General features: G+C 41.4%; 11 protein-coding genes across 14 annotated transcripts; 8 read left to right on the forward strand and 3 right to left on the reverse strand.

Moving 5' to 3' along the window:
* The first annotated feature begins 3132 nt into the window (after positions 1–3132).
* On the forward strand, positions 3133–14822 carry LOC140716684 (T-cell surface glycoprotein CD3 epsilon chain-like). Its single transcript, XM_073029507.1, has 6 exons — positions 3133–3389; positions 7397–7417; positions 7551–7760; positions 9027–9155; positions 12244–12323; positions 13651–14822. Exons 1-6 carry the CDS (start codon positions 3338–3340, stop codon positions 13699–13701), a joined length of 543 nt encoding a protein of 180 aa, XP_072885608.1. The 5' UTR covers positions 3133–3337; the 3' UTR covers positions 13702–14822.
* A 15676-nt stretch (positions 14823–30498) lies between these two features.
* Positions 30499–80312, reverse strand: LOC140716851 (T-cell surface glycoprotein CD3 delta chain-like). Of its 4 annotated transcripts, none has more exons than XM_073029830.1 (6): positions 80101–80312; positions 41518–41538; positions 39372–39497; positions 34062–34187; positions 32495–32547; positions 30499–31035 (listed from the first exon to the last, which is right to left on the reverse strand). In XM_073029830.1, the coding sequence occupies exons 1-6, from the start codon at positions 80153–80155 to the stop codon at positions 30976–30978; spliced, it is 441 nt and encodes a 146-aa protein (XP_072885931.1). In that variant the 5' UTR covers positions 80156–80312; the 3' UTR covers positions 30499–30975. The 4 variants fall into 4 exon arrangements, with proteins under 4 accessions (XP_072885931.1, XP_072885932.1, XP_072885929.1 ...); XM_073029828.1 differs by lacking the exons at positions 30499–31035; positions 32495–32547; positions 34062–34187; positions 39372–39497; positions 41518–41538 and adding exons at positions 52889–53556; positions 54305–54357; positions 54896–55027; positions 57500–57688; positions 59384–59404; XM_073029829.1 differs by lacking the exons at positions 30499–31035; positions 32495–32547; positions 34062–34187; positions 39372–39497; positions 41518–41538 and adding exons at positions 66361–68303; positions 69687–69733; positions 71506–71622; positions 72270–72449; positions 73743–73763.
* A 7623-nt stretch (positions 80313–87935) lies between these two features.
* LOC140716706 (uncharacterized) lies at positions 87936–114929 on the forward strand. The gene is made up of 8 exons (XM_073029518.1): positions 87936–88015; positions 92799–92908; positions 98370–98506; positions 100171–100354; positions 107047–107257; positions 111282–111417; positions 113332–113447; positions 114531–114929. The coding sequence occupies exons 1-8, from the start codon at positions 87936–87938 to the stop codon at positions 114634–114636; spliced, it is 1080 nt and encodes a 359-aa protein (XP_072885619.1). The 3' UTR covers positions 114637–114929.
* A 462-nt stretch (positions 114930–115391) lies between these two features.
* On the reverse strand, positions 115392–133634 carry bud13 (BUD13 homolog). The gene is made up of 11 exons (XM_073029833.1): positions 133464–133634; positions 129004–129097; positions 128176–128260; positions 126702–126756; positions 125249–125844; positions 123991–124271; positions 120348–120462; positions 117806–117944; positions 117037–117221; positions 116818–116899; positions 115392–115960 (listed from the first exon to the last, which is right to left on the reverse strand). Exons 1-11 carry the CDS (start codon positions 133586–133588, stop codon positions 115867–115869), a joined length of 1851 nt encoding a protein of 616 aa, XP_072885934.1. The 5' UTR covers positions 133589–133634; the 3' UTR covers positions 115392–115866.
* A 4772-nt stretch (positions 133635–138406) lies between these two features.
* On the reverse strand, positions 138407–162634 carry zpr1 (ZPR1 zinc finger). The gene is made up of 14 exons (XM_073029834.1): positions 162449–162634; positions 161208–161369; positions 159404–159494; positions 157499–157569; positions 156787–156873; positions 155460–155582; positions 153044–153100; positions 151350–151416; positions 148647–148717; positions 147794–147883; positions 147463–147573; positions 146092–146181; positions 145495–145560; positions 138407–143674 (listed from the first exon to the last, which is right to left on the reverse strand). Exons 1-14 carry the CDS (start codon positions 162572–162574, stop codon positions 143534–143536), a joined length of 1353 nt encoding a protein of 450 aa, XP_072885935.1. The 5' UTR covers positions 162575–162634; the 3' UTR covers positions 138407–143533.
* Positions 162635–167812: 5178 nt separating this feature from the next.
* Positions 167813–170514, forward strand: LOC140716854 (uncharacterized). Its single transcript, XM_073029835.1, has 4 exons — positions 167813–167839; positions 168168–168264; positions 168694–168805; positions 169449–170514. The coding sequence occupies exons 2-4, from the start codon at positions 168216–168218 to the stop codon at positions 170347–170349; spliced, it is 1062 nt and encodes a 353-aa protein (XP_072885936.1). The 5' UTR covers positions 167813–167839; positions 168168–168215; the 3' UTR covers positions 170350–170514.
* A 6925-nt stretch (positions 170515–177439) lies between these two features.
* On the forward strand, positions 177440–180762 carry LOC140716855 (uncharacterized). Its single transcript, XM_073029836.1, has 4 exons — positions 177440–177597; positions 178321–178430; positions 178844–178970; positions 179720–180762. Exons 2-4 carry the CDS (start codon positions 178382–178384, stop codon positions 180618–180620), a joined length of 1077 nt encoding a protein of 358 aa, XP_072885937.1. The 5' UTR covers positions 177440–177597; positions 178321–178381; the 3' UTR covers positions 180621–180762.
* An 8264-nt stretch (positions 180763–189026) lies between these two features.
* Positions 189027–192409, forward strand: LOC140716685 (uncharacterized). Its single transcript, XM_073029508.1, has 4 exons — positions 189027–189207; positions 189931–190040; positions 190454–190580; positions 191331–192409. The coding sequence occupies exons 2-4, from the start codon at positions 189992–189994 to the stop codon at positions 192229–192231; spliced, it is 1077 nt and encodes a 358-aa protein (XP_072885609.1). The 5' UTR covers positions 189027–189207; positions 189931–189991; the 3' UTR covers positions 192232–192409.
* A 9174-nt stretch (positions 192410–201583) lies between these two features.
* LOC140716686 (uncharacterized) lies at positions 201584–204925 on the forward strand. Its single transcript, XM_073029509.1, has 4 exons — positions 201584–201715; positions 202467–202576; positions 202990–203116; positions 203863–204925. Exons 2-4 carry the CDS (start codon positions 202528–202530, stop codon positions 204761–204763), a joined length of 1077 nt encoding a protein of 358 aa, XP_072885610.1. The 5' UTR covers positions 201584–201715; positions 202467–202527; the 3' UTR covers positions 204764–204925.
* A 7498-nt stretch (positions 204926–212423) lies between these two features.
* Positions 212424–215763, forward strand: LOC140716856 (uncharacterized). Its single transcript, XM_073029837.1, has 4 exons — positions 212424–212576; positions 213300–213409; positions 213823–213949; positions 214701–215763. Exons 2-4 carry the CDS (start codon positions 213361–213363, stop codon positions 215599–215601), a joined length of 1077 nt encoding a protein of 358 aa, XP_072885938.1. The 5' UTR covers positions 212424–212576; positions 213300–213360; the 3' UTR covers positions 215602–215763.
* A 7630-nt stretch (positions 215764–223393) lies between these two features.
* Positions 223394–226694, forward strand: LOC140716859 (uncharacterized). The gene is made up of 4 exons (XM_073029846.1): positions 223394–223545; positions 224269–224378; positions 224792–224918; positions 225675–226694. Exons 2-4 carry the CDS (start codon positions 224330–224332, stop codon positions 226573–226575), a joined length of 1077 nt encoding a protein of 358 aa, XP_072885947.1. The 5' UTR covers positions 223394–223545; positions 224269–224329; the 3' UTR covers positions 226576–226694.
* Positions 226695–229499: the final 2805 nt, after the last annotated feature.

Genomic DNA, 229499 nt, shown 5'->3' on the forward strand with positions numbered 1-229499 from the left:
CTTGTGCTAAGATGAGGCCACCTTCAAGGTGGAGGAGCAACACCTTATATTTCATTTGGGTACCCTCCAACCTGATGGCATGAATATTGATTTCTCCTTCTAATAAACAAATCCCCCCCCCCTCTATTCCCCACTCTGACCTTCTACTTCTTCCCACCTGCCTATTACTTCCCCTGGGTCCCATCCTCCTTCCCTTTCTCCCATGGTCTACTCTCCTCTCCTATCAGATTCCTTCTTCTCCAGCCCTTTACCTTTCCCACTCACCTGGCTTCACCTATCACCTTCTGGCTGGCCTCCTCCCTCTCCCCCTACCTTTTTATTCTCGCATCTTCCCCCTCCTTCTCAGTCCTGAAGAAGGGTCTTGTCCTGAAACGTCGACTGTTTGTTCATCTCTATAGATGCTGCCTGACCTGCTGAGTTCCTCCAGCACTTTGTGTGTGTTGCTCTGGATTGCCAGCATCTCATGTTTATGAAATGCTAACTTATGGTTGTCATGTTTGCAATATACTGTACTGCTGTTGCAAAAAGCTAATTTTCATGTCATTTATACCTTGAGTACATATGCCTATGACTACAGTGAGGAAATAATGTCAGAGAATAAGGAAATGATAGAGAAAATAAATAATTATTCTGAGAGTCTTTGCAAAGGAAGAAACAGAAAACCAACTCCGATAAAAGATCATAAGTCTGTAACTATTTATCTTTCTCTGTAGATGCTGACTGGTTGCTAGATATTTCTGCATTCTCTTCATATTCAGATTTTTAGCAACTGCGCTGTTTCCTTGGAAGGACTTTTTGGGTCCTTGGATAGTAGGAAGGACAGAGGTGAAAGGGTATATATGCTGTATTTGCATGGGAATGTGTAATGAGAAGGAGAGTGGGAGTTCTTGACAAGCATCGGGTTACCGCTAGAAGAGAAGAATATAAAATTCAAGATAGAATCAGATCAGCTGAGATTTTAATAAATGCCAGATCAGGCTAGAAGGGGCAAGTCGGTAACTCTTACTAATTTCCCTGTTCTTATGTGTTTACGTAATTTATTTGTGTTCAGGTCATGGCAGAGATCGTTGGACATGTCAAATATATTTTCTGCACTGTATGCCTGCTCCAGGTCTGTCCTGGATAACCACCAGGACAGTAGCAAGCAGTCTGCCAGTCCAACAACACCAAAATCAGAGAGTAACTGTAGACAAGAGGATGGATCTTAAAGAGGTCTCTCAAGGAACCAGTTTCTCTGCAGTACTGATTTCTTGCCAGCAGGTGGCGATATAGACTGCTTATCAATGTAGAAAGGACCGACAGTGCCCCTACAGTCGCACTAAAATAGCTTCATGACAATTTGGCCACCATTTTGAGGTGAAATTGTTGATCGACTTTGACACCTTCTAAAATGGAGAGCCCTCAATCCTGCAGGTGTTTGAAGCCAATAAATATGAAGCTTGAACAAAATGCAAAATGCGGAGTTTGATGATCACTCCATTTCAGTTTATCAGAAAACAGGGCTGTATGAAAACCAAGAGCAATTAAACATTTATCTATAGCATATATGTCAAACTCAAGGCCCGCGGGCCAAATCCAGCCCGCGGTGGAATTATCTTTGGCCCACGAGATAATATCTAATTACTATTAAAGCTGGCCCCAGTAATCGAAGCGCCTATGGCGTATGATATGGCTAATGCTGAGTTTATTCAGGTACCAGGTTTTCAGGGCTTTTAGTGTTTATTCGGCAGTCTTGCTCGGCAGTCTTCTTCATAAGAAACGGAATTTGTAAAGTGAAACACTTTGTAGTTATAGCAGAGACTGACACACATGAGAGCAGGCTGAAAAAACGGAGGCAATGAAAGCTGCGTTCGCACGCGTCCGACTGATCCGGCCCGCATGAAGCTGCATTTTGCTCAATCCGGCCCGTGACCTAAAATGAGTTTGACACCCCTGGTCTATAGGGAGTGGTTGTGAATAAAACATAGATTCAAATCAAAGAAGATTTTTTTCCCAAAAATAAACTGAGATAAAAAAGTCAAGAATTGTTCAAAAATTGTATAGGGTCATTAACAGAAAAATTGTTTCACAAGACAAAATTTGTGTCCAAGTTTAACTTGGCACAAAATAAACAAAAACAATCAGGTTTTATGAAGTGTCCTAAGAGAGGAAAGATTGAGGAAGGGAATTTTGACGGTTGGAGCCTTGGAAATACTAGGCATGAGGAGAGGGAAGAGAGGAGTTGTGGAGGTGGGGTGGCGTGGGAGCAAAATCACAGAGCAATTTGGAAGCAAAGATATTGATTCTGAGGTTTTATACATGTGCCAAAGTAGGTCAGTGAGCACAGGTGCCATGGGTAAACAGAGGCTGAACTCAATTTAGACCCAGGTAGCAAAATTCTACAAAATGTTGAAAAACAATAAGCTGCAGATGTTGGAAATCTGAAATACAAACAAAATGCACTAGAAACACTCAGCAGGTCAGGCAGCATCTGTGAAGAGAGAGACAGAGTTAATGTTTTAAAACAAAGATTAGTACCAAGGAAGATCACAAGTATGTTTTAATTTTCAACTTTAAACATACTTGTTTTCTCTGATGAAAGATCATGGATCTGAAGTGTTAAGTCAGTTGTTCTCTCTCTACAGATGCTGCCTGACCCGCTAAGCTTTTCCAGTATTTTCACTTTACACTGGGTTTGAAATGGGAGGTATGGTGCTGGTCTTGAAGGGGCTACAGAAACAACTCTAACATTTATTGAAGGTATCTTTGTGGTCTCAGAGCCTGATGTGCAAAGGATCTCAAAGCACTCCTTGTTCTAATAATCCAGCTACTGTGAACATGACTCCCTATCTGATGTGTAGCTCACTCTGTCCCCTATCCTCTTTCCTCCCTCACACCTCCTCTCCCATTCACTTTCCCTACCATACCTTGCCCTCCAATCCCCTCCCTATAGTCTCCCTTTCGCCTTCCCCCCATCATCTAAGATACACTCAGTTAATCCAACACTACCCCTAAATTAGATTTCAATCTCTTTCCCACTGCTGCTCTGTTATTTGTAGATTTGTTAATGTCAACGTAAAGAGAGCGATTCGGAATCAGCATGGAAACTGAGTGATGCGGGGGATGTGGCTTTCAGCGTGTTGTTGAGAAGCTGCACACACCAGGCCGTGGTTTGTGAAGTCAGTTGATGCTCTTGTTTCCTGTTCAACGCCAAATACTCCAGCAGCCACCAGCTCTGAGCGAGAAAGTCGCAAGGTTTGGGTAGGGGCCTGAGCCTTTTTCTTATTTTCTGAACAGGTAACGGACTCGGTGTGCAAGGAAGCAGGAAGCTGTGACTCCCAAGGATCCGGGAGCAAAGATGTTGTGGACATACATTGGAATGGTCCTAGCTGCAACCTTGCTCTTACAGGGTGAGTTCAACTTTCGTTAGAGCAAATGTTAAAGGAAAAGTTTGTTATTTCTGAATAAGCTTCAGATCAGAGGTTGGGGTTGCAAGCCACATCGTGAGTTGTGCTGCTGAGGGGTAGTTCACTGCTCCGCTGCCTTGAGAGAGTGCTTTGCTGTTGGAGGCGCCATCTTTCAGGTCAGATGCAAAGCCAAGATGTCCACCTTTTTCTCAGCTTCATCAAAGAGGTGCCAATGTGCTGCAGCTGGTAAAATGGCTACTTCGCAATTCAAGTGACCCCCTTGAGGAGTATTAAGGGCTCAGGGGAATCAGCACAAGAGAAGACAAGGCTGGGTCAGAACATGATTTTATACAATGGTGGGGCTGGATAGAGGGGCCGGGGGTCCTATTCCTGCTCCTAATTTCATGTTTTTATGGTTTGGGTTTTATATGTTCGCCCTGTGACCACATTGATTTCCACCAGGTGCTCCAGTTTTGTCCCACATCCCCAAAGATGTGCAGATTTGTAGGTTAATTGGCTATTGTAAGTAGCCCGTAGTGCATTGAGGAGTGGTAGAACCTGGGAATATTGGGGAATAGATTACAGGGAAAATTAGTGGGAAATGGTATTTCTCTGTGAACTAGCACAGACCAGTTGTGCTAAAATAGCGTCTTATGTGTAAGGAATTATGCAGTACTTTGTCCTGGCGCGTCCAACAGCAAAAAGTGGTAGGACATTAGATAAATTAATAAGGATTGGTATTCTAGGACTGTAATCAAAGCCTGGTAGTCTGTAATTATAAGAACATAAGACATAGGAATACAATTAGGCCATTCAGCCCATCAAGTCTGCTCTGCCATTCCATTATAGCTGATTTATTTTCCCTCTCAACCCCATTCTCCTGCCTTTTACCCATAACCTTTGATGCACTCACTAATCGAGGATCTATCAACCTCTGCTTTAAATATATCCAATAACTTGGCCTCCACAACCTTCTGTGCAATGAATTCCACAGATTTTCCACCCTCTGGCTAGAGAAATTCCTCCTCATCTCTTTTCTAAAGGAATGTCCTTCTTTTTTCTGATGCTGTGTCCTCTGGTCCTAGGTTCTCCCACTACTGGAAACATCTTCTCCATGTCCATTTTATCTAGGTCTTTCAATATTCAATAGGTTTCAATGAGATCCTCCCTCATTCTTCTGAGCTCCAGCAGGTACAGGCCCAGAGAAATCCGACATTCCTCACATGTTAACCCCTTCTTTCCCCAGATCATTCTCATGAACCTGCTCTGGACCCTCTCCAGTGCCACCACATCATTTCTTGGATAAGGGACCCAAAAATGCTCACAAATACTCCAAGGATTAGGTTGAAAAGATAGCACAGGCACAGGACTGATTGGATCCTAAGGAAGCATTTTGACTTGAAACATTGACTGTCCTTTTTCCTCCTGCTGAATTCCTACAGAGTTTTGTATGTTACTCCGGATTCATCATCTGCCATCTCCTACATCTCCTTAATTGGGAAGATAATTACCTTTGTAACTGCAAAGTTTTTGATTCTTTTAATTCTTCTTTTATTGTATAGATTCCAATCAAATTGCTAACTGGCTGCTAACCATAGCAGGTTCCTGCTCTGTGGATAAGAAGCCACTTTGGCTCATTATCACTTGCATAAGCTCTTCAGAACATTTCCGAGAGTGGAGACTAGCACAAAAGTCCACCTGTTGTGGTTAAGCTCAGGGAGTCACTATGGCACAGAAGAAAGCCATTCAGCCCATCAAGTCTGTGCCAGTTCCTAGTTTCACAATCTCATCAATATCACTTCTTTGCCTTTCATACCCACCTGACTTCACCTATCACCTTCTAACTACCCTCCTTCCCCTCCCCCATCTTTTTATTCTGGTGTCATCCCCCTTACTTTCCAGTCTTGTTGAAGGGTCTCGGCTCGAAACCTGACTGTTTATTCATTTCCATAGTTACTGTCTGACCTGCTGAGTTCAGTCAGCATGTTGTGTGTGCTGCTTTGGATTTCCACCATCTGCAGAATCTCTTGTGTTTAGGATTTGCCTCTTAGGATTTGTTGTTTTCACATAATTTTCCCACAAATGCCATAACACCATGACAGAGGAGCAGAATGAGACCATTCAGTCCATCAAGTCTGCTCTACCATTCCATCATGGCTGATTTATTATCCCTCTCAAGCCCACTCTCCTGTCTTCGCCCTGTAACCTTTGATACCCTGGCTATTCAAGAACCTGTCAACCTCTGGCTTAAATATACTCAATGACTTGCCATCCATGTCAATGAACTCCATAGATTCACCACACTCTGGCTGAGGAAATTCCTCCTCATTTCTGTTCTAAGCGGACATCCCTCTGTCCTCAGCCTTTGCCCTCTGGAATTCCATTTTGATAATCCTGTTTGTTTTTGTTTCCTCATATCCCCTTGAATCTTTTGTTCAACTTTTTGAAGCTGCATCACTACTCCTCAATCTAATTATTGATCGATATAACTTATTGTTTGGGTTCAGATTGTAGATTCAGATCATAGAAACACAGTGAAATGCATAGTTTGTGCTAACCAACACAACCTAGAGATGGGCTGAGAGCAGCCTGCAAGTGTCACTACCCATTCTAGTGCCAAATAGCATGCCCACAATGCTTAGCAGAAGAACAAAAAACACAGCAAGCAACAAAATGAGCTCCATTCCTCCCTCCCACCCTCCATTTTTAACTACCCATCCATATGGGAAATACTCCAAATCCAGGATAGGATCCATTCTACAGTCAGGCTTCAGCTATCAGTCTTCGACTTCCAGACTACCGATTGACATTTGAGCTCTGATTTTCAGTATTGACCTCTGGACTAGCCAATGATGGGACCACAGCCTCCAGGTTCAAATCCAAGTGCGCTGACTGACCAACCCTCATGCCACCTACTCACGAGGATTCCTGGTCACCAGCCTTCAAGCGTGGAGTGGAAGCACGAACTGTGGATGTCCTTTGTCGCCCATCCATGTCACTGGAATTTGAGCACAGAATGTAGAGTGTGGATTGGTGCACAATTTTAATTTTTACATTCCAAAATGATAAATTCATTCAAAGAAAGTTAAGCACAAATGAAAGTAAGAACTTCTAATTCTTCTGTTATTGCATAGATTGTTTAGCACAACAGACCATTTTGGTGCACTTGATAAATGTAGATGGTCCAATTCCACAGGAATGTCCTCTGGCCTTCCTGCATCCCAGACTGCTGTTATTTGTCTTTTGAACATTCAAGCACTTTTGACTTTGAACTCTGAAGGAGTTAAGTATCAGCAAGTTTTAGAGTCAGGGTAACGCAGCACAGAAACACGCCTTTTGGCCCTACTTGTCTATACTCACCATGCCCCCAAGCTAAGTCCCATTTACCTGCGTTTGATCCTTAACCCTCTAAACCCTTCCTATTCATACACGTATCCAAAAGTCTTTTAAATGTTGTTATTTGTCTTTTAAGTGTTCTTATTAAACTTTTCTGAAAATATTCAAAGTAGAAAACATCTTTTGATAATTCGAGTATTACATTCGATACATTCGCATGTAATTCGATAATTACATGGCAGGTTAGTAAGTGAGAACGTTCTGAGGTACATTATTTTTTACAATTTTCTCCCCTCCTTTCCCAACGGTGTAAAATAATCAGATACTGCGTTGACAGATTAAAAATCCTGTCTCTGTCTATTCTCAAACTCAGTCCCTGGAAGGGTTGCAGTGACAGTTGCTAAATTCCTTAAGCCATTTCCCTCTCCCGAGCTCAACAGGCATTCTGCCTAATCCCTGCAGCACCCCTTTCCCTGGAGCATCCCAATCCCTTTCAGCAACCCGATTCCCTGTAACATTCCAATCCCCTGAGCACCCCAACCCGTTTTAGCGTCCCAACCAACGAACCAGGAGCAGATATTAATGTAGTTATACAAGTGAATATTTTCTATCTATTCAAAAATATAGTAATACTGATTAATTTACCTTTTCTAATCATTGTCCTCTTCCAACAGGAGTTGAAGCACAAACAGAGGGTGAGTACGCTTTAGATTCTCTCTCCTAACCTTTAAATAGATTTTTGAAATTAAGCAAAATAAATTGTTGATTAAAGGGAAGATCCTTTGGAAAATATGACTGACCCATTGTTGATTTTGCTTACTTTCACAGAGCGGGTGAGCATTGGGGTGGACTCAGTGATTTTAATGTGCCCTATGCAAAAAAATATAAAATGGTTTAAGAAGGAACAGACAAAATTTAAAACTATAGACCGTATGACAGAACAGGAGTACAAGATAGAAAACTTTGGTGAAAAGGACAATGGCGAATATCATTGTGCTGACGATAGTACCAATTACTACTTTTACATTCGAGCCAAAAGTAAGTATTGATTAATGAAATGATATAATAAAGAGAATTGCAGTAACTTTGTCAAGGCACAAAAGAAATTGCTCTGAAGGTCTTGAAAACTAAAAAAATTGGCTGATATTGGAACCTGAAATAAAAATAGAAAATACTGGTAATAAGCAGACTGTTTCCAGTTTCTGGTTTTAGTTTTGTCTAAGGTATTTATTTAAAAGAACAAGTTTACAATTTAATCCTCAGTCAGAATGGGGCTCTGTCAAATATTTTGCCATGTCTTGGCTGACCTATCCCAAATATAGATATGGCAAAGTTATTTACCATGTTAGGGGAGTCGAGATAGATAGATAGATAGATAGATACTTTATTCATCCCCATGGGGAAATTCAACTTTTTTTCCAATGTCCCATACACTTGTTGTAGCAAAACTAATTACATACAATATGATATGCATCTAAATCAATATCTCAAAAAGCATTTATAATAGCTTTTAAAAAGTTCTTAAGTCCTGGCGGTTGAATTGTAAAGCCTAATGGCATTGGGGAGTATTGACCTCTTCATCCTGTCTGAGGAGCATTGCATCGATAGTAACCTGTCGCTGAAACTGCTTCTCTGTCTCTGGATGGTGCTATGTAGAGGATGTTCAGAGTTTTCCATAATTGACCGTAGCCTACTCAGCGCCTACTCAGGACAAGAGGGCATGACTTCAGGATTGAAGGACCTCCATTTAGAACTGAGATGCGGAGAAATTACTTTAGTCAGAGGGTGGTAAATCTGTGGAATTTGTTGCCACAAGTGGCTGTGGAAGCCAAGTCATTGGGTGTATTTAAGGCAGAAATAGATTGGTTCTTGATTAGCCAGGGCAGCAAAGGGTATGGGGAGAAGGCAGGGGAGTGGAGATGACTGGAAGAATTGGATCAGCCCATGATTGAATGGTGGAGCAGACTCAATGGGCCAAATGGCCTACTTCTGCTCCTATATCTTATGATCTTATAAATGTATTCCCCAGTCAGCCTATGACATTTTATTTCTCTAATTCTGAAGTCATCTGAGCGAGGGTGTTAAGAAAAGATGCATAGGAACTATAACTCAAAGAGATACTGATGTATACAATGGGAGATCAACAGCAGCTGAGACTTGATAGGTCAACTGGCTTCATTCTTTGCTGTTAATTCTATGAGATGCTGCTTATCTGGGGAGTAATTTGAAATCTGCAAATCTGCTTCACTTGTATTTTTACTTTGCATGTTGTGAATGCTGAACCTGTCACTCCCTCTCCCACAGTTTGTGCTGACTGCATTGAACTCGGCACAGGCATGGTCATTGGCATCATCTGTGGAGATCTAGCTTTCACACTCATGGTGGCTGGGCTGGTCTACTGGTTTGCCAAACGAAGAGGGCCATCCGCCAAAGGTTGGACTTTGCTTTACTACATATTCAACTAATAAAGATGTTGAGATCAGGAAAAGAAAAAAACCTTTACAGTCGTCCAGACATGAAAAGAAACTCAGACCAGTCCCAGCAAAAGTGAACGTGCGGTTGTTAGAGTTGTGCACAAAAATAACATACACCGTCATTTCTTATTCTGGTGCTAGATGTGACTCCAGTACATAACACAGCAGCGTCCATCTGAACAAAGTCAACAAAACACTGTATTAGATTATACCTTCTTGGCACATTTATAGGCAGTCCCCAGGTTATGAGAGGGTTCCCTTTCTGCAAAATGATCATAAGCCAATTTCCCCATAAGTCAGAAATGTCCATTTTCTATAATGTATCATAGTTCTTTATACACGCTTGCTATTAATCTTTCATTTTATTGAATAATCACTGATTAAATAGATGCTGTATACTGTATCCAATCATTAATGAATACCATGAAATATTATCATTCTTATTACAAAAAATGCTTTAAAAATAGGGGGATTTACATAAAGTTGGATTTCCACGAGTCAGGTCGTTCACTCAGGAAACTCCTGCAATTGTCTGGTGATCAGATTAACCCATCTTTGTTGGGCTAAATGATATCACTATCACTAGTGACCTTCTAGCATATTGATGAAATTCAACTTCAAACACATTGCCAGTGTGTTTTTCTCCCAAGCTGATGTTTCAGACACAACCTGGGTCTTACCTAATGGCATCTTCCCACACTGACTGTACACAGGAAATGGCTCATTGCCCTGAAGTACAGTACATTCTCCAAATCAGCCATAGTGCAGTTGCACGAAGCTGACACGGAGGTGAGGCTACATCCACCTGTCCCACCCATAACAGTGCCCACAGGTGGTCCCAAACTATTGCGAGGTGTGGGCTCATAATCCAAGTTCCAGGAGAGATCACAGCATTGATAAAGCTTGTACCAGTAATCTAACCAACCTTCAGCCCAACCCGAGCTGTCAGCACTCAGAGAGTTAAACAGTGCAGAATTTCCATACTCAATAGACTGCCATGCAGTTACTTATTCAGATTATCAAAAGATGTTTTCTCTTCTGAATATTTTCAGAAAAAATACTTAAATTTCATTGAGTTCAAAATCAAAATTGCTTGAATGTTATGGAAGTCAATAGCAACTATCGTGGATTAACTTTAATTTTCATTTGGTTGAGGACGTGGAATTGGCTCTGCTGCTTGTTGTTTGAGAAGGAGAAGACCTTTATTGGTGCAGTTTTTACCAGCAAGTGCTTTACAGATTATTGTAATGGCAGATTCACTTTCAATTTCAACATTAAGAGCTGACATGGACGGGAGGGGTACGGAGGGCTATGGTCCAGATGCAGGTCGATGGGACTAGGCAGAATAATCATTTGGCACAGGCTAAGTGGGCCAAAGGGCCTGTTTCTGTGCTCTATGACTCTAATGTTACTGTGAGAGTGGTTGATGGGGCACTGTAGAAAGAACTTTACTTTGTATCTAAATCTAATCCACACCAGTTTGCCTAGGAGACTTTGACTAGATGTTAATCTGTATCTAATCCACACTACAACTACCATGAGTGCCTGATTGCTTCATTAGACTGAACTCTGTATCCAACTCAATTATATCTAGCTGGGAATGTTTAATGGGCTCAAATAACCAGAGCTTTACTGTCACAGAATCATAAACAGGTTTAATATCACCGGCATGTCATGAAATTTGTCTTTGAGGCAGCAGTACAATGCAATACAGAATAGAGAGAAAAAACTGAATTACAGTAAATATATAAAATAGTTTAATTAATTAAGTAGTAAAGATAGAATTTTAAAAGTAGTGAGATCGTGTTCATGGGTTCAAAGTCCATTTAGGAAACGGATGGCAGAGGGGAAGAAGCTGTTCCTGAATCATTGAGTGTGTGCCTTCAGGCTTCTGTACCTCCTATCTGATGGTAGCAATGAGAAGAGGGCATGTCCTGGTGACGGGTTCTTAATGATGGTTGCCGACTTTTTGAGGCATTGCTCCTTGAAGGTGATCTGTATACTATGGAGGCTAGTGACCAAAATGGAGCTGACTGAGTTTATAACTCTCTGCAATCCTGTGCAGTAGCTCCCCCCCACCCCCAAAATCCCGTACCAGACGGTGATGCAGCCAGTTAGAATGCTCTCCATGGCACTTCTGTTGACATTTCCAAGTGTTTTAGGTGACAAACCAAATCTCTTCAAACTCCTAATGAAATATAGCTGCTGCCGTGGCTTCTTTGTGGCTGCATCGATATGTTGGGCTCAGGTTAGATCATCAGAGACATTGATGCCCAGGAACCTGAAATTGCTCACTCTTTCCACTTCTGATCCCTCTATGAGGACTGATGTCTGTTTCAAAGAATAATCAATTCTTTGGTCTTACTGCCGCTGAGTGTGAGGTTGTTGCTGCAGCACCACTCAGCTAGCTGGTACATCTTGCTGTTGTATGCCCTCTCGACACCAACCGTGGGAGTCGGAGTTGGAATTGGTTTATTATTGTCACATGTACTGAGATACAGTGAAAATCTTATTTGCGTGCATTCCAGATAATTTCATAATTAAGCACATCTCAGTAATAAAAAAGGAAAACCAAATACAAAATATAATGTTGTAGTTGCAGGGAAAGTGCAGTGAAGGTAGACAAATAACATGCAAGAGCTATGGTAGATTGAGAGATCAGGAGTTCATCTTTTAGTGTTTGAGACTTCCATTCAACAGCCCGATAACATCAGGATAGAACCTATCCTTAAGCCTGCTGGTGCGTGTTCTCAAACTTGTATATTAAAGGAAGCTTCACTTAGTACCATACCCACATCTAATCCATGTCGTAGTTGCTGCTGGAGTGTTTGTTTTTACAATGTCAATGGAAATCTAATCTGTATCTAACCTGTGCTGTCCTGGTCCTGGGAATGTCTGAAGGGTCATTGAGGAAGGGACCTGTATTCTAACTGTATAGTGTCTGTTCTGGGATCATTTTGATGGGACATTGTAGGTGCTAATTGTCCCTTGTTGGTGCCAGAGAAAGTCCTGCTTCCCTTTATTTACTATTCTCTTTTCTCTTCCAGATTTCCGATCACTTGATCCCGATGACTTCCCACCAAGTCGCCCACCACACGTGACTTCGGCACACCAAGCTGAATATGCGGTAAAGACTTTCAGATGATATTATCCTTGTCCAGTGGTGAATGTCTGAGGGCACTAGCTTTGGACTTGAGAGTCCATAGTGCAAGATAAGGGTAAATAAGGCAAGACTACTCCCCATCTTATACTATGGATCCTCAACAAGACCCCTTCCATCATGCTTCTGGGTCAGAAAGTTCTGGCTCAAGTCCCCGTTCCTTATTCTGAATCTCCTGGCTGACACTGCAGTGCAGTACTAAGGGAAGACAACAATGTACAGTTGGTAGGGCAGTCCTAGGCTTATACTAGGGCATCAGGTGGTAATGAAGATCTGTGGGGTATGAAGGGGACTACAGTTGGGGCAGAGACAGTCCTGAGGGAATGTGTGATAGGGGAATGATAGATAGGCTCCACGCAATCGGAAGGACACCATTGAGAGAGCACTGAACCCTGAATGGGCTCTACCATTGAGATCATGGATCGGTTTTAAAATGTGTTGACTTTCAGACAAAGGTTTTCAAGATTGTACATTGAAACATGCAGTGGAATGCGTTGTTTACCAACAACCACAGTCTGAGGATGTGTTGGAAGCAGCCCACACAAGTGTTGCCCAACATAACATGCCCACAACTTACCAGGCGTAAGTCTTTGAAGTGCAGGAGAATGCCAGAGAACGGGGAGAACATACAGATAGTGGCAGGAAGTGAATCCCAATCTTACAGTCAGCGTTCTAAAACTACCATGCCGCCCTCTCAGGTGGACGTAAAACATCCCATGCTGATTTACAAATCCGGTGTATAGATCAATCACCACCTTTACTATAGTAAACCAACGACTGCCTAATAGGGTGGTTACCAATGTAGCAGAAGGCTTCAAATGGAAATTAAGTTCAGAAGGAAAAAAATCGTCAGAAATTGCAGCTTGGGGGCTAACTAGATTACTTTTCGCAACCACTATCACAGGCCTGATGGGGTCAATAGCCTGTTCAGTGTTGAAATGTTCTACGAGTCTGTCCATGTCTTTTTTTTCCTGCCTCCTTAGCTGCCTTCCCCTCAACTTTCCCTCCCTCGCTCCCTCTCCCCATGCCCCTTCCTTCACCTTCCCTCACTTTCCTTAACTTCCCTTCCACTCCATATTTTCCTTTCCCTTCCATATCACCCCAATTTTTATCTCCACTTCTTCCCCTTCCCTGTCTCCACCCCTCATCGTTCCCTCACCATCTACAAGCACCTCTTTACTTGCACTTCTCTCTCCCGTCTTAGTCCTTGCTACTACATTTCTAACTGGTGTTTATTCAAAATGTTGTTGATAAAGTTTATTCCCTTTTTTGATTTAACATTTGTATTTTTCAGCCAATCAAAAGTGGACAACGAGAGGTTTATGACAAGTTGCAAAAACGTTGATTGCGAAGACAAGGGAAGAACTGGGATCTCCTTTTCTGTTCCTGTTGCTCTTTTCACCCTTCCTCAATATCTCTATGCCTTCCTGCCCTGTCTTTCCTTCACCCTTTCTTCCTTCTCAGCCATACTGTAATTTCCCCCCACACCCCCTCCCAACCAAATCTCTCTCCATTCTTTGCCTTACTTTCTCACCGTCTTATCCCAGCTCCTGGATTTAATTACCTGTTTTTCAGAGATGTATGTATACGTAGTAGTATTCACACTGCTTATCTTTGTCATTTCCCCTCTTGTTCCCATTTTCCCACCATTATACTGTACATGCGGTTTTTACTATTCTCCCAATTTAAAGCAATGAGTAGACACAGCCATGACAACAGATGCACAATCACGTCACCATCTCATATACTCTCCTTCCTTCATTCCTGGGGTGTATTACAGCCCCATTCTACACAAGAACCTGTCTGCATGACTGTCAATGCCAAGGGCCTCACCAATGGTTGCACTCAACAAGTCAAAATAATGCACAGCTCCATATCTCCACAGATCTGCTGTTACATTCTCTGTCGTGGGGGGGGGGGGGGGGGCAAAATACCCCTAAAAATACCCCATCCCTGCCAACACTCCTGTGGAGTTCCTTGGGCCCTCCCCACAGCTTCAGAATATTATAGTCTGGCGACTGGAGCTGAATCCAAAACTCCACACAAGGCCTGACCAATGTTTGGCATTATTTTTGTGCTCTGTGACTCTGTTTACTTGTAAAGGATACCACTGCGTTTTCTGTTAAGCAGCTTTTTGTTGGAGAAAGAATAATGTGATATGAGACTAAGGATAATTGAGGTTTCTTTCCAAGAGTGGTTTGGCTTGGCTAGATCTCTTAGCCTCATTGCTTTCAACACAAGTTCATCTCAAGCCTTGGCCAGGTTAGAATCTCTGCCATTTTCTACTTAGCCTTTTGAAATGTACTCAGCTTGTTAATGTAATCTCAAAGCCTCTTATTTAATTGTGTTTCTCTATAGTCTATCTAGTTAAATACATTGTTGCCATTCTATGTATCAGTGACGGAGTTGCTAATTGTTGTTTCCTCGATGTTTTTTGGTTTTAATAAAGAGAAACAAACAAAGCTGTATTCATTGTTGACGGAAGTTACTTAAGTGTTGGCTATGTCAGTCTCCAACAAAAGGAGTTACCAAAGCCTTCAAAAATATCAATTTTGTTAATATCTTGGGGTTTACAGTGGTTAAAAGCTGGACTGCTCCGGTCTTGGCAACCCATTAGCTGAGAACAGGAAGGAACACAAGTCTATCACCTTCTTGCCCCTCAGAACTTGGCCATCATCTGCTCAGCCCAAAACTGGAGTGTGAGAGGACAGGCCCAGCTCACTGGGGGTTGCAGTCACAAAGCTCTGGATCAGCCAGGACAAGCCAGTTCACAAAGGACTCGATAGCCCCTCAATCCCTGCCCGTACATCATAGCTGCTCACCATAACATCTCGTGGAAGCATTCCCTGCTGCCCCTTCCCCATGGGCCTCTACTGGTAGCAAAGTAACACTTGTGATTTTGATCAAGTTGGTGATTTTACTTTATGCCTCTTATTAGACATTTGGAATTGTTCCATTGAGTGCATGGGAAGTAGGCGAAACCCAATTGCTCGGCATCTCCACTTACATACGGTGAATTACCAATTTTATTTTCTAACAGCTAATAAGGACATAGGAAATAGAACTAGGAGTAAGCAACTCCATCCTACAATGGTAGATCTGCTCAAGGTCTTATCCAATTCCCCAACCTTTCAAAAGGTTACAGTTTCCTCTTTAAATACTCCAAACATTGAGCCTCCACAAACTTACAGGGTAGAGAATTCAAGGCAGTTATAGCCCTTTGAGAGAAGAAATCTTTTGTTACCATGTCCCCTCGTACAAGATTAACCCAAGAGCGAAAATATCTCAACATCTACCCTGTCATGTCTCTCTAGACCTTCCTCCATTCTTCTAAATGCCAAAGATTACAGGTGTCATTTCCTGAGCTGGGACAACCCTCTCATCCCAGGGATTAGAGTAGCAAATATCTTTTGGACAGCCTCCATTGTCCATCTATCCCTAACACAGAGACCATGGTTTAAAAATTGTTGTTTACTTTGATGTTTCTCAGGATCCAAATAACATTGTCCTGATCTCATCTGGGATTGCAATTGGTCCATCTCACTTATATCCTTATTCTTCCTGAGTGGGTCTTCTGCATTCAAGGGGCTGAACCTTTGTTTGGGAGTTGGTCTAATGCTATAATAACTGAGAAAAGGGCAAAGTTTTAATCACACATTGAGTTTGCACACAGTACCACCTCAACAGAAGGTGACAAGGGGGTGGGTGGAGGGGAAAATATGCTTTGCTTAATCTTGCTCTGTTTGCTGTAAAGAAGACTGGAAGGTCCAACTGCTGGTGAGTCGGTTTCCTGGCAAAAACTACACCATGAAGACAAAAGAACACTCCAAGCAACTCTGTGAAAAGGTTATTGAAAAGCACAAGTCAGGAGATGGATACAAGAAAATTTCCAAGTCACTGAAAGGGATGTGGGCTGCTCCCTATTCCAATGCCAGAATATATCATGAAAGTCAAGGCAACACAACAGGTTAGAATACTTCCAAACAATAGAAGGGTGCCCCTTTGGAGGGACCAAAAGGCAGAAAAGGTGCTGTACAAAAAATTATGCTACACTGCCACACATAGAAACATCAATATTTCATATATTGACTAATTGATACTAATTATACATGCATCCACTGCCTATAAAAAGTATTCACCCCTCTTGGTGAAGCACCCAGGCACCAGTTGTATGTGCAGTCTCTCCCATCTCAGCCACTGAAGCTTGTAACTCCTTCAGAGTTGTCATGAATCTCTTGGAGGTCTCCCTCACCAGTCCCCTTCTTGCACGGTCACTCAGTTTTTGAGGACGGCCTGCTCTAGGCAGATTTACAGCTGTGCCATATTCTTTCCATTTCTTGATGACTGACTTAACTGTACTCCAAGGGATATTCAGTGACTTGGAAATGTTCTTGTATCCATCTCCTGACTAGTGCTTTTCAATAGCCTTTTCACAGAGTTGCTTGGAGTGTTCTTTTGTCTTCATGGTGTAGTTTTTGCCAGGAAACCGACTCACCAGCAGTTGGACCTTCCAGACACAGGTGTATTTTTACTAAAATCAGTTGAAACACCGTGACTGCACACAGGTGATCTCTATTTAACTAGTTGTGTGACTTCGAAAACCCATTGGCTGCACCAGTGATGATTTGGTGTGTCACATTAAAGGGGGTGAATACTTATGCAATCAATTATTTTGTGTTTTATATTTGTAATTAATTTAGATCACCTTGTAGAGATCTGTTTTCACTTTGACATGCACGAGTCTTTTTCTGTTGATCAATGTCAAAAAAAAGCCAAATTAAATTCACGGTGATTCAATGTTTTAAAACAACAAAACATGAAATCTTCCAAGGCGGGGCAAATACTTTTTATAGTGTGTGTGTGTGTGTGTGTGTGTGTGTGTGTGTGTGTGTGTGTGTGTGTGTGTGTGTGTGTGTGTGTGTGTGTGTGTGTGTGTGTGTGTGTGTGTGTGTGTGTGTGTGTGTGTGTGTGTGTGTACACATACTGTACACATACCTTTCCTTATGGCAATGGTTCCTGCTTCCAGAGCTCACCAACTGGCTGTTTTCAATATCCCCAGGATGTGGCCTGGAATACGTGCAACTTCAGGGTGAGGCCCTGTGGACGAACTGATTCCATGCTGGTGTTGCCAATCGAGGCGTTGCAGGAGAATGGATCATCACATTCCAACAGCAGATCAGGCTGTCGGAGGCCTCTGTACTTGGGCGATCTCTCTGTCTCTCTAGATGGTGGGGGAGAGTTTGCTGCCAATTCTCGAGTCGAAGAAACTCAAGTAAAGGTGACATGGCAGACTGCAACATCATGTTTGTTTTGCTGGTCTCCCCCCTTGCTGTGAAAGGGTGACACCTTGCTCTGTTGTCCCTTGTTAGTGAGAGCGAGAGAGCCTGTGGCATGTCAAATTGTTGGGTGAACAATAGTTTCTGTTGGACTGCAAGTCATGGTCTCTTTTTTTGGGGACTTTGCTAGAGCTTACTTGGTGAGTGGTCACTCTTTGACCTGTTTGGCATGGGTGACCCTACCAAGAGCCAAAGCATAAAGCCCTGACTCCAGCCAACATAGCTCTCCGGGTCATTGAAGCACGTAAGCCTCCGAACCATGACAAGGTTGTGGTTCTCTTGAAGGATGTATATCTACAGTGAATTAATTTATTTTTAAAATTTAAAAAAACACACAGGTTTAAAAATATTGCATGCATAGCCCTATCAGCTAATCTCAGGGTATGTCTAACACAAGTTACACTGAACCAAAGCTCCTTCCTCTGTCCCATCAAACACTCCAGGGTAGGGCTAGAGTAGATCAGGTGGATGATAAATGCTCCCTCTACAATCTTCATTAAAAAACTACGCAGGTGTAATACTGATTTATCAAATTCGTTTCTTACTCTGTAAGTTGAATGCTGAGGCATCAAAGGGTTAATTGTTTTTCGAGGTGATGGGTTGCTCTGCTGACTTGAGGTGGGTGGGTAGCTGACTTCTGCTCAGAGCAGCCCTGCGATGTGGTGTGGTTTGATACAACGCTGCTTTCTGATCTTCGAGCTTTGCAGGCTGTTTCAATAAGGCTATCTGTCACATCGCTCCTCCCTGGCAGACGGAAGTGGTTTCACCTTGCGCTATTTTGCTGCAGCTCATGATCTGTTTGCTGCAGGAGCCATTAGGCATTTCTGAAAGGGAGGCACCCGTGTCAGTGGGCTGAGAGGGCACATGGTCATGAATCATTGCCTGTGATCCCCAAGAGTTCTGACCACATTTCCTTCCATTGAGTGTTCCCGTCTGTCTTTCTCTGACAAAGGAAGTTGGAGATGATTTTTCCAAAATATTCAGCTCTTATGTTTCTGTAGTACGCTGCTAGCCAACTATAAATGTTTTCATGGTAAAACTTTGTTGTTTTTGGAGCCCCGTTTGAAGGGTCTGATATATTCCTTTCTCCACAACAACCCAGAAAATTAACAGGAAGATTCAAGTATCTCTAAGACATTATTTTACAATGGCAGGGATTCACACAGCATCCTCCCATCAAGCTTTAGATCTGCATATCAGAGTCAGAGGAGAAATGGTCTCATAAGTGACCATTGAACACTGCAATGAGGCCATTGTGTTGACCACAGTCCCCACTGGTTGGTCAGAAGTGAGAGATTTTGGGCAGTTAGATTGTACAGAACTTCCTCTTATTTCTGTCCTCCTCCATGATGCTTTCAGCTGGGGTAAGATTGTTAAAATAGATGTCTGGGTTTTAGTTTAGTTGTTACCATTTGGCAGACTGATATCAAGAACCAAAACCCATTCGTAGGACAGTTAGCCTAACTAAATGTTAAAATACGGATAATTGGTGCATCCTATTGGGTTAGAGGTACACCTCCCTTACGTTTCACTTCCCATTCCCACCATAGTCAATGCCTCCTATCCCTCATTCCCAGACTCACAGCACCCTTTCCATCAAGCTTGATCCTTTCCAATCCAATCCCTTCCCATCTCCACTATCCTGCCTCATCCTTATCAAAGCTTCCTCACTTGCAGCAACTCTACCACTCTACCTCAATACACTCTTCATCACTGCCCCTTCCATCTTTTTCCACCTCTGTCCTAACCCAATTCCACCGTCTCAGGGCAATTGAGAAGGGCAAGAGCAAGGAGGGGAAATAAATCTGATTCTGCTCCTGAGGTAGGGAAGAAGGTGTCAATGGACATTAACTTTCACAGCAGAACCCCAGTTGTTGGTGGCCCAGAGATTCATAAGGTTTTCAGCATTATGTGACTGAAATTGACTTTACTCTGAGTGAGACATGACAACAATGCCTTGTTCTCCCATGTCATCCTGTGGATACAGCTCTTTTCAAATGTTGACCTGATTTTGCAGGCTGTCAGGCAGGAGATGATGGAACACTTTGGAGCACTGTGGGTGAACTTAATCTAGTCCCACTTGCGATGACACAGGGTTGAGACCCTTGGAAGAAAAATCCCTTATCTACCTTTGGTCTTCTTGGCCACTACTAATAAGGCATTAACAATTCCCAGCCTCAGCATGCAACCTTTCACCTTTCCAATCCACATTTTTCCGGCACCTGAACACAGAGTTAACAGACCCCCAACCACTAACTTGACCCTGTTGCTCGACCCTAAATCTCTTAGGAAAGTCTTTCCTGGCCCCCAGCTCTAGGCCCTGATCTTCTTTCTCATTACATCAGCCCTCTTTCCTGGACCCGGCTTCACTCCAGTCAGCAGGAGTACCACCGAGAGTATGTGCCAGGAGGATTGGGCATATGCATTAAGCCCTACTTCATCACTCACTGACTCAACATATCCAGGGACACCATTGACAGGGATTGACGCCATTGGACCTCACCCCCATCAGCACTCCCACTCCCACAAACCGACATACTCACTGATACACGTGTGCTTACCAACTCTTGCACTAGCAGCCCTACTCACTGCACACTCAGCCAGATACTTGTGCTCCCATTCACCAACGCACACTCATTGATAGCCCTGACACATTGTCTCCAGCCTTTCCACTCACACTCACATTCACTGACACACTCACTCATTCAGATTCACCTACACCTCCCTGGCCCCCATTAACTCTAATAAATACACTCATAGCATCGACTTCCACAGAACCCCGGTGTGACTAGTCGTGTGGTTTGTGGTCTGTGTTACTGTAAATAATGTTGTTTTAAGCTGTGACTCTGGGGTGCCAATGAAATGCAATTGGGAAGAAATCTCTGACAGAGGAAACTGCTTATTCTGATAGTTTGAGAAAACATCTACAACCCACGGACTGCCGGTGTTTCAAAGGCAGAATGTTGTGTCTGCTCACATTTTCCATGGTGTTACGGTGCAATAGCATCTGTTTATAGTGCTCTCAGTAAGTAATTGCTGAAGCTCTGCTGAGTTTGGCTTGGGCATTTTGATGAGAATCCACTAGGACTGCGATCACGGGTGGAATCAGATCAGAACCTTAAGATAGAAACTAACCAATGCTTCAGTAATAGTCCAATAATTACCAGATTTACCACAATGGCAATTGCAATCAATTCCTCTGGAGGCTAAAGCAATGAAATGCTCACTATAGTTGTACATGAACATGTCACCACTATTGCTTTGGTGGCCATACAATACATACAGAAATGAATCAGATAAAGACCCGCAGTAACAAAGGCCTTCAATAGGCTTGGGTAAGAACAGGCTTGGACAAGCACAGACGCAGACTCTAAGTAAGTTTCCAGTAAGGTTTTTTTTCCTGTTAGTTCATAGCTAGTGCGCTGAGGATGGGTCCAGAGTTAGTGGTACGTTCCGTGTGTGAGATGTGGGAACTTTGGGAGACCACCAGTCTCCCTGATAACTACATTTGCACAAAGTTCACCAAGCTACAGCTCCTCAGAGACCGCGTTAAGGAAATGGAGCAGCAGCTCGATGTTCGTTGCCTCAAACAGGAAGATGAAGAGATGATAGATAGGAGCAACAGGCAGGCAGTTGCAGGAGGCAGGTACATGTTGACTGTCAGGAGAGGGAAAGGGGCTAGGTAGCCAATGCAGAGCACTCTGTGGACATTCCCCTCCATAATAAGTATACTGCTTTGGATACTGTTGGGGGCGGGTAATGATCTACCAGGGAGAAGCCACAGCAAGCAGGTTTCTGGCTCTGAGTCTGGATATGAGGCTCAGAAGGGAAGAGGGTAAAGAGGCAAGCTGTGGTGACAGGGGATTCATTGGTTTGGGGAACAGAAAGGAGATTCTGTTGATGAGAATGAGATTCCCAGATGCGTTGTTGCCCCCTGGGTGCCAGGATCGAGCCCACAGCATTATTAAGTGAGAGGGTGAGTAGCCAGAGGTGTGGTCCACATCTGCACCATTGATATGTGTAGGATGGGTGTCGAGGTCCTGCAAAGTGAGTTCAGGGAGTTGGGTGCCAAGTTAAAAGATAGGACCTCCAGGATTGTGATCTCAGGTTTGCTACCCATGCCACGTGCTAGTAAGGCCACAAATAGGAAGATTATGCAGTTTAACATATGGCTAAGGAGATGGTGTAGGAGGGAGGGCTTCAGATCTACAGACCATTGGGCTCACTTCCAGGGAAACTGCATATATTTTAGGAGTATTGTAGGAAAGGCAGATAAGCTCAGGGCATGGATCAACACATGTGGAATTATGACATTGTAGCCGTCAGTGAGACTTGGTTGCAAGAGGGACGGGACTGGCAGTTCAGTGTTCTGGGGTTCTGTTGTTTGAGACATGATAGAGCAGGAGAGATTAAAGAGGAAGGGGTAGCATTAACAATCAGGGAAAACGTCATGGCAGTGCTCAGTCAGAACAGATTGAAGAGCTTGTCTAGTGAGGCTTTATGGGTGGAACTGAGGAATATGGAAGGTATCATCATATTAATGGGATTATTACAGACCACCCAACAGTCTGCAGGATTTAGAGAAGCAAATTTGTAGAGAGATCGCAGACTGTTGCAAAAAACATAAGGTTGTGATAGTAGGTGATTTTAACTTTCCACATATTGACTGGGACTCCCACACTGTAAAAGGGCTGGATGGGAAAGAGTTTGTCAAATGTGTTCACACAAGTTTCCTTAATCAGTACCTAGAGGCCCCAACTAGAGAGAGTGTGATACTAGATTTCCTAATAGGGAATGAGACAGGGCAGGTGAGAGAAGTTTGTGTAGGAGAACACTTTGCATCTAGTGATCATAATGCCCTTAGTTTCAAGGTAATTATGGAAAAGAATAGGTCTGGTCCACAGGTTGAGATTCTAAATTGGAGAAAGACTAATTTTGATGGCATCAGAAAGGGTCTGGCAAGTGTGGAGTGGGGCAGGTTTTCTGGCAAAGGTGTACTTGGTAAATGGGAGGCTTTCACAAATGAAAATTTGAGAGTACAGAGTTTGTATGTCCCTGTCAGAATGAAAGGCAATGACAACAGGTGTAGGGAACCTTCATTTTTGAGAAATATTGAGGCCCTGGCTAAGAAAAAGAAGGAGATGCATAGCATCATGTACAAATAAGGCACTTGAGGTGTATAAAGATGCAAGAAAACACTTAAGAAGGAAATCAGGAAGGCTAAAAGAAGACATGAGGTTGCTCTAGCAGACAAGGTGAAGGAGAAGTCAAGTCAAGTCAAGTCACTTTTATTGTCATTTCGACCGTAACTGCTGGTACAGTACACAGTAAAAATGAGACAACGTTTTTCAGGACCATGGTGTTACATGACACAGTACAGAAAACTAGACTGAACTACATAATAAAAAAAAAAACACAGAGAAAGCTACACTAGACTACAGACCTACACAGGACTGCATAAAGTGCACAAAAACAGTGCAGGCATTACAATCAATAATAAACAGGACAGTAGGGCAAGGTGTCAGTCCAGGCTTCGGGTATTGAGGAGTCTGATAGCTTGGGGGAAGAAACTGTTACATAGTCTGGTCATGAGAACTCGAATGCTTCGGAGCCTTTTCCCAGATGGCAGGAGGGAGAAAAGATTGTATGAGGGGTGCAAGGGGTCCTTCATAATGCTGTTTCCTTTGCAGATGCAGTGTGTAGTGTAAATGTCCGTGATGGCGGGAAGAGAGACACTGATGATCTTCTCAGCTGACCTCACTATCCGCTGCAGGGTCTTGTGATCCGAGACGGTGCAATTTCTGTACCAGGCAGTGATGCAGCTGCTCAGGATGCTCTCAATACAACCATTACAAGGATGTTGCTGGGACTAGAGGACCTGAGTTATAGGGAAATGTTGAATAGGTTAGGAATTTATTCCCTAGGATGTGGAAGATTGAGGGAAGATTTGATAGAGGTATACAAAATTATGAGGGGTATCGATAGGGTAAATACAAGCAGACCTTTTCCACTGAGCTGAGGTTGGGTGAGATTACAACTAGAGGTCATGGGTTTAAGGGTGAAAGGTGAAATGTTTAAGGGGAACATGAAGGGGAACATGAGGGGGAACTTCTGCGCTCAGAGAATCATGAGAGTGTGGAATGAGCTGCCATAGGAAGTGGTGGGTGCAGGACCGATTTTAACATTGAAGAGAAGTTTGGATAGGTACATAGATGAGAGGGGTATGAAGAGCTAAATCTGGGTACAGATCAATAGGACTAGGGAGTTTAGTGGTTCAGCACAGACCTGATGGGCAGATCAGCCTGTTTCTTTGTATTGTTCTTTGACCTATGATTCTATGACTCTGTATCATGAAGGATCCCACCCACCCTGCTCATGGACTGTTTGTCCCACTCCCATCAGAGAGGCAGCTATGTAGCATCCATGCCGGGACCACCAGACTCAAAAACAGTTACTTTCGCCAAGCAGTGAGGCAGATTAACACCTCCACCCACTAACCCACCTACCTCCACTACTTTATCATTTCCTGTTAGGGTCACTTTATGTACAGACACTCCTATACCTAGCGTCACATTATGGACATACAATCAGATTATGTATATCAACTATCTTACGTTTAGTTATCTATTGTGTTTTTAAAAATTAATGTGTTCTTTAGCTTTTTGTATTTTTTGTGCTGCATCAGATCCAGAGTAACAATTCGTTTGCTCTCCTTTACAGTTGTGTACTAGAAATGACATTAAACAGTCTTTAACCTTGAAACTCAGGAAGATGTGAACTGAGGGCTTAACTGTAAGATAAGGGGAATAGTTTTAAAGGAGAATTTTTACCCAGTGAGTGGAAGATGCCTGGAAGTCATTGCTAGGGGAGGTGGTGGAACCATATTTAATAGTAATGTTCAGGCATTTAGACAGACACATCAATAGACACGAAATAGAGGGATATGGACCTCATGCAGTCAGAGGGGATTAGTTAGACTGGCATGTTTGGCACAGGGCCTGTTCTTGTGCTGTATTGTTCTATGTTTACTATTAAGGTCGGAGTTCGCTGTGATTGAAAGGACCAAAGGTTGTTGTTGTTGATGTTTTGAAGAATGCTCCTAGATTATGTCATTTGTTCTGTTATTGAGAAATCCGGTAATAATAGACCAGAAAAACATTCTCTTATCTGAAACAAGGTTCATGCTTTTTAATTATACAGCAAGCTTTAGCTTGTTTTCTCCAATCTCCTTACCCTGTTCAACCTCAGCTCCAAAGCATGGGTGAGGGGCGTAGGTAGCTCATGCCTCCAGGGTTGAGATATCCTTTTCACCTGAATCAGCCACTTCTTTCCTCCCCCTGCTGACCACACACGTCTTCTGTACTTCTTGCTTGATCAAAGCCCTGAAGCTCACATTTTTCTGAGCTTCCCTCCAAACTTCACACCTAGTCCCCTCTCCAAGCTCATCATATGATGCTCACCTCATGTTCCCTTTACTCAATTTGCATATTTGGTTTCCTATCCTATCATGATTTAAAGTAGGTGCGACAAAGAATCCTTGGATTGAATTCTCAGGATGAGCAAGACTTTGTTCTCATTCACGAGAACAATGAAAGGGGGTCTCACAGGAAGGAATAAAATTCTTCGAGGACGTGGCAGAGTAGATGGAGGGAGACTGTTTGCCTCACGGGAAAGTGACAATCTCAGGTAAATTGTTGGCCAGTTTGAACCGATGTGAGAACTGCCCTCACTCTCAGAATTGTGAACGTTTGGAATTATCCCAAGAGGACACTGTGGATTTACAGCCACTTCAATCAAGAATGGATTAAAAGATTATCAGATAATAAAGTGGAACCCCCTGGTTTTCTTGGCTTGTAAGTCTAGGGAAGACGGTTTCCGGCCCCGCCAAACGTGTGAGATTGAGGTGTGAGTGTTTCCCTCCCACCCTGAACCCCCGGTTTGTGTGGATGCTGTGTCATTCACTGCCCTGTTACAAATTAATGCCACAAAATAACAGACAGTGCACTGCATACGATTAAAGGAATTATATTTATGAATCTTTACTAAAGGGCTGGTGAAGAATAACAAAAAGAAAAGGGCTCATTCTAATTAAACAGTCAAAAGTGCACAAGTTGGAGCTCATCTTGAACTTCTCTGTCACTCACACGCTGGGCCCTCGGTCAGCGTGAAAGCACACACCACCTCCCGAACGTCGCTCGCAATCCATCTCGAACAAAGGGTCTCCCGCCGGATCGTGTGCTACGACCGGTTCTCCCCAGCGTCTTCTCTCTTCATCTCCTCTCGAACAAAAGCCCCCAAGACCAACTTTAGTGTCCGTCACCAAAATACCTCCCCCCAGTTCCACCAACATAATTGGATGGCACACATTCCTCATCATCCCTTATCTTCAACAACGACCCAAACAGGCCGAGAGCAGAACAGCAGCTCTTACAGAGCTGCTAAATGAAATACCTACAGCATAGCAGTAAAGGTGTGAACCAGGGTGTTACAAAAGGAGTCAGGGGGTTCGACGGAGAGTGGATGAGCAGGAAGATGCTTGCCAAATGTTTTAAATCTTAGAAAAGGTTCAAGGAGTTCTATCCTCAGTTTCATTTATTATTAATTGCCGACCACCCCACTTCCGCTATTGGACTCCATGATATCAGACAGGGTAGATGGCCTCTCCTCAGGTACTGTCCTCCTTCCCCCCGAATATCAACATTAACACACGCACGCCAATGACACACAGCATTAACACACCACCACGATCTGCCAGACCTTAGCTGTGTCCGCTGCAAGAGGCAAATTTCCCAGTGGCTGCCCATTTCAATTTAACTTACCATACCCATTCTGACATGTCCATGGCATCCTCTACTGCTACGATGAGGCCATAGTCAGGTTGGAGGAGCAACACCTTATATTCTGTCTGGGCAGCCTCCAACCTGATGGCATGAACATCGATTTCTCCAACTTCTGGTAATCCCCCCCCATTCTTCCTTCTCTCTTTTCCCATTCCCCATTCTAGTTGCCCTTTCACTCCTTCTCTTCATCTTTCCATCACCTCCCTCTGGTTCCCCTCCTCCTTCCCTTTCTTCCACGGTACACTATCCTCTCCTATTAGATTCCTTCTTTTTCAGCCCTTTACCTCTTCCACCTTTCATTCCCCTGCTTCTTCACCCCACCTCCCTCCTCACCTGGCTTCATGTCTCATCTACCAGCTTGTACTCCCTCTCCTCCCTGACATTCAGGAACAGCTTCTTCCCCTCTGCCATCCGATTCCTAAATGGACATTGAACCCTTGGATAAAAACACAAAATGCTGGCAGAACTCAGCAGGCCAGACAGCATCTATGGGAGGAGGTAGTGACGACGTTTCGGGCCAAAACCCTTCATCAGGAGTGAAGTAACGTGGGATGGTCGAGAGGGGATAAGAAGTGGGGGGGAGGGATGAAGTAGAGAGCTGGGAAGTGATAGGCTGAAGGGAAATGGGCTAGGGGGGAAGGTGGAGAATTATGGGAAATAAAAGAGAAAGAAAGGTAGGGCTGGGGGGAGATTATAGTGAGGGGGGAAAAAGAGAGAGAAAGAGAACCAGACTAAAATTATAGATAGGGATGGGGTAAGGGAGGGGGGCAGGGGTATCAACAGAGGTCTGTGAGTTGAATGTTCATGCCAGCAGGTAAGAGGCTACCTAGGTGGGAGATAAGGTATTGTTCCATCAACCTGCGTGTGGCCTCATCTTGACGGTAGAGGAGGCCATGGACAGACATGTCGGAGTGGGAGTGGTCTGTGGAATTGAAGTGTGTAGCCACAGGGAGATCCCGCCACTGCTGGAGGACTGAGTGCCGGTGTTCGGCGAAACGGTCTCTCAGTCTGCGGCGGGTCTCCCCAATGTATAAATGGCCACATCAGGAGCACCGGATACAGTATATCACCCCAGTTGACTCGCAGGTGAAGTGGTGCCTCACCTGAAAGGACTGTCTGGGGCCTAGGATGGTGGTGAGGGAAGAAGTGTGGGGGCAGGTGTAGCACTTCTTCCGTTTGCAGGGATGAGTGCTCGGAGGGAGGTCCGTGGGGAGGGATGGGGGGGATGAATGGACAAGGGAGTCGCGTAGGGAGCGACTTTATTTCCCATAATTCTCCACCTTCCCCCAGCCCATTTCCCTCCAGCCTATCACTTCCCAGCTCTCTACTTCATCCCTCCCCCCACTTCTTATCCCCCCTTGACCATCCCATGTTACTTCACTCCTGATGAAGGGTTTCGGCCCGAAACATCATCACTACCTCCTCCCATAGATGCTGTCTGGCCTGCTGAGTTCTGCCAGCATTTTGTGTTCTTATTTATTTCCAGCATCTGCAGATTCACTCGTGTTGCCATTGAACCCTTGGACACTACCTCGCTTTTTTTTAATTTACAGTATTTCTGTTTTTGCACATTTTAAAAATCTATTCAATATATGCAATTGATTTACTTGTTTATTTATTATTATTTTTTTTTCTCTCTGCTAGATTATGAACTGCATTGAACTGCTGCTGCTCAGTTAACAAATTTCACGTCACATGCAGGTGATAGTAAACCTGATTCTGATTCTGTTTTCCAGTCCTGATGAAGGGTCTCAGTCTGAAATGTTGACTGTTTAGTCCTCTCCACAGATGCTGATGACTTGCCAATATCCTGGTGAACCTCTTCTGCAACCTCTCCAGAGCGTCTGCATTCTTTCAGAACTGCACACAATGCTCCAAATCTGGCCTAACTGAAGTTTTATACAGCTGCAACATGATTTATGCACAATGCTTGTGCATTTTTTTCTGCTCTGTCTAACTTGTGTCACCAATTCAGGGAGCTACTGTCTTGCACCTCAAGATTCCCCTGTACATCAATGTTCTTAAGGGTCCTGCAATTCACTGTATACTTTCCTCTTGATTTGACCTTCCAAAATGCACCAAGCAGCTTCATATTGAATCTGACTTTGAGGTGAGTTTCCAATCCCATATCTAAGCCATTGCCAAGATTTACACTAACATCCTCTGCTTTTGACCTGACCTCAACTCACCAACAGCTGAACCCATCATCTGTGCCATTGGGAACTCCTGGCATGACTTTTCCAATAGCCATAGGCAGTTTTCCAAAGTCCAACCGCTGCTTAAAACTCTGCTGCTCATACTTAGCTGAAATCTAGCCTTACTGACTCATCATCCTTACCATAATAACTCCTTTTGCATCATGATACTGAAATTATTCTAATCTTCATTCTGAAATCTTTTTGCGCATATAGGTACCTCCCACCTTGTACCTTCCTCCAGCCCCGTAGACTTACAATGTTTGTCCATTCCTGGTCCATTGCACCTCCTTCCACTTTCATTCGTAACTGGGTCTTACGTCAGCTGGGTCATAGGTTCTGTAACTTCTTCTGTTATATCTTTATCACTGTCCTGTAAAATCCTCTTTCAAAGTCAATTCTTTTTCTAGCTTTTGCTTGACCACCTTAACATAGCTTTATATGGTTGCATGGCTGCTTTGCTTACATCCATGTCATTCTCCTCTACATTTTAGGGATTTTTGTATTTTTTTTCAACTGATGAGGGCTTTGCAGGCCAAGCCAGCAATTAACTACCCATCCTTAATTGCCCCTGAGAAGGTGACAGCAATATGCCTTCATGAACTGCTGCAGCCCTTGAAGTGTGGGTCTACCCACAATATAATGTAATGTAAATATAAGTTGCAATGCATTGACTTGGAGTGCCGTCTGTAGCCTCCATTACAGCTTTTTCCCTTAAGGCCACAATGAGTTTTTGGGCTATTGGGAAGTAATAGATTCTATGCAGACCTGCAGCCTGCATCTAGTTTGATTTTGGCTCCACTTATAGATTTGGCTTTGACTTGCTGGTAAAGTCTGACGATTTACAGTAGATACAGTTTAGGAACTTGCTGAACACAAAACAGCATTAGCGGTTACCCACATAACAACAGTTTATACAAAATAGCTAGAGGTGCTTCTGAGCTGCTGAAGTGGCTCAGAACAGCAACTTGTGCAGCTTTTGTAGAATGTGAAGCTTGGATAAATGGGCAAGCTCTCAATTTAGGATCTGAAACCCAAGTGAAGACCTGCCTCGAAACACTCGAGCACAAAATCCAGCCTCAGCCTCCAGTGTTGTTCTAAGAGGAGGACACCTAATTAAGGCAAAACTTGGCAGCCATAATATAGAATATTGGGAAAAGGTAGGCTAAAATAAAGATGTATACAACATCGGCTAGGAAATGTTAATCCTTGGCAATTCACAGAGAAGTAAAACTTTTTCTTAGCTGTAGGTAATCTATTTGAAAGCATATATTTTGTAATAGCAATAAAGTTATTGACATTGTAGTTGAAGTTAATCCAAATATCTAAGATACATATTTTTCATTTCCTGCTTACATTTTTCAGAGCAAAATTTTCGGATACACTGTGATCAAAACATAATGTTTTGTAGTTGAGAACCAGACAGAAATCTGAGGCAATCGAGAGTAAGTCCAACCTTTTAACTTCAGATTGGCGAGATTGATACGGGCTGGAGCCTTCCTTCTCTTTGTGGTTTCATATGAAAGGAATGAGTCCTGAATGGGCTCATTGTATGCAAATTGGCTGCTACCCTCCCTACATGTCAGACATTCCCTATCAACCCAAGAGGCAGAGGGAAGTGATATAAATGCTGCTTCTTAAATCTGTAAAAAAATTGTTAAGTAATATTTTTATGAAGTAAACTTACAAAATGCCCTTGAAAATATTGATTGACCAATAAACAAACATTACCATTTTAGGAGAATCAAGTCCATTATTAAACAGCAGGATATTTCATAGTAAGCCATCAAATCTGTTTATTTTTGAAAGCCAAACATCATAAGTAGAAGAAATTCTATGATGTCAGTGGAGGACCCACTGGTACTTCCACTCTGTTGTTTAACATCCTGCATTAGTACACACCAGGACAGAGACTTCAAAGGAAGTTCCCAGGACCACCCATAAAATGGCTTCCTCCAAAGTTAATAATCCTCCAAAGCAATCATGTTGTGGGAGCATGCCAGACATGGATTAAAAATGTAAGAAGGGCCTAAAAGAACTATAGGAATTAAGATACATCAAGTTAAGAATAATCTGTTGCTCTTTCTCCTTACAACCCCCTGATCTAAAGCAATGCTACGCTAAAGCAATATATTTCCATAGTTAATTAGCAGGCAAGGTCAATCCTTTTGTTTTCTGTGATCCCAAATGTTGCAGCAAAGAGAAGAAAGCTCGTTTTCAGGAGTTGCTTGGGAAACTGCTCAGTCATTCATCTGGCTCGATTTTTGACGAGCTGGCTGTAGGGGGACTGCCCTTCCTGGTTGAGATGCTGAAAGAAGGAAACATCAATGATACACTGCAAAGATTATTTCTATACATACCATGAATTCCTATTAATTTATTTATTTCAATGCTCTAACAGCATCTTTATTTCCTGTGGAGCATCAAGAAAGCTCACCTCTGTCCCGGGATACTGACCGCTGTACCATTGAGAGCATACTCACCAACTGCATCTCAGTGTGGCATGGCAATTGTCCTGTATTGGACCGCAAAGCACTCCAGCGTGTGGTGAAAACTGTCCAGCGGATTATCGGCAACCAATTGCCCACCATTGAGAACATCTACCATAAACTCTGCCTGGGCAGGGCGCAAAGCATTATCAAGGATGCATCTCACCCTAACCATGGACTTTTAACTCTTCTCCCATCCGGTAGGCACTATGGGAATCTCTGCTCCCGCACCAACAGGCTCAGGAAGAGCTTCTTCCCTGAGGCTGTGACCCTGCTGAACCTCACATCACAGTGCTAATCAGTATTGCACCCATATTGGACTGTCTCAGTACTTTTATATTTGTGTGCTGTAGCACTTACTTTTCATTCACAGTTATTTTGTAAATAACACTATTCTTTGCATTTCTGGTTAGATGCGAACTGCATTTCATTGGCTTTGTATCTGTACTCGGCACAACGACAATAAAGTTGAATCTAATCTAATCTAATATTAATTACAATCTTTTGTTATCATTGTCATCTATTAAGCTTTTTTTATATGAACTTGACTCGAGGAAGAGCCAGAGTACAGGTGGGTGCATTGCTGCTTTTGTGAAGTGCAAATACTTCCTCTCATGTCACAGGTGGTGAAATGTCCCTGTAGGCATCTAACTGGAGGACCGTTACTGAAGTGAAAGTTGGATTGTTCAAAATAAGGTCTTTAACTTCTCTAGGATTGTGCAAATTCTCAGGGGGCACAAATGACCTCCAATCTTTTCCATTTAGCTTGAGTCATTTATAGCTAGGATGCCTCAGAATTTTGCACAGTACTGTATCTACTAGTTGTTTACCAATATTAACAAAAACTTAAGAGTCACAGATATTGCTGTTTCAAGGCCAAATAAAGTGAAAATTTAGATGGATTTCTTTCCAGCATGTGCTTCAAATCAAATCAACCATGCATCTTTGGACTGTTGGAGGAAACTGGAGGAAACCCACACAGTCACGGGGAGAACGTACAAACTCCTTACAGACGGTGGAAGGAATCAAATTTTACAGTCGTGGCTGTAACGTGATGCATTAACCGTGCTGCCCCCAATTATTGAGGTGAACAACAAGGATTCTATGAACATTGGGTCACTGGATCAACGCAAATGTCGTGTAATTGAGCGTTAGTGAAGTGCTTCGACTACAGCTGGATTCAGAGGTCAGAGTTCCTCCATCGAATAGACAGAGTTCGATGTTTTACACTTCGGATTGCTGCTTTGAGGGTGTGTGTTTGTTGCATGAGGCACTTACCGAATACACAGCTTCATTGGCATCATTGCGCATCAATGGGTGTCTGTCAGAAGCTGTACAAAGCAAAAGTACACAGATATTAAAGGCAAATAGGCCTTATAAATGGATGCATGGAATACAAGAACAAGGATGTTATAGCTAACTAAACCAGAAAGAGAACAGTGTGTAATTCCAAACACAATTTGGGAAGATGCCAAGATTTTGGAGAGGGAGCAGAAATTTAGACCATAAGACATAGGAGCAGAATTAGGCCATTTGGCCCATTGAGTCTGCTCCGCCATTCAATCATGGCTGATCCTTTTTTCTATCTCCTCCTCAACCCCATTCCCTGGCCTTCTCCCCATAACCTTTAATGCCATGTCCAATCAAGAACCTATCAAGCTCTGCCTTAAATACACCCAACGACCTGGCCTCCACAGCTGCCTGTGGTAACAAATTCCACAAGTTCACCACCCTCTGGCTATAGGAATTTCTCTGCATCTCTGTTTTGAAAGGGCACCCCTCTATCCTGAGGCTGTGCCCTCTTGTCCTAGACTCTCCCACCATGGAAAACATCCTTTCCACATCTACTCTGTCTAGTCCTTTCAACATTTGAAAGGTTTCAGTGAGATCCTCCTCATCCTTCTGAATTCCAGTGAGTACAGACCCAGAGCCATCAAACGTTCCTCGTATGATAACCCTTTCATTCTCGGAATCATCCTTATGAACCTACTCTGAACCCTCTCCAATGCCAGCACATCTTTTCTAAGATGAGAGGCCAAAAACTGTTCACAGTACTCAAGGCGAGGCCTCATCAGTGCCTTATAAAACCTCAGCATCACATTCCTGCTCTAGTATTCCAGATGTCTTGAAATGAATGCTAATATTGCATTTCCACTGACTCTACCTGCAGGTTGACCTTCAGGGTGTTCTGCACGAGGACTCCTAAGTCCCTTTGCATCACAGATTTTTGGATCTTCTTCCCGTTTTGAAAATAGTCTGCACATTTATTTCTACTACCAAAATGCATGACCATGCACCAGAATACTATTAGTAGTGGGGGGCTTCAGTATATGAATAGATGAGAAAAATGGAAATGTTTTTTTCTGAACCACAAACATTAAGGAGAAGTGTAATGAAGACATGCAAAATATTGCAGGGTTTCATAAACACAAAAGATTCTGCAGATGGTGGAAATCCAGAGTAACATATGAAAAGCAACACACACACAAAATGCTGGAGGAACCAAGCAGATCAGGCAGCATCTATGGAAACAAATAAACAGATGTTTATGAATCTTAAACGTGGACAGTTGACTTCCTTCCACAAATGCTGCCTGATCTCCTGAGTTCCTCCAGCATCTTGTGTGAATCTTTCCATCAGGCCTGGTTTATGGTGCCTCCCCGTGTTGAACAGATAACAGGCAAGTATGCAGATCACAGTTGGGAATGAAATGGAAATGTCCACAGCAGAGAAAGCAACTGCCGTTAGGAAATCAGGACTTCATGCTGGAACATCAGCAATTGTGGGTTTTTTTTTTGGAAAATAGCTGCAATAAATTAACTGGCAGATTATTCCTACTTCTCACCTTGGTAAGTTCTAGGTTTGTTCTGGGATGATAGAGAATAAACTGCCATGCTAATGAAGATGGTGGAGATAACACTTGCGATGACTAAACCAACTATTCCTGTAGGTTTCACAGAATTCTTCATTGCTGTGATAAAAAAGAGAAACAAAAAGAAAAAATAGATTATGTAACACAACTGAAAAAAAATCTGTCTAACTTGCTTAACAATTCCACCTTTCCAGATTCCAAAGCTTTTTACAGAAGCAGAAGTTGACCCTCGGATAGAGATACAGGTACAAATGGGAACTCAGAGGTCATAGCAATTTATGTCATTGTGGGAATGCCTAATTGAAAATGCTGGAAATGCACAGCAGTTCGGATAGGATGAATGCAGAGAGAAACAAGGTAAAAACGCCACCAGAATGATCACTGCTCTGAAGAACTAAGTCTTCATCACTCTCATCTGATGGTGCCTGATTTGCTGAGTATTTCCAACATTTTTTTTGCAGTGATCTGTTAGTGTTTCAGATCTTGCTGTTGTTTCAGTGTTTAATTCATTATCCATTCTAAGAAGTACCACATGAAGAAGGCCTGCTCTTTCTACTTGCCTATTCATCTTCCATATATAAAATATTAGGATATGTCATCAATTATTTGGGTAAAGCTTTAAAGAGCCTCATAAGGGGAGGCCTAAAGGGGAGAGAGAATTTCCAGGCTTAACGCCAAGGCAGCTGAAGGTGGCTGCCAATAGTGGAATCACGATAACTGGAGATGTCCGTGAGATGGAGGATCACAGAGGTCTCAGAGGCACATTGAACTGGAGGAGTTTATGGAATTTGGGAGGCATCAATCGGTGGAGTATTCCCATCAAGTAATCCTGGGCAGGGAACAGGTAGGCAAGATACCGGGTAAAACCCATACTTATTTGGACCAACAATCGTAACTCAGCACAAGCTGTGGAAACCTGCCCTTTGGGGACCACATTGCAGTATCGTGTGGCTTCTCAAAAAGTGACCTCAAATTTCAATTGCATTATTTGATTTCATGTTGTGGGCCTGTGTTATCAATACATTTGACACTAAAATCATAGCACATGTTGCACTGTGTTTATTCTTTTACATAATTTTTTAAAATTATGAATAAAACTTGTTTTTGAAATTGAGATAAACACTTTTATAACCACTCTGACTCTGCTCATTGTCCATGAGTTGGAGCAGTCAGAAGATACTACAAGTTAAGTTTATTTTTGAACCATAGCACCTTTGCCACTCATGTGGCCCCTAAGATAACGCTTGGTTGTAAAAAATCTGAAAGGAGACATACGGGAACAACAATGCTTTCAAACTCTTTTTCGTGGCACATAACAGTCTGATTTAGATAAATATTATCACTCTTCTATTGTCACTGAATCAAAATACTGGGACTCCCTACATCAAAATGGGAGTGCCTTCACAGACAACAGTGGTTCGAGAAGAAAGCTCATCGTTAGTTTCTCAAGACTCTCTTGTGGATGAGCCTTATCATTTATAAATAACTTCATACACATGGGTGGGAGGGTGGAGGTACGTCTCCTTCCCTTGGCTAGCCTGCAGGCCACCCTTGGGCGAGGTGTAGCACCCGCTTAACCCCCCCCCCCCCCCCACCCACCCCGATCAGGGTCGTGTGAAGCCATGGGAGCATGCGGCGGATGGTCGTATGAGCAGCCGGTGCATATCACAAGTCCTGCTTATGCGACCACTGACACCAGGCAGACAATCTCTGAAGGGTATTGATAACGGCTGGGGGTCACCTGTCTTGTAAAGACACTGTCCAGGAGAAGGCAATGGCAAACCACTTCTGTAGAAAAATTTGCCAAGGACAATCATAGAGAAAGACTGTGATCATCTGCATCATACGACACACCACATAATGACAATGATGACTTCAGACAAAATGAATAAAATAATAAGCTAATGTTGCCCACACTATGTATTTTTGTTAATTGCTTTGACAAGAGGTGACCCATCTGTTCTTGAAACAACCTGCACAATCCTAATCATTACCTCAGTCGAGTAACATTATGACCATTTTGCACTACAATGGACTTGAAAAAAATTGCTCTAATCGTGTTCTTTCTTGTAAAATTGTGCATAATGTATGCTTTTCTTGTTGCTTATCTGACGTTATATATTTGTGATGCTGTTGCAAGTAAGTTTTTCATTGCACCTATGTATACATGTTCTTGTGCATATTACAATGAACTCAATTTACTTTGATTTACTTCATAGAGGCTTCTGTCTCTATTTCTCCAGTTATTAAACATCATCCTCAAGGTAGGCCATTGGCCAGGTAGGCCATTGGCCAGATTGATCTTTGGTTGTACTTACTGCCTGTTATGCCGTTGGCATTTAGGGCAGCAATGAAGATCCTCCATCTCTGGCGGAGTTCAGAGCTTCCTTCATCGTGTCAGTAGCTTCCTCTCGGTTTTCATACTGTCAGTCATCTAAGTCCTGCATGGAGACTCAGGAATACCGTCTCACTCAGATGTAGAAGGATTCTTCATTGCTGTTTCCATAACAACTTTGTTTTACCAGTCAGGGTTGTTAGCCCTGAGCTGGACACTTGAATCTGGAGGACTGGTTGACCTCTGGCCTCTGCCCTTTGACCTGTTTGGCATGCGTCACCCTACCAATTGCTAAAGCAGAAGGCCACCACTCCAGTCAATATAGCTCTCCGGGTCATAAGAACATAAGGAATAGGAGCAGAAGTAGGCCATCTGGCCCATTGAGCCTGCCCCACCATTCAATAAGATCATGGTTGATCTGGCCATGGACTCATCTCCACCTACCTGCCTTTTCCCCATAACCCTTAATTCCCTTACTATGCAAACACCTATCCAACCTTGTTTTAAATATATTTACTGAGGTAGCCTCCACTGCTTCATTGGGCAGAGAATTCCACAGATTCACCACTCTTTGAGAAAAGCAGTTCCTCCTCATCTCCAGAGGCATCTTTGGCTGTGGTGGGGGAACATCGTTCAGTTGGCCACATAGGTCATTTCCAGACATGGTCATTCTCAAATGGTTCATAGCTCATATGGATCATTGCATACACAACTCATTCCCATACATGGTGTCCTCTGGTTGCCCACTCACTAGGAGCCAGATGGAAAGGAAAGCTTGTATTTCTATTATTCTTTGATGATTTAAAGGTAAATCACTGAAATATGACCAAACCCATACATATCAAGAACTATAACCAGATAACTTTGTGATACCAAGGTTAGAAGAGTCACGTCAAAATTATGGGACAGGACTCTGTCTTTCTTCCAATAGAATCATGGGATCATCTGTATCCATCTGTGTATACTGGATATTATTTTAATATCTCATCTGTAAAGAACCTTCTTCAACAGTGCAACACTGATGTGTTCAGCTGAAGGTATTTGGTAGACCTTGGACATGGAAAAGGCAAGTCTCTCAACCCCATTAGACAATTTGGCTCCTGTAAAAGCAATATCTGAATTAAGTTGAGATATAGAAAGGATTGAGGAAATGGAAAGATTTGAAGTATTCAAAATTTTGTCTCTTCCTACTTCTATAGTTTCCTCCAGCTCTTCAATTGTTAGAGAATATTGTGCCTCTTATGTTCTCTCCTCTCGGGCATTTCCTCCTTTAACAACTCCACCACAGATGTCCATATCTTCAGATGCCATGGATCGAAGTGTTGGAATTCATTCCTTCAGCTATCTCTCTCTGTCCATCCGCACTGATTTAAAACCCACCTCTTTGGCAAAGGTTGTCCTTACCTCATACATTATATGACCTTGGTGCCAAATTTTCTTTGATAATATTTCTGAGAAATGCCTAAGGGCAGATCACCAGATTAAGAGCAGTAAATGTGAGGAAATGCTGTGCAGGTTTGTGGAGAAAGTGGATAGGAATTGAACTGGTTGGATAATTTAATCCAAGGACCAAAAGTGCATTATGAAGTAAAGACATCATTCAGTATTTTTCATTCTGCTTTTCTATGACACAAATCTAGGTCAGTACTACTTTCAAAGTAATTTACAAATGCAAATTGTCGCTGTTGCAGAACTCTTTTTCGCATCCTGAGGTTTAGTAAGGAGGCACAATAAATCCAAGCAAGCACAAAGACCTCGTCTGGCCATTGCTGAGAAATTCCCTCCACGTCAGATCTTCAGAGCACTGTTGACACCTCACCTACTCTTGGAATGGCTGCACTGGAAATGAGTCTGCCATCCATCTCCTTCTAGAATAACCAGAAAGGTCCAGGGAAAAAAAATGCAGGGTTCGGTGTTGAGTTCATTCCCAACAGCTACATATCACAAGACTCTGCACTGGAGAGGATGTTCCCAGGTACACACACCAAGACAATTAACAACTGCTGCTGGAGAAGCATCAACTTGGGGAAAGATGCATGACTTAGTGGTCTTCCTGTTACAAGGGGCGACGGAGGAGAACCCAAGTGCAGGACACTGGCACGTCGACTCAGTTGGAGAGGCTGTCGTAGACTTGAATGTAGAGCAGAAAACCAGGGGGATCTTGACAAGGAGACGGGATTCACAGGGATTCTCTAAAACTAGGGCGGAACTTAGAATTGCCGATTCCAGTCGGAATAGGGAATGAAGTATCACACAAGGATTGACTAACAAACTGGCGACCTGTGATAGGGTCGTCCTCGTTTTTATTTCCCATTCTCTGATTGAAAGCCAGATGTACAGTAATTGGGTAACTAGCAGCAATTAACTGAAATTGGGGCATGATCAGGGAGAAAGGAGTGTTAAAGGGGAACGGCCGACCCAAACCATGACACTTCCAGAACAACACATTGTCCATGACCAGGTGGTCTCCATGCTGCAAACTGGCATGCTCGGTGGCCTATGGCACACTAAAGTTTGGAGCAGCTACTTCAAAGACTCTGGGAAAGAAATGTTCTTTAAGAACCTCCTCCCACTGTGTATGAAGCAATTTGACTCCATGATTAAACCCAGTGAACTGTTGGCTCAAGTGTTGAAGTTAAATGGTAACAGATATCATGTTAACAAGAAGTAATTAGATTAATGACTTGTGATGAAAGTATTGACTTGAATGCTTGGTATTATATGATCTGAATTTTGTATTAATAAAATATATTTTAATATGAAAATATTGTTTCTTATGCCTAGAGCTCTCACATGTGCATGGTGGGATTAAGAACAGATAGGTGGTTTTGGGAAAAGGGACAATATAAGTTATTTTATACTTAGTGCATTTGACCTAATGTCAGCAGCTGTCAGACCTTTAAGTAACTAATTCCTCACAAATGACCAATGACAGAGGCAAAACTTACTGTTAATGAAGATAAAATACCGTTCAGGGCCACAGTTCATTTCACCAACAAAGGGATCGCTCAATAGAGTTTCATTTGATGCTGAAGTGCAGATCATCAGGGTGCCATTGCTAATTTTCTTAAAAGCTGAGAGACAAAATAAGTCTTGATGACATATGTTCAGGACTCTCTTTCCCTCATCCATCTCTCTCTCTCTCTCTCTCCCTCTCTCTCTATGCTTCTTTCTCTCTTGCCTCTCTTCCTCTTTCTCTCTCATTCTCTTTATATTCTTTTTATAAAGATCTCTCACCCTTTCTTTTTAAATCCCACTATCTCTCTCTCTTTTCCTTTATCTCTCACTATCTACCTCTACTCTTCCTCCCTCTCTCTCTCTTTTCTCTCTCAATGTTTGGTGGAATTATGGATAATATAGAACGCTGTCATAGGGTACAATGAGATGTTGATAGGATCTAGGGCTGGGCTGAGAAGTGGCAGATGCAGTTCAATCCAGAAAAGTGTGATGTGATTCACTTTGGAAGGTTGAACTTGGAGGCAGAGTACAGGGTTAATGGCAGCATTCTTAACAGTGTGGAGAAACAACAGGATCTTGAGTCCATGTCCATAGATCCCTCAACATTGTGGTGCAAGATGATAGGGTGGTAAAGAAGGTGTATGGCGTGTTGGCCTTCATTATTCGAGGAATTGAGTTCAAGAGTTCTATAAAACCCCAATTAGACCACACTTGGAGTATTGCATTCATTTCTGTTTGCCTCAATATAGGAAAGATGTGGAAGTTGTGGAGAGGGTGCAGAGGAGATTTACCAGGATTCTGCCTGGATTAGAGAGCGTGTCTTAAGCAGAAAGGTAGAGCAAGCTAGGGCTTTTCTTTTTGGAGCAATAGAGGATAGGAGGTGACCTCATAGAGGTGTATAAGATTATGAGAGGCACAGATAGAGTGGACAGCCAGAGACTTTTTCCCAGGGCAGAATGATTAATACAAGGAAGCATGACTTTAAAATGTTAGGAGGAAAGTATAAAGGGGGGACTTCAGAGGTAGGTTTTTACACAGAGAGTGGTGGGTGCATGGAACACACTGTCAGGGGTGGTGGCATAGGCAGATATATTAGGGGCTAAGAGACTTGTAGATAGATGCAAGGATGATAGAAAAATGGAGGGCTAGGTGGGAGGGAAGCATTGGATTGTTCTTAGAGTAGGTTAAAATGTTGGCACAACATCATGGGTCAAAGAGTCTGTACTATGCTGTAATGTTCTGTATTCTATATTCTATGTTCTGTGTTTCCACCTTTTCCCCTTTTATTTGATTCACAAAGTCCCCACTGATTCCAAATATCACAGGACCCAAATATATAAATAACCGCAGAATACCATGGGTATCTGTTGGTTGCTTCTCTCAGGGAAACAGGGGCAAGGTAACTTCTCCTGAGAGATTTTTCCACTTAATCTTTGAGAGACCAATCAGGCAAGTGAACCTCGTTTGCTCTGGATCATGTGCTGAAAGGGGAGAAGAAGACAGCAAAGTCCATATGGGACTGGAAAGTGAATGACTGTGGATTTATGTGGTTGATATATTGCCAGATATATTAATTGAAGATTAAAGATTAGCTTTATTTGTCGTATATACATCGGAACATCAAAACATTGACGATCCGAGGACGTGTTGGGGGCAGCCTGCAAGTATCACTGTGTTTCCAACACCAACATAGCATGCCCACTAACCTGTACATCTTTGGAATCTGGGAGGAAAGAGGATTACCCAGAGGAAATGCACATGTCACCAGGAGAGTGTACCAGCTCCTTATAGACAGCAATGGGAATTGAATCCCAATCAAAATCTCCAATTGATTTTACCTGCCGCTGTTATCATGATGTATTGCAGGGCATTGGGAAAATGTCAAGGCTATGGAAGCAAGAGATTTAGTTTCAGTCAGACTTCCTATCACCACCTCCCAGCTCTATCGTTCTTGAGGGAGAAAGCGAAGACTGCTTATGAATGGAAAGGAAAAGGGATTCTGGATGGATGTCCACAGGAATCTGCCCTGAGAAGTGGAACTCTGTGTAAAAATGATATGAAGCTGAGAATGTGCCTGGTAATGTCAGCGGAATATCTTTAACCCATCAACTGCCTTAGTATAAAAAGAAAACTCACTGGCCTGCGTTGAAGTCGAACCTGGAATGAAAAAGAAAGAACAAATTCAGTCTTGGATTCTTCAAACGAAAAACCAGTTTCAAGCTTTGTTGTGCTTATTTTCTCAACTTGATACTCCTAATATGCTTTATAGGAGCACTATCAAACATTTATCACCAAATTATAGAAGAGGATCTTAGGTCAGATTATCAAAATTTTGGTGACAGATAGCTAATTGGGGAAAAAGAGGTGGATGGGTAGAAAGATCATTTTCTGAGGAATGGGCACCTTTCGGCCACTAATGGACTACCAAACTTTCCCAAAATGCATCACTGGATCCTGGAAACTGGAGTGAAGCTCTGGCCAAAGCTACAAAGCAGTGACCTCAAATAAATCCCATTTTTAAAAAATCTATGTGTAACACCCTGGTTCACGTTTTTACTGCTATGCTGTAGGTATTTCATTTTAGCAGTTCTGTAACGGTTGTCTGTTCTGCTTTCAGCCTGCTTAGGTTATTGTTGAAGATGAGGGATGCTGAGGAATGTGTGTCATCCAATTAGGAAGATTGGTCTTGGGCTTTTTTTGTTTGGCAGGAGATGAAGCGAGAAGACGCTGGAGAGAATCAGTCGTAGGTTCAACCCAGCAGGTGACCGTGATTCAATGGAGTCAGGCGCCAAGATTGACTGCGGATTGGTGAGTATGAATTTTGGGAACAGTTGAGTTCCAAATTATGCACATTTGACTGTTTAATTATAATGGGCCCTTTTTGTTTTTTCTTTCTTTTCTTTACTAATCATTTAGTTAAGTTCCATAAATATGATTCCTTTAATTGTGTGCTGTCTGTTATTTCTTGGCACTGAGCTGTAACAGGGTAGCAAATTACACAGCATCCACACAAACCGGGATTTAGGGTGGGAGAGCTGTCTCAATCTCATGGGTTTGGCGGGACTGGAGTGTGTCTTCCCTGGACTTACACAGCCAAGGAGACCAGCGGGGTTTCATACACGTTGCAACCTTGAATTCTAGCATTAATGCCATAGGTTGTGGAGTAAGATTCTAGTTATCGGGATATGGATATCTTATACAGTCAATGTTTAAACATCTCTGCTATGTCTGATTTTCCAGTGTTTTATAAAGGATTTCCAGAATGGTCCATGGTCTATTTGCACTTCATATGTCTGCTTCTTCTCTGCCCCATCCAACCCCTGACCCATTTACCCACCCATCTGTCCAGTGGGTTTCAGGGTTGGGAACATTTTCAGAGCTGGGGATGCAGAGCTGTAACCTGACTGCTCCCTTCCTGCCACCTACCAAGAGCATGGTCTGTATCTCCAGAGCAGAATTGGGGGAATGGTGGAGTTGCTTAGGGGCAGGATAGGATGGAGAACGAGTTGAGATAAGAAAGGTCATGAGATGGAAATGAGAATAGGGATCAATGGACAGCTATTTAGATCGGAGGAGGAATGGGAGAAAATTGAAGCAAGGGAGGACTTGGTAACAGCTTGAATTCTGAAACTAAAAAAATATTGTGATCTAATATAATTGTCACTAACTAATAACAAATCCTACACACAATGGAAAAGCCTTTTAAACTTACACATCTTTGTTATCAGTTCACAAAACAATCAATTTATTGAAAAAAAATAGCTAACTCCAAACAAATCAGAAAGAGAAGTCAGTGAAGTTTGAGATTTAAACACAAAGTGCACTGCAGATGCTGTGGTCAAATCAAGACGTACAAACAAGCTGGATCAACTCAGCAGGTCGGGCAGCATCCATTGAAAGAAGCAGTCAAGATTTTGGGTTGAAACCCTTCGTCAGGACTAAAGAAGGGAGGGGCAGGGGCCCTATAAAGAAGATGGGGAGAGGGTGGAAAACCAATCAGAGGGAAGATCAAGGGGTGGGGGAGGGGAAGCAGGGAGGGGATAGGCAGGAGAGGTGAAGAAGGAATCTCAGGGGAAAGCACTATGGGTAGTAGAAGAAGGCTTAGTCATGAGAGAGGTGATAGGCAGCTAGAAGAGGAGACAGAGTAGAGGTGGAATGGGGAAGGGAGAGGGAGGGAATTACCGGAAGATAGAGAATTCGATGTTCATACCAAGGGGCTGGAGACTACCCAGACGGTATACGAGATGTTGTTCCTCCAACCGAAGTTTGGCCTCATCATGGCAGTGGAGGAGGCCATGTATGGACATATCCGAATGGGAATGAGAGGAAGAGTTGAAGTGCTTTCCCTCTCTGCTTTTCGCAGGGATCGTTCCCTCCACGACTGCCTGGTCCACACGTCCCTCCCCACAGATCTCCCACCTGGCACTTATCCCTGCAAGCGTAAGTGCTACACCTGTCCCTACACCTCCTCTCTTACCACCATTCAGGGCCCCAAACAGTCCTTCCAGGTGAGGCAACACTTCACTTGTGAGTCTGTTGGGGTAATCTATTGCATCCGGTGCTCCCGGTGTGGCCTCCTCTACAACGGTGAGACCCGACGCAGATTGGGGGACCGACCTCCGCTCCGTCCGCCACAACAAACAGGATCCCCTGGTTGCCACTCACTTCAACTCTCCTTCACATTCCCATTCGGATATGTCTGTAAATGGCCTCCTCTACTGCCATGATGAGGCCAAACTTCGGTTGGAGGAACAACATCTCATATACCGTCTGGGTAGTCTCCAGCCCCTTGGGATGAACATCGAATTCTCCATCCTCTGGTAATTCCCTCCCTCTCCCTTCCCCATCCCACCTCTACTCTGCCTCCTCTTCTAGCTGCTTATCACCTCTCATGACTCTGCCTTCTTCTACTACCCATAGTGCTTTCCCCTGAGATTCCTTCTTCACTTCTCCTGCCTATCCCCTCCCTGCTTCCCCTCCCCCACCCCTTGATCTTCCCTCTGATTGGTTTTCCACCCTCTCCCCACCTTCTTTATAGGGCTCCTGCCCCTTCCTTCTTTAGTCCTGACGAAGGGTTTCGACCCGAAACATTGACTGTTTCTTTCAATGGATGCTGCCCGACCTGCTGAGTTCATCCAGCTTTTTTGTACGTCTTGAAGTTTGAGATTTGGTATGTCACCAAAGACTCTAGCAAATTTCTACAAATGTGGAGATCATTCTGACTGGTTGCATCACCGTCTGGTATGGAGGCTCCAATGAACAATATTGGAAAAAGCTGCAGAGGGGTCTATACCCAGCCAGCTCCATCATGGGCACAAGCTTCCTCACTATCAAAGACATATTAAAAAGGTAGAGCATCAAGACAGCAGCATCCATCACTGCCCACGACATCTCCTCATTATTACCATCAGGGAAAGAGGTACAGGAACCTGAAGACACACACTCACCATTTTAGAACCAGCTTCTGGAACAACAGGGGATAGCTACACTTACTTAAGGACTCTGTCATATTGTTATTTCATGCTCGTTATTTATTGCTATTTATTTATATCTGCATTTGCACAGTTTATTTACATGGTACAGTTCCTGATGTTTACAGTTTACAGTTACTGTTCTGTAGATTTGCTAAGTATGCCCACAGAAAGAGAATCTCAGGGTTGTATGTGGTGATGTGTATGTACTCTGATAATAAATTTTACTTTCAACTTCTTCCCCTCTGCCATCAGTTTTCTGAACTGTCCATGAATTCATGAACACTACCTCACAATTTTGCACTACTTATTTATTTTTTAATTTCTTATTGTAACTTATGGCATTTTTGTATACATTCAGCTGCCACAAAACAACAATGTTTACAACAGGTCAGTGATAATAAGCATAATTCTGATGCTGATTCAGTGTGATTAGAAGTCGCCCCAAACCCTTGCATATTTATGCGGGGCAAACAGCTGCCCTCGTGTTCCTGCCCAATATAAGGTGCCTGTGCTTTGTCCTGTGGCACACAGAGCATCACTGAGATCAAGGTCTAGGCTTTTAATGTGACGAATCAAGGAAGTTATCAGTGGCGTGAAGGATTGCGAGCCAGTTCATCTAAGCAGAACCTCAAGGGGTTAACGGAGCATTGAGACATAGAGTGGCCAAAAAGTCACTCACACTCCTGAGAAGTCTGGCCTGAGTAAAATAAAGAGCGAAGAGGCTCACCTGCAAAACACTTACAAAGCAGTCAAAAGCAAACATGAAGCAAAAAGCAGTTGTGTAATTGTCTGACCAAGCACGAGCAGCAGATGTGGAGGTCAGCGATAAAATGCATCAAAGGTCAATAGCTGTACTTTCTGTGTAAAAGCTGTTGTAAGGGAAAAATAATGAGAACTAATAACTAGCAACTAGGGACGTGGATTGTGCTGATGTGGTCACAGAGAACCACAGACAAAGCCTAGAAGTAGAGATAATGGAATACAGCAGTGATAACACTCATGTTTTAGGAACTTCACTAATTATGTTATAGTGAGCACCCATTGTTGTAATAGAAAAGTGGATTTACTCTTTGATCTGTAGATAATAATTTTATTCTGTAATCAGGGCCTAGTCTGTTACTTAATTATGCATTCCTGTAGCCACCATTCTGTTACCAAAATGAAGTTTTACTGGTAATCGTATCAACTGAGAGTGTAAAGTCCATGCCAAACTCACACTGAGGTATATCAGCTTTGACTGGTCTTCTGATGTGCACCAGTTTTCCGGGTAAATCACCCATTATTCCATTTTGCCTTTCAGTTTGCTCTATTGGAAAGCCGTTACTACTTGTAGTTCAGTGGAAAAGCCTTTGAAATGTTTCTCCACATGCAATTGATAAATTGCTAATGTTTTCAGACCAGACCACTGAGTGTCAATTCTGTGTTCTAACGCCGTCTGTTTAGTTGAACAAAGTCCCAATGCTTTTGTTGAGTCTCCATCCACTTCATTACATAAACATAAGACCATAAGACATAGGAGCAAAATAAGGCCACTCTGCCCATCGAGTCTGCTCTGCTATTCCATCATGGCTGATCCCGGATCCCACTCAATCCCGTACACCTGCCTTCTCACCATATCGTTTAGTGCTCTGACCGATCAGGAAACTATCAACTTCCACCTTTTACTCTTTATATAACTGAAAAAAACTTCTAGGATTCTGCTTTATATTATTGGCTAGCTTGCCCTCGTATTTCATCTTTTCCCTTCTTATAGCTTTTTTAGTTGCCTTTTGTTGAACTTTAAAAGCTTCCCAATCATCCAACTTCCCACTCTCTTTTGCTACCCTACATGCGCTTTCCTTGGCTTTTATGTCAGCCACGGGTGCCTACCTCTGGCATTTGAGAACAACTTCTGTGGGACATATCTATCCTCTGTTTGTGAGCTATTTCCAGAAACTTCAGCTATCTCTGCTCTGCTTTCAACCCTACCAGTATCTTCCTCCAATCGACCTGGGAAAGCTCCTCTCTCATGCCTCTGTAATTCCCTTTATTCCCTTGTGATATTGATACAGCCTAGATCTCATTTCTTGGAATCATTGTTTAAGATTTACACGTGTTTCCCTTTGTGTTTCTGCTGGGTGCCCCATGTCAGCAGAATCAGGTCAGGCCACAAGTTGGAGGCACCCCTCCCCCTCTGTTAAAGAGGGTGTGAGTATCTGCAGCTAATGTGCTTGAAAATCATGGTTGCTTTAATTTGCAATCACAAACAAGAGAAAATCTGCAGATGCTGGAAATCCAGCAACACAGATGGGGAGACGCTTCACCAAGCACCCATGCTCAACCTGCCAGTAAAAGCGGGATCTCCCAGTGGCCACACAATTTAATTCCACTTCCCATTCCCATATGTCCATCGATGGCTTCCTCTACTGTCACGATGAGGCCACACTCAGGTTGGAGGAGCAACATCTTATATTCCATCTGGGTAGCCTCCAACCTGATGGCCTGAACATCAATTTCTTGAACTTCCGGTAATGTCCCCCCACACTCTCCTTCAGCATTCCCCATCCCCATTTCCCTCTCTCACCTCATCTCCTTACCTGTGCATCACCTCCCTCGGGTGCTCCTCTTCCTTTTCTTTCTTCCATGGCCTTCTGTCCTCTCCTATCAGATTCCCCCTTCTCCAGTCCTTTCAATCAACTTCCCAGCTCTTTACTTCACCACTCCCCCCCCCCCCAAAGTTTCCCCTCACCTTGTGGTTCTTCCTCCCCTCCCCCCACTTTCTTACTCTGACACCTCATCTTTTTTTCCAGTCAAGATGAAGGGTCTTGGCCTGAAACGTCGATTGTTTACTCTTTTCCATAGACACTGCCTGGCCTGCTGAGTTCCACCAGCATTTTGTGTGTGTTACTTTAATTTGCATGGGTCACTGAATGACTCAGAAATGCAGCGTGCATCACATCCTCAGGGCAATAGAGGGGAAGGGCCTGCATCCTATAATACTGTGTGCAGTTCTGGTCACCATGGGAAGGACATCATTAACTGGGAAAAGAGCGAAACCGTTTATAAGGACATTACTGTGACTGGAGAGCTCAAGTTATAAGGAGAGACTAGATATGTTGGAACCTTTCTCTTTGGATTGTAGGAGGCTGGGGAATGATCCAACTAAATCCTGAGGGGCATAGAAAAGGTGGATGGTCACAGTCATTTTCCCAGGGTAGGGGAGTCTAAAACTGGAGGGTGTTGACTTAAAGTGAGAGGAGGAAATTTTAAAGGGGAACTGAGGGGTCACTTCTTCACAGAGGCTGATAGGTATATGGAATGAGCTGCCAGATTGGTCGGAATGGAGGGTTGGGCCACAGGGCCATCTCCATGTTGTTTGTCTCTGTGACTTTATCCCTGTCTCTAAGCCAAATGTGGGATGGTAGTAATGTCCCCTCCCCAGTCCCACCACGTTATTGCCCCAGCTCCTTCTCTGCTGAAGCAGCTGACTCTTCCCTCTATTCGGCCATGACAAAGTTCACCCGTGTGTCAAGTGCTGGAGGGAAGAGCCTGCTGCGTCTGGTGAGCCTCGGCTCATCGTGCAGAGGAGGCAGCCGGTGCTGAGAGTGCCTGCAACCAAGGCACAGTCACAACTGTAATCATTCAGCGCTGCGACAGTCAGGAATACTCGTTTACACATCCGTCATTTACTTCCTGAACAAACCCACTGTCAGAAAAGCAACATGAACAATCCCCACCCTCTCTAACCCCATCCCATTTCAGTAAGCAAAGATGGCCGTTGGGGGCTGAGGTGAATGAGGATCGCAGGAGGTCCATTTTACATTGATACTGCTTTCTCTCTCTCTCTCATGGGACTTTGATGTTTCTACCATCCACAGGATGCTCTGCAATTGTTTGCTTCAACTGTGAGGGTAGCATCAACAGGTGTGTGGAAGCTCTGCACCTTTGACCCACACACTGTTGTGTCTTGGAAATATGTGGCCGTTCTTTCACTGTAATTGTGTTAATCCCCGGAAGCCCCAAGCTTTGAGAGCTCTTCCAACAGATCAAGGGGGGAACGCATCTGTACTTCCTCAGGGTGCAAGGGAGGGAAAATAATGCCACAAGACCCACAATAGTTCCAAAATAAGTGTTCTACTTTGTAAGTCATCCTAAATTAAATGAAGACTACAACAGTTATTTAGGCAACAGCTTTGGAAACTTTAGGATCAGAGAGATGTGCTCTTTTCTATAAAATCTCGAGGGTCTTAACCCTCTCCCTCCTAACTGACTGATTGGTGTGGAGTCTGGATGAGGTGGCGGTGTGTGAAAGCCGTGCCTCGGGCCGCCCTGTGAGCAGGCGGGAAGTCAGGGTGGAGCTTAGATCTGCACTTGGTGTTGTGTCTTCAATGATTCTGGAGGAGTGCAGTCTCACCACAAGCTGCTCCTGCATGATCTACTTACTAAATATATGCTCACATAGGGAGGGCTGCAGCTTATAGCAATGTCTGCCACTGATCCACAGACGAACCAACACCTACATTTCAGGGCCGTCAATGATGGACAATAAATGCTTGTCAGTGAGACCCATAACCCCATGTCATTAGGGCACTTTGACACTGATCTGATGGTGGTTAATAAGGGGTATGTGGAGAAGGCAGGAGGACAAGGTTGGAAAGAAGTCAGCCATGATTGAATGGTGCACCAGACTCAGTGTGACAAATTGCCTATTTCAACTCGTATATCTTATCGGCTTCAGGTCTTATCGAAGTGTAGAATCACCATTGACACCTAGGATCATCAGTAACACATTGTGTTTCACCCCCTCAGGGGCTTTCCTCTTTCTGACTCTTGGATGATAAGCGTGTTGTTCAAAATACCTCTGCACAAATCTGAACTTAGCCAGATTCTTGGCAGGAAATAATTGCGATACTAAAAGTGAGTTAAAAGTTATATCTGGAGCATTATCAATTTACAAAATTTGGATAATAAGACAAATACAACAAAAATGCTGGAATAACTCTGCAGGTCAGACAGCAGCTGAGGAGAGAGAGAGTTTATATTTTTATGTTTTAATTGGGTGATGAAATGTGAGCTGTTTAAGATCTCTTGCTGTGGGATACATGATGGACCAATCTGGCAACATGCAATGAAGAAATATTTCTCAATGAAGGTCTTCATTTTAATTTGTCAATGAGACCACAGCTGGCAGACTCTGCACAATCTTGCTCCCCTTTTGGTTGTACCAAAACTGGAAGCAGTCAAGAAGAGATTCACCAGGCTAGTTCCTGGGATGAAAGGGTTGTCCTAACACAAATGGCAAGCAAATCTGCATCTGCATTTTTTGGCGCTTATTTGGATGAAAGATGATCTTATAAGCACATATAAGATCCTAACGGGCTTGCCAGACACTGAAATTTTTCCATAATGGGAGAATCTCAAATGAACGGGCATAGTTACAAGATAAGGGGCTCATAGGGATTTCTTCCGCAGAGTGTGGGGAATCTCTGGAACTTTCTGCTTCAGACGGTTGAGTAGGTTGAGGTAGATAATCCTTTGAAGATAGGGGAATTAATGTTTTGTTTCAAGATAGTTTCATCTGGATTTCTGTTTTCTTTTAGATTTCCAGTGCAGACCTTCATATGTAATCTGAATGATATGATGCTCCTTTCGCCTCTGTATCTAGTCTTATTCTTAGGTTGATTTCTCTTCTTCCTCTTTTTCTCAGATCTAGAGACTAGTATGGATTTAATTTCTCTGTCACATCCACACTGCACACTGGTCAGAGCTCCATTACCTGGTGTGTCTTCAAACTCTGTCTGCTTCCACAGTGAGGATGCCCTGGTTTTGTTGTTCTTCTATTGAACTTTTGCTCTTCCTTTGCATTTGCTCAATTTGTTTTCACTTTCAATTTGCATATTTTCGCCCAGTTTGAGTGCGCCGCATTTTGTTCTGTAAGCATTCTGTATTTTCCCTGTCAGCCGACTGCTGGATTTCCACAGGTGCTACATGACCTTGTTTTCATTTGCATTTCACTCCGTTGTTTCTGTTGTCTAACTGTGTCAACGCTTCAGCAGAACTGAGCTGGGGTTGGCTGTTCACAAAGTGAGCGTATTCACCCCTCCACCTGTGGCTTCCTGTACACTGGCAGTGTCTCTAGTCAATGTGACTGTGAGCTCCAACACCCCACTCAAGGTTTCTTGTATGTCTTAGCATGCTGAACTCCATATTCACGAGACCGCTCTCCCTTTATTGGTTTCTCTGACCTTGGATTTATTGGGTGTGTTTTGAAGCTCCATGGAGAAATTGCCCACATGTCCACTTGCTTCCTGCTTCATGCTTTGTGACTCATGGTCTAAACACCAGTTTTAGCTCCCTGTGGGTGCTCATCAATTTCTTAAATGTTCAGCCTGGACTTTAACTCTCTGCCTCGCTTATTTCCAAAAATTAAAAAGTTTGAATCTTTTCTCTAGCATCCACAAGACAAAGTAGCTGCTCTAATCCCAGTGTGTTTGAGAAAATCATCCACCACCAGTTTTCATTTTTACTCAAATTACCTGAACACCTTCTCGATGCTATCTACCTCTCAGTTCTCAATGCCTGGAAGCATACAGTCATCACAGCCCCTATTCTCACATTTGGTTAAAGCAATCTCCTCAGATTAGTCATGACATTTTTTTCTAAAAGTGAAAGTCAGCATTTATATTTTTCACATTGCTGAGAATTTTACTCATTGGGCCATTACAGCCACCAAGTTACACCATGCTATTCCCAGAGCTCAGTTTCCAAATGAGCATTGAAAACTCTGTGCTTGGATCTATGTTATTGTCAAACTACAGGGTATGTACTGTTTAAAGATACAATGAGAAATTCTGTACAGAAGTGGAGAGAGTGAGCAACTTCAAGTTGCCAAATTTCAAGAGTGTCAATAGCTCTGAGGATCTACCCTGGTCTCAACGTGTCGATGCAGCTACAAAGAAGGCAGTTTGAGAAGGCAAGGAAGGCATTTGGAGTTTAAGGAGATTGGGTTTGTCACCTAAAACACTCAAAAACTTCTACAGGTGTACCATGGAGAGCATTTTGACAGGCTGCATCACCGTCTGGTAATGGGGGTGGCAGGAGGGAGTCTGCTGTACAAGATCGTAAGAAGCTACAGCACGTTGTAAAATTAGTCAGCTCCATCACAGGCACCAGCCTCCGGAGTATCCAAGACACCTTCAAGGAGTGGTGCTGCAGAAAGGCGGCGTCCATCATTAAGGATCCCCATCATCCAGGGCATGCCCTCTCCTCATTGCTACCATCAGGTAGGAGGTACAGAAGCCTGAAGGCACAATCTCAGCGATTCAGGAACAGCTTCTTCCCCTCTGCCATCCGATTCCTAAATGGACATTGGACCCATGAACACTACCCCACTTTTCTTCCTGTTTTCGCACTATTTTAAATTTAACTATCTAATATATATATATACACACACATACACTTACCGCTATTGATTTACTTTTTTCCCCTACATTATCATGTATTGTATTGTACTGCTGCTGCTAAGTTAACAAATTCCATGACATGCTAGTGATATTAAACCTGATTCTGAACATGAAGGACAAGTGAGCGATTGTGGTATAATAAGCACAAATTGTACACTTGCAACGGCAACAACATAGCTCGTTATTTGTTCTTGCATTAGTATAATGGATGTACAGGTTTAAGGTTTCCATTTCGTTGGGGTCAGTGTAACACTGGCAGCACCAGAGACCCAGATTCAAATCTGCTGTGGTCCGCAAGGAGTTTTTACGATCCCCCCGTGACTACGTGGGTCTCCTCTGGGTGCTCCAGTTTCCTCCCACAATCCAAAGATGTTCAGGTTAGTAGGTTAATCAGTCACGTGGTTCTCACTGGGCCTGAAGGGCCTGTTACTATGCCGTTAAGCTAAAAATAAAAATAAATTCTCATAATTTTCTTATTCTGAAAAGAAAGATCTGCAGATACCGTACACTCTTCCTTTTCAGTGCTGAAAGGCCATGCTTCTGCCTACAATTCAGACCTTAACTGGGAGTAACCCTGAATGGAAATATTGATGAAATCTAAAAGCAGTTTATTATGTTTAGTACTAATACAAAAGTAGTTAACTCCAGTACAGAAAATCTGAAATATAAAAACGAAACTGCTGGAAATACTCAGCAGGAAAGGAGATTCTTTCAATAACATCTTGTAACTCCCCAGTCTTAAATTTTATCTCAATAATTTTAAATCTGCTCCCATTCTTCAGGCAGAGGTTATTGGACCAGTCCTTTACTTTTTATATGTCATCTGCTTTCACCTCTCACAGTTAATCAATCCTGCCTCCCATCTTGTTGTGGATACTGTATTCCCTCCATTTCCCCGCTAACAATCTATGCAGGATTGTCCCTGCTCCATGCAAAGGCACAACATTTATCTTCATTCTGCGACTCAAACTTTACGGCCACAAAGTCCTCAAATGCTAACTCAGTTACCCTCCACAGATGCTGCCTGACATTCTGAGAATTTCCAGCATTTTCTCTTTTCATTAAGTCCAGCAACATCTGCTTCTAAATATTACCTCAGCAGTAATCAGTTCTAATTACTTAAAATTGTACAAATAAGTTTTGAAATTGCAGGAAGGGGCAGATCAAAGAAAAGCCTCTTGGATGAAATTGCAGTGAATCTATTGTGTGGCCTTGGTCTTCAGTCTGCTGTATTCTGCTCTGTCTTCCTTCCTGAGTCCCTGGAAGAAAAAGTGAGGAGGTTAGCAAATATCTCTCTGGGAAACTCAGTCCTTCAGCAAACTGTCGATCAGATCATGTCTCCTTGGATTGTCCTTGCTGCCCTGACAGCCTGCATTCACAGTGCAGGCCAGCTTCTTGAGAGTTATTCCATCCACCACTCTCAAATTCTTTTTCTCGCCCCAAGGATCCCAACCCACTTTCCACAATTCACAGCTCTATTCTCTTATTCCCAAATGCCATTCCATTTTATCCAAGCCCCTTCCCCAATCGCAGTTCCCAATCTACTCAGCCTTTCACGTTTCCTTCATCCCAGCCCCACAACCCACATCCTATTCCCCATGACTAAATCTCTATTCCTGTTTGCCAACTTCTGTTTCCATTCTTCCTCCAAACATCCTCCCCTGCCCTACCCATATTCCTGGACCCAGCCCTTTTCTCCAACGACAAGGCCTAAGATGAAGGATCTGACTGAACTCTTTCCTGTCAAACCCAATGTGACAGATGAATGTGGCACAGAGAATCTGACAGAGAATCAATCTCGGAGCAGGAATTGAACTTGGCATTCACTTCGCCGTCCAGCTCATTTTTAAACTGGACAATGAGTTTACTTTTTTAATCCATTCAAGGGCTGGTTTGAACCATCCTTTAAGCCTTTCATTAAGTTTATTGCTCACAGGTCACTAGCTTTGAGCTCACCCAATATCACTGGCAGACGTATGAGATAGTTCACACTAAGTCTGTACTTACTGAGTAAAGTGCGGCAGCAGCATCATTCTTAACTAGGGCCAGTCGATCAGCAGCTGCATGGGAGAAGAGAGAACTGTTAGTAACAAGAAAAGACTAGCATTCTATAGCATCATTTTGTAAGTGATAGAATATGAGGATTCTCTGCCGTTGTAACTCCATGGAGACCCATTCCTGCCTTTAGACACTGTGAACAAAACACACAAAATGTTGGAGGAACTCAGCAGGTCAGGCAGCAACTATGGAGAGGGATAAACAGTTGAAGTTTGGGTCCAAGACCCTTCATCAGGACAGCCTGACCTGTTGAGTTCCTCCAACATTTTGTGGGTGTGTGTGTTATTCAGTATTTTCAACATCTGCAAAATTTCTTGTGTTTATGTCTGAGAAAGCTCTACATTTGGTGTATCATCACCAGTAACAGCAACAACAATGGAGAAAATGCTTTATTTTTGACACTTAGACTGAATTAGTTAATCCCCATGGTCAAAAGGCTGACTGACACACATGTCAGTGTGAATAAATGCCTGAGCAAATCTGGGGCTCCATCTCTATTTAACTATTTAACTTGATGAAGAGAAAACTGGCCTATCCCACCTTGATAAAGCTTGAGTTTGGGAGGGGTGGAAACACAGTAAACAGCCACTGCGATGAGAAACGTCGCAACAAGATCACCAATTACGATCCCCGCCAAGGTCCCTGGATCAACTTGAATGCAGTTGTGGCAATCTGAAAAGAGAAGTGACCAGAAAATATGAAAGATCAAGCAGGGATCTAAATTGCAGTTCTGACCAGACCTGAAGAGAAATGTTAAAAATCAATGTACACAAAAACAAACTGAAACTAAACCAGTATATGTTCTCTCCTCCTCTGCTGAACATGCAGTATCTCACCAGGATTGAGGTTTCCCTCCATAATCCCCACTGGCAAAAGGAGGACCCCTTTACCTAAGGTTTTTGACTCTCTCCTGGGGGATTGGAAGCCTTATTCTTAGCATACCTCTGATAGTGGGCTGGTGTATAACTCACTGTTGTATGCCAGCTCACTGTTACCTCAGCCGAGCTCAGTTAATTCAACAGATCAGACACTGGCACCGGAATCAAAGGCTAGGACATTAATTATGAGCTTCAATCGTCAATAGTGTTGGATCCTGGTGTTTTTGTGATTTAGAGGTTCAGTGCTCAAGAATGAGGCACAAAACTTGCTGCTTATAATTGTTTATTGAGCACAGAACAAACAAAGGAAAAGAAGGCAAGAACAAAGAAGTGATGGTCGTCTTATACCAAATCTAGCTTCAACTAAAAGGATAAACATTCCAGTGATAACAATTAAGCTTCAAGTGGCGTAACACCTGCTGCGAAAATACTAAGAAGATGATTCTAGAAAAGTACAGAAACAACTACACTACAATTACTGGAAAATTCACTGAACAATTAGATGAATATAGGCGAATATATAAAACTAAAGGAAACATAGGAAAGTTACCGACAAGAAAAATGACAAATCTACAGGCTAATCTAACAACAGGTAAGTGGAAGGTAAGAACCTTGCAATTCAACAATTTTTAGAATTATCAATATGATTAAGAATACTTTATTGCTTTTTCATTCTGCCTCAAACAAGAGGTTTGACAGCAAGGGTGAAACTGATTGGACACTGTTCCATGGAGTCCTGATTGCTCAGCCAGCCCCACTCTGTTTGAAAGACGTTATTATTTTATTTATTGGTTAACTAGCTCAGCAGCCATTGTCTATGCCTAGTTGCCATTGAACCCAGTGTCTTGTCGGACTAGAGATCAGTTAAGAGCTTAAGGGCGGCACGGTAGCAAAGTGGTTGGTGAAATGCTATTACAGCACCAGTGGCCGGGGTTCAATCCCCACCACTGACTGAAAGGAGTTTGTATGTTCTCCCCGTGACCATGTGGATTTCCTCCCACATACAGGTTAGCAGGTTAATTGGTCACATGAGTGTAAATGGTCGAAGTGGGCCAGAATGGTGTGTTTCTGGGCTGTTTCTCTAAATAAAGAGTCAATGCAGTTACAAAGAAGGCATGTCAGCAACTATCTTTCATTAGAAGTTTGAGGAAATTTGGTATGTCACCAAAGACTTCAGCAAACTTTTGCAGATGTACTGTGGAGAACATTCTAACTGGCTGCATCACCACCTGGTGTGGAGGGGCCACTGCACAGGACTGGCAAAAGCTGCAGAAAGTTGTAAACTCAGTCATCTCGATCAAGGGCACTAGCCTCCCCAGCATCGAGGACATCTTCAAAAGGCAATGCCACAAAAAGGCAGCATCTGTCACCCAGGACATGCTCTCTTCGAATTATTAGCATCAGAGAGGAGGTACAGGAGCCTGAAGACACACTCAATGTTTTATGAAAAACTATTTTTGCTCTCTTTTTGCATTACTTCATCGTCATCATCATTATGTGCCATGTTGTATGACGAAGGCGATCATGGTCTCATGACCACGATGTTCTTGGCAACTTTTTCTACAGAAGTGGTTTGCCATCGCCTTTTTCTGGGCAGTGTCTTTACCAGACGGGTGACCCCAGCCATTATCAATACTTTTCAGAGATTGTGTGCCTGGCGTCAGCGGTCACATAACCAAGACTTGTGATATGAACCAGCTACTCATACAACCATCCACCACCTGCTCCCATGGCTTCACGTGACCCTGAACGGGGGGCTAAGCAGGTGCGACACCTTGCCCAAGGCAGACTCGCGGGCTAGCGGAGGGAAGGAGTGCATTATACCTCCTTTGGTAGAGACGTATCTCCACCCCACCACCCTTTGCGCTACTTATTTAATTTAATATTTTAATATATTTCTTATTGTAGTACAGTATATAGTTTGCTCTGTGTACTGCACTGCACTGCTGCTGCGAAACAACTATATTAAACCTGATTCCAATTCTGATTCAACCCGTTGCTGAGGATGGTAGGTTTCCTTCCCAGAAGGGTATAAGCGAACTTGGAGGGTTTTTATGGCAATCCAGTAGTTTCAAGTTCATCATTCTTGTAGTATTTATTTTCTTAACTGATACTTTGCAATTCAGATTCTTTATGAATAAGTTATTCCAGTGTACATTCCCCAAATCGTGGTGGGATAGTCAAGGTCTCTAAGTTATCAGTCAGGTAGTGTAATCACTATGCTTGGGATGCCAATGTATTTGACAGAGAAGACTTTGCAACCTACCTTTGATAAAAAGGAAAGTAGATTCTGGATCGCTGAGACAGTTATAGATCCCGTTGTTTGCTTCAGTGGCTTTCCATATCGTCAGCGGGCAGGAGGATAAGGTCGTGGGAGTCTCACTTTCACTTTGTTTGTATGTTATATTTCTATTCATGCAATTCATTCTCAGTGAATTTCCAGACGATGAGATATCTGGGAAAACATAAAACAATTTGCACTCTAGCAGCTCTCTTCCCCACTTCACAGAGCCTCAAAACAGTAAATGCAACAGATGTGGTATTTCTGTTAGGAGTCACTAACGTGGTTACTATTCTGTGTAGTTATTGTTCTAGTTCCTCCTTCCTAGCTCTACTCCTCTACCAACCTTCTGCACCTAACCCCCTCCACCCCATAACCACCATCCGCTCCCTCTCACCCTGCACCAGGGGCCAGGGTTGAAACGGATCTTTGGGTTGGCAAGTGGAAGTGCAAGGATCTCCAATAGCACAATAGATGGTCTGAAACTCAAGGTCATAAGCTGCAATTCCAGGCCCTGGAGTGCTTACATGCTTGAAGCACAAAAGGTTTACATCCAAAGGAAGGGAGGTGAAGTCATACAATTCCTTGCTTCATAGAGACACAAAGGACACCAGATGCGGGAATCTGGAGCGACAAACCATCTGCTGGAGGAACTCAGTGAGTCAAACAGCATCTGTGAGAGAAAAAGAATTCTTGACATTTAGGATCAAAACCCGATGGGTTCCATCAGCACTGAGTTCCTTCAGCAGATTGTTGCCTCTTGCCTCATGATCTCTACCCATGCCCCATCCTTCATGGTGGTGGGGAACATGCAATAGTCTAGGCAGCAGAGTGCACCCATCCCATTGTTTCACAGTCCATAGTGACAGCTAATTCAGTATATCTTCCCATATTCTCTGCAACAATCACATTATCACCAAAAATTACTCTTTACTCTTAGTCCAGCCACGTGAGCACCACAGCCAAGAAATGGATGCCTCTACTTTGTCGGGAGGTTAAGAAATTTGGTGGTTCCATGAAGACCAATTTGCACCATAAAAAGCTTCCTATCAGGAGGTATCACAGCTTTGCACGGCAACTGCTGTGCCCAACACCTCAAGAAACAGCAGAGAAGACTTGAGCTTGTGATCTGCCAATTTATGTTGTTGTGACCCTTGTACTTTATTTGTCTATTGCATTGCACTTTCTCTATAATTGCAACACTATATTCCGCATTCCGTTTTCCTTCTACTATTCAGATTCAGATTTATTTGTCACAAAACATACAGTGAAATACTTCATTTGCATTAACAACCAACACAACTTTGGGGTGTGTTGGGGCCAGCCAGCAAGTGTCGCCTCATAGTCCAGCGCCAACGTGGCGTGCCCTCGATGCTTGGCAGGACAACACAGGACAATACAAGCAAGACAACAACAGCAAGACAAACCTCGTTCCTCCCTCCCACACACCCAGACATGCAAATGCACAATCCTCCAAACCCGGGTCACCCACCTCCAGCCTCCTATCTCCAGGGTCCAGTGGACTCGCTCAGTGGCATGACCTGTCTGGATGCTTTTCACTGTCCCTTGGTACATATGAAAATAATACACCAATACCAATACTTGCCCATCTTCTTGCTGAAGGGCTTTATTGATCCCTCACCACTAGTTTTGGTTTGTGAGTGTCAAGGTTACCTAAGGTTGCCCGTGGAAAGGATTACTTCTTTGTTGGGCTTTATCATGCAAACTCTAAGAGGTTAAATCATCTGTGATTTAAAAATCAGAGTTCTTAAAACATTGACTATCCTCCCAGTTCAAAGCAGCTTTAACTCAAGCAGTACCTCTCAAAAGCTTAATTCACTTTCAATGTTACCAAAAAAGGACACTTACCTATTCTTGCCTCGCTGACTCCTGAAAACAACAGAAAATGAAAATGAGTCCACAACTAAGTACGGTTAGCGTGTGCTTTACATTATCTCCAACAAAATGAAGAGACCATTTTAAGATCAATGTTTTTGCTGGATAAGGATGCTGCAGGCTCTTTCTTTATATCAATTGGCGGAGAGAGTTACACAGTTGATGCACATCATTCCATCCCGCTCCACCTATCTCCCACAATCTCCCTCTCTCCACCAAACTTTTCATTGTCCCAGTATGGAAAATCTACACACATTATTCCACTTTTTGAGTAAGGCAGGGCAGAAAATTTAGGTAATTATACACCTGTTAATGAAAATAATTTAAGGAGAAGTTACTTGAGCCTTTGATTAAAACACGAGGGACTGTATTGTCAGCTTTCAGAAAGAACTAGCATTGATCTGTGAAGGTTCATGTCAAAGGACAGTGACTGAACATTTTGAAGAGGTAACTGAACTGGTGATTGGCAATGCTAAGATCTTTTGTTTGTATAAAATTGTAGAAATCTTTTGATAAGAGAATGTGAGCTGAAATTCAAACTTCTGGAATTAAAGGCAGGTTATTGAGCTGGCTAAGAAATCAGCTAAGCTGTACGAGAGAGGTCAAATTGGCAAAATTTGACTATAAGGACTGATGTTGGACTTTCAATAATGTGGGAACATTTGATGAACTATTTATGATTTATTGTGGGAGAAGAACCACAAAAAATGCACAAAGATAAAAAACACTTTAAGCAGTGTAGAAAAAATATGAAGAAGAATTAATAGACTTATACAATTGACTACATTTGTTGTAAATGATTGAGTATTGCAAATTAATTTAATTATGCAAATAAATAATAATTTGCTTTGGACTTATATAGGATTGGACAGATTATTTTCTAAGCAGTGAGAAATCTAAAGGTAGTCAGGTACAAATAGACTTGTAACTTCACTTACATAGATGTAGGATAGCACAAAAATAAGAAAACAGTTCAGTGACATACTGGTCAAAATATTGGGAAGTTCTGGTTCTGTGGTGCAAATGCCTAGCTAATGATACTTGGTGCACTATCTTCAATCCAAAACAATAAATCATATTGAGTCCTGATGAAGGGTCTCGGCCCGAAATGTTGACTGTTTCCATAGCTGCTGCCTGACCTGCTGAGTTCCTCCAGCATTTCGTGTGTGTTGCTTTGAATTGTCAGCATCTGCAGATTCTCTTGTGATAATGAAGAAGTACTGGCTGCTCAATGAATTACGAGAACAGTGTTTGGACTCCAATGGTTCAATTGCTAGAAGAGAACATTGAATTCCCTGGAACTCAGAAGGTGTATAATAGTCATTAATGTTGCTCAAGTGTTAATATTAAACTAGGATAAATGAAAAATTTTAAATAAAGGAATAAGGGGGAAAGGGAAGCATTTGGAATTAGATCCCATTTCTGTTATAATTTTCCACAACCTACAGACATGCTTTCAAGGACTCGTGTTCTCAGTATTATCATCTTTTGCACATTGGTTGCTTATCAGTCTTTATATATGTATAGTTCTTCATATCTTCAATGATATGATTTCTTTATTTCCCTACAGATGCCTGCATGAAAATGAATCTCAAAGTAGTACATGGTGATATATAGGTACTTTGATAATAAATTTACTTTACTGAATGATGCAACAGGATCCAGGGGCTTATTGATCTTATCCTGCTCCTGCTTCTGCCTGCTTTCAGTATTTACAGTGTTTGGGATGTTGTGACTGATGGCGAAACAAGTGGGCAAAGTATCAACACCTGCTTTGGCTATATTTTATTTACTTAGTGAATGCAACAGACATTTCACTGCCATGATTGTTCGATGATAAAATCATTTCAGTCATCACTTCGAACTAAGTACCAGATTGCTCTGTTATCTAGGGGCCTAGGGCACTGCATGTCAATCAGCTGCATATTTCTGACTTTCAAGTCCTAATGTTAACCTAACGCCCTGTGAATTATGTGAGGATCTTGTAGAGCAGGAGAGCATAATAATCAAAATGGCTGAAAGAGAAGTGTAAGCAAGCAAGAAAAGGAAAGGAAAATGTTCTTCGGCACTTTTCATTCAGGGTGTCCCAATGAAGGATTTCAGAAGCGCAGATGCTGTTGCAAAGCAGGAAATATTCAGCACAAAAAAATTATTAAAGAACACATGAAGATAACAAGATAATTTCAAGTGCTGTAATAACCTCACTTCAGAAAGATTGAACGATCGGTTTTTCATGAACGTAGGCGCATAAACAATGACTTAACCCTTTCCCTACTACATGTTTGGCTGACAACGAGCCGGATATATCTGAAGGCGGGTTGAAGTACCTCGCTTAGCAACCATGTTGGAAAGCGAGAGATGAGATTAGAGACTGATATGTGAGTGCTGACTAACTTTATCAACCAATCAGCAATGAGCTTTTCTTATCAATGTTTTCTCTGATAAATATATTTATAAGCAGTGCCTCTCTGTGCGAAAATAAATGTTTGAGTTCAACTGTCATATTGAGCAAATAAACAGTCAATCTAATACACAGTTAGATGCTAATGAGAGACTTATAATCCAGATCTGTCATGGCTTCTGGTGTTCTACCATCAATGAAGTGCAAAGTAAATTCATTGCCATAATGTTAGAATAACAGAAGCCAATTTGTGACTAGCAAAGTCCCACGAACATTGACATGACAATGGCAAGAGAAATTTTTGTTATGTCCGCTGAGAAATAAATATTTGTTGGACTACATGGGGAAAATGTTGTGGAACCTTTTACACCCACCTTTGAAGGAAATATGAACTTGGATGATGAGTCCAGCAAAAAGGAGCGTTCTTCCAACAGGACAGAGCTCCCTCAGTGCTCATGTTTCTACAGAGGGGTAACCTGATGCAAGTTCCTTCTTTTTCTCTTGGTACTCAACAGGCCTGTTTGTGATTATCTGTTCATCGCATTTAAATCAATGAAATGCAGTGAGCAGTTATTAATTATAAGATCACTATTTGTGATGCAGGATAGTTTGTCAAAGGCAAATTCTCATTGAATTCTGTTTAAAGAACAATAATCTTCTTTTTAACATTTTAGAACACTACCACAATGGTTCTCAACCATATCTATTAATATAATAAAGGTGTTAGGCATGTGAAGGGTAACCTGTATTCCTATGGGTTGTTAGGACAGCTCAGAATACCAGCTAAAAACGTAGGATGTGAAGTCTAGCTGGATTAGTTCCATTGTCCTGATATGTGACAGAATAAGTTAAGTTTTAACATAGAGACAATTCAGAGAGAGGGGGATAGAATAAGACATAGTTCAGGGAAAAACGAGAGGGATATCCAGAGAATTGCTCCAACAGTGATAGGTAGCGAGAATTCTGTGTCAGGATAATTTGGTACAATATTAGAGCGAACCACATTTTGGAATTGCATTGACATTTGAGTCATAGACCAAGATGAGCATGTACAATATATGTAAATGGCAGGTGAGCAACATTTTACTTTATCAGTGTTGGGAAAGGGCATGCTATGTAGTGCGGGGTAACTAAGGTCCTATAAGATTAATGCATTTTGGATAATGTCATGCAGAATCAATACTGTTGTCCTATCGAGTATGTAGTCCACAAAGGGACGTGGTGTCAGCTTGTCATTCCTACCCAGACAACACCTCTACTGTTGGATTAATTGCCACTGGACAGGACATGATCCAGCAGGAAACAATTTATTATATTATATATACGTTATCCAATATATTAAAACAGCGGCCTGTTTCCCTTGATCTTTTCCCTTGTGTCCTCAATGTGGATCAGCCTCGGCCCTTGATACTCCAAGTGACTGACCGGGAATTTTCTGATCGGTGGTACAGCTTGTTTCCAACACCAACCCAATTTAGACTTGGGGGTTCATGGGGGAGGTTCACTGTTATTCTCCCAGGTTGTTACCAGATGCTCAGCAAAGCAATGTTTGGAGGTCCTCCTGCACCAATCCCAACCACGTCTCCCAGGAACTGATCCAATTGAGAACTTAATCCAGGAGGTAGAACATTAAAGCAACAAACTAGAACTCACATCTCATTATTTTAATTTCTTATAAGTATGTGAAAATAGGCACAGGAGAGGTCATCAGGACCTACAGGTCTTTTAGGACATTCAATGAGGTCATCTCTGCATAGTTCTGCTCTCCTCCCATATTCCTTTGCTCACACAGTGATAAAAAACATTAAATTCATCAATAATTTACCATTTACTCCTTCGGTGGGTAGGGAGTTCAGAGATTCAGAGACCTCTGAGAAAATCTTAGATATAAGGTAAGAAAATCTGAGACCATAAGCTCTGATTCTATTTCTACGACTAGAGTTCTGTACTAAGGAAAACTTCTCATTTTCTCTTAAAATCACCTCCCATTTTTTTCAAGTTCTGTGGACAAAGATCTCGTCATTTGTTTCTTGTATTTTGCTTTCAACAAATCCTGGCTAATATATTATTCTAATCCAATGATCCCAGTTTTTTTTAATAATACTCTCAGAGTAGAGCAACTTCTTGAATGCTTCACAAAAAATCCAAATATATTACATTCATTGCTTCCCTTATTTAATCTCATTACAACCAGAAGTAATGGAAGCCATTATGGCTGATAATTCTATGAAATAAAACTCCTTTTTCATAAATCCTCGTTGACTTTTGCTGATGGATTTTCAACGGCTCTTTTATCATTTACCATTTTAATAACGTCCTAATCTCTGAGGCCAGACTAATTTGCTTATACTTTCCTGGTTTCTCTCTCCTTCCCTAAATGGCTGGGTTATGGTTATTGGTAGTGGTGTTGGTTTATTATTGTCACCTGCTACAGAAAAAGCACAGAGAGGTCTGTTCAAGAGTCTGATAACACCGGAATAGAAGCTGCCTTTGAGTGTAGTGGGCTTTTGTATCCTCTGCCCAATATGGGAGGGGAAGAAGAGAGAATATCCAGAGTGGGTAGGGTCTTTGATTATGTTAGCGGCTTTATTGAGACAGTGAGATGTATAGACAGAGTCCGTAGAGGGGGGAGGCTGGTTCTTGTGATGTGCTGAGCTGTGTCCACAACTCTGCAGTCATGTGGAGAGCAGTTGCCATACTGAGCCATTATGCATTTAGACACAATGCTTTCTATGCTGCATCAAGAAAAATTGGTAAAAGTTGTCAGGGTCATGCTGAATTTCTTTAGCTTCCAATCCAAGAACCAATCTAAATCCAGACCTGAAGGTTATGAGACTACCATTATGAAACCTGACTATTCTGTCAGGTTTGACAGATGTACAAAACTGAGGGGATGTGACGTCACAGCAACTCTCAATATCTGATAAGCACTTCCCCCTCCCACGCACTGCTTGGGAGGAGGAAGTGCTAGACAACTGCTTGTCTTTCTAAGCGCTTGCATAATCTTCACCTCCTTCCTTTTCCTTATGTGTTCATATCTTTTGCCAGCATCAGAGCATACAGTGGGTATTAACACAAGCTGTTATCTCACATACGTTACCAGATTTATTCCATCTCACTCACTCAGTCACCCGGATCACAGGAGACCAGTGTGTTGAGTGCTGTCGACTCATTGTGACTGTGGTAGTTTTTGTGGCAAGATACAAAAGTCAGTTTCCAGGCCTTTACTGCTGCCGGGTTTGAACTCAGGACCATCTACCTCAAAGTCCAGTGCTGATGCCACTACACCGCTGGTCATCTGAGGGTTTTTGTGCCACTCAAGTCTCATCTTACAAAACACCATCAAGGTTATACTTCAGCTGGCATGAGAAAGTGAATGGCTTTAATCATGGCTCAGTGTGTTATAAGCAGAATTTCATGGTTCACAAATATGCCAACATGCCATTCTATTGGATTTCAATAGTTGTAGTGAGTTAAAGGCTGGGATCTAATTGAGAAGCTCAGCAGTTTTCTACACTGGAAAACAGATGCACATTGCAGCCATTTAGCAAACAGAAATTCACCCTGATCAAATTCACTTATTAGTACCCAAAATTCTGGGATTCGGAATAAAATCTACTCTATGGAATTTGTTTGTCAATTTTATTTTCAGCTTGCGTTTCTTGGCACATGCGGAATGATGTGGCTTTGTTTTACGCAAAATTGCAATACTGATGGTTTTCTTGGAATACAACACACCTCCTTGGAATGTGGGAATTACCTGCATTTGAGTCACAGGCTGCAATACAGTTAGTGGGTTTACAAGTAGAATAATGAATACCTGAATGAGATTCACTTTTTGGAATGTAACAAAAGGGCTTATTCATAGAGACGAGATACTGGTGATTGCTTTGCAGTCTGAAATCAAATGAAGGACTTCAGTTGATTTGTATACAAAATATACACTCAGTGGCCACTTTATTAGGTACCGGAGTGGAGTCTGGTGTGGTCTTCTGCTGCTGTTGCCCATCCACTTCAAGGTTCGACATGCTGTGCATTCAGAGATGCTCTACCGCACACCACTGTTGTAACGTGTGGTTATCTGAGTTACTGTCACCTTCTTGTCAGCTTGAACCAGTCTGGCCATTCTCCTCTGACTTCTCATTAACAAGGCCCACAGAACTACCACTCACTGAATGTTTTTTGCTTTTCGCACCATTCTCTGCAAACTCAAGACTGTTGTATATGAAAACCCCAGGAGATCAGCAGTTTCTGAGATACTTAAACCACCCCATCTGGCACCGACAATCATTCCATGGGCAAAGACACTTTGATCACATTTCTTCCCCATTCTGATGTTTGGTCTAAACCTCCTGACCATCTCTGCATGCTTTTATGCATTGAGTTGTTGCCACGTGATTGGTGATTAGATATTTGCATTAACAAGGTGTACAGGTGTACCTAATAAAGTGGCCACTGAGTGTGTTGCTGGGGTTTTAAATATGTGAAAATCAACCCTACACCTTGAATTCTGCTTTAATTGAAAACAGCAAGGACACATCACACCATATGAAATTCACAGATATTTTATTTAATTGGTCTCAATCAAAAAGCTACAAATGATTCCTGCTATGAAATACGTGGAACCATGGACAAAAAGTTTTGAGAAGACAAGGTAGAGGAACCAGCAAAGTATAACTCGTGCAGCAGTTATGGAAGCAGTGCCTTTGCTTTAGACTAGAATGGCTAGATAGGTTTGGTACAGATACAGTATATTATGCAGACAGATTTTCAACCTCACAGTCTACCTCATCATAACTTTGCACCTTATTGTCTGCCTACACTGCACTTTGTAATTGTAATACTATATTCTGTTATTGCTTCCCCTGTGTACTACATTGATGCTCTGTTGTTGTGAAATGATCTATATGAATGGCATGCAAAACAAAGTTCCCCTAGTACTTGTGACAATAATAAACCAATTATTCTATCCTGGAAAGCTAACTATTGCTTGCTTCTCTACAAGTCCGTGTTAACAAAAGTTCACTGCATTCTAACCACTATCATAAAGCTCTTCTCTCACAAAATGTTATCTTGTGAGCCAAACTTATTGACAACATCACAACTTGTTTTCTTAAAGTCTCACAGCAGCAGCAGTATCTCTTATCAGTAGCTTCCTATTTGGTTTCTCACAAACTCACTTTGTACCAGATATTTCACTTACAATATGGCAGGGGAAGATACTCGTACATCTGGGGTTTTGCTATCTTGTGAATATCAGAATACTTTCCTGAGGAAGAGTTACAATGTAAAGATCACTTGCTTGTAATTCAAAAATCTGAAGCAGCACATGTCTGTATTCTAAAACACAGACTTCACACTATTCCTTTGACTTCCATTTCATCACCACTCTGAGACCAAATGCCTTCAAAAATACAGCTGGAACATGCTTTACCACATCATTTTCCAAGCAAAGCTTGCTACCTTTACTCATTCAAGTCTTCTACTACAATGCAGCCACAGAGATGGATTATGAACTTAGAATTAAACCTTAGCTACTAAGATATTACACTTATATCGTCAAAGCAACTCAAAATGGCATGTTTGAACATTCAACATCTATAGGAAAGAGAAACAAAGTTAATGTTTCTTTTGCTTCTGATGAAAGGTCTTTGACTTGAAATGTTAACTCTGCTTCTCTCCCTGCAAATGCTGCCTGGCCTGCTGAGCTTTTGCAGGATTTTCTGTTTTCATTCCAGTTAGTCAATATTCTATGTATAATAGTTGCTTTTTAAAAGTCACATTCTTGAACTGAAGGCATGCATAATCTGAGGTCCACATAGTTTTGAAGTAGCTATTGTGGAAAACCTTGGGCATGAAACTGAAAGATTTAAGCCCTACCAATTACAAAATGTTGTACTCATTACCATAAGCCAGACTGATTTGGAGAAATTGCACTTTGCATTTTCAGCCCAGTAAGTTACTCATCCACAAAAAGACCTCACTGAAATTATACAACTACAATGTCACATTTGCTCTGGAATTTCCAGCATAAGCAACAAGGCTGAAGTCTGAACACAAATTCCCCAAACAGCACAACTGCAGGCTGTTCTTTCTGAGCTGTTCCTGTATACTCTTCACTCTCAGCCCTTTGTTGGCCATTCAGACATACAACAGGAAGATGCTGTGGCATTTAGTTCTGAGGGGATGCCCCACTCAAGGACATTACATTTTAGCCACCTCATTAAGAAGATGGAATGGAGACTATTGTATAGTGCGGTCTTGTATAACAGAATTTACACACCTACCATCTAACATAACAGTTTAATACAATTTTTTGCTTTTGTTTGCGAAATAGCTTCTTAAAAATGGTTTAACAAAAAAAATAGCAAAAGCAGTAAGTACATAATAACTAAAAGCTGCTTGGCTGAAAGTCTTTGAATCCCATTTTTATATTTTCAGGCGTGGAGTAAGCTGACTGTATTCAGAGCTCCCTCTACGATTTGCAAGCTCCTGGAAAATAACGTTAGAGTATTATCATCTCAATTTCAATAGAAATGTGACTATTTACTGTCTTCATTCCCCTTCCCCCCATGAGTCACAAACACTCCAGCTATCTCTCACAGTTCTAGTTGCCACATCATAGAAAGGAGGTGAAGGAATAAGACGAATGCAGAAAAAATTTCAGAGGATGTATCCTGTGTTGTGACTTTTCAGCTATGAGGATCATCTGGGTAGGCTGGGGTTGATTCTTTGGAACAAGGGCAGCTGAAGGAAATTTGGATGCCTGTCATGATTTTTAGCAGCAAAGTATATGTTCATAGGTCAGAGTGATGGACTGAATGGACTCTGTGTGTCATTATAAATATACAATTATGAGAGACTTGGAAAGAAGGAAGGGAAGGGAGATACTTCTCTCTGAAAGAAGAGCGATAAATATAGAATAAAGCATTAGACGATTGGTGGAAGAGTTGAGGAAAATTCTTCATCAAAGGCAGTGGTGGGAGGAGGTGAAGAATGCACAACTTGCTGGCTGAAAGAGTTGTGGAGATAGAAACTATTATAAAATGTAGAAGAAATCTAGATGAATTCTTGAAGACTCCTATCTCCAAAGCCAAGGGCCAAGAGCTGGAAGTATCTTTAATCTAAGCAGATCAGCTTTTGGTTGGCCTGAGACATTCTGTCTCTCTATAAAATCTCCTTCACTTCATTGGATATGGGTTTACAAAATTACAGCTTCACACTCTCAGCTCTTTGCACTAATATACCTGAATTCCACACATCCCAATATCAGGAAACCTCTGCCAAGAAGGAGAGTTATGTATATCCATGCCTATACATGGTGGCAGAGTTCTAGGAGCAGTTCTCCGCTTCCCATCCCAATCCTTCAGTACCAACACATCCATATTGCAAAACTTGAACCTGCCAGTTTCAGGGAAGATGCTTATCAGTGCTTACAAATAAAACATTTCGTCAATGGAAGATATTTGAAGGTTTTGCCTATATTCCCACCAATTACCTCTGGATCAGCTGGACATAGCCATATGTGGGGAGATGGTGGTGGTAGGGTCAAGCCATCCTCAACCATAAAGGCAACAAACCATTGGATACCAGCTTCCTTGCATTCTCATCTATCAGTTCATGTTGTTTGGTTTCTCCAACTGATTCCATTGTAAACTAATATGTTGTACATGGCTATCAATAACTCTTTTGATTCTCCTGCCTCGTGCACACACCAGGGGCTGGATAAAATTGAAGCACATGAGGAAAACCCATTGGGGTAACAGGAGGAACAAGCAAACTCCACACATTTAACTACACAATGCCCCAAAGACCAAAACTTACTCAAACTCAATTAAGTGAGCACTATAGATGATAACTGTTAACTGTCCTTACCTGATAGAGATCATTGTTATGGGGAATAAAGCTCCTATTGCCAGAAGCTGGAAGGAAAGTAAAGCAAAGTAGTAAGAAACTTGGAATCATCATCTGCAGCTGGACCAAAGCCCCAGATGTACAGGCAAACAATTAACAGGACTGTTCCTTTTGAAAGACAACACCTCCTGTACAGCTGAACTCCCCCATGTCCAAGCTACTGAAGCAACCTACATATTCCTTCTTTCAGAAGGATCATTGAACTCTAAGTTCCTGTCAGCTGTCTTAGCCAGCTGTTGATGACACATAATATAACTTGCATGACACTACTTTCATAAAAAGGAAATTATTCCCAGTGACCTGGGCAATATTTCTCCCTCTATTAAAATCACAATAATGGATTTTCTGCTAATTATCATATTATTGCATGTGTTTAAATGTACCTCTCAACTGTAAAACACTAAATGATGACCCCCAAATTCATGAAATTAAGAAAAAGACAAATTATTATTTTTTACTGACCGATGACCTGCATATAAATAACAGGTTTATAAGACCAAAAACTTAACCAGATTTTGTATCATGGTTGATATGCTGTTTTCTTACTACTGGCTTTAAAAGTAACTTGGATATATGAAAAGATAAGAAAGTGAAGGTTAAATGCTTGAGATTTCCTGCACTCTTTAACTTTGTTTTTCTTTCTCATTGTCATATCTCCTGGTCCAGCAGCTGGGACATTTCTTCCACTTTCTCTACTGTTACATCAAGGTGCCAGGGTGACTCCCTGCCCAGATCTCGGTATTTCAGTGATTTCACTTTGTTTGCCACTTCCACCAGAAACTGCTGTGAGAGCTTACCAGTCAGAGATGTAAGGGTAAAATAATTTATAGGCCTAAGCTCTTGGTTCACTGAACTTATTCTTAAGATGTTGGGAATGACAGTGACACAGAAAATGAATCAAATTTCCTGATCAGAAACATTTGGAAATCAGTTTATTCTCGACTGCTAACACACAAAGGACAGGTACTGTGTTTTTGTAGTTGAGAATAAACAGGTAAACAACCAATCAGAATAGTAGAACATTATGAAGATAAATAAAATATTACATAGAGCCATCCAGAGCTGTGTGTCAGAAGGTCAGTTTTAATTCAGTTTTAAAAATTCTGGAAATGGAAAAGTAACCTTGTGCACATTCTGTCCAACAAAATAAGGTTCCACTTCTTGAAGGGCCTCAGTGATCCAGTTGTCTTTGTATGGCAGAGACACAAGAGTGCAGAATCTGGAGCAACACAAAAGGTGCTGGAGGAACCCAGGTGTGAGGAAGTATCTATGGAAAGAATCTGGATGAAGGAGCTCAACTTGAAATGGTAACTATCCATTTCCCTCCATAGATGCTGCCTGATCCATTGAGTTGTTTTAGTATCTTGAGTCTTTGTTTGACAGTTTGGACATTTCTATGGTTATTTTATCTATTGCCAATCACATTGTGAGATTTTAGAATTCAGTCACACCAAATTATATTGGGATGTGAACTTGCAAGTTTATTGGATGTTAAACCACTGCCAATTGTCACTGATGTGTAAGGATACTATGGTTGTTCAGGTCAGTTCAAGTACCTGATGGCAGTGGAGAAGCAGCTTTTTGTTGAAAACCCACGCCTCAAGGTTCCAATGAGCTTTGCTGGGATAGGTACATTATTCTACCATGACTGATGAATAAAGTATTGGCCCAAGGACAAAGGTTGTCCTAGAACATAGAGGCTTTAAAGGTAAAGGAAGTAAAGCCTGAAAAAATCAGGGCAAAATTAATTAGGATTAATTATATAAATGGTAACCTTTACCCTTGTTTGAAGATACCACACAGTAAATGGCCACAGCGATAAAGATGGTGGCAATAAGGTCTCCAATCACAATTCCAGAGATGGTGCTAGGGTCCAACTGCACACAGTTCTTGCAAACTGAAATTAAAAATAGGGTGAAAAATTTTTATCAGATTTTTATGATAAAAATTTTATCAGGGTAATTTTTCTCCTAATCTTATTGATGCTACATTGATAAACACCTTTGGGAAGTAGCTGACTTTCTTCCAAAGTTCAGCCAGTGCTGAATTGGAGAGTACAGTCATAATAATCAGATGTCCCTTCCTGTCTTTAAGAAAGAAACCTCACCATTTCTTTTTGCTCCCAACCTAAATTGGCAATATTGCAATCAGGAATTCTTCTTCTTAGACTGTCCATCGATTTCGATGATGACTGAGGCCTAGGCAAAGTTGTATGGAAGACCGGCAGTTGCCCATGCTGCAAGTCTCCCCTCTCCACGCCACCGATGTTGTCCAAGGGAAGGGCACTAGGCCGATACAGCTTGGCACCGGTGTGGTCACAGAGCAATGTGTGGTTAAGTGCCTTGCTCAAGGACACAACACATTGAGGCTCGAACTAACAACCTTCAGATCACTAGACCGACGCCTTAACCACTTGACCACACGCCAACACAATCAGGAATTAAGTGTCAGATAACTCAAGGACATTGATGTGATGAAAAGCAATACTAACATAATGCCCAGCACCACTTATTACATCTGTTACATACAAAAAGATCAACTTACGTTTGACAAACACGAAAGTAGAGGACCTTTGTTGGCCATCAATGCAGGTATATTCTCCAGTATCAGTGTCTGAAAGCCTTGTCAGTTTCACAATCCCACTGTCCATTTTCCTTCCGTCCTTCTCCCATTCTCCAGCATTTGGACACTGCAAAGTGATTCCACTAGACTGCTCCTTGATCACTAGGCAACAAAGTGCAGGAACTGAGCAGCATTCATACAGTTCTACCAACTGGGAGATAAGCTCCCTGCCAGAATCCAGAGTCTGCTTCTCAGCTAAACATTTGAACTCAGCTTTGTCTATTCAGCTGGTGTCAAGCTTAGAATACGGATGTGAAAGAGAAGTCAAGAAGGGAGAGAGAAAGAAATGGATTTCTCCTCAGTATTGACAATTGATAGTGATAATAATCTTGAAAAGGGCCATATTCTGAAAGAAAGACACAAGGTGCTGGAGGAACTCAGTGGATCAGACAGGATCATTGGGGGGAAATGGACAGTCAGCATTTCTGGTTGAGAACCTGAAATGTCAACAGTCCATTTCCTCTCATAGATGGACCTGAACCTCTGTCAATGTGCAAAGGGCTAGATTTCCATTTCCAGAACTTTTAAAACTAAATGCAAACTGCCAAATTGTTTTTCAGTCACACAGCTCAGGATATATTTTTGTACTATTTTACTCATCTTTGTAATATTCTATTATTCTGATTGGTTGGCTGCCTGTTTATTCTTGACTGCTTACACATACTACCTGGTGCTTATGTATTAGCAGTGGAGAACAGACAGTTAACTTTCCTCATAGATGCTGCCTGACCTGCTGAGTTCCTCCAGCACCTTCAGAGTTCCTCCAGATTCCAGCATCTGCTGTCTCTTGTGTCTCCATCACATAAATACAACTGGATCACTGAGGCCCTTCAAGAAGTGAGACCCCATGTCAATATGCAAAGAGACAGTTTTCCATGTCGAGAATTTTTAAAACTGACCTTCGGACAAACAGCTCTGGATGGCTCTTTGTAATATTTTACTTATCTTCTTACTATTCTATTATTCTTATTGGTTGCTGAACTGTTTATTCTCTACGACTCACATATAATGTTACCTATGAGGATTTCCAAATGTTTCTGGTCAGGGAACTTGATTCTGTGTCACAGCCTTTCCCAACATCTTAAGTGGAAGTTCAGTGAACCAAGGACCTTTACACCTACATCTCTGACTGGCAGGCTCTCATGACAGTTTCAGAGGGAAGTGGCAAGAAAAGTGGGGGGTGGGGAACCAACTGAGATACAGAGATCTTGACAAGGGAGTCACAAGGGGAAAAGGAGGAAATGTCCTAGCTGTTGCTTTATCCAGGAGACAAGACAAGGATCAGGGAAACCAAAGCAAAAGACTGGGAAATCTAACACAAATCCTAACCTTCAATTTCTTACCTTTCATATTTCCAACTTATTTGTAAACCCAATAATAAAAAAAACAGCTTACCAACTGTTCCATCAGAATTCCCTGAGTAAAAAGAAATTAAAAATCAGTCACCAGGCCAATAAGGATTGTAGTTTACCATTAAATATAACACTGACTGCAAGGTGGAAGGCACATTTAGACACAGACCAACCAGAATATACAGGTGATTAAGGTTAGTATCAAGTCCCAGTAAAAACCATTATTGCCTCCATAGTGTCTTGATCACATAACTGTCGCACTGTCCAATCAATTATAGTTGAGATTTTCTTCATTGCACATTATCCTAATATCCTAATTGCATATTCATGAACTCAGAGAAAATGCTTCTGAACTCTGTAACTGACAGTGCAAATGAGCCTTATGAATGGTGTAAGGATATAGCTTTGACTTTTCTATTGTTCACTTCAGTGGAGTAAACAAGCTTAGGGAGCAATCATTTTAAACAGAGGAGTATAGAAATTTCTCACAGGGTGATGAATCTCTCAAAATCTCTACCCTTGAAGGCTGTAGAGGATTGTATCTCTGATAAATAGATAATTCTTCAAAAGATCAAGGAGTTGAGGGCTTTGAAGAAATGCCACAAAGAGGAGATGATGCTGGGGACAGATCAGCCATGATCATATCAAAAGGTGGTAGAAGGGCCAAGTGACCTCCTTCTGCACCTATCTTGTTAACCAAGAAGTAATCTTGGAAACTAAGACTCTTCTTAATCAAGGGCTCACATGGTTCCAGTTAAAAATTGATTCAGACTGAATACTGATAAAAAATTAATGAACAATTCCAGTGACAAAAACTTTATACCCAAGGAGCAGATCTGATAGTGTTACTTCCTTGGATGTGAGCAAAGTACTTTCAGGAAATGCAAACTCTGAAATTAGGGCTTGTCATGGCAACTTTCTAAGCATGAAGTGTGCGAAAAGTGAAATCATAATGATAAACAAAGCCCTGCAGCTCTACAAAATCTGTTACTCAGATTTGATATTTATTCATTAGATATTCTCTGAAGGTGGGAAATGTGACCCATATTATTCATTACATATGCTGGTCCTTTTTGAGCAATGTATTAATTGTTGGATTTACTGAATCAGGTGTCAATGAAAGAAACTGATTTACAAAAGTTATCAAGGAAAATTATATAAAGAAAATCTATCACTGAACACCAGGGAATAAGCCAATAATTCTTTAATTAAATGTCTCTCAGATTCTCCAAGGTATACTGCAAGCAAAACAATGGATTCGGGGAAAAACAAGGTTGCATGAATGCTTATTTGACACAGGAGATCATTTGTAGTTAAAATGCACCACAGAGCATGCAAAGACATTAAGGGCCCTTCCCCATACCCAACATGTGACAATTATCATTAAAAATGCAAATCAGTGTAAAACTTTCCAAACAGATTCACTTAATAAAAACAAGGAGTAAGTTTTTTTAAAGAATGGGAGGCAGTAATTTACGAGCATCTGTCAAAATCTGGAATTAATCCTTAACTGGCATCCTCCAGTTAACTTTCTGATGTACCATTTCCTCTCAAGGAATACCCAAGTCAGGCCTGCCAGACACAACAGTTTCATCTTAGTACCTATGCATCCCTCTGATCCGCAACCAGGGCTCTGTTTAAGATTGCACAAAAATATGTCCAAGTATAGGTAACATATGCACACATGTACAAGAAATCAGCACCATATTGGAGGAAACTGTGACAGATGTTGTCTGTTTTAGGCAAGAGATCAGTACGGGGTTATAAGTGGATTTGACATGTTATAGAAGCTTTCATCACAAGACCACCCATCAACAACTGTACCACCAAACAAGGAATTTCAATATCTCCTGTCACTTTCTATCAAAGAATTGCAAGCATTCAGAAGGAAATATTCTTGCTATCCATGGCTTGACAAGTCACTATGTGGCTTCTTCTAAGAGAATTCTTTTCTCAGGGATCCTCAATGGATCTGTTTCAATGAGATGCGGTGACAATTTAGTCCAATGTTTGATCCAGGGTGCACATGTTGTAGCCACATCACTCAAGTCGAAGTACAGCTCCCCAAATCAGGGAGACCTACCACAGAATCTTGAACTCAAAGAAAGTGAACCATTTCTTGTTGTAATGCTTTGTCTGATTTTTTCTCCCTTCTGGATCACTCCCAACAGGGTCTGAGAAATCATTCCTGGAGCAATCCTGATGTTAAGGGAGGGACTGATGGTAATCTTTAAAGCATCTAATTCTGCACAAAGGAACTTCACAAAATTCGCACTTGAAAGACGTCTCCACTGATCTCCCAGAGACGGTTTTGCGCTTGCTTCGTGAGCACTCCCGGCATACCTTCTTGCGTCCTTCTATCTTCACCATGTTGTGTGCGCTGGGGTTGGAGAAGGCCACTTGGTATCTGGTTTCCACGGACAAGGACAGCCTGCCTCTCCTGCTCCCTCCCGCTGAGTAATCCCCACGGAGCATCTTGGCCAGAGCTGTCCTGAAGTTCAGATGGTCATAGCGGCTGGGGAGTGGTGGATCATGAGATGAGCTTTTGAAGATAAGCCAGGCATTGACAATAGTAATATTCAATGAAAACCACAAAAGACATCTCCACCACTTTTTGGAGGGACGACCCACAGGATAATAACTTCTCATCTGATCCGAAATATCGACACCACCCATGTACTTATTGTACTCAATCACTGACTGAGGCTTGACTACCCCTGAGTTTGCAATCATCTTGCCCCCTTGGTTTGTTGAGAGTGTCACTACTTGTCGCTTATCTTTCCAAATGGTTAGCAATAAAGATCCTTTCTGAAAGAACCTAACATCACCCAGTTTCTTAAGCTTCATTTTTCTGGCTTCGATGGGGAGCCCTCGACGGTTGAGGTGTGTGGTGGCACATGCCTTCGTCCCTTGCTCCTCCAGCTGCTCTAGCAGAACGGGGCTTGAAAAAAAGCGGTCGAAGTACACGTGGTGATTGCGGTGGAAGTAGGGACGGCAGAGCTCCATCACTACATCATAGCCAGTACTATACGGGGACTTAGTCATCCGCCGACCAGTATAGACATTGAAGTTCAGGCAGTAGCCTGTTGTAGCTTCACACAGCATCCACACCTTTAAACCCCACTTTGTTGGCTTGGTGGGGGTGTACTGCTTGAAATATAGCCGACCTTTGTAAGCAACCATGGCCTCATCGACACTGAGCTCACGATTCGGACGATAACACTGGCCAAAAAGGCAGCGTATTACCTCCATGAGGGCTCTGACTTTGTATATTGGATCATGATTGGGGTCTGATTTGTCCAGGGCTCCTTTGTTGTCTCGAAGATGGAGGTACTGGTTTATTTTCCAAAACCTGTCCCTGGACATGACAGAGGAAATCCATGGGCAGCGGAGGGCTGTGTCTTGGCTCCAGTACAAAGAGATGCGAGGCAGTTGCTTGATGCCCATCATTATGTTCATAGCCAGGAAAGCCTTGATTTCCTGGGAATCAGTGGGAATCCAAGAGGAATCCCTTTTGCCTGCTTTCTCTTGGCACTGTATTGCATAACGATTGGTTTCCTCAGCTATGGTGTTGTACAAGGTGTTTGGCCAGAGTAAACTGAAGTAATCCAGAGGGCTAGCTGTACTTGTGAGCTGGTGCTGGGGACCAGTAGGTTCTGTGAAAGATGGCACATGAATATCTTCAAGAGTGATACTCCAATCTGCATCCTGGTGCCCTTCAGCCCAACTATCAACAGGCATTTCTCCCTCTTCATGTCCAATGTCCTCACTAATATTCACATCACTCTCAGATTCCATTTCAAATTGAAGGTGGTTGGTCAACTAGAATCTTCTTCCCCAAACCCCAAAATGCTTCCTTCATTGACAGAACAAATACAATTTTCAAAATTACTGTGCTGTGGGGAAAACAAAACGTAAGAAATGTTAATTGCATCTTTCCAAAAGCCCCATGCTAGTGGTTTAGAAATTGACCAACTTGTATGTATTCCAATTAGAAATCTGTGTGATCCCATATCCCATTGTAACACCATCTAATCACAGACTTAATATGGGAAGATATCTCCAGGGCGAATAATCCTGAAAATCTTACTTATCCCTCTTAGAGACTTGCAGAATATCTTCAAGTAAAAATGGAATAAACTCATGTAGCAGTGATAAAAAGGGTGAGTGATGGGCACAGTTGCAATTGGCTCTCAGCTAGTGGATTCCTTACTTGTTTTGTGTTTCTGACACAAGGTCTCAGGCCAGAAACGTTCAATCTTTCTTCCTCTGCATTGATGCTGCCTGACTTGCTACATTTCTCTAGCATTTTGTGTGTTACTCTGGATTTCCAGGATCTGCAAAATCTTGAGTTGCAGAAAGCTGTCCACACCAGCAACCAGCTCACCCCATACCCTTATTTCTTCTCTGTACCCTTGCAAATCCCTTTATTCTGGACATTTTTCCTCACTCCCTCTTGTATACTTTAACTGCTTTCAAGGGTATCTGTGAGTGCATTTCACTAACCTCATTTGTTGAAAAATTCCTCTTGTCCCATTTGTTTCTTTTGCTAGTCATCATTCTTTGTCCTCTGGTTCTGTGTTTCTGCCAATGGGAACTGTTTCCATACACTTCCATATTTTAAACTCTCTCTGTTACATCTCCTCAGAACCTCTTCTGCTCCATGGATAAGGAGTCTTCTTGTTATCCTTGGAGCAGAGAGGGACTGGAACTGAACACAGGACCCAGAGTTACAAATGGATTTATTCTGACCAACTAAGAGGTGATCAAACGAACCCCAGCTTCACAAAACTCATACTGGAGTCAGAGGACAATTTTCTGTCACTAATCGAGTCACTGCCCTCTTATAAGCTTCAATGTATCTCATTTTTAAATGACAGTGCCTTAATTTTATTCACTCTAATAAATTGAGGAAAAAAATTAAAGTCATATCCTAACACCATTCATGAGGCCATTTGGTTTCAATGACATAGATGGCAAAACCACAAGAAAATATTACTGCAAACACGAGAAAATCTGCAGATGCTGGAAATACTACCTTTACTTTTAAACATTTTTAAGATAGCTTTACATCTGCAATAAATTATGGCGTTTGGCAAACATTGTGCAGCATGGGAGAGAAAATTCCTAAATAAATGGAAGAAGCAGCCCTAAAGGACTCAAACATCCTGCGAACAGGATGCGGATGATGGCGGTGATAAGGCGCTTATGATATTGCGCATGTGCACCGGGCGGTCCTCCGGAGCACGCGAGAAATCGGGCTCGCGGCCGGTCCCGGAGCGCGCGGCACGGGGCGGCAGGAGGCGCGTGCGCAGGTAATGGGTTAAATAAATAACCAATAGCCGGGTAATTACCGTGATAATTACCCTGTTAAATACTTAATTAAACCAAAGTCTTAGTTGTAAACCAGCGTTTAATTTAATTGGCAATAACAAATATATTTTGCAATTAACATCTGTGAAATTTGCTGCTCTTGTAAAGAAAACCCGCAAGGACAGCTGCTCCGTGACCTACTTTCCGAATATTTAAACTCAAGAAATATATTTGGAACGATAGCAATTCAAGTTAAAAGGCATGCGCTGGAAAATACAATCAAATTATATAACATATTTGCATTTTTTTTAAAAAAAATCATAATTTAGGAAACAGTTTATAAAATATAATAAAAATATATTTTTAACAATACTGAGAAGGTACTTTTAACCATCTTAGGGTTTTTGTTTTAAAGAATTGGGCTATTATCAACCCAACCTATATGCAGGGTTTATAAGGTTTATGGATTTTGCACAGGTCTGAATTATTGTTTGTTTGTTATACAAAAAACTTTATTTTTCGTCTTCGTTCAGGTTGGAATTTCACAAGTTCTTTTATTTCAAAGCCTTGATACCGAAGTTTTTAATTTGATTTTAAGTGACTTGACTCCTAGTTTAACAAAATCACAAAGCCCATGGAAGCAAATATTATGTTTCTACTTTTATCCCTTCTATAAAAGTTATTTATTCTTCTCCTTCTAACTAAAAAAGCTTAAATTTAACGCGAAAATAGGAATGTATTTGTTGTTACGATTAGGTCATCAGTTTAACACCCGGGAAACGCAAATCTAATCAAGTTATTATCATATATTTTTGACCACTGAAGTAAACATATTTCACAATATACATTGGCCTCATTTGCAATAATTTTAATTTTGATTTTATAGCTACGAACGACTAAAATATTTTTTGCGGACAAGCATTAAACTGACAGTACATATAATAATTTCAATAGAGGGAACCATTCACAATTCGATGATATTCATGTTGGCCCTGGCGCTGACAAAATGTAATTAAACCAATGTAGTTTGACATTGTTAATGAAAAGGACATTATCACCAGAGTACAAAACTTTGATATTGATCTTACCGAAGAGCAGGAACACGATGAACACGATGAACACGAGGATCTTAGAAAATTGCATCTTTCCGCTACCTTTGGAGGAAAACAAATTAAAAACTCGAAACAAATTTAGCTAATTTTCAATGACTATAATATTCTTGCACACTGGGCTGTGGAAATGTGATGACAGTATCTGCTCTGGGGGTTGAGGAGACGTTGGCCGCTACTGATTCCCCTTCAGATACACAACAGGAAACAGTGAGGCTTCAGCTACTCTGGGCTCTGCAGTAGACGTCATGGTGGCAATCGGAGCTACTCAAAAAATGTTTGATTCTTAAACGTTTTATTTTTTTAAATAATTTAAGACACTTTAAATTCAAATAAGTCAAAACTGAACAATGTAAAACAAAGATCCCAAATGCACGTTCACAAAGTACTTGGGATTGCAGGCAACAGTGGAACTTTCTTGGGAAGAAAATTCTTCGTTGTACAGTAAATACGTGTCTTCAGTTGTTTTCATTGGTTTTTGTCTGTGGGAATGCACTGTGAAATAGCATGTATAGTCAGTATCCATCAAAAATGCCTGACCATCAGCAGCCCCAGAGCAAGCTGTTGTCCAATTGGAGGCTCCACCATGAGGGTGCACACAGTGGGGAATCCATGAAGTATATTGCAGGTTGTAACAGACTACTGGCTCAAATTCAGTCAGGTTATTGATGCCAGAGATGTAAAGGAAGGTAATCAAATCGAGTTACATCACAAAACAACATATAGGTGTTCCTGATCCATAGGAATCTATGCACACTCCTCTTCAACTAACCCCAACATACTTGTGAATTTCTTTCTCCATCATAGACTGACTCACCTCCATCTTAAGCAACAATCTGCTGGGGGAACTCTGCAGGTGGAACAGCATCTGTGGGGGAAAATTAATAATTTATGGTTTAGGTCAAAATGTTTTAGGTTCCTTTATAGGATGTTTATTGACATCAAGAACGAACTAATCTGGTTCTGCGGAATAAGGACCTTCACACTGACTGTATGTAATATGAAAGCAGCACACACAATGGCCATCAACACTCTCATCCAACTTTGGGAAGCTACAGATAAGGCCAAGGAGAATGTTTACTTGACCCTGGAAAAAAAGCCCTCACCCACATCCCAGTGGGAGGTAAATTGATCCTCTGGGCAATTTAATGCCAGGGTTGGAAAGGGTGTGGCAGAATGGAAAGTTACCTCCACTGGAGTCTCCTTTCTAATAAAATGCTAGGAGTGTGGTTTTGTCAAGAACAAGGCCTCAGGGTTGTCCCTTATCCAGCTATTAGATACCATCTGAGTGAGAAACATCACCTAAATCACTCCATCCCCTCCATCAGCCTGTCCGGAACCAATGCCAGCTGGAGAAACAAGAAAATAAATGCTGAATGCTTTAAAGACAACATGAGGACCTGAAACACTGGGGGTTGCAGAGTACTTTCAGAGTCTGGATGATTGTCCCGAAGCTCACCTGATTGAGAGACAATTGGGCTCTCCTCCAGAACAGAATTTGATGAAAATTACCCGGAGAATGATGAGTTAATTAACTGCATTTGCAAGGCCTTCTTGGATTGGAAACTTCACTATGTTGCAAGGAAAAGAAAACAGCTCCACATGTCCCAGAAACAGGAAGCCTTTGCGAATTGATGGTGCATAGAAGGAACAGAGGGGTTGGGACTTCTACAACTTGCTGATAATCATGACAAATGTGGACTCATCAGTATTATCAAAGTTCAAAGTAAATTTATCAGAGTGCAAATATGCCACTTTACACCAACCCTGAGATTCTTTTTGTGTTTTGCAGGCAATCACAATAAATACAAGAATCACCACAGAATCAATGAAATTCCACACCCAACAGGACAGACAACAACCAATGTGAAAAATACTGTGCAAATACAAAAAGAATAATATTTTATATATATGCACATATACACATACATACACACATTCTGTATATATCTGTATATAGACAACATGAGGTACAGAGTCCTTGAAAGTGAGTCCATAGGTTTGCAAACAGATCAGTGATGGGGAGAGTGAAGTTATCCTCTCTAGTTCAAGACTCTAATGGTTGAAGGGTAATTTATTTATTTATTGAGATACAGCACAGAACAGGCCCTTCCGGCCCTTCGAGCTGCACTACCCAGCAACCCTCAATTTAACCCTAGCCTCATCACAGGATAATTTACAATCACCAATTAACCTACCAGCCGGTAAATCCTTGGACTGTAGGAGAAAACAGGAAGGACACACAGACTCCTTACAGGTGATGTGGAATTGAACTCTGAACTCTGAGACCCCGAGCTTTAATAGAGGGAGGGGGATACCAGGGACCTCAAAAAAGCTCATGACCATCTCATCATTTCTGATTATGGTAATTACAGTGTATTGCCTGTCACAGCGGGTGTTCTTGTCAACTGTTTCCTCCTAGTGGCCAAAAATCTGTTCCTCATAAACAATCTGCTGGAAGCACTCAGTAGGCCGAGCAGCATCTCGTGGGGGTAATGACTGAATTGTCAACCTGTCGAGTTGCTCCAGATTCTAGCAACCATAGTCTCTTCTGTTTCCAATCTGTTCTTCAATGTGGATCAGAATCAGAATCAGGTTTAACATCACTGCCATATGTTGAGAAATTTGTTGCTTTTTGGCAGCAGTACATTGCAATATAGAATAAAAAAACTAAAAATTACAATGGGAAATACGTATATATTAAATAGTGTAAAAAGAGGGAGAAACAGTGACGTATGTGTTCATGGGTTCAACATTATTCAGAAATCTGATGGCAGTGGGGAAGAAGCAGTTCCTGAAGTGTGTGTCTTCAGGCTCCTGTTCCTCCTCCCTGATGGAAGCAGTGAGAATAGGGCACGCCCTGGGTGATGGTCCTTTTTGAGGCATCACCGAGGCTAGTGTCCATGATGGAGCTGGCTGAGCGTACAACTTTCTGTAGTGTTTTCTAGTTCTTTGCAGTGGTCCCTCCCCATACTAGACGGTGATGCAACCAATTAGAATGCTCTCCATGGTATATCAGTAGAAATTTGCAAGTGTCTTTGGTGACATATGAAGCCTCCTCAGACTACTAATGAAATATAGCTGCTGTCATGTCTTCTTTGCAGTTGCATAGATATGTTGAACCCAGGAGAGATCTTCAGAGATGTTGACACTAAAGAACTTGAAACTGCTCCCCCTTTCCACTGCTGATCCCTTAATGAGGACTGGTGTGTGTTCCCTCGACTTCCCCTAGTGAAGCAGTGGACTAAGCATGCATTGTCGAGGTATGCTAGTATTGATTGTCAATGAAGTGGAGATGTTATTTCCGAACTGCAGTGACTGTGGTCTCTCGGTGAGGAAAACAAGGATCCAGTTACAGAGGCCAAGATTTTGGAGCTTATTGATTAGAACTGAAGGTATGATTGTGTTAAACACTGAGCTGTAATCAACAAACAGCAACCTGACGTAGGTATTGCTACTGTCCAGGTGGTCCAAGGCCGAGTGGAGAGCCAATGAGATCGCATCCACTGTAGACCTATTGTGGCCACAGGCAAATAGCAGTAGGTTCAGGTCCTTGCTTAGGCAGGAGTTGATTCTGGCCACGACCAACCTCATAAGGCTCATTTATACTTGTGCGTCGCATTGACGCCGTAGGTAACGCATACCCTATGCCGTAGGGTGACGTGCACCTCTCCAGACAAGTTACTCACGCGTCACGGCGATGCAGACCGCAACAACTGTGATTGGTCCGCTTGGTAGCATTGCATTTCCGGTTGCTTCTTCTCCGCTATGTCTGTAGGCTGTGTGTACACCCATGCGAAATAGATGAACCAAATCGTCAAATCTACCTGCCGACATGCGAAAATGTTTGAAATGCATTTCCTCGTCCGTGTCTCTCACGAAGAAACTCAACACAGTGGCATAGAAACCCCACCATCAATTAGCGTTTTGGCGCACACCAATGCATGCTCGCTACGACGTAGAGCGACGCAGAAGTGAAAATCAGGGTTACGGCATAGGCTGTGGCATAGCCCGTATGCACAAGTATAAATTGGCATCACAGCAGATGGGAGTGCAACTGGGCAATAATCACTGAGGTCTTTGTGGGCACTGGTATGATTGTCGCCCTTTTGAAGTGAGCAGAAACCTCCGACTGCAGCAGTGGGAGATTGAAGATGTCCTTGAATTTACTTGCCAGTTGGTTAACACAGGTTTTCAGAGCCCCACTAGGTACACCATCAGGGCCTGACACCTTGTGAGGATTCATCCTCTTGAAAGATGCTCTGACATCAGCCTCCGAGACAGAGATCCACCATCGAGAGGCACAATGGAGAGGTGAAGTGCAGGAAGCTACATCCACCACTTTACCTTATGTTTAATGGTTTCACAAGGTCAGTCGAGAGTGACTGTTGACCATCCTCAAATCTAGCTGCCCACAGAAATTGTCTGAAGTTGCCTCCAACAATTTCTTGCTGTAATGTTGCATCTCACCTCCAATAAACTTTTCTGGAGTGGAACCAATCTACAAGACATACAGGAAACCATTCGGCTTATGTCACCCTCCAGTCCTACTTCAGTCATTGAGTTGAGGTACACAGACAACACTTATATGTGCATACATTCAGAAGCAGAGCTCCAAGTCAAATTGACTCACTCACTGATTCATAAACAGAAGACATTCTGCAAATGCTGAAAATACAGAGCAACACATACAAAATATGCTGTAAGAACTCAGCAGTCCTGAAGAAGGGTCTCGGCCTGAAACATTGACTGTTAGTCCTCTCCATAGATCATGCCTGACCTGCTGAGCTCCTCCAGCATTTTGTGCATGTTGCTCATTAATTCACGTGAAACGTTGAGCCTTATGTTTAACCTCTGCAGGGAAAAAAATCCTCTCTGTACCTGTTTCCAATATATGGGACATCCCCTGACAATAAAGGTCCAGGATGAGACCTGGAAAATGGAGACCACTTCCCACTATCCTGGGAGCTGCTTCTCAGCAATGTTGAAAATCATCACTATCCTAAGAGGATCAGCACAATCTCTGGTCATTTGAAGAGCAAGAAATCAAACTGGCAGAAAACTCATGGTCTATTTGGCTGCAATGCTTCACACCTTCCTGCACACTGAGATATGAACAGCCTGTAACATTCACACAAAGCATTATTATCTGGGCAATCTTCTTCAAATCCACTGGCAGGGAAAGCAAATTAACATCAGAGCCCCATCCCAGGCCACCTCCCATGCATTGAGACTCTACAGTAGCCTACTCATCAGAGCCTATTTCATTTGTTGAACATCACTCCTAAAACAGATATACTTCACTCTGGATGGACAGAGGAATGATTCAGGGCTGTTCTCAAAGCCTTGTAACATCTTCATTGTTTAAAGGGAATCTCTGACCCATGCCTGCACAACACAAGACTTAAAAGCAGAATTTAACCAGTTGACCCTTCGAGTCTGCTATGCCATTCCATCATGTACTGAGGCTCTGCCCTCTGGTCCGAGATTCTCCCTCTGATGAAAACATGGAGGAGGAGGAGGAGCATTTGGATGACATTGAGAACTTCAGGAACCTAAAACACCCACCCAAACCAACTTGTCAAGCATTTCCTACACTAGCTGTATCAGAGCCTACAGTCCTATATTAGCCTCATCAACCAATTCACAGAACAGGAATTGGAAGCAAGTCCACCCTGGAGGGATGCTTATGCTCCAGTGTAAATAGACAATGTTATCCTAAAACAAAGCAGCATGAGACCATAAGACAACAGGAGCAGTATTAAGCCACTTGGCCCATCGAGCCTGCTCCACCATTCCATCATAGCTGATTAATGGATGTACAATCACAATACTGGAAAATTGAAGTTGGGTATCATCCACTGAACACAGAAGAACATTACAGTCTCTGCTAAGAGAAACCTCTGTAACCAATCAGATCTGTTTCACTGCAGGATTGCAGGCATCCCAGGATCAAAACTCAAATCAGGGAAAAGACCAAGAGGGAAACTCCAGTCTCAATTAACTATAAGGAACAATGTAAGTCTCAATGGAATAACAATAATTTCAACAATGAACTATGGAACCAGCAGCAAGTCTGGATCTACCACACAATATACAGTATGGATAACCTTGAACTTGACAACAAAACTAGACAAAGAAGATTTGCAACACAGGAGATTCTACATATGCTGGAAATCTTGAGCAACACACACACAAAGTGCTGGAGGAACTCAAAGTCAGGCAGCATCTATGGAAGGGAATAAACAGTTGATGTTTTGGGCTGAGACCTTTCATCAGGACTTCAAAAAAATTGGGACTTTTTCCACCAATGGCAACTCAATCGTGTCTTTGTGGCTGCAACAACAATGATCAAATAATGCAACATCTGGTCTTCTCTAATCTTTTTGTTATAGTGGTCAAACATTAACGTAACCAAGTTGGGTGTGATAACCTGAGTCCAAAAATCTGGACTTCAATAAATGCTTTGCTACTGTAAGCAATAGTTATTTTGGTGTCATACTTATAAATTTTCTTTGCATCTTTTCCAATACCTCCATTTCTTCTTTTTCTTATTGTGGAGACCAAACTGTTTATAGTGCTGAAATCACAGTCCAAATGTGCTACAATATTTCCTCCATTCATACTGCTAGATGTGCAAAGTCAACATCTGAACCTTGTTGACAGAGCTTGGTAGAAAGCCCCATTAGACCTCATCATCGCCATTACAACTCTCATCTACACAATTTGTGCCTCCTAACTTGATTACATTTGCAATTCTGGTAACTAGACCATGTAATACAGTTAGAATACAAGTCACTGTTTGCACAGTAGACAGACCGCTCAACCCCATGCACCCACCACTCCCCCCCCCCCCCCCAAACAACCCAGACTCTGGTTATCCATGACACAAACCCAAAAAATTCACTCACAAGTGGAAACAACTTTCTTCCTTTAAATTCATTATTTCGCACTCAAAAATTCCTAGGGTAGAACATGATAGGCAGCTGGAGCTGTAGGTTAAAGGTAAATTAGTATAGTCTCTAACCTTCTGCCTGGAAAGATTCTCAAACAGCTTCAGGGAATTAGATAAGTAATTGGAAAAAGAATCAGTTGAAGAACAGTTTGGATAATTACTTTGAAAAGAGTGATTATAGGCATGACATGTCAAATAGCCTTCCTGAGGTTTCTAAGCGTTGGCTCGGGCACCAAAAAGAGTTGTGCTTCTTTGAAATAGTGACATCCAGCAAGGAAAGTGCTGCAAGCCTGAATTTAACATCCCCACTGAAATACAGTCAAAATGCAATGGTTCTTCAGTACCCCAGTGGGAGTGCCTGTCTCGATTATGCGATCAAGTGACTCCAGTGGAACTTTACACAAAGAGAAGAATCCTGCTTGCTGAAAGGAACTACAGTGCACAGGGTTCTTAAATAAAGGCTTTAGACTTGGCAGTCCCTGGTAACTTGTAACAAAGGAACCCTGAATAGTGAACCCACATTGGTACCTGACACTATCGTCTCTCCCTCTCAGGTGAGCCTGTAGTAAACTTGGCTGACTCATTGGTTCACCATAATTAAAATAGGTTCAGATCTCATTATTCCTTTCAAACCTAAACAACCCCCTATTGAGTAGTCAAGTTGCATGTGAGAAAGTGCCATAGCAACAGGCATACACTAAAGAGATTGACTATAATTGATTCCGATTAAGGAACACTGACTGACCACTGCCAGGAGGAAGTTCTTCCTGGACACACTGTGGGACACTCTGAAAGGACTTGCTCAGTTTCTGAGTGGGTTCTCTTTAGGAACACACTTCAAAAAGAAATATTTATTAAAATGGCTCTCAATTATTTGAAAAAAATAGAAGATCTGGAATTCCTGGAGTTTTCATGCCTCTGTGAGCTGTGTGATTGTGGGTAAGAGTGTCTCTCCAATATAGATAAGGTTAAAAAGATTTGTGTTTATACAGCATCTTTTGTAACATTTGTAGTTCAGTCCAATGATTGGCATAGTTAAGACAGTACTTCTGAAGTGTAATCCTGTATATTATTTTAGAATGTACTATGGCTGTAAGCCATGTGTTGAATCATGAATGCATTTGGAAGTAGCAAATTCACTTTTAAGAGTATCCATTATCAGCAAACCCAGTCCTTCTATTCCTCACCCATTCAAAAATGGATAAAACCATTTTTATCCCAGCTTTATCTTTTCTACCTCAACCTGAGCCAAGCATTGCAGCATTATGCTTCCTTCTTTTGCCCTTTCAACCACAATTCCATGCCTTTAATCTCAACCCCACTCTGTCTACACTACACTCAACTTCTACAGTAACCTTACCTGCCTATCCTAATCACAGCCCTATCCTAACCAGATTTTTTTTTCAATTCCTCATTGTAGTAGTGTTACCACATCTCCCCTATCTGAATCATAACTCTACATTCTATTCTAGATTTCAATCCTAACCACAACACTTATATCCAAGTATCTAGGATCCAACATTCAAAGGTTTTGCCATTTCAGCAAAATTCAATGTCAGTCTGTGATAAGGTAGCTGGTCACTGATCACCATATTATTGACATCACAATATCAATGACATCTCAGAACAATTAGTCTCAGCATCCCAGAACAGGATTACTGGAGCCAGAGATCCAATTCGTAATCACTACCCATTTCCTCTTGCTGGTAAGTGTCTGTGGACTTCTAATCTTGATTGTGATGTCTAATTTGGAATGTCGAACCTTTGAATGAGGGTAGTGGGCAATAAATAGTCAATTCCTTCAATGCTGGAGGACAAACTATAAAGCAGTGGTGATAGCAATTCTGAAGCTCTTTATTGGCCATTGAGCACTCTGAGGCACCCTGTAGGGTATGAGTGGCTCTACTTACAAGATCTCTATCCTGCTGCCTCAAGCTTTGTGGGAGATCCTCAGACCAACACAGTGAGAGTGTTCATACCTTCACCAAGATTGTGGAAGTGGAGGTGGGAATTGTGCAATTTCTTGCAGATTTAGCGACAACTTCTGTGCCTCAGTATAAAACAACACCAGTCAAGGATGTGTGTGTGGACCAGGTTACTCTTTACATACTGGAAACTGAAGTTTCTGCTCTTCTGTTTTGAGACTGCCAGGTTTCATGGCATACCAGATTCTGTTAAACATTCCACTGAACTAGCCACTGATCATCTACCCTGATCACCACTGCACCATCCCTTTCACTCAGTGTATGAGCCAATATAGGGCCCATTAGTCAAAAATCTGCACCAATCTCAAACTTTAATCATGATCAGCCACCAACCTAGATAATTTCTTTGATTGCACTTTTTCCTCATGGCTCCTGTAGCTTGTCCTTTGCCTAAAGTTGTCTAATGCCATTGGCCTATAGTCCAGCATCAATCCAAATTAATCCCATTTAAAATGTAAGCTTTCCATTCCAGCTCTCATCCACTTAAAAAAAACTTAATTGCCAGGGACACATATTACATGTTCTGCTTTATGTATGTTTTCCCCCATTATCCTGGAAACAATAGCATTGAATGTCTTTGAATCCATTGAATATTCTTCCAGCAGTTTTATCATTTACTGGTGTTTTGCTGACTGTTCCACAGGAAGTGGCATGGATGAAGTAAAAATACAAATAGAGAAAGCATTTTAATAGTTTATTTTCTGAATTGGACATCTGCTACTCATGACAGTGAACTTCCTCTATCATCAGTAGCAGACATCTGTCATGACATTCGACTCATTGGGTTTCGCTGTACATTCACTGTGTTTCAAAAACTACTCTGAGTGCAGAGGACTGATGTTTTTGAAACACGGTGTACAGACATCACCTATTGAACTTTTCTCATTTCCTGCTAATTCTGAACAATAAATGTCAGTCTATTTTTGAACCATCATTGGATGATGAGAACCACCTACCCCACTTTATAACAGTTTCCAGGAATCTCATTGGCTGTTGATAAGCAAACTTCATATCAAATTGTTCCATGTTGATTAATATTGGCAGAATTCGAGTGAACAAAACTGTGACAAAGTTCACTTAATGTAGGAAAATATGACATCATTTTCTTAGGATCCAAAGGCAGATCAGAACATCTAATTGCTCTGAACTGTAGAAGAGAGCAATTTAGAGACAAAGTATACAAATGCCCTAATCTTAATGACTAAATATAAGCAACTTTAACCCAAGCAGTATTTGTATAGCGCGTTCAAAATATAATCAGAAAGAGTTATTAAGCAACATTTGACACTGAGCCACATATGGGGAAATAATAGGAAACAAGGTAATGGTGGAGACAATGAACAAATATTTTGTCTGTCTTCACAAAAGTTTTCTAATAATAGTAGATTGTTCAGAGGATAAATTGGAAGGAGGAAGCTAAAGGTATATGACTCTCACCAGAAAGAATACACCAAGCAAACTGACAGGACTAAAGGCTAATAGTCCTCCAGATTTGGTAGTCTGCATCCTGGGGTCTTAAAAAAAACAATCAGAATCTGGTTTAATATCACCAGCATGTGTTGTGAAATTGGTTAACTTAGCAGCAGCAGTACAATGTAATACATGATAATGTAGAAAAAAATAAATAAGTCAATTACAGTAAGTATATACGTATGTATATGGAGTAATTAAGTTAAAAATAATGCAAGAATAGAATTAATATAATTAAAAAGTGAGGTAGTGTTCAAGGATTCAATGTCCATTTAGGAATCGGATGGCAGAGGGTAAAAAGCTGTTCCTGAATCACTGAGTGTGTGCCTTCAGGCTTCGGTACCTCCTCCCTGATGGTAACAGTGAGAAAAGGGCATGCCCTGGGTGATGGGGGTCCTTAATAATGGATGCTGTCTTTCTGAGGCACACCTCCTCAGAGGCTACAGGGGTTCTCTCAGATTAGGTCCCAGTGGAATCAAAATCTTCAAATTTCATCCCATTTTAAGAAAGGATGGGCAAACTAATAAGCTAGTCTATTAGCTAATATCTGTCTTTAAGAAAATTCTGGAATTCATTTTTGAGAATGTAGCAGCAGAATATTTAGAAAGTCATCATCACTTAGAGTGAATATCTTTGAATTTGGAGAGATTGAATAGGTTGGGTTTGTTTTCCCTGAGGAGTGACTTGCTAGAGGTATATAAAATTATAAGCGGCAGAGATAGGTAGAGAGACAGACTTTTTCCCATGGCAGGGGTTTTATGTTAACTTATGTTATTCAACAGGTTATTATGTTGAAATGGAGCTTTAAAGGGGAGTTAAGGAGTAAATTTTTTTAAAGAGTGGGTGATATCTGGAGCTTGCTGCTAGAGGAAATGGGAGTCAGATATAATCAATACATTTGAGAGACACATAGACAGGCACTTAGGCAAGGCAAAGGAGGATATGGACTGACTGGAGACAGGCAAAAGGGTCAACACGAACATGATAGACCAAATGGCTTGTTTCTGTGCTGCAGTTCTTTGGCACTGTGTGGTTTTATGAAAGATAAAATAGGATTGGAAAATCTGTTGGAGTTCTTTTGGAATGTAATTAAGGAAGATGGTATGTATTTGGAATTCAAGATAACTTTGGAAACTATAGAAAGGGTGCAGAGGAGATTTACATGGATGTTGTCTGGATTGGGGAGCATGCCTTATGAGAATAGGTTGAGTGAACTCGGCCTTTTCTCCTTGGAGCGACGGACAATGAGAGGTGAACTGACAGAGATGTATAAGATGATGAGAGGCATTGATTATGTGGATAGTCAGAGGCTTTTTCCCAGGGCTGAAATGATTGCCACAAGAGGACACAGGTTTAAGGTGCTGGGAAGTAGGTACAGAGGAGATGTCAGGGGTAAGTTTTTTTTACTCAGAGAATAGTGAGTACGTGGAAGGGGCTGCTGGCAACAGTGGTGAAGGTGGATACAATGGGGTCTTTTAAGTGACTCCTGGATAGGTACATGGAGCTTAGAAAAATAGAGGGCTATGGGTAACCCTAGGTAATTTCTAGAGTAAGTACATGTTCGGCACAGCATTGTGGGCTGAAAGGCCTGTATTGTGCTGTAGGTTTTCTATGTTCTATAACATTTAATAAGGTGCAACAAATGAGATTGTCGCACAAGAGAAGAGACCATGACCTTCAGGCTACAACTTTAACACGGATCAAAGATTGACTAACTAAAATCAGGGTGAATGGATCACTTTCAGGTTAGCAAGCTGTAACTGGTGGGATGCCACAGGGATCAAATGAGGGACTATTCACAATCTATGTTAACAACATAAACTAAAGGACTGAGAGAGCTCAAGGCAAATTTCCTGATGAACCAAATACATCAAGTTGTGAGGAGGAGACAAAAATCAGAAAGGGGATTTAAATAGGTTAAACAAAATCTTGACAGATGGTGCATAACGTAGGGAAATACAAAGATATCTATTTTGATAGGTAGAATAGGAACCCAATCTTGCTTAAGTAGATTGAGACTAAAATAGAGACTAAAAAATGTAGCTGTAAAAACAGAGTTGGGTGACCTGGTATGAAGTGCATTACGGCATGCAACTACAAAGGAAAATGAAATGTTGACTTTTGCAGTAAAGGGCATGGAGTATATAAAAGCAAGCAACTATTTCCAAATTGATAAGGATCAATAACAGTAAAATTGCTTGGTGTTAGTTAATTAATAGCTCCATCAGGTTACGTTGTCTTAATGAACTCTTCCTTCTCTCTTCCAGTCAACACAAATGCCATCAGAATTGCAAGAAGAACCAATCAAATCAGCAACGCTCAGTGAATACTGACTGGCTTCTAACAAACTACCAGTCGTCCTTCACAAGACCTCTGAGTAAGAACCACAATAACATGGTGGCACATCTACATTTTATCTTAGTTAGATCATATCCGCTTCCACTATTTGCTCAGATTTGCTTCTGGTCTGAGAGGCCAGCTGAACTGACCCACAAAGTGGAGATAGCTCTCAAACAGACTTCAGCCAAAAGGGCAGTGTATCACATACAGTAATCACTTCTGAACAGTGGTGGGGAAGATGCTGGAGTCAATTATAAAAGATGAAATAGCGGCACATTTGGATAGCAGTAACAGGATCGGTCCGACTCAGCATGGATTTACGAAGGGGAAATCATGCTTGACTAATCTTCTGGAATTTTTTGAGGATGTAATTATGAAAATGGACAAGGGAGAGCCAGTGGATGTAGTGTACCTGGACTTTCAGAAAACCTTTGATAAGGTCCCACATAGGAGATTAGTGGGCAAAATTAGAGCACACAATATCGGAGGTAGGGTACCGATATGGATAGAAAATTGGTTGGCAGACAGGAAACAAAGAGTAGGGATTAACGGGTCCCTTTCAGAATGGCAGGCAGTGACTAGTGGGGTACCACAAGACTGTGCTGGGACCGTGCTATTTATTATACATTAATGATTTAGATGAAGGGATTAAAAGTAACATTAGCAAATTTGCAGATGACACAAAGTTGGGAGGTAGTGTGAAATGTGAGGAGGATGTTATGAGAATGCAGGGTGTCTTGGACAGGTTGGGTGAGGGGGCAGATGCATGGCAGATGCAGTTTAAAGTGGATAAATGTGAGGTTATCCACTTTGGTGGCAAGAACAGGAAGGTAGATTACTATCTGAATGGTGTCAAGTTAGGAAAAGGGGAAGTACAACGAGATCTCGGTGTCCTTGGTCATCAGTCACTGAAAGTAAGCATGCAGGTACAGCAGGCAGTGAAGAAAGCTAATGGCATGTTGGCCTTCATAACAAGGGGAGTTGGGTATAGGAGCAAAGAGGTCCTTCTGCAGTTGTACAAGGCCCTGGTGAGACCACACCTGGAGTATTGTGTTCAGTTTTGGTCTCCAAATTTGAGGAAGGACATTCTTGCTATTAAGGGAGTGCAGCGTAGGTTCACAGGGTTAATTCCTGGGATGGCGGGACGGTCATATGTTGAAAGATTGGAGCGACTGGGATTGCATACACTGGAATTTAGAAGGATGAGAGGGGATCTGATTGAAACATATACGATTATTAAGGGTTTGGACACGCTAGAGGCAGGAAACATGTTCCCGATGTTGGGGAGTCCAGAACCAGAGGCCACAGTTTAAGAATAAGGGGTAGGCCATTTAGAATGGAGTTGAGGAAAAACTTTTTCACTCAGAGAGTTGTGGATCTGTGGAATGCTCTGCCTCAGAAGGCAGTGGAGGCCAATTCTCTGGATGCTTTCAAGAAAGAGTTAGATAGAGCTCTTAAAGACAGTGGAGTCAAGGGATATGGGGAGAAGGCAGGAACGGGGTACTGATTGTGGATGATCATCCATGATCACAGTGAATGGCGGTGCTGGCTCGAAGGGCTGAATGGCCTACTCCTGCACCTACTGTCTATTAACACTGGGTAGATTCCCAAGCTCAGATCACCCAGTGATTTCCAAGCCCTCCAGATCCTTGCTCCAACATCTAGTAAAAATGATAATTTTCCTGAAAATCACCGTGGAAAAAACCCCAAAAGAAAAAGTATGGAGGCATGGAAGAAAATTTTCTTTGTTATTTTTTCTTAAGTACAGAAATAATACCCATTTGTGATTGTAAATTCTAATATTTTTATAGTTCTTTTCTCAGTATATTTATAAAATACCCTGTAATAAACTATCTCAATCAAAGCAGTGTAATCGAATAAAATGTGACATCTAGCCACGTAAAGGTACAGGCAAATAAAAGGTTGGCCCAGTGGGATAGGTTTAAGGTGCATTTTTTAAAAAAATGATGAGTGGGATAGTTTTAGGAGGATATTCCAAATTTAGGCAGCTGTAGCCATGGCCAACAAGGATGTAGCAATGAATATGTAGGATGTGCAAAAGTTCCAGAGGTGGGAGAATGTAAGACTTTGAATGGGTGTTGGGGCTGGGGTTATTCATAGGGAGAAATTTGAAGTTGTACCAAAGCTGTAATAATTAGTTCTTCAAATATCTTACTTTCCTTGCAACAGTATAACATTATTAAAAGGCCAATGTATTTAATTTTCAACCAACGTCATTATAACATTTCTGATGTTGGGCTTGTTTTGTGCAACCAAGGAACCTCAATTACAACATTGACCACAGCACAGAAGTACTTCATAAACTGTAGAGCACTTGAAGACACTGCATTAATGCACAATGAAACTATAAAGTCCTCCAAGAGGATCACAACCTTGTCGTTGGGTTTGGAGACTTGATCTGGAGAGCTATGTTGGGTAGAGTCAGGGCTTTGTGCTTTGTCTCTTGGTAGGGTCACCCATGCCAAACAGGTCAAAGGGTAGAGGTTAGACTAAGAGTGGTCCACTGGTCCTCCAGGTTCAGGGGTTCAGCTCAGAGCTAACAGCCTTGACTGGTAAAACAAAATTGTTGTGGAAACAGCAATGAAGAATCCTTCTACATCTGTGTGTGACAGTATGGACAGACAGAGATAGAGGACCTTAATTGTTGCCCTAAATACCAGTGGCATAATGGGCAGTAAGTAAACCATAAAGCACTGGAAACAGCTAAACAGGTACTATGTTCCTTTCTCCAGAAATACTGTGACCTACTAAATGCTTCCTGCACTTTCTAGTAATATGATCAATCTCCAGTATCTTACGTTTGTCCTATTACCCAGCTTGCACCTTTTCCTTCATGAATTGAAGGCTGATGGTGTTGTGAATAGCGTAGAAGGTTGTTGTTGGCTACAACAAGACATTGACAGGATGCAGACCTGGGCTGAGAAGTGACAGATGGAGTTCAATCCAGAAAAATTTGAAGTGGAACTTTGGAAAGTCAAACTTGAAGGCATTGTACAGGGTGAATGCCAGTTATGACTGTGTTAGAAACATAGAGGAACAGAGGTATCGTGAGATCCAAGTCCATAGATCTCTCAAAGCTGCCGTGCAAGTTGATAGGATAGCTAAGAAGGGTTGTCCTTATGATGCACCATCAATAACTCACTCTGAGACATAAGAAGCGAGATATCAGCTTTTATTGACTGGAAGAATGAACAACACTACATCCTGGAGAATGAGGCCGGGCTCAGGCCTCAATCGCCTTTATACAGGGGTCTGTGGGAGGAGCCACAGGAGCAGTCCAGACAGGTATATGTAGTTCACCACACCTTAATTAGTTGGGGGATTGAGTTCAAGACCCATGAGGTAATGTTGCACTCTATAAAACTGTGGTTAGACCACTCTTGGAGTATTGTGTGCATTCCTGGTAAGGTAAAACAGGCAAAGGAAGATAAGAGATGAATTGATGGAGGTGTATAAAGAGGCATAGATAGAGTGGACAGTCAGTACCATTTTTCCCCAAGGCAGAAATAGCTAATACTAGAGGGCATAATTTAAAAGTGATTGGAGGAAAATATAGGGGTGATGTCAGGGACATTTTTTTAAACAGAGTCATAGGTGTGTGGAAAGTGCTGCTGGTGGTGGTAGAGGTGTGGAAGTTGTGGTAAGGCAAGGGTTAACATATAATCCAGGCAAGGATCAAGTTTCAAGTTCAAGTATCATTCAACCATACATGAATATAATCAAATGAGACAGTATTCCTTCGGAGCCAAGTTGTAAAACACATTGCCAACAGAACTTATGTTACAACTTCAGAAAAACATAGTCACAAAGGGGGGCAAAAAATATAGCCCATGTCCAAGTTGTCTTGGTCCAGCTTTTACTTCCATCACGTGAGCACCAGGGGCAGCACCCAACCCAGAAAGAAATCTAACGGCACACAGCCAGCTTTGGTATCTCCTTCGCCGGCGACCACAACAGGCGACTCAGAGGCCTGAAGACCTTTTCCACACAACAACTGAAGCAACACAAATCCCCCACCATCAGTCTCGCCATTGAACTAGTGAACCAGACTGTTTTGTACATTACCAATGTCCAATAGGGTCTTGCAATCACAACACTTGCTCCTTTTTTTGGACAATGTGCCATCTTGGCACAATGGTATGCAGCAAATTCTGGTGAGAACACAACAATGGTATGCAATAAGCCCAGCTCCATTGCTATCAGGCAACTCGCTAATGGGATAGACCTACAGTACTTGATGCTTTTAGTATCCGATAGTGATTTGTCATTGTAAAAAGATGTACAAGATGAACGAATGTACCTTTGATTGGACCCAGAGTGGCCACTGCATCTGAGCATGCCACCACCTTACCCAAAGATAGACTGCAGATAGCCCAGGCAAGAAGAAAGGTCTCTGAAGAACATAGATTTCCTTTGCACAGCAGGGCTCTGGAGACACGATAAGCGATCCAAGGCACACACACCAGCTAAGGTGCTTTACTAATTTCTAATTACTAATGTCTAATCAAGAACCTATCAAGCTCTGACTTAAATACACTCAATGACCTGGCCTCCACAGTTGCCTGTGGGAAATATTTCACAAATTCACCACCCTCTGGCTAGAGAAATTTCTCTGCATCTCTTGTTTTAATGGATGCCCCTCTATCCTGAGGCTGTGTCCTCTTGTTGTAGACTCCCCCACCATGGGAAACATCCTTTCTACATCTACTCCATCTAGGCCTTTCATACATAGTTTACCAAATGGTCATTATCTGTAACCGCTAGCCAATTCTGCATAAAAATTAGGATTGCTCCGTTCAGAATTCAGAACGATGGTGACAAGGGCCATGCTATTCTCCTTTATTGCACAAGTGGGACAGCGTGGTAGCACAATCCATTACAGTGCAGGCAATCTGGGTTCAATTTTGCCACTGCCTGTAAGGAGTTTGTACATTCTCTCTGTGACCGCATGGGTCTCTCTGGGTGCTGCATGTTCCTCCTACAGTTCAAAGACATACTGGTTGGTATGTTAATTGGTTAGCTATTGTAAAGAATCAACCAGGGGATTGAAGGGCCAGAAGGGCCTATTCCACCCTGTATCGCAATAAATAAATAAATCAACAAATAAATAAATAAATGACAAAATATATGTATGTTGAGTCATAAGTGTGCATGTGTTCTAGCTTCAGTTAGTTAATTTATTATCAGCAACAACAGAGGCAGATACATTAGGGAGATTTAAACAACTCTTAGGTAGGCACATGGATGAAAGAAAAATGGTGGGTTAAATGGAGGGAAGCATTAGATTGATCTTGGAGTGGGTTAAGAAGTTGGCACAACATCATAGGTCACCAACTCCATGGGCCAAAGGGACTGTGTACTGTGCATAGATATATGATCTATGATATATGATATGATCATATCATATGACATAGATCTATGTTCTATGAACTTGCAAGTAGCAGAGACGCAATGATTCATTTTGAATTCTATCTTAGATGTCCTGCCCCGCAGCAGCAAGAGACCACTGCGCACACCGCCACACCCCAACCCACCAGCTATGCAGTGTGAAACCACACAGCGTTTGGAATTTGGGCCAAAAGTCCTGAAGGAATGGAAACAAGCTGGGAACAGGGTGAGTAGAGCATGACTGCCCTATGCTGACATTCATTGTGCTTACTTTCAATTCCTGGGAAGGGTCTAGTGTTATAGGATTATACAATAGCCACATCGCACAGCACAGAACCAGAGGGAAAGCAGCTGGTTTGCAGGGAAGAGAGCTCTTTACCACAGGGCAGGCTCCAGAATTGTAGGGTGAGAGATCCCAGCAAAGGACCTGATGCCATTGTGCAGGGCACCAGGAGAAGGATCCAGTCCCAAGGTGCAAGGCGTCAGTCATAGACTCAGAGTATAGAAATAAGCCCTTTGCCCCCCCCCCCCCCCACCCAATGTCTATGGTAACCTTTTTGCCTATCTACACCATTCTCATTTGCCGGCATTCGGACCATATCCTTCTATACCTCCCCTATTTAAGTGTCTATTTAAATGCTTCTTAAACACATAATTGTATCTCATTCCACCATTTCCTCTGGCAGCAAGCTTCCCAAAGAGCTTCTTTAAATCTCCTACCTCTCATCTTAAAATTACACCCTTTTGTTTTTGATAACAGAGTTGAAATGCCAAACAGTCAGGTTGAATTGAATTGCGAGGAAGGTGATACAAATCAGGAAGTGAGGATCAGATGACATAAACTTGGGTTCTTGTAACCTGGAATTTTGGTCACAAAAGGGTTTAGTGCTGGAGCCACTGCACAACATCGGAACTTAACAGTAATGATACAAGAGTTAGAATAAGACCAGGGCTTTGTTGAGGAGTATTCAGATGAACATTAGGCAGAGCAGTATCAGTAGGAAGAGATAATAAAGGTGAGATGGAGAAGGTTGCAGATTAAAAAGTAGATTTAAATCATCCAGCTGATAAAACTCTTCTTACCTGTCCCGAAGTAGTGCAGAAAGTTAACAAAAGTCTAAAAATGCATGGGTATAGTGAACAGGCCTTCTGTGGGGGGATTATAAGGGCAGTGGCTGTTATATGATTGAACATATGAGATCTCAGGTGATTTCAGCCTGATATCAGGTGGTAATTTGGGATGACAGCGGGTGAGCAGCAGACAAGATGTGTCTCCTAGTGCTGGGCATAGCCCTTTTCACCAATATAACTTTAGCTCATTTAAAAATATTCCTGTTGCACCCACTGTTGCCTGGGATGATGAGAATTTTGGGCAGCATTGGCCAGGAGTTTCTTCTAGGAGCACCAAAATGGATAGAGATTACAGTAAACTTCAGGTCATGAAAAGAGAGAAGCCAAAACTGAGGTGAAAGGTTAATTCTCTCAACAATAGCTCTCTTTCAGTGGCTATTTGAATAAGGTTAAAATAAATTTCAATAACACCAATGCTGTAAATATGAAATAAAGCAGAAAATGTTGAAAATGCTCAGTAGTTCAGGCAGCTTTGGTGAAAGGAGAAACTTTGGTTAATACTTGAAGTTGAAGCCCCTTCGTCAGAGCAAGTTGACCTGAAATATTATCGCTCTTCCCCCCCCCCCAACAGATGCTTAACCTGCTGAGTGTTTCCAATATTTTCTTCTTTCATTTCACTCTTACGAGGATTTATTTCTGCCAATAATTATTGAATGTTGGATTATTAACAGGATTTAAATAATCTGAAACAATAAGTAAATATTTCCAGTTCCTTTGTGCTCTGCTAATGGGTTATTTTACAATTATGAGCCTATGCAGGAACAACTTCACTCTAAATCTATCCACACCAAGGCATTAACTCTGAAAGAGCGTCCAGTGACGGTACAGAAATGTCCTAACACAAGCTCACAGTCTGGTCGATTGAGTTCCAGAAGCAACACCAACAGCAAGAGTCGGAAGTCAGAGCCTCAAGTGAGATCTGGGGAACGTCTGACCACAGCAGGTGAAGCTCCCTAAATCTCTGAGCTACTTCCTTTAGCTTAACTCTCCCCCATGTTAAGGTGTCTTAGCACCTCACAGTTTGGGATCTTATGATATGAGTATAGCGTCAGATGTTGGAGATAAGGTAATGAATTCAAAGATCTTTCTCCATATATTAATGGTTTCTTAGCACCTCACAGTTTGGGATCTTACAATATAAGTACAGTATCAGATGTCGGAGATAGGATTAATTCAAAACTGAAAGTAGGAGGTTTTTATTGGAGGGGCATTCACAAGAAGCAGTATCCTGGGGTGTGTGTTATTTACAAATTATATTAACAATGAAGGAAAGAACAAGGAATAGCTTATCCAAGTTTACTAACTGGAACAATGACTACTAAGAGATTCCCACAGGTATTAACTGAATCAGCAAGAAGCTGGTGAATGGAGATTCATTTGGGAAAAGAGGACATTGTTCATGTTGGTGGGAAGAATGAAAAAGCAGAATTTTTTCCTTTAATGCTGAGAAACTAGAAAGTGTTGGTGAACTGAGAAACCTGAATGTGCTGGTAGATAAAACACAGAAAGTTACAAGTGATAGGAAAGTAAGTGGAGGGTTTGCCGTTATTGCATGGGGAATAGAATGTAAGATTAGGCAGATATGAATATAATAAAGTGAAAATGATGGAAATACTTGGCAGGTCAGCTGGTATCTGTGCAGAGAAGAACATTTTGGATTGATATCCTCTCATCATTTGAGATGAGCATAGTTTAAGATACAGAGAATGTAGTGACAATTGGAGAGAATAAATGTAATGTTTGCTAAAAGATCACAGCTGGAGCCTAAACATCCAAAGATACCAATGCTATTGAAAAGACAAGCAGGTGGACAGAAGGGGTGGGGTGGCTCCATTTGTTAAAGAAAGTGAAATAAAATCCTTAGTAAAAAGTGACACCGAATCAGAAGATGTAGAATCCTTGTGGGTAGAGTTAAAAAACTGAAGGGTAAAAGGACCCTGAAGGGAATTATATACAGGCCTCCAAATAGTAGCCAAGATGTGGGATACAAATTACAACAGAAGGTAGAAAAAGCATGCAAGAAAGGCTATGTTACTATGGTCATGGGGACTTCAATTTGGAGACAGACTGTGAAAATCAGGTTAGCTCTGGATCCCAAGAAAAGGAATTTGTAGAAAGCCAACAATAGAGCAGCTTATAGTTAAGCCCACTAGGGAAAAGGCAATTCTGGATTTAGTGTTGTGCAATAAACTGTATTTGATAATGGAGCTTAAGGAAAGGAACCTTTAAGAAGCAGTGATCATTATGATAGAACTCACCCTGCTATTTGAGGGAGAAGCTAAGATTGGATGCACTAGTATTACAGTTGAGTAAGTGTAACTACAGAGGCATGAGAGAGGAGCTAAAGTTAATAGCAAAGGGATGCTATCGAGGATGACAGTAGCACAGCAATGGCTGGAGTTTCTGGGATTAATTCAGAAGACAGGATCATTTCATACCAAATAAACAGCATTCTAAAGGGTAGATGACATGGTAAGTCAAAGGCAGCATAAAAGCAAATAAGAGGGCATGCAATATGTCAAAATTAGTAGGAAGCTAGAGGATCGGTAAGCTTTTAATAAATAGCAGAAGGCAACTAAGAAGCTAAAAGGGGAGAAAAGATGAAATACAAAGGTAAGTAAGCTAATAATATAAAAATGAAAAATTATCTATCTCATTGGAACATGAGGTTCTGAGAATCATTAAAAGTGAATGCTGGGAGAGTGGAAAATCTGAATTGGGAAGGATAGATTCAGGACCAAGTTGACAATAAATATCTTTACTCAGAAGTTTACTAATCTTAACAATTCCATGCCTCATTAGACTGTGGATGCAGAACTAACAACTATATATATGGAAAATTGAGGGAGATGATACTCAGATATGGAGCTTGGATGGACTTCTCCTGCCTCTATTTCCTCTGTTCTGATGGCAATGCAAAATTGGGAGGGATTGTACAGACACCGGAAAGTTGTTCAGGGATGTGAACAGAGTAAGCATTTGGCAGAGGTGTGACAAATATAAAGTCACAAGTGTAAAGTCACAAATATAAAGTCACAAGTGTAAAGTCACTTCCTTCAGACTCAAGAAAGAAAACAGGAACAGTGGGTGCAGTAGCTCAATTATTGGACAAGTGATTAGAGATCTGTATCATTGATCCAGAGACAAATTTTTAATTCTGGAATATATTCACAGTGACCATTGAACAACTGGTTTATGGTTTAAACTAGTTGTTCCACCAGACTCAAAACCAGTTCTTTTTCCCCAAGTAATAAGGCTAATCAATACCTGCACCCACTAACCCACCCCACAGCAACCCCAACCACCACTACTTTATCATTTGCATCAGTCTTCACAGTGGAAGAGTCTGCAGTATACCGGACATTCAAGAGCATCAAGGAAGTGAAGTTTGTGCAGTGAAAATTACAACTGAGAAAGTGTTCAGGAAGCTTAATGGTCTGAGGGCGGATAAATCTCCTGGACCTGATGGAATGCACCCTCAGGTTCTGAAGGAAGTAGCTGGAGAGATTGTGGAGGCATTAACAATGATCTTTCAACAATCCATAGATTCTGGCATTGTACCGGGTGACTAGAAAATTGCAAATGTTACTCCGCTATTTAAGAAGGGTGGGAGGCAGCAGAAAGGAAACTATAGACCTGTTGCCTGACATCAGTGGTTGGGAAATTGTTGGAATTGATTGTTAGGGATGAGATTACAGAGTACCTGGAGGCACATGACAAAATAGGCCAAAACCAGCATGGTTTCCTGCAAGGAAAAATCCTGACTGACAAACCTACTGCAATTCTTTGAGGAAATTATAAGCGGGGTAGACAAAGGAGATGTAGTAGACGTGGTGTGCTTGGATTTTCAGAAGGCCTTTGACAAGATGCCGCACATGATGCTGCTTAGCAAAATAATCACCCATGGAATTACAGGGAAGTTTCTAGCATGGGTGGAGCATTGGCTGATTGGCAGAAAACAGATAGTGGGAATAAAGGGATCCTATTCTGGCTGGCTGCCAGTTACCAGTGGAGTTCCACAGGGGTCAGTGTTGGGACCACTGCTTTTTATGTTGTACTGTATGTTAATGATTTGGACTATGGGATTAATGGATTTGTGGCTAAATTTGCCAGTGATACAAAGATAGGTGGAGGAGCGGGTAGTGTTGAGGAAACAGAGAGCCTGCAGAGAGACTTAGATAGTTTAGGGGAATGGGCAAAGAAGTGGCAAATGAAATACAATGTTGAAAAGTGTATGATCATGCACTTTGGTGGAAGAAATAAATGCGGACTATTATTTAGATAGGGAGAGAATTCAAAATGCAGAGATGCAAAGGGACTTGGGAGTCCTCGTGCAAGATACCTTAAAGGTTAACCTCAAGGTTGAGTTGGTTGTGAAGAAGCCAAATGCAATGTTGGCATTCATTTCTAGAGGTATAGAATATAAGAGCAGGGATGTGATGTTGAGGCTCTATAAGGCACTCGTGAGACCACACTTGGAGTATTGTGTGCAATTTTGGGTTCCTTATTTTATAAAAGATATACAGTACTGACATTAGAGAGGGTTCAGAGAAGATTCACAAGGATGATTCCAGGAATGAAAGGGTTACCATATGAGGAATGTCTGGCAGCTCTTGGGCTGTATTCTCTGGAGTTCAGGAGAATGAGGGGGGATGTCATAGAAACATTCCGAATGTTAAAAGGCCTGAAAAGATTAGATATGGCAAAGTTACTTCTCATGGTAGGGGATTCTGGGACAAGAGGGCACGACTTCAGGATTGAAGGACGTCCATTTCGAACTGAGATGCAGAGAAATTATTTTAGTCAGAGGGTGGTAAATCTGGAATTTGTTGCCATGAGCGGCTGTGGAGGCCAAGTCATTGGGTATATTTAAGGCAGAGATAGATCGGTTCTTGATTAACCAGGGCATCAAAGGGTATGGAGAGAAGGCAGGGGAGTGGGGATGACTGGAAGAATTGCATCAGCCCATGATTGAATGGCCGAGCAGACTCAATGGGCTGAATGGCCTACTTCAGCTCCAATATCTTATGGTCTTATTTCCCATCAGTCACACCTGTGCCTAGTGTCATGTAGACACACAATGTATATAATCTATCTTACTTATTTATATTTATTGTGTTCTTTACCTTATTATGTTTTTTTGTACTGCATTGGATCTGGAGTAACAATTATTTCATTGTTCTTTATGCTTGTGTACTGGAAATGATGCTAAACAATATTGAATCTTGAAACAATTTTGAAAAACGCCTCTAGTTCACTAATGTCTATCACCCACACTGGTGTATAAGACTCTAAACTCAATGTAGTTGACTGTTCATTCAGGAGCTACTGGTGATGTACAGTAAATGACTACTGATGGCAATGATGTCCACACCCCGTGAATGAGCATACAGGAATAATTTCCTAGAGTCATGGAACTTGGGACTCCATTATAGAAATCAACAAAGGTCAGCTGTCATAAATGAAATGCAATAGAAAGACTAATGAAATACTACTGCTTACCTTAAGTAAAGATAAGTAAGGAAAAATAAGCACGTTAGCTGCATAGAACAGTGGTCAAACTCCATCTGCAGAACACCCTCCTGATTCTTTGTAATAAGGTTTATGTGCACTGCAACTGTAGAGAGTGTAAAGGGCCCAGATCTTTTAACAATTTGTTTCCATTCCCTAGGATGTCAGTGCTCCCAATGTCAGAACAAAATCCAGCAACCCACAAGACAAGCAGAAATTCCTAAGAATTTCTGCAATATGCCAGAACGCGCAAAACCAAATCCAGACAACTTGAAGTTTGAAGGTATGGCAATTAGAGCCACAGATAAGAGCAGGGTCCCACAACAGCTCTTTGGTACTCTACTCAGTGTACTGAAATTGGGCTTTGTACTTTATGGATTCAAGGTCAGGGAGGTAAGAGTTGGACAATGAACACCAGGTATTCATCATAAAGTATTCCCATTGTTGCTACACTATGTGTCGGAAACTACCTGGTCATGTCCTCACCCGCAAGTCAGAACAATAAAGGATAGATAAGGATATACCAACTTCACAGGTACATTGTCAAATGGAGTTTGAGACACCGAAAAAAGGTTATGGCAATTTAGTCAAAAAGTTAATTATATTGAAATTGGAAAACAGAAGAATTCTGGTATGTTGGGCTTAGGTAGATTGAAGAAGACTCTTAATGATGGATCAGTTAAATTTGTGAACGTTGAAGAGCCCTGAACTAAAAGTGCTGGGTAGACTAAATAATCATATGACTGGAGAGAGAGAGAGAGAGAGAGAGAGAGAGAGAGAGAGAGAGAGAGAGAGAGAGAGAGAGTAGTAATAAGGAAAACAGATGGGCATATTTGAAAATAAGGATGAGAATCTGAAAATCATGGACTTGCTTGACTACAAACTACAGGGCAGCAGGTTTAGGGGAAATGATGAGCAGCAGTTTAAAAGAATAGCTAGGCAGTAGAGTTTACCTCAGGTTTATAAAACCGAAAGAGTAAAGATAGCCAATAATGCTTTGGAAATGATCAGGTATCGATTAACAAAATTATCAGCTGTGGTTTCAGCAGCAGACATGATGAGGCAAGAGCAGCCAAAAGTGGAAATAGACGGTCATGGATATGTAAAACAATCCATTTCAGCTATAGTTAACAGCTAAAAGAAAGAATCAAATGGACCTCATACAGTAGATAGTTTGTGAATAGAACTAAACAATTGATTTCAGCTTTCCAAATATGTATACTTCATAGAAATAAGCTTTTACAGATCCAGTGCTGTAGGTTGGACAAGTAGTTTGGCCGAAGAGTTGAAGTAATTGTGACATGGAGCTGGCTGTCATTGGCATCCTTGTAGAACCTGACACCTGCCTGGAAATGTAACTGTAGTGGTCTGGTCTGTAGCCAATCTCCCGAGTATGGGAGAAGACAACCAGGTGGCTCACGTTTGAATATTCAACTGGCCTACAGTCAGTTTGTTGTGACTAAGGCCTCTTTTGCAACTGCATTTTGATGCAATATGGGGATGTCCAAAATGGACATTGTCCCATCACATCAATATCGCACTACCATGTCCTTGAGGATGCACTAGAATTTCTGGGCAACTATTTTCAGATGACGTTGTTGAAACAGCAGTCATAGAGAACAAGTAAGAGAGATTAAAGAATAGATCTTTGGGGTGCACTAAGAGGTAAAGATATACGATTCCAAGCAAGTCTCTGGCTTATACTGAATAGATAATATTGGAGCCAAGCAAGTGTTGATCAATCCAGCTGAACTTCAGGTTTAAACCACTTCAAGGAAGACAGCTGGTTTGACAAGGATGAGGAGTGATACTTTACATTTATTGCAATCATTTGTGGCTTTAACAAGGGCCGTTCTGCACCTTTAGCAGTTCTGGAAACCAATTGAGATGATTTGGGAACGTACATGATATGGCTTAGATCAGTTAAGTCTTTTGAGAGACAATACGAAGTTTCCTCTATACTATCCAATCAAACACTTACAAGGTGAGTACATATGGATCTGATACAGACTACTGGATTAATTTGTGCGTCATGTAGGCAAAGAAGTCTGTAATTATTTTCAGTTTGTAAAGTTGTGATATATTGAATGAAATTGTTCACAAAATGTTACTTTGTCACTAAAGGTGTTCATGATTTGAATACCACTTACCAAGTCATGTTTCAGCCTTTACCCTTCGAGAAACAGCACACAGGATCAAAGAAGCGACCAAAAGCCAAACCCACTCCCATGGACCTGCTCAGCAGTTACCGCAAAGATTTTCCTGAACACCACCAACCAAAGATGAACTTGATAATACCAGCACAGGACAACCTGCAAGTTAACCGCCATCTACCGTAAGAATAGTGCAATGATGCACATTAATACCAGATTGCCTATGAACAGTAGTTGCATCTTGGAGGCAAGTGATTGTAGATGCTGGAATCTGGAGCAATGCACAAAGCGCTGGAGGAATGCAGCATGTCAGGCAGCATTTATAAAGGGAAATGGACAGTTGATGCTTTTGACTATCCATTTCATCCACAGATAATGCCTGATCCTCTGAGTTCCTTCAGCACTTTCCGTTGCTGCTTCTTGTTTGGTTTCTGAGGAATATGACAAATTTTAGGACCTTATTTTCACTTTCCAATAATTTTTGAGAGAATTTAACTTCAACTTCTCTACTTCATTCCCTTGACCATTTCTTCTACGACCCCATTCACTATAAAGGTTGCACCAGGGAACAAATATCAATTTTGGTTCAGGTCCAATGATGAAAGAAATGCAGATGCTTGAAAACTGAAATAAAAAGTGCTGGAAACACTCAGCAAGTCAGACATCATCTGCCGAAAATAGTTAATATTCGAGGTCAAAGACCCTTCATCAGAAATGGGAAAGAGAAAACTAACACACTCAGTGGCCCTTTATTTGGTACCTCCTGAGTCTAATAAAATGGCTAGAGTATATGTTTGTAATCTTTTGCTGTTGTAGCCCATCCACTTCAAGGTTCAACGTGCTGTGCTTTCAGAGATACCCTTCTGTAGACCACTGTTATAACACATTTTTATTTGAGTTGCTGTTGCCTTTTTGTCAGCATGAAACAGCCTGGCCATTTGCCGCTAACCTCTCTCATTAACGAGATTAATGAGGCATTTTTCCCCTCAAAACCAAGCCAACAGAGAGTTCTACATCACAGAAACAGGGCCTTCGGTCCAACTGGTACAAGCTGACCAAGATTTCCATCTAAGCTAGTCCATGTGCCGCATTTGGCCTTCATCCCTCCAAACCTCTCCTTTCCGTGTATTTATCCAAATACCTTTTAAACATTGTTAATGTATCTGCCTCAATCATTTTCTCTGTCAGAGGAGTCCATATACTGACTCCTCTGTGGGTGAAAATTTGCCCCTCAGGTTCCTATTAAATTTTTCCTCTCACCTTCAATCTATGCCCTCTAGTTTTTGATTCCACAACCCTGGGACCAAGAACAGGTTATTCAAGGTGTCTTTCCTCCTCCCCACCCCCATCTTTGTATTCTGGAGTTTTCCCCCTTCCTTTCCAGTCCTGAATCATAATTAGAGTCAGGTTTAATACCGGTATATGTCATGAAAGTTGTTTGAGCAGCAGCAGTAAAATACATGATAATATATTTTTAAAAGTATATACAGTTGCAAGGTTTGTGAATCCTTTGCAATAACCCAGTTTTCTGCATTAAGTACTCATAAAATATGGTCTGATCTTTATCCAAGTCACAATAATAGACAAACACAACCTGCCTAAAATAATAACACACAAACAATTGTACTTTTCATGTCTTCCATGTCTTTATTTTTTATGTTTTATCATTCACAGTCCAGACTAGAAAAAGTACATGAACCCTTGTATTCAATACCTGGTAGAACCTCCTTTAGCAGCAATAACCTCCACCAAACATTTCCCGTAGCTTCTGGTCAGACTTGTGCAACAGTGAGAAGAAATTTTAGACCATTTCTCCATACAAAACCGCTTCAGTTCATCAATATTTCTGGGATACCTTGCATGGACAGCCCTCTTCAGGTCATGTCAGAGCTTCTCAATTGGGTTAAGGTCTAGACTCTGATTTGGCCATTCCAAAACACAATTTTTTCTTCTTTTGAAACCATTCTGTTGTTGATTTACTCCTGTGTTTCAGATCATTGTATTGTTGCATCATCCAACTTCTATTAAGCTTGAGGTGACAGACTGCTGCTCTGCCATTCTCCTGTAAAATATCTTGATACAATTTTGAAATCACTGTTCCCTTAATTACAAGTTGTCCAGGCTCTGAGGCAGCAAAGCAGCCCCCAACCATGATGCTCCTTCCACCATGCTTCACAGTTGGGATGAGGTTTTGGTGTGCATTTCTGCCAACAAGTTCAACTTTTGTCTCATCTGTCCACATAACATTGTCCCAGAAGCATTGTAGAACATCCAAGTGTTTTTTTTTTTTGCAAACTTGAGATTTGCAGCAATATATATTTTTTTGGAGAGCAGTGGTTTCCTCCAGGGTGTCCTTCCACAAACACCATTCTTGTTCAGTGTTTTTCTTATAGTTAAGACATGAACAGAGACGTTAGCAAGTTCTAGAATTTCTGAAGGTCTTTTGCTTGGAGTCTTTTTCACCTCCTTCTGCATTGCATGTTGTGCTCTTGGTATGATCTTTACAGAACGCCCACTCCTTGGGAGAGTACCTACAGTACTTAATTTCCTCCATTTGCAGATAATTTCTCTCACTGTGGACTGATGAGTACTCAGGTCTTTAGAAGTGCATTTGTTGCCTTTTCCAGCTTCATGCATCTCTACAATTCTTCTCAGGTCCTCCTAAAGTTGTCTTGATTGAGGCTTGGTGCACATAAACAGATCTTTCTTGAGAAGAGCAGGCTCTGTTGGTAACTTAACTTTCTGTGTCTTTTTTATAGGGCAGGGCGCCTCTACAGCCTACACCTCCAATCTCATCTCATTGATTGGAACACCTGACTCCAAATAGCTTTTGTAGAAGGCATTACCTCAGAGGTCCAGACTTTTTTGAACCTGGACTGTGATTGTTTAAATGGTGTACACAATGTTGATGAGAATTACAATTGTTTGTGTGTTATTAGTTCAGGCAGATTGTTTATTATTGTGACTTAGATGAAGATCAGATCACACTTTATGTGTAATTAATGCAGAAAAACAGGTAATTGCAAAAGTTTCACAAACCTTTTCTTGCAGCTGTATGCATTAAATTTTTTTTTAAAGTGCGAAAACAGAAATAGTAAAAAAAAATGAGGCAGTGTTCATGGGTTGAATATCCATTTAGGAATCAGATAGCAGAGGGGATGAAGCTGTTCCTGAATCACTGAGTGTGCCTTCAGGCTTCTGTACCTCCTTCCTGACAGTAATAATGAAAAGACAGCATGTCCTGGGTGATGTGGGTCCTTAATAATGGATGCCACCTTTTTGAGACATCGCTCCTTGAAAATGTCTTGGATACTACAGAGGCTAGTATCCAAGATGGAGCTGACTAATTTTACAATTTTCTGTAGCTTCTTTGGATCCAGTGCACTAGCCTCCCCGCAAGGCATACTAGACTGTGATGCAGCCTTTCAGAATACGCTCCATGGTATATCTGTCAAAGTTTTCAAATGTTTTAGGTGACAAACCAAATCTCCTCAAACTCATGAAATATAGCGCTGTCTTGCCTTCATTTTAGCTGCATCAATATGTTGGGACCAGGTTATATCTGCAGAGATCTTGACACCCAGGAACTTGAAATTACTCACTCGCTCCACTTTGATCCCTCTATGAGGATTGGTTCGTGATGCCTTGTCCTCCCCTTTCTCAAGGACTGCTGACATAGCTGTTTGTATTGTCCAGGTGATCTAAGGCTGTGTGAAGCTGGTCTCGGCCCGAAATGTCGACTGTTTATTCATTTCCATAGATGCTGTCTGGCCTGTTGAGTTCCTCCAGCATTTTGCATGTGTTGTTTTGGATTTCTAATCTTTTGATATTTACCCATTGCAATTTTTTCTGAAATTGGCGGTAGATTTTTGTTTACTACCTCCTCTGAGGAGTTATGAACATGGTCTAATGCCCTTCCCGACAACATCTGTAACATAGAGAGGGGAGACTTGCAGCCTGGGCAACTGCCGGATTTCCATAAAAATACCTTGCCCAGGCTTGCACCCTGGAAACTTTCCAAGGCACAAATCCATAGCCTATCGAGACTAACGGAGGCCTACACTATGAACATGAATCACAAGATTGTACTGTCATAGACCATCCTAGAATATTTTTCAAAGTTAGCGATGTCTTTTAAGTGAAATTGCTGTTGCACATAAGTAACACCATTTTATAATCCTTCAATGCATTTTCCCTATCTTACAGGACGGATTTCAACACAATTCAGAGAAATTCATACATTGGCTGGGATACTACTCGTTATCCCCGCCCTGATCCTATTAAATATAAAGATGAGTTGTCTGTAGGGGATGGACTCATTGAAAGTGAGACAGTGACACAGGTAATTCCTGTTTATTGGTTCTGTAGGTTGAAGGATGTGAAGATCTCTATTTCCAAGAGTCACCAGGCAGTGAATTAGAATGGGATTCTTAGCATACATCTCAATTTTCCTGCAAACATCAGAATCTAACTATACAATCATGTCTTCAAGGGTCTGTAAACAGTTAGCAGCATAAATGTAGGCTGTTCCTGTTGAGCTATAACCTGTAATATGTTCAAGGGGAAGAACTGCTTCCAGTAGTTCCCATTTAAGCAATGCAGTAATCTCTTGCAGGCAAAACTGGCCTTCATTGTCTTCATTCACCAATCAACTTCCTAACTCTTTGCTTCATCCCTCCCCCTCCAAGTTTCACCTATTGCCTGGAGTTTCTCTCTCCCCTCTCCCAACCTTTGAAATCTACTCCTCAGCTTTTTTTCTCCAGTCCTGCCAGGGTCTTAGCCCAAAACGTCAATTGTACTGTTTTCCATAGATGCTGCCTGGCTTGCCGAGTTCCTCCAGCATTTTGTGTGTGTTGCTTCATTGTCTGACTTTGTTTGCCCTGATAAGGTGGTAGTGAGGCTACATACGCTAAGGCTGCACCAAACATCAGGTATCAATTTAATCCTACATTAATTCCATTTTATTCTCACTATATTCCCATCATCTCCCTCATATCCTACCACTTACCTATTCACTTCAAAGATTCAAGGTACATTTATTATCAATGAATGCAGTACACAACCCTGAAATTCATTTTCCCAAAGATAACCATGAAACAAAGAAAACCATGTCCACATCAATAATCATGAATATCTTTAGATTGTGCAAATTCCACACAGACAGCACCAGCGGTCAGGATTGAACCTGTGATGGTGGAGCTGCAAAACAATAAATCACTGTGCTGCCCTCTGCTGATTAACGGCTTGATATAAAATAATGACTTTCTAGGGTGCTTAGTAGAGTTACATACAGATCAAAACAGCATGGCTGATATCTTAACTTCCCCCACCTCCCAGATCCCAAAACCCATTCCCTAATAGAAGACTGGTATTTTTATTTGAAATCATTCAGAAGCAATTATCAAAATTCGCCATGTCAGAGCAATCCCTAACTGTACTGATACGTACTGCGAACTGTAGACTAACTTCACTGATTAACTCAAATTCGAAATCTTGGTATGAAGGTATATTCAAACAACACACAGAAAATGCTGGTGGAACGCAGCAGGCCAGGCAGCATCTATAGGAAGAAGCACTTCGACGTTTCGGGCCGAGACCCTTTGCCCCTCTGCAAGCCACCCCTAAAGAATCTATTGTGTCCACTTGACTCTAGATTATTTCATTGAATCTGCACCCCAATTCTTAAATCAGTTAACTATTCAGTGCATCTTTTACAGGTCATCCATCACTGGTTAATGATAGTCTGCTTCCTCTCCCCACTTTGGAGGAAATAGTTTTTGCCTGCTAGTGTTACTCTTCTGTACTTTATCTTCTCAGCTTGAGTATAAAAGGAAAAGTTTATCTAGACAGCAAGGACTTACTCGTCCCGCAACGAAGCAGATTATTGGTGGCAAATTTGATTCCGAAACAGCATATAAAATGTCCTTCAAAGACTGGAAGCCTAAGACCAGAATACGCCATGGTGACCCTTATGACAGAGCCTACAAACCGTCACCAGTAAGCAGCCACAATTTAGATGTAGAGTGAAGTTAGATATAAGGTAAAACTTGCCCTGATCAATTGCGACTTTTACCAAATGATAGCTCACAACAATTACAATTTCTGTAACAAGCATTCTTCAGTCTTGAGCAGATAAATGATTTCTGAAGTGTTACTTCTGAATCATAAAATGTGAGAGGTTTTGTTGAACACACATACCCTTGCTCTAACAATCTCCAGTAGTGCTGTAACTTAACCATTTTTGTTTGTACAATAGGGGAGGATTGAAAGTACATCAGTCACTGGACGAGATTTCACTCCAAAAAATGTCTGCGAGCCAATGTATTCAGCTAAACAACAAAAGAACACTCCTGGCCACCGTGAAGCCCGCAGGTAATAACAGCACTTCAACACTGATACACTGAATGCTTTTTCATTCTTGCCAGAGTTAACATGAAGCTGAAAGAGCCTGTCTACTCCTGTAAAAACCTCTATGTTTTCAAATATGGCAATAAATTTCTGGGGCTGGGTGTGATCATGCCAGTAGACAACAACATTTGTCTGTGGGACTCTCACCTGACTCAGAAGATTATGGTTCAAGTCCAACTCCACTCCAGAGACCTAGGTACAATAATCCAGGCTGCTGCTGGAGTCCAAAACTTATGACATGCTGTACTAACTGAGGTATTATCTTTCAAATGGGGCATCTAAACAACATCTTGTTTGCACTCTCAGGTGAATATAAAAAATATATCACTATAAACAGAAGTATTATCCCTGATGACTTGATCAACATCGGATAAAATATATGCTCATGATCTCACTGCTGTATGTGAACCTTGCTTTGTACACAATGGTTACTGTGATTTTGAAATTCGAACAGTGTAAATTATACTTCTAAACTACTTAAAGTAGTTCACAGACTATTAGTACGTTCGGATAAACTACACAATAGAGAAAATAAAATTCCCCGTTTAAAACCTGCAGTATATTTGAACACTATTAAATCTCACTTCTCTGAAATGGGATTGAGGTCTTTCAGGATTATTTGTTCAGTCGGTAGCACATTTATCCTAGACTGTGCACCAGATTAAGGTCCCATCCAGCTGACCCAATTGAATACTTTCATACCAAGATTTCAAATTTTTCTTATTTATTCTTAAGTCAAAAAGAAAGATCTGTAACCAGAGGGCAATATTAATTAGTACAATTTTTATGTATTGACCTAAAATAATCTGGATTATACTCTCTGAAAAAGTGCTGGAGACAGATTCAGTAACAACTTTCAAAGGGAATTCCAGATTTGCAGAGTTATGGGGAAAGTACAGTGAAGAGAGACTGACTGAATAAGTTTTATCCAGGTTCCAATACATGCACTGCGTGGTTTTTCATGGTGTACAATTCTATCATGTCTCTATATCTGCTTTCTCAAAATTTTCATAAAATCCTGAATGGTCACCTCTCTTTCTTTTTCAGTTCAATGCCCTTCCCCATGTGCAAGCTGCAAGCCTATCTGATTCACCAGCATTTCAAAAAAATGAAAATTTCCAACAGAGCCGTGCCTATTACATGCACACAATAAGAGCACAGCCAGAGCTGGTGAACCATAGCCACAGTACAATAATACTTCATCCCATCAAAGTTTTTATAACTCAAGCATGAACCAATCTGCCTTAGGTCATCATCACTGGATTATCGTCTTAATGCAGCGTGGAGGCAATCTTACCATTCAGTCTACACATCAAATGAAAAAAGTTTGTTCCACCATCTTGAGGCAACCCAGGATTGGCAATAAATGCCGGCCTTGCCAGTGACATAGTGACAGTTACATCCAAACGAGGATGGTGGATACCACATATTAAAGATTTTTGTAAGAATGTTTCTAGGACAGATCAGCAATTACATGTCTTGTTTTAATACTAGCTAATCAACATATGTTTTTGGAATCTATGTGGATGAGTTCCAAGTTGTTATATTAATTATAGAATATAACCAAGATTTTGTTCAAAAAATAAAAAAATATTGTTCTTTTAATATACCAAACCATCTTGTCACTGAACCTGAAATAGTCATAACAATTGAACAGGTATAAGAAATTTACCATTACTGAAAAGAACTTGTGATGATTTCAGAATTAGAAAACAGCAACTTCTATTTAATAAACTTCTATTTTATAAACTTCTATTTAATCAGTCCCTGGCATCAAATATGACAGTATGCTCTTGCTAGATGGCATTTTAGAGAGCCCGTGTTATTTTTGTTACAAACATTTTCTATATACATAGATCACACCAATGATAGTAAAACACAAGTTGTATATTTAACACTGGGTCACAATGGATGTTCCGATGTCTTTAATTTGAAGTTGCAAGTTCCCTGACTAGGGAAGGAATTGGGTGAAAGAATTTGTCCCACCTCATACATATTTTGCTGAGCATTGTTCAAAAATGTGAGTTTAGATCAATTCAAATATATGTCCTAATTTTGGCATTAATGCCACTAGAGAAGTGAAGGGAATAACAAATAAATTTACCTGTTGGATTCATGGATCAGGCTGTAAAAATTAATAAAATGAAAATTAACAAGAGAAACAGCCTATATATTAAACAGATCTATAATTACACAGTATAAACTTGGTATTCAAAAAGACAAAATATTAATAGAATAAAAACTCATTTCTTGAGTTCCCTGAAATCCAAGCTATCCTTATGCAGAGCATACATCAGGTAACATCTTTCAATGAAGTCTCTTCTCACAGAGTGCTATGGTCCCAGTATAACAGTCCGTGTGCAGAGCTATTCCGTTTAGTTGTTTACATATCCTCCACGCTCCATTTGTATGCTATCTCTTGCACTGCTTTCTTCTCAGCCAGTCTGGCAAACCGTTTCTTTTCAAAACCATTTGACCTAAAAATTAAGAATTATGTTTTGAGTTGAAGTAATTTCAAATACTTTATGAGGGCAACTATAGATATGGGACATATTTGTAAAGTTGCTTCTCATTCATACAAAGGAAGCTATCAACAGAGAATGGAATGACTTACATATAAGACACAAAGTACCTCAGTCAAGCAAGGGTTAGACTCAATATACAGCTCTACCTATTATCCAATCAAACTCTCTTGGGCAGGTGCAACACTCATTAGATATAGCGTAGACTCTACACTCACCTACCAAATGTTGCCCTGCAGAAGATGGATTTAGTTTCAATACCAAGCTTAGAATTACTATACATAAAATATCTCAAGGTAATTTGAAACTTTCTGCAGAGGGAAAAAACATTTTCTTTGTATCTCTGCAGTAACTGGAAGTGATTATCAACTGGGGAGGGGATGGTACTACAGGGAAATGTCTGCACATATGGCATCCCATGGACCAATTTATTTTGTCTTAAACTTGGAGTTTGGTCCTTCCCCTCAGAGTCTCTTCCCTTTTTTCTTTTATTTTTGCATGTCTCAACAACCAAAAGCCACTCAGACCATCAGGTCTGCCCTGCCATTCAATTAGACTGTAGCAAATTCATTCACTTATTTTTTTCTTCATATCCTATGCTACTTCCTTAAGTTCAACTGACCTTTGGTTTTAATATTTATGATTGAGGTTAATATTGTTTCAGCGGCAGCAGTTCTTGATCCTGTTTGCATAGCAATTTCTGAGTTATCTGAATATCATGGAGTGTAGACTTTGGCATATTGTTTAAAAATACATTAATAATTAAACTTAAACCAAACAAAAATTCTGTTAAAGTAGAAACTGTACATAACCTGTCCACTCCATCCCAGCGATATCCAGGGTACAGGTTAAACCTGTTGGGAGGTGGTGCAGGGCCATTGTACCGTGGCTTCTCTACAAGGGGAAAGATAAACAAGTTCAGCCTTTAACCATGGAGTCAGAAATCTCAGCCATTCACATTGCTATGGATTACTTTTAAAATCCCCTCAGTAATGGAACTCCTTCAGTTCAGCAAATTTCTTAAAACTCACCATTTTTATTCTTAACCTCCTTTTCCTTCTTCTTCCTGATTAGCCCAGCCATTGGATCACCATCACGTTCTCTTTCACGTAGAAGGCGGTCCAGGTCTTCATCATCGATATGTCGAGCAAGTGGTTTTTGCATCTCGTAAAGAGCATCCTCTATGTTCTGTTTCTGCTGCTCTTTCTGAGCCACCCTGAGAGAGAGTGCATTAAGAATGGTTAGGGCCAGAAATAGCATGGAGAAGAAAGAGAGAAGAATCTGAGGAAAGGGAAGGCAGAATGTGAGGGAGTGTGCAGGGGTTGAAAGAAGTAAATGTAAAAGATTGGGCTGGAGCCAGGGTGAAAGGCAGGGAGACCATTAACAGAGAGGGAAGATAACGTGTACAGATGCAAGTACCATTGAGGGAGTGCAAAGATAAAACCAGGGTGAAGAAGTATGAAAGGAAAACAAGACAGAGCTTGTAGCTGTGATTGGGAGGGAGATGGAAGGAGGAAAAATGGTGAAAAGGGGAGAGGATTGGGAAGGAAAGGGAAAGAGGTAAATTACAACATATCAAAGAGGGAAGAAATAAGGATTGATAAATGTGGCAAGAGATTGGAATGCAGATTGGTAGAGAGGGAAAATGGGCCACAGTGCAAAATAAGTACGAGATATGTTAATCCAGTCAAAAGGAACTGCGATAGACTAATCCAGCTGCTAAGGAACATTGAATCTGGTGTAACAGCGTTACTCAACATTACCAGAGCCAGACGGTTTACTAACATTCTGTGCTCTCACCCTTTTCCCCACTGGGCATATTTTTCAAGTTTTGCTGCTTTCTCCTCTTCCTTCTTCTTCTGTTCAAGCCGTTCCTGATCTAAGTCCCTCTTTTTCCCTAATTTATCCCGGAACACAGTGACTGCATTTCTTGAGTCATCTTTAAAATAGAAATAAATAAATGTCAGTATCATATTTTCATTGTGAATTTTTAAAACACCTCACACCTTGACTACTAGCCACAACTCTCACCAAGTTATTGAAATGGAACATCACTTTATCACAGCAGGATTACAGGTACATGGCCAGAATGACATGCAGATGGGTTCTTGAGTTAGTGCGGGGTGTTAACAGTTGGGTAAGAGCAATCCATCCACTGCCCGCCCCCCCTTGCTTGGGGAATGTCACAAAGCACACAAGCTTGGATAGAGAGACTTTATTTCCTTTACCCTAGAGCATACACTGAAGTCAGAAAGAGAACATAGGTTTGGGTCTAAACAAAGAAGGCTGCCCATTATATTTCAAAAAGTGACACACTTTCTCTGGTTATCTCAAGTGTAATGTCAAGACAAAATAAAAATGAGGCTCTTTCCCAAATTTTTCAGATTTTTTGATCCCAGAAGTACAGTTATCATCTGTTGTCTCATTCATTAAAGGAAACATTTCACTGAGAAGTGAACAGGTAACTGGCACCAAGAGGTTTGTCTACAGCATTAAGTAAAGAATGTCCTCTACTTAATGCTATAGAAAAGTATCCTTGCTCCAAAAATGTTCTTAAGAAATTTTACCAAGCCTTCCTTTTTATTTGCTTAACAACATTTTTAAACAGATAACAGCTGATAATGGATTGCCAATTTGGAGGGCAAATATTTCTCTTTAAAATCCTTGCTAATTTTAAGAGTCTTTTGGAATGTTAGAATCCTCCATTAAATTGCTACATATTTTCTTGCCACCATATAATAATTTGTATTATCTGATTGAATTGATGCTTTCTGTGACTTCGAATGAGGTACACCAGAATATTTATATCTTCCGGAAGAAGATGGCACCAGCAATCAACGTGACCAAGGGCGACATCCTTCAGACAATTCACTAAACTACTTCTTTCACTTCTCTTATGTCTTCTTTTTCTTTCAAATATGGTTCTGTAGGATTCTGTGATCTACATTTTGGGGGGGGGGGGGTGTTTTTGGGCCGATTGAGCAATCTTGCACTTTGCTGTTTCCAAGGCTTCGAGTGAAGTGTGCAGCCTCAAGCCAAGATGTCTGGAGACAGGATGCAAGCCCCGATTGACTCCATTTCTCACCTTACCAATTAAAAAGCTGAGGAAGATTGAAATCATCGAAGCAAGTGGGTGTTCAGCACCATCTACCAGCTGCTGTCAGAGGAAGGTGTAGGCATATGATGGTCTCTCTCTCCCTCTTACTTGCTGCTTCTGAAGTAAGGCCCCTGCATTTGAATGGTCTCTCATTCGACGCTGTTGAAGGACAGTGCCGGAGTCTTGGGCAAGGTTTAATTGCTGTGGTTTGTGGATTGGACTCCGTAGTTCACGTTCTGATGTGTTTCTGCTTTCTTGTTGCTCCTTTTTTTTGTTGCTATTTTGGACGATTTTGAATTGGGGTGAATTGGTTTGCCTTACAGATAATGAATACTGAGCTGAACTGAATATGCCTGGACTCTATTGATTTTGTGTTTTGTATTCCGTAGTTTTTGCTTATTTTTTGCTGCCATTTGCGCGATTTTTTTTTGCGCATGGGGGGGGTTTTGATGTTTTTTTTTTCTTTGAACAGGTTCCATGATCTTTCTTGTTTCACAGCTGTCTGTGGGGAAGACAAATCTCAGGGATGTATACTGCACACATACTTTGATATTTATTACTTTGTGTCTTTGACAATGCCTTGTGTAAGCATCACAGTTTTCCACTCCCCCATAATTCCATCTTTAATTTTCTTTCAAATTGAATAGTGAAACCATACTTGAGAGTTCTAGAGTAGCGTATAGAATAAAAACATGACAGAATTAGAAAGTAAAAGATTTTAACAAAAGTGACAGAGGGAATGTAAAGCAAAACGGTGAAAGACACAAAGCAAGAAACAGGAAAGTAGACAAATTTAGACTCGGCATTGATGCTGGAGTTGCCCTGCTCTTAACCTTTAGTGTTATTACAGTATCACATTAATGATAGTAAAGAGCAAGAGGTTTTTTCGGGTCGGGAGAAAAATGTATTTGCATATTATTGAACCAACAAGTCAGGAAATCCTGCATGCTTTCCCTAGTCTATGTTGAATAAGCTGGGGCAGAATTAGAGAAGCTCATCATTCCTGGGCTGCATCAGCCAAGGGCTGTGACCCTGATGATATTTTCCTAAGAAAATGTGCAGCTACTTAAACAGATTATGTGAAGGATCAGACCCTATGTTGATGCCTTCACAATTGCTGATGTGCTGTTCACATTTATGACAGGGATATAGAGACCTATAGAATCAGCATATACAGGGAAATATGTTCCAAAAGAATGGTGTAACACTGCAAGTGTTGGGGGTTCCCTCAAGCTGCATCGATACCTGCTAAGTGCTCGGCTGCTCGTTCCCTTTTCCTCCGGTCCTCTTTCTCTTTCCTTAATGTATCTGTCGATACCAGACCAGCCTGACCCCCAGATAGCATCTCATTCCCTCGTGACTGAAACACAAGATTTTGTAAGTCCATCTGTTTTTGTGTTAGTATCTTAAAGACAGCAAGATTAATCCCCAGTGCCCAGTTACAACAAACCAATGTGTTTTGAAAAACAATTATTCCTCTTTCCACTCTCCACAATTTAGTTCTCTGCTCCAAGTCGCTTGTTTGAGATATTAACAAGTGACAAGTGAATTTTACTTAAACATGAAATTATGAAAAGTCATATGTCTACCCTGGCAATATCATAGACTACTGGGATTTCATATTGAATTCTTCTGGAGTTTCAAGTCTATTGCATAAAAATTCTGGTCCTCTTTCTCTTTCCTTAATGTATCTGTTGAAAACAGATCAGACAAATTGGTCTATGCTAGTGTTATGTTCAATTCAAGACTCTTCTTATACAACACACATAGCTCCATTGTTATGTCAGCCACTCCTCTTTGGAGTGATTGTCCAGCCTCTCATTAAATAATTAATGGTAACTCTACTAATCATTCCTTGTGATTGTGAGCGGTACTCTCAAGGCAAAAGTTCATTGTTCTCATTTTCATTTATTAGTAGCAGGTGTCCAACTGATATTTTTTGTTACAACCATCTTGCAAATCAAATGATAAAAATATGGCCCATGGCAACTTATGTACAGTAGCCCATGAAGAACCAACACTGTGCACGACATTATCCAGTCTCACCGCTGAGATTCTGGACAACATGAAAAAGGGAGGTGGTTGCTGTGATGAAGTGCTGAAAAGATGCATGCTGTTATAGTGGTTGGGGAGGTGGGAGGCTTTTGAGAAAGAATGGCTGGAGATGTAATCGGAGAGGAACGAGTATGGTTGAAAGGAAAATGGGGATGTGGGGTTATAGGCAGAGTTGGGCAGAGAAGCATTTGATGGGAAGGGTAGAGTTGATGGTCAGGGAGGTAATTTGGGGGTGGAAAGCTCTCAGTAACAATTAAAGAAGGCACCTATTTGGAGGTAGATTTATGAAATTAACTACTTGACAGCAAGCAGGCAAGGCAAAATGAAGATCTTTAGCTACCTTAACCTTCCTAGACAGATCTTTCAATTAACTTATGGGCCTTCTGTAAATGGTAGTTTTGCAGAAGTGACGTCAAAAAAGCAACACTACACCCAGTGCCTCTGTACACGCACACTGTATGCGAGCTATCATAACAATGCAAACCTTGGACATCTGCTGACTTGAAAATGGCCAGAACGTGAGCATACTTGTTATAAACTCTTCCAATAATACAAAAGACTTCATTAAGTTCAAACACATCTTAATCTTTCTGGAAAAAAAAATAGCTCCTTCTTTCAAAAATCATTTACCAGTTTTTCTGAAATTACAGCGGATCCAACTTTTAATCAATACATTAATGAGTGAAACCTAAATGTAGGGGGCATGATAAGGATGCTTATGAACAATTTTAAATTAGTCATGCGTTTGACAGTGAGGAGGGAAGCTTTAGACTGCAGTAATGTCTGGAGGGACTGGTCAGCTAAAAACAGCAAAAAAAAAAAATCCAGAGGACTGAGAGGCAATGCATTTGTGGATATGCAAAAATGGAAAATACAATAAATGGGAGGATTTTGAGCACCATGAAGGAGGATAAACGATTTTAGGGTGTAACATAGTAAGGGAAGTCAATAAGCGTGATAAGAAAAAAATGCAACTGACGATTTTCTTTGCTATTTAAGGCATAGAATACAAGGTCACAGTGGTTACATTGAAACTGTTTACATTGTTCTATTGACATCAGCCAGAGTACAATATATAGTTCAGGTACAAGAAATAAGTAATTACACAAAAGGTAATTACATCATTAAGGATGTCAATACTGGAAAATTGTAGCAAGAAGAAAGACTGAGTCAGCTTGAGTTGTTTTCTTTGAAACAGGAAGCTGAGGAGAGACATAATCAAGATTATATTGGTACTTTAGACGAAGTACCAATCTTCCACAGCAGAGAGGTCTACAATAAGGAACAATTGATTTTAAAATAAATGGTAGAGTGATTAGAGAGTAGATGAGGGAACAAACCTTCACCCAGAATTTGGAAAGGATCTGGAACTTATTGTTTAAGAGCAGAAACCCTAATTTCAATAATTTTAAAGAGGATTTGTACTTGAATATTTAGACCTATGGACATAAATCTGGAAGGTAGAATTAGGCTGCACTGAAAAGCTAAATGATCACCTTCCCTTTGAGACATAGGGGATGGAGACAACCCACATAAAGCCTAAAGCAGTAATTTCCGAACAACTCTGGTTGGTGATACTAAAACATTTTGATGTTCTGACCTATTGGTAATCCAACAAAGTTAAGGACTGCCCTTTCCACACCACCCATAAATATGATTTTAAGCAGAACAAACTAGTAAGTAGCAAAATGACAAGTTAATAGGACTGAGCTAGAAGACCCATAGCACTTAGGGGATGACTTATCTTTACGTGATGATATTCAGCACCCAGTTGCTGCAGTGAACTTTACCTAAGAATACAAGAAAAAGGAGCAAGAGCAGGCCCAACTCCTACTCAGGTCTAGCCCACTATACAATATAATCGTGGGTGAACTGACCTCAAGTTCAAATTTTACTTTCCTATCCTCTATAAAACAAAAATATGTTGATTGTGGTCTTAAATATAGTCATTGCTATGGCCTCCACAGCTTTATGTGGATAGGGAATTTCAAACATTTACAACCCTGAGAGAAGAAATTCCTTCTCATCTCTCTGAAATAGAAGACTCCTTATTCCAAATCTATGCCTTCTAATTCTGGAGAAACACCCTCTTTAATATTTACCCTATTAAATCCCTTCATGATTTTGTCTCAAAAAGGTTAATTGTCATTCATCTAAATATTGATAAGTGTTGATTCGATCTGTTCAACCTTTCCTTGTCAAGCAAATCTCCCTCAGGAATCGACATAGTGAACCTTCCCTGAACTGACTCCAATGCACCTATGTTGATCCTTAAGGAGACCAAATCTCCGCCCAACATTGTACCTGGGGAGAAAACTGAAGGGGAAAAGTATTGAGGAAATTTCACTGTCAGACCTTGTCAATGAGCTTCTCGAGTAGACATGATCTAGATCACAAAAGCAAGTGAGTGGAATCCATGGTCAGTAGACCCAATATAGAGAAATCATTTACAAAAGCAAAGGGTGAATGGGGCAGAGGGGAAGATTTGATAAAGCTTCCAACCTTGACCTGTCTTGCCATCCATACTCCTAATTCAATTAGCTTCACATGACAACAGCAACATGACCTATAAGGAAATGCTTTGGAAGGAAAAACAAAACTAATTCAATTTTATCTGCTTAAAGAAGTTATTTCCCAAATCTCCTTTATAATTCACATTTAATCATTCAAAAATGCTCAACAGCAAAAAAGTTTAAAGGACTTCACATGGGAATGTCAACATAGACAAAGCCTGCAGCTTCTAAATTGAATAGCAGTATTCCACGCCTACCTATGAAGCCTCAGCTCTCGGGCTCTTACTAAATCATACCAGTACTGCACCACCTGGCCCTACCTTTCTGCTGGGACTTGAGTCTCGACTGGCAACCTGCCCCTTCGAGGAAGTGTGCTTATGGGTAGGTTGCCTCTGCTGAGTGGGTGACATATCCAAGTTTTCTGAGCTGGGCCTGTTGTCTGAGGTTCGAATTTCCAGCTTCTTCCTCCGTGGTGGTGACAAGTCTGAATCCGAAGAATGCTGACCTCTCTTTCGTGGGGGTGAAAGATCAGAATTGGAATCTTGAAGTCTCTGTGGAGATCCTCTTGCTCTTCGGTCCTTATGTTTCACTGGGGACAGGGCTAGGTAAGAAAGGTTTCAACAGTGAAATACCAGCAATTTTAATTATAGAACTGAAACAAAAGCAAGCACAAACTAGCAACAATTAGAACTGAGCTCTTGTCTCAGCCACAGACAAGAGGGGTCAGGTTGTTAGTTAACTATCATGACAAACTTACATTCAACTTGTATTATACTTAGCCTTCTTATAATTATTTGTTGGAACTGTGTAGTAAGTGCTTTATCCTGCATCTAACCTAAACTGTACCTATCCTGCCATTGCTGGAGATGACAGCAAATGCTAAAGTGGGAAATAGGTTGCAGCATTCTCAATTCAATTCCCCATCTCCTATTTCCTCTGGGCATTATACTTTAGAAAAGAATTCCAGGCCTCAGACAGAGTGCAGTCAAGATTTAATGGCACAAATGGTGATAGATGCAAGGTGAATGGAGAGTAATTAGTGTTGCTCTACGTAGTCCAAAGAAAGTTAAGGGAACACCGGTTCAAAGTTGTGACTACTTTCATATAGTAAAAAAGAAAAGTTGACTTCAGTGGCAATAAAGAAATAGATTATTATGCTACTAATTGCTAGAGCCTGAACTGTATCACCTGAAAGGATAGAACACAAAAGAATAGAAACTTGTATGTTTGATAAATTCTTAAATTAAAAATTAGTAAGTTAGCAAAACTCTTCAAGAAAGCAGGGAAGGCTAATTGAAAAGATTTTTCAATGAGATGCCACCATCCTGATGTGTAAAGAATCCTTTATGTTCCTAACTGTGAATTAACATTCAATCTTCATAAAAGGACAGAGGACCTTGATTGGCCTTCACCAGGATACCTTTGTGCACCAGTTCACCTGCTTGTGTTTCCATGGAACCACTACATCTTTGTCAAGATGGAGACAGACCAAAATCAGAACAATTTCTAGACATGAGAGATCTGAGGAATTATACTGTTTTCTAAAAGCAGGTGATAAGTTACGGAAATTATACCTACTCTTTCCATACAACAAGGTAGTAGATCGGACTGATTTTTCTGTGTTTTCCATCTTTTTCTTCCGAGGAGGTGAAAGGTCAGGAGAATTGTGGCATCCCCTCCGAGGAGGTGAGAGATCGGGAGAATCGTGGCGTCCCCTCCGAGGAGGTGAGAGGTCGGGAGAATCGTGGCGTCCCCTCCGAGGAGGTGAGAGGTCGGGAGAATTGTGGCGTCCCCTCCGAGGAGGTGAGAGATCGGGAGAATCGTGGCGTCCCCTCCGAGGAGGTGAGAGGTCGGGAGAATCATGGCGTCCCCTTTGAGGAGGTGAGAAGTCGGGAGAATCGTGGTGTCCCCTCCGAGGAGGTGAGAGGTCGGGAGAATCGTGGCGTCCCCTCCGAGAAGGTGAAGAGTCAGGACAAACATGGCGTCCCTTTCGAGGAGGTGAACGGTCAGGAGAATCACGGTGCCTGTTCCAAATGGGTGAGTCATCTGAAGAATCATGGCGTTGCCTTATGGTAGCTGAACATTCAGATGAAACTGCGCCAACATTTTCCTTAATAAGTTGAGAGCCATGATCCACCCTTTTTCCTGTTACAGAATCAAAACCTAATATTGAACTGAAAATAAAAACAAATTATACGTTAACATATTGAAAGTAAAACTTCTTTTTCCAATAAGACATCAGTACTTTGACTTAACTATTTTAATTGCCTATACATGTTCCATTAGAACCAGTCAGCAAAGCAAATGACAAGATATGAAGGCAGTGTGACTACATGCACTACACAGCAGGTGCTACGTTTGCCTCTGCTTCACCCATCTTAGGCCCCAAGTAAACATTCGCTCTCCAAACCATTTTAGATCTCTCCTCCTTTAAGAATATTTTAAAGCCTACCTCTTTCACTAAGGATTTAGTCACCTATCCTGAACATTTCTTTCCAATGTTTGTCCAATAAAACTGCTACAAAGCAGCTTGGGTTGTGTGGTGTTGGGAAAAATGTAAGCTGTTAGGCTGATAGAACCACAAATATTTGGCTAATCAATCTGTTGTAAATAAGTCCAAAGAAGGGCAGTGAATAAAGAGCAGAATTGGTAGTTGACAAGTCACTACCAATTGAATTACACTAGACCTGCAGCAAAGAAAAACACCATCTGATCTATATTAGTTATCCATCTTGTCTTCTCTTGTTAACCTACTGCTACAGCACATTCTTCTATTTACTCTTCCCAAGTGTGCACATTGAGCTTACCCTGAATCTACCCCATTTACCTCATGTAGACAATGACTTTTTGAAATTCTTTGAATATATTAGCATCTTATCTTTCAGACTTTTATCATAGATTTCCTCTTCCAGAGGAAGAATTTTTCTTATATCTATGATATCAAAAGCCCTAAAAACCAGAGGTTTCCTCAAAGGAATAATTCTTAGACTACAGCCTCTCCACCCTGCAGTGTCTGTCAATTGAAACTTACCTGCCAGTATGTGTTTGTAAAAACTGGTCTGAATCTTGGGAGTCTGCATTTTCATCTATAAGAAAACACAAAAGTGTAAATGGCTCTTTATACCAGGAGACCATCTTGCGCTTACTTAACATTTCTTTTTAGTGGAATCATATCACTAAGGATAAAGCTTAGCTAAAAGGTTTTTTTTTTGCTTATTCTCTTGATCTGCGTGCAAGAAAATGAACAGAACCTACCTGGCAATTTAAACAGATATGACACTGAATCTACATTCAGCTTCACCTAAATATGAATATATAATGAAGTCCTCAAACAAAATGATGGGCAGTACAAAATGATCCAGGTTCAACCCTGAGCTCCAATGCTGTCTGTCTGTGTGAAGTTGACATTCTCCCTGTGACTGTATGAGATTCCCCCAGGTACTCTGATTTACTCATACTTCCTAAGGACCTACTGGCTAGTGGATTAATTTGCCTCTGTAAACTATCCCTAGTGTTTGGGGGGGGGGGGGGGCAGGGTGGCAGAATCTTAGAGGTGGTTAGTTAATGAGAATAGTCACAAGGAAAATTAGTGGGAGAATAGGTTTGCTGTGTTGGCCAGCGTGGACCTGATGGACCAAAAGGCTTCCCTCTTATATCATAAGGAAATATGGAATATGCTTCTGGGAGCAGAGCAGCACATAACAGACACAAAGATTCTTAGTTGCAGTTCTCAGAACACGCTGTGGTATTTGATCATCATACTGGTTCTGTAACTCATTCTGCATGGAGCCCTCAACTTACCAAGAGCCAATGCCTGATGGCTTTTGATGCTGTATATTCATCAGTCTGGTATGTCAGAAGAGGAACTGGAGGGTAATTATCATCATCATTCAGATAGGGGAAACCGGCCAGTCGGATAGACAACACGTGCTATTAACCAACAGAACAGCTAACAGAGCACTGAAAGTCACATTGCAGATTTGTGATAATGTGATATTAAGCTTGAATCCCATCAAGCAAGTTTGAAAAAGGAAGTGACTAAGTAACAATAGATCACTGGGGAAAAAAGCTAGTTCATGAATGTCTTTCATGACACAGCAGTTGCCATCAAACCAGGTCTGTTTCTAATCTTGGTCCCATAATATCATGATTAAGTCATACAGCACTATAGCACAGAAACAGGCCCTATGGCCAGCTAGTCCATGCTGAAATATAATTCTGCCTAGTCCCAATGACCTGCACCTGGATCACGTACTTATATAAATCCATGTACTTAACCAAACTTCTCATTGGCTCCAAATGATGCTTTGAAATTGCTCAGAAAGCTATTTATTTCAAGGCTGGGTAACCAGGACTGGGCAACAGATGCTGGCCATAACAGTGACATCTACATTTCAACAAAGAATGTAAAAATGTCACTACTGCTTTCAACAGGATTTCAAAATCTACCATGAAACTGATACACAATCATTTTGAAACGTTTACATCATGATTTTAACACATACCTCCTAAAATTTTCCATTTATTGCTCGAACGGAATTCTTCCATTCGTTGAATAACTACCGGTCTCTCATCAATGACTTCTGCAACCTGAAAAAGCAGGTTTCAGATGAGGATGAAGTACAATAGTAACATAAGCTGTCATTAATACAGTGTCCAGAGAGTGCTGCAGAGCATCTGTAGATGTGAACTTCCCACTATTCAGGACATTTACAAAGACAGGTGTGTAAAAATGACCTGAAGGATCATTGGGGACCCAAGTCACCCCAACCATAAACTGCTCCAGCTGTTACCATCCGGGAAACGGTAACACAGCATAAAAGCCAAGACCAACAGGCTCCGGAGGACAGCTTCATCCACTAGGCCACCAGACTGATTAATTCATGCTGATGCAACTGTATTTCTATGTTATATTGACCAACCTGTTGTACATACTATTATAAATTCCTATAAATTGCACATTGTATTTAGATGGAGGGGCAATGTAAAGATTTTTACTCCTCATGGATATGAAGGATGTAAGTAATAAAGTCAATTCAATTCAAAACACCTCACACAGCACCACTGAAAGGTCGGCCATTGGACATACGTTTGGAAGAGTGGGTATGTTAGAAGAACATATTTTAGGATTGGTCAAATGGATGCAATACATTTTTCAGCCCAATAGTTCAAGCACCATTCAGTCAATTGCCATCTTGTACTAATTAAAAATATTAAACAGATTTTAGCAGCAGTCTTTAACAGTGAGTCATGCAGCTACCATGCTATAAAGCATCAAGTAAGCCTCACTGCAGAAAGTGAATTAGGACTAAAGTTAATAGCCTATTACATACCACAGGAGCTTCATCTTCCTCGCCAGACTCCACCTCCAATGCCTTCTCCTTCGCAAGGCTCTTCAAAGTCACATCATCATCCACAATCCGCATTCTGTATCATAACACCAAGTAAAGATTTTCAACTTTTTGTCAGCTAACATCAGACTCAAATAGTACAAATATTCAGCAAACTCAGTGTTTAAATGGCAAAATAAAAAAAAACTGCCATCACCATAGCAACAAAGCAACTCCATAGAGTACAAAGCAAAAAATCATGCTAAACCTGTATAAAACGCTGTCCTAGTGAGCTTTAACACTAGACACTATAGTGAGGATGCAATGAACTTGCAAAAGGCAAAGTGGAGACTGTACAGTATCAAAGTCTAAGCTCTTCAGTTAGGTGAGAGACTCAAGGGGCCAAGGCTGCCTTAAAGTGGATTTGTGGTATTTAAAGTCACGAAGGATTTAAATACCTTCTTAGTTACTGCTTCCAGTTCCAGAAAAAAAAAATTGGTAACTGGAAAAAGATGGCAAGTTAAATATGTTTATTCAGAAAGGCTATATATCATTATGTCAAATAAAATTTCCTGAAAGACCTGGTGACACAGATTCAATTACAAAGTAACACCACAAAATACTGGAAGCAGCATCTATGGAGAGGAATAAAGAACAGACTTTTCAGGCTAAGAAAAGGGTCTCAGCCTTTTGGAAGGGAAAATGGAAGAGCAGATTATTTAAATCAGTGGTCCCCAACCTCCGGGCCACGAAGGCACCCAGCATATCTTTAAGAGAAAAGCCGAAATAAACAAGCTAATTAATTAGGTGCCGCACAGCACTTAAATGTTGGCCCAGATCAGAGGCGATTGCCGATTTCACTTGCTCTAAGCGATGTTCACTCCTTTTTCCAGGGCACTGGAGCCTTTAGCTGTTCCATTGTTTGGTCAATTTAAACGCCAGCCCAGACAGGCTGAAAAGACAGGGCTGTCAGGATCGAAGTGACATGTTGAATCTACACAAACGTCTAATAAAGTATAGGCGCTGCCGTGCTTTCTTTGTAATGACAGTTACGTGCTGGTCCCAGGACAGATCCTCTGACACTTTTCAGAAAGAGAAATGTCGATCCTTAATGCCGAAGAATTTAAAGTTATTGACCTCCTCCACCTCAGTTCCTCTAATGAAGACTGGCTTCTGGGCGGCACCTAATTAACTAGCTTGCTTATTTCTGCTTTCTTCTTAAAGATGTGCTGGGTGTGCTTTGCAGCCCGGAGGTTGGGGACCACTGATATAAATGGTAAACATTTGCAGCATGCTGCTGTGCAGAGGGACTTGGGAGTGCTTGTGCATGAATCACAAAAGGTTGGTTTGCAGGTGCAGCAGGCTATCCAGAAGGCAATTGGAATGTTGGCCTTCACTGCTAGAGGGATTGAATTTAAGAGCAGGGAGGTTATGCTGCAGCTATACAGGGTACTGGTGAGGCCACACCTGGAGTACTGCATGCAGTTCTGGTCTCCTTACTTGAGGAAGGATATATACTGGCTTTGGAGGCGATGCAGAGGAAGTTCAACAGGTTGATTCCAGAGAGGAGGGGGTTAGACTATGAGGAGAGATTGCATCGCCTGGGATTGTACTTGCTGGAATTCAGAAGAATCAGAGGAGATCTTATAAAAACTTATAAAATTACGAAAGGGATTAGATAGAGCCAAGAAAGTTGTTTCCACTGGTAGGTGAGACTAGAACCAGGGGACATAGCCTCAAGATTTGGGGAAGTAGATTTAGGACAGAGCTGAGGAGGAACTGCTTTTCCCAGAGGGTGGTGAATCTGTGGAATTCTCTGCCCAATGAAGCAGTGGAGGCTACCTCAGTAAATATATTTAAGACAAGGTTGGATAGATTTTGCACAGTAGGGGAATTAAAGGTTATGGGTAAAGGCAGGTAGGTGGAGATGAGTCCATGACCAGATCAGCCATGATCTTATTGAATGGGGGAGCAGGCCAGATGGCCTACTCCTGTTCCTATTTCTTATGTTCTTATTATATTCTATGTGTGTTATGTGCTCCAGATTTCTGGCATCTGCTGAATCTCATGTTTATAAGTCAATTAGGATACTGGATTTAAATAAATATTCAGGCGTTATTTATTCCTGCCTGAAAATAAGTAGTAACTTTTAGAAGATACAGTCGGCCCTTCTTATCCGCGAGGGATTGGTTCTGGGACCTCTTGTGGATATCAAAATTGGCGGATGCTCAAGTCCCTTATTCAACCTGTCTCAATGCAGTGGATCTTAGGACCCAGCGGAACCCCAGACCTTATTTAACCTGTCTCGGTGTGATGGACATTAGGACCTGGCGCCAAAGCTCTGAATGCGCAGTGTTTCTGTTCACGAAAATAATCACGATCACGATTGAAATTAAAGTGGAAATAATAAAGCGATTGGAAAGAGGTGAAATGCCATCGGTCATTGGAAAAGCACTAGGCTACGTCAGCCAACGATCGGAACAATTTTAAAGGATAAAGTGAGAAAGGCCCTGCTCCGATGAAAGCTACAATTATTACTAAGCAACACAGTGGTTTAATTATTGGGTTTTGGGGTTTTCAGTTTTTGATCCTCCACATCAACCCACCATGGATGGAGAGTGCACTTGAAAGCGGTCTGTCACTGGCTTGCACCCAGGAATGGTTCCCGAGCCCGGCGCTGAAACATACGGCCTTAAGTGTTTTATATGCAAAGAAAGTTAAAATATATACTATATACTAAGACAAAGGTGACTAACTCAAGCTTAATAATACCGGATTTACCTGTTCCGACTTACTTAGTAAGAGAACTTTTGATTTTTTTCGATCCCGATCCACGATAGCCCATGCACATCCTCCCTTATACTTTAAATCATCTCTAGATTACTTATAATACCTAAGACAATGTAAATGCTATGTAAAATAGCTGTTATACTGCATTGCTTAGGGAATAATGACAAGAAAAAGAAGTCTGTACATGCTCGAACAACAAGTGCTGGAAGAGTACTTCCGGGTTTTCGCGATTGGTTGAATTTGCGGATGCAGAATTCGTGGATAAGGAGGGCCGACTGTATACTTTTAACTTCTCAATAGAGTGCACAACTGACCAAAATTCCACCCCCAATATAGTATGAGAGGTAACAGGACTTTGTTTTAAGCAACTTTAATAATAAAAATATAGGAGGAAAATTTCTTTCTTTTCACAAAGTTTGTCCAAGAACATGACTTGTGTTCTTTGTCTTCTCCATGATTTAACTGAAGTTTTAGTGGAGTGCAATTTTTCAAGGTGTTGATAAACCCAGGGCTCTTTGCTGTAAAAATGCAACTCTTCAGTACAAAACAATAACTTAAGACTACTTATGCAATGGGTTAGAGTGCATGACCTTATAAAGAATAAACTGGATGTAGAGCATACAATAAAGGGAGCAACATGTGTAGACCAATTGTGATAGGAGGTTTTTTTTACATTACAAAAGGTGATGATAAAAGCAAATATGGATGGTTAACAAAGAGCAGATGTAAATTAAATCCCTGAAATCTGAATGAAATGATCATCTACTTCTTTGTGGGCTGTGTGCTTGCCAAGAAATTCTGGAAAAGGACACAAGGGTTCTTATCAAGGTTTCTCACCTGTAACTGTGTAACACAGAATGTAACAGGGATGCATACCAAGAAAATGTCAACTGGTACCGAAAGATAATCAGCTCTGTGAAAGATGTACTTTGGTCAGCCCAAATCTCATTAGTCTTCTTGTGCAAGATGTCAGTAAGTGAGAGCTGCTGGTGGCACAATCCAGGCTGCAGGAGTGCATGCTGAGGAGCACAGAAGCTCGACACAACCAATGCGAAGGCTTTGTGGAAAAGCACTAAAGTCCTTCCTGACACCACTGGATACTGAGGGGCTGATTACTGTGTATTGCTTCTCAAATATTTGATAGGCATATTGTTCAAAGAGGCCACGCTCGTGCCACTTGTTCTTTTTAAACATAATATATTGGTTTGACGGCACAATTAATTTAAAAAGACATTGTTTGTACGGTATTTCTATATACTTGAAAAAATAGTTTATTTCTAAAAATAAACTAAAACGGTACACGGGGGCAAATCCTGGGATGAATTGGGTCCTCTTTATAAGAGTGGAGGTGTATACCAATGACATAGAGGTTAGGAGTTAAAAGCTGAAACGCAAGAGACTACAGATGATGGGATCTTTTCCGGTTTTCAACACGAAAATGCTGAGAAACTCGGAGCAAAAAAAAAAATCTGGAGGAACTAAGAGTCGAACAGCATCTGTAAGAGGAATAAGGAGTGGATTGAAAGGCGAACTGTCCGTTTCTCTGTATAGATGCTGACTGACCGACCAAGTCGTGAAGAGTTAAGTGCTGGCAGTGCTGCGCCTTTCCCGGGCCCAATCATAGGCCACCCCTGGCACCCGGGCGGGCACCGGTAGGCTTCATGACTTCTTACCCTCCGCCTTTGATCTTCACTTTTCGCTTTTTCCGCCCAGCTGGAAGGTCCCGGTCTCGTCGCTTCCCGGAGTCTGAGCTACTAAGGTACCGCTTCAAGTATTCCTCTTTGCTGAGGGCCGCCATCGCAATCCCTACCAACACCGCGCCCGTCACCAAGCAACAGGGGCGTCATGACGTAATGCCGCTCCATACAAGCGAGTGACAAGTCGTCAAACTGAGCGGCAAATCCTAAACACAAGAGATTCTGCAGATGGTGGAAATCCAAAGCAGCACACACAACATGCTGACTGAACTCAGCAGGTCAGACAGTAACTATGGAAATGAATAAACAGTCAGGTTTCGAGCCGAGACCCTTCAACAAGACTGGAAAGGAAGGGGGATGACACCAGAATAAGACGGTGGGGAGAGGAGTACAAACTGGCAGGTGATAGTTGAAATCAGGTGAGTGAAAAGGTATGGCCCGACGCATATTTGGGGATCACTTTGTCGAGCATCTTCGCTCTGTCTGACGCGAAAGATATCCCGGTGGCCAGCCATTTCAATTCGAATTCCTATTCTGATATGTCAGTCCATGGCCTCCTTCATTGCCATGATGAGGTCAAACTCAGGTTGGAGGAACAACAACTCACATTCGTCTGGGTAGCCCCCAACCCGACGGCATGAACACCAATTTCTCTCCTCCCCCTCTTTTTCCATTCCCCATTCTGGTTACAATCTCACCCCTTCTCCTCACCAGACCATCACCTCCCTCCAGTTCTCCTCCTTTCCATTTTTCCATAGTCCACTGTCCTCTGCTATTAGATTCCTCCTCCTTCAGTTCTTTACCTCTTCCACCTATCCCTTCTCAGTTTCTTACTCAGGTTTGAAAGAAGTGAAACCTTCTACAGAGAAAAGTGACACAAAAAACTGTAGATGTTGGGCTCTAGCGCAAAATATTGCTGGAGAAGCTCAGCTGTCAGGCAGCATCTGTGGAGGGAAATACACTGACTGCATTTCAGGTTGAGGCCCTTCATATGGACTGAAATATCAGGGGAAATAGCCAGCATAAAAGAGGTGAGAAGGGGTAAAGCAAAAGCTGTCAAGATGATAACTGGAGCCAACAACAGGCCACATATGATAGGAAAGAACAGTACTAGGGGACATTGCCTCAAGATTCAGGGGAGAAGATTTAGGATGGAGATGAGGCGAAACCGTTTTTTCCCCAGAGAGTGGAGAATCTGTGGAATTCTCTGCCCAGGGAAGCAGTTGAGGCTTCTTCACTAAAGATATTTAAGATACAGTTAGATAGATTTTTACATAATAGGGGAATTAAGGGTTATGGGGAAAAGGCAGGTAGATGGAGCTGAGTTATGGACAGATCACCCATGATCTTATTGAATGGCAGGGCAGACTCAATGGGCCGGATGGCCTACTCCTGCTGCTATTCCTTGCGTTCTTAAGAAAGTGCAACATCATTTCTCCTTCTCCTTCTGTTTGCATCTGTCCACCACACCTCCTTCATTTAGTTCCAGGTGTGGAAATTTACTTAACTTGTGCTAATAAAATGGCAAAATGGAACCTGTGTTGTACCAGAGTAGTTTGCTAATAGTGTTTTTGCAACATTATGCCGATGGACCTTGAGCATATGACAACCTCAGAAAGACAAACAGATGCATCACTGGAAGAGAATGCCAAGTGCACTGCTTGAACGTACAAACAGAATACACCCTGACCTTTTCTCTCCTCCCCAATTCCAGACTATTGTCTGTTTCTCGAAGTCATCACTGGCTCTTGTACAGTGCTAGTTTTCCCTTGCAGCAAGTAAAATACAAGCAATTATGATTGACTCATGCAGAGTAATTGTTGCTTGTTATAAGACATAGCAAAAAGGTGCTCAACCAATTCACCTTCCAGCTTGTCCTGATTTCCACTCTTCCCATCTCACTTGTCTATTTCCATAGATGCTGCCTGGCCTGCTGCGCTTTCCCAGCAGTTAGTATTTTGCTACAGGAGGGTTTATTGAGACATGTGGCACATATCTATACATTGCAATGGAGTCATAATGCAAAGATTTTACTTCCTCACATTGTGGGATGGATGCAAGATTTAAATAAACTCTAAATTCTGTAAGTTATCATGAAATTAAAAAAACTTTTGTACCTGGTTATCTCTTGCCTCCTTCTGTAGATCAGATGGTTATGAAGAATGGGAGGTGTTAGAGACTAAAATAAGCTGGTTTCAATAAGCAATGAGAGAAAAGATGAAATATCAAAGCAAGCTAAGCAATAATACTAAAGAGGACACCAAAGGTTTTTTTCAGGTATCCACTCTCGCCTCTTTATACTGTATATCAGACCACTGGAAAAATGATGCTAGAGAGTTAGTAATGGAGGACAAAGAAATGGCAGACAAGTTTATTTGTGTCAGCCTTCATTGTGAAAGATATTAGCAGTATGCCAGAAATTCAAGACTGTCAGGGAAGTACATCTCTTAAGGAGAAGGTGCTTGGGAAGCTGAAAGGTCTGAAGGTAGATAAGTCACCTGGGCCAAATGGACTACATCCCAGGGTTCTAAAAGAGATAGCTAAAGAGATTGTGGAGGCATTAATAATTAATCTTTCAAGAATCACTAGATTCTGGAATGGTTCCAGACAGGAAAATTGTAAATGTCACTCCACTGCTTAAGGGAGGGAGGCAAAAGGAAGGAAATTATAGGCCAGTTAGCCTGACTTCAATGGCTGGGAGGACGTTAAGTCCATTAAGAATGAGGTTTTGGGATACTTGGAGGTGCATGATGAAATGGGCAAAGTCAGCGTGGTTTCCTTAAGGGGAAATCTTGCCTGACAAATCTGTTGGAATTCTTTGAGGAAATAACAGGCAGGATAGACAAAGGAGTCAGTAGATGTTGTTTACTTGGATTATCAGAAGCCCGTTAAAAAGGTGCCATACATGAGGCTGCTTGACAAGAGCCCATGGTTTTACAGGAAAGGTACTAACACAGATAGAAGATTGGCTGATTGACACAAGGCAAAGATTGAGAACAAACAAGGCCTTTTCTGGTTGGCTGCCAGTGACCCGCAGGAGCTGGTGTTGGGAGCATCTGTTTACATGTTCAAAGTACACGTCACTATATACAACCATGAGATTCATTTTCTTGTGGGCATACTCAATAAATCTATTTACCATGATAGAATCAATGAAAGACTGCACCAAATGGGTGTATAACCAGTGTGCAAAAGACAATCAACTGTGCAAATATAAAAAGAAATAATAAACAAGTATCAAGAACTTGAGGTGGAGAGCTTGAAAGTGAGTCTATAGATTGTTAGAACATTTCAGTGATGGGATGTGAAGTTATTCTCTTTGGTTCAGAAGCCTAATAGTTCAGTGGCAATAACTTTCTGAACCTAGTGGCAGGAGTCCTGAAGCTCCTGTACCACATTCCTGACAGCAGCAGTGAGAACATAGCATGACCTAGGTGTTGGAGTCCCTAATGATGGATGCCACTTTCCTGCAACAGCACTCTGTAGGTGTGCTCAATGGCGGGGAGGACTTTACCTGTGATGGACTGGGCTGTATCCATTACTTTTTATAGGATTTTCCATTCAAGGGCATTGGCATTTCCATACCAAGCTGTGATGCAGCCAGTCAATATACTCTCCACCACACATCCATAGAGGTTTGTCAAAGTTTTAGATGTCATGCCGAATCTTCGCAAACTCCCAAATAGCAACATTGCTGTGCTTGCTTTGTAATTGCACTTACGTACTGGCCCAAGACATGTCCTCTGAAATGATAACACCGAGGAATTTAAAGTTGCTGACCTTATCCCTCTGTCAATAATTTGGATGATGGAATTTATGGTTTTGTAGCCAAGTTTATGGATGATACAAAAATAGGTGGAGGGGCAGGTAGTGTTGAAGAAGCTGGGAATCTACAAAAGGACATAGCCAGATTAGGAGAATGGGCAAAGAAGTGGCAGATGGAATACAGTATCGGGAAGTGTATGGTCATGCAGTTTGGTAGAAGGAATAAAGGTGTGGACTATTTTTCTCAATGGGGAGAAAATTCAGAAATCAGATGTGCAAAGGAACTTGGAAGTCCTCATACAAGATTCCGTAAAGGTTAATTTGCAGGTAGAGTCGGTATTAAGGAAGGTAAATGCAATATAAAAGCAAGGATGTAATGCTGAGGCTTTATAAGACATGGGTCAGACTGCAATTGGGAGTATTGTGAAGAGTTTTGGGCCCCTTATCTAAGAAAAGATGTGTGGCATAGGAAAGAGTCCAAAGGAGGTTCTCAAGGATTATCCCAGGAATGAAAGGGTTAATGTATCAGGAGTGTTTGATAGCTCTGGGCTAGTACTTGAAGTTTAGAAGAATGACTGGGGGTTGGAGAAACTCAAAAACCTATTGAATATTGAAAGACTGACAGTGTGGACAATGAGAGGATGTTTTGTATAGTGGGGAAGTCTAGGACCAGAGGGCACAGCTTCAGAAGGATATCCCTTTAGAACAGAGATGAGAAGGAATTTCTTTATTAATTGGTACCGGTTTGGAATGTGGGAACTAGAGCACATGGAGGAAACCCACGCGCTCATGGAAGGACATAAAAACTTCTTACAGATGGCATCAGAAATGAATTCCAACATCCCAAGCTGTAATAGCATCATGCTGTTACACTTCAGTGGCACCCCAGCAGAGGTTGATAGGCACTTGATTAGCAATGACATCAAGGTTACAAAGGTATGAGAATGGAGTTAAGAGGGATAATTAATCAGCCATGATGGAGTAGCAAAGCAGACATGATGGGACAATTGGCCTAATTGTGCTCCTACAGGGTGTGATGGAACAGTACAGGTCCTGAGGTCCAACTTTACAGATGAAAATAACAATGAAGGCATTTTCATTCAAATTTCAGATATTCAATTCAAAGAGAAAACAGGTCAACATTTCCAAGCGTCTTGAGTTCTTAATTTGATTTATTATTTTTTTCTTCCACTGAAATATGACCATCCAATATGTTCATATTATCCCAATGATGAGTATACAGATCTATAGAGAAAGAGCCTCAAACAGCATGAAACAAATTTCAGAGTTTCGGTCATCATAACAAGAATCCAAAGGGCAAAATCCTTTCCAATGCAGACCATCCCTTTTCTCATCAATGACATGAAATACAGACAGGATAACAATATTGATCCCTTTCAGCTCATGGACAAGATAGAAGTTACCCTTTCATGCAGGCTGAAATTCACACCAGCTTCTTTCAAACATCTGCCATTGGCAATTTTGATCATTGAAGCGCTTTATTCAGATTTAGTTTTGCCAGCTGGTCAACAGAAATGAAAAGGATGTTTCTGATATTTATTAAATACTTTATGGCTGAATTTTGTGTGTCTACTAATAGTCTACAGAGGCAATTAACTAATAAAATGGATATCAATTTCAGCCTTATCTGTGGGATATCCAGGAAACCGTTGTAGCGGGCGACGGAGTAGAGGGAGACAGAGTAGGAAGGCTTTGTCTCCAGAGGCTTCGGCGAGCAGAGGCTGAGGACAAGCTTCACTCCAAGTGAGGTAAGGCCGGGTAAGTTCCTTTAAAAGGAGAACGTTTCAAAAGTTGAGGCAACGTATTGGGTAGGTCATGACAGCTGAGATCGGCCCCGTGGTTGGTTCATTCTGCAGCATGTGGGAAATCAGGGATACTTCCAGTGTTCCTGACAACTATGTGTGCAGGAAATGTGTCCAACTGCAGCTTCTGGCAGACTGCATTGAGCGGCTGGAGCTGTGATTGGATTCATACTGGAGCATCCGCGATGCTGAGAAAGTCGTGAATAGCACGTTCAGTGAGTTGGCCACACCGCAGGTAAAGGCTACACAGGCAGAAAGGGAATGGGTGGCCACTAGACAGCGTAGCAGTAGGCAGGTAGTGCAGGAGTCCCCTAAGGTCATCTCCCTCCTAAACAGATATACTGTTTTGGATACTGTTGGGGGAGATGTCTCATCAGGGGAAGGCAGCAGCAGCCGAGTTCATGGCACCATGGGTGGCTCTGCGGCACAGGAGGGAAGGAAAGGGAGTGGGAGAGCTATAGTGATAGGGGATTCGATTGTAAGGGGAATAGATTGGCGTTTCTGCGGCCACAAACGAGACTCCAGGATGGTATATTGCCTCCCTGGTGCAAGGGTCAAGGATGTCTCTGAGCGGCTGCAGGACATTCTGGAGTGGGAGGGTGAACAGCCAGTAGTCGTGGTGCACATAGGTACCAACGATATAGGTAAAAAATGGGATGAGGTCCTACAAGGTGAATTTAGGGAGTTAGGAGATAAACTAAAAAGTAGGACCACAACGGTAATAATCTCTGGATTACTGCCAGTGCCACGTGCTAGTCAGAGTAGAAATAGGAGGATATTTCAGATGAATACGTGACTTGAAGAATGGTGCAAGGGGGAGGGATTCAAATTTCTGGGGCATTGGAACCAATTCTGGGGGAGGTGGGACCGGTACAAACAGGACGGTCTGCACCTGGGCTGGACTGGAACCAATGTACTGGGGGAGCGTTTGCTACTGCTACAGGAGGATTTAAATTAATGTGGCAGGGGGATGGGAACAAGTGCAGAGAGACAGAGGGGTGTAAAATGAGGGTAGAAGCCAAAAGTAGTAAGGTGAAAAGTAAAAGTGGCAGGCAGGCAAATCCAGGGCAAAAAGCAAAAAGAACCACTTTTCAACATAATTGTATAAGGGCTAAGAGTGTTGTAAAAACAAGCCTGAAGGCTTTGTGTGTCAATGCGAGAAGCATTCGTAACAAGGTGGATGAATTGAATGTGCAGATAGTTATTAATATGATATAGTTGGGATCACAGAGACATGGCTCCAGGGTGACCAAGGATGGGAGCTCAACATCCAGGGATATTCAATATTTAGGAGGGATAGACAGGAAAGAAAAGGAGGAGGGGTAGCATTGCTGGTTAGAGAGGAGATTAACGCAATAGAAAGGATGGACATTAGCCTGGAGGATGTGTAATCAATATGGGTAGAGCTGTATAATACTAAGGGGCAGAAAACGCTGGTGGGAGTTGTGTACAGACCACCTAACAGTAGTAGTGAGGTTGGGGATGGCATTAAACAGGAAATTAAAAATGCGTGCAATAAAGGAACAGCAGTTATAATGGGTGACTTCAATCTACATATAGATTGGGTGAACCAAATTGGTAAGGGTGCTGAGGCAGAGGATTTCTTGGAATGTATGCGGGATGGTTTTCTGAACCAACATGTCGAGGAACCAATTAGAGAGCAGGCCATTCTAGATTGGGTATTGAGCAATGAGGAAGGGTTAGTCAGCAATCTTGTCGTGTGAGGCCCCTTGGGTAAGAGTGACCATAATATGGTGGAATTCTTCATTAAGATGGAGAGTGACATAGTTAATTCAGAAACAAAGGTTCTGAACTTAAAGAAGGGTAACTTTGAAGGTATGAGACGTGAATTAGCTAAGATAGACTGGCAAATGATACTTAAAGGGTTGACGGTGGATATGCAATGGCAAGCATTTAAAGATTGCATGGATGAACTACAACAATTGTTCATCCCAGTTTGGCAAAAGAATAAACCAGGGAAGGTAGTGCACCCGTGGCTGACAAGGGAAATTAGGGATAGTATCAAGTCCAAAGAAGAAACATACAAATTAGCCAGAGAAAGCAGCACACCTGAGGACTGGGAGAAATTCAGAATCCAGCAGAGGAGGACAAAGGGCTTAATTAGGAAAGGGAAAAAAGATTATGAGAGAAAGCTGGCAGGGAACATAAAAACTGACTGTAGAAGCTTTTATAGATATGTGAAATGAAAAAGATTGGTCAAGACAAATGTAGGTCCCTTACAGTCAGAAACAGGTGAATTGATCATAGGGAACAAAGACATGGCAGACCAATTGAATAACTACTTTGGTTCTGTCTTCACTAAGGAGGACATAAATAATCTTCCGGAAATAGTAGGGGACCGAGGGTCTAGTGAGATGGAGGAACTGAGGGAAATACATGTTAGTAGGGAAGTGGTGTTAGGTAAATTGAAGGGATTAAAGGCAGATAAATCCCCAGGGCCAGATGGTCTGCATCCCAGAGTGCTTAAGGAAGTAGCCCAAGAAATAGTGGATGCATTAGTGATAATTTTTCAAAACTCTTTAGATTCTGGATTAGTTCCTGAGGATTGGAGGGTGGCTAATGGAACCCCACTTTTTAAAAAAGGAGGGAGAGAGAAACCGGGGAATTATAGACCGGTTAGCCTGACATCGGTGGTGGGGAAAATGCTAGAGTCAGTTATCAAAGATGTGATAACAACACATTTGGAAAGAGGTGAAATCATTGGACAAAGTCAGCATGGATTTGTGAAAGGAAAATCATGTCTGATGAATCTTATAGAATTTTTTGAGGATGTAACTAGTAGAGTGGATAGGGGAGAGCCAGTGGATGTGGCATATTTGGATTTTCAGAAGGCTTTTGACAAGGTCCCACACAGGAGATTAGTGTGCAAACTTAAAGCACACGGTATTGGGAGTATGGTATTGATGTGGATAGAGAATTGGTTGGCAGACAGGAAGCAAATAGTAGGAATAAACAGGACTTTTTCAGAATGGCAGGCAGTGACTAGTGGGGTACCGCAAGGCTCAGTGCTGGGACCCTAGTTGTTTACAATATATATTAATGATTTAGACGAGGGAATTAAATGCAGCATCTCCAAGTTTGCGGATGACACGTAGCCGGGCGGCAGTGTTAGCTGTGAGGAGGATGCTAAGAGGATGCAGGGTGACTTGGATAGGTTAGGTGAGTGGGCAAATTCATGGCAGATGCAATTTAATGTGGATAAATGTGAGGTTATCCACTTTGGTGGCAAGAACAGGAAAACAGATTATTATCTAAATGGTGGCCGATTAGGAAAAGGGGAGGTGCAGTGAGACCTGGGTGTCATTGTACACCAGTCATTGAAAGTGGGCATGCAGGTACAGCAGGCAGTGAAAAAGGCGAATGGTATGTTGGCATTCATAGCAAAAGGATTCGAGTGCAGTAGCAGGGAAGTTCTACTGCAGTTGTACAAGGCCTTGCTGAGACCACAGCTGGAGTATTGTGTGCAGTTTTGGTCCCCTAATCTGAGGAAAGACATTCTTGCCATAGAGGGAGTACAGAGAAGGTTCACCAGATTGATTCCTGGGATGGCAGGACTTTCAGATGAAGAAAGACTGGATCGACTAGGCTTATACTCGCTGGAATTTAGAAGATTGAGGGGGGATCTTATTGAAACGTACAAAATTCTAAAGGGATTGGATAGGCTAGATGCAGGAAGATTGTTCCCGATGTTGGGGAAGTCCAGAACGAGGGATCACAGTTTAAGGATAAAGGGGAAGCCTTTTAGGACCGAGATGAGGAAAAACCTCTTCACACAGAGAGTGGTGAATCTGTGGAATTCTCTGCCACAGGAATCAGTTGAGGCCAGTTCATTGGCTATATTTAAGGGGGAGTTCTATGGCCCTTGTGGCTGAAGGGATCAGGGGGTATGGAGAGAAAGCAGGTACAGGGTTCTGAGTTGGATGATCAGCCATGATCATACTGAATGGCGGTGCAGGCTCGAAGGGCCTACTCCTGCACCTATTTTCTATGTTTCTAAACACTTTATACTTAGGGGCTTGAAAGAGTTTGGATAAGGTTACCCAAAATTAGTACTGAGAATTAGTACTAAGAATTCAAAGTGCACAAAGAATACAAGGTGGCTGCCTATCAGATGGTAGCATGTAGGATCTTGCCCGCAAATTCCACTCTTTTCATCTTGATCAGGAAACTGCTGCTGAAGCATACACAGAGCTTGAAGGATAGAGCAGAAAACTAATACTGGACACATTCCCCGAAGAGGAACTATTATTCAATCAAACACCATGCGAATGTTCAAGAAATTTTGATTGCTTCTCATTTGAACGTGCCCAGCTCCATGTCAAATTCTTCTATAAATACTTCAACGTCTTATCCTTGATAATGTTTCTTTTGAGAATGAACTATTTTCACGTGACAATCACATTAGCTTTTTCTCTTCAACCTGCTGTCAACTGACTGTTACTGCACTATTTGTCCATTTTTCTGTGGCTGATAGTTTTCAGTTTTCATGTCATTCAAACCTAGTTCCTCATTTTGTTCAAACGTGCGCTCATATTTCTCTATCGTCATTTGTGGATCAGGATCAGGGGCATACAAATTCTAGTGAAAGAAAAACAAGCAAACATTAGAAATGACAAAAAATTAATTTTTTCCAAGTCTCTAGGATTCTCTCTTCTGCCATCAGTCTCTTAAGTCAAATAACTCAAGTTGTTACTGCAAAAGATCCACTGTCTCGATTTGGCACCTTGCTCATTCATTGAGAGGACGATAGTGAGTATAGTAGCACGAGGTTCAGTCAGATCTAGCTTATTGATCCAGATACAAAAGTCTCAACCCTACCACGATTCTTCTACCATCCGGAAGATGGCACCAGCGAACAACGCTACCACCGGCGACATTCTCCAGATGGTCTACGAAACTGTTTCTTTCACTTCTTTTATGTCTTCTTTTTCTTTCAAATGTGGTTCTGGTATTGCTGAAGCCTGTGACCTACACTTTAATGGTTTGTTTTTGGGCCAATTGAGTGATCTGGCGCTTTACTATCTCCGAGTAAGTTCTGGGAGGCAAGCAGCCTCAAGGACAAGAAGTTTAGAGAGCCAATGATCGACTCCATTTCTCACCGATCTAAGCATTCAGGAAGATCGAAAACATAGAGGCAAGTGCAAAATGCAAGTGAGAGTTCAGGACCATCTACCAGCCTCTTGCTTGTTGCAGCCGGAGGAAAGTGTCTGCGTGACAGTCTTGCTCTCCCACCCGTTCACTGCTCCCAAGGGAAGGTCTCTGCGTTTAAGTGGTCTTTCTCTCTCGATGCCATCGGAGGATGCTACCGAAGTTCTGGGTCTGTGGTTTGTGGATTGGACTAATGAACACTGAGCTGAACTGAATATGGACCCTTTTGATTTAGTTTTATTTTCTGTGTTTTTGCTCATTCATTCTTGTTGTTGTTTGCGCAATTTGGTTTTTTTGCACATGGGGTGGGATGTCCTTGTTGCCATTTGCGCAATGTTTTTTTCTGCACGTGGGGGGCGTCATGTCCATGATACCATTTGTGTGATTTGTTTTTTTTTGCACATGGGGGGGGGGTGATTTTTTTTTGCCATTTGCGCTATTTGTTTTTGCACTGGGGGAGGGGGTTTGATTTATTTCTTTGAATGGGTTCCATGGATTTCTATATTTTGTGGCTGTCTGTGAAAAGATGAATCTCAGGATTGTATACCCATACATAGTTTGATAAGAAATGTACTTTGAATCTTTGGATAGTTAGGGAATTTAAATTCAGGTAATTGAATGAAGTTAAAATTTGGTATTGCCTCAGAAATAGTAAACATGAATTGACTGAGCTGCCGTTAAGAAACACTATCTGGTTCATTAATGTCCCCTTGAGGGAAGGAACCCTGTATCTTACCTTGTCTAGCCTGTGTACAACACCAGACCCAGTAAGATGGTCGATACTCAATTCAGGAGCAATTAAAGGGTATTGACAGCAATACCAGTATTTTATGCCACATCCAGGTAGTGAATAAATGACAAAGATATGCATATTATGACACTGGTTAGTCTGTAAATAGTGACAGTTAAGTATTCTGGTTTATTCATGCTAGTAAAAGGAAAACTTAACACCCTAGTGGGGAGACTTGGTCTAGAGCAAATTCAGCTTTTGCTGAATCTAACAACAAATCTATTTCTGTAATGGACATAGGCCAAAATGGCCTCCTTCAGTGCTGTAATTTTTCCATGAGCTTAACTAATTAGAGGGAAGTTACCATTTGTTTTTTTCACTGTCAAGATTAGTTTACTGTCATATACATCAGACTGCAATTAATTTCTGCTCACATGAAGCTCAAAGTAAACAGTATACAGTGCTAAGCACAAAACATTTAATGATGGTGTATCATTGAAGCTACTGCATTAGTACTTGCCTGGAGATAACTGTTCCCAGCTGGGTCATTAAGAATAAGGTGGGCTTCTTTTTTACCCAACATAATCTGAAAGGGGAAAATTAAATCACAATTCAGTGGCATATTTAATGAAAGCACGTTATCAAAATGGTCCAAAAATATATTTAGCCTACAGTGGTTTTCTTTGTACACAGCTACAGAAACCAGATTCTCTCACTTCAAGATTTGCTTTGCTTGGCTATCCATTGTACGAGAACAGCAAGTCCTGTACACATTATATTGCTACAATTAGGAACATAGTTTACATCAAGTCCAACTATGAAAAGTACAAACTTTTAGGTCACCATAGTTATGCCACATTATAAAACATTATTTTTAGGCAAAGCAATCATTGGACTTCAGTGTGATAACAGTTTCCAGTGTACTCGGTGTACCCAAAATACTGCTCACATCAAGATGCAGTGAAGCATTACTAACATCAAATAAAATGCAATTTAATAGTGACATTCTGTTATGAAGCCTATTTCAATTAAACAAAATTGGATACCTACACCACTAGTTTACTTGAAAAATGATCTTTGTTTGAAAATACAAAATTTAGTAATCAAGAACTTTTACCTCATCCAACTTGGATGCAAATTCTTTAAGTTTTACAAATTTTTCAGGATCATTGCTGTCTCCAATAAAAAATGGGTTCTTTGTCACAATCTAACAAAAGAGAAGATTTTATTTGGCATTTCAGCAATCAAAAATTATATTATTTGCTAATAAAACACAGAAAATAATTGACACATTAACTTTCAGCTTTTCCATTTGCTCCCATGTTCTTAATCTGTCAGTGCTTCATTACCAATCATGTAAGAATGCTAGAATCCTAATGTTCTAGTTTCCTCTCCCACCAAAAGATTACATTATGTGTCAAGAGTGTTAAAACACCTCTGGCAGACGTCTTTGAACAGACTGCTTTTCTGCTATCATTTAAGGATTCATAACACTGCTTCTGATAACTGAACATGGACTTACAGTATATGAAGGGAGGGATAGGGTGAGGGGGAGATTGATTTTCAAAGGGAGCTGAAGGGCAAGATTCTCCTACACACTGGGAGGTAGGTATACAGTATGGAACAAATTGCCAGAGGAAGTGGGAGAGGCAGGTACATTTAAAACATTTATAAGATACTGGGATGGTAAATGGATAGGAATGATAAAGAAATGAAGCCAAATGGGACTAGCTCAGGCAGGCACATTTGTCATAATGGACAAGTTGGACTAAATGGCCTGTTTCCATTTTGTATAACTAATTCAGACCCTGGACATACTCAAATACAAGATTTTTAATAGTTCTACCACTTCATTTAGATAATTTAATAATCAGTTTTTTTAAAATCCAAGACCTTGACGATGCAGCCTTCAAATACAAATATGAGACAATCTTATCACATTGTGAGTTTGCATTCTGAAGCTAAAAACTGAAATCAATTTGAGAACTGAAATCAGTTGATCAATAGAAGGGCAACCTAACGTCACAAGAAAATAAATTATTTGGCTTAATGATCAACCCACTATTACAATTTTAAAAAGGAACACAGCAGAAACAACAGTTGAAAAATAATTTTAAAAAACTAGGCATACAAGAGATAATGTTGATGTTTTAAATAGATCATAAAATCATAACCAACATTGTTTCTACTATATACTTCTGAAATTTTCTACATTTTTTAAGTTCCTATAATATTTTGTTTCATAAATTCCAAACATTTCTCAGTGAAAACATTCTTCCTGCTGTTGCTTCCCATTGTTTTTTTACTTTCCATTTTTGATTACAATCCTAATTTTCTTCTGGAACTGTATGAGGGGAAGAGCAAAAGCAAAAAAAAATTGATGATTTTTTTCCTTCCTCAAATGATGTAGTAGAAGGACCAACGATAACTTTTGTTACACATCCTAGCACTTTGCACCTGTTAGTGAGATTACAAGAACATTTTTTACCAATTCTTTTACATCTGCCAGCAGTCCTTCCAATGTTGTGAACTTTCCTCCAAGGATCCCCATTCCAAGTTCAAATTCCAGCTCTGGAATAGCAATAGAGCAGGTTTCAGACTGCAAAAAAAAAACAAACCACGATATAATTAAAAGCATGGCCACTAAAAGCACAGGTCATTTGTTAATATCATTTGCGAAAGTTTCTGCGTTCATATCAACCGCAAGTGTAACATCATAAACCAGGTTACAATCAAATGCAGGATTGTTGACTATGTGACATAAAATCTCATTGTCTAAGTACTCTACTCTAACCAATAGTACTAAGATGAGGCTGTACCTTGAGCAGGTCTCTGGTCATGTCAGAGGGGTCTGTAATCCATAGAGAAATTTTTGTACCCAAAGGCTCAGTAGCTCCTCCTGACTTTACCTAAGATTAAGAAAATATTACAATAAATAAGGCTGTACAATTTTGGTTTGAGCAGTATAGGCTATTTACTAAAATGTGCAACACAATGAACAATGGGTGCAAGTACTGCAACACAAGTCACTTAATATGCAGAAGGTAATCAGTTTTTCCTCACCTTTTAACCAAAAGACATATATATATATATATATATATAAAAAAAACACGTGTCAACCCACCTGGCATCAACAAGATATACTGAATCTTACTGACCAAATTAGGATTGTTCTAGCTTTTCGGACAAGAACATAAGCCATCCTTAACAGCTTTTGCACACATGCTAATAATCCATAATGCTACTCAATATCTATTTTGTGGTCTGATACATTTTGATAGTTGCTCTTGGAAATGCACTTGTGCAGGGATAATATTGGAGTCATATACAGGTCCAGGATAAAGGAAGTGTATTTTTATTATAGGTTCATCATTGAACATGCAAAACTCTAACTCCCTCAAAATTTATGTATATGGATGGCAAAAGAACAGGTACCCATAATAATTCTTCATGATTTAGTCCAGATCTGCTTTATCAGGAGCCATAAACAAAATCACTACTCTCCACTTGACTGTGGATTGGCTTTTGGAGAGGAAAAATAAAAAGGAAGCCAATTTCATTACAAAACAATAAACAAGACTGGGGAAAATAAATCCTCACATATTAATGTCATTATTACACTATTCTCCATACTGAAACTTTTTTTTAATATTATCCAACCGACGGAATTACCTCATTGGTCCGATGCCCACATGCTTCGCAGTTTGTTGCCATGATTATCACTTCCTTGAAGTGTGGGATCTCTGGAAGCTTTTGGTAAAGGAAGCCACTGACCAGACTCCAGATTACAACTCAATTCCAAACCCAATACAATGTGACTGCAAGACAAACGGGGTGTACCATGCTGGTAATACAAGACTCTTTCCACAGATTGTGACAAAATATTTAAGTAATTCATTCCTACTATGTATATATTTGAAATGCTGACAGGTGAATTTTGAAGATCTCAGTTTCTGACAAAATCAAAAGTATTTGGGAGGTAAAGCTGATTACTGGTGCTCTCCCTTTTGCTGTAGGCTACAACAGATTTGATGCATGAATAGCTAAGCCATTACAAATCCAACCAAGCATGCAGACATTACATTTCAGTTGATCTTAAATACATCAAAAATGTGAAATGCAGTGACCAATAACCACCTCCTTCCAAAGATCAAGCAACTTCAAAAGAGGACTCTCAGTTCTTGATAATGTGGGACAAACTGAATTCTTCTTTGATAAACATACTTTCAAATGTTCACCTTTCAAAGATTAACCGATCTTTACTATTTCTCATACTGATTTCAGAATCCGGTTTAATATCACTGGTGTGAAATTTATTGTTATGCAGCACCAATACATTGCAATACATAATAATGAAGAACTAAATTAAAATATATTTAAAAAGTTAAATTAAATAGTGCAAAAATAGAAATTTTAAAAAGTAGTGAGGTAGTGTTCATGGGTTCAATGTCCATTCAGAAATCTGATGGCAGAAGGGAATAAGTGGTTCCTAAATCATTGAGTGTATGCCTTCAGGCTCCTGTACCTCCTTCATAATGGTAGCAACAAGAACAGGACATGTCCTGCATGATGGGGGTCCTTAATGATGGATGCCACCTTTTTGAGGTATTACTCCGTGAAAATGTCCTGAATGTTGGAGAGGCTAGTGCTCATGATGGAGTTGACTGAGTTCACAACTTTCTGCAGCTTCTTTCAACCCTGTGCAGTGCCTTCCCCTCCCCCATACCAGATGTTGATGAAGAATGCTCTCCACGGTACATCTGTAGATATTTGCACATTTCTTTGGTGACATACCAGATCTCCTCAAACTATGAATGAAATATAGCCACTGTTGTACCTTCTTTGTAACTGCATCATTGTTAGGTCCAGGATAGATCCTCAGAGATACTGACACCCAGGATCTTGAAATTGCTCACTCTCCACTACTAATCCCTCGATGAGGACTGGTGTGCGTACCCTCATCTTACCGTTCTGAAGACCACAATCAATTCTTTAGTCTTACTGATGTTGAGTGCAAGGTCATTGCTGCGACACCACTCAACCAACTAAACTATCTTGCTCCTGTACTTCTCTTTATCACCATCTGAAATTCTGCCAACAATGGAGATGTGTCATCAGCAAATTTATAGACGGCATTTGAGCGATGTCTAGCCAGTCATGAATCTAGAGAGTAGAGCAGTGGGTTCAGCCCACTGAATCATCCAGTTGATTATCAGCAATGTGGAGATGTTATTTCTGATCTACACAGGCTGTGGTTTTCTGGTAAGGAAGTCGATGATCCAGTTGCAGCGGGAGGTACAAAGGCCCAGGTTTTGGAGCTTTTTGATCAGGATTGTAGTAATGATTGTGTTAAAACCTGAGCTGTAGTCAACAAACAGCAGTCTGACGCAAGTATTAATATTGTCCAGGTCATCCAAGGTGATTTCAAGTGGTTCCAGACTGATGCATTATTTCCAATGCATTCAAAAGATTCAATCTTTAAACAGGTCTCATTTCTCCCCTCCCAATGATATTTCAAATTAAGTCAAAGCATATTATACAATGATGTATAATTTATCTCTTGTCATTTTTGTTATTTACTTTAACAAATAAGGAATGAGTAAATGAACAACAGAAACCAGATTAATCTTAGACTGAATTTCCTTTATGCCATATTTACTGAGTCTCATTAATCGTGATGTACAATTGGTATACACCCCCAAAACAATGGTAAATAGTTTTTCTTTGCCAAAGTTATGTCTTGCTCATCATTCCAAATACCAACACCAACACCTGATTGCCAATGAGGATTAGTTACAGTTTTCCAGCAGTCAGGGTTAGGCTATGCATTTGATTTGTTACTGGTAGCACCTTGACAAGTTCAACCATTTGGCCTTTGAATGGAATGATATTAAATAAATGAAGAATACAACATAACATACTGTCTGCCAATTACTCTCCTCGGATATCTGCCCATATTTGAAACTACTGCAGATCTTCAAAGCGGCTGTTAGAAGTAATTTCCTGAAGCATTTCAGGCCATTCAAAAACAGAAATAATTTCTCACCATAAAATAAACATAGTTGTTCAATGGACATACACCCATGTTCACTACCATGTCTATATTATAATCACAGACCTGTGTTCACAAATATCGTAAATGCCAGCAAACAACAATGAAAATGTGCAGAAAAGTTCTGACTGAAATTGATACTTTCAAATAGTCTCAGTTTGTGTAAAGAATGGCCCTGGAGCAAAGTTCTGGGAGAAAACAAAAAACAAAGGCGCTGACACCACTCATCAACTGCAATAAGTAGATGAAAGAAAATGTCAAAGGAATTCTTGTTGAAACACATAATCCAAAAAGATCGGCTTCCTGTATCTGTTAAAGGATACGTACTAGCTTCATATTTGTTTCAGCAGACGCATTACATTCTGGGCAGTTGGTAGGAAATTGCAGCACCTATATGAAAAAGTAAAAATGTCTTAATTTAACAATGTAATTTCCCTTCTTTCTTTACCTCTGCCAAAAGACTACTTCATAATTTCTTCTGATGATGGTTGAGCAGTCCATCTCAGTATGAAGATCAAACATCCCACGTCTAGTTACTAAAGATAAAGCTAAAACAAAAATGTCAATTCGCTCCTAACATTTACCTCATTTATTTATAGCACATTTTTTATGGCAGTGTGTCAACAATTACAAATTGACAAGTGGCTTATATTGTGGTCTCAGGGCCATCAGGATTTTGGATTCTTTGTCTTTCACAATGGGATTTTATTTCCTTTGCACAACTATTACTACCCTTGAATTTAAAAAATTATAAAAGTATTAGCTTTACTTATATGTACATCAAAAATTGTGTGGTGCGTGGCCAAGTGGCTAAGGCGTTGGTCTAGTGATCTGAAGGTCGCTAGTTTGAGCCTTTGCTGAGGCAGAGTGTTGTGTCCTTGAGCAAGGCACTTAACCACACATTGCTCTGTAACAACACCGGTGCCAAGCTGTATCGGCCTAGTGCCCTTCCCTTGGACAACATTGGTGGCATGGAGAGGGGAGACTTGCAGCATGGGCAACTGCCAGTCTTCCATACAACCTTGCCTAGGCCTCAGTCATCATCGAAAATCGATGGACAGCCGAAGGAGTACATCAAAAATACAGTGAATGCATCGTCAGCATCAATGACCAACACAGTCTAAGGACTGTGCTGGGGGCGGGGAAGACTGCAAGTATTAACACGCTTCCAGCGCCAACACAGCATGCCCACACTTACTAACCCTAATCTGTGCACCTTTGGAATATGCCAAAGCACCCGGAGGAAAATTACATGGTCACAGGGGGAATATACAAACTCCTCAGACAGCAGCATGGATTCAACCTCAATCACTGCGCTAACTGCTACACTACCATGACGTCCCTTGTACATTGAGGACCATTACTCAAGGAATTTCATGTTTGACTTTGATTCAGGAAAATACTTTCAAGTCAAGATACTGCACGTCATCAATGGCACCTATACACAATGGTTTCCACACAATTTCTGCACTTGTTTTTCACTTGTATAACACATAGGTTTCAGAGGGATGGCCAAAGCAGCATTGCTGAGCTTTGCAGTAAACAGTAACAGCAATCATCCAAATTGTTTTGTTTGACTTTCTAGTTGCAGAACATGTAATTCTAATTTATTCCATCATGCTCTTGAGTCTGTGCCTTCAGATTTGAAAGAAAATTCACTGAAGAATGCCCAATCACTGACCTGCTTCTCTGGGCAGTATTTTTGTTGGTATTTCAATTACAGTTTCAGGGACTGGAAACTTAATTTGTAAACTCTTATTAACAAAGAATTAGGTATATGTACAGGGGATAGATCAGAGTCCAGAGTACAAGAAGCACCACAGGACCTAGGGCTACCAACTTATCAGCTGAAAGGAACAAGAGATTTTTGGATATCAATCCCCATTTTTAGAGCCAATCTGTAATAAACCAAGTCATTCATGTCTCATGGGGACAGTGGCAAATTTCCAATACAAGAAAATTATTAGTTTAACAGGTCAGATTGTTCTTATTTTGAAGTCTTCACAAACATACTTACTTCATTCCTCAAATCTTCTTGGATATTTTCAGTCTTCTTCTCCTCCTGTGTCCATTCCTGGAAAGAGATCAAACCAAGTAAAACAATCCTAGAAACCAGGCTTCATTTTTGTTGCATTTATTTTTCATGGGTTGCTCCAGTTCAACTGCATCGCCAAGCTAAGGTGCTCAATGGTCCCACTCAAACTGACTGCCAAGCAATTAAAAATTTAATCCAGTTTGACTTCCCCAACAAGAGGAAGTTTCATCTGGCCTCTGTTCAGGGCCCTCAACAAACAGCTTTGGAAATTCATCTCTAACCTCAAGGCCCACAGAAAAAAAAACATCTTTTTCAAAGCCATTGCACTGCCATTATTGCCACAAGTTCAAGCCAACAGGCTGAAACTAACTATAATCAGTACTTCAGAGCTAATCTATGAAATCAGCAAATGGGATAAAGTCAGGTGAATGTATTTGGTTCACAGATTATCTTTGCTCTCACTGAATGGTGGAACAGGTTCAATGGACTGATTGACATTCTTGTTTTATACTTGTTACTGTGAAATTTATGAATCAAATTCTGTAAAGTTTTTAAGATAAATCAAAATTATGATGACATAATAGCCAACAGAATCATGGAAATAGGAGCAGTAAGAGGCCATCTGGCCATTTGAAGCTACTCCATCATTTGTTAAGACCATAACTGTGGTTCCCAGAAATGTACACAGCATAGGAATGTTTTAACCAAACTTGGCAATACTAGTGACATAACTGTTTTCTAGTAAATCCCTCTATTACTTTTATGTTCCTGCTCATGAGATTTTTAGCAGGCAAGCTTACTTGTATAGTACTTTTCAAACACAAGGCAGTTCAAAGTGCTTTACATAGAACAAGACATAAAAATCAAGCATCACATTTCAGAATAGATAAGAGAACAAAATCACACAGAAAACAGATAGGATAAATAGAAGCTACAGTGCAGGAGATTCTAATTAAAAGCTACAGCAAAAAGAAAAGTTTTAAGCCCCAATTTAAGGGAGCTTAAAGTTGGGGCAGATTTCAGATCCTCTGGAAGATTATTCCAGATATATGGAGCATAGTACTGAAAGCTGCTTCACCATGTTTAGTTTTGACCCTGGAGACGGTAAGCAGACCTGCCCCAGACGACCTGAGAGCTCAGGAAGATTCATAATGCAGAAGAGATCAGAGATATATTTTGGCCCTAGACCATTAAGTGCTTTATAAACCAGTAGTAACATTTTAAAGTCAATCACCTGATGGACAGGAAGCCAGTACAGCGATGTGAAAACTGGAATGATATGTTCTTTCTTGGTCTTAATGAGAACTCTAGCAGCAGCGTTCTGAATGAGCTCCAGCTTTCTGATGGACCTTTTACAGAGACCCGTAAAAATGCCATTACAGTAGCCAAGCCTACTAAAAATAAATGTATGGACGCATTTTTCTAGATCTTGCTGAGACACAAGCCCTTTAACTCTCACTATATTTTTAAGATGGTAGTAGGCTGACTTCGTAATTGTCTTAATGTGGCAGTTAAAATTTAAGTCGGAATTCATCCCAGCACTAAGGTTTCTGGCTTGGTTTGTGGTCTATAATGACAGGGATTCTAAGTGAGCACTGACTTTTAATTGTTCTTTTTTGGCACCAAAAACTATTATTCCAGTTTTCTCTTTGGTTAACTGGAGGAAATTTTGGCTCATCCAATCAGTGATTTGTTCAATAGATTTTTTTTAGTGATTAATGGAACCATAGTCACTTGATGACACTGTTATATAAATCTGAGTGTCATCCACATCATTAAGATTTTTAGTTATCTATTAACGTGTACCCTCGTGTCCTTCTTTAATTTGATGCTTGCATTACATTTCTCTCACATTATACTTGGATACATTGCTTTCTATCTATTCATTTAAGAATTGGGAAAAGACAGGCAAGTTATTCATGGAGTTTTGACCTATATTAGTTTCCAAGTATCATGAATGATTTACATAGGCAGAAATCCATCAGTAAACCTTCAGGCTGGAGCTTCATTAATGTACAGACATTTTCCAATATTTTCAGCCAAACCCAGTGAAACTGAAGGACCCATCCATAATGAGTTTAAGATTAACTTTTCTTTCTAATAGAAATTTGAGGATTAAATTTGAGAACTGTCACAAAAATCTTCTCAGTCAGATTTGACAATCAAATTTTCTTCTATTGTGTGTTATTTTTGCTGCTATAAGTATTCCTTTAAATAATTGCCCAGGTTTTGTTGAATTAATTTTACAAGGATTACTGGAATGTGGTATCATTTGGAAGGTCACCAATTATTGCCCACTTCCAGTCCCCCAGACAAAGTAAAGATTTAAAATGACTATTCCACAGTGATTAAACAGACCCTAACAATTTAACTCACACACCTGTGGCAATGTGCCTACCTGCAATCCCAACATACTGTCCTGTTTAGCATTTCGCTTGTAATGAGTAATCATTAAGGCTTCATCTTTCTGAGGGGCATATGGATTTTCAATGAAGCTGTTTCCAGATGGATCGTCAATAACCTGTACAGCATAACAGATTAAATACAACAAAAAATCTGTTATTGTTGGTGTTTATCACATGTTGCACTGCAATCTACATCATTCTTATTCATTCCGATCTTCGACCGACTACATTAATACTGCCTGACTTCCAATCACAATCTTTAATAATACATTCCACTGTCACCATTAAAATAAACTAATGCCCTATATCCCAAATTAAATATGGAAGATTAGTGATTACAGTCCTTAAGCACATGAAATGTCTACTTCTAAAAACCATCTCCTATCCTCTTATCAATATACCAAATCAACCCAATTTCCAACAAAAATCAGTGGCACCAAATGTTTTAAGATTTTTTCCATCTGCAGGATTTAAATATACAGTAAAATTCAATTAACCTGGAACACTCAGGATTTTGGTGCTAGACTGATTTGATTTTACAAGCATTCCTCGGTATCACACTTGGTCAAATACTGTTGACATCAAGAGCCGTTTCTCATCGCTTATGGAATTCAGGTGTTTTTGTCCATGCTTGGAGCAAGACTGTAGTCAGCTCTGGAGCCAAGTGGTTCCAGCAAAACACCAATTCAGCATCAACACCGCTCATCAGCATTGCAACTTTTTTAATAATACCTCCCATTTTTCTGTTAATTGAAAACATAACATGGTAACTGTCCAGATTGAACTCTTTTTTTTTTTAAAAAAGACATGAATTTTTAAAAGCTACGTAATATACTAAAATGCCAAATTTAGACCACTGTCTTCAGCTCTGCATCTAAATCATGAACGTAAACAGCAAACAGATTCCCAGAGGATACCCTACACACTTAAAATCATTCATCAATCTTAACATCTATTCTACCTTTAACAAATGTATGGTGCTTCATTGACGCTTCCTGAAAATCATACACTACACCACAGATCCTTTCTTCATCCATCATCTGCTGTATTATCATTAACTCTTGCCCTCACCAGGTTTCTCAGTCATCTGGATAATGTACCATCAATGTCAAAACAAACTTGTGCATTAGTCCATGCAGTAGTCAGCAGGCCTTCAATCTGTAGCAGGATTGGATAGTGCTATAGCTATCATTAATAATCTTCCATGATTTATTTGTATTACATGTAAAAGGAGCAATCAAATTATTTCCTACTAGCAAAATGAGAAATCGAACAGACCCCCCCTGAAAGAATATTACAAGAAGGTAGCAAATTATTTACCAGTGTGAATGGAGTCTCAAGTTCCTTCAGCTTTTTTAGTTTCTCAATAAATTCCTCAACCTTATAAGCCACATCAGGATCAGTTGCCTGCAATTGATAGAGGTACATGGATTTAAAAAAAAAATTTAATTAGGTCCCATTCTTGAATGAGATTGCACAATATAGATCAAATCTAAATGTTGGGACATTTACAGTTGGCCCAAGTCTGGATTACTAGTTTCTTGGGACTCCACAAGCTTTTTACTTGAAAGTCAATCTCCCCCTCTCATTCCTAGCCCCCATTCTCTTTCCAGGATGCTTCAGTATCTCTAATTTATTAACATTATTCTAAATACCAATTCCCTAAGTATTCTAGCTCCTCTTGAACTCTATGCCCTCATCCTATGAATACTTCATTGAGCACCAACATAGGTTGGAATTAAGGTTCAAGGCAGTCTTTCTTATACTAACTTTTCTCCATAGCTTCAAAACAGTATTCCTCCTTCCCAAGCATCACATGCTTCTACAATAACCCAGATTTTTACTTTTAAAAAATCATTTCTGCCAATAGTGAATGTTCAGCTAGTTGTCTGAATGATGGAAGTTTTGATGAAGCAGATGGCAAGCAGAGATTCATTTTACTCAAGTTTCTTGGATTCAGATTTTAAACTGGTTCTGAAAAGGCCAAGGCCCGAAGAATAAGAGAAAAAAAACATAACACAAAAGCAGTTACCTTCCTTGCAGGCTGGTTTTGCTCTAAACCCCCAACCGCTCTGTCAATCAAACCCTCAACAGTAGAAAGAGCTGCAGCAACAAGAACAACTTAGTGTAAGAACTAGCTTTTCAGTTTGTTAAAAAGTGAATCAATATGTTCAAGACAGCAGTCACTATTACACATTCATTACAACCTACATACCCCCCTTTATCCTTTAAAGTCCTTAACTTTATAGGCTGGTATAGCCAATTGCAAATCATAACCTCTAAACAGGGAACACTGAACAATATGCATACAACTTTAAAAAAGGAGTAACAACTCCACTTTGATTTAATTATAACAGATTTTCACATGATTGCTGTTAGAAGTAATTAAAACCTAATACTCCAAACCTTTACCATTGTCATTTGCTAACATCTGCTTGCTTTGCTTCAAACAGCTGTGACTGCCTGTGGAACCTGGCAAGCTAGTAAACAGTCGAATTGGAGTCTTGTTTAACCCCAGTGGACAATGCTCACAGACTGCAGTACAAAATATGAACTCCAGTGGTCTTTCCTCTAATAATATTTATTTATGATGATTCAGCAATTGAGGAAAAAGTACAGCAAAAAATAAACTGCCCAAAGAAAGATTAAAGAAATTATTGCATCAAGCAGCATCTCTGGAAGCATAGGGTCCCAGAGACCCAGCATCAGAACTGAGGGTGTAAAAAAATAAGCAATATATAGGAGAGGGAGGTGTGAGAGAATGGTAGGTGATGGGTGGAACAAGATGAAGGGCAGGGGTGGGGGAGAAGGAGGGGTTTGATGGGCAAATGGAGCCAGGTGGGGAAGGGTGATGAGTCTAGGTGACGAGGAGGGAGGGACAGAAATGGTGAACAAAGGAGAAAGCTAGGGTGGACTGGTGAAAGTAGGAAAAGAACACATGGGTGTATAGATTGCAAAATTTAACATTCATGCCATTGAACTGTCAGCTCCCCAAGCGGAATAAGAAAGGGGGGGGGGGGAAATCAGTGGAAGAGCTCAACATCATATCAGGACTAGACCTCAATGAAGTGTGGGTGCAAGGGTACAATGGTGAGGCCTCTGCTGAGCACTGACTGCTCAGCATCAAGAGTGAGAGGTCATGGGAGATGGTGAAGACAATGACAGGGGTTGGAACTGAGATGAATTGTGGGGTCAGAGAGCAGAGAGCTGTCAACGTCAAGTATGTTGGGGCTGGGATACAGGATCAGAGATGACGGGGCAAGGTGATTTTGGAGACTGGCAAGTGATGGAATGTGCAGGAGTTGAGTGCCTAGACCTGGAGCCAGTGGGAAAGTGAGGAGGTACCCATGGTAAGCGTATAGGAACTGCTTCTCTACACAGCATACCTTCCAATTATAATTACAACCTTCTACACTTTATTAGTCAGGAGCTTATGTTTCTGTCAAAGGAGTGTCCCAATACATGGAGAGTGCACATCCTGACCCCAGTCCTTACATTCCATTTCCAACCAAGAACAAAAAATGTTGGAAGCTCTCAGCAGGTCAGAAGCATCTGTGGAATGAGAAATTGAGCCAATATATTTCACAGTGAAGACCCTTAAAAAGTATGTCCAGCTTTTTCTATTTTTACTTCTGATTTCCAGCACCAGCAGTTTCAATAGGATTTTCATCCTAACAAACCAAATGTTTTCACTCCAAATTCTGCAATCTTCATTAAGCCTCTCAATTGTGATGCAGGATTTCAACAATACCTCTACCCCCTCAGATGCTGCTCAACCCAGAGTTTCTCCAGCAGATTGTTTTGCAACTCACGTTTTTTGAAGCAATCATTCCTGATACTTCCAACAAACAATTAAGGTCAGGCATCATAGTGGTCAAATTCTCTTGCATTTCAGTTTTGGAATACTATAGGCACCACAACCTAATGGTACACTTACCTCCTTTCTGTGTAAATGGTGGAATCTCAAAGTCAAGTTCAGGGATTTTGGTCGATGCACTGTCCGCTTTCACAACCTCGCGATTCAGGTCCTTTGGAACATAGAGTCAAACAGGATTAATGATACACCGGATTAAGTTTGAGGATACAATTAAGAGATGAGTTAATAAACATCAATGTGGCAACTTTTTCCTGTAACATCTGATTCTCCATACCAGAACATATGGCTGCTTATGGCACTGTTATTAGATCTCAGCCTAAACAACAAGAATTGATAGGTTATTCAACTTCAAAGGCACCACAGCTACAAGTACACCCCCTTTCCTCAATAATCATTGAAACTGCTTAAGGGATTAAAAAAAAATGAAATAACTTCACAGCAATCAGAGAACAGTCTGATATTTATCCTCTGGTCCCAAACCAATTTAGTACAACTTCCACTCAGCAAAACCAGGAACCAAACCCAAAATATGACTCACCATATCATCAGCAACAATTATTTATCCTGTATAGGAAATAGAGCAAACACCTCAAAATGTTCCAATGGTGTGGTGACTTACTTACTTTCTGCCCTTTATGCCACTGGCACTTAGGGCAGCAATGAAGATCCTCCATCTCTGATGATGTTCAGGGCTTCCTTCATTATGTCAGTAGCTTCCTCTCGGTTTTCACTACTGTCAGTCATGCAAATCCCGGGGAGACTCAGGAATACCATCACACTCAGATGTAGAAGGATTCTTCATTGCTGTTTTCGTAAGTTTTTTTTAAACCAGTCAGAGTTGTTAGCCCTGAACTGAACCCCTGAACCTGGAGGGCCAGTATTAGTCTGGCCTCTACCCTTTGACCTGTTTGGCATGGGTGACTATATCAAGAGCCAAAGTATAAAGTCCTGACTCCAAACAACATAGCTCTCCAGGTCATTAAGTCATGCAAGCCTCCAAATCATGACAAGAATGTGGCTCTCTTGGAGGAATGGTGTGGTGAATCAAACCAAAAAATTTGACAACAGACCCGGTCAAGAAATATTAGGGCAGGTGATCTAAAATTCAGTCAGACATATAAAAAAACAAAAAGAACTTCAGTGACAGAACTTGTTGAGGGAGTCAGGGGTAAAATCAGATGTTGCTGTGTATGTTTTAGAAATGGCAATAAGCTTCAGCAAAGGGGAAGGGAAATAACAGTGTCCATATAAACAGATCCACATCTCCAGCTGAAATTCCAGTCCATCCCAAATGAAAGGTACCCGAGTGTCAGGAGAGGAGGATATTATGATCAACTACATTCTTCTCAACTTGCAGCCTTTGGATGCTAGCTTAACTTTAACCACAGTTACATTGAACAGCTTGTGTTTCAAAATCATGGCAAAGCAAACTTGCTTGGAAAGACGTAAACTTGGTCTAGCTGAAAAATGACAACTCATTCAGGGACTGCAGGAAGAAATTAAGTTTGAAGACAGAGCAGCAGTTTACATGACAGGGTTCAAGATTGTTTTGGTTGGGGGGGGCAGTGTGATTTTTGCAAAGGAGGGAGAAAATAGCTAGCAGACAGAGGCCCAGAGACAGTCTGCGTGGGGGTTGGAGGACTGTGTGGATGGGTGGGAGGGAGGAAATAATCTTATTTTGCTGTTATTCTGCAAACGCGATGAGCATGCTACATTGTTGCCGGAATGTGTGACAACACTTCTGCACTTCCCCTACCTTTTTAGAGGTAATACAGAAAAGGACATCAAACTGACACCAGAGACAAAGTAATATAAACACTGATGATTTGGTGGAAGAGTCTAGGATTGTTCACGAGAGGCTCACCTGTCTGGAAGAAACATGGACTGTGTATCGTACTCCCTGTTCCTGGATCTTCCCAGCTGACTGGATCTCATTGTTCACCCAACCACAGTTGTCACAGGCGAATGAACTAACAATAATCTCTCTGAAGAATGGAATCTTAGTCAATAGCAACCTGGTCATCCCCTTTAACATGAGAACAAAAGTAGAAGGGAATTATCAATGCCTACCATCCAGCATACAAAAAAAAGATAAAAGGCATGAAACTTAAGATGATCATCCAATAGATTTAATAGATATATTGTGATTATTTTCAAAAAAAACAACAAACTACACTTCCTGCTGCACTCAGTTGTAAAATAAAATTTATCTAAAAACAATGAGCAGGAGGGAAGAGGAAGTATAACTTCTCAACAGAAATACTTCAGCCTGTAGAAAGCATTTACATTTTAAATAGTGCTACCATTCACAGCCCACAGTAGTATTTATAAGGTGGCTTAGGTTTGTCCAAAAGAAGAGACATTTTTGGCTTGTACAATATTAAATAGTTTCCCATTTTAACAACATTCCCCACAGAGACAACTAACAGAATTAAGCAGAAGTGAGAAGATGCATGGAAACCCAGAGCTCAGGGCTGAACACCTGCATCTCCTTTCACACCCACCCTGGCCAACATCTGCAATCTGCAACTTCCGCATCAATGACAACACCCAAGCACTTCACGTTCCCAAAAGCCCATCTTCAATATCAACCCAACAATATTCCCCAAAACACCCAAGATCCTAAACTTACTCTCTATATCCCAATAGCCACATCCTCAACAATATCCACTTCCATACAACTCCCACCTTGTACCTTAATCCCTAACCCCCCTCCCCTAACCTAGACTTCAGTCCCCACGCCCTATCCCGTAATCCCCTGTCCCGTTCCCCCAACCTTCTTCTCCACCTTGTCAACTAGTACCTTCACCAAAGCTCAGACCCATAAGCCTCACGCCTCCCCCACCCCCACCTCGGTCCTCTCCCAAACGCTTCCACAAACACGAGGAAATCTGCAGATGCTAGAAATCCAAGCAACACACACAAAATGCTGGAGGCACTCAGCATCAAGACAGCATTTAGGGAATAGAGTACAGTCGGTATTTCAGGCCAACACGTCGACTGTACTCTTTTCTATAGATACTGCCTGGCCTGGTGAGTTCCTCCAGCATTCTGTGCGCGTGTGTCACTCTCCCACCGTCACCTCCTTTTCCAGCACAGACTCACATTCTGGTAGCAATTCATGCACAAGCTCTCAATTTGAGTCGGGCCGAAATCCTCCGAATCCTCAGCACTCAGATCCGGAAAAACCGGCCCAATTCCTCGGCCACTCTGACTACAATTCAGCGCCATCTCCTCGGCTTCGGTTACACTCGGCGGCTCCGCCAATCAGCTCAGCAAGTAACTGAAGGCACAAGCAAGAGTTTCCCTCCCACCTCGCACTGACTCCCGTTACTGCCTCCCTGCTGGAGGACCAATCGCTTCCAAACTTGCAGTAATATTTTGATATTGCACGATTGGGGGAGGGGGAAATAAACGCGGAAATATCTACCTTGAGGGCAAAGGTGCAATGCAGAGTAATTTTTAAATGGAATGGTAATAAACTTCATAGAGACTTGGGTCTCTGACCCGGTGAATATAGAAAGTTAGCTTGTGGGTCAGCATTTAGGAAAGCAAATGTTATTGCCCTTCATTGCAAGAATATTTGAGTGCAAGAGTAAAGACATCTCAGTGAAATTGTATAAAGCCAGAGAACTCAACCAGAATATTATGTATAGCTTTGATCTCCCTCATATACTTTGGATAGAGGGAGTACATGAAGGCACACCAGATTGGTTTTCAGGCTATGGGATTATGATATAAAGAGAGATTAAACAGAATAGGCCTCTGTTTTATAATGTGACCTTGTTGTTACAAAATTATATGGCTTGAAACAGTGTATGCAGGGATGATATTTCTCTAACATAAAATGAAAAGGTAAATACTGATAATACTCTGGCCACAATTGGAAAATACAAACAGACGTAACTTTTTTTCCTAACAGTGTCTTTGATCCGAAAAGTTAGATTTTTTTTTGCCTTTCAACAAAAGAGAGCATGCAGGTTGTGGCCTTTCTGCTTTTATTGCAAACTTCCAGCCTCTACAATTTTTTTTTTTTAAATTACAAATATTTTCCCTGGTTCTACTGTCTAGAAACTGGGGTCATCATATCAAAATAAGGCATTGATCATTAAGATGTTTTTACACCTAGAAGCTAGTGCATCCTGGAATTTACTACCTTTTGAGCATTTGGAAGGCACAGTTGCTGAGTAGATTCAAGACAGATCAACACAGTTTGGATATTAAGGGCATCAAGGGGTATAAGGTCAAAGGTAACAAGCAGTACTGAGGTAAAAGATTAGCTACAACCTTATTGAACAGTGGAGTAGATGTGAGGCCTGCTTCTGTTTCTTGTGAGTTTATAATTACAAATGTCCTCTTGCTCACCTGCACTGATTTGATTAACATTTTAATACAATTGGTTCCTAAGGTTGTCATATTTATGGGGATGGTAGTGGGGATAAGCTCCCACTACCTATGAAGTGCTCCAAATAGCATGTGACTCTAACAGCCTCTGACAACAAAGTCCAACTCTTGGCCTTCCCATGTGGCTTAGCTACTAGGCCCATCAAAACTGTTTCTACTGACAAGAGAAGGGGTAAAGGCGGACCACTGGCCCCTCAAAACCAGTTGCTTTGGGCAGGTGGGGCTCGTCACCTTTGGACGGCAGCACACCGAGGAGAAGGGAAACTCTGATTTTAAATCTCCGCTGCCTTGAGGTCGGACCCACCCATGGGAAAGGCTTCAGGAGTAAACCCCAAGGAAGAAATCTGGAGCCGGGGGTCCCTAAGGCTGTTTGATGTTGTTTACAACTTCACTCTGGCAACCTCTGCAACGACACTAGTGCCAAGCTGTATCGGCGCTTGCCCTTCCCTTGGACTACATCAGTGATGTGGAGAGGGGGAACCCACTGCATGGGCAACAGCCGGTTCTTCAAATCTTCCCACCCAGGCTTGCACCCTGGACAGGACACAGTCCACCAGAGGTGCAAAACCCATCATCCCCTGGGATTGACGGCTGCCTACTACTTAATGCAATTTGTCCCTACATTTAAAGAGCAACAGAAGTAGGTGTGCACCTTATCATCTTAGGGTGTTTCAAAAGAAGTTTGGCATCTGAGGTATTTCCTTTCAAGTTCAGTCCTGAAGTAAAACGGAGGAACTCAGCAGCCACCTCTCACACAGGAAGATCCCACAAATAGCAAATTGCCCTATTCTGACCTTGGCTGAAAAAAAAGACTTGACGAGAAGAGAAAAAGATGAAACTTGAACTAAGGTTTCTAGAAGACTACAGCTGGCCCTCCTTATCCGTGAGTTCCGCATGCGCGAATTCAACAAACGCGAATTGAGAAAACCTGGAAATGCTCTTCCAGCACTCGTTGTTCGAGCATATACAGACTTTTTTTCTTGTCATTATTCCATAAACAAAGCAGTATAACAACTATTTAAATTGTATTAGGTATTATAAGTAATGTAGAGATGATTTAAAGTATACGGGAGGATGTGCGTAGTTTATCGTGGATCAGGATCGAAAAAAATCAGAAGTTCTCTTACTAAGTAAGTTAGAACAGCTACATACAGTATTATTTAGCGTCAGTTAGTCAAATGTTTGTCTTAGAAAATAATATATATTTTACCTTTCTATGCATATAAGACACTTAAAAAACATATGTATTCAATAATTAAACCACTGCATTGCTCAGTAATAATTGTAGCTTTCATCAGGGCAGGGCCTTTCTCACTTTGTCCTTTATAATTGTTCCGATCATTGACTGACTGTAGCCTAACGCTTTTCCAGTGACCGATGACGTTTCACCTCTTTCCGATCACTTTATTATTTCCACTTTATTTTCAATCGTGATCGTGATTATTTTCACGAACAGAAACACTGTGGATTCAGAGCTCCACTGGGTCCTAAAGACAGGTTAAATAAGATCAGGGGTTCCGCTGGGTCCTAAAGTCCACCGCACTGAAACAGGTTAAATGAGGGACTTGAGCAACCGTGTTTTTTGGTATCCGCGAGGGGTCCCGGAACCAATCCCTCGCGGATAAGGAGGGCCGACTGTATTAAGGAAAATAGTAGCCATTATGTATAAATAGAGTATTTGCTGACCATATTTTTTTCTGATTTGCAAGATGTAACAAGTAATGTGTTTGTAGGGAGACACGGGAGAACTGCAGATACTGAAATCTGGTGCAAAAAGTAGACTGCTGAGAAACTCAACAAATCAAGCATAATCTTGGAGGCAAAGGGATGGTCAACATCTTGGGTCAAAACTGAGTGTAGTGGTAAGATGGTCAATATGGAGAAGTGGGAGGTAGGGCTGAGACAAAGGCTGATTGGTGAGAGGTGAAAACAAGAAAGGGGTGAAACAAAAGTGGTGATAAATTGCAAAGTTTGAGATGTTGCGGTATCGGGGTGTCCCAGTGAATGACTCGTATGCAAGGTTAACAGAAAGTTATCATTAACAGAATGATATTGCCTGGGGCCTTTGTCACAAGTGCAGCAGAGCACTTGAGGAACAGAATTCAAGAGTAGAATAATTATGCTTCCATTGGAGTATTGGTGAGACCACGTGTTGAGTATTATGTGTACTATTAATGTTCTTATTTAAGGAACAATATGAATACATTTGTAGCAGTTTAGTGAATTATCATCTGGAATGGCAAGTTGTCTTAGTCAGAAAGATGGGACATGCTAGGTCTCATCAGAAGAATGAGGAGTCTTGATTTAAATTTTAAGATTCTGAGAGTGGCCATGGAGAGGTTCCCTCTTGTGGGACAATCTGGAACTCAGAGTCTCTGCTAAAAAAAATAAGGTTTCTGCATTTAAAACATCAATGCAATGAAGTTCTTTTCTCTAAAAGGGTTGTAAGTTTTCTCAAAGGGCAGTGGTAACAGAGTCTATGAATACTTGTAAGACAAATGTAGATCAATATTTGATAAGTGAAGGGAAGAAAATTAACTAGGTATAAGTGGGAATGTGGAGCTGAGATGGAGAAGTTTCAGCCTTGATCTCATTAAATAGCAGAATGGCTTGAGCAGCGAGGTGGTCTGCTCTTGTTCCTAATTTACACCTTTATTTATTTATGAAGAGATACAGCACAGTAACAGGCCATTCTGGCCCAACAAGCCTGTGCCACCCAAATTACACCCATGTGACAAACTAAGCTACAAAACTGTATGTCTTTGGAATGTGGCAGGAAACTGGAGGAAACCCACACCGTCACAGAGAGAACATACAACAGTGGAATTGAACTTGGGTCGCTGACACTATAATAGTATTATGTAAACTACTACACTACCATGCCGCCCCTAAACATTAAACCAGCCTGAATTTGTTCAAATGCTTATTGACGAATGAAAGCAGAACTGTATTATTGGTGTATGGAACATTGTTTTGGCCAAGGCATAGATGGCTATTGAACCATATATAGGTTTTTTTTTTAATTATTGAGATACAGCTCAGAACAGCAGTTCTGGCCCTTCATGGCACACTGCCCAGCTATTCCCTGATTTAACTGTAGCCTAATTATGGGACTATTTACAATGACCAACTAACCTACCAACCGGTACATCTTTGGACTGTGGGATGAAATGAAACTAGAACACATGGGGAAATCCCACGTGGTTACGCAGGGGGAGGGGACATACAAACACTGTACAGGCAGTGGCAGGAATTGAACCCAGGTCGCAGGTACCGCAAAGCATTCTGCTAACCATTACACTAACGTGCCACCCCATAGTACTTGTTTAGATAAGCACTATGTTGGCATGGACACGTCAGGCTGAGAGGGCTGTTTCTGTATTGTGTGAGCCTATGACTATAAGGAACATGCTTGGTTCATCGTACAGGAAATCGTACTCTAGTCAAATTGTATACAATATTAACTGCTAATTGGAGGACTACAGGTCCTCTCCAGCTTCTCATCTTTTGCTGTGTGGGAACTGCATTTCTAACTTGCAAATTGTTTGAAAACCTTCCCTAATCTGGGGACAACCTGGATTGAACTGGTAAAGCATCAAAATACTGAAAATTCAGAAGAAGCATTAATTATAGGCCTTATACAATCCTACTAGAAGTACATTAGGCAACAGGGATTACATCTTGTTAGAATGATTGTAGCTGAATCACAGCTAGAAACAGCTGAATCTTCCTATCATTATGTTCACTGCCTTAATTCCCCTCATCTTTCTTTGGTTCTTATTTAATTATCACCAAACACACTTACTTTATCAAAATACATAGAATATTCAGCTGTTGCATGTTATCAAAGTACGGCCTTTGTACGGAGGCATACCATTTGATTGGAGTTTGCCCCTGTCAGTTGAAATGGAGACATATTGAAGGAAACACATCACAGTTCAGAGTGACAGTGTGGTTGGAAGCTCCACGTTGTCTTGGTGTCAGGGAAAGTCCACCAACTGAAGCAGACTAACTGGTCATCAACTGCTGATAAAGTGCCTTTAAAAACAGGGAGGTCTGTGGTCTGAGACACAGCTTCAAGAGAAGAGGAAGGTGAGAGAAGCCCTGGATACACCACCTGTGCGATGGGGTCTAATTAAGGGGACACAGTGTATGCACACTTAGCTGTGCATCTGTTCAGCAAATGTCTTTGCATAAAGTCAAATGTACTGTGTCAAGAATTCAGCTTTCGATTTTCAATTGCGTGGCAGGGTACAATTGTCTGCTACAGTATGCAATGGGAGACAAGAATACACGGGATGCCATTTATACAAGTCAGGGTTTTCATTTATCAGTGAGAAAATGTTCCACTTAAAATGAATAACTTGATGAAAGAATAGGTGTTGAATATTGATCTAAATCTTTTTGTTTATTTTCACAGATTTTTTGAAGAGAGAGCAGGAATTGTACTAAGTGTGTGAAATCCATCATGAATCAAGGGACAATCCTTGTATTAGCTGCTGCTATTTTCATGACAGGTATGAGATTCTATACTTAATCCTCTGTTTTAAATGTTTTTTATGCTGTTAGGTGTTTAGTGTTTCTCTTGAGCTTATATATCTTGGACACCAGATGTGCACACCACTGTTGAGCCCAGTTTTAAGCTCAAGGTCTGAACTTAGCGACCATTGGTTCTACAATTTGGTTCTTCTTTGGGGAAAGACTTGTTTCAACACTCAGTCTGGACAGATTTTAAACAAGGTCCCAAAAGACAAATTACTTTACTCTAAAATCATCTAACCTCATCTCCTGAGAGGAGCACCTGATTATCCCTTCAATACCGAGTGTGTTATGGTGAAGTTGCATGGGCCTTACAAACTGATCGCCTGCTAAATGAATACTGGATATTATTGAACTTGTTCCTGTGTTGCCACTCTGAAACGCTTCTTTCCTTTTCTTTCATATAGGCTGCCAAGCTGAACTCAATAGAGAGCAGATTCAAGATGCATTCTGGGATTACATCAGCCAATTGACCAACAATGACCTAAATGAAGGCTCAGAAATCAGCCAACAAGTCAAGTGAGTGTCAGCAATATTAGGAATAGTTACAAAAGTTGTGCTAGCTGGGACACAATATTGACCAAGAAGCTAAAATAGGGCTTTCTCTGCCAGTTTGAGACCAAATAGCAATGAGGCTGGTGTTTGAAATAACGGATGTTGCTTCTGGCACATGCTGAAAGTATCTCAGCAAAGTAACATTTATTTGTGTAATGAAATCAGATTAATGCACATAGCTATGGGTACAAGCAGGTATAGATTCAGGCATAGGAACAACTCTATGTGAAGCCAGATGCAGCAACAGTTAAATATAGCCATGGAAAATGTAGACCTAAATAGATCTGTGTGCAGGAAGTAGCAGATATCAGATACAAGCCTTCAACTATACCCATGCTGTATCTGATATCTGCCACTTCCTCAGCACAGATCTATTTAGGCCTACATTTCCCATGTCTGTACATAACTGTAGTTGCATCCTGTCCTGTATTACTAAGGAACATGTGCAATTAATTCGAAAATGTATTCTGATCCCAATGTCTTTCTTATTGTAAACCATCCAATCTTAGGCACAGTATGTTTGACAATTGGACTTGCAAGGTGATCTGTCAAAATGTATCTCTTTTCCGTAAGAGGTATAAGAAAGAATTGCCTCTTTATTTTCTAGAATCCTTATTCAGGATAATCTGCAGATGGTCAATGACTATGCTGAGGATCTCCGACAGAAGTTGGCTCCTTACACAGATGGTCTTCATGAGAGGATGACAGTAGACATTGAGAGCCTTCACCAGCAGATAAGAGAACAGCTGGAAGACCTGAGGGAGAAACTTGCTCCCTTTGCGGATGGAGTTCATCAGAAGATCAGCAGGAACATTGAAGAATTTCATCAGAAGTTGACCCCTTTTGCTGAAGACCTGGGCCAACAGCTGCGTAAGAATGCAGAGGAACTTCGGCAGAAGTTGACTCCTTTTACTGAAGAGCTACAGGCCAGACTGGAAGTGAGCACAGAGAACCTCAGGGAAGTCCTGACTCCCTACGCTGAAGAGCTCCAGGTGAAGATTGATGAAAACATGGACACCCTCAGGCAGAACGTGGCTGCCAAAGCTGAAGAATTCCACTCCAGGTTTAATGAGAATGTCCAGGAGCTTCGCAATAGCTTGGCACCCTATGCCAAGGATGTCCAGATCAAGATGAACCAACAAATTGGAGAAATGTCCCAGATGGTTGAGCCATATGCCGAGAAGCTCCAGGCAAAAGTCAATGAGCACGTGGATGTTCTGAACCAAAGGCTGAACCCTTACATCGTTGAACTGAAAGCTAAACTTAACGAGAACGTGGACCAGAACCTGGGCCCATTCATTGAAAATTTCAACACCAACGTTAACCATAGAATCGAGGAGTTCCATCAGAACCTGGCTCCCTACACTGAGCAGCTGAAACAAATCATCAGTCAGAATGTGAAGGAGATGCAGGAGAGACTCGTCCTGAATGGAGCCAATGTTCAGCAGGATCTTCAGACCCAGCTCACCACTTTATGGGGCAACTTCTGGCAGAAACTGCAGAACTAATTCAGAAATAGAATTTGGCTCTGTCAAACTGTGTGCCAAGACTAAGGGGTCCTTTTACTTTCTCAAATGGTAATATGCTGAAAGTTTTTCGAGAGAAAAGTATTAAAATCAATGACTGAAATTTTGGAGTGTGAACTATAAAATATCTGCAATAAAACTTTAATATCTGAGAAGTTTTCCTTCCTTTAGTACATGGGCAAAAATACTCATCACTAGAACTATGTAAATAATACTGCGCAGAACAAAGCAATTCATCCAATCAAATGCGCACTGATTGTCCAACCCACTACATCCCATTTTCCCACACGTTTCCCCAATTACTGCAAATATCTCCGACAAGCATTGGTATGATGGAAGTTTTGGAGATATTTATTGAAATCGCACCTGCCAGATCTTTGATGGAAATCTGCTCCTTCTGCAGACTGGATAGCCTTAATGACGTCTATAGACCATATTCAATATCAGTAATTCAATCAATGTTCCAAAGATTCTAATATAACTTCAATCCTGTATGTATTATTGAACAGGCCATTGCAGCAGGCAACTGAACCTGCTAACTTCAATGTCTTGAGTGCAAGATCCATAAGACATAGGAACAGAATTAGGCCATTTGGCACATCAAATCTGCTTCACCATTCAATCATGGCTGTTTTATTTTCCTTCTCAACCTGATTCTCCTGCCTCCTCCCTGAAACTTTTGACACAGCTACTAATAAAGAACTGACCTACCTCTACTTTAAATATTCCCAATTATTTGGCCTCCATACCTGCATGTGGCAATGAATTCCACAGATTAGGCTGAAGATATTCCTCCTCATCTCTGTTCTAAAGGGATGTCCTTCTATTCTGAGTCTGTGCCCTATGGTTCCAGAGTCTTCGACAACTGGAACCATCCACTTCATAAGCACTCCCTTTAAGCCTTGCAATATTTGTTAGACTTCAGTCAGATTCCCCCTCATTCTTCTGAACTCCAGTGAGTACAGGCCCAGAGCCATCAAACGCTCCTCATATGTTAGCACTTTCATTCCCAGGATCAATCTTGTGAACCTGCTCAGGACCCTCTCCAACTGCCAGCACATCCTTTTCTAGATACAGAGCCAAACCCATATATACACAGCATGTCTGTAAACACACTGTCCCACACCACACAGGAACCATGTTTGGGTACCTGATATTATGAACATATGTTCTGTGCAGGTGACTGCAGATTTCTAATGCCCAAGCTCTGATGAACACTTACCCATTCATGCCAGCCATTTATTACAAGCTTGTTGAAAGTCTGAAGATCACTATGATCAGGGACGGGACAGTGGGAATGAGAGTTTATGCTCAGTGCAAGGGATAAGGTGTCTAGGTGCAATTAAAAGATCAGAGAGTGAGAGTCAATGGAATTGGAGTAAGTGCAAACAGAGAGTTTAAGGATGCAGATAATCCAGTGGAGCAGAAATGAAGTCATTTCAAGAGAGACAGGAGCAGATTCAGATTTATTCATCACATTTAACAACCAACACAACCCGAGGGTGTGCTGAGGCAGCCCGCAAGTGTTTCTACACATTCCATCTTAAACATCGCAGGCCCACAAAGTTCCAATAAATAACACAAGGAGCAACAACAGCAAATTACAGACAGTAGCCACAAAACAAATCCCCTTTCCATCCATCTCACACATTCACACACCCTGACACGCCTCCAAACCCAGAGTAGTTCACCCTTGGGCCTCCAGGCCTTGTCTCTGGATTCTCAGGCATCAGGCCTCCAACTTCAGCCTTCACAGGACGATGATCATGGGTTTGACCTTCGGACCTCGACTTCCAGACTTGCACAGATTTCTCACCCCGGTGACCCGTGTCTTCATAATTCCTTCGGACCCCCATGACTATTTTGAGCCTCTACTTCTATCTTCAGGCTTCTAACTTTGGCTTTGCCCTCGGTACTTTGCCGGGTTTGAACTTGGAGCTTCTACTTCCATGTCAGAGGAACCTTCCATATCTACTGCTATATCAGAGTCATGGGTTCCCGCCCTAAACACATCATCGGCTTTAAGTTGTGTTCAGCTTTGAGCACCAGAGAACGGAATAATTCTTCAGGCAAGTTACCCAGAGCCAAGTCCATGACACGAGCAATGACTCAGACACATGAGCCGAAGGCAGAAAGGGCACAAGTGACGGTTAATTTAAGACTTAGAAGGTCAGATTGGGATTTCTGCAGTCATAAATGTAATCACAGATTGACGTCTCATCTTTCTTGCGCCAAAGCTAAGGACAGCATCAGGCAATAATATCCGGTTAATTCCCCCTGGCCATTCTGCTGCAGCCAAAACGTTGCGAACCAGCCTAACCCTAGCTGAAAGGTCCATAACACTCTCCAGTGTAAATCAAGTAGTTCTTCAATATCGAGAGCGTTTCTCCTTCTGTTACCCTTTTGGACAGCGAGTTCGAGACACTTAACACCCTCGAGGTGAAAACCATTTCTCATCTCCCCTCTATGCCACTTGGCTTTTGTTGCTCTTTGCAGGAAAATCGGTCCAACCTCTTCACTGTAGATCCTCATAATTTTACACACCTCAGTCAATTCCCAAAGAAAACTACCCAAGCTTCTCTTCTCAGAGCTGAAATGTTCTTGTTCTGCCAAGAGTCTTGAAAGAAGCGGCAAGTGAGAATTGAAACAATGGTTTTAATTTTCCAAAGTTTCCTAGATTTGGGGAAGGTTACTATTTCTTGTCACTCGTTTCAGTATTGAGCAGACTACACCTCTTCATATGTTTACATCCTTTCTGTGGGACGGTGGTGGAGTGTTATCATTAGTACTCACTGTGCTCTGTTAAACATATTGTAGTGCTCTGGTGGTGGTGGGTGGGGGGGCACATGGTCCTGGCCAGATCTCCTAGCGGCCAGCACTACTTAATGTACTTGTTTAAAATGCTTTTGTGTATTATAGTGGGATGTTCAAGTTAATTTATTGTTACATTTAAGCTTGGGTTATACAGTTATTCTAATGTGCGTTTGTAATAATCACCTCCTCTGTCTATGTGTGATTGAGTGGCTTCTCTCCCCGGGTCATAGTGCCCGGTCAATTTTTGTGCTTGTCACAGTAAAACTGGCAGTTGAGCTTTTCTCATCTGTCATCATGAACCAAATGCTCACCGCACTGGTGTCAGGAGTGAGATTAGAAATTGACGGCAAGATTGAAGACCTACGACACCAGATGGAATGCCTTAAAATCTGGGGAATAAGTCGAAGAACCAAGTAGTATACCTCCCCCACACCCTTGGGCCGGGCTCTCGAAGATGGGTTGCAGACCGTGAGGGGGGACTTGGAACCAAGCATCATGCTTTTCCAAGGAACCCTGATGGGGCGAGCATACCCAGGCTCTGAAATCTGGGGCACACAACGGTGCGCATCACCCGCCTCACTCTCAGCCCATGCAAAGCCCAAGACGTCGCAGCCATGGGAGGACGGGCAATATGGCAGGCACCACCGATGCCCCTGGAGCAAGAGAATGACCAAATGGCCTCAGCAATTCACACCACAAGGTCCACCATGAAGCTCCCAGATACAATGGTACCAGCCGCCTGGAGCCACCTCTCATTTTTCTGAAGTGCACACACAAAAGATAACCGGTTCAGTCTTTCCTCATGAGACAACCCACCCATTTCAGGTATTATCTGCTACAACTCCACTGAGCATCTCCTGTCCTTGTTTAATGAAGGAAACCAGAACTATACACATTCAGAAGTGGTCTCACTCATGCCCCATCTAACTAAAGAATAATCTCCCCACTAGTGAATGCAACCGCTCTAACAATAAATAATAATCCATTTTGTGAGCATTCTCAGGTGTATAAGATGATAAGAGTCATTCATCACGAGAGGGTATAATTTTAAGGTGCTTAGAAGTAGGTACAGAGGAAATGCCAGGGGCAAGTTTTTCCCACACAGAGTGGTAGGTGTGTGGAATCACTGTCAGCGACGGTGGTAGAGGTGGATACAAAGGGTCTTTCAAGAGACTCTTAGATTAGTACATGGAGCTGAGAAAAATAGCGGGCTCTGCGGTAGGGTAATTCTAGGCAGTTTCAAGAGTAGGTTACATGGTCGGCACAACATTGTGGGCTGAAGGGCCTGGAATGTGCTGGAAATTTCTACGTTCTTATTTATTGGCTGTAGCTTCATTTCCATCTTTTGTGATCCATGCTCTAGGACACCAAGCTCCTTCTGTATCTCCAAGTTGTAACAATACCCACCAATTACATCACGTACAAATGTACTGTATATCTTTAATTTTCCCTACTAAAATGCAGAATTCCACACGTTCCACCATACACTTTGTCACCTCTTACATGCTCTTCACAACTTACTTTCTCACCAATTGTGTCACTGACAAATTTAACACCATAACTTTATCCAGGCCAGTTGTACATCGTTTTAAGACACACTGAGATACACAAGCCATTTTGTCCTTCCGACCAGAAAAGTACCATTTATGCTAACTTTCGGCTTTTTCTATTAACTAGCCTGTTTTCTGTACGAAACTTTACCTCTTCTGCTAGTAAACTTTATTTTCACAGTAATGTTTGATGTGGCACTTTATCAGCTTATCAAATTGCAGACTTGTACCATGTGTCCCACTTTGTTCAGTTCAAGCACTAAGCTGACTTCAATGTGTATTTGATCTGATTGGTTGCCTTGACAACAGTACTGTGGCTTCCTGACTTTCACATGACCAAGACCCACTGACAAAGACACTTACTTTGCCCAGTCAGTTTGCTTACATGCAGTACATACATTCATATCTGCATCTAGCAAAGAACAAAATTCCGTCATGGTTTTTGATAGTTTTCTCCCCCCACACAAATGCTAATTTTACAGATTATATTCAGTGTGAGCCTGAGTGAGATCACGTGCAAGTCGACAGATAACTGCAAAATCTCAGAGGATCCCACAATTAGCAATTGGCAGATTATTCCCTTCAGTGATGATTTCTCCAGTTCCTTCCTTCCACTGGCTTTTAGCTGCAGTTTAGTTATAGCTTTAGACAGTTTCCGAAAGCACTGGATTAAAGAGAGTGCCTAATACTGTAACTGCCTCAGTGAGAAGATCAAATACCTATCAATAAATCAAGTACCACTGTTCAAATTAATTTCTACATACTAGTTTCCTTCCTCAAGTAAATCGTCGTGTTCTGCTAATTTTTTCCTCTTTCCACTGTATTATAATATCATTACCGCAGAGGAAAAAAATCTCCATTTGCTTCAGATATGCATTAAACAATCCTGCGTCTTATCACAATTTAACCTCTCAATATATCCAGCCATATTCCAGTCTACCATTTTCCTCAAGTATCGTTTACTTCAACAAATCCCTGTACATGTATTGTAATCTGAGGTGTGGACCATTGTTTCCTCGAATTTATGCGCAAAAATCTCGTAATGTGCAGTTTCTTGCCCAGTGACAACAGCACATGCACAGTGAGTTTTTCAGTGGCAGTAAACTTGAAGCTATTCTAAGGTTAATAAGCCATTCCGTTTCAAATGAATTAACAGTTCTTTTCCACTTCACACCCTTTGCTTCTTTGGAATTCGACAGAGCGAATGAATAATTTCTTCAATAAAAACAGTATAAATAAGCCAGCTCTAAAATCTGCAGACAAATCATCGCAAACGCCACGTTGTCAATCCCGTCTACATCAGAAACTGGAAAAGACAATATGATTGTGTACGATCGTGGAATATACTTAACCTGCCAACGAGGTAGAGGGTGATGAACTTTTGTGCGATAGTAGCAAAAGATGTGTGCACACACCTTAGAGGGAACATTGGTCTGGACGCAGTGCCCCTTTTTCACAGTTTCCCCAAACTCATTTAGTGTCACGGCTCATATTTTTTGCAGCCTTGCCATTAACTCACAAAAAGTTTCAGCCACCTGACACTGTATTAACAGTACAACTCTGCATCTCGTGGAGCTACTCTCCCACAGTGTCACTAACTGGGTTCAACCGTGACCTTTTAGATCCATTTATATTTCACATGTACATCGAAACAGATGTTTGTGTTAACAGCCAACACAATCTACGGCAGCCCGCAAATGTCACCATGCAGTCCAACCGCAACGTAGGATGCCCACAATGCTCGGCAGAGGAACACAGAACACACAAGCAACAAAACAACTACAGCAAAACAATCCCTGTTCCTCACTCCTACACACACACACAAACTGTTGTCCAACCCCAGTACAGGTCTCCGGGCCTCCAGCGTGCAGTGAACTTGTAGATTCACAGACACTGGGCTTTGTTTTCCCCATTGGATTCACAGTGGACTCAGGGCACCGTGTGCAGTTTGCACGTTGTACATGAAGCAATATGGGATTCCTTCAAATGCTCCATTTCCTGACACACCTCAAAGTCAACGGCCACTGTAAATTGCCTTCAGACAGTTAGAATATGGGGGGATTTGAATGGAATGTGGGAAGAATTTGAAAATGCAGTTTATCTAGTGTTAATGTAGACTGTCAAGGACTCCATAGGCTAAAGGCCTATTTCTGTGCTGATTTCTCTGTGACTTTGTGACCATGAGGTCGCAGGCTTAAGGAACAGTGATTGTCTTGTGTGAATATATTCATCTGCAGGACTTTAAGGCCTTAGCAGGTAAAACGGTACAAAATCATAGATTCTTTTATCTCAGACAGGAATTTGTTGGGCCCAGCATTTCTGTCTAAGGGATTAATTCCAATCATCACACTTTCCCTAAGGCTTTACAATTTGCTTCCTCTCGATCTATTTGCGGAGGCAAGGGGAAGTCTCTTTCCATCCACTCCACAAGATTCATTCCAGGAGCCGGCAACTCATTATTCCTACATCTCCCATCTGCTTCCTTTGCTGATGACCTCGAATCGATGTCCTCAGGTTACCTAACCTGTTGCCAATGATGACAGACTCTCCCTGTCATTCAAAATCCCTCACTCTAAGTCCATAGAGTGATCTAATGTTACAGCGGTAATAAATCATGGCCTTTGGACTGAAAGATTAATCTTGAATGGAATTTGCCCTCTCAGGTTGAGTTGGAGTTATGATGAAGGCAGCAGTTCAGAGTAACATTCCTGTTGGAAGCTCCACATTCTCTTGGTTTTCAGGGCAAGTCCACGAGTCAAACACAAATCTACCAACTTTGTTATCAGCTGCTGATAAGGTGCCCTTATATAGAGTGAGCGTCTGTGGGCTGCGACACAGATCTCCTGGAGAAGCACAGCAGAAACAGGTGAGAAGAGCCCTGAGGCTCAATTTCCTCCAACCCAGCGAGCTTGCCTGCTTATCCTTGTAAATGCTCTCTCGGGTCAGCTTCTCTGTTGGTCAATTGGTCAAGGCATAGGAACTAAAGAACAGCTTTCTGTTCTTCTGTATTGTTACAAGGTATAATTAAATGGGAGTTTGATAGCTTCTTCATTAGTAAGGGCATCAAAGTTTATGGGGAGAATGTAAGAGAATTGGGCTGAGAGAGAAAATAAATCAGTAAATCAAAAGGCCCGATTCTGCTCCTGTGATTTATGCTTTTATAACTGACAGGTTATAACAGGCTCGATGTATGGAGGATCCTTTCTCTGGCTGAAGAGTTTAGATCCTGGGGTGGGGTCAGAGTTTCAGAATAAGGGGTGTGGCATTAAGGACTTCAAAGAGAAGGAATGCTGTAAATTAGAGATCAGTAGGTCTTTGGAAGTCTCGAGGGCTCAGTCACTGGGCTCATTCAAAGCAGATATGGATATATTTCTGGCTGCCATGGGCACCTAGGCATATTGAGACAGTGCAGGAAAATGGTGGTGAGCCCAAAGACCAGCTTTGATCTCAATAACAGAACAGGTTCAAAGGGCTGCATGCTGACTCCTTGTGTAACAAATAGAGTTCAGAAGGGGGCAGGAATACTCCTGTAGATTTTCCGTGTGGGTTGAACCTGGCACTAATTCCGATCATTATTTTTTTCCCATAGATTGACTGCAAAGGGACACAGAAATAATCTGCCATACTCAATATCATTTGAGAACACCACCATGTTTCCCAGAGCAAACCTCCTGCTTCTGGCTGCTGCCTTTCTCACAGGTATGAGATTCAAATATTCCTGTTCTCTTATTCTGGGACGATGACTGGGATTTTATTGCCACTTCCAATCTTCAAAGGTTCTTGATTGACCTTGGACTCACTATCTTCACTTCACTGATGTGCACCTGATATTAGCTCTTATCTGAATTCAGGAGCCCCTTGCATTGTCCATTCTTCCACACATCGGCTCCTGGGCGCCCTTACTGGGTTTGTTCTAAGTCCACATTACAAATATTCAAAGACCTGGGATTTTACTCTATGACTCATCCAGCTACAGTACAGCCCCAAAAAGGACTGATCACCAAGATACAGTGTGAAGTTTTGTTACATAACATTCGGGTGAATGAACAGTAGATCAGTGGAATGTTCTTCCTGTTTCCTACCCTGATCACCTCAAATTTTCCTTCCCATAGGCTGTCGGGCTGAGATCAATGGAGATCAGGTTCGAGATGCCTTCTGGAATTACATCAGCCAAATGACTGAAGAAGCCCAGGATAGCGTCGAGCTGATCCAGAGCTCAGAAATCGGCCAGCAACTCAAGTGAGCCTTTGGCGTTTTAATGGGTACTAAGAATAGATCAGCAACTTGTATTGAGCAAGGAACTGGCCAGGGATGTCTTAGGACTGGAGCATTACAACAGTCCGAGAGTTTCTTTGCAATTAATTTATAGAATCTGATCCTCACCAACATTATTGTCCAGCTCTATTTGTTAATTGACCAGTTTAAGATGCCAGTGAAGTCTCAACTATAGACACAAATTTCCTTCACTAAGGACATTATGGACTTCTATGATGACCCAGTCAATCTGCAGTAGCAACAGTGATACTTTGAATTTCAGATGTATTATGTATCTACTCTAATCTAAATGTTTTTCAGTAGGAGCTGAATTCATTATTTCAGATTAATAGTCCTGGTTTTGTGGATTGGTTTCACCAGCACCACTGTGCTATAATATTAAAGTGAAGGTTCCTCAGCAAGTTTAAAAACAAACAAGAATGAGAATAAAGAATAAAAGAAGGGGTAAACTCATCAGGGCTGGTGGAACAGATACCCAGCAAAACTTAACAAATAGGTAATAATAGAATGAATGAAAACTATTCTGTGAATCACATCCTCCCACTGCAATGAACACCTGTAGTTCCCTTAGAAGATCTTGTGATCCAAAATGTCCTTTATAAGCTCTCCTTTCCAGTGTACATTTGTCTCAGAACCAGCCTTGTACAGAGCTCTGTCTAAATGTATCTCTTTCCTATAACGAGTATAAGAAACAACTGTCTCTTCTTTTCCAGTCACCTTGTTCAGGATAATCTGCAGACGGTCAATGACTATGCTGAGGATCTCCGACAGAAGTTGGCTCCTTACACAGATGGTCTTCATGAGAGGATGACAGTAGACATTGAGAGCCTTCGCCAGCAGATAAGAGAACAGCTGGAAGACCTGAGGGAGAAACTTGCTCCCTTTGCGGATGGAGTTCATCAGAAGATCAGCAGGAACATTGAAGAATTTCATCAGAAGTTGACCCCTTTTGCTGAAGACCTGGGCCAACAGCTGCGTAAGAATGCAGAGGAACTTCGGCAGAAGTTGACTCCTTTTACTGAAGAGCTACAGGCCAGACTGGAAGTGAGCACAGAGAACCTCAGGGAAGTCCTGACTCCCTACGCTGAAGAGCTCCAGGTGAAGATTGATGAAAACATGGACACCCTCAGGCAGAACGTGGCTGCCAAAGCTGAAGAATTCCGCTCCAGGTTTAATGAGAATGTCCAGGAGCTTCGCAATAGCTTGGCACCCTATGCCAAGGATGTCCAGATCAAGATGAACCAACAAATTGGAGAAATGTCCCAGATGGTTGAGCCATATGCCGAGAAGCTCCAGGCAAAAGTCAATGAGCACGTGGATGTTCTGAACCAAAGGCTGAACCCTTACATCATCGAACTGAAAGCTAAACTTAACGAGAACGTGGACCAGAACCTGGGCCCATTCATTGAAAATTTCAACACCAACATTAACCAGAGAATCGAGGAGTTCCATCAGAACCTGGCTCCCTACACTGAGCAGCTAAAACAAATCATCAGTCAGAATGTGAAGGAGATGCAGGAGAGACTTGTCCTGAATGGAGCCAATGTTCAGCAGGATCTTCAGACCCAGCTCACCACTTTATGGGGCAACTTCTGGCAGAATCTGCAGAACTAATTCAGAAATAGAATGTGGCTCTGTCAAACTGTGTGCCAAGACTAAGGGGTCCTTTTACTATCTGAAATGGTAATATGCTGAAAGTATTTATTGTTTTTTGAGAGAAAAGTATTAAAATCAATGACTGGAATTTTGGAGTGTGAACTATAAAATATCTGCAATAAAACTTTAATATCTGAGAAGTTTTCCTTCCTTTAGTACCCGGGCAAAAATATAGAACTATGTAAATAATACTGCGCAGAACAAAGCAATTCATCACATCAAATGCGCACTGATTGTTCAACCCACTACATCCCATTTTCCCACACGTTTCCCCAATTACTGCAAATATCTCCGACAAGCATTGGTACGATGGAATTTTTGGAGATATTTATTGAAATCGCACCTGCCAGATCTTTGATGGAAATCTGCTCCTTCTGCAGACTGGATAGCCTTAATGACGTCTATAGACCATATTCAATATCAGTAATTCAATCAATGTTCCAAAGATTCTAACATAACTTCAATCCTGTATGTATTATTGAACAGGCCATTGCAGCAGGCAACTGAACCTGCTAACTTCAATGTCTTGAGTGCAAGATCCATAAGACATAGGAACAGAATTAGGCCATTTGGCACATCAAATCTGCTTCACCATTCAATCATGGCTGTTTTACTTTCCTTCTCAACTCTATTCCACTGCCACAACAATAATACAATTTGTTCAGCCAGGCTGTTTTCTACTGAGACGCTGCAATTTTCTTCATGCTCACTTTTATTCCTGACTGCAACTCAATTGTGTTTCTACGGTTTCCAATGAAACACTGATTTCCACTGCTCATTTGAATGTAAGCTGTGCCTCAGTTAGGAGCCGCTTAGGAATGCTTTCTTTTAAGATTCCACAAACTAAGCAATCTCTCAGTGCATCATTAAGCCCATTAGGGAAGTGACAATGGCCAGACAATCTCTTCAATTCAGCCACCTATGCCAAAATGGGCTCCCCTCCTCTTTTTTATTTTTTTAAATATTTTATTTAAATTTTTTTAAAAGAAGGAAAACAAGGTCTCAGCTAATACAACAATTAATACATATTGAAAAAATTAATTTGAATACTGTACATTAATAAGTCTGAGGAAAAAAAAGAACACCTATCCCAACACCATCTCCCCGCATTTAGAAAAAAAAGGGGAAAAAACATAAGAGAGAGGAAAGGAAGGAAAGGAGAGAAGAAAGAATAGAGGAAAAAAAGAAAAAGAAGAGTAGGCATCCAGCTCTCAGAGTCAGTTTAAAATACAAATTTAAGAAACTAGCTTATAATAAGGGATATATTAATTTAAATAAAAAATTAAAAATAGTTTAAAATATCCAGGCATTTACGGAATCCAAATATGGTTGCCAAATCTCAATGAACATAGTGTATCCATTCCTAAGGGTATAAGTAATCTTCTCAAGGGGTATACGACTTTGCACTTCTTTATTCCAACGATCAATATGTACAAGGGAATCAGATTTCCATGTTATCGCTATGCATTTCCTGACTACTGACAGCACAATTTTAATAACTTTGGATTTATTCATGGGGAAGTTAACTTTCAAAACTGCTAAGATCCCCAGAAGAAACAATTCTGGGTCTAGGGGGAAACCCATCCCCAGAATCTCTCCCAGTACCTCCCCCAGATCTATCCAAAAAGATCTCAATTTCGTGCATAGGCAGGTGGAATGCAAAAAGGTACCAACATCTATGCCACACCTGAAACACTTATGAGAAATTTGTGGTTTATTCTTATGCATTTTTTCAGGTGTGAGATATAACTGATGTAAAAAATTTAAAATGTATCATTCTGTATCTAGAGTCGATAAGAGTGGTAACGCTATCCAAACATAAATGTGACCAGCATTGATGATCAATTACAATGCCCAAATCCGACTCCCATCTTTCCCTCGATCTGTAGGCTTCCCTCCTTTTTGATTCTGCTTATAAAACCTAAAGTGTTCTGCAATGGGTTCTCAGTGTTCCTGCATCACTTTTACAATACAGTAGCAGCAAAACTCAGTTATGATAGTTTGGTTCGAGCAATCAAATGTCCAAGAAAACTGTATGCCTTTAAACCCAATACACTTGGCAAAACTGGCACTCGCTTCTCATTGGCCATTTTATTTGCATCAAAATTCTGTTCCAATAGTTCAGTATACATGAGTCAATTGAGCAATCAAACATGTCAATCTTTCCGAAGTAACCAGCCATTTCTGATTTTTATTTAATGTTTAGTATCACCCGCTACTGACAGTTTATGATCCCCAAATTGTTCCGTTTACTGCCTTTAAAAAAACCTCGATTGTGAGATCCCTTCCGAAAACCAGGTGTTGACTGCTTTCGCTTCACACTCGGCCAACTCCCCTCACGTTGAGGTGGGTTTTTACTCGACAATGTATCTGCTGTCTTTATTTTACTTTAAATGGCTCGCTGTGTTTAACAGGTTGGTAGCTGTCTCGGGTTTGTTTTTAAAATACCTAATCACCAATGTTGTGTTTTCTAACTTCAAAACACGAAGTAATTGAAAGAAATATACAGAGTCCGAAATACAGGTCTCGCTCTGCCTTTAAACGAGGCGCGCCGGTATCACGTGGTAGCGTGATGGCAGTTACAGTTAAGGTATTTTACACATAACCATAAACAATTATTTAAACAAACAAGAATACTTAAACTATATATTATACACACACACACACACACAAACATCCCCTTTCCATCCATCTCACCCATTCACACACCCTGACACGCCTCCAAACCCAGAGTAGTTCACCCTTGGGCCTCCAGGCCTTGTCTCTGGATTCTCAGGCATCAGGCCTCCAACTTCAGCCTTCACAGGACGATGATCATGGGTTTGACCTTCGGACCTCGACTTCCAGACTTGCACAGATTTCTCACCCCGGTGACCCGTGTCTTCATAATTCCTTCGGACCCCCATGACTATTTTGAGCCTCTACTTCTATCTTCAGGCTTCTAACTTTGGCTTTGCCCTCGGTACTTTGCCGGGTTTGAACTTGGAGCTTCTACTTCCATGTCAGAGGAACCTTCCATATCTACTGCTATATCAGAGTCATGGGTTCCCGCCCTAAACACATCATCGGCTTTAAGTTGTGTTCAGCTTTGAGCACCAGAGAACGGAATAATTCTTCAGGCAAGTTACCCAGAGCCAAGTCCATGACACGAGCAATGACTCAGACACATGAGCCGAAGGTAGAAAGGGCACAAGCCCATAGTGATGGTTAATTTAAGACTTAGAAGGTCAGATTGGGATTTCTGCAGTCATAAATGTAATCACAGATTGACGTCTCATCTTTCTTGCGCCAAAGCTAAGGACAGCATCAGGCAATAATATCCGGTTAATTCCCCCTGGCCATTCTGCTGCAGCCAAAACGTTGCGAACCAGCCTAACCCTAGCTGGAAGGTCCATAACACTCTCCAGTGTAAATCAAGTAGTTCTTCAATATCGAGAGCGTTTCTCCTTCTGTTACCCTTTTGGACAGCGAGTTCGAGACACTTAACACCCTCGAGGTGAAAACCATTTCTCATCTCCCCTCTATGTCACTTGGCTTTTGTTGCTCTTTGCAGGAAAATCGGTCCAACCTCTTCACTGTAGATCCTCATAATTTTACACACCTCGGTCAATTCCCAAAGAAAACTACCCAAGCTTCTCTTCTCAGAGCTGAAATGTTCTTGTTCTGCCAAGAGTCTTGAAAGAAGCGGCAAGTGAGAATTGAAACAATGGTTTTAATTTTCCAAAGTTTCCTAGAATTTGGGGAAGGTCACTATTTCTTGTCACTCGTTTCAGTATTGAGCAGACTACACCTCTTCATATGTTTACATCCTTTCTGTGGGACGGTGGTGGAGTGTTATCATTACTACTCATCGTGCTCTGTTAAACATATAAATCAGCAGCAGAATTAAGTAACCTGAGGCTGCGCCCTGATTTAATGAGATCATGATGGATTTAATCGTAACTCTACACGGGTTTTCAATCTAGTCCCAGTAATCTATCACTCCATTGCTTGTCAAGTTTCGATATAACTTGGCATTAAGAAAATTCACATCTCTGCTTCAACCACTATTTCAAGAAGAGAACTCCAAAGACTCAGAGTCCTCAAAGACAAAACATTCAATGACCCTTTATTGTGAAGCAGCGATTCCAGCTCCAGACGACCCACGAGGAAACATCCTCTCTCGTTGATCCTGTCAAGATCCTTGATATGTTTCAATCAAGCAATCTCCCAGTTTTCTAAAGTGAACACACAAAAGATAACTGGTTCAGTCTTTCCTCATGAGACAACCCACCCATTTCAGATATTGTCTCCACTGAGCAGCTTCTGTCCTTGTTTAATTGAACTATACACACCATTCCAGATGCGATCTCACTCATGCCCTAACTAACTAAAGAATAATCTAGTGAATGCAACCTCTCTGACGATAAATAGTAATAGATTTTGTGAGTTTTCTTATTTATCTGCTGTAGCTTTATTTTCATCTTTTGTGATCCGTGCTCTGGGACACCAAAATCCCTTTGTATCCCTAAGCTGTAACATTAACATCAAATACATCATATACCATATATCTTTTATTGTTCCTACTAAAATGCAGAATTCCACAATTTCCACCATACACTTTGTCACCTCTTACATGCTCTTCACAACTTACTTCCTCACCAATTGTGTCACTGACAAATTTAACACTATAACTTTATCCAGGCCAGTTGTATATTAAAGAGAAAGTTACACCTGTATTTTGGACTCCCCACATCTTCCTTTGAATTAATGTAATGTTTGGAAGTTACAAAACATAACTCACATGACCAAGTCCCATTGAAAATGATAGTTTCTTTGCCCAGCTATTTTGCTTACATGCAGTACATACATTCATATCTGCATTTTGCACTGAACAGAACTCCCTTGGGTTCTTTGATGGTTTTTAACACAGAAATGCCAATTTTACACTATATTAACTATGAGCTGTGGTGTAGTAAGAGCCTGAGCCTGAGTGAGATCACGTGCAAGTCGACAGATAACTGCAAAATCTCAGAGGATCCCACAATTAGCAATTGGCAGATTATTCCCTTCAGTGATGATTTCTCCAGTTCCTTCCTTCCACTGGCTTTTAGCTGCAGTTTAGTTATAGCTTTAGACAGTTTCCGAAAGCACTGGATTAAAGAGAGTGCCTAATACTGTAACTGCCTCAGTGAGAAGATCAAATACCTATCAATAAATCAAGTACCACTGTTCAAATTAATTTCTACATACTAGTTTCCTTCCTCAAGTAAATCGTCGTGTTCTGCTAATTTTTTCCTCTTTCCACTGTATTATAATATCATTACCGCAGAGGAAAAAAATCTCCATTTGCTTCAGATATGCATTAAACAATCCTGCGTCTTATCACAATTTAACCTCTCAATATATCCAGCCATATTCCAGTCTACCATTTTCCTCAAGTATCGTTTACTTCAACAAATCCCTGTACATGTATTGTAATCTGAGGTGTGGACCATTGTTTCCTCGAATTTATGCGCAAAAATCTCGTAATGTGCAGTTTCTTGCCCAGTGACAACAGCACATGCACAGTGAGTTTTTCAGTGGCAGTAAACTTGAAGCTATTCTAAGATTAATAAGCCATTCCGCTTCAAATGAATTAACAGTTCTTTTCCACTTCACACCCTTTGCTTCTTTGGAATTCGACAGAGCGAATGAATAATTTCTTCAATAAAAACAGTATAAATAAGCCAGCTCTAAAATCTGCAGACAAATCATCGCAAACGCCATGTTGTCAATCCCGTCTACATCAGAAACTGGAAAAGACAATATGATTGTGTACGATCGTGGAATATACTTAACCTGCCAACGAGGTAGAGGGTGATGAACTTTTGTGCGATAGTAGCAAAAGATGTGTGCACACACCTTAGAGGGAACATTGGTCTGGACACAGTGCCCCTTTTTCACAGTTTCCCCAAACTCATTTAGTGTCACGGCTCATATTTTTTGCAGCCTTGCCATTAACTCACAAAAGGTTTCAGCCACTTGACACTGTATTAACAGTACAACTCTGCATCTAGTTAGAATATGGGGGGATTTGAATGGAATGTGGGAAGAATTTGAAAATGCAGTTTATCTAGTGTTAATGTAGACTGTCAAGGACTCCATAGGCTAAAGGCCTATTTCTGTGCTGATTTCTCTGTGACTTTGTGACCATGAGGTCGCAGGGTTAAGGAACAGTGATTGTGTTGTGTGAATATATTCATCTGGCGGACTTTAAGGCCTTAGCAGGTAAAATGGTACAAAATCATATTGTTATGAGTGATGAACAGACCTGATGTTCAATGGGGTGCAGAGTTAACCATTCCCAACCCCCCTCCTGAGAACTACGAACTATTGCTGTTGCTATGCTGCTCATGAGAGAGAGAGATGAAACACAGGCAAGAACATCTGCTACAGATAAGAGGGGGAGAGAGACTGTTGATTTACTGTATTATGACTCTTCCTGGATTATTTACCTTCCACTACAAGGACTTTACTTTGCTCGTTAACATTCCTCAGGAGATAGCAAAAGTGGCCTGATTTGATGGACACGGTCATTCAGAGTTGATGGATAGCTGAGACCCCGTGAGTGGGTATAAAAGACAGGTCTGGAGAGACACCCTTCAGACACACCAATGGACACTGACTGAGTGTTGGCAACCCACAGAAATGTGGGGGCTTCGGAGACCGAACCAGGAGATCAGTCAGTAAAACTCACAGTGTTACAGCAGGGCAGGTGGGGACTTGTGTGTGTGTCCACACATGCCAGAGTGATGAGTCCACCACAGAAGAACGGTCTAGCTGAAGACCAGAGTGGTCATAACTGAATGACCACAACGACACGACGGATTAAGAAAGCCACAAAAGGTTTGCCTGCCGCAGCTGTTGCTGTTACATCTCGCTCGCTCGCTCTCTCTCTCCAACGATTTCAACACAACAACCATAACCACCTCAGCATTTATGAACTGAACTCTATACCTTCCTATGACAATTCATTTACCCCTAGACATCGATAGAGCTTGTTTATTATTGATTATTATTATTCCTACACTTTTAGGTTTATTACTGCTAACTTGTTTTATATGTATATTTGCATTTTTGATATTGTATTGTGTAGTTTACTAATAAACACCTTTAGATTAGTACCACCAGACTCCAACGGATACTTCTATCTTTGCTGGTCAGACACCCAGTTACAGGGTAGATAGATAGATAGATAGATAGATAGATAGATAGATAGATACTTTATTCATCCCCATGGGGAAATTCAACATTTTTTCCAATGTCCCATACACTTGTTGTAGCAGAACTAATTACATACAATACTTAACTCAGTAAAAATATGATATGCATCTAAATCACTCTCTCAAAAAGCATTAATAATAGCTTTTAAAAAGTTCTTAAGTAGTTTACTTAAATACATTAAATACAATCAACCCCGGCACTTTAACATATCTTACTCCTGGCGGTTGAATTGTAAAGCCTAATGGCATTGGGGAGTATTGACCTCTTCATCCTGTCTGAGGAGCATTGCATCGATAGAAACCTGTCGCTGAAACTGTTTCTCTGTCTCTGGATGGTGCTATGTACAGGATGTTCAGGGTTTTACATAATTTACCGTAGCCTACTCAGCGCCCTTCGCTCAGCTACCGATGTTATACTCTCCAGTACTTTGCCCACGACAGAGCCCGCCTTCCTTACCAGCTTATTAAGACGTGAGGCGTCCCTCTTCTTAATGCTGCCTCCCCAACACGCCACCACAAAGAAGAGGGCGCTCTCCACAACTGACCTATAGAACATCTTCAGCATCTCACTACAGACATTGAATGACGCCAACCTTCTAAGGAAGTACAGTCGACTCTGTGCCTTCCTGCACAAGGCATCTGTGTTGGCAGTCCAGTCTAGCTTCTCGTCTAACTGTACTCCCAGATACTTGTAGGTCTTAACCTAACAATAGATTCTTTTATCTCAGACAGGAATTTGTTGGGCCCAGCATTTCTGTCTAAGGGATTAATTCCAATCATCACACTTTCCCTAAGGCTTTACAATTTGCTTCCTCTCGATCTATTTGCAGAGGCAAGGGGAAGTCTCTTTCCATCCACTCCGCAAGATTCATTCCAGGAGCCGGCAACTCATTATTCCTACATCTCCCATCTGCTTCCTTTGCTGATGACCTCGAATCGATGTCCTCAGGTTACCTAACCTGTTGCCAATGATGACAGACTCTCCCTGTCATTCAAAATCCCTCAATCTAAGTCCATAGAGTGATCTAATGTTACAGCAGTAATAAATCATGGCCTTTGGACTGAAAGATTAATCTTGAATGGAATTTGCCCTCTCAGGTTGAGTTGGAGTTATGGTGAAGGCAGCAGTTCAGAGTAACATTCCTGTTGGAAGCTCCACATTCTCTTGGTTTTCAGGGCAAGTCCACGAGTCAAACACAAATCTACCAACTTTGTTATCAGCTGCTGATAAGGTGCCCTTATATAGAGTGAGCGTCTGTGGGCTGCGACACAGATCTCCTGGAGAAGCACAGCAGAAACAGGTGAGAAGAGCCCTGAGGCTCAATTTCCTCCAACCCAGCGAGCTTGCCTGCTTATCCTTGTAAATGCTCTCTCGGGTCAGCTTCTCTGTTGGTCAATTGGTCAAGGCATAGGAACTAAAGAACAGCTTTCTGTTCTTCTGTATTGTTACAAGGTATAATTAAATGGGAGTTTGATAGCTTCTTCATTAGTAAGGGCATCAAAGTTTATGGGGAGAATGTAAGAGAATTGGGCTGAGAGAGAAAATAAATCAGTAAATCAAAAGGCCCGATTCTGCTCCTGTGATTTATGCTTTTATAACTGACAGGTTATAACAGGCTCGATGTATGGAGGATCCTTTCTCTGGCTGAAGAGTTTAGATCCTGGGGTGGGGTCAGAGTTTCAGAATAAGGGGTGTGGCATTAAGGACTTCAAAGAGAAGGAATGCTGTAAATTAGAGATCAGTAGGTCTTTGGAAGTCTCGAGGGCTCAGTCACTGGGCTCATTCAAAGCAGATATGGATATATTTCTGGCTGCCATGGGCACCTAGGCATATTGAGACAGTGCAGGAAAATGGTGGTGAGCCCAAAGACCAGCTTTGATCTCAATAACAGAACAGGTTCAAAGGGCTGCATGCTGACTCCTTGTGTAACAAATAGAGTTCAGAAGGGGGCAGGAATACTCCTGTAGATTTTCCGTGTGGGTTGAACCCGGCACTAACTCCGATCATTATTTTTTTCCCATAGATTGACTGCAAAGGGACACAGAAATAATCTGCCATACTCAATATCATTTGAGAACACCACCATGTTTCCCAGAGCAAACCTCCTGCTTCTGGCTGCTGCCTTTCTCACAGGTATGAGATTCAAATATTCCTGTTCTCTTATTCTGGGACGATGACTGGGATTTTATTGCCACTTCCAATCTTCAAAGGTTCTTTTTTGACCTTGGACTCACTATCTTCACTTCACTGATGTGCACCTGATATTAGCTCTTATCTGAATTCTGGAGCCCCTTGCATTGTCCATTCTTCCACACATCGGCTCCTGGGCGCCCTTACTGGGTTTGTTCTAAGTCCACATTACAAATATTCAAAGACCTGGGATTTTACTCTATGACTCATCCAGCTACAGTACAGCCCCAAAAAGGACTGATCACCAAGATACAGTGTGAAGTTTTGTTACATAACATTCGGGTGAATGAACAGTAGATCAGTGGAATGTTCTTCCTGTTTCCTACCCTGATCACCTCAAATTTTCCTTCCCATAGGCTGTCGGGCTGAGATCAATGGAGATCAGGTTCGAGATGCCTTCTGGAATTACATCAGCCAAATGACTGAAGAAGCCCAGGATAGCATCGAGCTGTTCCAGAGCTCAGAAATCGGCCAGCAACTCAAGTGAGCCTTTGGCATTTTAATGGGTACTAAGAATAGATCAGCAACTTGTATTGAGCAAGGAACTGGCCAGGGATGTCTTAGGACTGGAGCATTGCAACAGTCCGAGAGTTTCTTTGCAATTATTTTATAGAATCTGATCCTCACCAACATTATTGTCCAGCTCTATTTGTTAATTGACCAGTTTAAGATGCCAGTGAAGTCTCAACTATAGACACAAATTTCCTTCACTAAGGACATTATGGGACTTCTATGATGACCCAGTCAATCTGCAGTAGCAACAGTGATATTTTGAATTTCAGATGTATTATGTATCTACTCTAATCTAAATGTTTTTCAGTAGGAGCTGAATTCATTATTTCAGATTAATAGTCCTGGTTTTGTGGATTAGTTTCACCAGCACCACTGTGCTATAATATTAAAGTGAAGGTTCCTCAGCAAGTTTAAAAACAAACAAGAATGAGAATAAAGAATAAAAGAAGGGGTAAACTCATCAGGGCTGGTGGAACAGATACCCAGCAAAACTTAACAAATAGGTAATAATAGAATGAATGAAAACTATTGTGTGAATCACATCCTCCCACTGCAATGAACACCTGTAGTTCCCTTAGAAGATCTTGTGATCCAAAATGTCCTTTATAAGCTCTCCTTTCCAGTGTACATTTCTCTCAGAACCAGCCTTGTACAGAGCTCTGTCTAAATGTATCTCTTTCCTGTAACGAGTATAAGAAACAACTGTCTCTTCTTTTCCAGTCACCTGATTCAGGATAATCTGCAGACGGTCAATGACTATGCTGAGGATCTCCGACAGAAGTTGGCTCCTTACACAGATGGTCTTCATGAGAGGATGACAGTAGACATTGAGAGCCTTCGCCAGCAGATAAGAGAACAGCTGGAAGACCTGAGGGAGAAACTTGCTCCCTTTGCGGATGGAGTTCATCAGAAGATCAGCAGGAACATTGAAGAATTTCATCAGAAGTTGACCCCTTTTGCTGAAGACCTGGGCCAACAGCTGCGTAAGAATGCAGAGGAACTTCGGCAGAAGTTGACTCCTTTTACTGAAGAGCTACAGGCCAGACTGGAAGTGAGCACAGAGAACCTCAGGGAAGTCCTGACTCCCTATGCTGAAGAGCTCCAGGTGAAGATTGATGAAAACATCGACACCCTCAGGCAGAACGTGGCTGCCAAAGCTGAAGAATTCCGCTCCAGGTTTAATGAGAATGTCCAGGAGCTTCGCAATAGCTTGGCACCCTATGCCAAGGATGTCCAGATCAAGATGAACCAACAAATTGGAGAAATGTCCCAGATGGTTGAGCCATATGCCGAGAAGCTCCAGGCAAAAGTCAATGAGCACGTGGATGTTCTGAACCAAAGGCTGAACCCTTACATCATCGAACTGAAAGCTAAACTTAACGAGAACGTGGACCAGAACCTGGGCCCATTCATTGAAAATTTCAACACCAACGTTAACCATAGAATCGAGGAGTTCCATCAGAACCTGGCTCCCTACACTGAGCAGCTGAAACAAATCATCAGTCAGAATGTGAAGGAGATGCAGGAGAGACTTGTCCTGAATGGAGCCAATGTTCAGCAGGATCTTCAGACCCAGCTCACCACTTTATGGGGCAACTTCTGGCAGAATCTGCAGAACTAATTCAGAAATAGAATGTGGCTCTGTCAAACTGTGTGCCAGGACTAAGGGGTCCTTTTACTATCTGAAATGGTAATATGCTGAAAGTACTTATTGTTTTTCAAGAGAAAAGTATTAAAATCAATGACTGAAATTTTGAAGTGGGAACTATAAAATATCTGCAATAAAACTTTAATATCTGAGAAGTTTTCCTTCCTTCAGTACACGGGCAAAAATATAGAACTATGTAAATAATACAGCGCAGAACAAAGCAATTCATCACATCAAATGCGCACTGATTGTCCAACCCACTACATCCCATTTTCCCACACGTTTCCCCAATTACTGCAAATATCTCCGACAAGCATTGGTACGATGGAATTTTTGGAGATATTTATTGAAATCGCACCTGCCAGATCTTTGATGGAAATCTGCTCCTTCTGCAGACTGGATAGCCTTAATGACGTCTATAGACCATATTCAATATCAGTAATTCAATCAATGTTCCAAAGATTCTAACATAACTTCAATCCTGTATGTATTATTGAACAGGCCATTGCAGCAGGCAACTGAACCTGCTAACTTCAATGTCTTGAGTGCAAGATCCATAAGACATAGGAACAGAATTAGGCCATTTGGCACATCAAATCTGCTTCACCATTCAATCATGGCTGTTTTACTTTCCTTCTCAACTCTATTCCACTGCCACAACAATAATACAATTTGTTCAGCCAGGCTGTTTTCTACTGAGACGCTGCAATTTTCTTCATGCTCACTTTTATTCCTGACTGCAACTCAATTGTGTTTCTACGGTTTCCAATGAAACACTGATTTCCACTGCTCATTTGAATGTAAGCTGTGCCTCAGTTAGGAGCCGCTTAGGAATGCTTTCTTTTAAGATTCCACAAACTAAGCAATCTCTCAGTGCATCATTAAGCCCATTAGGGAAGTGACAATGGCCAGACAATCTCTTCAATTCAGCCACCTATGCCAAAATGGGCTCCCCTCCTCTTTTTTATTTTTTTAAATATTTTATTTAAATTTTTTTAAAAGAAGGAAAACAAGGTCTCAGCTAATACAACAATTAATACATATTGAAAAAATTAATTTGAATACTGTACATTAATAAGTCTGAGGAAAAAAAAGAACACCTATCCCAACACCATCTCCCCGCATTTAGAAAAAAAAGGGGAAAAAACATAAGAGAGAGGAAAGGAAGGAAAGGAGAGAAGAAAGAATAGAGGAAAAAAAGAAAAAGAAGAGTAGGCATCCAGCTCTCAGAGTCAGTTTAAAATACAAATTTAAGAAACTAGCTTATAATAAGGGATATATTAATTTAAATAAAAAATTAAAAATAGTTTAAAATATCCAGGCATTTACGGAATCCAAATATGGTTGCCAAATCTCAATGAACATAGTGTATCCATTCCTAAGGGTATAAGTAATCTTCTCAAGGGGTATATGACTTTGCACTTCTTTATTCCAACGATCAATATGTACAAGGGAATCAGATTTCCATGTTATCGCTATGCATTTCCTGACTACTGACAGCACAATTTTAATAACTTTGGATTTATTCATGGGGAAGTTAACTTTCAAAACTGCTAAGATCCCCAGAAGAAACAATTCTGGGTCTAGGGGGAAACCCATCCCCAGAATCTCTCCCAGTACCTCCCCCAGATCTATCCAAAAAGATCTCAATTTCGTGCATAGGCAGGTGGAATGCAAAAAGGTACCAACATCTATGCCACACCTGAAACACTTATGAGAAATTTGTGGTTTATTCTTATGCATTTTTTCAGGTGTGAGATATAACTGATGTAAAAAATTTAAAATGTATCATTCTGTATCTAGAGTCGATAAGAGTGGTAACGCTATCCAAACATAAATGTGACCAGCATTGATGATCAATTACAATGCCCAAATCCGACTCCCATCTTTCCCTCGATCTGTAGGCTTCCCTCCTTTTTGATTCTGCTTATAAAACCTAAAGTGTTCTGCAATGGGTTCTCAGTGTTCCTGCATCACTTTTACAATACAGTAGCAGCAAAACTCAGTTATGATAGTTTGGTTCGAGCAATCAAATGTCCAAGAAAACTGTATGCCTTTAAACCCAATACACTTGGCAAAACTGGCACTCGCTTCTCATTGGCCATTTTATTTGCATCAAAATTCTGTTCCAATAGTTCAGTATACATGAGTCAATTGAGCAATCAAACATGTCAATCTTTCCGAAGTAACCAGCCATTTCTGATTTTTATTTAATGTTTAGTATCACCCGCTACTGACAGTTTATGATCCCCAAATTGTTCCGTTTACTGCCTTTAAAAAAACCTCGATTGTGAGATCCCTTCCGAAAACCAGGTGTTGACTGCTTTCGCTTCACACTCGGCCAACTCCCCTCACGTTGAGGTGGGTTTTTACTCGACAATGTATCTGCTGTCTTTATTTTACTTTAAACGGCTCGCTGTGTTTAACAGGTTGGTAGCTGTCTCGGGTTTGTTTTTAAAATACCTAATCACCAATGTTGTGTTTTCTAACGTCAAAACACGAAGTAATTGAAAGAAATACACAGAGTCCGAAATACAGGTCTCGCTCTGCCTTTAAACGAGGCGCGCCGGTATCACGTGGTAGCGTGATGGCAGTTACAGTTAAGGTATTTTACACATAACCATAAAGAATTATTTAAACAAACAAGAATACTTAAACTATATATTATTCATACACACACACACACACACACACACACACACACACACACACACACACACACACACACACACACACACACACACACACACACACACACACACACACACACACACACACACACACACACACACACACACACACACAGTCAGGCAATTGGAACCATCCACTTCATAAGCACTCCCTTTAAGCCTTGCAATATTTGTTAGACTTCAGTCAGATTCCCCCTCATTCTTCTGAACTCCAGTGAGTACAGGCCCAGAGCCATCAAACGCTCCTCATATGTTAGCACTTTCATTCCCAGGATCAATCTTGTGAACCTGCTCAGGACCCTCTCCAACTGCCAGCACATCCTTTTCTAGATACAGAGCCAAACCCATATATACACAGCATGTCTGTAAACACACTGTCCCACACCACACAGGAACCATGTTTGGGTACCTGATATTATGAACATATGTTCTGTGCAGGTGACTGCAGATTTCTAATGCCCAAGCTCTGATGAACACTTACCCATTCATGCCAGCCGTTTATTACAAGCTTGTTGAAAGTCTGAAGATCACTACGATCAGGGACGGGACAGTGGGAATGAGAGTTTATGCTCAGTGCAAGGGATAAGGTGTCTAGGTGCAATTAAAAGATCAGAGAGTGAGAGTCAATGGAATTGGAGTAAGTGCAAACAGAGAGTTTAAGGATGCAGATAATCCAGTGGAGCAGAAATGAAGTCATTTCAAGAGAGACAGGAGCAGATTCAGATTTATTCATCACATTTAACAACCAACACAACCCAAGTGTGTACTGAGGCAGCCCGCAAGTGTTTCTACACATTCCATCTTAAACATCGCAGGCCCACAAAGTTCCAATAAATAACACAAGGAGCAACAACAGCAAATTAGAGACAATAGCAACAAAACAAATCCCCTTTCCATCCATTTCACACATTCACACACCCTGACACGCCTCCAAACCCAGAGTAGTTCACCCTTGGGCCTCCAGGCCTTGTCTCTGGATTCTCAGGCATCAGGCCTCCGGCATCAGGCCTCCAACTTCAGCCTTCACAGGACGATGATCATGGGTTTGACCTTCGGACCTCGACTTCCAGACTTGCACAGATTTCTCACCCCGGTGACCCGTGTCTTCATAATTCCTTTGGACCCCCATGACTATTTTGAGCCTCTACTTCTATCTTCAGGCTTCTAACTTTGGCTTTGCCCTCGGTACTTTGCCGGGTTTGAACTTGGAGCTTCTACTTCCATGTCAGAGGAACCTTCCATATCTACTGCTATATCAGAGTCATGGGTTCCCGCCCTAAACACATCATCGGCTTTAAGTTGTGTTCAGCTTTGAGCACCAGAGAACGGAATAATTCTTCAGGCAAGTTACCCAGAGCCAAGTCCATGACACGAGCAATGACTCAGACACATGAGCCGAAGGTAGAAAGGGCACAAGCCCATAGTGATGGTTAATTTAAGACTTAGAAGGTCAGATTGGGATTTCTGCAGTCATAAATGTAATCACAGATTGACGTCTCATCTTTCTTGCGCCAAAGCTAAGGACAGCATCAGGCAATAATATCCGGTTAATTCCCCCTGGCCATTCTGCTGCAGCCAAAACGTTGCGAACCAGCCTAACCCTAGCTGGAAGGTCCATAACACTCTCCAGTGTAAATCAAGTAGTTCTTCAATATCGAGAGCGTTTCTCCTTCTGTTACCCTTTTGGACAGCGAGTTCGAGACACTTAACACCCTCGAGGTGAAAACCATTTCTCATCTCCCCTCTATGTCACTTGGCTTTTGTTGCTCTTTGCAGGAAAATCGGTCCAACCTCTTCACTGTAGATCCTCATAATTTTACACACCTCGGTCAATTCCCAAAGAAAACTACCCAAGCTTCTCTTCTCAGAGCTGAAATGTTCTTGTTCTGCCAAGAGTCTTGAAAGAAGCGGCAAGTGAGAATTGAAACAATGGTTTTAATTTTCCAAAGTTTCCTAGAATTTGGGGAAGGTCACTATTTCTTGTCACTCGTTTCAGTATTGAGCAGACTACACCTCTTCATATGTTTACATCCTTTCTGTGGGACGGTGGTGGAGTGTTATCATTACTACTCATCGTGCTCTGTTAAACATATAAATCAGCAACAGAGTTAAGTAACCTGAGGCTGCGCCCTGATTTAATGAGATCATGATGGATTTAATCGTAACTCTACACGGGTTTTCAATCTAGTCCCAGTAATCTATCACTCCATTGCTTGTCAAGTTTCGATATAACTTGGCATTAAGAAAATTCACATCTCTGCTTCAACCACTATTTCAAGAAGAGAACTCCAAAGACTCAGAGTCCTCAAAGACAAAACATTCAATGACCCTTTATTGTGAAGCAGCGATTCCAGCTCCAGACGACCCACGAGGAAACATCCTCTCTCGTTGATCCTGTCAAGATCCTTGATATGTTTCAATCAAGCAATCTCCCAGTTTTCTAAAGTGAACACACAAAAGATAACTGGTTCAGTCTTTCCTCATGAGACAACCCACCCATTTCAGATATTGTCTCCACTGAGCAGCTTCTGTCCTTGTTTAATTGAACTATACACACCATTCCAGATGCGATCTCACTCATGCCCTAACTAACTAAAGAATAATCTAGTGAATGCAACCTCTCTGACGATAAATAGTAATAGATTTTGTGAGTTTTCTTATTTATCTGCTGTAGCTTTATTTTCATCTTTTGTGATCCGTGCTCTGGGACACCAAAATCCCTTTGTATCCCTAAGCTGTAACATTAACATCAAATACATCATATACCATATATCTTTTATTGTTCCTACTAAAATGCAGAATTCCACAATTTCCACCATACACTTTGTCACCTCTTACATGCTCTTCACAACTTACTTCCTCACCAATTGTGTCACTGACAAATTTAACACTATAACTTTATCCAGGCCAGTTGTATATTAAAGAGAAAGTTACACCTGTATTTTGGACTCCCCACATCTTCCTTTGAATTAATGTAATGTTTGGAAGTTACAAAACATAACTCACATGACCAAGTCCCATTGAAAATGATAGTTTCTTTGCCCAGCTATTTTGCTTACATGCAGTACATACATTCATATCTGCATTTTGCACTGAACAGAACTCCCTTGGGTTCTTTGATGGTTTTTAACACAGAAATGCCAATTTTACACTATATTAACTATGAGCTGTGGTGTAGTAAGAGCCTGAGCCTGAGTGAGATCACGTGCAAGTCGACAGATAACTGCAAAATCTCAGAGGATCCCACAATTAGCAATTGGCAGATTATTCCCTTCAGTGATGATTTCTCCAGTTCCTTCCTTCCACTGGCTTTTAGCTGCAGTTTAGTTATAGCTTTAGACAGTTTCCGAAAGCACTGGATTAAAGAGAGTGCCTAATACTGTAACTGCCTCAGTGAGAAGATCAAATACCTATCAATAAATCAAGTACCACTGTTCAAATTAATTTCTACATACTAGTTTCCTTCCTCAAGTAAATCGTCGTGTTCTGCTAATTTTTTCCTCTTTCCACTGTATTATAATATCATTACCGCAGAGGAAAAAAATCTCCATTTGCTTCAGATATGCATTAAACAATCCTGCGTCTTATCACAATTTAACCTCTCAATATATCCAGCCATATTCCAGTCTACCATTTTCCTCAAGTATCGTTTACTTCAACAAATCCCTGTACATGTATTGTAATCTGAGGTGTGGACCATTGTTTCCTCAAATTTATGCGCAAAAATCTCGTAATGTGCAGTTTCTTGCCCAGTGACAACAGCACATGCACAGTGAGTTTTTCAGTGGCAGTAAACTTGAAGCTATTCTAAGATTAATAAGCCATTCCGCTTCAAATGAATTAACAGTTCTTTTCCACTTCACACCCTTTGCTTCTTTGGAATTCGACAGAGCGAATGAATAATTTCTTCAATAAAAACAGTATAAATAAGCCAGCTCTAAAATCTGCAGACAAATCATCGCAAACTCCACGTTGTCAATCCCGTCTACATCAGAAACTGGAAAAGACAATATGATTGTGTACGATCGTGGAATATACTTAACCTGCCAACGAGGTAGAGGGTGATGAACTTTTGTGCGATAGTAGCAAAAGATATGTGCACACACCTTAGAGGGAACATTGGTCTGGACACAGTGCCCCTTTTTCACAGTTTCCCCAAACTCATTTAGTGTCACGGCCCATATTTTTTGCAGCCTTGCCATTAACTCACAAAAGGTTTCAGCCACCTGACACTGTATTAACAGTACAACTCTGCATCTAGTTAGAATATGGGGGGATTTGAATGGAATGTGGGAAGATTTGAAAATGCAGTTTATCTAGTGTTAATGTAGACTGTCAAGGACTCCATAGGCTAAAGGCCTATTTCTGTGCTGATTTCTCTGTGACTTTGTGACCATGAGGTCGCAGGGTTAAGGAACAGTGATTGTCTTGTGTGAATATATTCATCTGGCGGACTTTAAGGCCTTAGCAGGTAAAATGGTACAAAATCATATTGTTATGAGTGATGAACAGACCTGATGTTCAATGGGGTGCAGAGTTAACCATTCCCAACCCCCCTCCTGAGAACTACGAACTATTGCTGTTGCTATGCTGCTCATGAGAGAGAGAGATGAAACACAGGCAAGAACATCTGCTACAGATAAGAGGGGGAGAGAGACTGTTGATTTACTGTATTATGACTCTTCCTGGATTATTTACCTTCCACTACAAGGACTTTACTTTGCTCGTTAACATTCCTCAGGAGATAGCAAGAGTGGCCTGATTTGATGGACACGGTCATTCAGAGTTGATGGATAGCTGAGACCCCGTGAGTGGGTATAAAAGACAGGTCTGGAGAGACACCCTTCAGACACACCAATGGACACTGACTGAGTGTTGGCAACCCACAGAAAGGTGGGGGCTTCGGAGACCGAACCAGGAGATCAGTCAGTAAAACTCACAGTGTTACAGTAGGGCAGGTGGGGACTTGTGTGTGTGTCCACACATGCCAGAGTGATGAGTCCACCACAGAAGAACGGTCTAGCTGAAGACCAGAGTGGTCATAACTGAATGACCACAACGACACGACGGATTAAGAAAGCCACAAAAGGTTTGCCTGCCGCAGCTGTTGCTGTTACATCTCGCTCGCTCGCTCTCTCTCTCCAACGATTTCAACACAACAACCATAACCACCTCAGCATTTATGAACTGAACTCTATACCTTCCTATGACAATTCATTTACCCCTAGACATCGATAGAGCTTGTTTATTATTGATTATTATTATTCCTACACTTTTAGGTTTATTACTGCTAACTTGTTTTATATGTATATTTGCATTTTTGATATTGTATTGTGTAGTTTACTAATAAACACCTTTAGATTAGTACCACCAGACTCCAACGGATACTTCTATCTTTGCTGGTCAGACACCCAGTTACAGGGTAGATAGATAGATAGATAGATAGATAGATAGATAGATAGATACTTTATTCATCCCCATGGGGAAATTCAACATTTTTTCCAATGTCCCATACACTTGTTGTAGCAGAACTAATTACATACAATACTTAACTCAGTAAAAATATGATATGCATCTAAATCACTCTCTCAAAAAGCATTAATAATAGCTTTTAAAAAGTTCTTAAGTAGTTTACTTAAATACATTAAATACAATCAACCCCGGCACTTTAACATATCTTACTCCTGGCGGTTGAATTGTAAAGCCTAATGGCATTGGGGAGTATTGACCTCTTCATCCTGTCTGAGGAGCATTGCATCGATAGAAACCTGTCGCTGAAACTGTTTCTCTGTCTCTGGATGGTGCTATGTACAGGATGTTCAGGGTTTTACATAATTTACCGTAGCCTACTCAGCGCCCTTCGCTCAGCTACCGATGTTATACTCTCCAGTACTTTGCCCACGACAGAGCCCGCCTTCCTTACCAGCTTATTAAGACGTGAGGCGTCCCTCTTCTTAATGCTGCCTCCCCAACACGCCACCACAAAGAAGAGGGCGCTCTCCACAACTGACCTATAGAACATCTTCAGCATCTCACTACAGACATTGAATGACGCCAACCTTCTAAGGAAGTACAGTCGACTCTGTGCCTTCCTGCACAAGGCATCTGTGTTGGCAGTCCAGTCTAGCTTCTCGTCTAACTGTACTCCCAGATACTTGTAGGTCTTAACCTAACAATAGATTCTTTTATCTCAGACAGGAATTTGTTGGGCCCAGCATTTCTGTCTAAGGGATTAATTCCAATCATCACACTTTCCCTAAGGCTTTACAATTTGCTTCCTCTCGATCTATTTGCGGAGGCAAGGGGAAGTCTCTTTCCATCCACTCCACAAGATTCATTCCAGGAGCCGGCAACTCATTATTCCTACATCTCCCATCTGCTTCCTTTGCTGATGACCTCGAATCAATGTCCTCAGGTTACCTAACCTGTTGCCAATGATGACAGACTCTCCCTGTCATTCAAAATCCCTCACTCTAAGTCCATAGAGTGATCTAATGTTACAGCGGTAATAAATCATGGCCTTTGGACTGAAAGATTAATCTTGAATGGAATTTGCCCTCTCAGGTTGAGTTGGAGTTATGATGAAGGCAGCAGTTCAGAGTAACATTCCTGTTGGAAGCTCCACATTCTCTTGGTTTTCAGGGCAAGTCCACAAGTCAAACACAAATCTACCAACTTTGTTATCAGCTGCTGATAAAGTGCCCTTATATAGAGTGAGCGTTTGTGGGCTGCGACACAGATCTCCTGGAGAAGCACAGCAGAAACAGGTGAGAAGAGCCCTGAGGCTCAATTTCCTCCAACCCAGCGAGCTTGCCTGCTTATCCTTGTAAATGCTCTCTCGGGTCAGCTTCTCTGTTGGTCAATTGGTCAAGGCATAGGAACTAAAGGACAGCTTTCTGTTCTTCTGTATTGTTACAAGGTATAATTAAATGGGAGTTTGATAGCTTCTTCATTAGTAAGGGCATCAAAGTTTATGGGGAGAATGTAAGAGAATTGGGCTGAGGGAGAAAATAAATCAGTTTTGATTGAACAGACGAGCGGATTCGATGGGCCAAAAGGACCGATTCTGCTCCTGTGATTTATGCTTTTATAACTGACAGGTTATAACAGGCTCGATGTATGGAGGATCCTTTCTCTGGCTGAAGAGTTTAGATCCCGGGGTGGGGTCAGAGTTTCAGAATAAGGGGTGTGGCATTAAGGACTTCAAAGAGAAGGAATGCTGTAAATTAGAGATCAGTAGGTCTTTGGAAGTCTCGAGGGCTCAGTCATTGGGCTCATTCAAAGCAGATATGGATATATTTCTGGCTGCCATGGGCACCTAGGCATATTGAGACAGTGCAGGAAAATGGTGGTGAGCCCAAAGACCAGCTTTGATCTCAATAACAGAACAGGTTCAAAGGGCTGCATGCTGACTCCTTGTGTAACAAATAGAGTTCAGAAGGGGGCAGGAATACTCCTGTAGATTTTCCGTGTGGGTTGAACCCGGCACTAACTCCGATCATTATTTTTTTCCCATAGATTGACTGCAAAGGGACACAGAAATAATCTGCCATACTCAATATCATTTGAGAACACCACCATGTTTCCCAGAGCAAACCTCCTGCTTCTGGCTGCTGCCTTTCTCACAGGTATGAGATTCAAATATTCCTATTCTCTTATTCTGGGACGATGACTGGGATTTTATTGCCACTTCCAAACTTCAAAGGTTCTTGATTGACCTTGGACTCACTATCTTCACTTCACTGATGTGCACCTGATATTAGCTCTTATCTGAATTCTGGAGCCCCTTGCATTGTCCATTCTTCCACACATCGGCTCCTGGGCGCCCTTACTGGGTTTGTTCTAAGTCCACATTACAAATATTCAAAGACCTGGGATTTTACTCTTTGACTCATCCAGCTACAGTACAGCCCCAAAAAGGACTGATCACCAAGATACAGTGTGAAGTTTTGTTACATAACATTCGGGTGAATGAACAGTAGATCAGTGGAATGTTCTTCCTGTTTCCTACCCTGATCACCTCAAATTTTCCTTCCCATAGGCTGTCGGGCTGAGATCAATGGAGATCAGGTTCGAGATGCCTTCTGGAATTACATCAGCCAAATGACTGAAGAAGCCCAGGATAGCGTCGAGCTGATCCAGAGCTCAGAAATCGGCCAGCAACTCAAGTGAGCCTTTGGCGTTTTAATGGGTACTAAGAATAGATTAGCAACTTGTATTGAGCAAGGAACTGGCCAGGGATGTCTTAGGACTGGAGCCTTACAACAGTCCGAGAGATTCTTTGCAATTATAGAATCTGATCCTCACCAACATTATTGTCCTGCTCTATTTGTTAATTGACCAGTTTAAGATGCCAGTGAAGTCTCAACTATAGACACAAATTTCCTTCACTTAAGGACATTATGGGACTTCTATGATGACCCAGTCAATCTGCAGTAGCAACAGTGATATTTTGAATTTAAGATGTATTATGTATCTACTCTAATCTAAATGTTTTTCAGTAGGAGCTGAATTCATTATTTCAGATTAATAGTCCTGGTTTTGTGGATTAGTTTCACCAGCACCATTGTGCTATAATATTAAAGTGAAGGTTCCTCAGCAAGTTTAAAAACAAACAAGAATGAGAATAAAGAATAAAAGAAGGGGTAAACTCATCAGGGCTGGTGGAACAGATACCCAGCAAAACTTAACAAATAGGTAATAATAGAATGAATGAAAACTATTGTGTGAATCACATCCTCCCACTGCAATGAACACCTGTAGTTCCCTTAGAAGATCTTGTGATCCAAAATGTCCTTTATAAGCTCTCCTTTCCAGTGTACATTTCTCTCAGAACCAGCCTTGTACAGAGCTCTGTCTAAATGTATCTCTTTCCTGTAACGAGTATAAGAAACAACTATCTCTTCTTTTCCAGTCACCTTGTTCAGGATAATCTGCAGACGGTCAATGACTATGCTGAGGATCTCCGACAGAAGTTGGCTCCTTACACAGATGGTCTTCATGAGAGGATGACAGTAGACATTGAGAGTCTTCGCCAGCAGATAAGAGAACAGCTGGAAGACCTGAGGGAGAAACTTGCTCCCTTTGCGGATGGAGTTCATCAGAAGATCAGCAGGAACATTGAAGAATTTCATCAGAAGTTGACCCCTTTTGCTGAAGACCTGGGCCAACAGCTGCGTAAGAATGCAGAGGAACTTCGGCAGAAGTTGACTCCTTTTACTGAAGAGCTACAGGCCAGACTGGAAGTGAGCACAGAGAACCTCAGGGAAGTCCTGACTCCCTACGCTGAAGAGCTCCAGGTGAAGATTGATGAAAACATGGACACCCTCAGGCAGAACGTGGCTGCCAAAGCTGAAGAATTCCGCTCCAGGTTTAATGAGAATGTCCAGGAGCTTCGCAATAGCTTGGCACCCTATGCCAAGGATGTCCAGATCAAGATGAACCAACAAATTGGAGAAATGTCCCAGATGGTTGAGCCATATGCCGAGAAGCTCCAGGCAAAAGTCAATGAGCACGTGGATGTTCTGAACCAAAGGCTGAACCCTTACATCGTCGAACTGAAAGCTAAACTTAACGAGAACGTGGACCAGAACCTGGGCCCATTCATTGAAAATTTCAACACCAACGTTAACCATAGAATCGAGGAGTTCCATCAGAACCTGGCTCCCTACACTGAGCAGCTGAAACAAATCATCAGTCAGAATGTGAAGGAGATGCAGGAGAGACTTGTCCTGAATGGAGCCAATGTTCAGCAGGATCTTCAGACCCAGCTCACCACGTTATGGGGCAACTTCTGGCAGAATCTGCAGAACTAATTCAGAAATAGAATGTGGCTCTGTCAAACTGTGTGCCAAGACTAAGGGGTCCTTTTACTATCTGAAATGGTAATATGCTGAAAGTATTTATTGTTTTTCAAGAGAAAAGTATTAAAATCAATGACTGAAATTTTGGAGTGTGAACTATAAAATATCTGCAATAAAACTTTAATATCTGAGAAGTTTTCCTTCCTTTAGTACCCGGGCAAAAATATAGAACTATGTAAATAATACTGCGCAGAACAAAGCAATTCATCACATCAAATGCGCACTGATTGTTCAACCCACTACATCCCATTTTCCCACACGTTTCCCCAATTACTGCAAATATCTCCGACAAGCATTGGTACGATGGAATTTTTGGAGATATTTATTGAAATTGCACCTGCCAGATCTTTGATGGAAATCTGCTCCTTCTGCAGACTGGATAACCTTCATGACGTCTATAGACCATATTCAATATCAGTAATTCAATCAATGTTCCAAAGATTCTAACATAACTTCAATCCTGTATGTATTATTGAACAGGCCATTGCAGCAGGCAACTGAACCTGCTAACTTCAATGTCTTGAGTGCAAGATCCATAAGACATAGGAACAGAATTAGGCCATTTGGCACATCAAATCTGCTTCACCATTCAATCATGGCTGTTTTACTTTCCTTCTCAACTCTATTCCACTGCCACAACAATAATACAATTTGTTCAGCCAGGCTGTTTTCTACTGAGACGCTGCAATTTTCTTCATGCTCACTTTTATTCCTGACTGCAACTCAATTGTGTTTCTACGGTTTCCAATGAAACACTGATTTCCACTGCTCATTTGAATGTAAGCTGTGCCTCAGTTAGGAGCCGCTTAGGAATGCTTTCTTTTAAGATTCCACAAACTAAGCAATCTCTCAGTGCATCATTAAGCCCATTAGGGAAGTGACAATGGCCAGACAATCTCTTCAATTCAGCCACCTATGCCAAAATGGGCTCCCCTCCTCTTTTTTATTTTTTTAAATATTTTATTTAAATTTTTTTAAAAGAAGGAAAACAAGGTCTCAGCTAATACAACAATTAATACATATTGAAAAAAATTAATTTGAATACTGTACATTAATAAGTCTGAGGGAAAAAAAGAACACCTATCCCAACACCATCTCCCCGCATTTAGAAAAAAAGAGGGAAAAAAACATAAGAGAGAGGAAAGGAAGGAAAGGAGAGAAGAAAGAATAGAGGAAAAAAAGAAAAAGAAGAGTAGGCAGTTTAAAATACAAATTTAAGAAACTAGCTTATAATAAGGGATATATTAATTTAAATAAAAAATTAAAAATAGTTTAAAATATCCAGGCATTTACGGAATCCAAATATGGTTGCCAAATCTCAATGAACATAGTGTATCCATTCCTAAGGGTATAAGTAATCTTCTCAAGGGGTATACGACTTTGCACTTCTTTATTCCAACGATCAATATGTACAAGGGAATCAGATTTCCATGTTATCGCTATGCATTTCCTGACTACTGACAGCACAATTTTAATAACTTTTAATAACTTTCAAAACTGCTAAGTTCCCCAGAAGAAACAATTCTGGGTCTAGGGGGAAACCCATCCCCAGAATCTCTCCCAGTACCTCCCCCAGATCTATCCAAAAAGATCTCAATTTCGTGCATAGGCAGGTGGAATGCAAAAAGGTACCAACATCTATGCCACACCTGAAACACTTATGAGAAATTTGTGGTTTATTCTTATGCATTTTTTCAGGTGTGAGATATAACTGATGTAAAAAATTTAAAATGTATCATTCTGTATCTAGAGTCGATAAGAGTGGTAACGCTATCCAAACATAAATGTGACCAGCATTGATGATCAATTACAATGCCCAAATCCGACTCCCATCTTTCCCTCGATCTGTAGGCTTCCCTCCTTTTTGATTCTGCTTATAAAACCTAAAGTGTTCTGCAATGGGTTCTCAGTGTTCCTGCATCACTTTTACAATACAGTAGCAGCAAAACTCAGTTATGATAGTTTGGTTCGAGCAATCAAATGTCCAAGAAAACTGTATGCCTTTAAACCCAATACACTTGGCAAAACTGGCACTGGCTTCTCATTGGCCATTTTATTTGCATCAAAATTCTGTTCCAATAGTTCAGTATACATGAGTCAATCGAGCAATCAAACATGTCAATCTTTCCGAAGTAACCAGCCATTTCTGATTTTTATTTAATGTTTAGTATCACCCGCTACTGACAGTTTATGATCCCCAAATTGTTCCATTTACTGCCTTTAAAAAAACCTCAATTGTGAGATCCCTTCCGAAAACCAGGTGTTGACTGCTTTCGCTTCACACTCGGCCAACTCCCCTCATGTTGAGGTGGGTTTTTACTCGACAATGTATCTGCTGTCTTTATTTTACTTTAAATGGCTCGCTGTGTTTAACAGGTTGGTAGCTGTCTCGGATTTGTTTTTAAAATACCTAATCACCAATGTTGTGTTTTCTAACTTCAAAACACGAAGTAATTGAAAGAAATATACAGAGTCCGAAATACAGTCTCGCTCTGCCTTTAAACGAGGCGCGCCGGTATCACGTGGTAGCGTGATGGCAGTTACAGTTAAGGTATTTTACACATAACCATAAACAATTATTTAAACAAACAAGAATACTTAAACTATATATTATACACACACACACACACACAAACATCCCCTTTCCATCCATCTCACCCATTCACACACCCTGACACGCCTCCAAACCCAGAGTAGTTCACCCTTGGGCCTCCAGGCCTTGTCTCTGGATTCTCAGGCATCAGGCCTCCAACTTCAGCCTTCACAGGACGATAATGGGTTTGACCTTCGAACCTCGACTTCCAGACTTGCACAGATTTCTCACCCCGGTGACCCGTGTCTTCATAATTCCTTTGGACCCCCATGACTATTTTGAGCCTCTACTTCTATCTTCAGGCTTCTAACTTTGGCTTTGCCCTCGGTACTTTGCCGGGTTTGAACTTGGAGCTTCTACTTCCATGTCAGAGGAACCTTCCATATCTACTACTATATCAGAGTCATGGGTTCCCGCCCTAAACACATCATCGGCTTTAAGTTGTGTTCAGCTTTGAGCACCAGAGAACGGAGTAATTCTTCAGGCAAGTTACCCAGAGCCAAGTCCATGACACGAGCAATGACTCAGACACATGAGCCGAAGGTAGAAAGGGCACAAGCCCATAGTGACGGTTAATTTAAGACTTAGAAGGTCAGATTGGGATTTCTGCAGTCATAAATGTAATCACAGATTGACGTCTCATCTTTCTTGCGCCAAAGCTAAGGACAGCATCAGGCAATAATATCCGGTTAATTCCCCCTGGCCATTCTGCTGCAGCCAAAACGTTGCGAACCAGCCTAACCCTAGCTGGAAGGTCCATAACACTCTCCAGTGTAAATCAAGTAGTTCTTCAATATCGAGAGCGTTTCTCCTTCTGTTACCCTTTTGGACAGCGAGTTCGAGACACTTAACACCCTCGAGGTGAAAACCATTTCTCATCTCCCCTCTATGCCACTTGGCTTTTGTTGCTCTTTGCAGGAAAATCGGTCCAACCTCTTCACTGTAGATCCTCATAATTTTACACACCTCAGTCAATTCCCAAAGAAAACTACCCAAGCTTCTCTTCTCAGAGCTGAAATGTTCTTGTTCTGCCAAGAGTCTTGAAAGAAGCGGCAAGTGAGAATTGAAACAATGGTTTTAATTTTCCAAAGTTTCCTAGATTTGGGGAAGGTCACTATTTCTTGTCACTCGTTTCAGTATTGAGCAGACTACACCTCTTCATATGTTTACATCCTTTCTGTGGGACGGTGGTGGAGTGTTATCATTACTACTCATCGTGCTCTGTTAAACATATAAATCAGCAGCAGAGTTAAGTAACCTGAGGCTGCGCCCTGATTTAATGAGATCATGATGGATTTAATCGTAACTCTACATGGGTTTTCAATCTAGTCCCAGTAATCTATCACTCCATTGCTTGTCAAGTTTCGATATAACTTGGCATTAAGAAAATTCACATCTCTGCTTCAACCACTATTTCAAGAAGAGAACTCCAAAGACTCAGAGTCCTCAAAGACAAAACATTCAATGACCCTTTATTGTGAAGCAGCGATTCCAGCTCCAGACGACCCACGAGGAAACATCCTCTCTCGTTGATCCTGTCAAGATCCTTGATATGTTTCAATCAAGCAATCTCCCAGTTTTCTAAAGTGAACACACAAAAGATAACTGGTTCAGTCTTTCCTCATGAGACAACCCACCCATTTCAGATATTGTCTCCACTGAGCAGCTTCTGTCCTTGTTTAATTAAACTATACACACCATTCCAGATGCGATCTCACTCATGCCCTAACTAACTAAAGAATAATCTAGTGAATGCAACCCCTCTGACGATAAATAGTAATAGATTTTGTGAGTTTTCTTATTTATCTGCTGTAGCTTTATTTTCATCTTTTGTGATCCGTGCTCTGGGACACCAAAATCCCTTTGTATCCCTAAGCTGTAACATTAACATCAAATACATCATATACCATATATCTTTTATTGTTCCTACTAAAATGCAGAATTCCACAATTTCCACCATACACTTTGTCACCTCTTACATGCTCTTCACAACTTACTTCCTCATCAATTGTGTCACTGACAAATTTAACACTATAACTTTATCCAGGCCAGTTGTATATTAAAGAGAAAGTTACACCTGTATTTTGGACTCCCCACATCTTCCTTTGAATTAATGTAATGTTTGGAAGTTACAAAACATAACTCACATGACCAAGTCCCATTGAAAATGATAGTTTCTTTGCCCAGCTATTTTGCTTACATGCAGTACATACATTCATATCTGCATTTTGCACTGAACAGAACTCCCTTGGGTTCTTTGATGGTTTTTAACACAGAAATGCCAATTTTACACTATATTAACTATGAGCTGTGGTGTAGTAAGAGCCTGAGCCTGAGTGAGATCACGTGCAAGTCGACAGATAACTGCAAAATCTCAGAGGATCCCACAATTAGCAACTGGCAGATTATTCCCTTCAGTGATGATTTCTCCAGTTCCTTCCTTCCACTGGCTTTTAGCTGCAGTTTAGTTATAGCTTTAGACAGTTTCCGAAAGCACTGGATTAAAGAGAGTGCCTAATACTGTAACTGCCTCAGTGAGAAGATCAAATACCTATCAATAAATCAAGTACCACTGTTCAAATTAATTTCTACATACTAGTTTCCTTCCTCAAGTAAATCGTCGTGTTCTGCTCATTTTTTCCTCTTTCCACTGTATTATAATATCATTACCGCAGAGGAAAAAAATCTCCATTTGCTTCAGATATGCATTAAACAATCCTGCGTCTTATCACAATTTAACCTCTCAATATATCCAGCCATATTCCAGTCTACCATTTTCCTCAAGTATCGTTTACTTCAACAAATCCCTGTACATGTATTGTAATCTGAGGTGTGGACCATTGTTTCCTCGAATTTATGCGCAAAGATCTCGTAATGTGCAGTTTCTTGCCCAGTGACAACAGCACATGCACAGTGAGTTTTTCAGTGGCAGTAAACTTGAAGCTATTCTAAGGTTAATAAGCCATTCTGCTTCAAATGAATTAACAGTTCTTTTCCACTTCACACCCTTTGCTTCTTTGGAATTCGACAGAGCGAATGAATAATTTCTTCAATAAAAACAGTATAAATAAGCCAGCTCTAAAATCTGCAGACAAATCATCGCAAACTCCACGTTGTCAATCCCGTCTACATCAGAAACTGGAAAAGACAATATGATTGTGTACGATCGTGGAATATACTTAACCTGCCAACGAGGTAGAGGGTGATGAACTTTTGTGCGATAGTAGCAAAAGATGTGTGCACACACCTTAGAGGGAACATTGGTCTGGACGCAGTGCCCCTTTTTCACAGTTTCCCCAAACTCATTTAGTGTCACGGCCCATATTTTTTGCAGCCTTGCCATTAACTCACAAAAGGTTTCAGCCACCTGACACTGTATTAACAGTACAACTCTGCATCTAGTTAGAATATGGGGGGATTTGAATGGAATGTGGGAAGATTTGAAAATGCAGTTTATCTAGTGTTAATGTAGACTGTCAAGGACTCCATAGGCTAAAGGCCTATTTCTGTGCTGATTTCTCTGTGACTTTGTGACCATGAGGTCGCAGGGTTAAGGAACAGTGATTGTCTTGTGTGAATATATTCATCTGGAGGACTTTAAGGCCTTAGCAGGTAAAACGGTACAAAATTATATTGTTATGAGTGATGAACAGAACTGATGTTCAATGGGGTGCAGAGATAACCATTCCCAACACCCCTCCTGAGAACTACGAACTATTGCTGTTGCTATGCTGCTCATGAGAGAGAGAGAGATGAAACACAGGCAAGAACATTTGCTACAGATAAGAAGGGGGAGAGAGACTGTTGATTTACTGTATTATGACTCTTCCTGGATTATTTACCTTCCACTACAAGGCCTTTACTTTGCTCGTTAACATTCCTCAGGAGATAGCAGGAGTTCCCTGATTTGATGGACACGGTCATTCAGAGTTGATGGATAGCTGAGACCCCGTGAGTGGGGATAAAAGACAGGTCTGGAGAGACACCCTTCAGACACACCAGTGGACACTGACTGAGTGTTGGCAACCCACAGAAAGGTGGGGGCTTCGGAGACCGAACCAGGATATCAGTCAGTAAAACTCACAGTGTTACAGCAGGGCCGGTGGGGACTTGTGTGTGTGTCCACACATGCCAGAGTGACGAGTCCACCACAGAAGAACGGTCTAGCTGAAGACCAAAATGGTCATAACTGAATGGCCACAATGAAACGACGGATTAAGAAAGCCACAAAAGGTTTGCCTGCCGCAGCTGTTGCTGTTACATCTCGCTCGCTCGCTCTCTCTCTCTCTCCAATGATTTCAACACAACAACCATAACCACCTCAGCATTTATGAACTGAACTCTATACCTTCCTATGACAATTCATTTACCCCTAGACATCGATAGAGCTTGTTTATTATTGATTATTATTATTCCTACACTTTTAGGTTTATTACTGCTAGCTTGTTTTATATGTATATTTGCATTTTTGATATTGTATTGTGTAGTTTACTAATAAACACCTTTAGATTAGTACCACCAGACTCCAACGGATACTTCTATCTTTGCTGGTCAGACACCCAGTTACAGGGTACGTAACAATAGATTCTTTTATCTCAGACAGGAATTTGTTGGGCCCAGCATTTCTGTCTAAGGGATTAATTCCAATCATCACACTTTCCCTAAGGCTTTACAATTTGCTTCCTCTCGATCTATTTGCGGAGGCAAGGGGAAGTCTCTTTCCATCCACTCCGCAAGATTCATTCCAGGAGCCGGCAACTCATTATTCCTACATCTCCCATCTGCTTCCTTTGCTGATGACCTCGAATCGATGTCCTCAGGTTACCTAACCTGTTGCCAATGATGACAGACTCTCCCTGTCATTCAAAATCCCTCACTCTAAGTCCATAGAGTGATCTAATGTTACAGCAGTAATAAATCATGGCCTTTGGACTGAAAAATTAATCTTGAATGGAATTTGCCCTCTCAGGTTGAGTTGGAGTTATGATGAAGGCAGCAGTTCAGAGTAACATTCCTGTTGGAAGCTCCACATTCTCTTGGTTTTCAGGGCAAGTCCACGAGTCAAACACAAATCTACCAACTTTGTTATCAGCTGCTGATAAGGTGCCCTTATATAGAGTGAGCGTCTGTGGGCTGCGACACAGATCTCCTGGAGAAGCACAGCAGAAACAGGTGAGAAGAGCCCTGAGGCTCAATTTCCTCCAACCCAGCGAGCTTGCCTGCTTATCCTTGTAAATGCTCTCTCGGGTCAGCTTCTCTGTTGGTCAATTGGTCAAGGCATAGGAACTAAAGAACAGCTTTCTGTTCTTCTGTATTGTTACAAGGTATAATTAAATGGGAGTTTGATAGCTTCTTCATTAGTAAGGGCATCAAAGTTTATGGGGAGAATGTAAGAGAATTAGGCTGAGGGAGAAAATAAATCAGTAAATCAAAAGGCCCGATTCTGCTCCTGTGATTTATGCTTTTATAACTGACAGGTTATAACAGGCTCGATGTATGGAGGATCCTTTCTCTGGCTGAAGAGTTTAGATCCTGGGGTGGGGTCAGAGTTTCAGAATAAGGGGTGTGGCATTAAGGACTTCAAAGAGAAGGAATGCTGTAAATTAGAGATCAGTAGGTCTTTGGAAGTCTCGAGGGCTCAGTCACTGGGCTCATTCAAAGCAGATATGGATATATTTCTGGCTGCCATGGGCACCTAGGCATATTGAGACAGTGCAGGAAAATGGTGGTGAGCCCAAAGACCAGCTTTGATCTCAATAACAGAACAGGTTCAAAGGGCTGCATGCTGACTCCTTGTGTAACAAATAGAGTTCAGAAGGGGGCAGGAATACTCCTGTAGATTTTCCGTGTGGGTTGAACCCGGCACTAACTCCGATCATTATTTTTTTCCCATAGATTGACTGCAAAGGGACACAGAAATAATCTGCCATACTCAATATCATTTGAGAACACCACCATGTTTCCCAGAGCAAACCTCCTGCTTCTGGCTGCTGCCTTTCTCACAGGTATGAGATTCAAATATTCCTATTCTCTTATTCTGGGACGATGACTGGGATTTTATTGCCACTTCCAAACTTCAAAGGTTCTTGATTGACCTTGGACTCACTATCTTCACTTCACTGATGTGCACCTGATATTAGCTCTTATCTGAATTCTGGAGCCCCTTGCATTATCCATTCTTCCACACATCGGCTCCTGGGCGCCCTTACTGGGTTTGTTCTAAGTCCACATTACAAATATTCAAAGACCTGGGATTTTACTCTTTGACTCATCCAGCTACAGTACAGCCCCAAAAAGGACTGATCACCAAGATACAGTGTGAAGTTTTGTTACATAACATTCGGGTGAATGAACAGTAGATCAGTGGAATGTTCTTCCTGTTTCCTACCCTGATCACCTCAAATTTTCCTTCCCATAGGCTGTCGGGCTGAGATCAATGGAGATCAGGTTCGAGATGCCTTCTGGAATTACATCAGCCAAATGACTGAAGAAGCCCAGGATAGCGTCGAGCTGATCCAGAGCTCAGAAATCGGCCAGCAACTCAAGTGAGCCTTTGGCGTTTTAATGGGTACTAAGAATAGATCAGCAACTTGTATTGAGCAAGGAACTGGCCAGGGATGTCTTAGGACTGGAGCCTTACAACAGTCCGAGAGTTTCTTTGCAATTAATTTATAGAATCTGATCCTCACCAACATTATTGTCCAGCTCTATTTGTTAATTGACCAGTTTAAGATGCCAGTGAAGTCTCAACTATAGACACAAATTTCCTTCACTTAAGGACATTATGGGACTTCTATGATGACCCAGTCAATCTGCAGTAGCAACAGTGATATTTTGAATTTCAGATGTATTATGTATCTACTCTAATCTAAATGTTTTTCAGTAGGAGCTGAATTCATTATTTCAGATTAATAGTCCTGGTTTTGTGGATTAGTTTCACCAGCACCACTGTGCTATAATATTAAAGTGAAGGTTCCTCAGCAAGTTTAAAAACAAACAAGAATGAGAATAAAGAATAAAAGAAGGGGTAAACTCATCAGGGCTGGTGGAACAGATACCCAGCAAAACTTAACAAATAGGTAATAATAGAATGAATGAAAACTATTGTGTGAATCACATCCTCCCACTGCAATGAACACCTGTAGTTCCCTTAGAAGATCTTGTGATCCAAAATGTCCTTTGTAAGCTCTCCTTTCCAGTGTACATTTCTCTCAGAACCAGCCTTGTACAGAGCTCTGTCTAAATGTATCTCTTTCCTGTAACGAGTATAAGAAACAACTATCTCTTCTTTTCCAGTCACCTTGTTCAGGATAATCTGCAGACGGTCAATGACTATGCTGAGGATCTCCGACAGAAGTTGGCTCCTTACACAGATGGTCTTCATGAGAGGATGACAGTAGACATTGAGAGCCTTCGCCAGCAGATAAGAGAACAGCTGGAAGACCTGAGGGAGAAACTTGCTCCCTTTGCGGATGGAGTTCATCAGAAGATCAGCAGGAACATTGAAGAATTTCATCAGAAGTTGACCCCTTTTGCTGAAGACCTGGGCCAACAGCTGCGTAAGAATGCAGAGGAACTTCGGCAGAAGTTGACTCCTTTTACTGAAGAGCTACAGGCCAGACTGGAAGTGAGCACAGAGAACCTCAGGGAAGTCCTGACTCCCTACGCTGAAGAGCTCCAGGTGAAGATTGATGAAAACATGGACACCCTCAGGCAGAACGTGGCTGCCAAAGCTGAAGAATTCCGCTCCAGGTTTAATGAGAATGTCCAGGAGCTTCGCAATAGCTTGGCACCCTATGCCAAGGATGTCCAGATCAAGATGAACCAACAAATTGGAGAAATGTCCCAGATGGTTGAGCCATATGCCGAGAAGCTCCAGGCAAAAGTCAATGAGCACGTGGATGTTCTGAACCAAAGGCTGAACCCTTACATCGTCGAACTGAAAGCTAAACTTAACGAGAACGTGGACCAGAACCTGGGCCCATTCATTGAAAATTTCAACACCAACGTTAACCATAGAATCGAGGAGTTCCATCAGAACCTGGCTCCCTACACTGAGCAGCTGAAACAAATCATCAGTCAGAATGTGAAGGAGATGCAGGAGAGACTTGTCCTGAATGGAGCCAATGTTCAGCAGGATCTTCAGACCCAGCTCACCACGTTATGGGGCAACTTCTGGCAGAATCTGCAGAACTAATTCAGAAATAGAATGTGGCTCTGTCAAACTGTGTGCCAAGACTAAGGGGTCCTTTTACTATCTGAAATGGTAATATGCTGAAAGTATTTATTGTTTTTCAAGAGAAAAGTATTAAAATCAATGACTGAAATTTTGGAGTGTGAACTATAAAATATCTGCAATAAAACTTTAATATCTGAGAAGTTTTCCTTCCTTTAGTACCCGGGCAAAAATATAGAACTATGTAAATAATACTGCGCAGAACAAAGCAATTCATCACATCAAATGCGCACTGATTGTTCAACCCACTACATCCCATTTTCCCACACGTTTCCCCAATTACTGCAAATATCTCCGACAAGCATTGGTACGATGGAATTTTTGGAGATATTTATTGAAATTGCACCTGCCAGATCTTTGATGGAAATCTGCTCCTTCTGCAGACTGGATAACCTTCATGACGTCTATAGACCATATTCAATATCAGTAATTCAATCAATGTTCCAAAGATTCTAACATAACTTCAATCCTGTATGTATTATTGAACAGGCCATTGCAGCAGGCAACTGAACCTGCTAACTTCAATGTCTTGAGTGCAAGATCCATAAGACATAGGAACAGAATTAGGCCATTTGGCACATCAAATCTGCTTCACCATTCAATCATGGCTGTTTTACTTTCCTTCTCAACTCTATTCCACTGCCACAACAATAATACAATTTGTTCAGCCAGGCTGTTTTCTACTGAGACGCTGCAATTTTCTTCATGCTCACTTTTATTCCTGACTGCAACTCAATTGTGTTTCTACGGTTTCCAATGAAACACTGATTTCCACTGCTCATTTGAATGTAAGCTGTGCCTCAGTTAGGAGCCGCTTAGGAATGCTTTCTTTTAAGATTCCACAAACTAAGCAATCTCTCAGTGCATCATTAAGCCCATTAGGGAAGTGACAATGGCCAGACAATCTCTTCAATTCAGCCACCTATGCCAAAATGGGCTCCCCTCCTCTTTTTTATTTTTTTAAATATTTTATTTAAATTTTTTTAAAAGAAGGAAAACAAGGTCTCAGCTAATACAACAATTAATACATATTGAAAAAAATTAATTTGAATACTGTACATTAATAAGTCTGAGGGAAAAAAAGAACACCTATCCCAACACCATCTCCCCGCATTTAGAAAAAAAGAGGGAAAAAAACATAAGAGAGAGGAAAGGAAGGAAAGGAGAGAAGAAAGAATAGAGGAAAAAAAGAAAAAGAAGAGTAGGCAGTTTAAAATACAAATTTAAGAAACTAGCTTATAATAAGGGATATATTAATTTAAATAAAAAATTAAAAATAGCTTAAAATATCCAGGCATTTACGGAATCCAAATATGGTTGCCAAATCTCACTGAACATAGTGTATCCATTCCTAAGGGTATAAGTAATCTTCTCAAGGGGTATACGACTTTGCACTTCTTTATTCCAACGATCAATATGTACAAGGGAATCAGATTTCCATGTTATCGCTATGCATTTCCTGACTACTGACAGCACAATTTTAATAACTTTGGATTTATTCATGGGGAGGTTAACTTTCAAAACTGCTAAGTTCCCCAGAAGAAACAATTCTGGGTCTAGGGGGAAACCCATCCCCAGAATCTCTCCCAGTACCTCCCCCAGATCTATCCAAAAAGATCTCAATTTCGTGCATAGGCAGGTGGAATGCAAAAAGGTACCAACATCTATGCCACACCTGAAACACTTATGAGAAATTTGTGGTTTATTCTTATGCATTTTTTCAGGTGTGAGATATAACTGATGTAAAAAATTTAAAATGTATCATTCTGTATCTAGAGTCGATAAGAGTGGTAACGCTATCCAAACATAAATGTGACCAGCATTGATGATCAATTACAATGCCCAAATCCGACTCCCATCTTTCCCTCGATCTGTAGGCTTCCCTCCTTTTTGATTCTGCTTATAAAACCTAAAGTGTTCTGCAATGGGTTCTCAGTGTTCCTGCATCACTTTTACAATACAGTAGCAGCAAAACTCAGTTATGATAGTTTGGTTCGAGCAATCAAATGTCCAAGAAAACTGTATGCCTTTAAACCCAATACACTTGGCAAAACTGGCACTCGCTTCTCATTGGCCATTTTATTTGCATCAAAATTCTGTTCCAATAGTTCAGTATACATGAGTCAATCGAGCAATCAAACATGTCAATCTTTCTGAAGTAACCAGCCATTTCTGATTTTTATTTAATGTTTAGTATCACCCGCTACTGACAGTTTATGATCCCCAAATTGTTCCATTTACTGCCTTTAAAAAAACCTCGATTGTGAGATCCCTTCCGAAAACCAGGTGCTGACTGCTTTCGCTTCACACTCGGCCAACTCCCCTCATGTTGAGGTGGGTTTTTACTCGACAATGTATCTGCTGTCTTTATTTTACTTTAAATGGCTCGCTGTGTTTAACAGGTTGGTAGCTGTCTCGGGTTTGTTTTTAAAATACCTAATCACCAATGTTGTGTTTTCTAACTTCAAAACACGAAGTAATTGAAAGAAATATACAGAGTCCGAAATACAGGTCTCTCTCTGCCTTTAAACGAGGCGCGCCGGTATCACGTGGTAGCGTGATGGCAGTTACAGTTAACGTATTTTACACATAACCATAAAGAATTATTTAAACAAACAAGAATACTTAAACTATATATTATTCACACACACACACACACACACACACACACACACACACACACACACACACACACACACACACACACACACACACACACACACACACACACACACACACACACACACACACACACACACACACACACACACAAACATCCCCTTTCCATCCATCTCACCCATTCACACACCGTGACACGCCTCCAAACCCAGAGTAGTTCACCCTTGGGCCTCCAGGCCTTGTCTCTGGATTCTCAGGCATCAGGCCTCCAACTTCAGCCTTCACAGACGATGATCATGGGTTTGACCTTCGAACCTCGACTTCCAGACTTGCACAGATTTCTCACCCCGGTGACCCGTGTCTTCATAATTCCTTTGGACCCCCATGACTATTTTGAGCCTCTACTTCTATCTTCAGGCTTCTAACTTTGGCTTTGCCCTCGGTACTTTGCCGGGTTTGAACTTGGAGCTTCTACTTCCATGTCAGAGGAACCTTCCATATCTACTGCTATATCAGAGTCATGGGTTCCCGCCCTAAACACATCATCGGCTTTAAGTTGTGTTCAGCTTTGAGCACCAGAGAACGGAGTAATTCTTCAGGCAAGTTACCCAGAGCCAAGTCCATGACACGAGCAATGACTCAGACACATGAGCCGAAGGTAGAAAGGGCACAAGCCCATAGTGACGGTTAATTTAAGACTTAGAAGGTCAGATTGGGATTTCTGCAGTCATAAATGTAATCACAGATTGACGTCTCATCTTTCTTGCGCCAAAGCTAAGGACAGCATCAGGCAATAATATCCGGTTAATTCCCCCTGGCCATTCTGCTGCAGCCAAAACGTTGCGAACCAGCTTAACCCTAGCTGGAAGGTCCATAACACTCTCCAGTGTAAATCAAGTCGTTCTTCAATATCGAGAGCGTTTCTCCTTCTGTTACCCTTTTGGACAGCGAGTTCGAGACACTTAACACCCTCGAGGTGAAAACCATTTCTCATCTCCCCTCTATGCCACTTGGCTTTTGTTGCTCTTTGCAGGAAAATCGGTCCAACCTCTTCACTGTAGATCCTCATAATTTTACACACCTCAGTCAATTCCCAAAGAAAACTACCCAAGCTTCTCTTCTCAGAGCTGAAATGTACTTGTTCTGCCAAGGGTCTTGAAAGAAGCGGCAAGTGAGAATTGAAACAATGGTTTTAATTTTCCAAAGTTTCCTAGAATTTGGGGAAGGTCACTATTTCTTGTCACTCGTTTCAGTATTGAGCAGACTACACCTCTTCATATGTTTACATCCTTTCTGTGGGACGGTGGTGGAGTGTTATCATTAGTACTCATCGTGCTCTGTTAAACATATAAATCAGCAGCAGAGTTAAGTAACCTGAGGCTGCGCCCTGATTTAATGAGATCATGATGGATTTAATCGTAACTCTACACGGGTTTTCAATCTAGTCCCAGTAATCTATCACTCCATTGCTTGTCAAGTTTCGATATAACTTGGCATTAAGAAAATTCACATCTCTGCTTCAACCACTATTTCAAGAAGAGAACTCCAAAGACTCAGAGTCCTCAAAGACAAAACATTCAATGACCCTTTATTGTGAAGCAGCGATTCCAGCTCCAGACGACCCACGAGGAAACATCCTCTCTCGTTGATCCTGTCAAGATCCTTGATATGTTTCAATCAAGCAATCTCCCAGTTTTCTAAAGTGAACACACAAAAGATAACTGGTTCAGTCTTTCCTCATGAGACAACCCACCCATTTCAGATATTGTCTCCACTGAGCAGCTTCTGTCCTTGTTTAATTAAACTATACACACCATTCCAGATGCGATCTCACTCATGCCCTAACTAACTAAAGAATAATCTAGTGAATGCAACCCCTCTGACGATAAATAGTAATAGATTTTGTGAGTTTTCTTATTTATCTGCTGTAGCTTTATTTTCATCTTTTGTGATCCGTGCTCTGGGACACCAAAATCCCTTTGTATCCCTAAGCTGTAACATTAACATCAAATACATCATATACCATATATCTTTTATTGTTCCTACTAAAATGCAGAATTCCACAATTTCCACCATACACTTTGTCACCTCTTACATGCTCTTCACAACTTACTTCCTCATCAATTGTGTCACTGACAAATTTAACACTATAACTTTATCCAGGCCAGTTGTATATTAAAGAGAAAGTTACACCTGTATTTTGGACTCCCCACATCTTCCTTTGAATTAATGTAATGTTTGGAAGTTACAAAACATAACTCACATGACCAAGTCCCATTGAAAATGATAGTTTCTTTGCCCAGCTATTTTGCTTACATGCAGTACATACATTCATATCTGCATTTTGCACTGAACAGAACTCCCTTGGGTTCTTTGATGGTTTTTAACACAGAAATGCCAATTTTACACTATATTAACTATGAGCTGTGGTGTAGTAAGAGCCTGAGCCTGAGTGAGATCACGTGCAAGTCGACAGATAACTGCAAAATCTCAGAGGATCCCACAATTAGCAACTGGCAGATTATTCCCTTCAGTGATGATTTCTCCAGTTCCTTCCTTCCACTGGCTTTTAGCTGCAGTTTAGTTATAGCTTTAGACAGTTTCCGAAAGCACTGGATTAAAGAGAGTGCCTAATACTGTAACTGCCTCAGTGAGAAGATCAAATACCTATCAATAAATCAAGTACCACTGTTCAAATTAATTTCTACATACTAGTTTCCTTCCTCAAGTAAATCGTCGTGTTCTGCTCATTTTTTCCTCTTTCCACTGTATTATAATATCATTACCGCAGAGGAAAAAAATCTCCATTTGCTTCAGATATGCATTAAACAATCCTGCGTCTTATCACAATTTAACCTCTCAATATATCCAGCCATATTCCAGTCTACCATTTTCCTCAAGTATCGTTTACTTCAACAAATCCCTGTACATGTATTGTAATCTGAGGTGTGGACCATTGTTTCCTCGAATTTATGCGCAAAGATCTCGTAATGTGCAGTTTCTTGCCCAGTGACAACAGCACATGCACAGTGAGTTTTTCAGTGGCAGTAAACTTGAAGCTATTCTAAGGTTAATAAGCCATTCTGCTTCAAATGAATTAACAGTTCTTTTCCACTTCACACCCTTTGCTTCTTTGGAATTCGACAGAGCGAATGAATAATTTCTTCAATAAAAACAGTATAAATAAGCCAGCTCTAAAATCTGCAGACAAATCATCGCAAACTCCACGTTGTCAATCCCGTCTACATCAGAAACTGGAAAAGACAATATGATTGTGTACGATCGTGGAATATACTTAACCTGCCATCGAGGTAGAGGGTGATGAACTTTTGTGCGATAGTAGCAAAAGATGTGTGCACACACCTTAGAGGGAACATTGGTCTGGACGCAGTGCCCCTTTTTCACAGTTTCCCCAAACTCATTTAGTGTCACGGCCCATATTTTTTGCAGCCTTGCCATTAACTCACAAAAGGTTTCAGCCACCTGACACTGTATTAACAGTACAACTCTGCATCTAGTTAGAATATGGGGGGATTTGAATGGAATGTGGGAAGATTTGAAAATGCAGTTTATCTAGTGTTAATGTAGACTGTCAAGGACTCCATAGGCTAAAGGCCTATTTCTGTGCTGATTTCTCTGTGACTTTGTGACCATGAGGTCGCAGGGTTAAGGAACAGTGATTGTCTTGTGTGAATATATTCATCTGGAGGACTTTAAGGCCTTAGCAGGTAAAACGGTACAAAATCATATTGTTATGAGTGATGAACAGAACTGATGTTCAATGGGGTGCAGAGATAACCATTCCCAACACCCCTCCTGAGAACTACGAACTATTGCTGTTGCTATGCTGCTCATGAGAGAGAGAGAGATGAAACACAGGCAAGAACATTTGCTACAGATAAGAAGGGGGAGAGAGACTGTTGATTTACTGTATTATGACTCTTCCTGGATTATTTACCTTCCACTACAAGGCCTTTACTTTGCTCGTTAACATTCCTCAGGAGATAGCAGGAGTTCCCTGATTTGATGGACACGGTCATTCAGAGTTGATGGATAGCTGAGACCCCGTGAGTGGGGATAAAAGACAGGTCTGGAGAGACACCCTTCAGACACACCAGTGGACACTGACTGAGTGTTGGCAACCCACAGAAAGGTGGGGGCTTCGGAGACCGAACCAGGAGATCAGTCAGTAAAACTCACAGTGTTACAGCAGGGCCGGTGGGGACTTGTGTGTGTGTCCACACATGCCAGAGTGATGAGTCCACCACAGAAGAACGGTCTAGCTGAAGACCAAAATGGTCATAACTGAATGGCCACAATGAAACGACGGATTAAGAAAGCCACAAAAGGTTTGCCTGCCGCAGCTGTTGCTGTTACATCTCGCTCGCTCGCTCTCTCTCTCTCCAACGATTTCAACACAACAACCATAACCACCTCAGCATTTATGAACTGAACTCTATACCTTCCTATGACAATTCATTTACCCCTAGACATCGATAGAGCTTGTTTATTATTGATTATTATTATTCCTACACTTTTAGGTTTATTACTGCTAACTTGTTTTATATGTATATTTGCATTTTTGATATTGTATTGTGTAGTTTACTAATAAACACCTTTAGATTAGTACCACCAGACTCCAACAGATACTTCTATCTTTGCTGGTCAGACACCCAGTTACAGGGTACGTAACAATAGATTCTTTTATCTCAGACAGGAATTTGTTGGGCCCAGCATTTCTGTCTAAGGGATTAATTCCAATCATCACACTTTCCCTAAGGCTTTACAATTTGCTTCCTCTCGATCTATTTGCGGAGGCAAGGGGAAGTCTCTTTCCATCCACTCCGCAAGATTCATTCCAGGAGCCGGCAACTCATTATTCCTACATCTCCCATCTGCTTCCTTTGCTGATGACCTCGAATCGATGTCCTCAGGTTACCTAACCTGTTGCCAATGATGACAGACTCTCCCTGTCATTCAAAATCCCTCACTCTAAGTCCATAGAGTGATCTAATGTTACAGCAGTAATAAATCATGGCCTTTGGACTGAAAAATTAATCTTGAATGGAATTTGCCCTCTCAGGTTGAGTTGGAGTTATGGTGAAGGCAGCAGTTCAGAGTAACATTCCTGTTGGAAGCTCCACATTCTCTTGGTTTTCAGGGCAAGTCCACGAGTCAAACACAAATCTACCAACTTTGTTATCAGCTGCTGATAAAGTGCCCTTATATAGAGTGAGCGTCTGTGGGCTGCGACACAGATCTCCTGGAGAAGCACAGCAGAAACAGGTGAGAAGAGCCCTGAGGCTCAATTTCCTCCAACCCAGCGAGCTTGCCTGCTTATCCTTGTAAATGCTCTCTCGGGTCAGCTTCTCTGTTGGTCAATTGGTCAAGGCATAGGAACTAAAGAACAGCTTTCTGTTCTTCTGTATTGTTACAAGGTATAATTAAATGGGAGTTTGATAGCTTCTTCATTAGTAAGGGCATCAAAGTTTATGGGGAGAATGTAAGAGAATTGGGCTGAGGGAGAAAATAAATCAGTAAATCAAAAGGCCCGATTCTGCTCCTGTGATTTATGCTTTTATAACTGACAGGTTATAACAGGCTCGATGTATGGAGGATCCTTTCTCTGGCTGAAGAGTTTAGATCCTGGGGTGGGGTCAGAGTTTCAGAATAAGGGGTGTGGCATTAAGGACTTCAAAGAGAAGGAATGCTGTAAATTAGAGATCAGTAGGTCTTTGGAAGTCTCGAGGGCTCAGTCACTGGGCTCATTCAAAGCAGATATGGATATATTTCTGGCTGCCATGGGCACCTAGGCATATTGAGACAGTGCAGGAAAATGGTGGTGAGCCCAAAGACCAGCTTTGATCTCAATAACAGAACAGGTTCAAAGGGCTGCATGCTGACTCCTTGTGTAACAAATAGAGTTCAGAAGGGGGCAGGAATACTCCTGTAGATTTTCCGTGTGGGTTGAACCCGGCACTAACTCCGATCATTATTTTTTTCCCATAGATTGACTGCAAAGGGACACAGAAATAATCTGCCATACTCAATATCATTTGAGAACACCACCATGTTTCCCAGAGCAAACCTCCTGCTTCTGGCTGCTGCCTTTCTCACAGGTATGAGATTCAAATATTCCTATTCTCTTATTCTGGGACGATGACTGGGATTTTATTGCCACTTCCAAACTTCAAAGGTTCTTGATTGACCTTGGACTCACTATCTTCACTTCACTGATGTGCACCTGATATTAGCTCTTATCTGAATTCTGGAGCCCCTTGCATTGTCCATTCTTCCACACATCGGCTCCTGGGCGCCCTTACTGGGTTTGTTCTAAGTCCACGTTATAAATATTCAAAGACCTGGGATTTTACTCTATGACTCATCCAGCTACAGTACAGCCCCAAAAAGGACTGATCACCAAGATACAGTGTGAAGTTTTGTTACATAACATTCGGGTGAATGAACAGTAGATCAGTGGAATGTTCTTCCTGTTTCCTACCCTGATCACCTCAAATTTTCCTTCCCATAGGCTGTCGGGCTGAGATCAATGGAGATCAGGTTCGAGATGCCTTCTGGAATTACATCAGCCAAATGACTGAAGAAGCCCAGGATAGCGTCGAGCTGATCCAGAGCTCAGAAATCGGCCAGCAACTCAAGTGAGCCTTTGGCGTTTTAATGGGTACTAAGAATAGATCAGCAACTTGTATTGAGCAAGGAACTGGCCAGGGATGTCTTAGGACTGGAGCATTGCAACAGTCCAAGAGTTTCTTTGCAATTATTTTATAGAATCTGATCCCTGATCCTCACCAACATTATTGTCCAGCTCTATTTGTTAATTGACCAGTTTAAGATGCCAGTGAAGTCTCAACTATAGACACAAATTTCCTTCACTAAGGACATTATGGACTTCTATGATGACCCAGTCAATCTGCAGTAACAACAGTGATATTTTGAATTTCAGATGTATTATGTATCTACTCTAATCTAAATGTTTTTCAGTAGGAGCTGAATTCATTATTTCAGATTAATTGTCCTGGTTTTGTGGATTGGTTTCACCAGCACCACTGTGCTATAATATTAAAGTGAAGGTTCCTCAGCAAGTTTAAAAACAAACAAGAATGAGAATAAAGAATAAAAGAAGGGGTAAACTCATCAGGGCTGTTGGAACAGATACCCAGCAAAACTTAACAAATAGGTAATAATAGAATGAATGAAAACTATTGTGTGAATCACATCCTCCCACTGCAATGAACATCTGTAGTTCCCTTAGAAGATCTTGTGATCCAAAATGTCCTTTATAAGCTCTTCTTTCCAGTGTACATTTCTCTCAGAACCAGCCTTGTACAGAGCTCTGTCTAAATGTATCTCTTTCCTGTAGCGTGTATAAGAAACAACTGTCTCTTCTTTTCCAGTCACCTTGTTCAGGATAATCTGCAGACGGTCAATGACTATGCTGAGGATCTCCGACAGAAGTTGGCTCCTTACACAGATGGTCTTCATGAGAGGATGACAGTAGACATTGAGAGCCTTCGCCAGCAGATAAGAGAACAGCTGGAAGACCTGAGGGAGAAACTTGCTCCCTTTGCGGATGGAGTTCATCAGAAGATCAGCAGGAACATTGAAGAATTTCATCAGAAGTTGACCCCTTTTGCTGAAGACCTGGGCCAACAGCTGTGTAAGAATGCAGAGGAACTTCGGCAGAAGTTGACTCCTTTTACTGAAGAGCTACAGGCCAGACTGGAAGTGAGCACAGAGAACCTCAGGGAAGTCCTGACTCCCTACGCTGAAGAGCTCCAGGTGAAGATTGATGAAAACATGGACACCCTCAGGCAGAACGTGGCTGCCAAAGCTGAAGAGTTCCGCTCCAGGTTTAATGAGAATGTCCAGGAGCTTCGCAATAGCTTGGCACCCTATGCCAAGGATGTCCAGATCAAGATGAACCAACAAATTGGAGAAATGTCCCAGATGGTTGAGCCATATGCCGAGAAGCTCCAGGCAAAAGTCAATGAGCACGTGGATGTTCTGAACCAAAGGCTGAACCCTTACATCATCGAACTGAAAGCTAAACTTAACGAGAACGTGGACCAGAACCTGGGCCCATTCATTGAAAATTTCAACACCAACGTTAACCAGAGAATCGAGGAGTTCCATCAGAACCTGGCTCCCTACACTGAGCAGCTGAAACAAATCATCAGTCAGAATGTGAAGGAGATGCAGGAGAGACTCGTCCTGAATGGAGCCAATGTTCAGCAGGATCTTCAGACCCAGCTCACCACTTTATGGGGCAACTTCTGGCAGCATCTGCAGAACTAATTGAGAAGTAGAATTTACTTCATTGTCCTCTTGGTGCACAGATAAAGTAATGCTTAAATGTAACTCTCCCCACTTTATTTATTTTTTGCAAAGAGGGATATATTAATATTATTGTATTTTTGAGTGTGAATTTCTGAAATGTGTACAATAAAATTTTGAATTACCTTTTGATCCATCACATTTGCATGTTTTATTTCATAATGGAAATTGCCCCTTCGTACACATACATTTTTGTAAATACTTTAAGAAATTCACTCATATAACATCATTTCCTTCAGTGTTACACCATTGGTAATTAACATTATCTGGAGTGATCCCTAGAAATTACCATTTCTCAATGATTTTGCATCTCTTCAGGTTTTGAAGTCAGACCCTCCTTCGTCTGAGACATCCTTGTTGAATTGGTGCCATTTTTGGTTTTGTCTCTCTCAGAATGATAATCTTTGCTGTTCTCCCTCAGGAGCATTTGAGGAAACCTGGAATATTATTCCCCAGAGGCAACTCTCTCTGGGCAATTCTCTGCAAACTGGATTGAGACTCCTAAACAATGAATCCTTTACTTATTTTGAGTCTTCAGGCTTGTCTGCAATATGGTACAGTCCTCCCACTATGACAGGTGTCCAAAGGTTGAGGTATTGCTTTTCAGATGATTGCACACTCATTACATGATGATGTACATGCTCACTCCAGATTCAAGTCAGTTTATTGTCATATACAGCAGCGTGCAATGAAATTCCTCACTCGTGTGATGTTCACCGTGTAAGCAGTACACATATACAATAACAAATACTACAATGGTAATAATAAATAATGTATGCTCCATGTCTGTGTAATATTGGAAAATGGTGATCGGTAACATTGTCCAAAAATAGAGCCTTTAACTTGGACCTGATAAGCACAATGGTTGTGGTGTAGTCTGGATGGGCAGTTAACTACTGCCCCTCCCAGCACACCCGACCATAACCCTAACCCTACCCAAGGACACAGGAGACTTTGCTGTTGCACTCCTGTGGACGGTGCACTAGCTGAGTCAATATGCTTCAGTCTCACCTGAGTGTGAAGGGGCCTGAAGCCCCCCCAGTGGAGGAACAGGGACTGGTGGCTGGAGGGAACACGCAACCCAACAGACTCACAGGTGAAGTGTTGCCTCACCTGCAAGAACCATTTTGGGCCCCTGAATGGTAGTGAGGGTGGAGGTGTAGGGGTAGGTGTAGCTCTTGTTCTGCTTGCAAGGTTAAGTACCAGAAGGGAGATCAGTGGAGAGGAACAAATGGAGAAGGGAGTCATGTTGGCAGTGATCCCTGCGGAAAGCAGGAAGTGGGGGGTGGGTGGGGTGGAGAGGGAAAGATCTGCTTGGTGGTGGGATCCGGCTGGAGATGGCGGAAGTTACTGATAATTATGTGCTGGACGTAGAGGCTGGTGGGGGTGGTAGGTGAGGACAAGAGGAACCCTATCCCTGGTGGGCTGGCGGGAGGTTGGGGTGAAGACAGACATGCACAAAATGGAAGAGATGTAGTTGAGGGTAGTGTTGATGGTGGAGGAAGGGGAATCCCTTTCTTTGAAAAAGGAGGACATCTCCTTCATTCTGGAATGAAAAGCCTCATCTTGAGAGCAGATGCAGTGGAGATGGAGAAATTGAGAGAATGGGATGGTGTTTTTACAAGTAACAGGGTGGGAATAGGTAGTGTCCAGATAGCTGTGAGAGTCTGTGGGTTTATAATGGACATCAGTAGACAAGCAGTCACCAGAGATAGAGGCAGAGAGATTGAGAGAGGGGAGGGAGATGTCAGAAATAGACCAGGTAAATTTGAGGGCAGGGTGAAAGTCGATGAGCTCTGCATGGGTGTAGGAAGCAGCACAGACAAGAGAAACTCTACAGATGCTGGAATTCCAAGCAACACACGCAAAATGCTGGAGGAGCTTAGCAGACCAGGCAGCATCTATGGAAAAAAGTACAGTGGACATTTTGGGCCGAGACCCTTCAACAGGACTGGAGAAAAAAAGATGACGAGTACACTACCCCTACACCATTCAGGGCCCCAAAAAGTCCTTCCAGGTGAGGCGACACTTCACCTGTGAGTCTGTGGGGGTCATATACTGTGTTCAGTGCTCCCAGTGTGGCCTCCTGTATATCGGTGGAGACCCAACATAGATTGGGAGACCGCTTTGCTGAGCACCTACACTCCATCTGCCAGAATAAGTGGAATCTCCCAGTGGCCAGCCATTTTAATTTCACTTCTCATTCCCATTCTGATATGTCAATCCATGGCATCTCCCACTGGCAGGATAAAGCCACACTTAGGTTGGAGGAACAACACCTTATATTCTGTCTGGGTAGCCTCCAACCTGATGACATGACCATTGATTTCTCAACCTTCGGTTATGCCTCCCCCTTCACCATTCCCCACCCCTTTTTCCCTCTCTCACCTTATCTCCTTACCTGCCCATCACCTCCCTCCTGTGCTCCTTCCCCCTTTCCTTTCTTCCATGGCTTTCTGTCCTCTCCTATTAGACTCCCCCTTCTCCAGCCCTTTATCTCTTTTCCCAATCAATTTCCCAGCTCTTTACTTCATCCCTCACACTCCCGATTTCATCTATCACCTTGTGTTTCTCTCTCCTCTCCCCACACTTTTAAAATCTACTCCTCAGCTTTCTCTTACCAGTCCTGTCCAAGGATCTCAACCCAAAATGCCGACTGTACTTTTTCCCATAGATGCTGCCTGGCCTGCTGAGTGCCTCCAGCATTTTGTGTGTGTTGCTTGGATTTCCAGCATCTGCAGATTTTCTCTTGTTTGTAATTAATTAGAAACTATTTTGGGAATTTTGCAGCCCTGAAAATTGCTACATAAATCCGAGCCTTTCTTGAAAAGATGACATCATGATGGGGTGAATTTGTGGTAAAACTTTAATCACTTTGTCACTAT

The sequence above is a fragment of the Hemitrygon akajei genome, chromosome 26 (assembly GCF_048418815.1).
Source record: "Hemitrygon akajei chromosome 26, sHemAka1.3, whole genome shotgun sequence".
Classification (NCBI taxonomy): domain Eukaryota; kingdom Metazoa; phylum Chordata; class Chondrichthyes; order Myliobatiformes; family Dasyatidae; genus Hemitrygon; species Hemitrygon akajei.

What these genes read in the sequence shown, in the direction of transcription:
- LOC140716684 (XM_073029507.1), top strand. Translation starts at nt 3,338, where the DNA reads ATGTTGTGGACATACATTGGAATGGTCCTAGCTGCAACCTTGCTCTTA. An exon ending in TGCAACCTTGCTCTTACAGG is followed by an intron (nt 3,390 to 7,396) that starts GTGAGTTCAACT and finishes CTCTTCCAACAG; the next exon opens with GAGTTGAAGCACAAACAGAG. An exon ending in AAGAGGGCCATCCGCCAAAG is followed by an intron (nt 9,156 to 12,243) that starts GTTGGACTTTGC and finishes TTTCTCTTCCAG; the next exon opens with ATTTCCGATCACTTGATCCC.
- LOC140716851 (XM_073029828.1), bottom strand. Translation starts at nt 80,155, where the DNA reads ATGCAATTTTCTAAGATCCTCGTGTTCATCGTGTTCATCGTGTTCCTG. An exon ending in CATCGTGTTCCTGCTCTTCG is followed by an intron (nt 59,405 to 80,100) that starts GTAAGATCAATA and finishes TGTTGTTTTCAG; the next exon opens with GAGTCAGCGAGGCAAGAATA. An exon ending in CTGCTGCCGCACTTTACTCA is followed by an intron (nt 53,557 to 54,304) that starts GTAAGTACAGAC and finishes TTTTTCTTCCAG; the next exon opens with GGACTCAGGAAGGAAGACAG.
- LOC140716706 (XM_073029518.1), top strand. Translation starts at nt 87,936, where the DNA reads ATGGCTCTCAATTATTTGAAAAAAATAGAAGATCTGGAATTCCTGGAG. An exon ending in TGTGAGCTGTGTGATTGTGG is followed by an intron (nt 88,016 to 92,798) that starts GTAAGAGTGTCT and finishes TCTCTCTTCCAG; the next exon opens with TCAACACAAATGCCATCAGA. An exon ending in GTCCTTCACAAGACCTCTGA is followed by an intron (nt 92,909 to 98,369) that starts GTAAGAACCACA and finishes ATTCTATCTTAG; the next exon opens with ATGTCCTGCCCCGCAGCAGC.
- bud13 (XM_073029833.1), bottom strand. Translation starts at nt 133,588, where the DNA reads ATGGCGGCCCTCAGCAAAGAGGAATACTTGAAGCGGTACCTTAGTAGC. An exon ending in TTACAAACACATACTGGCAG is followed by an intron (nt 125,845 to 126,701) that starts GTAAGTTTCAAT and finishes TTTTATTTTCAG; the next exon opens with TTCAATATTAGGTTTTGATT. An exon ending in CGCTGGGATGGAGTGGACAG is followed by an intron (nt 115,961 to 116,817) that starts GTTATGTACAGT and finishes CTTAATTTTTAG; the next exon opens with GTCAAATGGTTTTGAAAAGA.
- zpr1 (XM_073029834.1), bottom strand. Translation starts at nt 162,574, where the DNA reads ATGGCGCTGAATTGTAGTCAGAGTGGCCGAGGAATTGGGCCGGTTTTT. An exon ending in TCCATGTTTCTTCCAGACAG is followed by an intron (nt 159,495 to 161,207) that starts GTGAGCCTCTCG and finishes TATGTTCCAAAG; the next exon opens with GACCTGAATCGCGAGGTTGT. An exon ending in TGACCAGAGACCTGCTCAAG is followed by an intron (nt 147,574 to 147,793) that starts GTACAGCCTCAT and finishes TTTTTTTTGCAG; the next exon opens with TCTGAAACCTGCTCTATTGC.
- LOC140716854 (XM_073029835.1), top strand. Translation starts at nt 168,216, where the DNA reads ATGAATCAAGGGACAATCCTTGTATTAGCTGCTGCTATTTTCATGACA. An exon ending in TGCTGCTATTTTCATGACAG is followed by an intron (nt 168,265 to 168,693) that starts GTATGAGATTCT and finishes TCTTTCATATAG; the next exon opens with GCTGCCAAGCTGAACTCAAT. An exon ending in GAAATCAGCCAACAAGTCAA is followed by an intron (nt 168,806 to 169,448) that starts GTGAGTGTCAGC and finishes TTTATTTTCTAG; the next exon opens with AATCCTTATTCAGGATAATC.
- LOC140716855 (XM_073029836.1), top strand. Translation starts at nt 178,382, where the DNA reads ATGTTTCCCAGAGCAAACCTCCTGCTTCTGGCTGCTGCCTTTCTCACA. An exon ending in GGCTGCTGCCTTTCTCACAG is followed by an intron (nt 178,431 to 178,843) that starts GTATGAGATTCA and finishes TCCTTCCCATAG; the next exon opens with GCTGTCGGGCTGAGATCAAT. An exon ending in GAAATCGGCCAGCAACTCAA is followed by an intron (nt 178,971 to 179,719) that starts GTGAGCCTTTGG and finishes CTTCTTTTCCAG; the next exon opens with TCACCTTGTTCAGGATAATC.
- LOC140716685 (XM_073029508.1), top strand. Translation starts at nt 189,992, where the DNA reads ATGTTTCCCAGAGCAAACCTCCTGCTTCTGGCTGCTGCCTTTCTCACA. An exon ending in GGCTGCTGCCTTTCTCACAG is followed by an intron (nt 190,041 to 190,453) that starts GTATGAGATTCA and finishes TCCTTCCCATAG; the next exon opens with GCTGTCGGGCTGAGATCAAT. An exon ending in GAAATCGGCCAGCAACTCAA is followed by an intron (nt 190,581 to 191,330) that starts GTGAGCCTTTGG and finishes CTTCTTTTCCAG; the next exon opens with TCACCTGATTCAGGATAATC.
- LOC140716686 (XM_073029509.1), top strand. Translation starts at nt 202,528, where the DNA reads ATGTTTCCCAGAGCAAACCTCCTGCTTCTGGCTGCTGCCTTTCTCACA. An exon ending in GGCTGCTGCCTTTCTCACAG is followed by an intron (nt 202,577 to 202,989) that starts GTATGAGATTCA and finishes TCCTTCCCATAG; the next exon opens with GCTGTCGGGCTGAGATCAAT. An exon ending in GAAATCGGCCAGCAACTCAA is followed by an intron (nt 203,117 to 203,862) that starts GTGAGCCTTTGG and finishes CTTCTTTTCCAG; the next exon opens with TCACCTTGTTCAGGATAATC.
- LOC140716856 (XM_073029837.1), top strand. Translation starts at nt 213,361, where the DNA reads ATGTTTCCCAGAGCAAACCTCCTGCTTCTGGCTGCTGCCTTTCTCACA. An exon ending in GGCTGCTGCCTTTCTCACAG is followed by an intron (nt 213,410 to 213,822) that starts GTATGAGATTCA and finishes TCCTTCCCATAG; the next exon opens with GCTGTCGGGCTGAGATCAAT. An exon ending in GAAATCGGCCAGCAACTCAA is followed by an intron (nt 213,950 to 214,700) that starts GTGAGCCTTTGG and finishes CTTCTTTTCCAG; the next exon opens with TCACCTTGTTCAGGATAATC.
- LOC140716859 (XM_073029846.1), top strand. Translation starts at nt 224,330, where the DNA reads ATGTTTCCCAGAGCAAACCTCCTGCTTCTGGCTGCTGCCTTTCTCACA. An exon ending in GGCTGCTGCCTTTCTCACAG is followed by an intron (nt 224,379 to 224,791) that starts GTATGAGATTCA and finishes TCCTTCCCATAG; the next exon opens with GCTGTCGGGCTGAGATCAAT. An exon ending in GAAATCGGCCAGCAACTCAA is followed by an intron (nt 224,919 to 225,674) that starts GTGAGCCTTTGG and finishes CTTCTTTTCCAG; the next exon opens with TCACCTTGTTCAGGATAATC.